General features: G+C 36.3%; 1 protein-coding gene across 2 annotated transcripts; it reads right to left on the bottom strand.

Annotated features, from left to right (window-relative positions):
• Positions 1 to 116,674: 116,674 nt before the first annotated feature.
• Positions 116,675 to 244,755, bottom strand: LOC145688272 (transforming growth factor-beta receptor-associated protein 1-like). 2 transcript variants are annotated; one of them, XM_081762268.1, is made up of 16 exons: positions 244,549 to 244,697; positions 240,702 to 240,939; positions 238,114 to 238,166; positions 227,414 to 227,507; positions 220,870 to 221,058; positions 201,126 to 201,365; positions 200,088 to 200,248; positions 192,300 to 192,432; positions 186,274 to 186,441; positions 180,970 to 181,158; positions 166,303 to 166,568; positions 156,865 to 157,075; positions 153,718 to 153,924; positions 149,794 to 149,954; positions 144,254 to 144,479; positions 116,675 to 117,277 (listed from the first exon to the last, which is right to left on the bottom strand). In XM_081762268.1, the coding sequence occupies exons 2-15, from the start codon at positions 240,717 to 240,719 to the stop codon at positions 144,263 to 144,265; spliced, it is 2,307 nt and encodes a 768-aa protein (XP_081618394.1). In that variant the 5' UTR covers positions 240,720 to 240,939; positions 244,549 to 244,697; the 3' UTR covers positions 116,675 to 117,277; positions 144,254 to 144,262. The 2 variants fall into 2 exon arrangements, with proteins under 2 accessions (XP_081618394.1, XP_081618393.1); XM_081762267.1 differs by lacking the exon at positions 240,702 to 240,939 and having other exon boundaries at positions 244,549 to 244,755.
• Positions 244,756 to 263,485: the final 18,730 nt, after the last annotated feature.

Below are 263,485 nucleotides of genomic sequence, written 5' to 3'. Positions count from 1 at the left end.
CCACACACGGTGCTTGTTGATTTTCCAAGATTAAAAACTGAAATAATTTTTATTTCAATAGAATATACAAGTTTCAATGGGAGGGGTTACAACCCCTCAACCTCATGACTCTTCGATACGTCACTGCCTGAACTGTAACTTTGAAGTTAGAATAGAATAATATAGACATGTGACCTACTGAATGCATTTTTGGTTCACTATACGTTTTCAGACATATCCACTATTACAATGTCAGTAAATGTTAAGTAATTTATTGTAAATCTTTGTACTGTCAAATTTTTGTAAATTTGTAATTTTTTCCTCCTTCTTCCCAAATAAGGTTAAAAAATGTAATAATAAGAGGTTAAGAATTCGAAATATTACGTATATATTAGCGTATTACGAAATTTTATATAATCGATTCCGACAGGAACACAAATAGAAACGTCAAGAAGAGGTAAAACGAAAATTGTAGTCTGGTGAGATTCGAACTACCCTTGAGTGGTGCCTCGAAAATCTGCAGTCGAATGTCTTAATCCATTTCTTTTTATCTACTTATTACTAGTTACTACTTAATTTTATTCACTTTTTACTTGTTTAATTTGCTTTACCAGTAACCTAAAAAGACAGGGACATGAGCACAGAAATATCGAGGAAAGTTAAAATTTCTAAGGCTCTCCCACTGGGAATCGAACCCGTGAGCCCGTACACCAAAGTGGCAAGTATTATCTGTCAGGAAAGTAAATGTACACCTGTTTTTTGAGTCTGGCATTCCTGCGGTCCATCCATGGAGAGTATGAGAATTAAATCAATCAAATGTTTACTGAAAGACAAGAGGAAAATTCTAAAATGAATAAGACATTGCAGAGGGGCACAAGCTGTGAGTACGAATAGTGCATAGTGTAAATAAAGGACGACACCCAAAGAGAAAGCCAGAAACAGCTGCTAAACGAAAAAAGAGTAAAAATTCTCGAAGTGGGAACATAAAATACAAATACAACAAATATGCCAACAACTAAGCGTTTAACAAGCAACGATCTTGGTTTAGTGGTTAAGACGCTAGATTACAAATCCAAAGAACGGCGGTTCGAATCTGCTCCAAGTAGTATATAATTTTTTTAAATAATGCATACAGCACATGAAAGGTGGTAAAAGAGAGCGTATTACCCGTTTAATATGTTAAGTAAAAACGAGTTAAAAATTTCGGTGAAATTTATTAGAGAAGTGAGACAATGTAGATGAGGAAGCAAGTATATTTAATCAGGGGTTGTATCAGAGAGTGGTGACCGGAAAAACTGGAGATTTTCCCGAATTTCGCCCATGTCAATCTCTACGATAGAAAAATTTCTTCAGAAATGGGCCTATTACAGAGAGAGAGAGAGAGTGAGAGAGAGAGAGATGCTCCCGGAACTGAGAGTGTGATGACAAATCAACGAGATGACAAATAGACGCTTACATAATAAGAATGCCGAATACAAATAGCCACAAAACAGCAAAGTAATAATTGCAAGCGTTATCACCTAAAGTTCCAAGATCCGAACAACATATCACTAATATCCCAAATGCCAAAATATTGTGACTTACACAAGTTTTGGGATGAGGGACCATATTGAGACCACAATATTAAACTATATAAATAGACTTTTAGCAGATTCGTATTCAGTTATTTTTTCCACAACCAGTTTTATTGATATTCAAGACAGCAAAAGCACTATATTTGTTAACGACAAAGCAAAGTTATTGCAACACTGCGTTACACAGTGAGTCATGCATATTACACTCGTGAGTTTTTCTGTGCACATGGTAGCTACCGAGGCACGCTGAATAACGCCTGAAGGAAGCAGCGAGAATAGCGATACAGAAAACGGAACAATCAATGCATTACAGACATTTCAAGAGAAAAAAAGAAAGATCTCTCTTTCCACACTTCATGCTGTAGTTTTAACTTCCATTTTCCTATCAACGTTACATGCGTAGACTATTATACAGGTCCATTGCACTTAATCCAGGGCCTTCAAACAACTGTGTTCTACGAAGGAAAACGTAGAACACTACAGTGATAGATATACCATACATTGACAGTTAGTAGTAATAGATGAATGCAATTAACCCCACATAATATCGATTGTCTAAATATACATTAGTTTCAAACAATTAGACACATAACAAACATTCACAACACCATTATAACCTATCATATGTTAATTCCACTTCACAAATGGTAGAATGAAAACCGTAGACTGACCGTGGAATGAAAACCGTAGAAAATAGAATGATTTTTTAAAAATTACAATTATGAACACACGTTAGTGAAGGAAACAATGACAGTCAATGAAAGGAAGATGATCCGAGGTCGGATTTCGAGAAATAACTTGATAATAAGATGAAAACAGAATTTTATAAAAGGAATGGTTATGATGCGCTAGACACAACATGGTTGCCTGTTTCGTCTCGTCATGTGAAAATGTATCGTTTTAGAGAGTCGAGAAAAAGCCTGTGTTTCGTCTTTGCAGTAGCGGATCTAGCTCGGGGGCGGGGGGCCTAGGAGCCACAACCCCACTTTCAGATTGACGAAAATAATTTAAGCTATTATTTATATAGTTTTGAAAATTTATAGTAAGGTCATGATATACTTGTCATAGTCTCAGTTCAGTCACCCCCCCCAGATTTTACCTTCTAGATCCGCCACTGGTTTCGTGGCTATCCCCGTGTCATCTCGTTTTTCCGAAACAAGATAAATTGTTATCTCGTCTCCTTTCGTCTAATTTTCTTTCGTAAACCTCATAATAATAGAAGTAAAATTGGAAGCCATGCGGCTTCGAAATGTAACGAAGTTTACAAGTTAGAACTGATATCACTGTTCAACAAATTTTGATCGAAAGTATGTAAATTCTTTGAAATTGCGAATTTTACATTCATTTACGCATAATATGAAATGAAATGATAATAGAAGAACTTTCTTAGCTCAGGTTGTGAAAAAAAAACGCCCTTGTACAACAGTAGCTGTATATATACAAATGTATTAATATTTATAGAACATTTAAGCAAAATCCTTGTAAAAACCTACATTTCACTTTTTTTTTATCTATTTCACTGTGATATGATAAGCTGGGGAGTAAACCCGGGATCGGTCGGTTGTTAGCAGTGTGCTCAATTTTGTTTTTATATCGTTTCTGTATGTACGTAAATTTGTCTATTGACCTATGCTGCCACCTAACTGCAGATTGGAATGTTGTGCGTGGCCAGGTAAATTTTCATTAATCTGTCATGTGCCCAGTTTGAAGCAGAGTCGGCATAGTGACAGACGTGTTCTGTATGTAAGCGGGCCGCTAACAATCGACCGATTGCGTTGGTGTTTTTTCTTTCATTTTTTTTCTTTTTTTAAATCCTGTTAGTGCGTTGATGTGATTTCGAGGTGAAATGGATAACATTTTACAATCTCACGAAAGCAGGAGTAGAAGTTGTAGATCAAATGAAGCCCACCTACAGTGTTGCGTTGTCTGTTGCCGTTGGCCTCTCAGAATTTTTTTCACACTACTGGACATTGGAGCCATTAATGCCCAAATTATACGTTTATGCAACTCCAACCAGAAAATTACGCACAGAAATTTCCTGAAGAATTTGGCTATGGATCTAACAAGAAATTACATGATCAGGAGACTTTCCGTGTCAGGTGTTCGAAATGATGTGAAGATTCGTATTGGAAAACATCTCCAGCTTCCACCTGAAGAAACTGTCCCCGAGCCAACCCAGAGCAGGGAACGAGTGAGGTGTGCGTTTTGTCCCAAAAAAACCGGAAAACGAAGACAAGATGTGCCAGTTGTCAACTGCCCATCTGTGGAGAGCATGTCATCACAATCTTTCACAAGTGTAGAAGCCAGAAGACCAATGGCGATGATGACACAGAGGAAGACGAAAAGGTTTCTGAGTGAGATGGTAGTGTTACAGCAGTGAATAAGGAGGTTTTCTGGAGTAAATCTTATAAATTTTCTTCAAGTCTACTGTTTCAGTGAAAGTTTACAAGATTTTTAATTTTGTTTCAAATATTCAGTGGTTTTAAGTGTTCAAATGTTACTCAGTGGTTTACTGCAAGCAACTTGTGACTTTCGATTTCAGGACTCTTTCCTTAGCTTTTATTTACGCGTCGAAGTTTTAAAAATTTACACAATGTTGTGTTTTGTATTTACTTTAACTTTTTCCAATAATTTTCACAGATGTTATTCCTGTATATCTTCCTGTAAAATGTTAAATAGCGAACACAAGTACAAGTTGATGACATGCATATAGATAATTCACTTTTTATATGCTAGGTTAGTTTAGATTTTCAATTTTTCAATAACATTTAATAATTGAATATTACAACGTGAAAACCTTGCATTGTGCAAACCATCAACAGAAATTACTATTTTACAATCATAATAATAAAGTCAATGCATATATTGTACGTGTGAGCACGATGCTCACAACCGACCAACCGCGTTACACAATATAACCGACCGATGCAGAGTTAAGAAGTACCCTAACCTATAGTTTTCTATACCCTTGTACTTCCTTTTTCAAACTTGCGCAAATACCAGTTTCACAGCGATACAGAAAATAAATTAACCGTGGTCAAGTTAAACATTAATAATTCCGTAATAAAAATCAGTATTAACATCAAAACATGAAAAATATGTACAAATACCTTTTTGTGCAAGAACTACACTGCAATGTAGACAAAAGTTTCAAGTGATCCCTTTTACAGGATTATGTTTATTTTATTTCGAGCGTCTTCGCTTGGCTTGCCTTTTGTAGGTTACATCTGGAGCATCCCTTGCAATAGTCCAACAGTAGTCGGCCAATATGTTAGAACTCCACTTTCCCTCATATCTCTTCTCTATGGCTGCAATATCTTGGTGGAAACGCTCACCATGTTCGTCACTTACTGCTCCACAATCTTCGGGAAAGAAGTCTAGATATGAATGAAGAAAGTGGAGTTTCAGAGACATATTGCAACCAAGATTTTCGTAGCACAATAACAACTTTGCTACCAGTTGTTTGTAATTTGTTGCTCGGTGTCTTCCCAAGAACTGTGAACAAACACTCTTCAAGCTTTCCCACGCAGTTTTCTCCCACCTTGGAGAATTTCGTCGAACTTGTGATCTTCGAATAGTTGCCTAATCTGTGGCCCTATGAAAACACCCTCTTTAACTTTGGCATCATTTAATCTATAACGACTCACCAAGGGTAGTCGTCAACCTGGTTCGTTCGATGATATAGGAATCTCGAGTGGTAGTAATCGTTTGCATGTAAAAATATCTTTAATAATTATATATACTATTATTCTCACCTTTTCTATAAGAATTATAAAGTCGATGAACGGTATCAAATGGTTTATTAGTTGATACACTTTTATGTATTTTCATTCAAACTGTCATGCACACAGACATGATGATTAGGTATCCATAAACAACAACTACATAGCAACTAATTACATAACACTATCCCATAATATATATTTTTTACATATCTTAAAAACATTCTTCTTTTGTTATTATTAAATTAACATTCTATTAAGTATAGTGCACATGTATGAGCCCTTTCTGCCCAAGGTACAGGTAATTAATAATCTATCCAAAGTATTTCGTTCTAAATCGAGGGAATTGTCCTCTTAGATACTTATAGGCCTCATCCTCTTGGTTCATGCTCTTAACAAAACTTTTCATAAGACCTAATTTAATATGTAGAGGGGGAAGCAAAATTCGGTTACGATCTACCAGTGGTTCATGCTGCACATTTTCCACTCCCGACTGAAGAGTTTCTCTGGTACTCCAATCACTTTTGCGGTAATGAGATCCACGATCTCTACTGTCCCATTCACATATAAAGCAACAATACTTTGTATACCCTAACTGCATACCTAGCAACAGCGTTATTACTTTAAGGTCACCACAAATGAGCCACTGAAAATCGTAATATTTAATGGCTTGAAGTAAACGTTTCAAGTTTTCATAAGATTCCTTCATACATTTATTTTTAAAGCGATATTCTTAGGCATGGCTGTAAAACGAAAAGTAGAGCTAATATTCGAATAATAACTTTGAAATTCGTTATCAGCACCAAAAAATCAATAAGAATTAGCTGATTTTGTTCAATTTACATTTTCGTTGTTGAACAGTATAATCGGACAAGAGAGGGCTATGGAATGTTTTCAAGACATTTAAAACGCGACGAGTCCAGACAAGGACCTGTCACGTCTCGTCTAGGAAAACGAGATGAGACAGACGCTTAGTCTCATCTCGTCTCGGATTTAACAAAACCTATATTGTCTCGCCCATGCTGGATTAGAAGCCTCTCACCAGAGATGAAGAAGATCGTGGGCCGTGGGTCAACAGGACTTGACCCATTGCAACCCACCATCCGCCGTGACCCACCATAACCTACATACCCACTACGACCTACCGACACACTCTGCTTAGTGCATTGTATATAGCATCCTCTGAAGAGTGGCGAATTTGTCTAAATTTTACTTTTAGGATCTCCATTTTCTTCTTCTTCTTCTTCTTTTGAATTTGTTTCTGTTTACTTACCTGAGATGAGTATATCTAACAAGGACAAGGCAGACTTTCTGCCGTGTCGTGACAAAACGCTGTAACTTTGGCGAAGAAGTTTTGCGAAAATGAGCCTTAAAGTTTTCATCCGAAAATGTGATCTGTATCGTGTAGAAATAGTGTATCTTGACTTTGGAAACACGTGGTTACATGTAATGTTACGTAAATGCATGTTGTGTGATTAAATTTGGTGAAAATTGATTGGTTGACCATTATTGCCTAGTTACACTGGTTCTACACGATACAGATCACATTTTCGGATGAAAACTTTAAGGCTCATTTTCGCAAAACTTCTTCGCCAAAGTTACAGCGTTTTGTCACGACACGGCAGCTTTGTTAAATGAATTTAGGGGCCATCTTTCGCGAGGTAGTAGAGCACATTTAAACTGGGAGAGCGCAATAGCCAGAAATAGCTTAGAAAAAGCGTCTCAAAGTTTCCACCCGCCGTATATGTGGTATGACGCCTAAAATTATCAAGTGGCGATGTGGCAGAGTGTGGAGCATTTACGATTCTCATGTAAAGGCTCCAGCGTTCGATTCCCGCTCGAGTCAACTTGTTTTTGCTTTTTACCAATAAAGTAGTCATTTATAACTACAAGTAAAATATAAATTCACTATATGTTCATATATTCTAAACGATAGGAATTTTCAAATCAGTTGTAAAACTTATCAATGTTTTATGTGAACTAGATACGAAAGATAACCTAATTCATAAACATATTGATATCACTAGCTGTATTACGGTTACCACAGTCGTTGTGTCCGAAGTTTCGTGTGGACAGTGTGCGAATTGCAAGGGGGTTAAGGGGGAAATCCGCTAGGGAATACTGGATGTATGCTATAGCCAAAGGTGATTTCCGAATATTCCCCCTTGCAATTCGCACTCTGTCTACAGATATAGACACGAATCGTCAAGAAAATTTTTCATTTAACGACTTTACGAAATAGGTTATATTTGTATCTAGTTCACATGAAACATTGATAAGTTTTACAACTCATTTAAAAATTCCTATTTTTTCATGCATTATAAACATATGGTGAATTAATATTTAACTTGTAGTTATAAATGACTACTTTATTGGTAAAAGCAAAAACAAGTTGACTCGAGCGGGAATCGAACTCGCGATCCTTCACACGTGAATCATGAATGCGCCACTCACTGCCACACCGTCACTTGGGAATTTTAGGCGTCGTATCATATATAGGGCGAGTCGAAACCTTAAGACGCATTTTCTAGGCAATTTCTGGTTATTGCGTTCTCCCAGTTTGTAATATTAACACTTTAAATATGCACTACTACCTCGCGAAAGTTTATTTAACAAAGTCTGCTTTTTCCTTGTAAGATATATTCATCTCAGGTAAGTAAATAGAAACAAATGCCAAAAAAGAAAAAAAATAGAGACCCTAAAAGTAAAATGTAGACATATTCACCACTGGTCAGAGGATGCTATATACAATGCACTAAGCAGAGTGTGTCGGTAGGTCGTAGTGAGTCTGTAGGTTATGGTGGATTGCTGGTTTATGGTGGGTCACGGTGGGTGGTGGATTGCAGTGGGTCACATCTTGTTGACCCACGACCCACTAACCGACTTACACATCTTGACCCACATGTCTCACTTGACACAAGACCCACTTTAATTCCGGTGAGAGGTTTCCAATTCAGCATGGGAGAGACAATATAGGCTTTGTTAAATCCGAGACGAGACGAGACAACGCATCTGTCTCGTCTCGTTTTCCGACACAAGACGTGACATGTCCTTGTCTGGACTCATCGCGTTTCAAATGTCTCGAAAGCAATCCATAGCCCTCTCTTGTCCGATTATAAATTGTAACTTGTAAACTTCGTTACATTTCGAATTCGCATGGCTTCCAATTTTACTTTTATTTTATGATGTTTACGGAAGAAAATTAGAGGAAAGGAGACGAGATAACAATTTGTCTTGTTTCGGGAACACGAGATGACACTGGGTTAGCCACGAGACGAGATTCAGGCTTCGTCTCGCATCGCTAATATGAAACAATTTAACATGAGGAGAAGAAACAGGCAATCATGTTGTGTCTAGTGCATCATAATAATTTCTTTTCTAAAGTTTTCATTTCATTATCAAATTATTTCTCGACGTCCGACATCGGATCATGTTTCACTGACCGTCACGGTTCCGGAACTTTAGGTGATAATGCTTGCAATTATCACTTTGATGTTTTATAGTTGTTTGTATTCCGCATTCTCATTATGTAAGCATCTATTTGTCAACTCATTGATTTGAATGGAAGCACCTCACTCTCAGTTCCGGAAACATCTCTCTCTCTCTCTCTCTCTCTTACGTTTCAGAGGTAGTGATAGACAAAAGGGCAAAATTGCATAGAAATTTATGTTATTTCTGGCAAGATGGTCTCTGTGATAAGCAGATTTCTGAAGAAATTTGTCTATCGTAGAGACTCACATTTGCGAAATTCGGGAAAATTTGCAGTTTTTGAGATTACCACCCTCTGATACATACCGCTGATTAAATATACCTGTTTCCTCGTTTTCGTTGTTTTACTTCTCTAATAAATTTCACCGAAATTGTTAACTCTTTTTCACTTAACGTATTAAACGGATAATACGTTCTCTTTCACCACCGCTCATGTGCTCTATGCATTATTTTTAAAACCTAAAAAAAATATATACTCCTTGGAGCAATTCGAACCGCAGCTCTATGGATTTGTAATCTAGCGCCTTAACCACTACAAGAAGATCGTTGCTTGGTAAACGTTTGGTTGTTGGAATATATGTTAGTATCTGTATTTTATGTTCCCACTTCGACAATTTCTATTTTCTTTTTCTTCGCTTTCTATGTATTGATTTAATTCTCACATTCTAGATGGTTAGAACGCAGGAATGTAGTGACTAGGATGCTAGATTGAAAATACAAAGGACGTAAGTTCGAATCCACTACAAATAGAATGATTTTTTAATAATGCATACAGCACATGAGAGATGGTAAAAGAGAGCGTATTAACCGTTTGAGATGTTAAGTGAAAACTTGGTAAAAATTCCACTGACATTTATTAGAGAAGTGATACAATGAAAATGAGGAAGCAAGTATATCTAATCAGGGTTATAAATCAGAGGGCGGTGATCGATAAAACGAAATTGTTCCGAATTTCACACATGTGAGTCTCTACAATAGGCAAACTTCTTCAAAAATGTGCCTATTACAGAGGCCATCATATTCCACCGATTCCGCTAGCCAAAGTTAGTTTAACAATAACAAATGGTGTAGTGTATTTTCCTTAGAACGATAAATTAAAAAGTGCATACTGCAGATGAACGAAGTGTTTGGAATGTCCAAGTAATTTCCTTGCCCTTTCCCAATTAACATGCGTAAATCGTCTCTATCATGATACAAGTGTTTGCGTCCACTTTCTAAAGGATTGCTCATTTAGTATGACAAGTCACTCTTTGATTCTTCACGATTGCTTTGAAAATAAAATAACTTGAAAAGGATTTGAAGCTATATTGATTAGCTGTATTACTCACAAGTCCAGCACTTCACCCCTACATTATCTTCTCATGCAACATCATAAGCTAAATATTGCTAACTTCAGCTCTGATGTTTGGAACGAACCGGTAATGCTCCTGTAATGATATTTCCACCAAAATGCATGCCGAAGTTCATTTATTCGATGATCTGGAGACAATTTAGTGCCCATTAATAAACTAAATAATATACAATGGAGTAAAATTACAGAAATGATATCGTATTATACAGTAATTTCGCCGTGCAAGTTCAATAGTATAATAATAATAATAATAATAAAAATAATAATAATAATAATAATTTTTCATCGGTTCTGCGCGGAAAGTGAGAATTAAATCAATCACATGTGTAGTCAAGGTAAGGAGAAAAGCCTAAACTGAATATGACATTGAAGCGGGTCACAAGCTAAGAAAAAGAATAGTGGATGGTGTAAATAAAGGACGACACCGACAGAGAAATCCAGAAACAGTAGGTAAACGGAGAAAAAAAAGAGTAGAAAGTGTTGAAGTGGAAACAAAATACAAATACGAATACGGATGATAACGAGTCGAACCAAAATTCGACTCGACTCGAGTTCAATCCGAGTCGAGTCAAAGGCAGTTTTTCTTGAGTTGAGTTCCGAGCCAAGGCGCTGTTTTCACGGTCGAGTTTCGAGTTGAGTCCAGTTTGATAATGGCTCGCTCGCTCGCTCAGCTCGTTTTAACTCGTTTTGAAATAATGGCCTGATTAGACTGGAAAGCGAAAGCCATGAGAAATGTAAGCAGTAATGTGGAATACCTTTAGTGTTGCTCACGACAGGGGTGCATCTCGTCTCGTAATTTTAGTGCATCTCGTGGGGCAATTTTAGTGTATCTCGTCTCGTCTAGATAACGAGAGGACAAGAGTTTTTTTCATTATTACGAGACAGCCTCAAATGTCGTAATCACCAATATAAGTATATACTGTAGTTCTTAACATCAAGGCTGAGACCTGCACGGTCGAATTCTTGAGCCCAAGCAGAAGACCAACCCGGGTAGTGATATCAACCGGCTCGGCTCGTATCAACTGAGCGAAAAGCTTGAGTCGGCTCGGCCCAATTAAGCCGATGACTTGAGCCGGCTCAGTTCGAACGAGCCATCGACTCGGCTCAATTGAGCCGATGGCTCGAACTTTCTCGGTTGGGATGGGTCACCTACTCGGCTCATGTGAACCGGTTCGAGCCAGCTAAGTTAAAACTAGTTCATCGGCACGGTTTGACTCAGCTCAACTAAGCCGATGGCTCAAATCGGCTCGGTTGGGTAAGCTGTTGGCTCGGCTTACTTCTCGGTTCGGTTCAGTAGTGAATGAGCTATAAGCCGAGCCGCTTGAGCCGTTGAGAAGCCTAAGCTGTTTTGAACATGTTTGGCTGAAGCCTATAACTTTTAACAATTTTTGGCTCGAGCCCGAATACTTGCCCCTTCGGAACTCAAACCCAGAACGGGGCCTATGTCCTTGTCTCCTTAAGACTTCTCGACGACCGAGATCGACAGTCAATTAGCTTTTACTATTCAGATACAAACCGCATATCTTTTAAAGATTATGCATGGTGTTGATATAATAATAATAATAATAATAATAATAATAATAATAATAATAATAATAATAATAATAATAATAATAATAATGGCATTAAAAGTTTTAAACTTGCCCTAAAATTTGGCAAAACACACTTAAATTAGAGATTTCGGGGAAAGGGTTCTGTACCTTCAAGACACACCTCTGCAACTACCAAAATTTTAAACTAGAGCGTTTCACTGAAGTTTCATGTAGAAAGTATTCTACTGTATGTTTTAAGGAAAATAACTGTAATAAAAATAACTGAACATCACGCAACAGTAAGGCATATAATATACTAATTTTTAGGATATGCAGAGGTAAATATAAAAGCTTTGCTACAAAAATACCTACACAGACCGTAATTCAATGAGCTCTGAAATACAATGTAACGAAATAGCCTATGAGATTCAGTCTACAGAGCAATTGTTACTTAAAGAATGGACATACACTATTTCGAGAATCGAGACAAGACGGGAAATGTTTACGATACTTTTCGTCTCGTTTCGATTCTCATCTCCAAAGCGAGACGAAAATTTTGAGTTAGCCTTGTTCCGTCTCGAATGTAAAAATGTTAATTCTCATGTTATTTTGTTTTTTTTAGAAACGAGATGAGAAATTCCTCTTCTCGTTGGCAACATTAAACCAAACCGAAATATTCTTTCCAAATGTCACGTTTCTGCTTGTGACGGTATGACCTGAGCGAATATTAACTCCTAGCTTTTAATCTTCTACGAGATAATAATTATTATTATTAGTTTATAATTATTACTATGATTATTATTCCTGAAGATTTGATAGTTCAAGTATTGAAACATCCGAGTATTCAAATATCTGAATATAATAAAACGTATGTCATCGCCGATCAATCGCCATCAAAAATCCTAAAGTAAAAAAAAATGCGACGTGGATTCGCACAAGCACTTTGACCACTGAACCGCGATCGCTACGCGGTAAACGATTCGTCTTTAGTCTGGTTACGTTAGGTTTCTTTGTCTCCGCTTGCAAACTTGTATGTTATAATTCTTCGATTCAAAATGTCTTTCATGATGTCGGCAAAGTTTACATTAATAACTTGAGCTGTTCTTAAACCGGAATTGAGAAAAACTCCGGATTTCGAAAAAATCCGGAATTTTTGAATTCCGGAATGTTAACGAAATCACAAATTTCTAAATTTCGGATTTTTCCGAATTCCGGAATTATTCCAAAATCGGAATTTTCCGAATTCCGGAATTTGTTCGGTTTTACTTTCGGGAGTCCTGAAAGTAAAAATTCCGGAATTGGCCATCCCTAGTTTATACACAACCTTTCAGAACAATAAGCAAGTAGCTGTCTACAAACAAACAAGTAATGCAAAGCATTTTGTATCCTGCAATACGTCATGTATTAAAATCCGACAGGAGTTTCAGTATCTAACCAGAAATTGCATGTATCTAGCTACTCGAAGCTGAGGTATGAAGAATTGTATTGTGCCTTATCTTTTTGTGCCTTATACAACCCTGCAAACCACTGAATATCTAAACGGCTTTCGTAAAATCCAAGTTGTAGTACTCACAGTTTCATCCATTTGTGTCTATATGATCTTGTTACTAAAGCTTATTATATGATAAAGTTAGTAAGTCTTTCTCTGCTCTCCCGTAGAGTTGTGATACGATCTACTACATGATACAGAACGAATTATCAATTTAACCAAGTTGTTGTATTATTACACATCTGCTTCCGCCTCTGTAAACTCTGGTCGATCTCGTTGATCCCGACATATTTGCTTTTTTATACCCCTTTCTTCGTTTACTGAACTAAACAGTAACTATTCTGAATTATACTACTGCGCATGCCTCGTAGATAAATATTTCTGATGTCAATAGTTTCCGTTTTGTCCAAGCAATGTTCTTTTTCTTATTCTTTTTCTTATGACCCTTTTATTACATTATATGAAGAGCATGTGGGTCTAAATACCTCATGTATTACATAGAATGTAGGTTTTACTCTTCCAGCAAAGAAGGAACATGTGATCATAGTGTACAGCCCACAGAAGTGATAGCTGCCAATACAGTGGTCGAAATCCCTAACGACACAGGGGGTGAGTGGTGTCCTGCCAGCTGGTCTAGTGGCTAGCGCGTGCGCTTTTGGTGTATGGTGTCCCGGGTTCGATTCCCGGCGGGAGAGCATCTATGATTTTTAACTGTCCTCGATGTTTCTGTGTTCGTGTCCCTTCGTTATAAGTTATTAGAAAAAACAAAGTTAAACGAGTGAAGCAAGTAATATGAGCAATAAGCAAGTTACTGAAACACGTTCGGTGAGTCAGTTAAAGAAAAAAATGGACAAGGAACTGGCTGTTCGCGCCGTCCATGCGAGTTCGAATCTATCTCGGCTTGATTTTTTATCCATTTGAGAGAAAGTATTGTTTCTTTTCGCTACAGTTACTCTTTTCGTATTTTTCGCCGTCCTTCACAGTTAAAGTAACTGGTCATTCTTATTCTTTCTACCAATAATGTATCTTCTCTTTGGTTTCATGTCAAACATGCACACGTAATGAAAAGACATTGTTGATAATAATAATAATAAGAATGATAATAATAATAATAATAATAATAATAATAATAATAATAATAATAATAATAATAATAATAATAATAGATAGGGAATGGGGATTCTGCAGACAAAGGACGTCGCACTTTCCTTATGGAAAGTGGCTTTCGGCTAATATTGTTCAAACTTCGCTGGTTGATAGTTCTTAACATGTGGATCAAAAGTCTCAATGGGCACAAAGACCGAAATCCGCTCCTTCCCCCCCAAAACCGCCTCCAAGTAGCTGGGGGGGATTGAACTGATTTCAGCATGTAAAACAATTTGTTGGTTTAATCAACTAAACAAGGACCCAAACAAACACATGTTAGACTATCAAACTACCCCACTTGACACCCCCTTTGCCCCCACATATCCCCCCGCGAATTACCTTACGGATGTTTCATATTACTAGTTTATAGCGTAGTTTATAGTTGCGCGTATGTGTTGAAATACCTACAGTTTTGGTCTCACCGACGATATAATGGGTTTCACGTATCGCTGATTACGAATCTGAGGTGAGAGTTCTAGAATTCAAGATGGATGATCAATATGGCGGATCAAAAACACGAAACTCCTGAATGTAGCCACAAATAGCTGTTTACTAGGTTATTTTGGGTCGTTGGTTACGAATCTGAGGTCAAAATTCTTGAATTCAAGATTGCAGATCCAATATGGTGGATAAAAACGTCGAAGCCACAAATCGTAGTAGACTAGAGTGTTTTTTAAATCGCTGTTTAAGTACGCAACATTTCTTGATACTTCAGCCACGACATAGAATTATTCTGCACCCTTGCCCTTTACCAAAACCCACCACAGATATCTTAATGCTGAACGGTGTTAAAATAATTAATCAATTATCTGTTCATTATTTTCATCATTTCGGTTTGCAGCATCTAATGTGGTACTTAGCAATGACTCATCGGGATATCTAATATTCTGTAAATGTCGTGCATGGCCTAAATACCACAAGACACTTGCAACTTGCGCACATGTACCTAATGTACGAGCACCGCTTCGACATGTACATTAGTAACCTTTAATAACATTTTGATCATAATCCCGGTCATTGTGTTAATAGACAGAGGATACCGCGATGCAATTCCTTTACTGGAATATTTAGGAATTGATCATAGAATGCCCGCACTCGTACTACCACGTGAAAGACAACTATCAACAGAAGATGCGAATACTTCTCGACTAGTTACTAAAAGTCGATGGATAGTCGAGGCAAGAAACGGGCATCAAAGATCTGTTTTTAAGTTTCTAGCACAAACGTTGAATTTGCAACAACGAAAGAAACTGAATAGTTTCTATCGCATAGCTGGTGCTATTTTGAACAGATACCATCCCGTTATTTTCATGCATGATGCAACCATTGAATTAGCTAGAAAAATGAGAAATAGGTCAATCATGCCGAACGTTGTTAAAGCAAGAGTGGAGGTAGATAATCTTATTAGAAGGAACGGTCAATGGGTACCGCTGAATGATCAAGGCCTAACTGATTTCCCTGTACTTAACTTAAACTACTTACGAGATTTGACTGTAGGCACATATCAAGTAGATCTCTCATTCTCTTACGTTCAAGATAAACTAATACGAGATAACGATGAGCAATTCCAGCTTGACGAAAACGTAACTGAACCGGGATTCCTGCGCATACGTCTCTACTTAAGGTTCCGCAATGCAACTAAGCATCAACTTTTCATAGCATATGTAGCCAATGATGAAGATGACCAGGATTATGATCAAAATGTTATTCAAGGTTACTACTGTACATGTCAGAGAGGTGCTCGTACATTAGGTACATGTGCGCAAGTTGCAAGTGTCTTGTGGTATTTAGGCCATGCACGACATTTACAGAATATTAGATATCCCGATGAGTCATTGCTAAGTACCACATTAGATGCTGCAAACCGAAATGATGAAAATAATGAACAGATAATTGATTAATTATTTTAACACCGTTCAGCATTAAGATATCTGTGGTGGGTTTTGGTAAAGGGCAAGGGTGCAGAATAATTCTACGTCGTGGCTGAAGTATCAAGGAATGTTGCGTACTTAAACAGCGATTTAAAAAACACTCTAGTCTACTACGATTTGTGGCTTCGACGTTTTTATCCACCATATTGGATCTGCAATCTTGAATTCAAGAATTTTGACCTCAGATTCGTAACCAACGACCCAAAATAACCTAGTAAACAGCTATTTGTGGCTACATTCAGGAGTTTCGTGTTTTTGATCCGCCATATTGATCATCCATCTTGAATTCTAGAACTCTCACCTCAGATTCGTAATCAGCGATACGTGAAACCCATTATATCGTCGGTGAGACCAAAACTGTAAGTATTTCAACACATACGCGCAACTATAAACTACGCTATAAACTAGTAATATGAAACATCCGTAAGGTAATTCGCGGGGAGGATATGTGGGGGCAAAGGGGGTGTCAAGTGGGGTAGTTTGATAGTCTAACATGTGTTTGTTTGGGTCCTTGTTGAGTTGATTAAACCAACAAATTGTTTTACATGCTGAAATCAGTTCAATCCCCCCCAACTACTTGGAGGCGGTTTTGGGGGGGAAGGAGTGGATTTCGGTTTTTGTGCCCATTGAGACTTTTGATCCACATGTTAAGAACTATCAACCAGCGAAGTTTGAACAACATTAGCCGAAAGCCACTTTCCATAAGAAAAGTACGAGGTCCTTTATTATTAGCCCATTTTAACTATATGTCACCCTATCATCTCTAATAACTTCTAATCTACCCCTAATAATTTCCAGCGCACTCCCTATCCCAAATAACTTCTATTTCATCTCAAATAACTTTCTATCTTACTCATAATAACTTCTAACACATTCTATCACTAAATTTAGTTACAAAAAAATCACTAAATCTGTTACAAAAAGAGTCACTAAATCTGGTTATAACCGGTTTTGACTTAAAAAATCATTAAATCTGGTTATAACCGGTTTTGACTTCAAAAATCACTAAATCTGGTTACAAAAAAGTAACTAAATCTAGTTAAAAAATAAAAAAATCACTAAATCTAGTTATAAAAAATCACTAAATCTAGTAAAATAAAATTACAAAAACACTTTTATGATTTTACCATAAAAGTTAACTAAATTCTACATAATTACATAATAGTTACAAATTAGTATATTGATAGTGAAATCTTCTGCTAACTTCATTCTCTATTGAAAATAATGATTTCTTAAACTCAGTCCATTGATCATAGTTCAAACTGAATAAACATCCATTGATTTCAAATACTACTTGCGTTTGATCTTGTACATCTTTCACAATCACATTGAATGAATTAGTAAGAATAAATTTCTTCTGAGGCTCCATACTAACAGCTCACTTTTTTATAAGATTGTTTTTATTTGCATCAATTTTGTTACATACAGAACTCAACAGTTGGATAATTATCTTTTAAACCAGTATATTTGATTTTTAATCCATCTTTAACAATTTCATCAATCATCTTATCTGTTAAGTGTTTTATAAATCTAGGTGGAAGAAAGAACTTAAACTCTTCACATTCAACTAAAATGCTTTTTCCAAACTTAGTTTTAATCTTTTCAATTTTCTCAATCTTATATTCTGTATCTAATTCTAATTCTCTTAATCCAATAACTTGTTTTTGTTCAAGACTTCCAAGCTTGTTTAAAAAATCAACGTGTTTTGCCATATTTATTATATAGAATTTTTTCTAATAGTCTCGAATTTTGTTAAGTATGTCATTGATTCTGTTAACAATATCTCTTACATTTTCATCTGTTAATTCACCATTCATGAGCTTAATTACATTAAGCTCATCTTTAAACAGCCCAATTCGATTCACCATATTTTTATAATATTCTTTCTTTGAAGCTATATTAAACCGTGTTGATAGACCAGTGATAACAGCAGAAGCCGAAGCAAATGCAGTTGTAATAATTGAATACACTGTAACAGGAATAAATACATTGATGAACCCTGTAGAAGCTGATAATAGAATTGATAACGTAATAAGAGTAGTATAAACACATTTTATTCCCTTGAACTTCCTTTTGTTTTTCATTAATAACTTCTCAAGATTTAATATAGTATCTTCAATTAACGCAACTAAATTCTCACGTGGAATGTTATCTGGAATAGTCATTTTATTAAATAAGTTTTTATGATATTGTCATAAAACACTTACAAACTAAACAAATCTAATAAACATATAATTGATTTATATCTTCTCATTTTTTTTTCTTTCCCAACATCATACTCTAAATTTTTCTCACCAATCATAACAACATAGCAAATTGTTTTATCTGGTACATCGCTTTCAAAATTAACAGTCAGTTTCAAATTAGTTCTATCACTTACAGTTACTGATTTATGTTTGCTTGTATTAATTACAAACATCGGTCTATTTTCTAAAAACTCCTTCGGGTAATAATACATCTCAGTGTTTCCAATTGTAGCTCGCTTATATACTGTATACATTTCATAAACTTTCAAATACTTAAGTTTTGCAAAATCTAAGTTTAAAGATTCTAATGGAAAAGATTCATTTCTAGAATTACGAAAATGGATATTCTGAACTTTACAATGATCAAAATAGCTTGAATCTTTTTCTTGATTATCATTTCTATCAGTTTGGAAAAAGGCAATCACGAAATTAGGCATATCAAATTCACTTGAGTTAAATTGTGTGGTTAAATCAAATTCTAAATACTTCCCACTAACAGTTTTCTGCAAACATTGATACGTGTTGAATGAAATAGGAATCTTACCTTCTTTTAACATATTAGATCTTAACAAGGTGGCATAGTTAGGTTCATAATTAACAATAGGCATTCTTAACTCCATATTTGTAATCTTAACTTTACCTGGATGCGGTTGATTGTCTTCATATGTTCCATCCTGCTTTTTTGTTTTCCAAATAACAAATGCATTATCATCAGAACCACTTCTTTTAAATGTATATTTCAAACCTCCTTTCCACATAATATCTTTAAAATCTGAACAAAATCCTGGCAAAAGTCTTAGCAAAAACACTATTTCTTCATCTGTTCTTGCCCACGTAATTCCTTCCCATCCACATTCATCATAGTGATTTGCCTCTGGTTTTGAAATCGTACATGTGTTTACAGCTGTTGAAGTTAAACCAGGATAATCTATAATATCTAATATCTGTCCATGCTTACTAACTTGAATTTGAGAAAACAAATGTGGGAAGAAATTATTAATAAGTCTAATATTTTGACCAGCAGTATATTCTCCATCAGCGTCTCTACCTCTAATTTCAAAAGTTACATAAATATCAGCATAATATGGATGTATGAAGCCATCACCCACGTCAATATCAAATTCAATAGACATGTTTGGCTTATTTAAATTCTCGATTGTTTTTTGATTAGGTTTAAAGGATTGTAATTCATATGATTCTATCTTATCCACATTTATTATAAAAAATATTTGTAATCGTTTTATGAATTAAGCCCATAAAATAAACCCATAAAAACTTAAATATAACTTCTCCAAATATCCTTATTCCTATTCACCTGACTAATAATTTCTGAAAAACTATACCCATCTGTAAACATTTGTAACACTGTAATGCATAAATGTCCACAAATTACCTCGTTAAAATGTTGTATACGGCTGATATTGTACTCTATATTATGACAAAGATATTTTACGAGTGTTTTTGGCGGATTACCTCCAAATGAATCAAACACATACTTTCTATTTCCTTTTTTCCAATAACAAATCCAATGCGTTCCTATATTATTAGACGTATCAAAATTAAAAATACCACACTCATTCTTCCTTGGTTGTTTAGACAATTCATCACTCATAAATACACCTCTAAAGTTTCTTATCTTAAGTTTTTAACAAGTTGTATTAGGTCTAAATTACTTAAAGGTTTAATTTCTTCTTTTTCTTTACTGTTTTGGAGTTTACGTTTTTTGAAAGCTTACCACCTTGTTTTTCTTCCATTGCTAAGTTATGTCGCTTTTGTTCCTCTAATTCCATTTTATTCTTTTTTGCATCATCTACAGTCTTAGCAATAGCAGCCGCACCTCCAGCAACAGAACCTAGAGCACCTATTAAAGCTAAAATCGTTGGAATAGTAAATATTAAAAAACCACCATAATGAACTTTATTATCATTTGTCTTCATTTCTTTGTTTATTTTCTTAAGTTGTGGTATAGAAAGAGATAGAGACATATATTGTCCTTTACTTAGTTTTGCTTCCTTTTGTTTGAGTTGTTTGTTAGTTAAAATGTGATCTATATTTAATTGTTTAAGTTCCTGATTAGGAATCGTAAATGTAAAACCTCTTAACTGCATATTTATTATATAATTAAAAGCTTTTTATGAAAAAATTCCATAAAAAGTACATATGAACCTAAATCTAAAAAATACTTATAAACCTAAACCAAATCTTACTTGTGTATTCATCCCTAAAGCAGTTCCAAGAGCAGGTAGTTTATCAGTTATTAAATTAGCATCTTTAGCAAAAACTCTTTCCCAAGCTTTATTTTCTAATTCCTTATCTACAATATGTCTTCTGTATCTTTATTATCCCTATAGTATATATTATGTTCTTTACAAGCCTCATCTAATAGATTAATACCTTTATCACCTCTTTCTAATCTTTCTTGAAGTTTTGTACCCGGACCACAATATTGAAATCCTGGAATATGCAACTCAAATGGAAGTTTATTAATCAAATCATTTACTAATCCTTTTCCATACTTTTCACTATTCCAAAATTTTGGTGGCAGCGTATTCAATATCTTTATCAAATAACTTATAACTTTTGGATCATTAGGTATAAATTGTATGAGTTTAGAATTAATCATATCCATAATACCTACTTTCTCATTATAAAAGTTATCATTTCCAGATTTTTCTTCCCCATCAATAACAATCAAGCGATCAATCAGTTTTCTCACATCATCCATCCATATGTATTCTTTTGATAATTCGTTATATACCTTTATTCCTTCTCCAGATTTTGGTGTCTTTTTTGAAGGTGTTCTTGGTTTTATATATTCATCCAAAATAGGTTTGATAATCTCTTTATACTTTTTACCTTTACTAGATTTTTGTTTTCTTGTACTTGTATCATTATTATGAAATGCAACACTAGAATCAATTACTATTTGTTTATATTTTTCTAGATCATCATCATTATAATTTGTTGGATTATGTTTTGTCAATAATTGCCATAAACCTTCTGTTCCTGTATAATGTCGATTATTAATAACTAAATCATCACCATGAATTTTAACTTCTGCATTTCCTATCATATGTATAATTTTCCCATCTTCATCATATGGTTGTATTCCAAAACTTTTATCATCTCTAGTTCCATAATATCTTGAGGCAATCTTACCGAAATGAGTTGTTGCTAAAGATTCTATTCCTTCTACTTTATATTTAATTTGTTTTTTCATGTGTTTTATTTCTCCTGTTATAGGCGTATCACTTTCATTTATAGGACTATCATACATAGGTGGTGTTTCTAATAAGCTTGAATCCACTCTTGCACTTTTATGTACAACTGGAACTAACTCTTGAATTAAATTTTTATTTTCTTCTGCTACTTTTGATATATCTTGCCCTAAATCTTTAATTGTATCAATAACAGGCTGATCTTGTTCTTTAAATTTTTCATACTTACTTCGATTACTTTGTTTAATTTCCTTAAATCTTTTAATAAGTTCTTCTTTTAACTTAATATACTTCTTAGCCTTATTAACATCAATTTATTATATAAAGAAAAATAAAAACATAACATAACATAACATATACGTTCACGTGCACTCATATAAGTTTAGTTCACACTTTTAGAAATTCTTTAATTTTATTTCTGTATTTACCATTATTCACCTTCCTAGTCATATCTATTGTTAAGAAACCATGTTCTTCACTCCAACACTTGCTACATAATAATTGTAATTTTTCAAACGACATATCAGATGCAACAAATTCGTCATATATATGTTTTAAATTTACATTGTCCTGTCTAAATATACAAATGAAGTTTAAGTTGTCCCTAATTAATTGTTTTGGTACTTTAGAATAGGTTTGTCCAAGATAGAAACAGTTTAAACCTTTGTGACGACCTCGAGTAAAATATTCTCGTACGTTGTTTTGTTCTTCTAAAATGAAGTCATCAAATACTACCACAGAATCATTCTGGCATTCATCTAACGGAATAATCTCTTCATTGTTTCCTTTTACTATTGCTACTGTATCTTAATATCCTTCTCTATATTTTGAAAAAGTTGTATTAGTTGTTGATATTTAGGTTGATTTAGACTTTTAGAATAGATATAAACATTTGCATATTTTAACCAATCAGGCGCTAACAAGAAATTATCAATCATTAGCGTTGTCTTACCACACCCACTAGGTCCGACTACTAAACATCTAATATCATCAGGTAACAACACACCATTCCTCTTTTTCTTTGTAGTTTGTTCTGTTAACCTTACTTTAATATCCCAATTATCCATATCAGTTATTTATTATATTATAAATGAAGGTATTTAATTTAAATGGTTATTCATCTGTATTAAACATGTCTTTGCATTACCCATTTGATAACGATTTAGAAGTAGCTCTTGCAGGATTTTATACAACATACTTAACTCCAAACATTACAGAAAAAATAATAAATTAACGTTTTGTAACTTTCCTGGATATTCTAGTCTTGCAAAACAACTTATAGTTCAACCTGGTCAATATAATCTAAAAGAGTTAGAAGAATATATTAAATCAAATCTTCCATACTCCACCGATGTTTTAAAAGATATTAAATTTACTGAGGATAGAAAGAAAAACAGAGTTAAGATATTTAGCAGATTGTGTGATATAACCTTAGATAGCATTAACACTGTATTAGGTTTTAGTGAGAAAAACTTTATCAGAAGCATAGAACATGTAGGAGATAAGGTGCCAAGGTTTCATCCGTTTGATACTATAAATATTCATTGTGATTTAGCAGAAGGTATGATTTTAAATCACAATGATACAACACACAACGAAACAGACTTAATTGCAACATTTAGAACAAATTCAGAGTTTAGAGAACCAATTATATATGAACCTAATGAAAAGATATTTTTCCCAATACATCACAATAAATTTAATAATTTCAAAGTTTCAATTCAAGATGAGAATGGTGATTTGATTGATTTTGGTGGAGCTCGTATAACTTTTTTACTTGCTGTTAAATAATTTGAATTGTTATATAATAAATATGGATATCTTTGGTAATACTAAAAGGAGGACTACAAACCTCAATCATGTAAGTGAAGTTTTTACATCAAATAATATAACATGGGTTGATTTCAAAAACAAAAGACTTGTTAATGTAGGTGATGTAATTGACCAAATGATGTAGTAACTTTACAACAGCTAGATTCAGTAAATAGTAATGTTAATAGTCAATTGGAAGGTGATAGAAACAAATTTGAAGATGTATTAAAAACATTACAAGACACATATATAAAGAAAGAAGATTTTGAAAAGGATAGAATGGATACTACTAAATTGATTATGCAAAAAGAAACTATAAATTTATTATGTCGATTGAGAACTAGAAATGTTCCAGATCCAATCTTTAGAATATTTAATCTCTCTAATGGTTACAAATTTCTCTATAATGGAAAAATAATGCACATGGAATTAAGTTTGGATGAATACTTTCTAGAGGTATATTTGGGTAATACTTTGATTGAAAATTTACCTGTAAACATTAAAAAGGGTGATACTTTGATTAAAAATTCACCTGTAAACATTAAAAAAGGTGATATAATTACGTTTCAAGCAAATAAGAATTCAGCTATGGGAGAAGGGCAATTATTGTTTGTTATAAGGTACATAGAAAGAGAGCGTTCATAAAACCATTTGCTATATTCAATCTATATAACAACATTCTAATTCAATCTATATAACAACATTCTAGATTGAATTATACAGATGAATTATAAATTGTTATATAGATTGAATTATTGTTTGAATTATAGACTAAGTTATAAAATGTTATATTGATTAAATTATATAGATGAACAGTGTTTGAATTGTAGAAGTTATTATATAGATTGATTATAGATTGATTATATATTGAATTATAGATTGAAGTTCGTGATCAATTATAGTATTAATCAACAACAGCATTAATTATAGTATTAATCAACAACAGCATTAATTATAGTATTAATCAACAACAGCATTAATTATAGTATTAATCAACAAATTCCAACAACAGCATTAATTATAGTATTAATCATCAAATACCGACACCCGTTAATTATAGTATTAGTCATCAAATATCGACAACAGCATCAAACAAACATATGCTTGAATTATAGTTTGAATTAGGCCGATCTTTAGAATGTTGTTGTTAGTTGAATTATAGTTTGAATTCGACCGATCTTTAGAATGATGTTGTTAGTTGAATTATAGTTTGAATTAGACCGATCTTTAGAATGATGTTGTTAGTTGAATTATAGTTTGAATTAGGCCGATCTTTAGAATGTTGTTGTTAGTTGAATTATAGTTTGAATTATAGATTGAGGTTAATAATTTTCCATATAATAAATAGTATGATGTATTGTGTTAAGTGTAAGAAATCAACAGATACAAAAATAGATAACATTAGAATAAAACAAAGAAAGAATGGAAGATATATTAAGAAAGGTATATGTGTTGTATGTGGTGCTAATAAATCTCAATTCATTAAAAAGCCCGATTGACTAGAAGAAGGTAAAGGTATTAGAGAAGACATTATAGAAGAAATTCATAAACCAGCAAGGAAAAACTATCCCAGGTTGTGTTATTGTTAGAGGTATTGATGATCTTTGGCAAGCTGATCTTGTAGAAATGGATAGTGGTGTGTTAAAAGGTATTTCCAAAATCAATAAAGGGTATAAGTATTTGCTAACAATTATAGATGTGTTTTCAAAATATGCATTTGCTGTTCCTGTTAAAGATAAGAGTGGGAAGAATGTTACAGAAGCATTTGAATCAGTGTTAAAAGTAAGAAAACTTAATAACTTACAAACAGATCAAGGTAAAGAGTTAAACAATAAAGAATTTGAAGATTTGATGAGAAAAAACAATATCAATCATTACTCAACATATAGTGGTAAAAAGCTTCTGTTGTTGAAAGATTTAACAAAACACTTAAACAAAATATGTGGAAGAAATTTACTGTTCAAGGTAATTATAAGTGGTTAAAAATATTGCAAGGTTTGGTTGATGAATATAATAACAAAGTACATAGAACAATTGGTGTGAAACCTGTAGAAGTGAATAAGAAAAATGAGCATGTGATATTGAAAAAAGTGTATAAGAAAGAATATAAGTCTGTTAAGTTAAAGTACAAGATTGGTGATTATATTCGTATAAATTAAAGGTTTGTTTGAGAAAGGTTATACACCAAATTGGTCAACAGAAGTGTTTGTTATTAATGAGGTTATACCATCTAATCCACCAACATATAAAAATTAAAGATTTAAACAATGAAGAAGTTAGAGGAAGATTTTATGAACCAGAATTATTAAAAACTAAATATAAGGATGAGTATTTGGTTGAAAAAATATTGAGAAAGAAAGGTAATAAAGTGTTTCTTAAATGGTTAGAGTTTGATGATTCACATAATAGTTTGATAGATAAGAGTAATGTAATATTATAAATGTTATATTTTATGATTTAATAATTTACATAATAATTAAATAAATAAATAAAAGTAATGTAATATTATAAATGTTATATTTTATGGTTTAATAATTCACATAATAATTAAATAAATAAATAAAAGTATTGTAATATTATAAATGTTATACTTTATGGTTATTCCATAAAAGATAATTAGTATAAGAAGGTGAGTGATGAATATGAATATAATAGTGATGATTATGATGATGAATGAGATTATGAAAATGATTATGATGATGAATGAGATTATGAAAATGATTTAGCTTTTATCATATTAATAGTGACTTTGATGGGGTGATCCCATAAAAGTCGTGTACTAAGACAACACACTAATATATGTAGACAATGACAGGGGTGTACGAATATTAACAGTTGTCTTAGGGAAATTGAGTATGCTCATTTTGGTATATATAACATGAAAAAAATATTATGAAAATGATCTAAAAAATTGGTGAAGATAAAAAAACGATACAGTATTTTTTCATATAAATAGGATGAATATATATAATGTTAATTTTACTGGTGAGGAGATGAAGGAGATGTCGGTTACAAAACTAAAACTAATATGTAAAGTCAAGAAAATCCGTAACTATAGTTCTTTAAATAAGAGTGAATTAATCAAAAAAATCGAACAATATCAAAATGAACCAGATGAATTGAAAGTTATATACACAATGAAAGTTGATGAATTAAAAAAAACATTGTAAAGGTAAGGGAATAAAAGGTTATTCTAAACTAAGAAAGGCTGAACTTATTGACCGTATTAAAAAATATGAAGATGAACAAAACAAATCACAAATTAGAAACATATTTCCATTTAAACAAGATGTTTTTGAAGAATCGAAACCACAAAGAATACCAATTAAAGTAGAAACAAAGGAAACAGCAATACAGAAACGATTACAAACTATCACAATTGAAAACATAGGAGGATATAAAGATCCGGTGAAGTTTTTAAATATAAGTGGGAAAGTAGTTATTAACAAAATCAAGGAAGAATTAAAGCACCACCCATTAAAAGTCAACCTTGTATTCATTTGTGATTATATTAAAGATAAAGAAGTACAAGAACGCAATTTTAAAACTATGAATGAAAGAATATTACAATCAACTGACTTAGATGAATATATAACCCATGCTAAACAAAAACTAGGTAGAGATGGAGGAATTTCAAGGTAGAGGATCAGGATGGACATTACATCAAATTAAACATTTAGAAATCAGACTAAATAAATATGTACCATTACGAGCTTCTTCCTATAATGACCTTCCTAAACCAATTAAAGATAAGAAAGCAGTAATCAATATTAAAAATCAAGATAATAAATGTTTCTTATATTCAATTGCAAGTTATTTAAAACCTATTGATAGATGTTCTCAATATCAACGACCTTCACACTATACAGAAATTGTGAATGAGTTACAAGATAAATATTGTAATGGCATTGAATTTCCTGTACAATTAAAAGATATAGTAAAGTTTGAAAAGAGAAGTAACATATCCATTAACGTGTATAGTTATGATGATGAATATAATATATATCCACTTCAAATCACAAAAAAAGCAGGACAAACACGTCAATTTATTATATGTAAAAGATGAAAATAATAGTCATTTTTGTTGGATAAAGGATTTATCGAGATTAATAAGAAGTCAAGTAACAAAACATAAGGAGAAATTGTACTTTTGTGATAGATGTTTGGTAAGACATTTTAGAAATGAGAAGCAATTACAACAACATGAGCTATATTGTAAGGAGCATGAATCTGTTAGAATAGAACTTCCAAAACCATATGACAATCAAATACAATTCCAAAATTATAATAGATCATTAAGAGTACCATTTACGATATATGCCGATTTTGAATGTTTGTTATGTAAAATGGAAGTAGACCATAATTGTTCTAAAACTGTGAAGTATCAAAAGCATTTACCAATGAGTTTCTGTTATTACATCAAATACTCAAATGGTATGTATAAAAGTCCTGTTAGTTATATTGGTTTAGATGCTGCAAAGGTGTTTGTGAAGAAGTTAAAACAAGAAGCAATAGAAATAAAGAAAATATATAACAAAATGTTGAAATGAATAACCTAACTAAAGATGAGGAAAATAGATATAATAATTCCAATAGTTGTCATATATGTGAGAAAAACTTGAATGATTTACCACCAGCAATTGAAAAACAAATAAATATGTTAAATAAGAAAATACAATTCGCTTAAGATAATGATAGCATGGTTGAAAAGTTAGAAGAATGGAAACATGAATTAGGTAATGTTTAAAGGATATAAATAAAAATAAAGCAAAAGTAAGAGATCATTATCATTTAACTGGAAAGTTTAGAGGTTCAGCTCACAGTTATTGTAACTTAAGCTATCGAAATCCTAATTTTATTCCAGTATTTATTCACAACTTAAGTGGTTATGATACTCACCTGTTTGTTAAAGAACTTGCTTATGATAAGAATGAAATAAAACTAATTGCAAACAATGAAGAAAAATATATAACATACTCGAAATATGTGAAAGTTGATAAAAAGAATGGGATTAATTTACGATTTCTAGATTCATTTAGGTTTGTCAAAGAGTTTAGCAGAACTAGCAAATAACCTTACAAAAGAACAATATAGAGAAACGTCAAAGGATTTCACTAATGATTTATTAGATTTAGTAATTAAAAAAGGTGTGTATCCATATGATTATATTGACTCAATTGAAAGATTAGAAGAAACAAAACTACCTTCAAAATAAATGTTCTTTAATAAACTTACTAAAACCCACATCAGTGATAAAGATTATGAGCATGTGGAAAATGTTTGGAAGTCATTCAATATTAAAAATCTAGGTGAATATACAGAACTTTATAACAAGACAGATGTATTAATATTAGCTGATGTATTTGAAAGTTTTAGAGATGTGTGTTTAAAAGCATATGGTTTAGATCCTGCTTGGTATTTCACTGCTCCTGGTTTATCGTGGGATTCAATGTTAAATATGACTAAGATTAAACTAGAAATGTTAACTGACTATGACAAAATATTAATGATAGAAAAAGGTATAAGAGGTGGAATTTCACAATGTAGTAAGAGATACGTAATAGCAAATAATAAGCATATGAAAAGTTATAACAAAGACGAACCTTCAAAGTATTTAGCTTATCTAGGTGCAAATAATTTATATGGTTGGGCTATGGGTCAGTACATGCCTTTAAATGGGTTCAGCCTTACATAAATATAATGAATATTCCAGATGATTCAGAAACTGGGTACATATTAGAAGTTGATTTAGAATATCCAGAATACTTACATGATATACATAAAGATATACCATTAGCTCCAGAAAATATGTGTCCTCCAGGATCGAAACATTCAAAATTATTAACAACGCTTTACAATAAAGAAAGATATGTTATTCACTACAGAAACTTAAAATTGTATATGTCACTTGGGATGATATTAAAGAAAATTCATAGAGTATTAGAGTTCAAGCAATCAAACTGGTTAAAGGAATATATTGATTTAAATACAAATATGAGAACAAGAGCTAAGAATGATTTCGAGAAAGATTTTTACAAGTTAATGAACAATAGCGTATTTGGTAAAACAATGGAAAACATTAGAAAGAGGCCATCTATTACCTTAGAATGTGATCCAATGAGGGTGGAAAAGTTAATAGCGAAACCGAACTTTGATTACAGAATAATATTTACTAAAAATTTGTGTGCGATACATATGGAAAAAGAAAAATTGACCTTCAACCAACCATTATATGTTGGTATGAGTGTGCTAGATTTGTCAAAACTATTAATGTATGACTTCCGTTACAACATTATGAAACCTAAATATGATACCGATATAGACTTACGTTACACGGATACTGATAGTTTCATATATGAAATTAATACAGATGACTTCTACAAAGACTTAAAGGAAATGGTTGATCTATTTGACACAAGTGATTATGGAAAGGATAATCAATATGGAATACCACTAGTAAACAAAAAAGTATTAGGAAAGATGGATGAAAACAAAGGTAAAATAATGACGGAGTTTATTGAGTTAAGATCAAAGATGTATGCCTTTAAAGTTGAGAATGAAGAGGAGAAAAAAGCAAAAGGAATAACGAAATGTGTAGTAGCAAAAGAGTTACAATTTGATGATTATCAGCAAACCCTATTCAATGATGTGAAAACATATAAAAATATAAATCTAATTCGAAGTTGTAAGCATGATGTATATATTATAGCTGTAAATAAGTTAGCATTAGATTCGAATGATGACAAAAGATATATACTAGAGGGTGGTATAAGTACATTAGCTTGGGGGCATTATAAGATATAGTTAAAATGTATTTATGTGTAGTTTAGTTTTAGGTCACATTTAATTAACTTTTATGTGTACTGTAGTTGATAGGTGTTAGTGAGTAATTATGTATAGTTTAGTTTTAAGTAAAATTTAATTAACTTTTATGTGTGGTGTAGTTGATAGGTCTTAGTGAGTAATTATGTATAGTTTAGTTTTAAGTAAAATTTAATTAACTTTTATGTGTGGTGTAGTTGATAGGTGTTAGTGAGTAATTATGTGTAGTTTAGTTTTAAGTAAAATTTATATTTTAAAGTCATAAAAGCTGTTTTTGTAATTTTATCCTTAGACATACATGAAAATACAGTAATACATGAAAATAATTGTCTTGTAGTCTAGTATTTATATCCTGTTTACATTTCCTTAATACATTCTTAAATAGTGAAGATGTTTTGATTTTTTATAATTTTATCCTTAGACATAGACAACCAGTAACGCCTTAGAAAAAAATTATAAAAAAATAGAAACCATTTACCGTGTGAATTTTTAAAATCGTTGAATATTTGGTGAAGTTATAACAAAATCAAAGTTCGGGAATTTTTTACGGGTTTAGTTTTTGGTTTTTGGAAAAATGTTATTCTTTAAAAAAGTCTTAGAATTAAATGTGGATTATTATAATATTTTTATTTTTTCGATTTAGTGAAAATTAGTAGAGATATTGAAAAAACGAGAAATATCCTGTGGGTTATGCAACCATTTATGCATTTTATAAAATTGGGTATTTTATTAGTATTCATTCGCCGTTTGAATTTTTGAAATCGGTTAAATAGGGACCGAGCTAGAGATGTTTTAACGTTATTTGGGGGTGAGGTTGCAGTGTTGCCAACTCACTTTTAACAATTATCATATTTATTAGTAATGGGTGAATTCATCCCTATATGTTTTAAAGCGATATCTTGAAAAATTAAAATCCTGGAACGTTCCGAAAAAAATATTGAGTTGGAGACACTGACTTTTTTTTGAACATTGATGCTTAAGTTAAATTTACCAGCTATGATCAAGAAGTTACTCACCTACTCAATACATGGTGTTGCATATCATTTAGTTTATCACTGATTGCTGATGGGAAGGAAAGAGAGAAAGATACTCGAGAGATATTTTGTTGCGGATTCAATGACGTTGTCTAACAGCTATTATACGACGTCATCGGTACAGCGCTCTCTGGTGAAGACAAAAAGAGTGCTTGAATAAGTATATATGACGTTGTCTAACAGGTATTATACGACGTCATCGTTATACAGCTCCATCTCACGAGTGCTAGCTAGAAGTTGCGTTGGTGTTAGGAGAAGGAAAGAGAGAGGCTATAAATCTCATGTACATATGTTATTGCTTCTGTCAACTGAAACTTGCTTGTAAACTGGATATATGTATGTGCATGTGCTAGAGTGTGCACAAACCTTCTGTGTTGGGTTGTATAAATACAGGCGGCAAAATACTAAATTCGTTATTTTATATCCGATTTTAATAATTCAAACGGCATTTAAAAGAGTATGTATCAGAGTTTAAAATGTAATTGTTCATTCTTGTTAAATGTTGTTAGATTTAGTGATTTTTTGTTTTTGTAACTAGATTTAGTGATTTTTTGTAACCAGATTTAATGATTTTTGAAGTCAAAACCGGTTATAACCAGATTTTTGTAACCAGATTTTGTGATTTCTGAAATCAAAACCGGTTATAACCAGATTTAATGATTTTTGAAGTCGAAACCGGTTATAACTAGATTTAGTGACTTTTTTGTAACAGATTTAGTGATTTTTTGTAACTAAATTTAGTGATAGAATGTGTTAGAAGTTATTATGAGTAAGATAGAAAGTTATTTGAGATGTAATAGAAGTTATTTGGGATAGGGAGTGCGCTAGAAATTATTAGGGGTAGATTAGAAGTTATTAGAGATGATAGGGTGACATATAGTTAAAATGGGCTAATAATAAATTTGTCTGCAGAATCCCCATTCCCTATCTACTACTACTACTAATAATAATAATATGAAATATTACTAGCTAACTCGTGTGTGTATTTCGACAATATAATTTTATATTATTATGTGGAAATAAGTAAGGCTGTCTAGCGCCCCCCCCTCCTTCTATTTTTTTTCGATACGCCTTATGGGTTCACGGTGTCCAACGTTGGTCCCATCCCACTATCATCTCCTGTTCTCTCGATATAAGTTATCGACATTTTGCCTAAAGAGGGCTCTGCCGTGGCCCCATGACTCCCTATGACATGACTCTTCGTTCATTTTGCATTGAAATCGTTTATTTTTCTGAGTACTATGAGTGCATACTGTCCAACGTTGCTCCCATCACTATACAATTTCCCGTTCTCTCGATATAAATTGCTAATATTTTGTTTGTAAGGGAGATATGGCGTTACAATCATTACGTTTGAAGAAGAATTGAGGAATATATTGCTTTGCCACAAACAACACCTATTATTATTGTTATTATTATTATTATTATTATTATTATTTTACTTCCCACTAATGTTGCCTACCTTTATTTGCAATGCAATGTGTTACTAAAAAGCAAATCAAATAACATTCCTCGCCATTCACGCTCCCGAACTCGAAATACATGTTTTACAGTTCTCTGTGTTAAGGGAAAGCACATTTATTATATTATTCTTTCAAATAACATTTCACAAGTTACTTCACTTTCAATGTGTATTTTCATATCGTCACTAACAATCATCTTGTTCCGATCGGAAAATATTCCCCCTCCTGCAAAAAGAAGCCTGACCGTAGTGAAAGGGCGTGAACCTTCTTTAGGCGATTAATCGGGTCCAATATTTCAATAAAAGAGGATAAGTCCCTGCACACAAATATTTCAGTGAAAGAGGAAAAGTTACTCAAACTTTTTGAATACCTATTCATGGGCGAAATTTGGTTCCCTTGGAACTTTTTAAGAGTTTGAAGGGCCGCCATTTTGAACATTTTCATCTGATTATTCTGGTTAACGAACTCATCAAGATATTTCAACAGTTAATGTTTGTGCCAAGTTTCGTCTCAATCCGCTGAAAATTAGGGTGGTTATGGCATTCTCAAATAGCGTTATATATATATATATATATATATATATATATATATATATATATACATAGGTAGATAAATAGACACACAGAGGGAGAGAGAAAAGTGTTTTGCTCCCTTCTCCCTTCTCGCACCTGTGCTGCGTCAGAGGTAAACATAGGCCTCTTTGCAAAACGTATTGACCAGCCTAACCTAAACACAACCCTGTTATTTGTTAACGTAGAAACATGGTCGAGAGGTGTAAGGCATGTAGAGATTGTATTTTTAATAACCATGAGTATGGGTTCGAACCCCTCTCCTTCCATATTTTTTTTTACTTTTTGCAGCTACGTAGGAACGTTCAATTTTTATTCTTTACTAATTGCAAATGGCGTTTACATTCAAAATAAGAGGAATTTTGGTTGCTTTTGTTCGGATATTCTTCTCTTTTGAAATGAAGACAAGAATAAAAGCAATACGCAAAGACAAAAAGTATTATCAGGACTAAACATTACCAATAATAATGGCTACGAAAGACTATATACGACCTCTTTTACCATCTCTCATGAGCTGTATGTATTATTAACGAAATTTTTAAAAAATGTCCTTGTCGGGGATTCGAACTGAAGTCCTTTGCATTTGTAAGCCAGCACCTTAACCACTACACCAAGATCATAGAGTGGTAAACGTTTAGTTGTCGGCGTATTTATTGTATTTGTGTTTTATGTTCCCACTTCGACAATTTTTACTCTTTTTTTCGTTCAGCAGCTGTTTCTGGCTTTCTCTGGGTGTCGTCGTTTATTTACACTATGCACTATTCGTATTCACAGCTTTTGCCACTCTGCAATGTTTTATTCAGGTCATACTTTTCTTTTTGCTCCTCAGTAAACATTTGATTGATTTAATTCTCATACTCTCCACGGATGGAGCGCAGGGATGCCAGACTCAAAAAATAGGTGTACATTTACTTTTCTGACAGATAATACGAGCCACTAGATCAGCGGGGAGGGCATCCACTCGACTATTGTAAGCAGTTACGATTGTAGTAAGCGTGTTTCATGTTACACCTTTCATTACAGTATGAAATTTACTTTGTATTACCTGAAGTTTAAGCCTATTTTGGCCTGGTGCAATATGACTATTGAAATTGTTTTGTGTTAACTGTATTCTTTACTTTGACGATTGATATGTATTGTTTATATAGGCTCTATTACGTATTAGTTCATAAATATTAAGCAATTATCAGGATTATTTATGAGGTTTGATGAAAATTCACTGGTGCATGTACAGTAGAAACAGAAAGATACACTTTACCGACATTATTCATACAAGTCAGAATTCAAATTTCTAACTGGTTCTCAAAATGCCTCGCTCTAAGGGCTGTTGAGAACTGTCTGTTGCTCTGCGAGGAGAAATCATAGACCGAGCAACAATGGGACAAACTCTGCCTCACATCGCTAGGAATCTGGGCTGTGACAAGAAAACAGCCAAGAAATGGATTCAGAAACATAAAGAAAGTGGTGAATGGTTCACGTCTCGGTCAAGAAGTGAAAGGCCTAAAGCGACAACTGCAGCTCAAGAGCAAATGTTAGTTACAGAAGCAATCAACAAACCTCTACGCCACGCGTCGATCCTTTTGGACAAAGCCATGGAATATAATTGTTCTCACGAAACAATAAGAAAATTATTGGAGGCTGATCTCCACTGTTCAAGACCCGCTAGGAAGACTCTTCTGACTGAAACGCAAAAGACCAGACGAATGGAATGGGCACAGGAGAACACAACCCAACCTCTGTCATATTGAGACTTAGTCATCTGGACCGACGAGAAAGTTTTCAAGTCTAACCAGCAAGACAGAGTTATATTGTATAGACCACGCGGAACCAGGAATGCTGAACAAAATATCAGTACTTCTTGTTCAGAACGAATATTAGCACACTTTTGTGGTTACATGATGGCTGCTGGTCCTGTAGATTTGGTTGCAGTGCCCAAGAGAATGAACAACACTGTTTACGTTAATATCTTCGAAAATACATTGTTACCGTCCTTAGAAAGAAACTTCCCCGAACAGGAAGAATATATATTTATGCATGACAACAGTGTTGTTTGCACTTCCCGGCAAACACGAGAGTGGCTAAGTGAACATCCGGAGTTAATTCGTATAGAGTGGACCCCTCTATCCCCAGACTTGAACCCAATTGAACATTTGTGGGCCTAGATGGTGCAAGAATGGAAAGAGAGAAGTGACGACAGAGGCAAAACGTTTCTTCAAAATCAAGTTACTGAACTGTGGCAACATTTACCTGACACACCGTCATATTGCTCGAGACTTGTATCTAGTATTCCCTCCAGACTTCAAGAAGTTATTGACTCTGGAGGTGACTACATGAAGTACTAGTGCGTTATTTTTGTGTAAACATTTATTTTTCATTTATTTGTTATATTTTTTCGAGAGCAAGACATTCGTTCTTCATTCATTTATTTTGTTTGTTTACTTATTAGTTCGTTAAAACGTAAAGGAAGAGTAGTATATCTTCAATAAGTATTTGTAAATTTACTTTGAACGTTTCTAAGAAGACATTTATGTCTTTTTCTTACTCGTATATCATGCCCAATATTACTTTCATTTCAGTTCATTAATTACTTTATTTCACATCTTGGATAAAAGTATTCTTGTCCTTTTAATGATGTTTTCCCTTTTGGTTGTTTAATTTCTAGATACAAGTATTATCTTAATTCGAATGAATAAAGCTCATTTTGTTTATTGTCACTTCTTTAATAGCTGAGTTCGAATTCAAGAACAATGTAGTATAATTTACAAATCTTTATTCTTCGTATAGTATAGTACTGCCAATATTAAGTATCATTTTTCATGAGTCCAGTTGATTAGTGAGAACTTGGACAAACTTTAAACTGATAATTCTTTACGCAATAACAACAGTAAAATACATTTAATCTGTTCCTTATACTTCACAGCAATGAAACCAATGTTTTGTATTGGTTAAAAAATAAAGCAACCAGAAGTTTCCTAAGAAGACCTATCCTTCCATAAAAAACATAGGCCTCAAGTAAAGTGAGGCAATACATTACTAAAATATATTAATATTTCGAATTATTAACCTCCTCTTGTTACACCTTTCAGGCTTAGTTGAGAATAAAAAGAGGGAAAATGAAAGTACAAAGATTTAAAATAAATTACTTAACATTTACTGACATTGTAATAGTGGATATTTCTGAAAACGTATAATGATCCAAAAATATATTTAGTAGGTCACATGTCTATATTACTCTATTCTAACTTGAAAGTTACAGTTCAGGCAGTGACGTATCGAAGAGTCATGAGGTTGAGGGGTTGTAACCCCTCCCATTGAAACTTGTATATTCTATTGAAATAAAAATTATTTCAGTTTTTAATCTTGGAAAATCAACAAGCACCGTGTGTGGAGGACGGTTAATTTATACTACGATTTATCACTTCCAAATGTGTAGAAGATATCGCTGGATATTGTGTATAAACATTCAAGAGATATAAGAAAACGAAGGTACTTCGTAAGCCCTCACGCCTCCCCAGAAGGAGGAAGCGTGCCTCCCGGTTGAGAACTACTGCTTGCGAGCGAAACATTCTAACAGTCTGTTAGCATTTCCTTCTTCACCTTCTCTGTGTACTGCGCATACACCAGTCAATTTTCATGAAAGATAATAAATAGCCTTGATACTTTCTATAGTATTTATGAAAGAACGTGTAATAGAATCTATATCAACAACATACATCATTCGTCAAAGTAATCAATGACGTGTTCATAAAACAAATTAATAGACATATTACATCAAAGTAAATTAGGCTTAAATTTTAACCAACAGAAAATACATGCTATTCTGTAAGAAGAACTGCTACTCGAAGCCTTTGCAACAATCACTAGTTGCTACCATGGCCAAGTGGTCTAAGGCGATCCTTATTGTAAAACACCCTGCGGGCTTAGCTCGAGTCCCCGGAGAGTCCAATGCATTTTTTCTCTCTTTTTACGATGTCTCGATGTTTCTGTCTGTATTCCTGTCGGATTCGATTAAATAGAATTTGGAATAGAGACCAATATGTATGATAAATGATAATTTATTTACGAGTCTCCACTCGTCTACTATACATTTTCGAGAGTTTTATTTTGGAAGTGTATATAATATGGAATAGTGAAAATAGTAAAGTAAAAAATATCCTTATAAATATTGGTTAATTAATTGGAGTTGAGCATGGCTTACAGGTTAGGATTATATAGAGATGAGTTACTTTCAAGTGCAATGCGAAAAAAAATTGATTTTTAATCCCACACAAAATTGTAACTTACAGGATAACTTTTACATAATTAGTCTTATAATTTCTTTATGTTTCTATTATAATTCTGTATAAGTTATGATACTACTATTTCAAAATGCAGAACGAGAAAGAAGTGTAATATTATATTTGTTACGAAAACCTTTTAATCAGTGATAATTTCAGGGAGTAATCTGAGGTCGAATTTGAGACCCTTCTCAAGCTAAGAAATTTCTGCCTTCGGGACCTATCTTCGATCATGCTTAATGTGGATTACCAGTGAGTATACCACCAGCCCTATTAAAAATTCCCCCGAGGATAATTTTCTCAAATCACCACTGTTTATAATTAGTTTTTCGTTACAAATCAGAGGATAATAATGGGGTAGTAAACATACTTTCTATTTTGTTTTAAGCTATGGATTTTAGTTTTGCAATTGATATATTGTTCCGTCTTAACCGAATTTGAAACAAAAGAAGTTTCCAATGAGTTACTCAAAGAAATGTTTTCCGCCTCCAAATGAAAATAGAAAAACTTATTATCCGGTTTTAACGCACAAACATATGATTGATAGAGTATCGGCCTAAACCACGCGACCATTTTGCATGCTTTTGCAGGCTTTCTTTTAACTTTTGTGAAAGAAGTTTACTGTTCCATACTCGCTTTTGTTTATTGTGATACGACTATGAGTTCTCAGTGAATATTTAGACGTCACAGCTCTTGCAATATATAAAAGCGTTTGTAGAGTAAATCACATTCAATTTTACGTCTTAATAACATACGTAAATCAGCTTGAATTCATGAAATGTTTGAGGTTGGAGTGAGCGTAAATGTTTTCATACTTAGGAGTCTGGATATGCAAACCTGCTTACCGTGGGGATTTAATTCTGTGAAATTTGGTCCATGAAGTTATACAAAAACGGTAAAATAAGGAACGTTAACACTCTTACAATGAAAACAGATTTAAATTCCCGGTGGAAGTTAGCGTACGCGCCCCTTTATCGTGGGAGACTCGGGTTCGATTCCCGGTGGGAGCTCATGTGTTTCGTATTCCATGTTAATCAGTAGGTCCACGTGTTCTATAGCCACGCTGCTGACCGGGCAGTTAAACTCAAAATCACAATCACCACCACACGGCGGGAGTTTACATGGTTCGGGTTTTATGTTAATCAATATGTCCACGTCATATATGGTCTTGCTGTTGAAAGAGACGTTAAACTCCAAATCAACTCAACTCATTAAGATCAGAGTTCTGAGTTTAATACCAACTTGAAACCGTACGTTCAAAATAAAAACTGAAATAAAATGAAATCTTTAACGTCCCATGGTTATGCCGGTTAGGCTAAAGGAGACGGTGATAATGAGAAATGAGTGAAATGGTGGAATGAAAAAAGTGGAAGGAAACGGGAGAACCCCGAGAAAACCCACGAGTACGGCGTTTGTCCACCACAAGGTCCAAACGGCGCGGGCTGGGATCGAATTAGGGACACGAAGCACCGGAGTGAACGCTCTACCACTGAGCCACCGCGCCCCCCAAAATGAAAATTATTCATGCTTCTGATACCTATATATATGGAGAGAGAGAGAGAGAGAGAGAATAAGTATGGTTGTATTTTTCATAGGGCCGAAGTGGCTTAGTGGTAGAGCGTTCACCTCTGGTGCATGGGGTCCTTGGTTCGATCCCAGCTTGCACAAAGTCAGATTTGTGGTGAAGAAACACAGTGTGCGTTCGTTTCTTCAGGATTCTCCTGTTTCCTCCTACCTACATCGTTGCACAATTTTCATTCATTTCTCATCATCACCGTCTCCTTTACCTAGCCGACATAAGCATGGGACGTCAAACTTAATTTAATTTCATTTCATTGAAAAAATTACTATAATTCATAATATGCATCTTCATAAAGCAACTTCGACAATCATATGGATGTATAATGCTTAAAATTGAATTAAATCGCAATTGCAGTAGTCTGCAATATTTTAGGTTTCTCATTTATTTACATCAAATGTTTAGTTATTTGGTACTTTATAGCAAGAATATTAACTGCTATATAAGACACAATCATATACCTGTGGCGTAGGAGACCCTGGTTTGATTCCAACGGGAGCTCATGTGTTTCGGTTTCTATGTTCATCAGTAGGTCCAGTCTCATGTAGCCTCGCTGCTGAAAAGGACGCTAAACTCAAAATCAACTCAACTCAGTAATTATCTATACATTGAATTTAATAATAAGGAGGGAGACCTTGAAGGAGGGAGGCTGAATAAAGAGGGAGACCTTAAAATTTAAAACGTAGGGTCAGTGTGAGTCAGAGAGGTCACGGTGGGTGGTGTGTCAGAATGAGTCACGTCCTGTTGATCCACGACCCACTGACCTACTCACAAATCTTGACCCAATTGACTCACTCCATCTCTGGACTGTACACACAGATAAAGCAGACATATATGTAACCTGACCTTACTTGGCCTTCACTAATTTAAGATAATCTACAAAAAATGAAAGAAAGCAATTTCAAACGCAAAAATATAGAAATGTATTTTCAACGGAACAAAAACAAACGTATCAGCCCAGATTTGAACCCGGGTTTCTCCACTCAGCAAGTAGACGTCTTACCGACTTACCCACGGCATATCTTCCGACTTCTGGTTTTGAAACTTTATTTACACTGCGTGTGTTACGTAACAACGCTACGAGATGTCCTTACTGTTGTGTTAACACGCGTTCCGTAAATTTACGAATTCGCTCTTTTAATCCTCAATGGATAGATAGATAGATAGATAGATAGACAGATAGATAGATAGATAGATAGATAGATAGATAGATAGATAGATAGATAGATAGATAGATAGATAGATAGATAGATAGATAGATAGATAGATAGATATGTTGGTGCACCAGTAAGCTCCCAAGAGTACAGATTAATTCATTCTTGATTTTAATGTACAGAACAAGTGCTTTTATGTAATGTAGTAGATAGGGCCTGTGTAGGTAAGTGGATACCGCGTGAGACTGTCATTCTAAGGGTGTGGGGTTCGAGTCTCGGCCTAGACTGAGTTAAAATTTTCTCAAGGAATTCAACACTATAAATGATTTTCGCGTTTGATACTAAAAGATATTTATCCTATGAAGGGAGAAAATCCAAGATGGGGGCAGGGGGAAAGACGGACACTGTTTATCCTTAAGTGTTAAAATTTAATTTATTCCCAAGTCTTTTGCTCTTTCCTTTCCCTCTTTCCTTCTTTTCTCATTTTGTTTAGCTTTCCGTACTTTTTCGGTTTCTGCATGAAGCGTATTATTCTTTTCGTTTTCTTTGCATTAATTCCTATCTCTTTGAACTTAATGTGAATGGAATTTCTGCAGATTTATCTCGGGTTGTTTCTCTAAATGATGCTCTCAGATAGTAATACTTTTTCCTCCAACTGGAGGAATATCCTGGCATGTTATGTTTTTGGGCACGTATTTGCTGTCATGTTGGTTGTCCAACTATCAGACATCGAGTGAAACTATACTGCTACTGGAAAAAGCTATCATTTCTTATGTATCCAACCTCCACTTATTACTGTCGCTGACCGTAGAAATGCTTCATCGAATACCAGACAGAAAAGATTACAAATGTGTCATTAGGTATTGTTGCGACTGTGCAAGTGGTTTGCGAACAGTTGGTTCTTGCTCTCATTTTTCAGGCATTATTTATTACCTTAGTTATGAAAGATATCTGTCGAGAGTCCCAAAACCAGCACAAATATTGAGCGAGATTCGATCACGACAACATTTGTGTGGTCATAAATGAAAACGGTGACGAGGATTGAAGTACATCCTGCAATGTTCCTTTCATCCTTGTTTGTTTTACACAGTCAAATACTTGTACTTTTTACATCTTCTTTCCGTTTGCATTACATTTTCTTTTATTTCTTGGATAAAGTGTATCTTTTATTCAAATATTTCAATTTTCCACTACTCCATGACTTGTGGAACGCAAGAATACAATAGGTATTTCTGAAATATATAATAGCATCGTCTAACAGAATAATGGCCTTCTTATCCTCCTCCACCCTCCCAGGACCTATGAAAGACACTGCAACAAAGGTTGCATTCCTTATGTAGTTGTTGATAGTTATTCTCTTTCCAGCTAAGGTTATTTGACTTTGGACACTATAGGTATAGGTAACATTGATTTTTTATACGAACACTCACATTGAAACTTCAGGCATCCTCAAATGGGGTATCTACGGGGATCTAGTGGCAATTTTAATCTCATATTCATGTTCAGGCTGATTCATTCATATGAAATAAACACCAATATCAACAGTTTCCAGCCCTGGGGACGCCACACCAAATGTGGCCTCAGTGAGTTTGACACATTTCAGGTGTGATTTTTCATTCATTCAAATAGCAAATATGCAAAATGCACATAAATAGCTCTTCTTTTTGCAATTGCCCCCTAATAGGGGTGTATGGTTGGTTTTGGCCATTTTTGACAATGACGTACCGGTGATACAATTTTGAATATATATATATATATATATATATATATATATATGATTCTAGGGTTAAAGCGACATCTAAACTTTATTTTTTAATAATTGTGCTCGCAGACCGTGATAGGTCGAAAGGGTCAAATAGGTCAAATATTTAATCGAATTTTTTGGGAGGGAGAAAATGGTGGGGGTAGCTGTTAAATTTTTCAGACGACGCCCTTGTATTCAACTATACATACATCCAAGTTTGAACAAAATCAATCGAGCCATTCTTGAGAAATTAATTAATCCAATTTTTCCGATTTTGCGCCATTCATCATGAACCAATCAGAGTTGAGGTTTGAAACGTAAGGGATTAATGTAGATAGGTGATACATATATACCACCCACTTGTCGTTCCAAGATTCATCTGGGGCCATTTCATTATACTTACTGGATATCATTGTCATTATATAATTACTGGATATCATTATCATTATATTACTGGATATCATTATATCATTATACTTATCAATAGTGCCAGTCGAGAGTTACAAGTGCTGACAACAACAATTTGGCGTATTTTGAGACGTCGGTTGGTTATGAAGCCGTAAAAGTTATAGCTGTTACAAGCTCTGCGTCCTGACGAGAAACGCAAATGTGTGGCATTTTGTAACGAGATTCTGGGTGCTATTGACAATGATAACACTTTTGCACAAAGCATCGCGTTCAGTGATGAAGCAGCTTTCCGTGTTAATGGTCAGGTAAACAAACAAAATGTTCGAATTCGGGGCCTACAGAACCCACATGCAGTCTCTGAACATTTACGAGATTCGCCCAAAGTCAATGTGTTTCGTGCGATATCCCGATCATCTGTTTACGGCCCATTCTTCTTTAATGGAAACACGGTTAACAGTCAGCAGTATCTCGCTGTTACAAAACTAGTTGTTTCCGAGGCTGCACGAAGACAACTTCATTTTTCAACAAAACGGGACACCCCTTCACTGGAGTCGCCAAGTGCGTGAATATCTGAATGAAACTCTACCGAACCGTTGGATTGGTCGTCAAGGAGCTGGCGACTTAGCATGTTTCAGCTGGCCTCCACGGTCACCATATTTAAAACCCTGTCACTTCTTCCTGTTAGGTTTCGTTAAAGACAACGTATATGTAACACCACTTCCACAGAACCTGGAAGAGTTGAAGAACCGGATCCGTATTGCCATAATATCAGTGACGCAGGACATGCTTGCCCAAGTATGAGAGGAATATGGGTATCGATGTGATATTGTTCGTGTCGCTGATGGAGGACATATTGAACAGCTGTAATTTGAATTTGAACTGTAATTTGAACTTAAGAGGTTCGTAAATATGTGTGTAAAATTTCATATTCGTATGTTTTAAAGTTTAATAAATATATGCATTCGAAATACGTATATTCTTTTTGAAAGTGGGTGTAATTATAAAAGCTTTGCTACAAAAACACCTACACAGACCATAATAAATTCAATTAGCTCCGAAATACAAAGTAACAAAATAGCGTATAAAGTTCAGTTTACAAAACAATTGTTACTTACAGAATGGACATTTACCATTTCGAGAATCGAGATAAGACGAGCAATGTCTACGATACTTTTCGTCTCGCCTCCATTATCATCTCGAAAGCGAGACGATAATTTAAGTTAACCTTGTCCTGTCTCGAATGTAAAATGTTAATTCTCGTGTCTTTTTTTTTTTTTTTTTTTTGTTTGTTTTAGAAACGAGATGAGAAATTCCTTTCCTCGTCGGCAACATTAAACAAAAGCGAAATACTCTTGCCAAATGTCACGTATCTGGTTGAAATGATATTACCTGAGCAATAATAAACTCCTAACTTTTAATCTTCTGAGATAATAATAATTATTATTAGTTTATTCTTATTACTATTATTATTCCTCAAGATTTGATAGTCAAGTATTGAAAGATGAGAGTATTCAAATATCTGAATATAATAAAACGTGTGTCATTGCGGATTAATCGCAACCAAATATTCTAAAGTTATATATATATATTAGGGATGGCCAATTCCGGAATTTTTACTTTCCGGAATCCGGAAAGTAAAATCGGAAAATTCCGGAATTCGGAAAAATTCCGGATTTCGGAAAAAATCCGGAATTCAGAAAAATTCCGGATTTCGGAAAAATTCCGGAATTCAGAAAAATTCCGGAATTCAGAAAAATTCCGGATTTTAGAAAAAAATCCGGAATTCGGAAAAATTCCGGAATTCGGAAAAAATCCGGATTTCGGAAAATTTCCGGAATTCAGAAAAAATCCGGAATTCGGAAAAATTATTTTTTCTTTTTGTAATCCTAAGAATTTTGTTCAAATGCAAACGAACAAATTTCCTTTTTGTAATCCTAAGAATGTATGATGCAAGTTAAGCTGAAACTTACATCCTAAAGTATACACTACTCAATCTTCCCATGGTTAATGAGATGTAGTCCAAAAGTACGATGCACTCCTAATATTAATTTTTGTTTTACTGTGATATTGTCCAGAGGTAATACATATATCACACTGAGATAAACAACTTGACAGAATGAAGATATCATACGTAGTTTTCCAGAAAATCGTGAGAAACGAATTTTTATGAAGTTAAAATATGCGTCGCTTGTTGCCAGTGTGATGCAATTGATAACTTTTATGCTGGAATAGTCTTATTATTATTATTATTATTATTATTATTATTATTATTATTATTATTATTATTATTATTATTATTATTATTATTATTATTATTATTATTAATCGTTTGTGTACTGTAAAAGAAAAATATGAACCGTTAAGTAGTAGATTTTATCTGTTGTTTTTTGATATCTTCTAACAGTAATAACAAACTGCTTGTAAATACGCAATGATTATCAAGGACAATGGCATATTAATGTAAGGACTACTCTGCAGACTAGCAATAAACAATAAACAATAACAGATAAACAATAGTTCCAAAAAAAAGTAACTAACTTGGGCACGTCAGAATGTTCGCGAGAATATAGGGACCCATTGAGACTATACGTGGTGTAATTATTACTCAAAGGGCCGTACAATGGAGGCATTAACGTTAATGTTAATGGTACTAATGAGCACTTACTTGCTCTAACGGTTAACCTCATTTTTGAGATGATTCTTAGAAGTGGGCGTGTTGGCATGCAGTTAGAAAACATATCCATTATTTAAAAAGCACACGTTATCTGTGGAGTGCTAACGATTTGCGTCACTATCGAACACTAACATAGCACTAGCGACGTTTAAAGTCGAAATTGGACTCTGACATAAGTGGCTTGTCAACTTCACGGACATTATATTTCCCTTGAATGCGAGAATTTTGCGCCCTACCACAAAAATAGGAAAAATGCGCTCGCAATATATTTGCACGGGGATGTTTGCGCCCTACCGCAAAAAGAGGGGAAAATGCGCCGGCTATATATTTGCACTGGGATGTTAGCGCCCTACAATTCAACTTATTTTTGTACTGTGTAAAGTAACTTCCACTCACACTTGAACTAGGCTTGCCTCTCATCGTCTCAGTGAGTTACTCCATCCGTTATAATATTCCGAACAAATGAAAAAAAAATACAATTTTAGTTCACTGAAGGGCAATCCATACAAATACAATTTTTCATTATACTACAAAATTTACAATAAAAGTATAAATGACTGATATATAATTATTTATTAATATAATCAAAGAGTATAATTTAATCTACAAAAGGCTGTTTGGCTCTACCCAGATATCTCTGTTCACAATCCTTGCGAGTTGTTTGGCTTTTTAGGACACAAAATATAGAAAAGAAAATGTAAAGTGAATGTAAAATCAATTCAGTAATATTATCAAGAAAACTATGTACAGTGTGTTTACTTGCTGGAATTACACTTTAAACACACAATTGCGTTCAGTCGTTCTTTCAGAAAAAATGTTCCGGGGGGCACACTTAGTATTCCGGAGGGGGTCACTGCTGGTACTATTCTATTTATTATTATATTATAGACGTATTATTTTGGTCTCCTCCGAGGGGGCACTTTGAGAGCTCTGGGGAGGCCAGTGTTCCCCCAAAATCATCTCTGGAAGAAGCAGTGATTGCGTTGATCCGTTGTGTTCTTTTGGCTTATATTGAAGTTTATTCTCCCCTTATATAGCCACAATGAAAATAAATCACAAATGGCATGGTTGTGGGGGGAGGATTGTTTATGCTGTAATGTCAGCCCTTCCGAGCAAATGCGTAAGCTCGAATAGGTTCTTTTATTTCGCAGGGCTCAAACTTCCCGGTGGAGGTACATTGCAGGCGCAATTTTCCTTGTTCTTGAGGTAGGGCGCAAATTTCCCAGACGCAAAATTCTCGACACCGTTCGAATGACCTCGGAAGACTATATCTTTTTCAATACTTTTTTATAATTTTTTACTCGAGATATCTTCATAGCTTCTTATTAAAATACTTACTAATATATCCTCATTTTATTGTCCTAACCAATCAATATGGGTATGTTGTCAGTAAAATATTTAGATTGATCGAGCCTCTGGTGTGTAACCACAGTATTTCATATCATCCCTCCATTAGAAATCTTGGCTAAACGAACCAATATATGTTGCCAATAAAATAATTTAGAATGATTGAGCCCCTGGTAAATAACCACAGTATTTCGTGACAGACCCCCCCCCTTCCTATTACCATATTCTAGCTACGTGCCTGACTCAGCTAATTCTCTACATTCTTTACCAAGCACACATTTTCTAAAGCGGAAAATGCTCTCTAAATACCTAAGCTCATTATTTTCAGCAGATGCACAAATTGGGTAACATTCTATCTACGTACATGAATGTTATATATGTCGATTACTGGAAACCGTTTCTCGCTATCTATTACCATATTTACTATATAATGATTAACGTTAAAACCGGAAATGGTTGATTTGTACCGCTTCCGGTTTGAATATTACATTCATCAGGGAACTCGATTCTTAACTATTGACTCTGTACATCGTGGCCAAAATTGATGGTAATCCATCCATCAGATAGTACTTGAGACTGTTTGTTTCACTGACGGACAGAATGAATATATGGCTATAGAGTTTTGATAAACTAAATTCGTTAATGAGTGATGATGGAACAAATATAAGAAAGGGAACCAAGAGTAGGCCTACCACCGGAAAAATTTTCGAACACAAAATTAGCCATCGAAAACCCACATGTCCTGGGTTAGAATACCATAGATGAAAACTCTACCACTGAGTCATCAATCACCCGCTTATTAGTTTTATTAATTATTATATTAATATAAATTAATGAATGCCTGCTTATGTTAATTATTGAACAATTACATTGTATACTTCGTAAAGTCAAAAATTATAAATTTGTAGTTACTGTACATACAGTGAGCGCAGAAAGTGTGCGTACACCTATGCTATTGAAACGAGAATGCTTGCGAAAAAGAAACAGAAAATTTAAGAAGTGTAATAACACACACAATATGAATAATGAAAACTAAGCTTTATGAATATACCAATAAAGAACAAAAAGACAAGTTTAATGGTCAGAAAGTAAATAAACTCCGTAGAAAGTGTATAGAGTAGACGCAAAAAGAGATCGTACACCTGACGTACGAATATGAAACAAAGATACCACAACTGGGGTTCACTAGTATTCACCTGATTATACACCTCTGTTTATAGCATGACGAATAACAGAATGAGTTTAGTTGTGAATAGGAGTGAAAAAACTGCACGGTGGGCTGTAAAACTGGGAAGCAACCGAACAGAAACAAATGAGGAGACAAGAAAAGTAATTATTAAATTGCATAAGAAGGGTAAATCTTTGAGAAAGATAGCAAACCTTGCAGACAGACCTCGTTCAACAGTACAAACAATAATTGCGATGTATAATGTTTCTATCACTGTGCGAAAAAAAAAAAAACTGGAAGACCAAGAGTGTTGAGTGAACAAGATAAACGTTACATTATTAGGGAAAGAAATAAGGTTCCGAAAAGTAGTGCTGTGCAATTGGCAACGGATCTGGAAACACGCGGTGTTAAAGTATCAGCCAGTACAGTGCGGAATATTTGCAGGGTATCATGCTCGGATAGCCAAGAAAATGTTATGGGTGAACAAGACAAATCGTATAAAGAGACTAAAGTTTGAAAAAGAGTATAAAGATAAGGGATCAGGCTTCTTTCTGGAATAGGGTCATATTTTCGGACGAAAGTAAATTTAATCTTATCGAATCCAATGGGAGGCGTATGGTATGACGCAAGGTGAATACAGAGATGAATCCTCAAAATCTCGTCCCTAAAGTAAGACACGGAGGAGGGTCCGTGCTCGTCTGGGGTTGTATGAGTGCCTCAGGAGTGGGTCGTCGACACTTTATCGATGGAGTGATGATCCACAAAGTGTATACACGGTGTATTAACATATTAAAGGAAAATCTCCATACTAGTGCGCAGAAAACAATTTATTGTTCAGCAAGGCAACAACTCCAAACATACAGTGGAAAATACTCGATTGTGGCTACTCTATAATACCTTGAAACAGCTTCGCACACTTCCCCAATCCCCAGACATGAACCCCATAGAACATCTATGGTCTGTTCTGGTGACAAGAATCAGAAGGCACAGCTTCTCTACTAAAGAAGGCCTGAGAAAAGCTATTCAAGAAGAATGGGACATATTCAGTCCCGAAGCTACTAACTAACTAACTAACTCTATGGCCTATGAAACCCGGAGGTTCAATGCCGCGTTCACAAAAGCTCTCCACTGACTTCTATAGTCCCGAAGCTACAGAACTACGAACTACTACAGGTGAAATCAATGCCACGAAGACTACAGACAATCATTAACGCACAGGGTAATCCCACAAAATAATAAATAACGTAATATACTTTATAAGCATTAATTTAATCATAAGTGTACGGTGACTTTTTGCGTTTACAAAAAAGGAATTCTCTCTTTTCTTCTGAGCAAAACAGTGATTGTCTTTGTTTGGCCTTTCTCTTGTATATAGAAATAAAATGTATGAATGTGTAGTCTTAATTCTGGTTATATATATATTTTCCACCTCCCGTTCTCATGCTAGCTGTTTTCAATATAAAGTATGCATGGTGTACGAGCACTTTCTGCGCTCACTGTAGGTATGTTGACAATAAGCGAATGTTATTAGAATATTTGTTGAGATTTCTTTTCCTTCACTGCCTTTCGCCTGATTAAAAAGTAGTTTGCAGTGCTTTGGAGCAGCTGCAGGTGGGAACGCGATAATGTTTGAGACATACCGGCGACTTTTTTGTGTGTGAAAATAAGACCTTCTCATAAAGCAGTAAATAACTGCAGTAGCAATTGTCTACGTAAGTGATAAAGACATATCCAACTACAAGAAACTAATACAGTATATATATTCATTATTGTGTTTCTCTTTTAACAGCTACTAGCTAGGGATGGCCAATTCCAGAATTTTTACTTTCCGGAATCCGGAAAGTAAAATCGGAAAAATTCCGGATCTCGGAAAAATTCCGATTTTTTCTAAATTCCGGATTTTTTCCGAATGTCGGAATTTTTCTGAATTCCGGAATTTTTCCGAAATCGGAATTTTTCCGAATTCCGGATTTTTTCTGAATTCCGGAATTTTTCCGAAATCCGGAATTTTTCTGAATTCCGGAATTTTTCCGAAATCCGGATTTTTTTCTGAATTCCGGATTTTTTCCGAAATCCGGAATTTTTCCGAATTCCGGATTTTTTCCGAATTCCGGAATTTTTCCGAATTCCGGAATTTTTCCGAAATCCGGAATTTTTCCGAAATCCGGATTTTTTCCGAAATCCGGAATTTTTCCGAATTCCGGAATTTTTCTGAATTCCGGAATTTTTCCGAATTCCGGAAAGTTAATTTTCCGATTCCGGAAAACAAAATTTCCGGAATCCGGATTCCGGAAAATTTGGGCCATCCCTAATATATATATATATATATATATATATATATATATATATATATATATATATATATATATATATATATATAGGGTGTTTCAGATAAAACGTCCAGTGCTTATAAATCCGAAACGGCTGAGAATAAAAAGATGAAACACAAAAACTGAGATAGGAAAATGTCATAGGGCGCATCACATGGTGTTGTTGTGATGACCCACAGGGCCCTCCTTCAAGGGGGCCCAGGGGCCAACTTCAAATTTTCAAATAGAAACATGTATTGAATCATACCTCATTCATTAGTACTTGAAAAACGAAACAACTTTTGTAGGAAACAATTTTCGATTTGGGCCACCGTTTTTAAATGGCCGCAAAAAGTGGGTCCTATATCAGATAAAACGTGCAGTGCTTATAGGCCTAAATCAGAAACGGCTGAGAATAGAGAGATGAAACAAAATCTGAGATAGAAACGATGATAAAGCATATCAAGTGGTGTTGTTGTGGTGACCTTCAGGAAACTCCGTGAAGGGGGCCCAGGTGCCAACTTCAAACTGATACATGACTTTTTGCGGCCATTTTGAAAACGGTGCCCCAAATCGAAAATTCTTTCCTACAAAAGTTGTTTCGTATTTCAAGCACTATTGAATGAGGTATGATTCAATACATGTTCCATTTGAAAATTTGAAGTTGTTCCCTGGACTCCCTTGAAAAAGGGTCCTGTGGGTCACCACGACAACACCATGTGATGCGCCTTATGACATTTTCCTATCTCAGTTTTTGTTTCACCTTTTTATTCTCAGCCATTTCGGATTTATAAGCACTGGACGTTTTATCTGATATAGGACCCACTTTTTGCGGCCATTTAAAAACGGTGGCCCAAATCGAAAATTGTTTCCTACAAAAGTTGTTTCGTTTTTCAAGTACTATTGAATGAGGTATGATTCAATACATGTTCCTATTTGAAAATTTGAAGTTGGCCTTTGGGCCCCCTTGAAGGAGGGCCCTGTGGATCATCACAACAACACCATGTGATGCGCCCTATGAAATTTTCCTATCTCAGTTTTTGTTTCATCTTTTTATTCTCAGCCGTTTCGGATTTATAAGCACTGGACGTTTTATCTGAAACACCCTAAAGAGTTCGACTAACATAAGATTCCTGTAGTAATCAGGCCTTTAGTATGACTCTAATCATACGTCAAAACTACTCTTCATAAGGCGGTAAATCTCGACGTGTACAGAATCAGATCGCATGTCATTTTCTGTGTTCTGAACGATCCTATGAGGTTTCTCTTGTTTAGAGCACGCTATATTTCGGAAAGAAAATTCGTAGGATTTCGATTTCAGTGATATCAGGTGAGAGAAATGAAAACAAACAACTGATGAGGTATGGTTAGGAATGGGACTTGGGTATTTACCCACTGGGTAGGTAAATAAAAATTGGGTAAATACCCGGTAAATACCTAAATTTTATTTACCTACCCAAAAAATGGGTATTTATTACAAACTGCAAGATTACTTAATAAGAAGGCATAATGGGTACTAAAATAGCAGAATATGATCTTCCAAATACAAATGTGGTTTAATAAAGATGCACACTTGCCACACTGGAAACTCATAACTTGTATTTGGTAACATAGCTTCAATCAATTCCTTTTCTAATTTAGTCCAGTACTGGTATTGAGTTGAGACTTGCTGAGAGTAGACAGGCCTATTACCTTAGTTGAATTTCCTGTTTTCTTTTACTCAGAGAGAGAAACAAACTGAAAATGGATAAAAAGAAAAGTAATGTTTGAAGCCCTTATAAAGTACGAAGTGATAAATCTGTAAACTACAAGTACTGTAGTAAAAATTATAAACACGCAAATGTGAATAAAATGTCAGATCGTGTGAATAAATGTTTCAAGTGTCCTGAAAGTATGAAGAAAATGATTTTAATAGGTTTACAAAGGGAGAAGTTTGTCTAACTGTTGCCAGAATACCGGGATGGAACAAGTGAATGAAAGTGAAACATGTCAAGTTGTATCGTGGGGAAACTATTCTTATATGAAACTGGCATCAAAGTTTTATCAGGCACCCTCGTCACTAGAGAGTCACTAAAGAGTACTTACCAATAAGAGCATTGGTGACTCTTTACTGACGAGGGTGGCTGATAAAACTTTGATGCCAGTTTCATATAGGAAGAGTTCCTCCACGAATGAACACAATTCATCTAGTAGAATTGCCAATTTTATGGATACAATGACAGCTGATGAAAACGTAAGTACATATATATAGCATAACACATGTAAGTTAATGAGTTAATCAGCTCACACGCATACATCACATATCATATTACGTTTTGGGTTCAGCGATAAGGGAGTAGTTTGCTAGCCTGCAGTGTCTATAAGTTGTCTCAAAATTCAGATAAAAATTGCAAATGGCAAAGGACAGTTAACTACTTGTGTAATTAATTCAACAATTATCTTCTTATATATGACATTGTATTTACCCTAGCACAGCGCAAGCGTTTTCTACTAGTGTACAAGTAAATTTATTTCATATAATTCAACGCCTTGCTGTATGACCTTGTAAAACGAGTCAAAAAAACGATGGCTGAAAAGGGGTTGGTAAAACACATTACAAGTATTTCGAAACAGCTTATAGTTTGTAAAATAATGGCAGAATAAGTTAAAAAAAAAGAAGAAATGGTAGAGAGTTATGAACACAAATGGACAGCATACAAGAAAATATTGGTGGTTATTGGTTTTACTTAAGAAATGTGTGGTACTTGTTCTTTAAGACATGCATCCAAGTTCCCAAGGATTCATGTTAATCACTATATCAGTAATTTTCATTAGAACTTTTGTTACTAGTAAGTTTCCATCGAAATTAAACGAATGAATTACTTTTAAATAATAGCAATTTCTACGCGCTTCGTTCAGAATTAAAAGTGCAGGAATGGCATTCTTAAAGTGTGAGCCGATACAAGGACTATTAATCATTTAATCTTTACTTTTTTCAATAAATTGTATATATAAACGTTTTAATTCGCTATTTTGTTACCTGGGTTATTACCTCGCGTAGAGAAATTTTTAAACATTAATCTTTTTACCTTCATTCCATGTATACAATAAATACTGTTATTGACAAAAATACGTATGTATACTATTTACTAACTTCCCGGGTTGAAAACTCTTACTAGAATTTCTGCTGGTCCAGCAAAATTTCTCATTTCCCATTAAGTATGAGCGTGTATTGGTCTGATTTTCAGCGTGACAGCAATATATGTTTGTATCTGGCAAATAGCAGCAGGAGAAACAGAGTTTTCAGGAGAAACAAGTACATATTGGTACTAGTATGGTGTCAAAAAATGACGATTGTGTGACGAGGACGACAATTGTCAAATGTGACGTCAAAAGGAATTTCTAACAGTTAAGAAAGAATCTATGAAATATAGAATTGATAAGTTCAACGGCATAATTTCAAATATTATTTCGCTTTAATATATATTTTTTTTCAAAATCCAATTCCAACCAAACACAAATGATTGAATAGTACTTCGTTAAGATCAGGAACTGTTTCCCATTTCTAGATTCCTAGATTAAGTTAACAAATTTCTATAAAGGAAACACGTAACCATTATAGGTGTAGCTGAGATTTTTGGGATAAATTTTAACCCACAGTGAAAATTGAATGCATGTTGGTCGTATGTGCAGACAACGAATGTATTTATTACCGGAATAGGTTACCGGAATAGGTCAACCTTAGATGACCTATTTCACAACTTATTTTTATATTTTATCTTTTCAGGCAAAGTTAAACACTAGTGAATACTAGTGAAAGCTGCCTCCGTAACTGGAGCGTCATTGTCTATGATGGACATCATCTCTAGATATATTTCTTACAGCGGTTAAGACCTTCATTCAAACTTTCAGATAGAAAGTCATTGTCAACTTTGCAACTTGATGCCCGGTTTAATGAAATGCAAACACAGCTCTGTGTAGAGCTACAAGATTTAAGGTATCTAAATCTTCAATGTGACGGTTGGAGTAATGTTCCTAATGAGGGAATAACCAACTTCATTATTGCGAACCCTCATCCAATATTAGTTCAATTTATAAACACGAAATATAACCGTCACAGTGCTGAGTACATTAGGAATCAAGTATTTGAGGTCATTGAAAAATACGACCCCAGCAAGTTCTTTGTTCTCATTGGTGATAATGCAGCAAATATGCAGAAGGCTTTTCCTCTTGTTCAAGAAAAATATCCCCATTTGCAACCCCATTATCACGTATAGCACACAGTTGAACCTTGTCTGCAGTGATATTTTGAAGTGTTCTTGTATTTCATCATTTATGGCAAATGTTGTAGACGCCATTAAAACGGTTAAAAGTATTCAGGTCTTGAATGTACTTTTTCATGCAATTAATAAGAGAAAAACATTCACGCTTCTCTTACTCTTCCATGTAAAACCCGCTGGGGAAGCTATCTAAAATCTCTTGAAAGTCTGAAAGCTGCAAAAGTCACTCTACAGAACCTAGCTGTTCATGAAACCACTGCAAGATATACAGTATTTATCAAAGACCACAAAGCAAGGTTGCTTGACGATGACGTTTGCTGGACGAAAAGCTAATATGTATTAAGCCAATAATGTCCTGGATAAATATAGAATTTGATGAATGTAATATACACCGAGTTTTTCTTGCTGTCAAAGAAATCGAAGAGCAACTAGAAAGGCTGCACCCGAATTCCCATTGTCCAAAGCACAAGAAAAAATATTCTTAATAATTTCAAAAGCAGAAAAGCTACAACACTGTCACCAATTCACTATGCCACAGCATTGCTAGATCCATCATCACAGGGGTTTGACTTGACTCCAGAACAACATGGCGATGGACTGGAACTTGTACACAAGGTTGCAGAGAAGATGAAAGCAGATCTTGTAAACACGATGATGGATTTTGCACATTACAAGCCAAAGGAAGGTTTATGGGGCAAGAAGTTCATTTGAACAAGTTTTAGTGAAATGAACCCAGTGATTTGGAGGCAAGGTTTGTATGGAAGTACCGACTTATCTGAGGTCGCACAGTGGATATCAACAGCACCGGTATCATCAGTCACCACAGAAAGAACCTTCAGTACCTTCTCAAAAATTAACACTAAGTCAAGGAATAGCCTGAATACTTCCAGAGCCGGAAAAATTACAGATATAGCTTATAACTGGAAGTTGCTTCACTGAGAACAGAAGTCAAAAGTATCAACACAGCATAAAGAGACAGAGAAGATTGTTGAGTCAGAGCTACAGAAAGACTTAGAAAATAGGTCTAAGTTATCGGGAAATGTAAATTCATCACACTTGAAATACACCATGGCACCAAGAAAAAGTAGAACCCTTGAAGAAGACAGTGACACTTCTTCCGTGTGTGAGATAGATGGAAACATTACCAGCGATGATTCGATATATTCATTCCATGTATCCTATGAATCTGATGAGTAATCTTGGTATAAATGCCATCTCATAACGAGATAACGTTTTGCTTTTATGTGTATAGAATATTTCGAGAACCTTGCTGAGTCCTAAATGTTCTGTAATTGTTTTGTACTTTCATTAGCTTGATGTTGCCAATTGAGGTGTTTGAAAACAGAGGAAACTAACTGCATTTTGACCACTTCGAAATTAAAGCATGAAATCATTTGAATTAGGTGTATGAATGTGATGACACACAATCAGAAACGAATTAAAGAAACTGACGTAACCGTCATGTGAAACCCATTTTCCAATGGCATTTTATCTATTTTGTTTCCAAGAATGCTAATTTCTCGCAAAACATGAAGATGCTGTTACCTCATTCTGGGTTCAAACAGCTCATTTGAAGCATATCATGCATACGGTGAAGCATATCATACTGAATAAATTGTTAGTTTTGGTTTGGCTATACTATATGTAGTTCTCAAAATATGGTTCGTACAGCGAGGGACACTTCTGGATAGTACAGCCATATGGAGATTTACGGCTAAGGTGCTCCACCGAGTCCGAAGCATTTGCCGGGAAGTATGCAACCAAACTAGCTGTAAAGAAAGGCGGGTGGCATAATAACCAGGAGCTGAAAATTCCCGCACACTTGGGCGAAATTCCCACTATCGTCTACAACATCATTTCTCCAAAATGAAATAAATCTTAGACGTGTAGTTCTTATGGCAAACATATTACTTGATATTTGTCCTATTTGAGACGATAAATTGAAACAAAAAATTAAAGTCCAATCCTGTTGCTGTTGGAATGAACACTCTTTCAGTCGTTTAATCTGAAATGACTTTGCAGAGTCTGAATAAATATTCTGTCACTTCAGAAGGGTAGGAAGAGCGGATACCCTCCCTCCATCAGTGTGAAAACACATGCATTTAATCAAATGCTTAGTGAGAGTGAGCCCATTGGTATAGCACTTTTATGACTTCAATCTTTGCTCCCAAGCCATCTTATGTTATAGCTGATGACAATGGAGAACGAGAGATGCAAATATGATGAAAGAGAGATACAGTCACATGCGCAAATTTAGAATTTGAGAAAAAATGATCGAATAGCATCCATATTTTGTCGAAAATTTTGATTTTGTAAGTAAACATGCAAAAGCTCACCTGAACTGCATCCCACTACCAATTGTTGAATTCAAGTGGAGAACTCAGTTGAGAGTATCAGATGATTACAGAGGGGGAGAAACATCATCAGATATGGGAAACAAACAATGAAAAAATTGAACTGCCCTGAGCAGGACTTGAACCATCAAACTCATTATTACGAAGCAACGACTCTACTCACTCATCCACGGAGCCACACAGAAAGGTAGGCAGTCATAAGTCAGACACAGAACGTTTGTTACTTACGAAACGTTTATTTCTAAGGGGGAAAGCGAAGCAAATTCCCCGTGTCTAGTTTTTCTTTCCCTGACACTAACTTAATTACTGTTGTTCCAGCCTGGGAAGAATATTTTCCACCCCTCCATAAACTTTCCTAACAATTTTCATACATTTATATATAGCAGCACAAAACATTTATCCGTGTCTGTTCTGCACAATTATACATACACAAAACAATTACTTCCAATTCTATTAATTCCAGTATCAAGTAAACAGAAATACTGGATATGAAATTCTATATCTCGCCAATAGTCTTGCAGAAAATATCCAAATTCAATTTTTCTATTTGGAACAGGGGGACCATACACGCAAGTTGCGCCCATGAGATTTATTTTGCGGAGGGGACAGAAATTTACATTGAAAATGACATAATCGCACGTTTAATTATAACATAATTTTATTTTTAGAACGCCAAATGCGAAGGAGAACGAATGTATTCTCTTTGGCTTGAAGGAATAAAATTATGGCTGAGGGTAGAAGTGAACAGAGACTGATGATGTTTACGAAGAATGCATGCTACCAAGCAGTGGCGTAGCCAGGAGGTCTGGAACGTCCGGACATTTGCACAAGTTTTTAAAATAAGGCCCAAGGGTAGAAACATACCGAAGAGACCTCGCGATCGAGGTCGAGGTGTCACTCTCGATACTGACAGAAACACATGGATTCAAATGGGTATGCACATGCGGAATATGTACGCTACATTGCGACCTAGAAGTCGACCGCGAGGGTGAATCAGTGGTAGCGATTATAAACAACGGAGTAGGTTTTTTCATCGATGTTCAGCGGAAGCATCGCTGTGGCTCATGTTCTCTTTGGTTCTCCTTGAAGCGCTACAAGGAATAAAGTATCCATTTGTTTAAAATTTCGTCTGCAGAAGATTCTGTATGTCTATACTCGAGAGGTTTCGCTACACTGTTAAATGTGATTATGAAAGACATATTAATAGAACCAGTGAGGAATGTTCCGGCAATATGGGATAAGAAACAAAAAACATTATAATACACAAGTTTAACTAGAGAATGGAAGAAAATAGCAACTGAAATGTGAATGTCGGGTAAGTTATTCATATTTATTTGAGAATTATACTGTAGCTTATTAGAAAAAAAAGAAGCTACTGTTAATTATATATATGCTTAAAAATTCCACTTCTTTTCCCCGATTCCGAGATTAATAAAAAAGGGTTTCTTGTAAATTCGTTACTGATATAAGGTAAAGAAATACTTGTAAAGACAGGCACATATCCATAGGGAGAAAATGTCAGATAATGGAATTGCAGTGACGAAACTTCATTTGCTACATTTAATACCGCCTCCAAACCGAAACCTCAAGACATACCTGTTTTTTTTCAAGCACCTGGAGGAATGGCCACCTCTGGCCCAGGAGGGAAGCCGCAATTTTTAAGTTGCCAAGAGCTAGCCAAGAGTATAAGTTCTTTCCGCTGCAGAAAATCAGTAAACAAAACATTGGTTACTACTGTGTTAGTTAAGATTTATTTGGAAGAACCGTCTGCTAAAAACTACTACCAAATAATCAGACATAAAGCATAGCTAATATTCAAAAATTTCCGAAACATGTAATATTTGTGAAACATAAGAGAAAGAGAGAGAATTAGTCCTGTACATAATAGTGCCCTTCGGTTATAATTTTAAACAAAGGAACACTTTCCATCTCATCTTCCAGATCTTCCAAAAACAGCAAGTGGCACTACGAACTTATTTCTTTCTCTGTGTGTCTGTGACTGTCGGTCACTGACATACGTAGTTCATGCTCGATTGTTTCATTCTGAGAAAATCACTTAAAAGAAAGAAACATTTGTTTCCAAAAAAATATATACATATATTGTAGTTATTCATCCGAAATGTAACGCGAAAAAATAACGCAAACTAGGTAGGTTACTTAAAAATTTGTAACGCGTTACCCTTACAGTTACTTTGGAAAAATGTAACGCGTTACTAGGAAACTTTACTTACAAAGTAACGCGTTACTTGCGTTACGTTACTTCCCAAGACTGGTCTCAAGCTTACTTGCCTTGGGAACGAACCAGGCAATCCACCCATCAGATAGTTCAGTAGGCGTGGTCTCAGTTTCGATTTCCGGTGGGAGAGCCTTTGAAATATTAAATGTCCTCGATGTATCTGTGTTCGTGTCCCTGTTCAAGGTTACTGGAAATAACTGTACACACCTGTCCACAAAAAGCTGGAAACTATTTCAGAAACCAAGTCCGAAATAGTGAGCCTAGATCCATCACAATTCCCGCAGATATATACACAGGGAATTGCATGTTCCCGCGTTCTTTACGTAGACACTAGCTACAAATCGTACTGTCATCCGAGCGATGTGAAAATGTAAAAACAAAATCAAACTACTTAGTTTTGAGATTAATATTGATTGCACACCTCATGCACAGTTCCAATATGCAAAATCAACCATTATCTTAATTAGAAATTGCTGAAAACGACAGAAAATGGATATTTAAACATCCAAGTAGAAACATGTGCTGGAGCGATTCTATTATCAATATTATAACACAATCTCTTGTAAGTTGTGTCTGTGGTCAAGCGGGTTTAGTACTGCTACTAACATTTCTGAAACGAAGGGCGACGGTTCGAGCCTCCGTGCGGAAATTTAAAGTTTCTCTTCCTATTTTTTAAATATATGAGAACTTTTTTATAAATATAAATTTCTACTGTGAAGTGATTGGAGACACATTATCCGACAAACTTTCACTTTTTAAATCCCTGTCCCATTTACTAGCCCGCCATGTCCATAATTCATATAAGAAAACGCTAAAAATGAGAATATGAACACAGTTGAATACCTAATACCACACGTCCAAAATGAAAATTATTCATATATATATTGGGGGGTTTGCTAACTTCATTCTTGGAAATGTGAACATTCTACAAGATATTTCATTCCCTTTACAATATTTTATTTGAATAAACATAAAAATTCGGTGGGGGGATCAAGCCCGGAAGTCCCCTAAAATACACCTACACACACACACACACACACACACACACATATATATATATATATATATATATATATATATATATATATATATATATATATATATATATATATATATGCTTGTAATTTTTTGCATTATAAAAACTTAGGGTACCTCATAATCTGGATTCTTATAAAGCAATTTGAACAATTATTTAGAATATATGTACTGCTTAAAATCGGATTAAATCGCAATGCCAGTAATCTGTAATATCTTACATTTTTATTTATTTACATTGAATGTGTACTTGATTTATACTGTATAGCATGAATATTAGCTGCTACATAAGAAACAATTTTCTATAATTGAATTTAAGTAGGAAATCGATATAGTTATTATAAGAAGAAGCTTGTGAAAATGAAGTGTATAATAATGGTTGTATCTGAAATAGATGTTGCGTAATGGTGTAGTTGGTTACCCCGCCAGCTTTGGAATACTAGGCTCTTCAAACTGTCCATCCTTAGGGATGCACAGAGTCGAGTCGAGAAAGGATTTTCCTGACAAAATTCGAGTCGAGACACAGCTCTTCCAATAGAAAAATATACATTTTTCGAGTCAAGACATCACTTTTACAGCATATTGTCGAGACGAGACGGCCTCAAATCCTTTCTCGTGCGCATCCCAATCCATCCTATCTAGATAAAATCAATTTTGGATACGAATATGCAATCTCTTTTAACGATAATTGTAATCTACAATAGAGATTGAAGTAAGATATTGGCTTGAACTGGTTTATTACCCACTTAACCTTCGTATACTGCAATTATATCTAAGTTTGGCATAAATATTTATTATTATTAGAATGTAAACACTGAAGAATACATATTAATACACAATGAGGAAGAACTCAATGGTCATAGTAATTAACAAATTGGTTGCATGTTTATTTAAAAATAACTTTCTTGAAATCTAAATCATCATTATTAGAAAGAAAGCAAGAGAACCGTTTTGTTAATTTTGACATATTATAAGGGATTGAGGAATGTGTATGTAATCGAACAGAATATATGAAACTAAATGGAATGGCATGTGGAACTGAACTTGAAAGAGGATAGGATGTGTAAATGAAAAATTAAAGAAAGCAATGGTTAACAGCCGTAGTTACTACTTACAGCAGATGAGTGAAATCTACCCCCCCCCAAAGTTCAACAATTCTGAAACATAAAGGAGTCACATTTTCTTTGTTTCCTGACAAAATTGAAAAATGGATTTTGCATATTTTTCGTCTATACCCCTTCAATATAGTTAACTAACAAACCAAGTACGATCAACTGACTAGTCGTGACGTGAGTGAAATTTATATAGGAAGTTTCGATACAGCGTTCACCGAAGTGACGCAGACGTGTTGTTGAAGCTTCTGGTAGGTCCTATTTCGTAATGGATTTTAGGTCAGTGAGATTTCTTTATACGTATCAGAAAGCTCTTTAACTCCATACTAAAGGCGTGTCGTACGATTTATTCAAATCGTCAGGTATTCGGACAACCATGAGCCCAATTCGTTTTGCTTCACTGCTCACAAGTTTAACTTGAAGTAAATTCTTACTTTTCCACGGAAACATAAACTGTTTGAATGCTCATTTTATTATGGGTGAAATGTATAATTCTGCAAGTAATAAAATTTTCATGTCCTTCTTTGAGACTCGGCCCCTCGTCCTTTGGCTAAGCAGTTCGACACGTAGACAACTAGAATAATTGTCGTTGTATAACAGCTCGCAGGAAAATTGGTTTCAAATGCACGAAGGAAATTGAAAGCATTGGTTATAAAGTTTGTAGTGCCACTTGCTGTATTTGGAAGATGAGGACAGACTTAGGGAAATCACGTGTACTGATTGCAAGCACCTGCAAGATTTTGTCGTAGATTTTGACAGCTCCAAATCAATACATTCAGTGAGTGAATTAGGAGTGCAATGATACTGGTAGTCTATTTTACTTTGATTGGTGTTGTTTTTATAAAGATGGAGAACGAAAATATTTTGCCGTTCGAACATTTGAAATAATACTTTTTTCTTAAAAGCTGAGGATGATGGTGGACAGAATTTAAAAGTAAACAGTCTGAACTGCCCCGGCGGAAAATATTTATCAACAACTAGGGTGCCATAATTAGTGATTTATAGTAAGGGGTTAATATGAATAAACTGTGTTCTGATGAGCAGGCCTACTTTATTACTAGAAAATAGTTTGCTGATTATAGAGATTGAAATTAGCTTCAAAAAGCATGTATCGATTTTAGAGTTACTGGCAAGTTTGGTTCACTCCCAGTTCATGCGTTCTCATTTTATTAGTTGTAGTGTAATGTTTCTCTATATTCTGTATTTTTAATTTTACATAACAACATTGTTATTATTATATAATTAGTTTAGCAGAATAATAATAAGCAACCATTTTTTCTAACACATAGAGATGAGCACGAGTCAAGCTAAAACTCTACTCGACTCGAATTCAAATTGAGTTTCGAGTAAACTCAAAGGTAATAACCTCGAGTCGAGTTTCAAGCCGATTCAGTTTTTCGCATCGAGTTCAGTCGAGTTTGATAAATGGTTCGTTCGTTTTAACTCGTCTTGAAATCATGGTCTGATTACACTGGAAAACGAAAGCCATGAGAAATGAGAGCTAAACAGTAATATGGAATACTTACAGTGTTGCTCACGAGAGGGGACACTGCTCGCATCTCGTCTCGTCTCGATAGCGAAACCACAAGAGATTTTTCATAACAAGCTCAGCTCGGCTCGGCTCAACTGAGAAGATGGCTCAAGCCGGCTCATTTAGGGTGAACAATCAGCTCGAGCTGGCTTGGTAGGGATGAGCCATCTGCTCGGTTCGGCTCAACTGAGCCGAGTCGTTGGGTGAGCTGTTGGATCGGCTCACTTCTCGGTTCGAGTCGATAGTGAATGAGCTGTGAGCCGAGCTGCTTGAGTCGCTGACAATTCTAAACCCGGACCGAGCAGTTTTGAAGACATTTGGCCAGTGCCCTATAACTTTTAACAGTGTTTGGCTCGAGGCCGAATACTCAACCTAGACCCTCAACCCAAATTCAGAAGCTAGTGAACAATGTCCTTGACTCCTAGACTTCACGACTACCGAGGTTCTCATTTAACTAGTTTTTTAGTATTCAAATACAAACCGCCTATCTTTCATGTTTACATACAGAGTTGTTATAATTAATAATAATAATAATAATAATAATAATAATAATAAGTTGTAGTAGTAGTAGTGTCTCTGATAATAATTATATTGTCTATGTAATATACTTGAAGAGTGTACTCGAAACTACACACCGGATTTGGCTCGACTCGACTCGAAACTCGACCCCAATCCGAATCAAATTGGAGGAAATTTTTCGAGCCTAGTTCTCGGTTCGAGCTCAAAGATGTCTGTTTCTAGTCGAATCGAGTTTAAAAGAAAATTCGCTTGAACTCACTTGTTTCCATTCCTACGAGTAACAACACAGTATGGCATTCTAACATTGTTACATTATATGAAAATGTTCATATGTCGGTAAAATGTTACCGAAGAGACCTTGTGATCGAGGTCGAGGTATATGTCGCGGTCGCAACCTCGATACTGGCACAAACACAGTGCCTCGATACTGGCACTGTTCACTGGAACAAACACCCATGTGAAGTTGTAACAAATAGATTCAAATGGGTATGCTCATGCCAAAGATGTACGCTACATCGCGATCTAAAGGTCGACCGCGAGGGTGAATTAGTGGTCACGATGATAAACAACCGAGTTGGTTTTTACATCGATGTTCAGTGGAAGCATCGCTGTGCGTCACGTTCTCTTTGGTTCTCCCTGAAGCGCAGCACGGAATAAAATCTTCATTTGTTTAAAATTTCGTCTGGAGAGGATTCTGTATGTCTATACTCGAGAGGTCTTGCTGCACTGTTAAATTTGACTATGAAAGACATATTAATAGAACTAGTGAGGAATCCAGCAAATATTGGATAAGAAACACAAACAACATCATAATAGACACATTTTAAATAGAGAATGAAGGAAAATAGGAACTGAAATGTGAATGTCAGATAAGTTATTCATATTTATTTGAGAATTATACTGTAGGTTATTATTATATAAAACAGTGGCGGTTACAGGAAGGGGGTTTTTGGGCTGAAGTCCGTAAAGTGTGGAATTTCTACCGAAAAAAATTTACTGTTAATTATATCTATGCTTACAAACTCCACTCCTCTCCCCCAATTCCGAGATTATTAAAAAGGGTTTCTTCTAAATTCGTTACTGATATAAGGTAAAGAAATACCCGTAAAGACAGGCACATATCTATAGGGAGAAAATGTCGGATAATGGAATTGCAGTGACGAAATTTCATTTGCTGCAGTTAATACCGCCTCCAAACCGAAACCAGAATATATACGGTACCTGTTTTTTTTTAATTTTATTTTACTGGGAAATGAGTGCTGAATGAGGGCATTTCTTCACAGAAAATTGAAAAAATGTAATAGTCTTTGATTTATTGATGGAGATGGACAAGAGATGAGACTCAAATATTTTTGCGACACAAGAGAGGAGACTTTAGCATTTCACATGTCTCGTCTCGCGTCCATCCCTATCTATAAACTGCTTGGTCCTTTCAATTCCAAAATGTTGTTTTGCACGTAGCACATAGGTGATTTACACGCAGTACCCAGATGATTTACATGTACGACAGAGGTGATTTACACGTAGCACACATGTGATTTATATGTAGGACAGAGATGATTTACACGCAGTTCCCAGATGACTTACATGTAGCACACAGATGATTTCCTGTAGTGCAGAGGTGATGTAAAAGCATATTCGAGATGCAACAAAAAACAGAGTTTATATATTTGGTGGCTTACGCAGTAACACCATCTATAACACCAAATTTTTTTTAACTGCAATTTCATTCCCAGTCGAAACTGGGTGGGACACAGAAGGTAACGCCTTCTCCGGGGCCAGGAGAAAAACAGGATTGTTAGAAGCGCCTGATTATAGATGGGATACAGGAAGCTATTGTTTGTGGTGATGCACGTTCATCGTTATATCGTTAGATGTTGTAGATGAAGTGTAGAGTAGGAGAGATTATGGACTATAGATATGCAGATGGCTTTGATAGATGCGACGATGTGGGTTATAGGTTGCCGTGGCCTGGTCAAGTTCATGCAGTGCAAGTAGATGGTCGACTGGTGGATAGGCATGCCGTGGTCGTGTAGGAGTCTGATCGAGCAGAGCACCGAGAATTGGATGTGCCTCAGCTATACGGCTCTGTATATAGCGAGTGCGAAGACGATAAAGATGTTGTAAAAGCGTGGGTATGGTGGTGTGCCGATAGACCTCCCTAGTAGGAGTATTTGCCGGTAAGAAATAAGCGGTGCGCAGAGCATGACGTTCCAGGACTTGCAATTTGCTGTGGAAGTGCTGTGGAGCAGACAACCAAGCAATATGACCATGGGTAAGAGCTGGACGGACAAAGACCTTATATGTATGGAGAAGCAGCCTGGTGTTGAGACCCCAGTTGGTGCCGCAGAGGCTTCGCAACAAATTTATTCGGCGTCGAATTTTAGTTTGTAACTGAGAAAGTTGGGCTCTCCAGGTGAGATGTTTATCAAAAATAACGCCTAGATATTGCACACTATTCGATAAGGTCAGCGGTGAACCGAGAAGCGTAAGATGGAGACGCTCAGGATTTCGTGTTAGACCAAATTTGTTGCGGCTGCGGGCAAATAAGGCCATTTGGGTTTTGGCGGGGTTTAGTTTGAGTTTCCACTTCAGACACCAGGTGACCAACTGATCGATTGCTGGTTGGAGAGTAGTGTTAATACGATCCACAGAAGAGCACAAGGCGAGATAGACTGTGTCGTCAGCAAATTGTAGTGCATGGATGGGTGGCCGAGGTTGTGGCATATCAGCAACATATAAGATATAGAGTAAGGGGGAGAGCACGGAACCTTGTGGCACCCCAGCACGAAGAACAAAATGGTGAGACTGAGCCTGGTTGATTGGTATAAAAGCTAGGCGTTGATGAAGGAAATTGGCTATGAGGCGGACGTACGGAATAGGAAGAAGATGTAGCAGTTTAAAAAGAAGGCCTTGATGCCATACCGTATCAAATGCTCGCTCAATGTCAAATGAGATTGGACAGAAGGTAGTCGTTTGTTGAAGTGGTTGGTCAAGAGGCTCGAGAGCTTAAGCAGTTGATCCGTGGTGCTGAAAGATGGTCGGAAGCCGGCTTGCGTTGTAGGCAGATGATGATGTGTTTCTAAAAAAGGATGAAGGCTGGTGACCAAAATGCGCTCCATGGTCTTACTGAAGACGTTGGTGAGACTAATTGGGCGATATGAGCCGATATTGGTAGGATCTTTTTGTGGTTTCAGAAAAACCACAATTTTGGCGAGCTTCCAGAGAGGAGGAAAGTAGCCAGTTGTTAGAATAGTTGTATACAACTGGGCGAGAACATGATGGAATGCCTCTCCGGCTTGCCGAATTTGGTTGTATGTAATAGTGTCGGCACCAGGAGCTGTATTGCGGCGTCGATGAAGCACAGTGACTATCTCAGCACTAGTTATTGGAGCTGTCAAAGGATTAGTGTGATCAACGGTATGGTCTATTGCAGGTGTAAATAACGCTCGCTCAGGATTGCCCACAGTTGTAATACGGCGGTGAGATGGATGGTAAAATAATGGAGCATTATGTGGTGTGAAGACGTCCTCAAAGTAAGTAGCAAAGGCGGCCGCTTTTTCGGAATCCGTGGTAGGAACGTTGCCATCGACCAGAATAGGATAGTGGGAACCTCGGCGTTGGTATGTGAGCCGTTTAAACAAGTGCCAGAATTTAGTGGCATTGGTTTCATTGCACAACTCATTGCAAGAATTTCGCCAGTCAAGGCGTTTCCGGGCTATGATGTAGTGTTGGACCATGCGTTGGAACTGTCGATGGAGTAGGAGAAAGTGTCGATCGTGAGTTCGCCTGTATTCAGTCAGAAAGGTATGAGACCGGTGAAGTAGAGTAACTGCATGATGTGGTAGGCTCGGGCGATGCGAGTGTAAGGTACGTTTAGGAACTGCGTGTTCAGTAGCGCCGGCAATGAGGGTACTAAGAGATGTGGAGACATGGTCAATGTCAGCTAGAGACGATACGTCGGTGGGAATAGAAGCCAAGTTCTCCGTGATGTACGTTCGATATTTCTCCCAGTCAGCCTTGGCGAAATTGTAGGTCGCAGGGGAGGCTGGTAGTTCCCTGGATTGGATGTTAGATGGAGTTATTGTAAGTAGTACCGGGAGATGATCACTGCCTACAGAGCTAAGTACCTCCACAGAAGATTTGGGCAGTAGGTTGTTACTAACTATAACCACGTCAGGTGTGGTATGACTCGCAGGCCGAGTGTGGTGTGGCAGAGGAATACAAGAACTATGGGTAGTTTGAAGGAAGTCCTGGAAACGCTGCTTTGGCGCCGCAGTGCGTCAGTGATGATTGAGGTCCGCAAGAATTACGTATGATTTAAAGTTGACGTCCAAGTAAGTGAGAAACCGGTATGGCAACGGTTGAGTAGATCGTACATAGATGGTTGCTAAGGTCAGAGTAAGAGCTGGAAAATAGACGGTACTGATAACGTGTTCAGAATATTGCTCAGAATATGGTGGGATGACAAGACGACGGGGTAGGGAGTGCATAATGGCAATAGCGGCTCCACCACGAGCAATGTTGTTAGGGAGATCACATCGTAAGAGGTGATATTGTGGAAAGTAGTACCGATCAGTAGTTTTCAAGAAAGTTTCATTTAGCGCAACACAGTCGACACTGAGTGAGGATGCCATGGTTTCAAGTAAAACTCTGTCTTGAGCGAGCGGATATTGGAAAATAGGAGTTTGACTACCTTCGTATTTTTGTTCCCCGCCATCTGGAACAGAAGGAGTAGATTCAGAATGGAAATGAAAGTGAGAGTAGAGGCCAGAATAAGTGGCTGCCATATGGATATTAAAGATGTCGTAGGCAGCTTTTGTTGCATGTGTTAAGATGGCTTCTCTTTGGAACGGGAAGGCATTTTGCAAGACTAACGTGATAAATTGTAAGATATTTTCAACTGTAGGAGGAGGAAGTAAGGATGTTTGGGTACCAGTTGAAGTATTGACAGGAGTGGAAGAAGCGTGGAGTCGGAGCGGCACGACTGTCTCAGGTTTATCTGGCAGGGGTTTCGGTTTGGTTTTGCATTTGTAAGAGTAGGTGGGATGGTCACCATCACAGGTGTTGCATACCGGAGGTTGTTGGAGAAGTGTGCAGTTTTTAATCTTGTGTGGGCCCTTGCAGTGTGCACATTTAGGTGGAAGAGTGCATTGAGTGGTCATATGGGTGTTATAGGTTAAGCAATTTTCGCAACGCCGTGAGAGAGGAGGTGGCGTGCGAGAGGCCTCGACGCGATGGTGACAACGATAGATAAAGACACCATTTTGAAGAAGATCATCGATAAGCGCTTGGTTATCTGTAAGCAGTCTCACCATGTATGTAGGACCTTCGGCGTTCTTAATGCGAATTGCACGACTCGGATGGATGTTATCGGTTTTGAGTTCTTCCAGCAATTCCTGTTCAGTAATACTAGGATCAACCCCGCGAATGACTACAGATAGTAAAGGAACACGTTTGGGTGGTGGTGGTGTTTTTAAGCCAGGAGACTGTAAAAGCTGAATTTTGGTATTGGTGCCGAACATGGCTGGTCCAACTTTGTAGATCAGATGTTGATAGAGATTGGGGTTTGCAGTTTTAAGGATAATACCATTCTGGGTTTTAATGAGTTGCTGTAAATCCAGGCGAGTACAGTAGCGAAGCAGTTTCATATAAAAGGATTTAATATTATGGAGAGCTGGATCTATCTGGGTAAAAAGTATGGTAGTTTGTGCAGGCGTGGCATTAGTAGCATCCATAGGTTGGTCGATGGAAGTGCTGGCAACAGATGAAGAATCAGATGCAGTAGGTTTTGACTTAGGAGGACTCTTGAGGGCCTCAGTATAGGAAGGTTTGGAGGGGGAGCGAGAGCGCTCGCATTCCCTAGGTGGAGAGCCATCAGAAGATTGGGAGGTGCTAGCTGGTTTGGTGCGTTTTTGAGATCGTGCCACCTCTCGACGAGATTCTCTAGGTGGTGCCATTAGCGGTAAGCCTTGATGTTTGCCCTGGGAAGAAAAGTCCGGAGTCTTAGGCATGGTCGTTTATAAGTGACTTCAGAAAGGCAGAGCCTTTCGTCCGTCGAGCGCTGCCGGGAATGAGAATATAGATCACTAGTAGCTTCAAGTAAGTAGGCGTACCGCAAAAACACTGAGGTGCCTGCGTCACCGTCTAGATGTTAGTAAATTGCCTGGCGTTTCACAAACACAAAAGTGTAGTGCCCCGCTCAGGGTATAAGTGGACTGACAAACCGAGATTAGAGAAAAACAGCAGAACCAAGACAAGACAAGAAATCACCTGTAAACAATACAGATGATACGAGCAAAAATCTAGTAGCTGATAAATTCCCTCGAAAGATGAAAATCTTTCTCAATCCTTGGAATAGATTGAACACACTGGTCTCACAGATACACGTGCGATACCTGATCACAGCGTAGTGTGTCGAAACTCTATAGGCAAGGCTAGGAACTATATCAATAGTAGTATGAACACCAAAGATTTTTTTTCTTGTTAGGGAGGAAGATACAATATGGGTTCACTAGCAGAGCTGAAGTCTATGATAAAACGATTTTCATCCTCCTGCCTCTCAGAGGGTTACGCCCTCTCTTTGGCATGTGATTCTTATACACAAAATAGGCGCTACGAAAGGTAGGTGATGGGCTAGGAGATATTCTTTATTAACTTCTGAGGTGGAACATCTATTAAAGGGGTTGTGAACTCATCATCATTTAATTTTATGTTATCGTTTTACATTTATTTTAATTTATGCTGAAATATATAATACATGGTGCAACAATAACTAAGATTAAATAATTATATAGTGCAAAAGGAGAAATATGAAATAAATGCAAAAGAAAACATGTTTAATCATCAGTGCAACAAAATCAAAAATATAGAATAGGTGCAACATGTGGCCAATGAAATTATGAGAAGTGAAAATGATAAATGAGATGAAGTGCTAGCACGTCACAAACATAAATGTGTTAATCAGACAGATGAAGGGTTATATCTTCTGTCCCGGGGCGACTCGGGACTAATGAACACAGTGGGAAGCCCTTGTTAATGGTGAGGATCTTCGTGCAATAATGGAAAAAGATGAGGTATGTGATCGGCAATGAAATAAATGTCGTAGATTTCTCGTTCGTCCGGAGTCAAGTGTGTGCTGTTGATATATAGAGATATAAATATGTTTAATGGTGAAAGTATGAACCGGTAGGTGGAGTCTGTGAGAGCATCGCAGTGAAGAATGTCTAAAAAGAGCGGATGACCTGTGTTTATCCGAGAAGTGACATATCTAATACGGAGGTCTGCAAGATGTTCTGTAATTTTCGGAAACGAGATATATTCACAGGTGAGCCATGTGGGATATGGTAGCTTAAGGCGATAAGCTAGACGAATAACATGTCTCTCCAGTATGCAGAGCTTTTCGTAATAAGAAGCAGAAGCATTACACCAGGCAGTATCCCCATAAGTTAGGATAGGGCGGAGGAACGCCTTATAGGTGTGAAGCAAGACATCCGCTTTTAAGCCCCAAGTTGTTCCAGTGAGTCGGCGTAAGAGATTCAATCGATTTTTAGCCTTAGCTGTTAGCCTCTTCAGGTGGGCGTTCCAGGTGAGCTTAGAATCGAAGACCACGCCTAAGTAGGTGACAGTGGGTGTAGGATGGATAAGATATCCATCAATAGTGACTCGGAGAAGAATTGGGTTCCTGTGAACTCTGGAACGTCTTTTAGGTGGTAAGAACACTACTGCTTGTGTTTTTTCTTCGTTGATAGTCAGATGCCACTTCTTACACCAGGTGATGAAATTATTGAGTGTAGTTTGAAGAGCAGTATTAAGTTGATGTACAGTTTTGCCAAGAGCGAGGAAAGCCGTATCATCTGCATATTGAAAAGTGAATACATTGTGCGGAGTTGAAGGTATGTCGGAAGCATAAAGTATATACAATAAGGGGCTAAGTGCTGATCCCTGAGGAACTCCAGTAAACGGAAATACAGGCCAAGAGAGCACATTACCAACAGTGACATAAGCAATACGATTTGTAAGAAAAGAGTGAATGAGCCTCAAATAGCACATGGGAAGGTTGAACGACTGAAGTTTTTGAATTAGTCCATAATGCCAAACCTTATCAAAAGCCTTTTCTAAATCCATGAGTATAAGACATGAGGGGAATGCTTTGTTATACTGGTTTGTGATGATAGTGCTAAGGCGAAGCAATTGATCATTTATTGAGAAACGTGGTCTGAAGCCTGCTTGATGAATAGGTAGTTTGTTACGTGTTTCCAGGTATGAATGAAGCCGGCACACGAGAATTTTCTCTAGTAGCTTACTGAACACTGATGTAAGTTGGATTGGTCTATAAGAGCTGACAGAATGTATAGGCTTATTTGGTTTATGAAACATGCAGACTTTTGATACTTTCCATTCCAATGGATAGAGACCAGTTTTTAGGATGAAATTGTAGATTGCGACAAGGAGGACCAGCAGCGATTGTGGAGCTTCTTGAATATGACGGGAAGATACGTTATCAATTCCTGGTGCTGTGTTCTTTTCCGCTTTAGTGCGATTTGAAGTTCGGAAGTGGTGATAGGTGCTGTAAGAGGATGCTCCAGATCAATGACATGCTCTGTGGAAGGTTGCAGAGCAGGGATGTGAGATAGGTTTATCCGTTCCGAACGTGTGGAAGCGGCAGAAGGAGTAAATACCGTCTGTAACTGAGTAGCAAAGGCGTTCGCTTTATCTTGATCCGAAAAGAGAGGTGTGCCATGGTCAATGAGAGGGTAGGTAGTTTTGGTGTTCTTCCCAGCAAGTTGATTGAAACGCTTCCAATATCTAGAAGGATGTGCGTCCTCAGATAAGTTATTACATGTTTTAATCCAGTTCCTACGTTTATATGCATCCAGATAGTTTTTAACTGTGCGTTGCCACTGACGGTGGCGCTGAAGAGACTCACGGTTTCCTGTTCGATAATAGTCGCGAAGATGTTGTCGCGCTTTCTGTGCAAGTGCAAGGTACGTAGGAGGCAATTTCGGTTTATAAGGATGTACTTGATCTTCCGGAATGTGATGCTGAGAGCTGCGTTGTATTGCAGTAGTGGTTGTGTTGATACAAGAAGCGAGGTCAGTGTCATTGGTAGGTGGTGTTACACTATGAAGTGTATCCTCAATTTCTTGTCGGAATTCAGGCCAATGAGCCTTATCATATCTCAGGACAGAGCGAGGCGCAAGTACAGGACGAGTTGGCAGGCCATGCGTTAACGTTAGTTTTACTGGATGATGGTCACTACCAATAGAGTCGAGCACATCAAGCTGGCATTTATTGATGAGATTCACGGATGTAATAACAACATCTGGTGTAGTTTGCTTATAGGTCTAGTGTGCTTAGGAAGAACATGAATATAGAGCTGAAGATGGTCAGTTATATACTCTTGAAATTCATCTTTTTCTCTAGCACTCCTACTATGGATGTTAATATCTGCCATGATAACGATATTGGAAAAGGTATTCGCTATATATCGGAAATATTCTAACGGTAAAGGTTGGCGTGGTCTAATATAGATTGTACTGAAATTTATGGTTATTGATGGGAAGTATATGGAACAAAGGAGGTACTCCGGGATATTATCGAAAGCTTGTGGGGTATATGTCCTAATTGGGTATTTTGGAGAATGCCCTATTGCGACCCCACCTTGGCCACGAGCCATGTGGTCGTGATAATCGTGACGTAGTAATAGATATCCAGGAATACGAGCTAATATAGTTGGTTTTAATGCGGTTTCGTTGAGAGCAAATACAGTGATATGTTCCTCGAGTAACAGAGCTTCTAACAAACATCTGTGTTGCAAAAATGATCGTATATTAACAAAGAGGAAACTAATCTCCATAGTGAAAAATATACAGATGAGTTTATACTGCAGTTTCCAGTGATCCAACATGGAAATGAACATAATTGTTGGAATAGGTGGCATGAAGATTTATGTGAAAAATTGATTTTGCGGCAGAAATGATATGTTGGGTAATATGGGCTCTCTGGAATGGAAAGATGTTTTGAAGTACTAAACTGGTAAAGCGGAGAAAATCTTCTACTGTGAGTGGAGGTAATATGGATTGATTAGGTTGCACTGTAGTGTCTGTTGTTTTTAATGGTACAGTTAATTCCGGACGTTCAGGTGTTGGTGCTGGTTTAGCTTTGCAACGGTAGCTGTACGTAGGATGAAGCCCACTACCACATGTGTTGCATTTGGGTGGTCCTTGTAGATTAGGACAAGTTTTGGTGTCATGGAGCCCCGAGCAATAGCCACATTTCGGTTGATTAGGACAGTTGGCTGTAGTGTGATCATTGTATATCTGACACTTTTCACAGCGAAGCGGTAAAGGTCCGTTAGTCTTAGATGGTTCAACACGATGTATTCGCTTATAGATAGGTGCGCCAAATCGAAGAAGATAATCAATAATGTCCTGTCGCTGAGATAGAACGCGTACTAGGTATGTCGGACCATTATTATTTCTAATGCGAATGCATTTATCAACTGAAATTCCTTCTTGTTTAAGTTCTTCCTGAATTTCCGCACCTGTTAGATCGGGTGAAACACCTTTAATTACAACAGATAGAAAAGGTGGCTTTCTAGGTGGCGGAGATTGTTTCTGTCTTTTATCCGTTAGCTTAGTAAGTTTAGCGTTCTTACCAAAGATTTCGTAAGAAGCTTTATTACGTATAGTTATTCCAAAGTTTGGATCTTTCGATTTTAGTATGTAACCATTTTTGGTTTTCACTATTTGAGCTAAAGTATCCCGGACGCGAGGAACATACTTCATTATTTGGAGAAAGATCATTTTTGGATTGGTGTATTTAGCGTCGTAATCAGTGAGAAGGAAATGATAAAGTTCGAGATTAGCTTGTGATGAAAGATTTGGAGACACCGGAGTAGAATTTTGTTGTGGATCGATCTCGATATCCATGGAAGGTAGTGGTGAACGGGACCGTATACGTTTCGCAGACTGAGTAGATTCGTTAGATGGATGCCGATCTTTAGATGTATTTGACAAAGGCTCGTTTCCCCATGAGAAATGCCGGGTGCGAGTGGATGGCCCGCGGTGTGCCGGTTGTGTTAAAGAAGTACTTGGATTAGAATGAATAGTTTGAGGTAAACCAGTATGTCGTCCAGGTCTCGATTGTCCAAGTGAGTTGCCAGAGTCCGCCATAGTGATGAAATACCCTAGGGCCGAAGCCCAAATGAGGATGAAAACACCAAAGACATCACTTTCAAAGTATATCACAAGAAAGTAATAATTGTCAGTGAGAATTTTACTTTTGGAGTTTATTATTTGCAACGAGCAAAGCTTTAAGTAGTATCTTTGACATGTTTGCCAAGTACAAATAACGCAACATATTCTGCTGTAATCGGTCACAAAAATAATTTTATAAATCTATGAATTGTCTGACAGTAGTTACAACAGTACAGTGCTGTCACCTGTTGATCTTGTATCCTAGCTCAGCGGACGTTATGAAGTTTCTACAATCATTCAGCTGTCATTCGTCGAAAAGTTTCTATAACACCGCCTGGAGGAAAAACGACACATACCAAAATTGGAGGTTACTTTATATTGTTGATGAGAATGAGAGTAAAAGAATGAAAGTAAAAGTATACATTTGCACGGTTTTATGGACGTCTCATACACACGTGCAGTAGCCGTGCAAATGCACAAGTGCACACAACGGCTTAAGCAGCGGTAATTTAAATGTGCTTCATCTTCGTAAATGCACATATGCACGTGCACGGCTCAAGCATGGGCTACGTACCTGCGCTGCATCCATGCAAATGCACATGTGTACATAACGGCTTAAGCACGGGTTATATAAATGTGTGATTCATCCATGCAAATGCACATGTGCACATAACGGCTTAAGCACGGGTTACATACGTGCGCTGCATCCATGCAAATGCACATGTTTACATAACGGCTTAAGCACGGGTTATATAAATGTTTGATTCATCCATGCAAATGCGCATGTTCACATAACGGCTTAAGCACGGGTTACGTACGTGCGCTGCATCCATTCAAATACACATGTGTACATAACGGCTTAAGCACGGGTTATATAAATGTGTGCTTCATCCATGCAAATGCACATGTGCACATAACGGCTTAAGCACGAGTTCTGTACGTGTGCTTCATCTACGCAAATGCACATGTGCACGTAACGGCTTAGGCACGGGTTATATAAATGTGTGCTTTATCCGTGCAAATGCACATGTGCACATGCACGACTTAATCACTGGTTATATACGCGTGCATAACCCACGCAAATGCACATGTGCACATACACGAGTTATGTACGTGTGCTTCATCCACGTAAATGCACGTGTACGACTTATGCACGGGTTATGTATGTGTTCATCATCCACACAAATGCACATGTGCACATGTACGGCTTATGCATGGATAGGGCACATGTGTCGTACACGTACGTGTTGTCTGGGATATCTACATCCATTCCTGTGTTGTTGTGAGCCGCAGAAGATGTAAAAGAGAAGAATCTCCAAGGCAGCTTCTGAAACGATTCTTCACAATTTTCATGGTGGAAAATACACTTTTACACAAATAAGTACCAGGCCCGTAGCCAGCCTCCAAATTTAGGGGGGGCTAAATGTAAATTAGGGTGGGCACACACACACACAGAGACAGACATTATATATATTTTATAATATATATATAATATATTATAAAATATATATAATGTCCATATATTTATATGGACATATATAATGTCCATATATGTCTGTCTCTGTGTGTGAGTGATGATGAATAATTTCTTATGCTCTTAAAACTAAAACTACAGCGTCAAGGAATTATTATTAAAATTTTCGCCTATAGCGTTAGTACAACTGTACCTGAAAGCGAGAATACTATGTGTTTCGTTTTTATTTATTTGTTATGGCAACAAAATATTTCTTCCGTTTTCTCATCTTCAAGGAAATAAAAAATATTTTTAAAAAATAGTTGGTCGAACGAACGAATCATTAAAATTTTCAAAGAATTAGTACAGGAAATACGTTTTTTTTTTAATTTTTGATCGACTGAAAAAATATTTGTGAAACTTGAAAACATCTAGAGAGTAATGAGATTTAATACTATCTTCAAAGAGATTCTACAGAGAAGGGTTTCAAAATCTTAAATCAATATTTTGAAATAGATGTGGCCTAAACAAATATATGCATATTGGAAAAATGAAATTAACATCTGACCTGTATTATTATTTACATCTCCTTAGATATGAAACTTTATATTTCTTCAAATATCACGCGCTTTATTTTACACTTGTACTTCTGAACATTTTTGATCAGTTTTTTATGGTGATGTTCGAAAGAAATAGTGATATGTTTATGGGTTTTTGCTATCTACAAATTTATAAATTTCATAAGATTAAGAAACATAAACACAACACGCATATATACACTCCTCATGTTGGCACACTATAGTAGAAACAAGTTGAACATTTGAACAATCACTAACAACACAATCACAGTATAAGTCTCCTTGTTTTCGATGCTGCCAATCTTAGAAAAATTGTGTCCAGATTGAGGTTTCTGGTGATGTCCTTTTGTAACTCAACAAAACAAGATCGGCACGGTGCAGTTAATGTGCAACTCCTTTTGAAAAAAAATGCCTTGACAAAGAAGGAATTCCTCTCACCTGAAGTAGTCCTATATAACGGTTGACCGGCTTCAGGGCAGAAATTTAGTAAAGAAAATATTCAAATTTACAAACGTAGGTATAATTTCTAATTGCTTTCTTTTTAGTAACTGAAAAAATACGTTTTGCATAACAGCTGTGAGTTCCATATTATCACAACACATTTCAATTTTTAGACGTCGCGACCTCGTAGCCAGGTCACGCGGACCCCCCGGGTCTGTGGACTCCAGTTTGAGAACCACTGCTCTAGACTCTTTGGAACATACTATCAACAATCATTTAGGACGATTGCTACTAAAGTCATGTTTAAGTAAAAATAATCTGTTATGTTTTTTTACACGAGCATTCAAATAAGAAATAACTCCAAAAAAGTTCTCTGTTCTAGCTCAGTTACCTTCTTTCTCGAAACGAAATTGATAAGAGAACAGTTCATTAAATTTGCTTTGTATAGTACAATTCATATCAAAGTATACATGGAATTCTTCTTTACATAGTGCAAATAAGAAATCGAGATCAGTTGCTTTCGTAGGTACTAAAAAAGTTTAAGTTAAGAACTAATGATTTAAACAGCTATTTACTTATTTCTATTGAAGATATCTCTTCCTCAAAATGAAACTACATTAACAAATTGTTACTTTTGTGGGCTAAACCATAGCCTCATGGGTACAGCGCTCGCCTTCGGCCCGCCTGGTTTCGGGTTCAAACCGTACTGGGAGTCCTCGGATTCAAACCGATAGTGATTTGGATATTACTTTAAGCTATATGTCCCGTGTCTATATAGCCTCCCTGCTGAAGAGGGACGCTAAACTCCCCAACGCATCCTGTTTTAAGTCAAAGGTCAAATTTCAAATTTATAAAGCATTATCATATTATCATCCAATAAGGTTCAATTTTTAATTGAAAATTCTGTTTTTCCTATAAGTACAGCTACTATCTCCGTTTAGTCCGCTACATTTTTTGTTTACATACCAGAAGATTGCAAGGTAGTCTTTTACAAAATAATAACTTTGGATGATTTGGCTTACGTCTGATGATCTGCATGAACATTTGATTCTGGCACCAAAGATTGGCAACAATTATTAAATTATTTTAATATAAATATGTAATAATTCATCCCCGATAAAGATTAAGTGAATCGAACTTATCTTTAGTTTAAAGATATATTAAAAATATCATTTACCTATTCCAAGTTATTTAACAAATAGTCAAGTTGCTGCTACACTACAATTCTCATTCTTCAAGTCAACTTTGGTGCATCTTCAGAAACCAGCATCGATCAACTTTCAATTACAACCATGTTCAACTCACAACAAGAGTAAATACAATTCAGAAAAGGACGTCACGTGACACGTGACATAAAAAGTAGTAAAAATCCCCCCCCCTCTCTCTCTCTCCATGTCCAATATACACAAAACAAACCCATACACCTGTGTGATTATTAGAGCGAAGCAGTTGCGACCCCCTGTTAAGGGATGCTGTCTTTTCAATCTCTCGCATATTGACCGAAAGCCAATGACTCACAGCAAAAGGATGTTTTCAGTTGCAAATTCCAAAAAGGACTGGAAGAAGTAAACTCTTCGTCCGCAAATTAAGGTAAAAGTATGTTGTTTCTGAACACAAATGCATGTTTGCAGATAGAATAACCATAAATTATTTTTCTCCTGCAGCGAAGGTCGTTTGCAGATGAAGCATAAAAAAAAAAAAAAAAAGTCTCACGCTCAAAGAAATATTAGCAAATGAAAGAAGCATAGCGCATAAATAGGCCAATATCTTAAATGAAGATAATAAAAGTAAATTTTAATTTAGCACTCTAAAGTACATTTGGAAATACAATTTCTTCCAACATTTCAGTCTCGAACGAGAGCTTATGTATTGTTGCTGTAAATGTAGAAGGCGAAAATTTATCCCAGACAGGAATGTTATGTTACTTCTGTGATACGAGCCGGACATAAATTTTTACCGAAGGGGAATTTCCCCGGCATTTTCAGTTAATTCGAACTATGATTTTAGTTAGGGGGCTGCAAAAAATTTAGGGGGGCTCAGCCCGCCCTAGCCCCCCCTGACTACGGGCCTGATAAGTACTATTAAACGCTGACCTCTTTTCCGACCAAATTCGAAGATTTAGGGGAAGCTGTTGCCGTGGATTCCCGCGCCTTTTTGTTATATAGAATCGCTAAATAGATGCCTTATTTCGAAGGGAGAGTGGAAACATTAAAAGAATGAATAAATATAAATGAAAATAGTATCAGTAATAACAATCGTAAATCTTGAGAGCTTTGTGGGCTGCAGAAAATGGTTTGGGGGCCGCAAGCGGTCCTCGGGCCTCTATTTGGACATCACTGATCTGGACCTAGGCATCGAGGTAGCGACCACTACTTAAACCTCGACCTCGATCGCGAGGTAGGGGGCCGCGGTGGTACAGTGGTAGAGCGTTCACCTCTGGTGCTAGGGGTCTCGGGTTCAAACCCTGCTCCCACCAAGTGAACTTTGTGGTGGACAAACACCGTGTGCGTGGGTTTTCTCGGGGTTCTCCCGTTTCCTCACACTTTCTTCATTCCACCATTTCATTCATCTCTCATCATCACCGTCTCCTTTAGCCTAACCGGCATGCCCGTGGGACGTAAAACTCAAAAATTTCATTTCATTTCGATCGCTAGGTATGTCTTCAGCCTAAGATTGCGGTTTTATTCAAAATTTATTCGGGGCTGAACCCCGGAATCCCCCCAAATTAACGTTTAGCCAGCAATCCCCGAAATTAAATCCTTCTATGTATGAGACATGCAAATCAGTGTGGAATTCATTAGAGGAGGGGAGGAATCTCATTAAGAATTTAGGCACTCTTTTTCTGGTGGGGAAAGAAGAATGATAAATTTGAGAGAAAGTTCGCCCAAGTACCTGGAGAGATGGTCACCTCTGGCCCAGGAGGGGAGCTTCAATTTTTAAGTTGCTAAGAGCTAACCAAGAGTATAAGTTCTTTCCCCTCAAGAAAAACAGTAAACAAAATATTGGTTACTACTGTGTTAGTTAAGTTTTATTTGGAAGAACCGTGTCTTAAAAACTACTACCAAATAATCAGACATAAAGCATAGCTAATATTCAAAAAAGTCCGAAACATGTGATATTTGTGAAACATAAGAGAGAGAGAGAGAGAGAGAGAGAATTAGACCTGCACATAATAGTGCCCTTCGGTTATAATTTTAAACAAAGGAACACTTTCCCTTAGGTTTCTTAGATGAGTGGTTATCGTACTGGAATTCTACATACAGTGTCACGGGTTCGGGTCCACGCAAAGAACATTGTTTTTTTTAGCAACATTTATTCTGAGCATTCCACAAGTACTGTTACGACTTATATATAGTCTCAGGGAGTTTGAGCCGAATTTATTTTCAAATATGAGACTTATTATGTTTTTCTTTTACTTGCAATATTGCCAATTTGATTTCAAAACTTGCAACGTTAATTTCACTCATTGTTCTACGTCAGATTATGATGAAATTTTGCACAGCGACGGCAGTTGGGTGGTACTATAATATTTAATTCTTACTGTGATACGTTTAAATATAGTGCGGAAACGTAACTAAGAAAAACAAGTTTGTTAGCTCGTACGATACACCATAAACCCTTGGAGGAATTTCATACAAATTTAGCATACGTATATATTACCAATGGAGAAAATTACTGCAGGGGTAAGACACTAAAATTCTCTTGGAGCATGGGATAATCAGGCGAAGGGTTCGGGTTGTGTGGACCTCAAACTTTGTAAAAATATTTATAAGAATTGATGTAGTGTTTTGTTGCACTTTCTGTCCTGATAATAGTTCTGAGACAAATAGATCCACAAATTCCGAGGGTGCACGTTTATAACAAATACCTCAAAATGCCAAATTGGTATTGAATTAATATTATAATCAATAATAATGATCTGTGAAGCAACAACTCTTGAATAGCTTAGGTCTGCCTACGGAATTAGTATAAATGAAGGGGAAAAAAGTGGGACCATGGCTTCTCACAGCGGGGGCAAGGGGTTGAAGTTGCCCCCACTCTGGATTTGCAAAAAATTTCGGTTCTTTCCAGATACGTGTCAAAATCAGAGATGTGCGTCTACGCGTAAAAAACGATAGTTTACGTTTACGTGTCAACAATGCGTAGACAATGTAAACAACGTAGACTATGTAGAATATGTCAACAACACGTAATTTAATATGGCGTCGTGGACAATAAAGGAGCTTTCTTTTGTCGTTACCTTGCGAAATTGCGTACAAAATAAAATACCTAGACCAGCGAATAGTAACTTTCGAATACTTAGTTTCGTCTTGATGAAGGAAAATCACAAATATTATGCATTTTGTAAAATATGCAAGAAAAAATTGGCAAATACAGCAGCTTCAAGACTGAGAGCTCACAGATGAGAATTAGTTTTGTAAGTTTCAATATAAAAGCAGTGCTCGAAGTAGAAAATCTAAGGAAGTGGTATGTGCAGAGCGGAGTAAACAAACCCCCTTGTTATCCGGAACGCGAAAAAAAGCACGGTAACTCTTTACTTTGGGTTGCACTTGCAAGTAGTAGTAGGGCAGGTTAGTGTGTCGTAACCTTTAGTCTTTCTTATTATAGCCTACTTTAGGTTTCTCTGAATAATATTTAACACGTTAAATGTGTTAAAATGTATTTATTACAAAGCTTAACTACCAGTTGCTGACTACTTGCTCACTACACACACAGACTACTCTACAACTTATGACAGGCAATGTTGCCAGTCCTACATTACAGTTAGAAGCCCTACAGGGCGCGCTGTGTTCTGATCTCGAAATTGATTGCACTAATAGTAGAAGTAGTAGTAGTGGATGCAGTAGTAGTAGAAGGACTGATTAGACGCGGTTGAAGTTACTGTGCGACCCAAAGTTAATTTTTGCCAAAAGCAATAAAAGGTATCTGATCATATTCTTCTGAGGTGTGGTATGCTATATCCCCACTTCGAGCACTGATAAAAGTGATCCAATGTCTTTGTTCAAGGAGTGTATAGTTTTTATAGTAGTACATGATATTTTAATTTAAGTATTTGGACTAATTTTTGAAAAACTGCATGCTGTTTATTCGTATTATGTACAGTCCTTTTTTAGGCTTCCATTCATAATTCCGTCTACTTTTTATATGTTAGTCGTTTCCCTAATCTTTCGCTGCACCGAAGCAAAACAACTGAATGAGGAAATATGAACAAACGAGCAACGAAATTCTTCCTTACAATTGATAGTGGTTGTCTACATAGTCTACACGGGAAAAGGTGTAATGTAGATTACGTATAGATTACAGTAGACAATCGCGTAGACGTAAAATTATAGTTTACGGCACATCACTGGTCAAAATACATTAGATTTACTTACATTTCATACTAGTATTGAAGTATTTACTGTAGTTATGCAATGTGCGTAAATAATAGCTGAGGTCGCTAGTTCGATCCCATCTCGCGCCAAGTGGTCTCTGTAGTAGACAAACACGGTGTGGTGGGTTTTCTTAGGGTTCTCCCGTTTCCTCCCACCCTTTTGATTCCACCATTTGATTATTTTCATCATTACTGTCTTCCTTAGCCTACTCGGAAGACCTGCAAGATTTCATTTTACATTAAGTATTATGTGATCCAAGCTCTGTGTATTCGCAACTTAGGTTACGTCAAGTTTCTTAAAGACCACTTTCATTGACCATGCTTCCTAATTCATGCCTCCATTGAGTTTCACGTGGCAGAAATGTGCATCACAGTAAAACCAAGTGAAATTTCACCACTCATTTACAAAATGATAAAATAATAGAAAGAAATTCGAACGTGGGACTGCTGCGTGGAAAGCAAAGAGTTTTCCAATACGCCATTACGACGCTCTGTGATACATTTAATTTATATTCGTTTTAATTTGATAAAAATAGCGTACTACTTTCCCACAAACATCACACGACTTGTTGCCTCCAAATTGCAATTAACGCGGAAAAGTATAATATCTTTTCTCACGAACATGAACAATATCAGAAACGTCTGACGATTAGGAAGAAAAGCAGAAAAATCCATATCCAGAATCGAACGTAGCACCTTCGGAACTGAAGACAGCCACTCTAACCACACGACTACGAAACAACTACTTTGTAGCCTTATTCAATTATTTCCAGCAACTATTTCCAACCACAAAATTATCTATTACACGTAACAAACAACGAGGGATCATTTTGATTATTGGGCACTTACATACAAATATGTAATGTAATCACCTTGTTAGCAATTTTATGTTAGCTATTTTATCATACTATACACGCGTTCTGTTAAAACACTTTGAATTGTGCTACGAGAGGAAAAAACGAAACGGTAGTAAAGAAACTGAATTGTCATCAATCACAATATACAAATCACAATGAAAAAGCTTCGTAAGTTTATAATATAGCAACGAAACTTTCCGCATCTCAAGTTAACATGTATATAGTGTGGTGGTTAAACCACGAGACTCCTGTTTGGCGAGGGTTCGAATCCACGGGACTGCAGCTTGATTTTTTCCTCAGTAAAAAGACATTATTCTTGAAAATAACTGCAACGTAATGTAGAAATCCGTCAGTTCCATGCAGAAAAACAAAAGTGCAGGATTCACAAGTCTCGTATTCAACAACGATAGTGTGCAAGCCGAGTTCAATTACCTGGCATTTAATACATCCTACCATCATATCTGAGTGAGCTACTACTGGCCTTCCTTCCAGTGATCTCACCAATAAAGTGAAAATGACATAAAATTAGCAGAGGCAAACAGTACTTTCACATCATTTATTTGTCCATGTTTTCTTTGTAGAAAAGTTATTTGAAGTTGGCTGTACTCAATATTACCCATATAGTTTAAAATAATTTGATCAGTCCGTCATTGTAGTAAATTTGAATTGCGAACGTGTAAGGGCTGGGGGTACATTTTGTATTAAGAAATTGGTTTCCAACATTCATCAATGTTCGCATTATGCAAGTATGTAAGTGTCAAATTTCACAGAAGTAAATCCCCACGTTAAGCGGGTTTGCGTATCCAGGCTCCTAACTATGAAACAGTGGCGGAGACAAGGGAGGGCCTGGGGGGCCAGGCCCCCTTGCTCAAATTCTTGGCCGCCCTGGCGCCCCCCCCCACACACACAGAGTGATACTGCTATAGGTCGACAAACGGTGAGTTGATAGTGGTCTCAAGTGAAACTACTACCGAAACATCTCTCGACAACAGAGCTACCAACAGCAGAATACCGTATGTTGCAATAGTCTGCGTTCTGAGTAAAAAGCTCCAGGCTCGTTTTTGTTTGTATTGTGCTGCCAGATTGTCTTGATCCGTGGCAAAAATGCGAACTAAAGCTCACACCCGTGCGTTGAGCCAATAAGGGTTCAGCTGTTGCTAAGCGAGAGAGCGGATGACGAATGAGAGTGGAATTCCTTCAGCCGATAGGAGCGCTTGGAATGGGAGACTAGGTGTCAAGTCGATGTGGTATATCTTTAGTACAGCAAGATCGAAATCTGTATGGTGCATGGATTGACCTCACCAGCTGACCGTTCCTTTTAACCTCTGTCCCTTATCTGGTTATTTTCTTTGTTTTCGACAAAGAACCCCCCACCCCCACCAAAAAAAGCAAAATCAGTCTGCATTCTCATTCGCTTCGATGTTGAAAGTCATATGAAAATAAGAGAGCTTAAATGCACTGCAGTAAAACATTACACTTGTGTTGGACGAAAGAAGTCTTCGTGCACTAAGTAATTAATTTTCATTGATTATGGCGATATAGAACAAATGCGTAGCATCCATTAAATAATTTGGTATTATTATTATTATTATTGATATTATTAAATAATATCGAGCCGTCTTATTTAATATACAGTAAAAGAAGAGCAGAAGTTTTCATTATTTCTGTCATTCTCTCTATTTCTGTTGTTCGTATTCCAATCGTTCGAGAAAATTAAGATACTGAATAATACCAACACCAACTATTTGCTACCGATATTGGTTCTCCTTCTCGACTACCTTCTGGTCTTGTCTCTAGTACGTTTAGTGTCCTAACGCTCTTGGCAACTCTGTAGAAACCTTCTGCTACGATGTTAATAAGCGATACTAGCGATCTCCAAGGAAAACGGAATCATCGCTTGGTGGACCTATTCTACTAACTAAAGCCTGGGGAAATGAGTCTAACAAAAATCAGTGATTCTTTATAAATAAATCGTTCAGGAGTATTTTCTTTCAAACGATTTTAACTATAGCTTAATCCCAAAACTGCTACTACTAGAGAAATTCCGAAGTTTATCACAGAGACAGATTACTAACCATAAGGTAAGATACTGTCTGAGACTGAGTCAATAGGTCCATAAAAATTTCTCTAGTGACACCGAGGAAGAATCTTGGTAATCTCCTCAGTCGAAATATTTATCCACGAGTGATCGATCACACCATCTTCCGAATGTTAATCTGATATTCTACCGTTGAGCTTTGGACATTCGGTGTGGGTGTGAACTGTTTGTGTATTTGAATTCACGTCAAATTCTAAAAACTAGTGAAAGTAAACAAACGAAAGAAAAAAAAGGCCACGTATACTTCTTTTGCTGTAAGGAGTCCCAATTGAAATGTCTGTTCTAACCACGGGCGTCTCTGGCGGGGGTGGCAAAAGGGACGCGTCCCCCCAAATATTTTGTGTACGAGATGAATGGATCAATGCTGAAAGTATTTAGATCTATATGGAAGAAGTAAAAACATAAGCAGAACAAATAAAAGTTATGTCTGTTGTTAAACATTAGGTTGATGTGATTAAAATGTCCGCCTGAAGTATCACTTTCATTCTTTTTTTAAAGTTACACTTCTTGGTTAGTCAAAGTAGTCGCGGCTGCAGGCACACACTCTTTTCATTGTTTAACAAGCAACAATTAGGTTCCATGACGAAGAAAGACTGAAGAAGGGAAGGAGAGGATATATAGAAAGTTGATCTGGGAATTAAGAAGGGAAATCTATACAAAGACAGGAAAATACACAACACAAGCAAGGGTGACAAGAGGAATTATAAAGGATATCAAAATTTCAATAATGTATATGAAGGTAAATTTCATTTAAATAGAAGGGAACAAGGGAGAATATAGAAACTACAGATGGAAATGAGCCTAAATGGGCGAATTACAACTTAAGGAAGATAGAAAGAACACATCGAGAAGCGAGGTAATAGTAAGAATAAACTGTATATTTTAGATATTAAAACAGGAAATGCAGTAAACAAGAATGGTTCACTGGAGAAGTTCAGAAACATAGAGCGAAATGAAGAACAAAAAGATAGATAATATATCTTTTGAATTCATTAAGAATATAGAAGAAGAAGGAAAATAAAACATTTGAAATTCGCAATCAAATCAAGAGTGTCATCACAAGACTTCTTTCAGAGTTAAGATTTTGTTAGTTAAAACGAAATATATGACTATAAAACTAGACTGCTGCAAATGTGTTTAAGAACACTGAGTAGGAATTCACAGGCAGGAATGTCAAGGTGAAGAAATAATCCAAGAAACACATTATATATAGACTGATTTTTTTTTGGGGGGGGGGGAATCAGGTAGCCTACCAGTGATGGAATAAAATTATGATGAATTGTGTCGGTGAAGGTAGAAAGAGGGGATTCCGTTAATAAAGTAGATGTCAGTTTACATATAATTTTGACTCAACTTTAGTTGGGGTCAACTAGTATTCTAGTCGTCCCCGTCTCCCCCAATTTTAACATGCCAAAGACGCCCATGGTTCTAACACTGTTTGATATTAGGGAAAGAAAAACAAATTTCCTCTTTTTGCTTCAAAGAATGTTCACCTCATCATTTTAATAAAGTAAAGGCACATTCATTACTCATTTTTGGAGCTCAAGGATAAAAGTAACCAAAAATAATTGAACTACGATCAGATCAAAACAAAATGCTGCAACCGGGGCAGTTGTCCCGGGCGCCAGCAAACTAATTTGTGTGTTTATTGGTGTAGATGTAGATGAAGGGGATACTAATCGCAAAATTTGCCCTGGTCACCAAATGTCTAGTTTCGTAACTGATTAGGCTACCATATTTTTAGAGCGTAAAATCGGAATATTTTTCTGAAATATTAAGAATACATGATAATTATTGGCAGTTTACTTTAAAATGAAACTTCAAGCGCAAGGCTGAAAATTTAAAATGGTCTGGGACGGCAAATCAGTGACCTGCTACAGTTCAGTTCCTTTTTCTGTGCGACTTTTGTCTCTTATGAACACTTGTCCTTGTCCATCACTTTTTACTTTATTTTATCATTATGAATACAGTTTATGTACCCAACAACTATTTATATTATTATGCGGCATTAAACCAAATCTAGAACTTGCGATATTTATTTACTTCTATCATTCCATCCTGCAAATTAGTGTAATTTGTACAAAAAGAAATGTTTTCGGGCTGGTAATATTTGAGATGACTGCTACCATGCTATAAGTTTGAGCTTCGCCTTATCTTAAATAGATGCGGACATGTCGGAAGGTTCGGTTCTTGTAGATTCACTAATTCAAATACTGTTGAAGATGAGGTCTGGAGAATATGACTCAACGAACAACATTCGAACAACTTTATCAAGAATGTTTGGAGATATGCAAAGAAAACGGTCTTGAAATTCCAGAGCCTGAAACAGATAGACTATAGGGGTTCCTCGTGGAAACGAACTAGACATTTGCCATCGAAATATCACAAATTCATTTTGGATGAATCTCTTCCTTTATTGGAGGTAGAAAACGAATTTTCTAAAGATGATATACTAAGAGACATTTTTCTGCCTACTATTGATAAGGCAATCACTGAGATTTAAAAACTCTTTGGATCATATAGCAAAATCATTGGATCAATCACCACTCTACATCCAAAAAGTAAAAGCTTTCTAAATTACAACATTATGGTGCCTATGGCCCAGTATTATGGAGGTGATCTGGAAATATTCAAATATGAACTCGAAATCCTTCCATACACAATTAAGTTGTACGAAGACGAGAGAAAACCAAAGTTGATTCCTTAATAATTTCGTTGATCTTTACGTCTACAAAACGCATTCCTAGACCTACAAGCTTGATATCATCTCTGTGACTATACCAGTTTCTAGTTCTACAGGTGAAAGCATAGAAATGCTTTCTCATGTTTGAAAAGATTAAAGACATATACGCAATTCAAGGACTGATGATAGGTTGAAAGATTTAGGATTATTTTATATTGAAGAAAATTGCTAAATCATTAGATCTTGAAGAAGTTGTTGATAAGTTTGCTGCTGCCCACAAGAATAGAAAGATCCTCTTTAAGTAGAGGCATGAACCTATAAGTTATTTTCTTTACCTGTAAAAGTGTATTTCTCCGCTTCCACTTAAATCAACCAGCCACAAATATTTTAAACGCCGTTATTAAAGAACTACTTACTTATATTAAAAATCAGTTGTATTAATATATCCTAGTTGTTTGAGGTAGTAAATTCTTACATTTTCGCTGTAAAAGAGTAAAACCATGAACAACAAAGATGAAAATATTCACCTTGAACACACACACACATATTATATATATATATATATATATATATATATATATATATATATATATATATATATATATATATTTATGTGGATAAAATTTTTCGTTCATTGGAGATGGACCCCTCAAAATTTTCTTGGGTCCTCCATTGCCCCCCCTGAAAAAAATCTAGCTACGCTACTGCTATGAAAACATTTACGATCACTCCAACCTCAATCATTTCACAGATTCAACCTGTTGTATATAAGTTATTAGGACATAAAATTAAATGTAGTTTATACGAAAAAGACTTTTATGCATTGCAAGACCTGTAACGCCCAAATATTCACCACAAACTTATAGTCGTATCGACATAAACAAAAGAAGTCCACTTTACACAAGTCTTAAAAAAAAGCTCAGTGAAGACGTAAGAACTGGTCGAGTGGTTTGGGTCAATAGTCTATCAAACAGAATTTTATGTGTTCAAACCCTGTAGGAAGTATTTGTTTTCTTTTTTTTCTTAAAGGTCTGTTCCTATTTTCATCAGAGGACAGAGAACATTTCTTTGAATAAATATTTGGCAACAACTTTTCTCTTAAATTCGATTAGAAGGGAACATTGTATGAATTGCAAATCTAAAATCCACAGCTGAAAACAAAATATTAAATATGTTCAATATTTCATTATTATCCTTTGATTTGTAATGAAAAACTAATTATAAGCATTGATGATTTCAGAAGATTCTCCCCGGGTAATGGTCAATATATGAATGAGAGAAAACTGATAGAACATTATTAGTCCACTTTGAGCATGATCGAAGATATGACCACGAAGGGGGAAGTTTATGTCGACAGGGTCTCAAATTCTCTCACAGGTCATGCCCTGCCCTGAAATCGTCACTGTTTGAAAGGTATCCTTAACAAATACCTAGGTAAAATATTACATTTATTTCTAGTTCTACGTTTTGAAATGGCAAAATCATAATTCTAACGAGACGATAAGCATAAAGATTTATAGAACTAATGAAGTAAGTATTCTTGTGTAAGTTATCGATTTTTAATCGGATTAAAACTAGAATATTCGTTTGCATCGCACTTTAAAGTAAATCCTCTCTCTATATAATTCATACTGGAAAGCATGTTTAATTCCAATTACGTAATCAATATTTTTAACAATATATTTTTATTGTAATATTTTTACTATTCAATGTCGTATACACTTCATTTCCCAAAACAAAGCCTCTCAAATGTATAGTGGGCTAGTGAATATTATCAAATAAATTATCATTTAGTTTACGTAAATACTGCATCGTCTGATTTGATACTTCGTACTTTAACTACTACTATTACTACTACTACTACTACTACTACTACTACTACTACTACTACTAATAATAATAATAATAATAATAATAATAATAATAATAATTATTATTATTATTATTATTATTATTATTATAAAATCATAGCCATATCTTACAAGAATTTCAGGCTTACTCAATAAATGAATTCAACGTGGTCACTACTTGAAGTTCTATTTATTCGAATCGGATAGAATTACAAAGAGAAACTTCGAGAACAGGTAAAAGAAAAATGTTACTTTGGTGGGATTGGAACTAACCTTTAAGAGTTTTTTTTACAATTTACAGACAAGTGCCTTAGACACTTTGTTTCTTTTCTTTAAGTTAACTGACTCACTGAACGTATCTCATGGTGAGTAACTTGTCTCTATTTTCCGCTCTATTATACGGTTTTACAATAATTTACTTTAAGTTTGAACGCCAGGAACACGAATGCAAAAACATCTACAACAACTAAAATTTCTCCACCAGGAATCGAACCTGGGACGCTGTACATCAAAGGCACACGTGCTAGCCACTAGACCAGCGTTAAGAACGAATGAAATGTAGTTTGAAGTGTCTGAAGCTTATGCTTATTTCGCCCTGATGTAATAATTATGTCTATTGATGTTTTTTTGTTCACCTTATTCGTTACTTTAAGGAATGATATATGCTATTCATATAGGTTCTATTAAGTATTCGTCCATAAATATTATATAAAGTATCAGAATTATTCATGATCTTTCATGGAAATTTACTGGTGCATGCACAGTAGACAGAGAGTGTAATTGGAAGGTGAGTTTAAGAGAGATTATGTATTTCGCCGACATTACTTAATAGCTATGTAGAAGAGATAGCGAAAACGAGTCTACATAATAAAGATGGAATTTCGGTACTAGATAAAATGATGAGGTGTATACAGTTTGGGGTTGATATGGTTGTTGTTGCAGAATTTAAAAAGAAAATTAATAAGATGTAGAAAACTTGGAAAAGGCTTTGTGAAGAATATGGGATGAAAATAAATGTTAGAAAGACAAAGTCCATGGTGATTGAAACAAAGCGATCGGTGTCAAATATAGAAGTAGGAGCGGGAGAAAACAACAACTGACTAGTTAGCGAAATTTGAGTAATATTATTAGTGATGATACGACATGAGAACGTGAAGTAAAAGCAATAAAAGGCGAAAGAAGCCTTTAGGATGAAGAAAATGCTATTTTATGGGGCCTTGAATAGAATTGAAAAAAAAAAGACTCATAAAATGCTTCGTGTACTGTATTTTACTGCATTTATAGGGCAGAAACATGGCCATTACATAAAAATTATGAGAAACAATTTAAGGTTTTCGAAATATGTGCGTAGAGAAGAATGGAGAGAAATAGCTGGGTCGAGAGGAAAACGAATGAGAGGGTGTTAGAAATGGAAGGAGAAAAATATTATTAAGAAGAGGAAGAGAAACTGGTTGGGATATTGGTTAAGAGGGAACTGTATCATGAGGGATGTGCTAGAGGGTATGGAGGCAGGAAAAAGAGGGAGGGGACGAATTAGACTATATAGAAACATAAGTAGGCTATTAGCGATATCAAAACCGAAAAATCGTATGTGAAGGTGGAGAGGTTAACAAAACATTGTGGAGCATGGCAGCTTCTTAGCTGCGGTAAGTGACCCGCTGGTAATGGTGGAATACTTCTGATATAATGATGCTGATGATGCACAGTAGAAACAGAAAGATCCACTTTACTGTCATTGCTAATACGAATCGCAATGCAAATTTCTAAAGGCTGTAGATAACTATCTGTTACTATGCGAGGGGAAATCATAGGTCGAGTAACTATGGGACCAACTGAAATTCAGATAGCTAGGGATATGGGCTGTGACAAGAAAACAGTGAAGAAATTGATTTAGTGGTATGAAGAAGGTGGTGAATATTTCACATCTCGGCCAAGAAGTGAGACCAATAATAATAATAATAATAGTAATAATAATAATAATAATAATAATAATAATAATTATTATTATTATTATTATTATTATTATTATTATTATTATTATTATTATTATTATTAAATGGATATTAATAACGGTATTAAAAGCTTTAAACTAATAATAAACTAACTTGTAGAATATGCAGATGTAATTATAAAAACTTTGCTACAACAATATATACACAGACCGTAATTCAGTGTGCTCTGAAATACAAAGTCACAAAATAACGTATAAGATTAAGTCTACAGAGCAATTGTTACTGAAAGAGTGGCATACACTATTTCGAGAATCGAGATAAGACGAGAAATATTTACGATACTTTTCGCCTCGTCTCGATTCTCATCTCCAAAGCGAGACGATAATTTGAGTTAGCCTTGTCCCGTCTCGAATGTAAAATGTTAAGTCTTATCCAGATTTTGTTTGGTTTGTTTTAGAATCTAGATGAGAGAGTCCCCTTCTCATGGGCAACATTAAACTAAACCGAAATATTTTGCCTAATAACACGTTTCTGCTTATAATGGTATGAACTGAGCGATAATAAGTTTCTAATTTTTAATCTTCTACGAGATAATTATTATTATTATTACTATTATTATTCCTGAAGATTTGATGGTTCAAGTACTGAAACACCCGAGTATTCAAATATCTGAATATAATAAAACGTGTGTCATCGCTGATCAATCACCATTAAAATTGCTTACGTAAATTAAAAAAATGCCCAACGTGGATTCAATCCAAGAACCTCCAGATTACTGGTCAAGCGCCTTGCCCACTGAACCACGTTCATTACAGTGGAAATGATTTGTCTTTAGTCTGATTACTTCAGGTTTCTTTGCCGGGAAGGTTCTAGATTACTGGCCCCCCAGGTAGGTTAGTAGCTGGGTTGGGTTCTCTCTGTACTAAAGTTTATACATTTAATTTACACAGTATTGCCGAGCGAACGTTAGCGAGTGAAGACTGGTTAAAGCCCCGCAGGGCACGTTTTTTCTGCCTTTATTGCTGCTCAATGGGAAGTGGGATTAGTAATCTAGAACCTTGGCTTCTTTGCCTCCGCTTGCAAAGTTGTATGTTATTTTTCTTCCTTTCAGAAAATATCTTGTATTTCTTTTATAATGATATAAGATAATAATCTTCGGCAAAGTTTATATTAATAATATGAGTTGTTCTTCAACTTTTGGTTCACAAGTTTGTTTCTTCTCCACACGAAACTACCGATATGGCAGATTTAATTTTTATACTCTGCATTTGTTGCAAAAGCAGTCACCATTACGTGGTCAAAGATTTATGTCGGCCACGATACATTTGCCTTTTTTCACTATGAGGTACACATGCAAACAAAATGTAAACAATATATGTTGTTAGGGACTCTCTCAAGACAAAATTGGCAAAAAATTGTGGTTGCCCAGTTAGTCTTCCACTATTTTTTTTTTTTTTTGAAAATTTCAAAACATTTTTTTACTTCAATTTTCAACCCCAAAAAATTTCCAAAAAAAAAATATTTTCCGACTTTTCTCTTGTTGAAAACACCTAGCACTTTTTTTTCATGAAAATCGGTTGAGCCTTTCAGAAGAAAAAATATTTCAATTTTCCTTCCCCCCTCCTAACACCCCTCCAAGAGCGCTTGGGGGGCTGAAAATTTTGGAAACTGAGTTTCTCATAAATGTTAATCGATACTGTAAATTTGGTGCAGATATGCTGGCGGCAGATTTCACATGCTTATTCCGCTAGGCCCTTTACTATAATGACAGGCTGATCAAATTATTTCAAACTATGTGGGTAATATTGTTTACAGCCAACTATCCAATAACTTTTCTACAAAGAAAACATGGACAAATAAATGACGTGAAAGTACTGTTTGCCTCCGCTCATTTTATGCCATTTTCACTTTATTGGTAAGATAACTGGACAGGAGACCAGTAATAGCTCACTCACAAACAGAAGGCACATTTTGGTAAGTGAACTTCAGAACTATTTTTTGGGAGGTGGTAGTGCACATTTAAAGAGTTAATATTACAAACGGGGAGAGCGCAATGAGCAAAAATGACGTAGAAAAACCGTCTTAAAGTTTTCTACTCGACGCATATATCGTACGACAGGACTAGCTCAGGAGAGTAATGCTCCCGGAAGTAGGAACGAAAAACGCAGTTCTGATTGGTTGGCGTTATCCATTTCTTGCCACGTTGCAGCCAAATAGCAGAAATCAAACGATTGTTGTTGTCGGTCTTCGTGGCCGAGTGGCCAGTTCACCGGTAGACGTGAAGGAGTGCGGACGTTTGCTCCTGCTCGTTGTGACTACCGAGTAGCCAGTTAAGTGCGGCAAGCTAAGTGCTATTTCCAGTGACTGTTATTAGAGCTATCTTGCCATAGTGATCAGCTTTGATACTAGTAGAGTATCTAGTTATTGTTTGAAAAGTATTTTTTTGTTTGTTTGCTTTGGTGCGCATCATGTTTTGTGGTTTACGTCAGAACACAGTGAAACTTGCATTCCATAAAAGTACACGACATATACGCCCAACTGCTTTGGATATCCATGTTTGGCTGGATGAACAGGTACATGTGAATTTGGATCAGATTGATGGTATTCAATTAAACAGTGAGGAATATTGCGTGTTCTTGAAATTTAGTTCTCCGGAAAAATTTGAACAATTTCTCCTCAATACACCTAGTGAGCTTCCCTTTTTGCACCAAGATGGCTCCCGGAGAATTGTTTCCGTTCAAAATGCTTCAGATACTCTTACACGTGTGCGTATCACAGATCTCCCCCTGGAACTAGATGTTAGTTTTCTCAATTCTGCCCTCAGTAATTACGGAAGTGTGAAAAAGATAGAAAATGAGCAGTGGTCCCAGAAGTACCGATTTCATGTGTTTAATGGCGTACGTATAGCGTCTATGGAACTCAAGAAGCATATTCCTTCGAAATTACTCATCCAAGGTTATCGAACAAGTGTCATATACTCTGGGCAACCCCCAACTTGCTTCGCGTGCCACCAGGTCGATCACACGATTAATTCGTGTCCCCGATGCCTACAGCACTCCAAACATTTGAGTACCGCTCCTCTGACGCTCAATATGTCCCAGTTATCTGGAAAAACTCTTCCTCAAACTCCTCGTTACTCAGCCGATCAGAACTTTCAACCTGGTAACAGTACCTTAACAAAGGCCTTATCTGACTCATTACCCAGTGCCCACAGTGCTCCATCGCTACATGACCTCAATGAGTTTCCAGTGCTGACAGTGCCTACTTCCATGGATCGATCCACGGATGCCGGGATACAGGATTCGTTAACTAGTGCGTCCCCGAAGATATAGGAGATCCGCCCATGGTGCCTGATGTCAATGACCAGTGTTCGTTAATCAGTGTGTCGGCAATAGAGGAGGCTTCCAACACCAGTGCTTCTCAGATACCGCCTACTAAAGTACTTCACGACCTTCCGCCTCCTTTATCTGAATCAGTAGATGTGGAAAGCAGTAAAACTGTGAGAACGGTTTATATAAGTGAAAAAGCAGGTAAGATTGCCTTGTCAACACACAAGAAAATCAAAACAAACACAGGTAAAGGGAAGACTGTCGTGACACGTGACTCACGTGAGCCTGTTGTTGGTGCTTCGATTACATCATCGCAACCTAGCTTCTCTACCGTCCTTGACGATTCACTACAAACAGACAGTGTAAAGAATCAACCTGAATAGTGTTGTTTTTTTCTTTTTTCTCTTTGTCAGGTCGCATCATGCAGTTTCTTTATTTTGCAGCTCTAATAACTTTATTTACTTTCTATCAGCTGTGTATGTCTTACCCTCTTGTCACTGTTCGTAAAGTTGGTACTTTAAATTTAAATGGTATAACTAGTCCTACGAAACAACGCTTGTTACAAAACTTTATACGATTACATTACTTTGATATCCTCAATTTGCAAGAACTCAAAATTGCCGATTTAAGTTTCATAGATCGGTATAATTGTTTTGTTAATCTTGGATATAGTGGTAGAGGTACTGCAATATTAGTGAAGAAAGGAATCCATGTGCAACACCTTACTCGTTTACCGTCTGGCAATGGGCTCAGCCTTGTATGCAATAACATTCTATATGTAAATGTGTATTGCCTGTCAGGCTTTCTACACAAAACTGACCGTGAAATTTTTTTTAATGCTGATATCGTGCCTCTGTTTTCCATTCCACATACGAGTCTTATCCTTGCTGGAGATTTCAATTCCATTTTGTTTTGTGACGATTCTACTGGCTATTTTAATAAATGCTTAGCGTTAGAAAGACTGGTCCACGGATTCCGATTAGTTGACACCTGGCGGTCTAAACGAACTGATATCATTTATACGCATGTCACTCCATCAGTGAAGTCACGCATAGACAGGATCTATACCTCATCCGATCTCGTACCTCGTGTGTTCTTATGGCTCCGTTTAGTGATCATAATGCTGTGTCTATGTTGCTCAAATTCCCTCCCCCTCTCCTTGGTTTGAACCAAACGTTCGGTCGCTCTAACTTGAAACTTAATCCACAGCTTCTGAAATCTGATGATATTAAAGAACTGTTTCGAGAGAAATGGGATTACTGGTGTCGACAACAGAGATATTTTGGCAGTTTAAATTTGTGGTGGGTTCAATATGCTAAGCATAAAATTAAATCCTTTTTCTAATGGATGCATTCTGAATACCGTCAGAACACCAAAAATACCATTGACTATCTTTACAAAGTATTACATGAGTTGTGGCAACAGCCTCCCTCTGCGAACACGTATATGCATATTAATAAAATAAAAGCAAAATTAATTCGATTAGAAAACGACTATTTACAGTCTATCACTACATCATTCGATTCCAAATTATTGTTGTCCAATGAACGAGTTACTTTTTTCCACATCATGCGGCAACATAATAGAAGGCGAACTAATTTTATGGAACATCTTGTATTAGAAAATGGCCAAGTTGTCACTGCATTACCTGATATTATGTCCAGTTTAACACAGCATTATGAACAACTGTTTGAATCGCATCCAGTTGCTACTCAGACATGGCCCACTTTCTTTTCCAATATATCTTGTAAATTAACAGATGCTGATAATGCGCCATTGTTAGCCCCGATTACTAAACAAGAGATTTATGATGTGTTAAATACTACCAAACATTGTAGCAGTCCTGGAAAGGATGGACTCATTTTTCTCTTCTATAAACAGTATTGGGATGTGGTAGGAGATACTTTCACTGCTGTACTTAATGATATGTTTCAATCTGGCAATGTTATGCAAAATGATGGTATCATTATTTTAGTTCCAAAAAAAAGAGCCCAAGCTCATATTTCTAATTTTAGACCCATTACGCTGTTAAATACTGATGTAAAATTATTGTCTGAGGTATATAAAGTACGCATGGAAAAAGTTCTCGAGAAACTTTTAAGTGGTAAGCAGGCAGCACTATCAAAAGAACGTAATATTTACAATGCCCTGTGTAGCCTACGAGATATCATGGGATATTTTCCAGTGCAACAGCTCCCTGCCTGTGTCACTTCTATAGATTTCAAACATGCTTTTGATTTTGTCGAGCATAACTATCTTTACGCTGTATTACAAGCATTTGGTTTTGATTCACGTTTTATTGATAATATTAAAAATTTATATCACAATGCAAAATCCCAGCTTCACATCAATGGTTACTTTAGCTCACCCATATCTATCAAGCGAGGTATTCGACAAGGATGTCCATTGTCAATGTTGTTATTTGGCTTAGTTCTTGAACCTTTATTGCAAAATTTGTCCTGTTTTCCAGTCTCACATTTACATGATTTTCAAAATATTGTTTGTTTTGCTTTCGCTGATGATGTCTCAATCAGTTGTACCACTGTTGCTCAGGTCAACTATGTGCACAAGTGCTTAAATAGCTATTGCAATGCTAGTGGAGCAAGTATTAATGTCAATAAAACGAAGAGTTTAACCTTTAATAATTGGGCTACGGTCAATAAAGGTTTAACTATCTGTCACTCAGAAATTGTGACGAAACTAAAAATTTTAGGCGTTAATTTCACGAGTAATCTTGATCCAGGCTCTGAGACAGTCTGGACGCCAATATCAATAAAATCAGGACAGTTGTTCTCCAAAATCGTCATAGACAGCTGAATTTAATCCAGAGAGTATGGTATGTAAATACTTATATATGTTCTCAATTATGGTATACAGCACAGGTATGGCCACTTCCGGACCTGTTTGCCAAAAAAGTGCAATCGATCATTGGCTGGTTTATTTGGTGTAACTTTTTCTTCCGAGTTCCACAGGTAGTAATGGTGTTACCAGTAGACAATGGTGGCCTTACTTTAATCAATGTACGACTCAAGTGTAAAGTATTATTTTTAGTACGTAGCTATAAATTGTATCATTTGGACCATAGTCATACACAACAATGGCTACAATGTTGGACGCCCATCTTACCTGCTCCCAATCCACCCAATGTTCCTTTCCTTCAACAAGCACCCTTATATGTATATAAATTCGTCCTAGCCTGGAGTTATCTATCTAAACATGATGAGATCAGAGAAATCTGTTCTCGTGGTCTTTATCTGTATTTTTTAAAAATGACCTTTACTACAACTACGATACGAGTACAGCAGCACCATAATAGTTGTAACTGGAATCGCATATGGTTTAATATTCATAGAAAGTTTCTTCCGACTTGTGTACGTAGTTTATGGTATAGTGTTGTGCATGATATTCATGCCACTAATCAACGTTTGTTCGACATCCATCGCCTACCACATAATGTGTGTTTCCATTGTGGACACCCCGACACCATTCTCCACAGATACACCTCTTCCCACCTAGTAATGTCTGTGTGGTTAAAACTATGTGCTCTCCTTGCTATAGTATGTCGGACATCTCCACACCATTTTACACCTGATATTATTACACTACCCGATTATCATTGGTACCCTCCAACCCACAACAATGCTGTTACTTGGCTAATAGGACATACATTATACTATATTGATTCCAATCGCAATCACATAAGTGTCACGGATTATCATGAATTCTTAAAACGAACCAGGTGGAAAACTTTTGGTATGGTACCTTTCCACAAGAATTTCGCAAACTTTCTGACTGCTTCATTTTAACATAATATGACTAGTGTAATATCTGTAAGATCATATTTGTAGTACCTCTAAAGTTCTACATAATCCTGTCTCTTTTATACAAGTTCTTGTCTATTTTGATAACCTCAAACAATGTAATATGATGCTGTGATTTGTATTGTTCTTAAAGCACTGTGTATGTGCCAACATTCTACTTGTATTTGCCGTCTATGTCTTATGTCTAAACGACCAATTTCTTTCAGATTTGTAAGTGACCTTGGGAAATAAAGATGTTTTAAAAAAAAGTGGGCTAGCGCTATATGCTAGTAATGAAAATATCTTTTGGCGTGAGTTCAAACCCGGCCGGAGTAATTTTTTTACATTTTTTTAAAAATTTTTATAACACTTTTTAAATTAAAATAATATGAAAATAATAGTCAAAAAAGTGATTTACTTACTTTTGTGCAGATAAGTAATATTAGTAATAGGAACGGGTTAGAAGCCCCGCAGAGCTCGTTTTGTTCCCCTTGTACTCCATGATATAGGGCTCGTTTTGTTTCCCTTGTATTCCATGATATAAATTTTGTGACCAACTTAAAACAACTGGCTAGTATAGCGCGTAAAACAGCTGGCTAGAGTAGCGCACGAAAACACGTACTTCCGGGAGTATTACTCTCCCGAGCGAGTCGTCGTACGACGCGCAAACTTATCAAACGACGACGTGGCAGAGTGAAAAGAATCAGCGACTCAGGTGCAAAGGGTTACGGGTTTGATTCTCGTTCGGGTAAAACATTTTTTGCTTCAACCAATAAAGTAGGCATTTGTAACTATAAGTAAAATATGAATTCACCACATGTTTATAATGAATAAAACAATAGAAATTTTCAATCACTTGCAAATTATTTTGATGTTCCATTTTAACTAGGAACAAAATTTACTCTCTTCCGTGAATATTATTGTTACTGCAGTCGTTGTGTAAAAAATGTTCTTGAAGCTTCGTGTCTACATCCGTTGACAGTGTGAGAATTACAAGGGGAATGAGGGGGAAATCTGCGTTGGTTATAGCAACATCCAGTATTAGCAAAGGGGATTTCCCCCTCAACTTCTTTGTAAATCTCACACTGTCAACAGATGTAGACACGAAGCGTCAAGAACATTTATTACACAACGACTGTCGTTATTGGAGCCGATCATGGGGGGCGTCCCCCCAAGCTCATGTGGGCCCCATGTATTTTTATGAATATGTATTTTCATATGTATTTTTTATTGTTACATGTATTGTTATATGTATTTTTTTTTATAAATGCTCCCCCAAATTTACAGAGAAATCGGCGCTGTTGACTGTTGTAACCATAATACAATCGTGATATCGGTATATTTACGGAATAGATTAAATTTTCTTCCTAGTTTATATGGAACATCGAAAGATTTTACAAGTGATTTTAAAATTTCTATTGTTTTATTCATTATAAACATATGGTGACTTAATATTTTATTTATAGTTACAAACGGTTACTTTATTAGTTGACCGTCCTACGGGAATAGAACCCGGATCGCTTTGCATACAAATTGCACTTTACTCACTCTGCCGCACTTTACTCACTCACTTTACTCACCGTACCGTCCGTTGATATACTTGCGCGTCGAACAGTATATATGGCGAGTAGAAACCTTTTGAAGACGGTGTTTCTCCCTTATTTTTGCCCATTGCGCTCTCCCAGTTTGTAATATTAACTCTTTAAATGTGCATTACCTTCTCGCAAAAAATTGCCCCGAAGTTCACTTACCAAAGTGTGCCTTCTCCTTGTCAGATACGTTGGTAAAATGTTTGAAATGCCTGGTTATTGAACTCGGCTTGCACACTATCCTTGTTGAATAGAACACTTCTGAATCCAGCATTGTTATTTTTCTGTATGGAACTGACGGATTTCTACATTACGTTGCAGCTATTTACAAGAATGTCGTATTTTTGTTGAGGAAAAAATTCAAGCTACACTGCTGTGGATTCGAAGCCGAGTGCGCCGAACAGGAGTCACGTGGTTTAATCACTACACTACATATATGTTGTGTTATGTTGTGAGAAGCTTCGTTGCTATATTATGAACTTATGAAGCTTTTTTGCCGTGTTTTGTATAGTGTGATTGATGACAATTCTGTTTCTTTACTACTGTTTCGTATTTTTCTCTCGCAGCAGAATTCAGAGTGTTCTAACAGAACGCGTGTATAGTATGATAAAATAGCTAACAAGGTGATTGTAAAATGATCCCTCGCTGTTTGTTACGTGTAATAGATAATTTTGTGGTTGGAAATAGTTGCTAGAAATAATTGAATAGGGGTACGACGAACTAGTTTTTTCGTAGTCGTGTGGGTTAGAGTGGCTGTTTAAAATTACGAAGGTGCTAGGTTCTATTCTAAGCGTGGGTCTTTCCGTTTTTTTTCTAATCGTTTTTGACATTGTTCATGTTTGTGGGGGAAAATATTATACGTTTCCACCTGAATTTCAATTTGGAGGCAACAAGTCAAGTGATTATGTTTCTGGGAAAGTAGTACGCTATTTTTAACAAATTATAACAAATATAAATTAAATGTGTCGCGGAGTGTCGTAATGGCGTATTGGAAAACTCCTTGCTTACCACGCAGCAGTCCCATGTTCGAGTTTCTATTATTTTATCCTTTTTGCAATTGAGTGGTGAAATTTCACTTGGTTTTACTGTGATGCACATATCTCTCTCATGAAATTTAATGGAGGCATGAATTAGGAAGTACGGTCACTGAAAGTGCATTTTTGAGAATCGTGACGTAACCTAAGTAGCGAATACACATACCTTGAATCACATAATACTTAATGTAAAATGAAATCTTGCAGGTTTACATCTCACGATTATGCCGTGTAGGCTAATGGAGACAGTATTGATGAAAATAATGAAATGATGGAATCAAAGGAGGGAGAGGAAACGGAAGAACCCAAGAAAACCCACCACACCTTGTTTGTATACTACAGAGACCACTTGGCGCGAGATGGGATCGAACTAAAAACCCCACTTACAAGAGATGATCGCTCTATCATTGTGCCATAGCGGCCCGCAATACTTAATGTGAAAAAGCTATTATTTAAGCACATTGCATAACTACAGTGAATACGTTCAATACTATAGTATTTAAGTAAATCTAATGTGTTATGACACGTATCTAGAAAGAACCGAAATTGTTTTGCAAATCCATAGTGGGGGCAACTTCGACCCCAGCTGTGGGAAGCCATGTTCCTACTTTTTCCCCTTTGTTTATGCTAATTCCGTAGGCAGGCCTAAGCTATTCAAGTGTTTTTGCTTCACAGATTCTTATTATTGATTATAATATTAATTCAATATCATTTTGGCACTTTGAGGTATTTGTTATAAACGTGCCCCCTCGGAATTTGTGGATTTTTAATCCATTTGTCTCGGAACTATTCTCAAGACAGAAATTGCAACAAAACCTTACATCAATTCTTATAAATATTTTTACAAAGTTTGAGGTTCACACACCCCGAACCCTTCCCCTGGTTATCCCCTGCTCCCAGAGATGTTTCTCGTGTTTTACCACTTCAGTAAATATTTCCTTGGTAATATATACTTATGCCAAATTTGTATGAAATTCCTCCAGGGGTCTATGGTGTATCGTACGAGCTAACAAACTTTTTTCTTAGTTACGTTTCTGCACTATATTTAAACGTATCACAGAAAGAATCAAATATTATAGCACCACCCGACTGCCGTCGCTGTGCAAAATTTCATCATAATCTGACGTAGGACAATGAGTGAAATTAACGTTGTAAGTTTTGAAATCAAATTGGCAATATTGCAAGTAAAAGAAAAACACAAGTCTCATATTTGAAAATAAATTCGGCTCAAGCTGCCTGAGACTACATATAAATCTTAACAGAACTTGTAGAATGATCAGAATAAATGTTGCTAAAAAACAATGTCCTTTGCGTGGACCAGAATCCATGACCCTATATGTAAAAGTCCAGTACGCTAACCACTCATCTAAGAAGCCTAACGGAAAGTGTTCTTTTGTTTAAAATTATAACCGAGGAACACTATTATTTGCAGGTCTAATTTTCTCCCTTTCTCTCTCTCTCTCTCTTATGTTTCACAAATATCACATGTTTCGAACATTTCTGAATATTAGCTAAGCTTTAGGTCTGATTATTCAGTAGTAGTTTTTAGCAGACGGTTCTTCCAAATAAAATTTAACTAACACAGTAGTAATCAATGTTTTGTTTACTGATTTTCTGGAGGGGAAAAGCTTATACTCTTGGCTAGCTCTTGACACCTTAAAAATTGCGGCTCCCCTCCTGGTCCAGGGGTGGCCATCCCTCCAGGTGCTTGAAAAAAACAGTTATGTCTTCAGGTTTCGGTTTGGAGGCGGTATTAAATGTGGCAAATGAAGTTTCGTCACTGCAATTCCATTATCCGACATTTTCTCCCTATGGATATGTGCCTGTCTTTACAGTTATTTCTTTATCTTATATCAGTAATGAATTTAGAAGAAACCCTTCTTATTAATCTCGGAATTGCGGGAGAAGAGTGGAGTTTTTAAACATAGATATAATTAGCAGTAGCTTCTTTTTTCTTTAGAAATTCCACAATTTACGGACTTCAGCCCAAAAGCCCCCTTCCTGTAACCGCCACTGCTTTATATAATAATAACCTACAGTATAATTCTCAAATAAATATGAATAACTTACCTGACAGTCACATTTCAGTTGCTATTTTTTTCCATTCAGTATTTATAACGTGTCTGTTATTTTTTGTGTTTCTTATCCCATATTGCTGGAATATTCATCACTAGGTCTTTAATATGACTTTCATAATCAAATTTAACAGTGCAGCAAAACCTCTCGAGTATAGACATAAAGATTCCTCTGCAGACGAAATTTTAAATAAATTAAGACTTGATTACTTGCAGCGCTTCAGGGAGAACCAGAGAGAACATGAGCCACAGCGATGCTTCCGCTGAACATCGATGTAAATCCTACTCGGTTGTTTATAATCGCGACCACTGATTCATCCTCGCGGTCGACCTCTAGGTCGCGATGTAGCGTACATATTCCGCATGTGCATACAAATTTGAATCCATGTTTTGTGCCAGTATCGAGGGTGAGACCTCAACTTAAGCCTCGACCTCGATCGCGAGGTCTCTTCGGTATGTTTCTACCCTTGGGCCTTATTTTAAAAACTTGTACAAATATCGGAGGTTCCAGACCTCCTGGCTACGCCACTGCTTGGTAGCATGCATTCTTCGTAAACATCATCAGTATCTGTTCACTTCCACCTTCAGCCGTAATTTTATTCTTTCAAGCCAAAGAGAATACATTCCTTCTCCTTCGCATTTGGCGTTCTTAAAAATAAAATTATGTTATAATTAAACGTGCGATTTTGCCATTTTCAATGTAAATTTCTGTCCCCTCCTCCACAAAACAAATCTCATGGGCGCAACTTGTGTGTATGGTTCCAAATAGAAAAATTGAATTTGGATATTTTCTGCAAGACTATTGGCGAGATATAGAATTTCATATCCAGTATTTCTGTTTACTTGATACTGGAATTAATAGAATTGGAAGTAATTGTTTTGTGTATGTATAATTGTGCAGAACAGACACGGATAAATGTTTTGTGCTGCTATATATAAATGTATGAAAATTGTTAGGAAAGTTTATGGAGGGGTGGAAAATATTCTTCCCAGGCTGGAACAACAGTAATTAAGTTAGTGTCAGGGAAAGAAAAACTAGACACGGGGAATTTGCTTAGCTTTCCCCCTTAGAAATAAACGTTTCGTAAGTAACAAACGTTCTGTGTCTGACTTATGACTGCCTACCTTTATGTGTGGCTCCGTGGATGAGTGAGTAGAGTCGTTGCTTCGTAATAATGAGTTTGATGGTTCAAGTCCTGCTCAGGGCAGTTCAATTTTTTCATTGTTTGTTTCCCATATCTGATGATGTTTCTCCCCCTCTGTAATCATCTGATACTCTCAACTGAGTTCTCCACTTGAATCCAACAATTGGTAGTGGGATGCAGTTCAGGTGAGCTTTTACATGTTTACTTACAAAATCAAAATTTTCGACAAAATATGGATGCTATTCGATCATTTTTTTCTCAAATTCTAAATTTGCGCATGTGACTGTATCTCTCTTTCATCATATTTGCATCTCTCGTTCTCCATTGTCATCAGCTATAACATAAGATGGCTTGGGAGCAAAGATTGAAGTCATAAAAGTGCTATACCAATGGGCTCACTCTCACTAAGCATTTGATTAAATGTATGCGTTTTCACACTGATGGAGGGGGGGGGGTATCTGCTCTTCCTACCCTTCTGAAGTGACAGAATATTTATTCAGACTCTGCAAAGTCATTTCAGATCAAACGACAGAAAAAGTGTTCATTCCAACAGCAACAGGATTGGACTTCAATTTTTTGTTTCAATTTATCTCCACAAATAGAACAAATATCAAGTAATATGTTTGCCATAAGAAGTAGAACCATTTCATTTGGAGAAATGATGCTGTACACGATAGTGGGAATTTCGCCCAAATGTACGGGAATTTTCAGTGCCTGGCGATTATGCCACCCGCCTTTTTTTAAAGTTAATTCGGTTGCAATACTTCCCGGCAAATACTTTGGACTCAACTGGTGGAGCACTTCCCGCCGTAAATCTTCATATGGCTGTACCATTTAGAAGTGTCCCCCGCTGTACCATCCAGAAGTGTCCCTCGCTGTACAAGAAAATGTTTGATTGAATTAAATATATTGATTTTTTTTTACCAGGGCCACACAATTTTTGAACGGCCCTTAAATCAAGTTTTCATATTTTTAAGAAATAAGAACATCTAACTGAGTAAATTGTTAATTTTGGTTTGGCTAACTATATGCAGTTCTCAAAATATGGGGAGTACAATAAAATGTTTGATTAAATGAAATATATTGATTGTTTTGAATCATGGGCTACAACATTTTTGAACGACACCTAAATCGAGCTTTCCTATTTTTTTTTCGGAATAAGCACATCATACTGACAAGGGAACTTTTCCTGGATCTCAACCGTTTCGTACTTATGGGGGAAGAGCGCGGGCACTGCCAACACAAGTTGTGGATAATGAGACGAAATACGGCACGAGTTAAATGAAAGTATGGATAGAAGTGCAGTTAAACATATACTACAGTGTAACATTACATTCCACAATACTCTGACAAGTGAGGGAGAGGAGTAGAACGTAACGACAAAAGAGGAGGGCGGGTAGCCTTGAGTATAGCGTAGGGGAAAAGTCCCATAGAAAGTATGAATATATGCGAGCCGGATTTGAGGGGAATAGCATAGTAAAATATCATGGACATGGTCAAGTACATGAGTAGAGAGTAGAAAGCCGAGGGGGCGACGACCCCCACCTTCCTGGACTGATCTTTTAATGTAGAGTTCGCAGTACATTCACACAGAGGCGTATAATGTTGTCTTACTATTATGTCATCATCATCATCATCGTAAACATATGAAAATTTATGTTTACATGAATACAACAGTCTATACACCAGTGCATTTTTTAAGAAATCGCTACTGGGTATCCAGGTACAAAAGGGGGCCTTGACACACACATAGCAAAATTCAAACACACAGAGATGTTTTAAAGTGCATTTTTGGATAATGTACACTTTTGAAATAATGACATACAAAATGAGGTATTCGTCACACTTCTGCTAAACCGTTTCATTTCCGATTCAACACATCGCCATCAATACAGGAGCGGACATATCTTTTTTACATTTTGGCTCAGATCCTCCTTCAGGCTGGTACTTAAACATAAAACCATAATTGGATATTTTCCTTTATTTATTTATTTTTATAACCATATTTTTAAATTTTACATAGACAGGACAAGGACAAAGAAACGCGACTAATACAGATGGAGAGGATACAAAGCACACAATACAAGACACAAACTGCTTAACAAGTAAATAATACGTAAACTTGACTAAACATTTCCCTAACGGAATCATTTTATGTATATATGCATGTATTTAATGTTAAATATTATTACTAATTTATTTTTTAAAGAAACAATGTAATAAAAAAATTATTATCTTTATGGTTTAAATATTATCAATGGTTTAAATCATAGTATGTAAGCCTTTTTGTTAGTGGTTCCACTTCTGCTATCATTTTTACACTTTAAATATCAATCTGTTTCACATTGTTTGGTTTTTCGCCTCTTTTAAAGCGTGTTACTCCACTTGTAACTGGTTAATTTCTACAATTATTTTCACACTTCAAATTTTAAAATGTCCCATATTATTTGGTTTCTTATCTGTATTAAAGCATTTTAGGCTATTTGTTAATGATTATACTTTTGCTATTATTTCCACACTTTAAACCTGAAGTTGTTTCACGTTGTTTGGTTCCACAAGTACTTTAAAGCCGTGTTATCCCAGTTGTTATTAGTTATACTCCTGCTATTATTTTTACACTCTACATCTGAATGTGTTCTGCATTATTTGGTTTCTTATATGTTTAGAATATAATTGAGTAAGTTGCTCATCTAGTTACCATAGGTTTAACAGAGCCGTTAAAATCATCAGCAGTCTTAACACCTGTATTACTGTCACGGCAATTGATACATGATCTACTATCACCAAATTAAGGACACTGGCTGATAACATCGCAACAAATGCCTATGTGACACAAATATGTTGATTTTGAATATAACAAATTGTTCAACTCTGAAAAACCTTTTCACAAACTCCCTTCTCTTATAGATACCACGATCAGGCCTGCTCTCCCATCTGTCCTTTTGCTTCAAGAACTCCGCTACAGCGATCTTACGTCGTAGTTCGCAGTACCTGTTCTATTTAGCGGTATTAGAAGTCGATCATTAGTCGTGTTTTCACACATCGACAAACGATGATCACTTCGAAGCTGGTTATAGTGTGAAACAGCTCGTTCAACTGAAATGCTGTGAGGTGATATTGTAAGTAAATTCCAGGACGTAAATGACAGCATTCCAGGAAGTTTCTGCAGCATTCCAAAGACTGGTAATAGTCTCTTCAGTCTCACAAAATATTTCATTTCTACATCAGCACTATCCACTAGTAAGGTACTTCCTGAATTCCTAGCCAGCTGTCGCATACATTTGAGGCAAAAGTATGTACTTCTTCTTTTCCAAATATTGCTTCTTGCTAATGGAGGAACAGCATTTACCATAGACTATGCTGAGATTCGGACAAAGTAGTCTGATTGGAGCTGAGAATGCTGTCATCTTCTATGTTCAGTCAAACACCAAGGAAGTTTAAGCAAGATTGCACTGTTTCTCTTCGAACACCTTCCCAGTTTCTGTTCCGACGAGTCGCATGCACATTATGATTTGTATGACATTGTAGCTTCTGTCCATCGTCCCTCACGTTGTCGCTAGCTACACAGTCCTCCTTTCCACCGGGAAAGGGATTCTCCAACATTAAGGTCAGTTTCCTTAATGCTACATCCCTCCTGTAAGAACATCAATCAGTAGAAAATCAGACCGTTAAAGAATATTCTGCATCTTCTGGAAGATACTAATGATGTCATGCATGAGAACTGTTAGCTTAAACTGCATGGAATTTTCGGCCCACGCGTCTAACATTCCGTTGGCAGCAGCTCAATCCTTTTTCTCCCCTTCCCTGACAATTGCCTCCCAAACCATCTTGCATCGAGGAAAGTTGTGGAGTACGGCGACAATGAATGTATGCAAGTGTTCACTAAACCGTAACCTTGAAGTAGGCAAGAAAAGTATGGAAATTAGCCATTGTTTTGTGCAGCACACCGCCCGCTGGACGGGAGCGAACCTACCGTCCAGCGGGCGGTGGTGCAGCATTTTCGCTTTTATTTTCGATGTTCTGAAATACATTGTAACATTTTTCAAACTTGACAGTCAATATGTTATTTCAGGAACAAAGTCCAACATGTCCTCCATTCCAGGATCAGATCTGTGGTAAAAACACCAAACAGTAAGGATGTCGGCATCGACACTCTGAATCAGCAGCTCCTTGCTCTAAATCTTGCCGTTTTCTATCTAAAGTTGCTAGGTCAGAACTGGCTATCGTCGCAACGCAAGGTGTTCCCCTAAAGGATAAAAGTTCTTTTTACAATTTTTTATCAGAAATAATGAGTTTTAATTGTAACGAACCAAAACAGCGTTGTAACCTAAAAATAAGTAAAAAATTCACTTCATAAAAATTAAATATCCAAATAGCAAGTTGTTTTCTGTTATTTTCTCTCAGAGACTATTCAAAAGATATATAAGCCAAACGTCATTTGGACCGTTATGTGTGAGAGTTCTGCTTCAACCTTTCTATCTATTTAGTCGGTCTATTAATTTTCTCTGTATTAGAGTAGAATGAAAGTGTTAGCATCTCGAATAGATAAATGAATACACGAAACGAAGGAAAGAGGATCTAAAATTTCAAGAATGAAGCTCTCCAATTTTATACCTACCCACAGAATACAAGCCATTACATATAGACACAAAACCAAAGTATATTGAAGTGATTTTAAACTTACAGTAATTCAAGTAATTTATTGTTTAAGTACTCTTCCAGTAATTTAAAGATTTATGAAGTAAACTGGGTATCCAAACTGCTGGGCCTGGGTATCCAAGTGCTGGGCCTGGGTATCCATTTGGATACAAAAAGCTAGCTTAAAAAATGCCCTGCTATACACATCGGTTGTTACGAAGATAGGGGGTTCCGGATCAGTGGCGTAACAACGCCAGGCGGGGCAGACATTAACCAAAGGGGGCCCCTCAGAAAAAGTAAAATGTTGGTCATATAATAACCTTTTTACTTTTGACATAGAAGCACATCATTTAGCAATACCTTTTTGAGGCACATATTTTAATAGCATTTATAGTTTTTAAGTTGCAGATTGTTTGTAGAATTATATTTCAAAAACTATCCACTTTAGAGACTGCGGCTTAAAACGTCACACTGAATGTAGTACCTGGTCTACTTGTAAATGCGTATTTCAAAGCTGTGCAATGCATGGGCAAGGGATTTCCCAAATGGACTGACGAATCGACAATCAATTCACTGTCGATTTGACAGTCCCTTGAAAATATTTGTCTCTGAAATTCATTGTTCCACGCTTTGGACACCTCCGAAACTACCGGGTGTTCAGAAAGTACCTATGCACTGCCATGTTGTGGTGTGCTAAGCGATGACTGATATGATTGTCAATTAGTAATACAACATTTTCCATTGTTTAACATATTTGACCAGGTATTTGTATTTGTTCACAGGTTCGGTTTGATTGAAGACGAACGTCTTGTGTGACATTGTGATCCAGGTCATCATGCTGACGATTGAAGAGTGTTTCTTGTGGAGCATATGTTCCGCAAGGGAGACAAGTTTACCACAGCAGTAGAAGCTGCATTTGCAGCAAAGATCCCAGAAGTGAAGCAGCCAACGCAATGCCGAACGGAACCACATCACCAAGTTTCGAAAAACCGGAAGCGTTCATATGCTCCAAAATCAGGTAGGCCATCCACAGCCACATCCGCAGAGAAGTTGGCGGAGGTGTAAGACGTGATGCTGCACTATCCAAAGAAATCGGTTAGACGACTAGCTCAGCAGGCCCACGTGTCCGTGGGTTCCGCTCACAAGATTCCCCGGAAGTCACTCTCCATGTACCCGTACAAAATTTCGGTTGTGCATGAACTGAAAGTCACCGATCGCCCGGCGCGTGTGAACTTTTGCAACTGGTTCCTGTCCTTCCTGCAGGACAATAGTGGTGGGATTCTTGACAAAACGTTTTTCACGGATGAGGCATTGTTTCACCTCTCCGGTTACGTGAATAGCCAGAATAGTCGTGTGTGGGGTACGGAGAACCCGCATGAATTTCATGTGTCCTCACTGTATGATCAAAAGATTGGTGTTTGGTGCACTGTGATTCATAAGCGCATCATTGGGCCCATCTTTCAGGACACCGTAAATGCAGAACGGTACTGAACTTGCATTCTGGACCCCTTCCTAGGTGAACTGAATGAGGACGAAATTAAAAATGAATGGTTCCAACAGGATGGAGCGACTGCACATACCGCCCACAAGGCGATGAGTTTTTTTTTTTTTTTTTTTTTTACAGGACATCTTCAGTGACCGCATCATCTCTCGAGAACTCTGGCCTCCGCGTTCACCCGACTTCACCGGATTACTTTCTATGGGGTACGTTGAAAGGAAAGGCTTATGAAGGCAATCCGCACACCATACAAAAACTCCAAGCTGTACTCTACCCGATATTCTGCACAACGTCTTCAAGAATATACAGAAACGTGTGCAACGGTCTTCAAGTACAAGGGCATCACTTCCAGCATCTCTTATAACTTCCATGACATTAAAGTTTAGCTTCGAGTTAATTTCAGTTGTTTAAAGTGGTTTATGGAAAATAAAATACGGCAAGTTATGAACTGCATAGTTACTTCCTGAACACCCTGTAGTTGCATCTAACCAAAGTTCAAGTGGACGTTTTTCTTGATTTGATACCTTTCTTCGGTCAGAACAGTGCATCATCATCGACATCAAGTATTTACCCTTTTTTCCTAACATAGCCACACGTTCCTCTGTCTAATTCTTTACTTACAAGAAGCTAATGAAAAATCACTCCTCGTATTTTCTGGAATAGTAGTAAAAAAGAATCAATCTTCATATGTTTTCTCTCCACCTCTTCTTCTCTTTCTTTCTTCTTTCTACGCTTTGCTGCGCCACTTTGTTTACCCATCGTTTAGCAATAATTTCGTACCATCTAAATGTATCAGAATTGAACCACGAAACGCGTCGTTAACATTTACTACCCACCTAGGGTTCAGCGATACGTGGCCTCTTGTGGAAACTACATAAAAACAAACTAATTGCAGAATTACATACTCCAGGACATTTTGCGGCACGCTTTAATATCTACAAGTTTTAGAAAAAGGAAAAAAAAAAAAAGATGAACTAGGCTGCCTCAGAGGTCCCGCGGTCAGTGCGTGCCAGGGGCGGATCAAGGACCGACTTCTGGGGGAGCGGTGGGTTGTCATACTGCTACTTTTAAGGGGTCCAAAGTTTGAGATGTGTTTTATTTATATATATAAAATAAGAAAGTTTCCTCTTTTTTTGGGGGGGTCGCCCCCCTGGATACGCCCCTGGTGCGTGCAGACTGCAGGAGGCATTGACCTCGACATGATGAAACTGCTTTTAGCTTCTGACATTACAGGTGTGTGCTGACAACCACCACCCCTTTTCTAGCGGAGGTTGGAACGAGGAAAACCTTGGTAACAATCAATCCGGAAAGCAAAAAACCATAAAGTAGCCTCTCTTTCTCGTTTAAATCCCGACCCCTGATGATGTTATTTCAAGGAGCTTATTCTAAGTAAACAGAATGTTTACTTTCATTTTAACATGACACACACCGCGGTTAGTCTTGATTGAAAAAAAAAAGAAAAAAGGTGGTCATCACGTACTGAGCAGGGAGGTCAAGAAATGTAGCATCATTATCACGTTTTTCCAGTATATATTTTTTCGTTTTCCCAAGATACTTTTTGTGACAGACTGAATTTCGCATGTGTGTTTTTCATTTACTTCGGCGGAGCCGGGGGCCTCGAACCGGTGTATTTACGCTACTGGTCCGGAACCTACGCACAATCCCCTCCATAGCTCTATTTATTTCATTTCTGCTTCACGGTGTTATCTACAGACTTTGTAGTAATTTACCTGACATTTTGTTACTCCGTTTTCCTCAATTATATGAACATTTTTACTTGCGCTTACTCGCCCCCTCCTCTGTTGTTGTGCGCTACGCCTCTGCCCGCACTTGTCAAAATATTGTCGAATATAACGTTACATTGTAGTACATGTTGTGTTTCTATGCATATTTTCATCGAATTCGCTCTATATTTCGTCTCCTTATACATAACATATGTTGTGTTGCCAGTGTCTTTACTCCCCCCCCTAACTACGGAACGGTTGCGGTCGAGGGTTTTTCCCACCTATGGATTTTTTTTTTTTTTTTTTTTTGTTCACTAACACAAATCGATTGACCATAGACTCTTTTCACATTTCATGTGACACTAGAAAATGTTCCCTTGGGAGTAAATTGTTAGTTTTGGTTTGGCTACACTATATGTAGTTTTCAAAATATGGGGCGTACAAGAAAATGTGATTGAATGAAATATATTGAATTTTTTGGATCAGGGGCCACAAAAGTTTTGAACGCCCGTAAATCAAGTTTTCTTATTTTTTAAAGAATAAGCACATCATACTGAGTAAATTGTTAGTTTTGGTTTGGCTATACTATATGTAGTTCTCGAGATACAAGATCTACAAGAAATTTTTTGCCTGAAATATATTGGATCTTTAGTTCCAAAAATCTGTAATGTTGATAATTTAGTGAAGAGAATGATATAATGCCCTCCGAGTCCTCAATTACATATTCCTATGTTTTGCCAATCTATTTGACTATTAACAAGCTACTGTTTCGAGCGAACAGAAAGGGCTGTTTACTTAGGCGAGGTAGAATAAGTAACGCTTTAGATGAGGGGTTAGCGGTATGGTTTCCTAATCGCATGCTACGGGTTCAATTCTCCCTCTACTCCTTTACTACACTTTTTATAATGTTTCATTTACAAGGCTGAGCTCCAGTTGGATGCTGCTAAATGAAAGATAAACTCCAGAGAAGAAATTCAATGATGATGTAATCCTGAAAATAAAGGGAGAAAAATGAATGGAGAAAACGAGTTACAGAGTTAATACTGTTAATGGTTCTATATTTGATATTATCCGTTAATTTCGTACATTTTTAAATTGTTAATTGACACTATATTCTCCCCTTTTCTCCTTGTGTATTTTTTTTTTACAAATATTATATAAATAAGGAATCCTCAGTTATATTTGCAACCTAAGGGCAAATACGCTTAGTACGGATAAGTTTTCCAACTCGTTTGAGTGTTATCGAATTTTGCATTTTTAATATTTACAAATAAATTACTGCATACCAATTTTTTAGCATTTTCAAAAGTAATATCACGAATAATGAAATCGGACAAGTTCTTCTTTTGTAGTAGTATTACGTATCAATCAGTGGCGCCGGGACCTAGGAGCTCAGGCCCTGTTAGACCCCCAACATTTTCATTAGGAGCTGGGTTCTTCGCCCGAATGATCCATCCATACTTTAATTAATTTGCAAGTAGGACTACTGTTAATAGTTTCAAAACTCAGTGCAAGGCTTTGTGTTTACTTAAAAAAAAAAATAACCTACTACATATACCGCATAATCTATCCGTATATTATTTGATACACATATATGTATAGTCATTTGAAGTAAGTTAGCTTGTTTATATAATCCTTCATTTGAGTTAATTATAAGATTATTTAAGTTCCCGACTGTTATCTTCTTATCGGCGCCTCTGGTGTCCGTATATTTTTTTTCTGGTACTGTGCTGTGTACTGTGAGTACAAGTATGCAAAGACTCCCTTTTGTCATTTCGTCAGCCAGCGTTTTCCCTCATTCCTGCTCAAAACACTCTTTACGATTTGTTCTTTTAACAGGCGAGGATAACTTCATGCTGCTGTTTTAGCTACTCTACCAGGCGTATTTAATCTTGGAGCAGGCGTAGTTGGGTTGCCTAACTCACGGATTTTGTACCTCAAGAATTTATGTGGCCCACTGTACAATCAAGTGCTCCGATAACATCCGGAAATGTATTTTTGTTCTTTTCCACTCTGCCTTTGCTGCTTGCATATTACGCACACTTGCTGGAAACTTAATCCAGTTTTCAGATTTCACAATAATTGCATCCATTACACTTGTAATAGTCACAGACATAGTACTTCGAGCCACACCAGAATCTTCTGATACTCCGACCTGGATGGATGGATGGATGGATGGATCTATCTATCTATCACTCACTCACTCACTCACTCACTCACTCATTCATTCATTCATTCATTCACTCATTCATTCATTAATTCATTCATTCACTCACACACACACACACACAAAGAGCATTTGTTTCGTCATTACTTAGTGTGCCATCTCAAGTTTCGGTTGATTCTCCTAAAAAAATCTTGTGCTAACCACTCCACATTTTCTTTCTTCAACCTATAAAGTTTTTTTGTAGTCATCATTTGCAACATTTTTACGCAGTTTTATAAGTTTTTCTACGCTGCAAAACATTCACGTACCCTGTTATGTTTCTTATGGAGTCACCTACTGAGCTTGCTCCGCAAATTTGAAGAAGTTACTCGCAGCACAGAGCAATCTCAGAATTTTATTCATACCAAACGCGGAGTAGTTACTCAGCTCGAGAATAGAGATGTAGTTACTCCAAAGGGAGGGGCTTCTCCGAGGTCAGCCGAGACGACTGGTGCTCAGTTCTTCTTTTATTAATACCAATGCGAGTAACAACTTCAAAATTGGACGTAACAAGTTCTCCGTTTTATTGATATCACCGATGATCGATATATCACTCAAATTCGATATCGATATTTGAAAATATCAATCGATCGATATATCGCACAGCCCTACTTAAAACCACCAACAGTGGTCTTTGCCTACGCGCCTGTTTCTGTGCACGCGCGGTTTTCTTCCATGCGCTGTTTTTGTCTGTGCGCAGTTTTTTCCATACGCTATTTTTGTCCACGCTACATTTGCATGCGCTCTTTTTGTACACGCGTGGTTTCGGTCCAGGCGCTGTTTTCGCTCATCGCTGTTATTGTTTGCGCAGTTTAGACCTAGAAACAGGATGTACTATTGCCACTAACGAATGTTTCTTGATTACATTCCTTAATTTTCAAATATTAGATCATCATTTCGACTTAATAATGCAAAGCCTATTACAAAATTACGTCAAGGACGTTTTAATTTAACATGCGGTAGCAAGAGAAATCAAAGAATAACCGGAAACTCCGTGGTACGCTGATAGAACAGTGACTAATCTCGTATCTCTTTCCAGTACTACAAGTACTCCTTCGAGTCACCATCATCGCAGTTAATGTTGTTTTATTTTTTATATACCTATGTGTTAGACACCGCAAACGAACATTAAAATCTAGGTACAAGCGCACACAGATTTCGTCAATAATCAGAGAAGGAGCCCCTTATTACATCACCGATTCACAAACCGTGGATAGATATCATCCCAATCACACTCCTGTACTAATTAGTGAACTAGTGTAAAAATTTTAAATCATTGACAGTGAGTACAATAGCCTCAAACACGAGGGAAGTGACGCCGATTGAGAAAAAAAACTACATAACTTTATCACTATCAGACATTCTCTCAAATTCCTACCATGATATTCCTCATATGCATTCTTGTGTTTCTGTGCTTTAGTGTACAAGTGCCTCAGTGTATTGTTATAAGAGTTATTGTGATTTCAGTCTCTCATATTATTAACAAAACTGGTCATTGTGATCCGAACAAAAAAATAATACTTCAGATTTTTGGATAAATTACTCCGTATGGATAATCCTTCGGATTTTTAGACCCACTTAGGGCGTGTAATATCCAAACCATGTGACAAATAGTAAACAAACAAGCAGACTACACTTCACCATCTGTCACATGGTTCCAAAGACAGAAGACGTCATTAACAATAGCGCCCTACCGAAGACTCAACGAAGGACCCTGAAGATAAGATACGAAAGGAGAAGCAGCGAACACCTGTGTCAGTCTGCTCTATGATTGACCGTACCTAACTTCTCCTATTCTGGTCGGCTTCATTGGGCCGTGGAATCTCCTTACCTAAAACATGCTCTGGTCGGCTGTACTGGGCCGTGGAGTCTCCTTACAAAATATCTTTCTAGCGCCATATCTTAGACAATAGAGGACAGAAATAAGGGACACTGCTGCATATCCGAACGCTCTTTCTGTTGAACGTTATTATACTTAGTTTTCTTCATAATAAAAGGCAAAGGGATAAAAGCAAAGATCTCACGTACCCTTGCTAAAAATATATATCAAACATTATGTTTGTTTTAGTGGATTACTCAAAAGTTTGTATCAAATATATTTATTAAATCTTTGCCATCAGTAAATTTCTATTTTTGGTAAAAACGATATTGCAAACATTTTGTGCCTTACAATACAATAACTTTTACATCTTTGGTAAAAACAATACCTAAATAATATAGCAAACATTTTGTGTTTGCTCAATGGAATTATTCAAATTTTGTATCATATATACTTATTAAATTATTGCTATCAATATATTTACCTATTTGGTAAAAGCAATAGTAGGAAAATACAAAAAACATATTTTTTCTCTAGTGAACAACTTAGAATTTTGTAGCAAACATATTTGTTTGAATATCAACCATGTTTTTCTATAAATGTAATTAAATTCTTGAACACTGGAACTTCTCACAATGTACTTTTTTTTTTTTAATAAACATTTCACTTCGATGGATATATACTACAAACGCAAACCAGAATTCGAATCAACTCGCTGCTTTCATATTTACGAGTCTGTTGTTACCAACTTGCTGCAAGTAGCGTTCCATGACTTTTACACAACTCTTTTACACAACTTTTACACATGCACATTCCATCTTAAATCTGTTCGTTGTAGATAGAACAGTACCTGAAAAAATAAATAAATAAATAAATAAATAAATAAATAAATAAATAAAATAAAATAAAAGTTAAGGTCAAAAGTTACTTGCAGTTTTTCTTTCAATGATTGTCCACACTCTTAAAACAAGACTTCATTGTAATACTGACAACACTATCTATTATTTATTTATCTTACTACTACTAATTATATGGAGCATTTTTTACATTCAAAGAAAACTAAAATGTAATGTTCAATTTGACGTCTCATGGATTATGTCGGCTAAAGGAGAAGGATGATAAATGTAAACACATGGTGGATAGGAACATGTGAACAGAAAGAAAGCTAAAACGACTTAACCACAGATTCTTCGCATCAGGGAAAAAACACTACTACTGGACGACTGCCCTCCCGTCCTTTCCTTTTAATCCCAACTAAGCCGTTATAATTTACAACGTACTTCACCTTGAGACATTAGAAGAGACTTATAACACTATGAGAATTTAGCACACTTTACAGTAAATACTGGAAATGTCCTCACACGTGCAGGTAAACGAAAGCTATGCTCCATATCAAAATCATATTGCTGGGCCTGAAATGTTCCTTCTTTGTCCCATACTAAAATGAAATGGAAATACTAAAATGAAAAACATATAAACCTCTTCCAATTCTATTTGAGCAATTGCTGACAGTTTAAATTTATCCGAAAATCCCTAATCCTAATGTAAACCATGAGTCTATCTTACATGCAATCCATAATATTGAACTACTACTACGAGTAAACGTGATCTACGTCCTGGTTAAAAGTAGATCATCCACTTTCCTTATTTTCGCAAGCGTACGTTGAAAATATTAACACTTTGGCTCGAAAAGGAAGATTTCATTGGGGTAAAGATGATTAACATTTATTTGATTTAGTTTGACCTATGGGCATTATATACCTGTTCAGAGAAATAGATGACCAGGAAAAAAGACTGTACTTTTTGTTTGTATCAAAAAGCCAATCATATCCATTTCGTGCTTTCAGACTAAGTGTTTAGAAGAACAACTGAATTTCCGGCTGGAGATAATTTACTAAATTTGTCCAAGCTACTACATATTTCGTGAAATGTCCAGATATGGTAAGTTTTATATCTTCATGTCCAAAAGCTCAGAAAGAGCCTCCTTCTATCCTGCCTCACCCGCTGCATTGTATTAACCGTTCACTACTTCGGCTGGAATTTCCAACATTCATGCAAGTTAATGAAATATTCGCATTCTGTGCATCAACAAGTTCCAATACAGAATTTTCTCTCTCTGTGTAGCGGCTCACAAAACGCATATAATGTAACAATTTACTACTCAGAGTGAAGTTTTGTATTTCCGTGGAAGTGAATGTCATTTGTATTCTGTGTATCGAAGTTTTGCATTTACAAACTTCATTCCTTTACACCCAATGGCTCAGAGGAACTTTCCTCATTCCCCATGCGTTCAATGTACCGAACATGCTCACTCATCCTTTGGGAAAGAATTTCCAACATACCTCCACGTACATACATCATGTTTCTGGTAATTGCTCCTCCAGTGATTGTCCACTGATTGATTGGTAATGCTAGTTATAATGCAAAATGTTTTCTTGTTTGTTGAAAATGTCAGGGAACTCACATTGGAAATAATTAATGACTGACGTTTTCTTATACTACCCTCACAATGCTAGCAATTTATAGTGTTAACAAGATGCAAAAACATACAATGTAATGAAATTTTAAGTTAAAAGCATAAGAACTGCAAATTAAGTAAACAATAACAAATACATATTATAGTCGATTGTGCTTTACGACCTTATGATTAGAAAGATTATGAGGGATGATCCTGAGATGATCAGTGAAAAGACAAATTACAACCAATCCATCCTAGGAAAGGAGTAACAACAGAAAATAAACACAACCTCTATTCGTCCACACAATGACTAAGACTCGAATTCGTGAGATTGCACTCCCCATGTGTTCTGTACTGACTAATCGGGTCCCTCAAGATAATTCAGTCTGCTTTATAGACTTAAGTGCCAAAAGTCATGGGACAGCTGTAGGGTAGGAGCTAATTAACGTCACGGAAACATCGTGGAAAACTGGTCGAAGTGCACAAACCATAGTCAATTGGATTTTCATGAACGCAAAGGAATGTCCTGTACCGTGGTGATGGCAACTCGATGGGAATTGTCGGTGTTTGAGCGCGGGATAATAGTTAGTGCTAGACAAATGGAGCATTGGATTTTGGAAGTCGTCCGGATATTGAACTTTTCTCGCTCCACAATATCAATGATGGACCTTAAGTAAAGCATTGTAGGCTATACGGCCCATCAGGGACAACGTAGTAGCTACCAAAGTGTGCTGAATGACCACAACCGACGATGTCTAAGCAGACTCTTTCGGACAAACAGACAAGCAACAGTACGTGAACAGACAGTACAAACCAATGCTGGACGTTCCAATAACGTCTCTCAAAAGTAAGTGCAGCACAGTGAGGTATACATGGAGTATCGCAGCCAGAGACAGAGCCAAGTGTCGCTATTAACCGCTGGCTATCGGCAGCGGCGACTCACTTCGGTTTGCAAATACGTGAATTGGGTCTTAGATAACTGGCAACGTGTAGAGTGGTGAGATGAGTCACGTTTCTAGTTAATGTGCGCGGACGATAGGGTCCAGATGTGGCACAGACTCCATGAGACAATTGACCCAAGTTGTTAACTAAGCATTCTCCGAGTTGGTAATGACTCCGTAATGGTTTCGGATGTGTTTACATGGCATGGTATGGGTCCCCTGGTCCGCTTGAACCGGACATTGATCGGTCATCGCTGTTGAACTACTTGCTGACCATCTGCAATCCTTTATGGACTTAATGTACTTCACAACAATGGAACTTTCCAGGATGACAATGGGCCGCGACTGGTTTAAGGAACATTCTTAGCACTTCCAACGCAAGATTGGGCCCTTAGATCTCTGAACATGAACTCTATCGAGCAATGTGAGAAACACTGAATGGGGCATTCGTGTACATAATCCTCCACCTGAAACAGCCACCGAATTGTGAAAGGTAATCAAGGCTGCATGCCCACACATCCATTCAGTGGACTATCCGAGATTTCTTGCTTCCTTGCCATGTCGAATTATTGCACTTTGTCGCGCTTCAGGTGATCTTACACATGGTTAGGTAGAAATTTCATGACTTTTGTCACTTAAGTGTATTTACGAGAAGTTAAGGAACGAAGAAAATGAAGAGTACCAACTTGTATGCCAGATGACTTGATTCATATAGTAAATGATAAAAGTATGGTTCTGATAGTTGATTAAGCTTTACGACCTTATGAACAGAATAATTATGAAGGACGGACCTACCTACTCAAATGAGATTTGAATCGTTTAACGTGTGTGTAGTATCTGCTATTAACTAACTTTGAACAGAGTACCTGCTCGTAAATGTAGTATGGTTACAATAGTCTCAATAGATGTGTTTGTGTGCCTCAGTAGTTTCATCTACTCTCTGTTACGAAAGCGAAGGGTCGAAAAGCTATTACAAATTCTATAGAACATTTCAAAATTCGGTCACCTACCAGGATCCAGATATCGAAACGATAAAAACATCTAATTTTATATTGACAACAAGTAGCTGAATACGATATATGCGAAAAAAACTTACTGTAAGATTATAACGCCATCGTTATAAACATTGAATAGCCCTCGTATATGGAAGAGGATTTCATAGAATCAGTGCGCAGCCAGCCAGAATTATTGGAATTACGATGGTGCGAAGCTTCTCGCTCATAATTAATTAATTATGTATGTATGTATGTATGTGTGTCTGTGTGCGCGCGTTCGTGAACCCGCCAATCTTTGTAGGTCGATCGGCTACAGAGCAGCACTATGAGCAATTAATTAATTAATTAATTAATTAATTTATGTATGTATGTATGTATGTATGTATGTATGTATGTATGTATGTATGTATGTATGTATGTATGTATGTATGTATGTATGTATGTATGTATGTATGTATGTATGTATGTATGTATGTATGTATGTATGTATGTATGTATGTATGTATGTATGTATGTATGTATGTATGTATGTATGTATGTATGTATGTATGTATGTATGTATGTATGTATGTATGTATGTATGTATGTATGTATGTATGTATGTATGTATGTATGTATGTATGTATGTATGTATGTATGTATGTATGTATGTATGTATGTATGTATGTATGTATGTATGTATGTATGTATGTATGTATGTATGTATGTATGTATGTATGTATGTATGTATGTATGTATGTATGTATGTATGTATGTATGTATGTATGTATGTATGTATGTATGTATGTATGTATGTATGTATGTATGTATGTATGTATGTATGTATGTATGTATGTATGTATGTATGTATGTATGTATGTATGTATGTATGTATGTATGTATGTATGTATGTATGTATGTATGTATGTATGTATGTATGTATGTATGTATGTATGTATGTATGTATGTATGTATGTATGTATGTATGTATGTATGTATGTATGTATGTATGTATGTATGTATGTATGTATGTATGTATGTATGTATGTATGTATGTATGTATGTATGTATGTATGTATGTATGTATGTATGTATGTATGTATGTATGTATGTATGTATGTATGTATGTATGTATGTATGTATGTATGTATGTATGTATGTATGTATGTATGTATGTATGTATGTATGTATGTATGTATGTATGTATGTATGTATGTATGTATGTATGTATGTATGTATGTATGTATGTATGTATGTATGTATGTATGTATGTATGTATGTATGTATGTATGTATGTATGTATGTATGTATGTATGTATGTATGTATGTATGTATGTATGTATGTATGTATGTATGTATGTATGTATGTATGTATGTATGTATGTATGTATGTATGTATGTATGTATGTATGTATGTATGTATGTATGTATGTATGTATGTATGTATGTATGTATGTATGTATGTATGTATGTATGTATGTATGTATGTATGTATGTATGTATGTATGTATGTATGTATGTATGTATGTATGTATGTATGTATGTATGTATGTATGTATGTATGTATGTATGTATGTATGTATGTATGTATGTATGTATGTATGTATGTATGTATGTATGTATGTATGTATGTATGTATGTATGTATGTATGTATGTATGTATGTATGTATGTATGTATGTATGTATGTATGTATGTATGTATGTATGTATGTATGTATGTATGTATGTATGTATGTATGTATGTATGTATGTATGTATGTATGTATGTATGTATGTATGTATGTATGTATGTATGTATGTATGTATGTATGTATGTATGTATGTATGTATGTATGTATGTATGTATGTATGTATGTATGTATGTATGTATGTATGTATGTATGTATGCATGCATGTATGCATGTATGCATGTATGCATGTATGTATGTATGTATGTATGTATTAGGGATGGCCAATTACGGAATTTTTACTTTCCGGAATCCGGAAAGTAAAATCGGAAAATTCCGGAATTCGGAAAAATTCCGGATTTCGGAAAAATTCCGGAATTCGGAAAAATTCCGGATTTCGGAAAAAATCCGGAATTCAGAAAAAATCCGGAATTCGGAAAAATTCCGGATTTCGGAAAAAATCCGGAATTCAGAAAAAATCTGGAATTCGGAAAAATTCCGGAATTCGGAAAAAATCCGGAATTCAGAAAAAATCCGGAATTCGGAAAAATTCCGGAATTCGGAAAAAATCCGGAATTCAGAAAAAATCCGGAATTCGGAAAAATTCCGGATTTCGGAAAAAATCCGGAATTCGGAAAAATTCCGGATTTCGGAAAAAATCCGGAATTCGGAAAAATTCTGGAATTCGGAAAAATTATTTTTTCTTTTTGTAATCCTAAGAATTTTGTTCAAATGCAAACGAACAAATTTCCTTTTTGTAATCCTAAGAATGTATGATGCAAGTTAAGCTGAAACTTACATCCTAAAGTATACACTACTCAATCGTTAATGAGATGTAGTCCAAAAGTACGATGTACTCCTAATATTTAATTTTTGTTTTACTGTAATATTGTCCAGAGGTAAGACATATATCACACTGAGATAAACAACTTGACATAATGAAGATGTTATCATACGTAGTTTTCCAGAAAATCGTGAGAAACGATTTTTTATGAAGTTAAAATATGCGTCGCTTGTTGCCAGTGTGATGCAATTGATAACTTTTATGCTGGAATAGTCTTCTTCTTCTTCTTCTTCTTCTTCTTCTTATTATTATTATTATTATTATTATTATTATTATTAATCGTTTATGTACTGTAAAAGAAAAATATGAACCTTTAAGTAGTAGATTTTATCTGTTGTTTTTTGATATCTTCTAACAGTAATAACAAATTGCTTGTAAATACGCAATGATTATCGAGGACAATGGCATATTAATGTAAGGACTACTCTGCAGATTAGCAATAAACAATAAACAATAACAGATAAACAATAGTCCCAAAAAAAAAAAGTAACTAACTTGGGCACGTCAGAATGTTCGCGAGAATATAGGGACGCATTGAGACTAGCAAAAAACGTGGTGTTATTATTACTCAAAGGGCCGTACGATGGAGGCATTAACGTTAATGTTAATGGCACCAATGAGCACTTACTTGCTCTAACGGTTAACCTCATTTTTGAGATGATTCTTAGAAGTGGGCGTGTTGGCATGCAGTTGGAGTACTAACGATTTGCGTCACTATCGAACACTAACGTAGCACTAGCGACGTTTAAAGTCGAAATTGGAGTCTGACATAAGTGGCTTGTCAACTTCACGGACATTATATTTTCCTTGAATGCGAGAATTTTGCGCCCGGGAAATTTTCGCCCTACCACAAAAATAGGAAAAAATGCGCTCGCAATATATTTGCACTGGGATGTTTGCGCCCTACCCCAAAAAGAGGGGAAAATGCGCCGGCTATATATTTGCACTGGGATGTTAGCGTCCTACAATTCAACTTATTATTGTATTGTGTAAAGTAACTTCCACTCGCACTTGAACTAGGCTTGTCTCTCATCGTCTCAGTGAGTTACTCCATCCGTTATAATATTCCGAACAAATGAAAAAAATACAATTTTAGTTCACTAAAGGGCAATCCATACAAATACAATTTTTCATTATACTACAAAATTTACAATAAACGTATAAATGACTGATATATAATTATTTATTAATATAATCAAAGAGTATAATTTAATCTACAAAAGGCTGTTTGGCTCTACCCAGATATCTCTGTTCACAATCCTTGCGAGTTGTTTGGCTTTTCAGAACACAAAATATAGAAAAGAAAATGTAAAGTGAATGTAAAATCAGTTCAGTAATATTATCAAGAAAACTATTTACAGTGTGTTTACTTGCTGGAATTACACTTCAAACACACAATTGCGTTCAGTCGTTCTTTCAGGAAAAATGTTCCGGGGGCCACATTTAGTATTCCGGAGGGGGGTCACTGCTGGTACTATTCTATTTATTATTATATTATAGACGTATTATTTTGGTCTCCTCCGAGGGGGCACTCTGAGAGCTCTGGGGAGGCCCGTGTTCCCCCAAAATCATCTCTGGAAGAAGCAGTGATTGCATTGATCCGTTGTGTTCTTTTGGCTGATATTGAAGTTTATTCTCCCCTTATATAGCCACAATGAAAATAAATCACAAATGGCATGGTTGTGAGGGGAGGATTGTTTATGTTGTAATGTCAGCCCCTCCGAGGAAATGCGTAAGCTCCAATAGGTTCTTTTATTTCGCAGGGCTCAAACTTCCCGGTGGAGGTACATCGCAGACGCAATTTTCCCTGTTCTTGAGGTAGGGCGCAAATTTCCCAGACGCAAAATTCTCGACACAGTTCGAATGACCTCGGAAGACGATATCTTTTTCAATACTTTTTTAATATTCTTTTACTCGAGATTTCTTCATAGCTTCTTATTAAAATACTTACTAATATATCCTCATTTTATTGTCCTAACCAATCAATATGGGTATGTTGTCAGTAAAATATTTAGATTGATCGAGCCTCTGGTGTGTAACCACAGTATTTCATATCATGCCCCCATTAGAAATCTTGGCTAAACGAACCAATATATGTTGCCAATAAAATAGTTTAGAATGATTGAGCCCCTGGTAAATAACCACAGTATTTCGTGACAGACCCCCCCCCCTCCTTCCTATTACCATATTCTAGCTACGTGCCTGGCTCAGCTAATTCTCTACATTCTTTACCAAGCACACATTTTCTAAAGCGGAAAATGCTCTCTAAATACCTAAGCTCATTATTTTCAGCAGATGCACAAACTGGGTAACATTCTATCTACATGAATGTTATATATGTCGATTACTGGAAACCGCTTCTCGCTATCTATTACCATATTTACTATATAATGATTAACGTTAAAACCGGAAATGGTGGTTTGTACCGCTTCCGGTTTGAATATTACATTCATCAGGGAACTCGATTCTTAACTATTGACTCTGTACATCATGGCCAAAATTGATTGGTAATCCATCAGATAGTTCTTGAGACTGTTTGTTTCACTGACGGACAGAATGAATATATGGCTATAGAGTTTTGATAAACTAAATTCGTTAATGAGTGATGATGGAACAAATATAAGAAAGGGAACCAAGAGTACCACCGGGAAAATTTTCGAACACAAAATTAGCCATTGAAAACCCACATGTCCTGGGTTAGAATACCATAGATGAAAACTCTACCACTGAGTCATCAATCACCCGCTTATTAGTTTTATTAATTATTATATTAATATAAATTAATGAATGCCTGCTTATGTTAATTATTGAACAATTACATTGTATACTTCGTAAAGTCAAAAATTATAAATTTGTATTTACTGTACATACAGTGAGCGCAGAAAGTGTTCGTACACCTATGCTATTGAAACGAGAATGCCTGCGAAAAAGAAACAGAAAATTTAAGAAGTGTAATAACACACACAATATGAATAATGAAAACTAAGCTTTATGAATATATCAATAAAGAACCACAAAGACAAGTTTAATGGTCAGAAAGTAAATAAATTCCGTAGAAAATGTATAGAGTAGACGCAAAAAGTGATCGTACACCTGACGTACGAATACGAAACAAAGATACCACAACTGGGGTTCACTAGTATTCACCTGAGTATACACCTCTGTATAGCATGACGAGTAACAGAATGAGTTTAGTTGTGAATAGGAGTGAAAAAACTGCACGGTGGGCTGTCGAAATGGGAAGCAACCGAACAGAAACAAATGAGGAGACAAGAAAAGTAATTATTAAAGTGCATAAGAAGGGTAAGTCTTTGAGAAAGATAGCAAACCTCAGGGGCAGATCCAGAGGGGGGCGATCGGGGCCATCGTCCCCCCCCCACAAGAGGAAACTTTCTTATTTTATATATAAATAAACCCATCCATAACAAGTTTCGAGCTCTTAAAAGTAGCAGTATTACTGCCGACCGCCCCTTCCCCAGAAGTCCGTCCTGGATCCGCCCCTGTATAGAGTAGCCACAATCGAGTATTTTCCGCTGTATGTTTGGAGTCGTCGTCTTGCTGAACAATAAATTGTTTTCAAGAACCATCTTCTGCGCACTAGTATGGAGATATTCCTTTAATATGTTAATATACACTTTGTGGATCATCACTCCATCGATAAGGTGGAGACGACCCACTCATGAGGCACTCATACAACCCCAGACGAGCACGGACCCTCCTCCGTGTCTTACTTTAGGGACGAGATTTTGAGGATTCATCTCTGTATTCACCTTGCGCCATACCATACGCCTCCCATTGGACTCGATAAAATTAAATTTACTTTCGTCCGAAAATATGACCCTATTCCAGAAAGAAGCCTGATCCCTTATCTTTATACTCTTTTTCAAACTTTAGTCTCTTTATACGATTTGTCTTGTTCACCTAGAACATTTTCCTGGCTATCCGACCATGATACCCTGCAAATATTCCGCACTGTACTGGCTGATACTTTCACCGCGTGTTTCCAAATCCGTTGCCAATTGCACAGCACTACTTTTTGGAACCTTTTTTCTTTCCCTAATAATGTAACGTTTAACTTGTTCACTCAACACTCTTGGTCTTCCAGTTCTTTTTATTATTATTATTATTATTATTATTATTATTATTATTATTATTATTATTATTATTATGGTTTCGCACAGTGATAGAAACATTATACATCGCAATTATTGTTTGTACTGTTGAACGAGGCCTGTCTGCAAGGTTTGCCAGGGGCGGATCCAGGACGGACTTCTGGGGGGGGCGGTCGGCGGTAATACTGCTACTTTTAAGAGCTCCAAACTTGTTATGGATGGGTTTATTTATATATAAAATAAGAGTTTCCTCTTGTGGGGGGGCGATCGCCCCGATCGCCCCCCTCTGGATCCGCCCCTGACTCTATAATACCTTGAAACAGCTTCGCACACCACCCCAATCCCCAGACATGAACCCCATAGAACATCTATGATCTCTTCTGGAGACAAGAATCAGAAGGCACAGCTTGTCTACTAAAGAAGGCCTAAGAAAAGCTATTCAAGAGGAATGGGACATAATCAGTCCCGAAGCTACAGAACTACGAACTACTACAGGTGAAATCAATGCCACGAAGACTACAGACAATCATTAACGCACAGGGTAATCCCACAAAATATTAAATAACGTAATATACTTTATAAGCATTAATTCAATCATAAGTGTACGGTGACTTTTTGCGTTTACAAAAAAGGAATTCTCTCTTTTCTTCTGAACAAAACAGTGATTGTCTTTGTTTGCCCTTTCTCTTGTATATAGAAATAAAATGTATGAATGTGTAGTCTTAATTCTGGTTATATATATATTTTCCACCTCCCATTCTCATGCTAGCTGTTTTCAATATAAAGTATGCACGGTGTACGAACACTTTCTGCGCTCACTGTAGGTATGTTGACAATAAGCGAATGTTATTAGAATATTTGTTGAGATTTATTTTCCTTCACTGCCTTTCGCCTGGTTAAAAAGTAGTTTGCAGTGCTTTGGAGCAGCTGCAGGTGGGAACGCGATAATGTTTGAGACATACCGGCGACTTTTTTGTGTGTGAAAATAAGACCTTTCTCATAAAGTAGTAAATAACTGCAGTAGCAAATGTCTACGTAAATGATAAAGACATATCCAACTACAAGAAATTAATACAGTATATATAGCCTATTCATTATTGTGTTTCTCTTTTAACAGCTACTAGCTAAGGATGGCCAATTCCAGAATTTTTACTTTCCGGAATCCGGAAAGTAAAATCGGAAAAATTCCGGATCTCGGAAAAATTCCGATTTTTTTCTAAATTCCGGATTTTTTCCGAATGTCGGAATTTTTCCGAAATCCGGAATTTTTCCGAATTTCGGATTTTTTCTGAATTCCGGAATTTTTCCGAAATCCGGATTTTTTCTGAATTCCGGAATTTTTCCGAAATCCGGAATTTTTCTGAATTCCGGAATTTTTCCGAAATCCGGAATTTTTCTGAATTCCGGAATTTTTCTGAATTCCGGAATTTTTCCGAAATCCGGAATTTTTCCGAAATCCGGAATTTTTCTGAATTCCGGAATTTTTCCGAAATCCGGATTTTTTCCGAATTCCGGAATTTTTCTGAATTCCGGAATTTTTCCGAAATCCGGAATTTTTCCGAATTCCGGAAAGTAAATTTTCCGATTCCGGAAAACAAAATTTCCGGAATCCGGATTCCGGAAAATTTTGGCCATCCCTAGTATGTATGTATGTATGTATGTATGTATGTATGTATGTATGTATGTATGTGTGTGTGTGTGTGTGTGTGTGTCTGTGTGTGTGTGTCTGTGTCTGTGTGTGTCTGTGTGTGTGTGTGTGTCTGTGTGTGTGTGTGTGTGTGTGTGCGCGTTCGTGAACCCGCCAATCTTTGTAGGTCGATCGGCTACAGAGCAGCACTCTGAGCAATTTTTGCAAAGCGAGCATTTTTTAGTGGTTGCTCAAAAAGTTTTTTACTTTTAACGCGTGCAGGACCATTATAGGGGTCCCCCCGCGAGTTCTTTTGACTCCGCTCGTTTATACGGATACAGCCGGTTTGTGTGTGTAAAGTGTGTGCTCAGACTGAAAAATTTCGTTTCTCGATCGGTGTGTATTCCGACGCAGTGCCATCTACGTGTGTATTCCAAGCAGGAACTAGAGCAATTCAAACTCCCAACGGCTGCGTTCACCATTGTTGCCAATCAAGTATTTGTTGAAACGTTAAAGAAAAATAGCAACTATAGCAAGGAATTTTTCACAGTAAGAACTCGGATATGAATATTACGTAATAATAACCCTATGCCTAAAATGCTTTTTTTTACTAGAGCTGAGGAGAGGGAGAGGGGAGGGAGACGTGTGTATATAAAAATATATCTATATATATAAAATTGAAAATCACTATGTTTATGACTTTAAATCTGCTGAACCGCTTGATCGATCTCGATCAAATTTGTAACATGGATGAGGTTCAAGGCCGGGCTGGTTTTAGGCTATTCACTTGGATGGTAAAAGTGAGGGGGAGGGGGAATGGGTATAAAAATAAATAAAACTTAATAACTCCCGAACCACTCAACCGATCTTGATCAAATTTTCAACATAGATGAGGTTTAGGCCTGGGATTTTTCTATAATTTTAAATTGACTGAGCAACGTATGGGAGGAGAAGGAGGGGGAGGTATATAAAAATCAATTTATATAAGACTGAAAGTGACTATTTTTGTAACTTAATAAATCTTGAACTATCTGACCGATCTCATTCAGGGTTTCAACATACATGAGATTCGGATCTGGAAATATTTTTGTAATTTCACTTTAACGGTAGATTCTAGGGAAGGGGGTGGGGAGGGGGACATGAATAAAAATTAATAAAACTAATAACTTTTGAACCACACAACCAATCTCGATCAAATTTTCAACATGTATGAGGGTCGGGCCTTGGGTGCTTTTTATCGTTTCACTATGACGAGCCAGTATAGAGGAGGGGAGGGGGAGATATATGTAAAAAAAAAATAAAAATGACTGTCTTTGTGACTTCATCACTCTTGAATCACCCGACCAATCTCAATCAAATTTTCAACATGCATAAGGTTCGGATGTGGAAACATTTCTGTAATTTCACTTTAACGGTAGATCCTAGAAAGAGGGAAAGGTATGAATAAAAACTAATAAAACTAATAACTTTTGAACCACCCAACCAATCTCGATCAAATTTTCAACATGTATCAGGGTCAGACCTTGGGTGTTTTTTATCGTTCCACTATGACGAGCCACCATAGGGGAGAGGGAGGGGGAGATATATGTAAAAAATAAAAATGACTGCCTTTGTGACTTTATCACTCTTGAACCATCCGACCGATCTCAATCAAATTTTCAACATACATGAGTTTTCGGGCAGGGATTAAGGATACTCACTTTGACGATGCAACGTAGGGGAGGGGGAAGGAGGAGAAATTTAAAAATGATCAAAATGACCAATATTAGTGTTGAATCCATAGTTTTCGGGATCGATGAGAGAAACAGTGACACTTCTGATGCTGTAACAATCCAAGTTCAGCCCTGATAGTTGAGGAGGGGGAAGTTCCAACGTAGGGGAGGGGAATAAACATTAAAAATGATCGGAAATGGCTAATATTAGTGTCGAATCCATAGTTTTAGGATTTGCTGAGATTAACAGTGACAATTTTGACGCCGTGTGCCGCAGCACGGTTGAGGGGAGGAGGAGTTGTATATAATAATGATTGAAAATGACCAATATTAGTGTCTAATCCATAGTTTTCGGGATCATTATGATGAACAGAGACATTTCCGTTCTGGTTTAAATCCAAAATCAGCTCCACAAGTTGAAGAAGGGGGAGAAAGAGATATATTAAAAATGGTCGAATATGTCCACTATCAGTAGAATTTATAGTTTTCTGGGTCGCTTAGATGAGCAGTGATACTTTCGATCCCGTTTAAATTCAGATTCAAACCTTCAACTTGGTTGAGGGGGAGTAAAACGTTTAAAAATGGTCGAAAATGACAGATATTAGTGCTCAATCCACATTTTTGGGGTCGCTCAGATGGACAGTGATACTTCCGATGACATAGGCAGCAACAAGGGGGAGGGGGATATAATGATTCGAAATTAGTGTTGAATCTATAGTTTCTGGGATCGCCGAGATGAACAATGACACTTCGTATGGTGTTAATTCCAAATTCAGCCGCGCGTCTTCTGAGAGGGGGAGAGGGAAATAAAAAATAACCCATATTAGTGTCGAATCCATAGTTTCCTGGGTCACTGAGATGACCGGTAACACTTCCAATCCCGTTTGAAACCAAACTCAGCCCCGTAGCTTGGGAGATAATGAAATGATCGAAAATGATTAATATTAGCGTCGAATACGTGGTATTCGGGATCGCCGAGGTGATCAATAATCTTTCCGATGCCGTTTAATTCGATGCCATTAAAAACGAAAACAGCATATTTCACGGGTACAGAACACATGAGACACGGAATTGTGCATTTAAATTTTCATTTCACCCAGCGAAGCGGGTATATACTAGTAAAACCTCGTAACTTTGGAATCACCAAACCGATCTCATTCAAATTTTCAACATGGATGAAGTTCGGACCTGGGATGACTTTTATCATTTTAGTTTGATGGTCCAATGTAGGGAGGGGAAGAGGGTGTATCAGACCACCAGTCTTAGACATTTTTCTCAGCTTCTAGTGCACGTAGACGCTGGAAACAAAAAATGAATGACCAAATGGTACATGAAGAATCAAACGGTGATACTTCCATATCCAGTGGCGTAGCGGAAATACACCAAGGGGGTCAACACCAAAATTTTTAATGGAGAATGGTATCAATTTCGATTTTTTAGAAGTAATATTGAAAAAGAATTAACTTTTACGGGAAACACTTTTCGTTAAATTCTACGGTTTCGGATCTACGTCTATTATTTGTTGTATTGCTACTATCAGACAACCCGGTAAACTCATTTTTCTGTTCATAGTGCACGGAGACACTTCAAACAGAAAATGAATGACTAAATCGTATCTGAAGAATAAAATGGTGACACTTCCATATCCAGTGGCGTAGCGGGAATGCATCAAAGGGATTAACTCCAAAATTTTTAATGGAAACTGGTATCAATTTCGACTTCTTTGAAAGTATTACTGATAAAGAAACAACTTTTACGGGAAACACTTTTCGTCATATTCTACGGTTTGGTATCTACTTATGTTATTTGTTGAATTGCCACTTCAGACCAATTGCCATCTCAGTCATTTTCCTCTGTTCGTAGTACACGCAGACACTTCAAACAACAAAAAACTGAATGACCAAATCGTACGTGAAGAATCAATGGTGATGCTTCTATATCAATTGGCGTAGCGGGGATACATCCACGGTGGTCAACTCCAAAATTTCAAATGGAAATTGGTATCAATTTCGATTTCTTTGGAAGTATTATTGAAATAGAAACAACTTTAACGGGAAACACTTATCGTTAAATTCTGCGGTTTGGGATCTACGTCTGTTATTTGAAGTTGAATTGCTACTATCAGTCCACCGGCACAGGCATTTTTCTCTGTTCGTAGTGCACGTAGACACTTCAAAAGATTCAAACTGGACCAGTAGTGTGCGTTGTGTATGCTGACATCTCCATTACTCTTGAAGGTTGCTACATCCGTCCACAGAATGTCCCGGTGGAAACATGGGTTTCCTGGCACTCATCCACTGACAAAACTAGACGGATATGTAAATCTTGTTCTCGGAGTTCCTGATTCAGATGAACATGGTCAAAATGGAGCACGTTGTTGAGCAGAATCCTCCAAACCGTCATGTTGCTTATCGCAGCATCCCTGGCGAATCGTGTTTTCGAGATTTGGGGAACCACATGGACTGCAGCAAGGATGCCGGGAGACCGTTTATCCTAAACACGGCGCCTGATCTGCTGACGTCTTTTGTGTTGAGAAGGGACATGCCCAGTCCTCTGCACACCAAGTGCAAGACGAAACGCTTTCCTCGACTGCACAGCACGATTGAGAAACCGTTGATCATATAGCCGCGCAGCCTCGCGATAATTCTCCCGACTTCACTCAATACTATTAACATATCAAAAGCTACGATATTCGAAAACATCGTTTGAGTTCCCTCAAGCACACGAAATAATAGTCAATAGGAGCCGAAATCAACAAACATTCAACATTTTATCTTTCAACTACAAACAACAAACATTCAACTGTTTTATATCAGAACTTTTTTTCCGTTTTCTTCTCTTCTTCTACTTTGTCAGATGGCACTTCATTAATGTATTTTTCGCTACTAATAACCATCATACAAAAAATTCTCCCTTTTCACTCCTTTTTGCAGCTTCTTTCCCTCTTAACCCCGTCTTCACCTGTATCTCATTCTTATGTGCAGGTGTAGCTTTGGCGCACGACACTTTGAACTATTTACATGTAAAATTCAATTCTTTGTATGGATAGGCATGTTTATAAGGAACAAATGGCGACAGAATGAAATACAAAGTAATACTCTGTACTATAGGTTTACAAGTGTAGTGTTCTAGTATAAAATGATCACAAGTGATTTACGCCGGATATAATAAGTGAGTGCATATAAAAGATGGCACTATTAGATGTTATTTTCCACTGGCAGCATATTTTTGAACAATGTAAAAAACCTGTATTTTATATGTTCAAGTGCAACGTTACTGGAAAAAAAATTACAAGTGCTATTGAAATTCGTACCATTGACAAAACCAATTCCTTTTCATCTTGGCTTGCGCACATATCCCCGACTGCTGACAGACTTGTTCCTTTCGGACGCACTCCCGCGCTAGCGTACGGACCCACCAGCTTTATTCTTCCCTGACCCGAGTGGATAGCATTCGTGTTTTAATGGCCACCTAAGGCAGGTTGGTTTGAGTTTTTGCACTATAATATTTAATTATTCATCCCTGTATTTTATCTATGCCAAGTGAGACATTTTCATGTTGCCAAGAGAAACCTTTTAGGGGATAATAAGAAGGAAATTAGTAAAAGAATTGTAAGTTTTAACAATTGTTTCTAGTGGTGCGCCAAAAGTAAACTTGTACGCATTCCTTTTCTCTCTGACTCTCTTTTTCACCTGCGTCTCAACGGTTTGCTTTAATTCTTCAGACTTCCATCCATCATCTTTTTGTATCATTTCTTTATACTTATCCTCTACATCTTTTTTCTTGACTAATCCCTTTATATCTTCGCCTTCTTTTTTATTTTTACACATTCTTATTATTTTACTATCTACATTTCTGTATTGTTTTCTTCTGTTTCTTTCTTTCGTAACTTTATTTTCTGTTCTCACCTGTTTACCATATTTGTTTTGGACTTCTATTATTTGTATTCTTTCCTTCTATTATTGTTGACCTTGTACGTATTCCCTGACTCATACTAAGGTATTCCATTTCTACTACCTGTTTGTCGGTGTGTCTACAGACCTGATTTCTCTGTTATCGATTTTCTGGTTCAAGATTCTCGTGTTTAACCTCTGAATTTCGTTTTACCAATTAAATTAGATTAATTACTAGTGAACATATTTTCTTCTCTGTATTGGCTACCTGAATGGAGCTTAACATAAAATCTCCACTGAACTAAAATTTCGTTCATCTTCTACATTCGTATTTGCTTCTGTCATCCAATTCTTCTGTAATTCAGTAAGGATGAAGATCTTGTCTTCGTTCTGAATATCTTCATCAGGCAACTCATTGATTCTTCTTATGTACCTATTTGTATACCTTTTGGACAATAGTGTGCAAAATGATTATATTCGTTGCAATCCCTACATTGTGCGCTCCTAGCTGAACATTGATATCTAAAATGTTTTCCACATGCTAAACAACCATATTGATAACATCCATATTTTCCTGTGATTGTTTCAGAACGAAATCTATTGATTTTATATAGTTTGTCCTGGTAGATATTTGTATCTTTGGTTGGTCTTTTGCGACATTCACTTGTAGCGAGAAAAAATGCTTTTGTACACTGATTTAACAATGCACATCGCATAGATATAGCAAATCATGTAGCAATACTGCAAAGGGAAGTAACCATGTTTTGTGAATTTTATTCAAGAGTGGAAGAAGTGAATCTAGCTGCTCTCACTGTATTATTGATCTTCATTTGGGCCTAATTATCTGTTCTATACTAGCAACCTGTGCTGAATGGATACAAAATCATTGAAAACATGGTCGTCCCTGCATCAGGATTCATAAAACTCGTAGTGCCGTAACAAGGCGGAAGGGTGGTGTAAGGGAGCACTGCCTCCGCCAATTTCAGGAGGGGACTTGACTGGTGTCCAACTTTTTGTTTTGCACAAATTAGTACCTAACTCAAGAGTGCTAAGCACTTTCCGAAAGTAAACCTGGAAATATAAACATGTGAATATTAGTTCACATCTTTAGGGGAAAGGAGGTAGCAACGGACATTTTAAAACATTGAACTGCCTCTTGGTAAAAAGATGTAAAATTACCTCGAAATAAACCTGAAATATGGAATGTGAACTTTATTAACAAACTGAACATATTGACATAAATGCTAAAATAATGAAATAAACAAATGGCAATACAGATCGCTAAATTTCACATATTTGAAATATTTGCGAGCACTAACGAATACGTAAGATGTTTGAAAAACATGATATTTACACCTAGAAGGAACAACAAGAAATCATACCCACGAAGCTAACAGTGGTAACATGTGTAATGGATATCCGTTGATTCAATTGAGGTGGTTTCATGAACCCAGCCATCGCAGGATTCACACTACACCCAGCCTTCATTGAACGCTTCACCACAAATTATACATTTAATGGGGCTTTGCTGTTAATATTTTCTGGTTGTCCGTGTGGTGGTTCATTAGCTTCTTGTTACTTTGCTATTTCGTTTGCTGAAGTCACTTTTTCTTTCAATTTGCCTCTTATATGGTATCGAACTCTACCCAGGTCTGGTGCGTAACGCTAAACGCCACTTGCGATTTTCTGTCAATGATGATAGCTGTTCACTAATGGAGAGCTCTTTACTAGTTAATGGACGAAAAGATTCTGATTTCTCGGTCATATGTGGAGAACATGGATTCGCTGCAGACCACAAACAAGAAGTATCCCCCTTTTCCTTCACCCCTAATGAAGTTGAACATTGTGGGTCTTCACAGGTAGGTCTAGTGTATCATCTTGCAACACGAATCAAGTTTGCGGACAGATAGTCGGATTTGTAAATATCTGATGGTTCAGTGAATATATTCCGGTGCACGCAAATCTATTCAGTATCCATGCATCCATGCGACACCCGTTTCAATATGCCTCTGGAACAAGTTTAAAGCCGTAAATTAGTTTGAAATAAATAATTGCTAGCTTATTTTCAGATCGGTATTATGGTTGCAACGACAGTAGCAACTAGAGATGCAAAAAAGCCGGCTTTTTTGAATCTATGGTTTTTTCACATAAACAGCCGGCTTTTTTTGGGAAAAAACGAGAATTTTGGAAATTTTGGCTTTTTTCATTTTTATGATTTTTCTATCTAAATAGCTTTCTTATAGTATATTCTATAGTTAGATAAGAATTCCATGACCTAAATGCCATATTTCGCTCTGAAATTCACCATCAAGATGGATGGAGCACATGTTTTACGAATTAAAGCTAACATGAAGAATGTAGTATTTGAGGGCAATTTTATAGGCTATTTAACTTTATTTTAACTTTTGAGTTATCAACATTTTTTTCTTCTCTAAATCATTTTAGTTTGTCATCCGTGTTTCATTTCTAAGAGCTTAGTACTCTAGCTTCTAGCGCAAAAGTTAAACTTATGTTTTTCCATATATCCATCAAAGCGTACGTTTTTCAATATATCCGTCAAACCGTACTTCCACATTTCTGTTATACTGTAACTGTGCAACGATTTAGCAATAATTTTCCGAATACAATCTTGAATACTAATTTATACAAATAATCAGTAGAGGATTGAGAAAAGTACCTTGGGAGGGGTTTCTCTGATTGTTTCGTTTTCTAAAATGTTCTAATTTTATTTGGGAGGAGCTTGAAGTTTATGAGTACAGGCATAATATTTCGTTTCGTTGATATATTTAGCGATAATCTTCCGAATACAACCTTGAAGATCATTTTATACTGAGAATCAGTGGCGGATTTGGAAGAGTATTTTGGGAGGGGATTTTTTTACTAATGTTTAGTGTTTCTAAACATTCGTAATTTTTATTTGACGGGAGCTTAAAGTTTATGAGTAAAGGCATAACTAATAGATATTTCCTTTGTTGTAGACATTCCGTAATTTTGGGGAACAGGCTTCAGTCCGAAAGAACACCACTCTAACCTTCGCAAAACAGTCACTGCTGGTAATTAGTAATAATAACGCAAGGAAGTCGGCCAACTCACAGTACACGCACTATTTCTACTTCACAGATAGAATGAAGAAAAGCTTTGTCAGAATGCTCGAATGCTGGGTTGAATCCCGAACTTCCCGATAGAAGCGCAAAAGCTCCACTCGGTCATGTTTGTTGTGCAGTTGTATTTATCTTAACTTAAATATATTCCATAGTCCTTTTTTTTTTTTTTTGGTGGTGGTGGGGTGGGGAGAGTTCCGTCATGATATGAAGGGTGTGAGCCAAGAACATGGTAACCAACCAATTTTCAATTGCTGAGTTATGCAGCAGATAGACAGCAACGCATACCGCTTCGTTCAGTCTTTCATGTATAGTATTATGTGAAAAATCAGCTTTCCGACTTTAAAAATGCATTGTGCAGCAGAAAATCTCTTATTTCTTAAAATAGTAAAATCGTGGGTTATCATGTTCTTGCCTCACACCCTTCATATGTTGAATCACTCTTGTTAAAAATTCAAAAAAACTTGAGGACTGAGTAAACCGTAATGGTGGTTATAGAAAACTATAGCATTTCAAGAATATACAGAACCAAAAGCTCTAGCTGTGCAGCCTTTAAGTGTATCATATAAATCTAAGTATTTCTCTTATGTTTTATTTTAATTTTATTTTGTTCCAAAAAGAGGGTATGGAATATTTTGAAGTAAAATACTACATAGAATTTTGCTAGTTGTTTGAGTATTTTTTAAAAAGAAGTATTTACTTTTAGGGTTGGCTGGTTTACACCAGGTGTTTTTTTCTTTTTCTTAAATAAACAACTGGTTTAAACCAAAAAATAAAAAGAATGAAAAATGCGAATCGTGTGAACTTCATGGTGATGTTTCCACACATCAAACAATCTGCATTAGTTTTATTTCCTTTTCACCTTTTAATCGGTTGAACCACAACCCTTCTTTCATGCGTAAACAAAGTAGCGGTTCGGATGTAACTTTAAGCTAGTTTTCTCCTTGATAACCTCGGTATTACGTAAGGATGTTAAGCCTGAACATACGAAACGAAACCAAATTGTATATTTCTGCATGCCAGAATGCCTGTTATTTTACAAAGAAGCCAAGGTTGCTTAAATATATTGATAGAAATTAGCATAATTTATCGATTGCCTACGTAGCTTCCAACATTAGCTTGGATTGGACTTTCAATGATATGTACGTACTAAATTTGTCATTTAATACCTCAGTTTTAGCGTATTGATTATGATACGTTGACCTTTAAATTTTACATGCAAAGCAATAACAGGATTTTTCCATTATTGTTTTTCATTTAGAGTAATGACGGGATTTCCCGATGGCTAGGGCGGGAGTTTCCCAATTTAAGAAATTTAGTGACCGGACTTCTTTAAGCTTATGGGACCTCTTCCAGCATAATCCTGTTGTTGCATAATAACACCAAGGCGAAACAAACTTATTTCCGTCAATATGTAAGATAAATACATAAAGCAAAATATCTAAACCCAAAAAACCTGATTTAAGCCAAAAAAAAGCCCAGTTTAAACTTCCCCCCCAAAACGGGTTTTTGGCATTTTCAAAAACAACCATGGTTCTTCCCAACCCTGCTTACTTTTATATATAGGAGGTTTAAAAAATTCTTATTATATACATTGGTTAATCCTTTGGAATTCATAATGTAAATATGTTGAGAAGTAAAATTGTTTGAAATATCTTTTCGAAATTCATGGTTTATTTTCGAGGTTTTATATTATTATCGGCATCAGCCACTAATGAAATGACTTTTTGTGTTATAGAGAAGCGAAACAAAATCTGCTTTATCAATTTAAAGCAGAATTTTGAAAAAAGCCCAAAATTTCCCAAGCAAAAAAGCGAAGCAGAAAAAAACGAGTTTTTTCAAAAAAAAAAAAAAGGCGTTTTTTTTCGAGACCTTGCATCTCTATATTATAATAATAATTATTATTAATGAATAGGATGTTGCAATTAGGTTTTGTTCCATGAAGTTGGGAAGTCAACTACAAAATCTCATAGGTAGTTATATAATGCTTATATGAATCATTTAGTAGCATTTGAGTTTCGCAATAGTTCGTAAGGGCAGTGAGTCTTTGAAGCAAGCCGGTAGGACAGAAAACCGAGAGAACAATGGTGCATATGTAGAAGCCAGGGATCAAGTTTTGTTGGTCACTAAGTTTGGATTCCAATGGTCTCGACGTTCTCTCATTAAATTAACAGTTGAATCCCTTGGGAGCAAATATATGGATTTCATGGAGAGACCGAAGTAAAAAAAAAAAAAAAAAAAAAAAAAAAAAAAAAAAAAAAAAAAAAAAAAAAGTAAGAGTACTGTAAATATGTGATGACAGACGGATAAAAAAAGTTGTCAAAAAAGTGAATGCACAGATTATTGCTAACCATTCGCATTAAAATTGAAAACATTGCGTATTAGAATAAGCTATGGTTTGTTTCATAGTTACTACGGATAAAATAGTAATATAGATAAATTGATTCGATTAGACAAATAAATTATAATATTCCAGAGCAACAGAAGTTTTAAGTGATGCAAGATTACGACGTTCAATAGTATATTAGTCATATTATATGAACTAATAGTATATTAGTTCAATAGTATAATAGTATATTTGTGTGTTGTTGCTAAGTGCTAATGCAAGTAACATGATAATGTCTTAACGTTTTAAAATCCCTCACTTGTCAATTTTAAACTTACTGCCTGTTTCGTTTTATTGTTTTATATTATATCTTGTTTTGCAGTATTCTTGCCGTTTAGTACTTCATTTTCGACGTTATAACAAAAATATTAAATTCGATGGTACGAATAGTTGAGTTAAGTTGATTTTGTGTTAAACGTCCCTTTCAGCAGTGAGGCTGTATGAGACGGGACCCACTGATTAAAATGGAATCCGAATCACTTGAGCTCCCGCCGGGAACCCGGGTCTCCCACCTGGTATGAATAATGTATCTTGTTTCGGTGTTTCTTGTAGGCATATAATATTGTTCTCCCGCTGGCTTTGTAGCTGGCACGTGTCTCTTTGGTCACATTGTCTCATGGAAGCAATTATAAAATCTGAACTATTATAGTGGTTCGGATTCCACCTTGAACTATAGGTCTCCCTCTCATACAGCCTCGGTGCAGAAAGAAACAATAACCTTCATTAAACACACAGATATAACCCTACTTTAGTCTCGCCATTCCATTTCAAAATGAAATGAAATCTTACAGTTTAATGTCCCACGATTATGCCCGTTAGGTTACGGGAGGCGATGACCAAGGCAAGTGAACGGTGATGGAATAATTAGTGGAATGAGAATGTGGAAGGAAATGGGAGTACTCCGAGAAAACCCATGGAAACGATGTTGTTCACCACAAACTAACTTCCCCGGGGGATTGAATCAATGCGCTATTCCATTCGAAATGAAATGAAATGAAATTTCTAGTTTTACATCCCTTGGTTATACTCTATAGCGTATAATAGACGTGTGATTAATGAGGGTGAAAAATTATGAAATAATTGATGCAAAGGAAATGTGGAAGGAAATTGGAGGACCCAAGAAAGTCAACAGCATTAATCCATGTGTTTCATTTGTTACAAAGTTAACTAGTGTTTAAAGCAATTGCTCTAATTGCATTGCTCAAATTTACTCACTGAACTCGCATTTTACACATTTTACACACAATATCTTTGTTTGTTTGTTAGTGTCTTCGTTTGTTACATTTACTCGTTTTACAAATGCCCAGTTGGTTTGGGTGCTCACTTGTACGTACCCAGTCAAGGACGAGATACTGCATTCTGGTGCTTCTGGAAATGTAGCTTTATCGATGACGCAACTTTTGGGAGCGTATCAGGAAAATAGCTCCATTAATAAAGCAGATATGAATGCATACTCGGTTTTCCTATGGCCCAGCTCGCATACGCCTTTTGTAGGGTAGACAAACAGGTAGAGGTAGGGAGGGAGGTAGGTAGGTAGGTAGGTGTGTGTGTGTGGGGGGGGGGTTCTTTGCCCATTTTTCTCTTCTTATGGCCTGTGAATTGCGAGACTAGAAGGCAGAAGCGGACTATATGCTATAATGTGCATATTTTATAAAAAAATATTATTCATATTGCTATGTAATTAACTGTGGTTAATGTGTTCTCAATAATGCAATAACCAATTAACCTATTCTTATTAGTGAAGCAACTACCTAAAACTAAACGTTATGTGGGAATTTTTTTTTTTTTATTTATTTATTTTTTTAGTGTATTCTTACGCCTTCATTGCGTGAGGTAACCCTGATGCTCAGAGAGCGCGGGCAGTCAGACTTCGGAACTAAAAGGATTACCTGCCCTTTCGTATGATTCTGACTCAATAATCTAAGTGGTGCCTTTTTGTTTTATACGAGTATATAAAAGTTAACAGTGTGTTTTGAAGTGAAAAAGTGAATTTTAAAACGTAAAATTACAACATATTTCCAAAATGAACATCAGTATATTTTAATTCTCACATAATCAAAATGTAACTGTGAGGTTGCCGGTCAACTAAGAAGAAAGGTGGATGAACTCCTTTTCTCTCAATTCTATTGAAAGCAATGAAATAAAGGAAAAACAGTAAAGGACCTTTCCAAAGGAATTACTAATTAACGACATCACATACCTCCAATGGTGATAAGAACGAATATGTTTCTTATTTCGAAAAATGATCACGTATTTCGGTGAATAAGCTTTCGGAATCGTTGATGTTCATACGTTTTTCTCAGTACCATTAACGTGCGAGTTCGTCCGTAAACTAAAATTTTGGACCTATATCTTGTTTACTAAGAATGTATTATCGTTTGTGTTAAACATATGTGCTTGTGATTACCCAAAGGCTAAAATATATGTATTAAAAATATTTATCTCTGCGTCAAGTGATATCATGCTAATAGTATAATTGTGCGTATACCAATGGTGATATTTTCTTCAACAGGATAAGTAATGCCGTATTTTGCATGAATTAATTAATATTTTTATCTTTTGTCATATTGATGGTGTAGATATCGTAGCACAGTGCACGGGTACATTTATTCCTCTATTCAAGCATTAGGTGTTTAATTATATGTCTCACGACTCATAAGAACTTCCTTCCCGAGGTAATAAGAGACGTTTGAAAACACGAACACAACATATATGAGACCGTGGATTAAGAAAGTTCTGTTTGTGTTTTCCACAACATGATGGACTCGTCAGTGACGGTGGGTACCCAGCCTAAAACCTTGGCCAACCCCCCTTCACGAACCTTTTAGCACCCGAACCCTAGTACCGTCATAGATGACTTTTCCCTCACAGGGACATAGGGTAATCGAACCGTGTACCATCATAGATGTCTTCCCAAACTGGGACGTAAAAGGTTCGAGCCCAGATACCATCATAAGATAAAACACAGTTTTGCAGCATTTCACCATCACAGGGCTCATAGTGGTCTGGTCTCTTGTAAATAGTTGAAAAGTGACCAAAATCTCATCATGCCCCTTTTTTTCCTTTGTCAATTTCTCCATCACCTCTCTCTCTCTGTTTGTTGTTTTGTTTCATCTTTTCTTTACTTTTCTTTTTTTTTTTTTAATTTTAAGCTTCCTCGTTTCTTAGGTTTTCTAAGTATGCTTTGTAGTTACGGTAAGCAGATGTAAAAAGCTTTTGAGTAAGTGGAACCAGTTCTGGCCTATTTCTGAATTTCTTCATCCCAAACATTATATTTAACTTAGCACTGAGAGTTCTCAAAGCCATGAAATATTCAAATTCATCACATACTCTTAAGAAGAACATATAAGAAGCATAACACAAGACGAACATGATGAACCACACAAACACACACCCTCAACGTTGAGCGGAGCGTTAACTATTACGAGAGGAAACTAAAAGACTATTATGATAGAAGAAAGAATAGACACAGAAGGGTTGTCAACTCCATCTTGAGAGCTTAAGCATCCACCAATCATCCATTGTGCTTTAGAAAGAATAAAAGCTGAAGTGAGAATATAAAGCTGACTGTTTCACATGTGGCAGCAAGTACTGAAGCTTTCAGAAGAGTAACGAGTAACAAGTTTCTGCCTTTTTCCATTTATTTCTATATTTTTGTTAGAAAACTGCCAATGCAAAACATAAATCACTCGAAAAAGTCACTTTATCTCCCAAAAAAAAAGTAACTTTTAGTGACATATTTGAAAAAAAAGTAAGTTTTAGTGACCAACTTGAAAAAAGTAACTTTTATTTAAAAAAGTGACTCGCTATGAGCCCTCCCATTATGAACTATAAATCTATGCCTCATTTATTCAACATTTAAAAGATTCATTCATTCAACATTGATGTGTCCCCTTTTCACATATTGATTTTCATAACAATGAAAAACATTATTTAAAAAATCATAATATATTTATATAGGACATGAGTAAAGACTTCGAAATATAAGAAGGAACGAAACTTCAAAGTGAAGGGAAAAAAAAATCGAAGTGAAGAAAAAACCGAGATTTCAAAGTAAAAGAAAAAAAGTTTACTTGCTAAAAGAAATTACTCTCTATTTATTTATCTCACCTTTATGAATCATTTCCACCGCGGATCATCTTCATAAACGGAACCTGGTGCACTCTCAGTCACCTTTTGTTGAGACTGGCGTATCGCTTCTCGAAGGAATGGTCTCAGCACATCAAGCGACCAACATTGTGGAACTATATCCAGTACTATGGAAGCATCAAAATCAGCAGGACGCTTATTCAACAAATTCAACGCAGGAATCCTTAATTCCTCTCGTTTTTCCATACTAAACAAAAACGGATATAAGAGTTAATGAAGTTCAATGTTCCGAAAATCATTACACACTTTAGATCTTTATCTCTCGAATACTAAAAATACTCTGTACAGAAATAACTGCACACAAATAGATGTAACTATTCACTGACAAGCTCAGAGAATCAGTAAAAGAAAGAAAAAAAAAAAAAAAAAAAAGAAAGAGAGAGAAAAAAAGGTAAGTAAAACCAGTTTCTCCCGAAGTATTCAAGACTGCGTTTTGAATTTGACTACCTTTGTTGATACGTCCAGATAAATACATAGGATGGTAAGAAAATCACTGGTTAAAAAGTATGGACCCAAGTATAAAATCTCACCGGAATGTAGTATGGTAACTGTACATAGGGCGTGTTCGATAGCTTTCTACATGTGATTTTTTAACTCACGGATTTAATTTGGGTATAGAATTTCTAACTGAAGTCCAATTTTCATGCGGTTTGTGGCAAAAGATCAAGGAAGGATGGGAGATTTATGGGACTATGTTTACTGGTTTAGATTTATCCGGGGTAATATCGATCACATGTCAAGAAAAAACAGCAATTATTCGCCAGTGTACCTTATAATAGGAATGAGGTTTTGGATTTTTGAAGCGAAATTGCAGAATACAAATTAAGTGTTAGTGATAACATCCATAAATCACATATTAAGTAGCTATAGCTGCTTTTTTTTCTTTTCTTTTCTTTTTTTTTCCGACAAACGACGGAAAGTTATTGGGCCACCTAAGGAGTCGGTAATTGACATCTTACACAACACCCGTCTACGGGGTTAGATGCTTTCCTGTCTCACTCAGAAGCGATCCTCTTTCTTACAATATATTCACTAGCGACCATATGCTCCGTGAGGGGCAGAACGTGAGACAAATTTGTTTCTAAATGCCCTTTGCGTAGCAACAACAGATTCCGTTCTCTAAAATATTTTAACGATAAACTCAATTTACTCCAAAGAGTACACTATTCTCACTGTGTCCTGATCATACTCAGACAGTAGCACAGAACTGTACAGCACAATTCCGAATTTAACGGCCCAGTTTCCTGTTTCTTATTGACTTTCTCGAGGTTGTCATTTAGCGAAGAAAATTCAGATCTCCACACCGAATTGCACTTCATTCCAATTGTAAGGTACACTGGCGAATATTTGCTGTTTTTCTTGAGGCGTGGCCGATATTACCCTGGATGAATTTAAACCAGTAACCATAGTTTCATAAATCTCCCATCTTCCTTGATCATTTGCCACAAACCGCATGAAAAGCGGACTTTAATTAGAAATTCTAGACCCAAATGAAATCCGTTTTTTTTTTTTTTTTAAATCACCCTATAGTTGTCTTATTTTTACCACACTGTTTAGAATCCTAATTGCCAGTAACTAGATTATTGACATGGTTTCTATATTTCGTCAAATCATTTATTATTGAATCCAGTATTCGTCCAATTATCCCGATTTAAATGCTGACTCTTCAACTTATTGTTAAAATTATATATATATATATTAAATGAAGATCTTCCTTTAGCACCCTTTCCATATTATTGTTGAGTTTACTTAAAACATTAGCCTCTTTTGTATGATTTTTGCCATGTTTGAAATTTAAAAAATTGCTCACTTTTTTATGTTCCTTAAATGCTCTTTAGTTCTAGTAGCAACACTTCTTTTTGTGATACCTCCTGTCTATATTGACCAATTCTGGTTTCACAGAAATCTAACCGATTTAACAGGTTGTCAAGTTACACAAAACAAATGTGATGGGATCTTTTAATATACACTGCTTGACAATTGCTAACGAACAACTGATTTGTGCCACGTAGCATTCCCGGCAGTCGACCAATTATAGTCAAATGCAATGCAGCAGTTCACGAAAGCTCTGTGTTCAGTCGAAAGTGCAGGCAGTGACGTATATGACGTAAATAGCGCCGTAGGTGCTGGAGCTCAGTTTTGTGAAATTCAGTGTGATGGGACCATAATTAAGTACAAAATGGCTTCAAGACAGCATTTGAGTGCGTACGATCGTGGACGTGCAGTTGGACGACTGGAAGCTGGTCAAAATGTTACTACTGTGGCGATAGCAATCGGAATGTCAAAAAGTGCCATCTCGCGGTTCAATAAGACCGCGGAAAGTGGAAATGCGATGCGAAAGCATGCCGACGGTCGTCGAAGGAAGACCACACCGATATGTATCCCTACTGGCGAAGAGAAACAGACAGCGCACTCCGCGTCAGATAGCTGCAGACCTTGCAACCGCTACCGGTACACATGTATCTACCAGAACCATTTCGCACGGCTTAAATCAGATTGGTTTGTATGCACGGAATGCATCCCACTTTAACCATGCCATGGTCTCGAACGATTACAGTGGTGTTAGAAACATGTTGGTTGGGGTTAGCAACAGAGGACCAGAGTGATATTTCCGGACGAATCCCGTTTCAATTTGACAGGTGATTCTGACCACCAGTTACTATAGAGAGAGCAGGGTTCATAGTGGTCTAACCTCTTCTAAAAAGCTGAAAAGTGACCAAAAGCACACGAAAATGTGACCAAAATTTCATCAAAAAGCAACTTTAAACCTTGTTGTTAAACTTGGGCATAAATTGAATTTTATATTTTTTTTCAACCAAAATAGGACCGGCTGGATCATAGCTGAAATACGTAATGTTTTAACATGTTAAGATTAATAACTATTTTACTTAAGTTTGTCAGCTAATAAAAAATGGATTACTTTGTTTATAGATTTATTATTAATTGCATAATTTGCACGGTTTTGTATTTCAACTTTGATCTGAATGGGGTAAGGCCATGGGCGCCTGAAGAAAATTTTGTAGAGGGGCATTTCAATGGTTGCTATATTACATTTGGTATTTTTTATTTTCGTGAGCCAGGAAGGGGGCATATCCCCCCCCCCTCGGGCGCTCATGGGTAAGGCAAAATTTCTGTATTTCCATTATGTCCAATAACACAAAATTAAAGTAATGTAATTAATACATAGCATCTAGATTACCATTAACTGGTAATAAAATTTTGCCTTGTACAATTGGTTTGTTACAAATTGAGTCTTGGTACTACATGATTTTAAACATAGATATGGCTTCTACCAACATTCCGCATACAAGGAAAAGTAAACTGCAAACAGGTAATATATGTCATTCTCCTTTAACACTATAAAATCAAAGCAAATAATGCGGATTATGTTTAACCCTTATTATGAACTTTTAAAATAAATTACAAATGTTAACTAAAAATGCACCTTACAAATCTTACAAATTACATACATCATGTAATTTACAAATCTTTCTTTACCTTCTTCAATCCCAATGTAAAACATAGATCACACGAAAAAATGACTATACGTTCCCAAAAAAGTAAATTTTGGTGACAAAGTTGAAAAAAAAAGTAACTTTTAGTGACCAACTTGAAAAAAAGTAACTTTTAGTGACCAACTTGAAAAAAAGTAACTTTTAGTTTTAAAAGAATGTGACTCGCTATAAGCCCTGAGAGAACAGGAAACACGTTATGAACAACAGCATGTTCATGAACGTGATCGCTACGGGCCAAGGTGTAATGGTGTGGGCAGTCATTATGCACAATGGCAGACCCCAACTTCACATCTTCGAGCGAGGTAGCGTGACATCGCAGCAGTACTGCAGAGAGATTCCTCTAAATCATGTTCTTCGTTTTCGGGGCACGGCAGGTTCGGACTTCCTGTTTATGGACCACAATTCGCGTCCACACAGGATCATTAAAGTATCGAACACACTTGAGCGTAAAGATATTACACGTATCCAATGGCCTGCTTACTTTCCGGACCTTAATTCTATTAAGCATGCCTGATATGTCCTTGGCAGACGTGTTTCTCACCGAACTCGCCTTCCCCGAACCATGCAAGAACTGACAAACGCCTTGCGAGAGGAGTGGGATAATATTCTCCAAGGTCTCCTCACTAGTTAAGTGGACAGAATGAACACTAGATGCAGAATGTGCATTAGTGTCCGCGGAGGTCACACATCTTACTGAGGTACTCATATCATTGTCCTTCTGGCAGGTAGATCCATTTTTCGTGGTGGTTTGAACATGTTCCAAAGAGCATTTTTTTTCTTTATTTATTTTTTCATTTTCTTATATTTCAATATTTCACTTAGAATAATTACACACTGTCTCTACTGCATATGTACTGCATTTCATTTCTTCCCTTAATGTCTATTCGGAATTATTCCGAAAAATATCACTGTTCCTTACCATGTCAAGCAGTGTAGAACAATCACTTAACAATGAAGTTGTAACTGCTATTGAGATAATCCCTTATTTTAAATAATAAAGAGTAACTATATGCCTAGAAAATATAGCATTTAATATTACACACACACACACACACACACACACACACACATATATATATATATATATATATATATAAGAATTATTTAGATTAAAAACAGAAATACGAATAAAAAAATCCCTACCACAAAAAATACAGCTAAAAAAGAACAAAGAGTAGTTTTTTTTCGTAAGTATTTAGAATAACGACGAATCAGTTCTTAATTACAGCTTCGTTCATGGTTTTTTATTACATATTCTTTATGTCGCATATACTAGTTGGATTGCAATTTAAGGCCCTTTCAGCACCATGGCTATATGAGATGTTGAGCTACAATTTAAGGTGGAATTCGAATCACTGTATTTCAAGGTTCTCCCACCGGGAATGGAGCCCGGGACCCAGTGCACAAAGGCGCGTGTGTTAGCCATTAGACAAGCAGGGAAGGCTCTTTCTGTCGCAAATACAGAAACAAACACATGGGGAAAGGAGTTGAATACGTAGCAGCATCTAGAAAACCTGTACGGAACAGTACAAAGATAAGAAGTACGTATGCCCTGTCTAGACTGATTCCAACGCAGTACTGAAAATCAGCAGCAAAACACAAACTGCAACTTTCCTGCCATGGCAGAGGCACCGCCAAGAAAGCCGCCTGTAGCCGGAATCTATCGATTTTCCTTCCAAATACGCTCGATGTTTCTCTTTATCTATCTATCTCTTTATCTACCTTTTTTTCATATAATCAAGGGGTTCATTTTGCGGATCCTGGTTCAGCTGCACCATTTGCAATATTGTACCAATATCCCATGTACCACTGTAAATTCGGCTGTGGGAAATTTCCGTCGTGCCCCCTTCCCTTGGTATCCTAAGCATGTGCTTATTTGCTTAGTGGTTAATCCATCCCTGGTTGGCGCTAGAGTAACGCAACAACACCACAAAAAATTTAATATAAAATAAGCAAAAATTCGAGCAACATTTACAGGATACCTACCTAAGACTATGATCTAGATAAATGCTCAGCAGAATATGAAATAGTTTCTGTCTATACTCTTGACCTTTCTCCATAGAACTTTTTTCACAGTGCTCCTCTGCACCACTATAATCTTTCAATTCGTGCACTAGAATATTTAAGGCTCTCCTGTGGTCTTCTGCCTGGAATAAAATAATTTTCTTTCTCATATACACTGCCATACTATGAGGCTAAATATTGCTTGACAGCATTGTATTATCTGTGTTGGAAGTTTAAAAAAAGTCTGAAAAAAGTCTTAATAGATTTTTCCAATACTAGACTGCCCCCACTACTGGAGGTAACTTAATTAACATCATCTATAATTACTAATATCTGACCATATAACTTCCCTCAAGATGTATTAATATTTTTTTTAACTTCCATCGAATTAATAAATATCGGGCGTTCTAAAAATGGCGCCCACGGACCATAGAGCAGTATTCTACAGGCCAAAATAAAACGAAAATGTTATATGATAATTTGCCCTACGGGGGCCTCCTCCAGCCGCTATGGGGAATCAAAATTTCACAATGTGGCAACGTTGCAGATTAACTTGGAACCATTAGCATCACTCTACAAATACATCAAGTTGTTAAATCGATTGCTACACTAATAAGTGACGCTAGTATCAATCTATATCGACTTTAGCTGTCATCTGGAAAGAATGGATGGAACTATTTAATAGATTGATAGATCTATTCTATAGTTCTTTATTTGCGATGGTGCCACATAGTGCAATTCCTCTCTTCAGACAAGGGCCCAAAATGTATAGAAATATATATATATATATATATATATATATATATATATATTGCTTTATGATTTGTGGAATAGTGCTCTGTGATCCGCAGGCTCCATTTTTAGAATATCCGATACATGACAAATTGCATTCTCAAACCTTCTGCTCTAATTATATATATATATATATATATATATATATATATACGTACGTCCGAAATGAATACTGGCTCGCTACGTGTCTAGGAAAAGTTCACATCAAAGAAATTAGATGAAAATTGATGAATTAAATTTGAAGATTAAACATTTATTTCTAAATATTTATTAAAACTGAACATTTATTAAATATTCTAATTTAGAAGGTGATTGATTGGCTAGAATCTGAGGACGCCATTCCGTCCCTATATGCACTCTAATTTTCCTGCTTGCATTCCCCCAATAAATAATGAAGAAAGCAAGAGACAAGCTAATTTCTATTACTCCTGGTCTCCTTACTTATTCATAATTTCTCTAGTCAAAAAGAGGCCTATGGAAATACGGGTTACAGTAAACACTCAACTCTGCTCGTACTCCCTTACATTTCAAAGACTGGACCTTGACTAATAGGATACAGTCTGTCCTCCTCCTAAATTCTGGAGACTCAAAAAGTCTACCATAAGAAAACTAACTAAATATAGGATAGGTTGGTCTTTGGGTTAGGTTGTCAGCCTTCATTCCTGGCCCAGACTTAAACTTCCTTTCATTCAAGGAATGAGAAATTAGGTAAACACACTCGTACACTTTCCTACATGAAAGTTGCAGTGAGAAACTCTAAACATTCACAGCACCTACATTGTTCTTATAAATATACACAAAGGATCGAAATTAAACGCATTCGGATACAAACAAAGTTCCTCCACCACTAGGACGGAACCAATTCCTAAGCCTATTCGACGTCACTCGTCTTCGACATAGACCCCAATAGATAGTCTAAATGCTATCATTCTAATCAAACAAATATAATCCAAGTATCCTCCCCTCAGGCGTAGGATCAGTTTCTAATACAATTCTTAACATCCTAAATCCCTATCTTGGAAAAAAACTATCTGACGGCCAAAGTCCATTTGCTTCAGCGGATATAAGTAATGCAACGGACTCGCTCATCCGAAAAATGAAATTGAGTTTTACGTCCCACGGTTATGCCGGTTAGGCTAAAGGAGACGGTGATGATGAGTAATGAATGAAATGGTGGAATGAAGAAAGTGGGAGGAAACGGGAGAACCCCGAGAAAACCCACGCACACGGTGTTTGTCCACCACAAAGTTCACTTGGCGGGGGCGGGGATCGAACCCGGGACCCCAAGCACCAGAGGTGAACGCTCTACCACTGAGCCACCGCAGCCCCCTCGTTCATCCGACTACATACAGAAATGAACTAAAGGGGATACTCTCCACAGCACTATTCACTTCCAGTGCTGAAATTGGCTAGCCAAGACCTTAACTTAAGGATCCCTATAACGCACAGAAACGAACAAAAGAGCTCGCTGTCTTTTTATATGTTTTGACATGCTAAAAAAAGCTACAAAAAATCCTTTGAAAAAATTTAGTGCAAACAACTTGGATGGAAAAGTACAAGACTAGAGACAGAATACAACGGCACTAACGTACTAGCTTCTCGCTAGGCTCCTAAAAAACTAGCACGTAAAAAATAACTTATGAGCTAGCTAACTGAAAAAGAATATGTTGAATTTCTTAAGTTCAGGGTAAAATCTCTAATATATATACACATTACTATACAACATAAAATAAGTAAATATAACTATACACTAATAAATACATATATATGGAAATGAAATAAAATCTTTGAGTTTTACGTCCCACAGTTATGCCGGTTAGGCTAAAGGAGACGGTGATGATGAGAGATGAATGAAATGGTGGAATGAAGAAAGTGGGAGGAAACGGGAGAACCCCGAGAAAACCCACGCACACGGTGTTTGTCCACCACAAAGTTCACTTGGCGGGAGCAGGGTTTGAACCCGGGACCCCCAGCACCAGAGGTGAATGCTCTACAAATATATGGATAAATATACTCCAGACCTGGGATAATATTAATTTACCACTTAATATTTATAAATTAATTTAAGTTTTTAAAAGCGCGAGGGTTAACTTTAAAAAAATGTAATATGTTCCGTTAGTCAGTCACTTTTTCCTATTACTAATGCACTATCATCTTATATCGGTCATTTTCGATCACTTTTATATTTCTTCCCGTCCTCCTCCCCATGTTGCGTGGCAGAATTTGGATTTAAACGGCATCAGAAATGCCACTGTTCATCTCAGGGACCCGAAAAACTATGGATTCGGCACTAATATCGGTAATTGTCGATTATTTTATATATCCTCCTCGCCCTTGTTCCAGGGTACGGCATCGGAAGTGTCACTGTTCATCTCAGTGACCACGTAAACTATGAATTTGACAATAACGTTGGTCATTTTTGATCATTTTTATGTATCTCCCCCTCTCCAAGTTGCAGGGCTGAATTTCAATTTAAATAGGATCGGATGTGTCACTGTTTAACTCAGCGACCCCGAAAACTATGGATTCGACACTAATATCGGTAATTTTAGATCATTTTTATGTATTTCCTGCTTCTCCTCCCCTAAGTTGAATCGTCAAAGTGATATGATGAAAACCATGCCAGGTCCGAACCTCATCTATGTTGAAAATTTGATCTAGGTCGATCGGGTGGTTCAAGAGTTATTAAGTGTTATTCATTTTTATATATTCCTCCTCCGGCCCTCCATCTCCCCTAAGTTCTACTGTCAAAGTGGAATAATAAAAAAGCAGTAAACAATATCAATTAAAACCCGGAAGATTAAGTTAACGTAGATATTATTTTTTCACCAGTTACGACGAGTAAAAAAAAAAAAAAAAAAAAAGTGTCTTTTTTATACATTGATTTCAACTCAACTATTAGTTATGTCTGACTGAAAAATTTAACATTATTCAAAATTAGTGTTGAAACTGATATATTATCAGTACCAAAGGCTAAAAAAGGTGTCGGTGTCAGCCAACCCGTAATAATAATTTAATTATTGTTAGGACCTACTTTTGTCACTGTCTGTAAAGAATTCACTTCTCGTTGTCCAAACGACATATAAACCTCAAATATCCTTTTAAAAATTTTACCTTTCCGTACAAAATAGAAGCTTCTTTGTATAAACCTGCACTCATTGTTTTTCCTAGAAGCAACGGAACTATGTACAGATCTGACCAGTACAGGAAAATTTGGAAAGATTTTCGGGCTTCAATTAAAGCTTCTTCATTGCCTTCTCGCTTCAATTTCAGAACATTTTCCAGATGTAAATTTGCCAGAAGTGAATGGTATTTAATCATCTGAAAATAAAACAAAATAAACAAAAAATAAATACACGACAAGATGTTTGAATATTTTCTTTAAGGAGTCTGTTTCTCATAATAAATCTGTCAGGTCACACTGACAGCTAAACTTCTGTGTCTAAGGAATTGGAAATTAAATGATTTTATATTTCATTAAAGCTACTCTAATATATATATATATATATATATATATATATATATATATCCTTCTAACTAAGACATGAAACATCTAGTTGTGCGCCGTCGTTCAATAGTTATCGTGCGGATTAATGTACTACCAGGATAATCGTATAAGTTTCACTTGCGTGGTCCTAAGGAGGGCTCGATTAGAGGGCTTAGGAAGTTTTTCCGGTGACTGTACCTATTGACTTTTGTTCAGGAAGATGGAAGACTGCAAACATCACAAATATTACAAAACGAACCAGTTTTTCCGTAGGAAAAGTGGAGAAACTTTTGTACTGTGTATGATAAAACACGTTATCAAAAGCAACAGCCAAAAGATGGTTCCAACAGAAAGGCAGGTAATCGAAATGTTTCAATATTACATTATACTGATTTGTTTCGAGAGTGTAGAAAAATATCCAAAACACATCATCCTTCACTATAACTTCCAGAAGTCATGTCCTCCGTATGACATATTTCTGAGATCTTTCTGATCGTTTAATGATGCTCTCCATTGTTGAAACGAGCAATCTTCCCTCCCACTATTTCTAAACAATGTAATTGTTTGTAAATTCCAACAAAACACATACCATGTACTATATATAGATATTAAAAAAAAAAAAAACACTAAAATATTTATTTAAAATTATCATATGTATCTGCAGGTATATTAGGGATATCCCTAAGCAATTATTTGTGCATACACCAAGAGAAAAAAATATCTAGAATGCATTAACGCATGTATTGAAAGCAAGAAAAGTAAGGTGAATAAATTTCATAAAGTACCCCATATTTATTTATTTGCATAGAAATTTTCATTATATTTAAATCATTCCATAAACATAAATTGATTTGTATGGCTCATCTTTCAAGGGAAGGCAATATTAGCCCTAACTTCCAAATGTGTGCTTATTTTCAATATTCACCAATATAATAATTATATTCATATTTTTAAAAAAAAAAATTCACATATACTATTAGTTCGATTTAACACACATATATATATATATATATATATATATATATATATATATATATATATATTTTAAATTAAATTTTGCTACATCTTTATTGAAATGTTGTATTAGTTATACCACAACAAATACAATAACGATCTCCCAATTTTATGAAATGGATAACTGAATTACATTCTTTTGTTACCAAAATAAACTAACGTTTTTATTTACTATATCGTTCTAAAAACATATATCAAGTTTCGCTTAATACATTCGAAATGTTTGTTGACCAGCATTATTTTCCTGATATCCAACAAAATAATACCACCTTGCTTTATCCAACGTTTTCTTGTAGATTCCTTTTTGTAGCAATCGAAGATTTGAGTTGTTCAAATTCGATTAACTTCAGCCCATGCAGCGTTGCCAGATTCATATAACAACAGAATAGCGGGAAAAACAGTTATCTACTATTTCAACTGAAGTTATTATTTGCATCCTCTAAAAGAACATTGCAACTCTGTTGAATTCAAATTCTGTTTAAACTATACACAATGCAACTTGCTATGTAGTTTAACTTACTTTGGAAGGTTGTGAAACTGTCACATATCATAGTATATCAGAATAGAATAAACTTTATAGAAGTTAACGTAAAATTTATTTTTTAAAATAATATACTATTCTTCTTCACTTTATTTTTAAAACACTGTTCAGAAGGGATCACTCCGTAGCTCAAAGAAAATACGCGTCATATTCCTTTAGATCAAAGTTTTTTTTTCTCAACGAAAATTATCGTGAAACATATTTTTAATTGAGGGTGGGGAGAGAGTAATTCATATGACGTGACCACTGCTCATTCTTAACTTATTTTAATTTCAAGTATAATGGAAGAAAGTCAAAGGAAATATACAAATATTGTATTATACCCGAATAAGTTTTATGTAAGTTATAGTGAAAATCTAAAAAATAACGAGGGAGTAATACTACTACGTTATTGGATCAAAAGATCCAATATATTTCAGACAGAAATTTTCTTGTAGGCCTTATATCTGGAGAACTACATATAGTGTAGGCAAACCAAAACTACCACTTAACTCAGTATGATGTACTTATTTCATAAAAAATACGAAAACTCGATTTAGGGGCCATTAAAATTTTTTGTGGGCCCTGATCCAAAAAATCCAATGTTTTTCATTCAATTATAAATTTTCTTGTAGCCCTTATATCTGGAGAACTACATATACTGTAGCCAAACCAAAACTACAACTTAACCCAGTATGACGTGCTTATTACATAAAAAATATGAAATCTCGATTTAGTGACCGTTTAAGAATTGTGTGGGCCCTGAACCAAAAAATCCAATGTTTTTCATTCAATTATAAATTTTCTTGTACGCCTTAGATCTGGAGAACTACATATAGTGCAGCCAAACCAAAACTACCAGTTAACTCAGTATGTCATTATCCCGTATATATATATATATATATATATATATATATATATATATATATATATATATATATATATATATATATATATATATATATATATATATAAAACGAAATCTCGATTTAGGGGCCATTCAAAATATATTTTGTTCCCTTTCAAAGTATAACGAAACTAGGCGTGTCTGTTCATAAACGATAAACTACAAAAAGACCAAACAAATGGATTTGTTATAACATAGGAATGGCAAATGTAGAGGATAAAGGAACTTAAAAGAACAGCACACACACATATATATCTGTACGAAAGACCTCTATTCCCAGAACTGTGCTTCTCATTAAATTTCTGGATCAGCCCTGCATTATTTTCCACTTACCTTTTTTTCTTTGTACATCAAATGGTCCTCTAAGTATTTTATTGCAGCTTTTGGATATCGATTCTGAAGATAATTCACAACCCTGTCAGGAGCTAACTCATCACATTGTGCTTCAAAACAGCTACGCTGCGTAAATGCTCTGACTCCAACTTCTTCATCTTTTTCCAAAACAACATCCACATATCGCCATACTATTGCGGGATCTGGTATTCTGAAAGTGAAAAATTGATTGATTGTAAAGAGATAAATTGCTTTAATAGTGATACTTTACTACACAATTTCTTTTGTATTATCGGTAGCAGTTACTACAGAAGGTTGATCGGGTTATATCCATTTAATGTTCAAAGTATACTTATATCCATGAAAAACAGTGGAGCCAGGTTGTCTTCTATCAGATCAACATTATGATCCATCGCCCGACATCGCAATTTATACTGCAACGAACTACGTTGGAGCACAGACATAGCAGTTCCATCGCATTTCTCTCTGCAGGTTTTTCATAGGCCAATGACGGCAAACCTGTAAACGTTGTAACAGTTCCAAAAGAGCAGAAAACCATTCTTGCTGCCACCAGGAATTCTGAGAGGAAGGAGTAACATGGATTCCTGTTTCCTGCTTCATGTTATGATAAAAACAGAGGGTCTGGGTGAACGCTTTGTATACGTAGATCCACATTTGGTTTTTGTTGGGTCTGTACAAACGAGGGATGTTTCTCCCACAGAATGGAGTAATGATTTTTATCCTTCTACGTACCTCTAACATACCAGGTAACAGTATCGGTGGATAATCACGATTCCCTTTGGAAAACTTTCTCTCCATTCTCGGTAAAACTTAATACATCCCTTGCCAAAGGTGTCACGGTACGTAATTGGCAGAATGTTTTCATTATCTATCAGATAAATGTACGCCTCATCCAATGTGACAACTACTTTCCATTTCGAACTCACTCCCTCTCTGTTTCTCATAGTTTTCGGCAGTTAGTCTTACGTTCAGCATCGTGACAAAGAGGAGTTTGTTAACCTGCAGAGGTTGTGGCTGACTGTAGCAGATTTAATCCCTGTGTCCAGTTATGTTGGGATGATGCATTCTCATGGTCAGCCAGTCGATGAATTCTACAAAATAACTTCAAGTGATGACACTTCTGCTAGTAATCTCGAACAGGCCCTTTTTGTTGGAGAATGTTTTGTATAGACTCCATCTGTGTTTGTTTGGCCACTGTATTTTTAGCTGTGGCCACTACAATGGTTGTACATTTTTCTGACACTTTCACTACTCAGTGTACGAAAAACGTGCGTCGAAAAGAACCATGATGTACCTTTCCCAATAACGGCTCATTTTCTGCAGCATTTTGTTAACATTACATGGTATTCCGGGAGATACAAGCTGACAACTACACAGGTAACAACAGCGTTGCCAAATCGATAGGATATAAACCGGTCAACCATCTGTGTTATTTTGTTCTGTAAGGATACAAGATGTTCTGTTGTGTAATTAAAACACAGCTAATAGATTCTTCACAGTATTCACATAATTTCAAAGAATCCCACCTACAGATGTAAAACGAGTACTTTAAAGGAAACGGAGTTGATTCCTTTTTAATAAGACTGTATGTTTAACGTTCTTTGTCACAATTTGGTCTAACTTAGCTACATTTACCATTCCTGAAACACTGACGCAAGTACCTGGCACTAATTTACACTCTTTCGCTCGTGAATACTTGTAATGATCCTACTTCGAAGATGACGAACTGATCCAATTCTGGAAAAAGATACAGGTTATGCCATTGTACGTAGTAGAGGTAAAGGAACAGGCCAATAAGACCCACAAATGTTGTGAAACTAACACTTTACAATTACTGACATATGATTTAGGGTACATTTGCGAAAATAAAACCTCACCTTGTACCGCAAACTTTGTTCCTATTTAAGATTCAATTTTCATAATATTTAAGTAATTTCCTTGACCACGATCCCCTGCATATTCGAAGTAGGCAGAAACTACCACTTTACTTCCTTTGATACATTATATTCTTTGATCTGTAAATCAAAAACAATCCCAGACTCCATAAAACACTTCCTCTGTCAATTAAACTCAACACTTGTAGGTATTGAATCCAATCACTTCCTTGAAGCTTAGGCTCCTTTAAATGAGAAGTTATTAAAAAATGGTTTAATTACGTAGCTCCTGTGGCGGTTATTTCCTTATATATAATAATTATTCTTCAAACTTGTATATACTTATGAACATTCCATTGTTATAAAGATTTTTGTTTTTTTAAATAACACTACCACTTTTGTAGAAGTTTATTTCAATTAAATGCCGCAATATGTTGTTTAACAGTAATTGGCTTGAATTTTACTTTTCATTTCAGAATGCATCTTTTCAAGGTAAATATTTCAAATTGCATTAGGGTAAGTCATATTTAAGGAAGTGATTGGTTTCAATATCTACAGATCTTGAATTTAATTAACGAAGAGAGATTTCTGTAGTACTTGGGGCTTGTTTTCATTCATAGGTCAAGGAACATAATAAATCCAAGGAAATAAAATGATAGTTCCAGCTTACGTCGATTATATACGGACTCATGATCACAGAAATGACTAAAATATCGTGAGAATGGAATCCTAAATAGGAACAACATTTGTAGTACAAAGTAAGATTTTATTTATTTATTTTAAGGCTTAACATTTAATATCGCGATATGTACAGGATGCGATGTAGTTAGCACCACGCTCTGTTCGCCTTATCTATGACCCCAGTGTTTTTCAGTTCTCCATTTTACAGAGGATGGGTGAAATCCTGAGCAGCAAAAGAATGAGAAATAAATCCTGCCTCGATCAGTGATCGAACCCGGACTGTCCATTTAGCAAGTACACGCCTTACTGATTACACATTCAGCATTGTGGATCTGTAATATGTAGTACTTAATTTTAAGTACCGTCAAATGGGGTGAATAGAAACATGGGGGTGAATAGAAACAAAACTCCCAGATTAGTTTTGGATTTATCTGGACGATAAATTAATCAAGAAAACTGAAATTTCTTAACATAGTCTTATACGGCTAAAGTGTCCAGGGCAGAGACAAAATGTTTTACTGAGTTGGGAACACTGAGGTAGACGGCAGTAGCATTAATGTTTTACTGAAATCTTACACGGTATTTTAGCGCTCCTTAAACTTTCTTGGTAAGTATGACATTTTCATATTTGTTGCATTTGAACATATGCCTATTTTGTAGTTTGTTGTTTCATTTACTGGCGTTCATAGTAAAAGTTTTCCTTTTGTAAATTATTTTTAATCAAAATTTAACTTTACTGGGTTATTGTTATGATTTTTAATTAGTGGGGTGAATAGAAACACTTCTTGGGAAATTCTTGAAATTCCTCAAGGAGTGGAAAATTCTTGAGGAGCAGAAAAAAGGACCTGATAGGAATGTATCAACCATCTCTAAGAACAAATTTCCAAGTCTTCTGAAAAAAAAAAAGTGTGAAACTGAAGGAGGAAAATATCAGGGCTGGATTTGAAAAGTGTGGAATTTTTCCCCTTTGTCGAGACCAAATATTGAGGATGTTGCCAAAAAAAGACAATGAACGAGAAGAAACAGAACAGCAAAAGTCATCTCAGACTGTAAACCGTTCCCTTATGGATCTTCTCAGGAGCATGAGAGAAGATGAAAAAATTAAATAAGGGAAGAAGAGAGTACGAATAGATGTTTCTGGTAAGAGTTTTGGTTTATTTTCTGAAAATGATACATTTTAATCAAATCACAACGAAACTCAACCTACCTTTGTATTGTCGAAAGAGGAGAAAGACAACACTCCAGAAGACAACATTCCAGACGATCACGAACTAGATGATGGTTTTCTAAAGCTGGTGATTTTGCTGTGGTAAAATGAGAAGCTAAAACTCGATGAGACTATTCAGCACCCAAGTGCGAAAATGGGAACATGACGCATATGTGGGAGTGTTTTATAAGAGAGCACATAAACAATGAAATTTTCAGAACGAAACTGGTGGGTTTTATTAGGAGTTCGTCAGCACGCTTTAAGTATATGATAACTTTCGGGCCCCTTCGTGGCTAAGCGGTTAGCGTACGCGCCTTTGGCGTGGGAGACCCGGGTTCGATTCCCGGCGGGAGCTCATGTAGTTCTGATTCTACGTTAATCAGTAGGTCCACGTCTCATATAGCCTCGCTGCTGAACGGGACGTAAACCTCAAAATCAACTCAACTCATGACAAGTTTCCCTGATGATTTCAGTGGTTTAAATCTTATTCAAATATCATCAAAACTATATGGTCGTTTATACCTATATTGTACATTGTATTGTTTTATAGTTTGTAACTTATGTAATACTGGTCTTATTGAACTAATATCTTGCACGTATCAAATAAATAGTTCGTTTCAACAAATACGCTGTTTCTTTTTTACCTTTCCAATAGTATAAAAGAAGCAACAATGAAAATAAAGTAATTGTTTCTATTCACCCCATGGGTAGGGGTGAATAGAAACATTAAGAAAAATCAAGGTGAAGAAAAGTGGAGTTGATAAATTAATATGACGTTTACTGAAATTCATTAGCATATTAAGACCTTTCTTTTGGAATAATCTGATACGCGAAATCTTTAACATTACCGGACTTATATTCTCATATAGCCAAAAATGTGTTTCTATTCACCCCATTTGACGGTATGTACAAAGTGGGTGTAAATGACGTACTCTACAGACAATACATAGAAGGGACTAACGAGCTGGCCGCCACTTTTTGCTCATTGCAAACTCTGAACGCCTCATATCAACTATAGTACAGTCACACTACACATCGTTTAAATATTCTTATATCCTACACCTGCTCCATATTTCTATAAATACATCGTGCATCTTTACACCTATTACTACGAGCAAGCAGACGACAGGTATCATCACCACCAACAGGATACCTGACCGGAAAGGAACAGTAACGCCACCATCTCCCACGAAGAGGGTATAAAAGTCGCCGAAGGACCTCCAACGGCATCAGTCTCGACTAGTCAACTCCCCCCTTTTACCTTTCCTTTAGGAGCTCTGTGGGACCTTAACCACTGTCTTTGCTTGCCTGGAGCACTGAGAGATTCTAACCGCAAACACTTAGCTTGCCTGGAGTATCCTTCCTTTGGCTGCCTGGGCCTAGGGACCTTCCATCTGGCTAATAAAAATCTACATAAAGAACATTGTATTGGTCTTTAGACCTCAATTATAGTGATTTTTGTTATATTTGTACATAACAGAATTATTGTAATAAAAAGTTGTGGGAGAAAGTCCAAAATCTTGTGTGCTAGTTGCTCTACTTACAGCCTTAGCAAGGTAATTTTACATTGTAGAAAAGTCGGATTCAATCCGAACAGATTGAATTGGACACTTCCTTATCGGACGCTCTTTTAATAACCAAAAATTGAACTTTAAACTCATTAGGTGTGGTTATATACTATGTTTTGTTTTGCTTTTCTCTCTCTCAGAACAATAAATTAAACTATCTGGCAATACTTTATGCCGCAGACTAGAAAAGAACACTTATATACTACATAAAATATGGCCGAACAGGGTTCTAATTACCATTTAATATCTCACATTTAACGAAATATTCCGAACGGATAACAGAGGATCCCGATCGTTTTATTATTATTATTATTATTATTATTATTTTACCCTCCAGCATGCCCAATCGTCACAATCCCCTCCCAACCCTATCGACACTAGTCAATTACCGGCAAATAATTCAACTGATATCAGCAAGATTGCCAATCAAATGGCAGTTTTCTCTACTTGCACAGAATGCCATGAGGGGCACTCAATTTAAAAGAAACAGGGGCGGCTGGAAATAATGGTCAAGAAAGTGAAAATAGAGGAAAAAATACTAACAGAAAAGGGACGAGTAATGGTAATAATAATATTTGCAACGGAAATAATAATAAGAAGAAAAATTTTAAAAGTAAAACGGTATTAGTATGTGCCACGTATTACGCGAAAGGACACGGAGCCAGTCAATGTTATAATAAATCGGGAAACGAGTAACCGGGTCTCAGAACAACCCACCAGTTGTGCGGGCCACCAAACAGGAACAACAAAAATCTAGTGGGCAGGATGCCGCAAATTTTTAGGTGAACAACCAACCAGCCAATACCTCATCTGTTAACGAAAGAAATGCTTCCGAAACTCGTAATTTATTCACTAACGATATCATACCAAATACCGACGGGAATATATTAATTTAAACACTGAAGAAAACAAACTACTTATTCATGTCCAAGTGGTACAGACATCTTGCCAGTGACAGATCTTCACTCTCCTTGTGGCCAAAGAAAAATCTACCTCCAAATTTTAAACTAATACCATACTCAACTAATATTAGAGGCATTTCAAATTCAATCGTTAAACTAAGGTATATATATATATATATATATATATATATATATATATATATATATATATATCACTAATTAAATTCAAGATTCGAAACACTTCTTTTTACCATTACGTATTTCAGAATATGGTGGTTTCGTTCCTTTATTCGGACAGGATTTGCTGACACGTCTTCAGGCTAAAATTAATTTGCAAAGATTTTTTTTTTTTCAGTTGTTGATTTTAGTTTAGCGTCCCTTTCAGCAGCGAGGCTATATGTGAGTGGACATACTGATTAAAGTGGAATCCGAACCACATGAGCTCCCGCCGGGAATCGAACCCGGGTCTCCCACGCCAAAGGCGCGTATGCTAACCGCTTAGCCACGAAGGAGCTCTTAATTTGCAACGAAACACACTGTATATATATATATATATATATATATATATATATATATATATATATATATATATAAACACGGAAACTGCTTTTCCAACAGAAGACACGAGAGCGGAAGAATTATCAGAGGAGGTTATTAATTACGTACATCACCACACTTCGCCAGACGTATTTACAGCCCGCAAGGTCATCATCCCAGGTAGATGACATTGTTTCCTGTTACTATCAAGAAAAATAATGATGGCGCATTCTTTATTATTTCACCGTTACAAGCATTATTGGATTAGAGACAATGACCGTCAAAATTTCAGAGGACAATCACACTTCATTTCTTTCGAATCCATAATCTCCTCTCAGAACTTTAGCGGAAAACACTCCAATAGCTTATACAGAGAAAAAAAGGAAGAAGCTAATCTCCGACCTAATGAGGAACGAACATCAGAGGATAACGTGCAAAAAACTCCATTTAAAATAGAAGAGGAAATTAAAGAAAGATTGAAACAGACAGCTACATCCTTCAATATTAAATGTTTTGATATTAATCTACACTTACCAGAACATCTAAAGACCGCTATGTATAACTTTACAATATAGAGATGTTTCCTCCTACTCACCGGAGGACATTGGTTATTTTAGAGTCTACACGCATAAAATAAGCATTGACAAGGAAGCTAATTTCCACCAAAGATCACCACCTATACCAGTTACTGTTCGCCTAAAGGCAGGTAAATAGTTTAACCAACTTTTGGAAGCGAATATCATTCAGGAGACAACTGATAGCTCATTTTGTTCTCCTTTACTGGTGCTTAAGAAGCCAAGTACATTGCTTGGTCTTAAATCTGCAGACATGCAATTCATTGACGAAATATTTTAGCATCACTTTTCAATCCACTGAGGACGTCCTACACATGTTAAAAAAAGTACCTTATTTCGTCTATCAACACTAAGCAATCCCACTTCCAAATCTTACTTCATCCTAAAAGTTCCAGATATATGACCTCTGAAGTAAACTACAAGAAAATCGTAACCCGGATGCTTTTAGAAGTAATGCAAAAACGTGTAACATCGTTTGCTGACAATTTAGCAACTAGCTCAAGAAATTGAAAAGAACACTTTACGGATTTAGAACTTCCCTTTCAGAAACTTAGGAAACACGACTTTAAGCGAGCCCTCGAAAAACACATTTATTATACAAAGAATTGGATGTACTTGGATTTCGCTGGGTAACACACTAAAATTTCACCGAAGATAGCTAACAAAAATAGAAATTTCAAGAAACCAACTACAAAACGTACTTTCAAAAGCTTCCTTGGTCTATGCTCATATTTGCGTGGTTACGTTAAGAATTTCTAAGAAAAAAAAAATAACCATTTCAACTACTACTTGTCAAGAATGCTAAATATAAACAGTCTTCAAACCATGACGAACTCTTCGAAAAACTAAAATAGGACATTTGAGTTGAACGTCTGAAACGTTTTTACGAACATACTCGATCATGACAACAAAACAGACATACGGAAGGGAGAATGGAAACAAAAACACTCTCTGCAGGTAAGAAATTCAGTTTTTAAACACTCTCTGATTTGTTTTGATTGATTCTGAGCTTAGCGTCCCTTTCAGCAGCGAGGCTCTGAGACGTGAACCTACTGATTAAATTGAAATGCGAATCACATGAGCTCTTGCCGGGAATAGAACCCGAGTCTCTCACGTCAAAGGCGCGTACGCTAACCGCTTAGCTACAAGGGAGCTCACCACCTCCTCTGATTAATACTTACTACCGCCAATTCATTTCTTTTAACAGCATTGTAAACGGTCTTACAAAGGTCAAACGACAGTCATAAACTGGAACAATAACCAACACTCGTAAGAGTTGAAGAAAAGCCTATATGTACTACACTCAAAATGTGTTACACATGTAATCCTAAGTTAATGCTATCTTAGTATTTTTACAAGTAGATTTGAATATTTTATATATATATATACAGTATGGCACTAAATTCGTCGTACAAAAGCAGAGGAGTGATTCCTGAGAGCAAAACAAACAAAAAAGTTTCAATAAACATAGGGTGAAAACCTCATAGTTTACGTGTTATAGGCTGCCGAAAACACGAAAAAAATGAATTTTAAAGATTCATAGCTCCAAAACTAGGGGACCTACTGTAGTCGGGTCAAAACTTCACTTAGAAACTAGTATGTGCTCTATCCAAAAATACATGTTTTAGAATCCTAAGGTACTCAACGCAACAATTTTTATGGAGGTAGTTGGAGAGTACTTTATATCATAGGCCCGTAGTCAAACTCCCTCTATAAAAATTGTTGTGGAAGCACCTCAGGATTCTGAAACACGCATTTTTTGATAGGGCACATACTAGTTCCGAAGTGAAGTCTTGACCCGACTACGGTAGGTCCCATAGTTTTGGAGCTATGAACCTTTAAAATTCATTTTTTCATGTTATTGGCAGCCTATAACACGTAAACGATGAGGTTTTCGCCCTACGTTTATTGGAACTTTTTTTTGTTTGTTTTACTCTCAGGAATTACTCCTCTGCTTTTGTACAATGAATTTAGCGCCATACTATATATATATATATATATATATATATATATATATATATATATATATATATAATATAGATAGATAGATAAATAGATAGATACTGCACTTACGCTGCTAAGTTGTCCGCGAAGTCTTTCAAACCTGGAAAATTCTCATCCTGCAACTCTCCAGTAACAAGCTTCGCCCACGTAGCCGCAGCTTTCTCATAATCTCCATAATTGCGATACAGCATAGCTATGGCGTGGTAACAACGATGGGATTCTAAACACTCTACAACTTCCCTCATATCACAGTCTAGTTTTTCAGTGTTAATGAATACACTTAAGCTTTCTTGTTCTAGTTCCGCGTACAACTTAAGAAGGGCTGTGTTGATTTCCTTGAAAAGGGAAAAGGAAAAATTAATATTATAAGTACACTTATAGAAAATGAATAAGGAGTATCGAAATAACACATGTCACCACAAACAACGATATGGATGTGTAATTTGTAAGCAACTGTGCAGTCTCAAAGAATACATTCTTATATTGCTATTGTTATACAGATGGAAATGGAGTAAATTATACTTACATGACAGTTATGAACAAGAACACACTAAAAACACTAGATACAGGTTACCATTTTCGAAACTTTCATCTTGTAATTTGGGAACAGTAAAAAAGTCTGGTCAACAGTCATTTTGAAGTAGTAGCGGGATGAATGGTCTGAAAAGTTCAAGGTCTGAGTAAAGGGAATAAAACTACTGTAGAAGGGGTGGTGAGCAACCTGGAGGAAAATATTGCTGAAAGTTGGAGGTAAAACAACTGTAGTGTGGGGTAAGGGAAAGAAAAATGACCATAAAATTACCAACAGTGCAATAATGTTGAATAAAAATCCATAAATAATAGCCGTCGCCATCACCATTATTATTATTGTCATTTGATTAGAAAAAAGAGGAGGGAGAGAAACAATTAGGGAAAGGTTAGAGGCGGATATTGGTTAGCAAACAAAATGAAAATACTGTTAATGTGTTCCCAAATTATTCTAAGGTGAAAGGAGAGTTCGGATGGAAAATCAAAGTATTGTAAGAGTAATGATGCTTGATGGTACATACAGATGAGAAAGAAAGAGAGAGACAGAGAGAGAGAGGAGGGATCAATTAGTTGGTTGGATAACTTCAAATTCCTTTCAGCAGTGAGGCTATATGAGACGTAGACTTACAGCTTAACGTGGGATCTTCTACGTTTTGGGCATAAATTCGATACGGGAGTGGAAGGTTCAAGAGCTCACTGTTGTTTAATACTGCTGAATTATCTACATATTAAAATGCTAGGTTTATATGTTTGTCCCCAATCCTTTCGATATTGAGATCTCGAAAACCACACGTGATAGAAACGTGCCGTTTCCGCTGGTCGATTATAAATTTTGTGTAGATTGTCCAGTTTTAATTGAATATTTAAAAAAATGGTCGTTATTTCTTTATTACATTTTTAGAGGTACACTGGAAGTGTTGAAATTTTAAAAAAAAGCATAATATCCTACGAGTTATACAACACCACACAGTTGTATATAGCGATTGCATATCTCTCAGGTGTTTGTTTCATGGCTAAATGATAATCAAAAACAAAGATAACCATTTTCCCAGTCTAAGATGAGTATTGTTTGGAGCGTTTTGCCCAATGAACACCATATATCATTCACATCATAATTAGCTGTGAGTGTAATGTATTTGCTTATTACATACTGCATGCAAGAAGAAACAAAACACTAGTCATACATGAATTAGAAACTCCAATCGGAAGTAGGCTCAAATCTTGCAAACGGTGTAAGATATCGTAAAACTCCCCTTTATGGTACCCCTTGCCAATTTTTATCAAGACGTCCTTCACTTGTGTCTGTAAAGGGACATGTATAGACGTTGTGAGGAATGACAAGGAGATTCATACTCATATGTGAGTTTTGCGCTATGTAGAGAGCGCAGGTACAGCTAGTTGTATAAAATTACCTATTGGATAATAGTTGTATTCATAAATACTATAAATACAAACAGGGGCATAGTTTACTCACACATTCATCAGATTACGTGAAATTAACGACACATTAAAAAAATGACTATACTCAGTAACTATTACATTATATCAAGAAAAAGTACAAAACTAAAACAACACTTTACATGTCTGACTATAACTGCCTCGTTGCGTCGCGGCATACTCCCTACCGAGTGTGAACAGATTTCTGAGGAAATTTGGTGATATTGAGGATAAATAACTTCGTTATCATCATGCTGTGCCATAGGTTTTCTATTAGATTCACAAGATTGCAGCAACAGACTCCTTTCATTAATAAACTGTTACAGCACCTGACAAATAACATTATCTTCTTGATACCCAATACCCAATACTCGACGTTGCGTATCAAGTCACTTTCCAAGATATGTATGTGATGATTTAAAATCCCAGTGATAATACTAATGCGATACCTCTAGTACAAAAAAGACCTCCACATCACATTGTGTAACCAGCTTTTATTGTGTAACATTTACGAAGTTCTTTTCCATCAGAGACAACCGTCCTGTCAAACTATTATCACTTCCAAACATAGAAAATTGCTTTTCATCACTGAATGACATGTTGCCACTCGCCTTTACATTGATTTCAACATGCGAATTCTGCTTCTCAGGATTCTCGAAGTTTATTTCGTTTCGGAACTTTCTTACAACCGTATCTGACAAGCGGCAGACTAGTGGTCTCGATGCAACCTTCTCAATAGCTTCACATAACTTCAAAGCCAATTTTCAAACAGAGAGGTCTCTGCAGTGCCTCTTCTAGCCAGTCCTCTAAGTTTCAATCATCATATGGTGTTGGTTTCTTCGGTCTTCGATTGCCTATGTATTATAGTTTTTTGTATGGCATCTTAGTACACAGTGCTTTGTTTGATGATGGGTGACAGATGTATGGTAAAGCATTAAGCAGCATCCAATTTCTCGTCTGGCACAATTCTCTTCAACTAGATGAAGTACAGCCGACATGCTTTCTCGGACTTACATCTCTACAGTGCTCAAGGTTTCGCCATGTTCATATACCTGTCTTATCAAATCTAAAACAAAAACAAAATACCAACTATAAGTTAAAACTTCATATGCAGAATAGACATTCGTTAGACAATTGTTTGCAAATATTCTGCTTGAGATCCCACATGAGAGGTTCTCACTGTGCCCAGCACTAGTATGAACTCTAATAATTTTACCTAACATTCCCACAATAACGATCTTAACTATATATAAAACTACATGAACTGACATAAATTAAAGGGGTACATTCGGTTGATGTGGGAAGTTGAAATTTAGCACGATTGTAGCTTTCCAGCACTAACCGACAGGAAAATTGTCAAAAATTAATATTTTTAATTTTTAGGGGGTCTAAAGGAATGATGGAGAAATTCCCATGTTATTTAAATAGACGTATTTTTGGGAAACAAAATCTTATCTTTAAGATAGTTGAAATAGGAAAAGAAACTTGAAATTGGGTAGAATTGGGGTTTTATAAGTGCGAGGCCGTAGGCCGAGCAAATGCGGGGGTCTGGTGGCGGAGCCCCCAGCTAGCCAAAGGCTAGTCTATAATATAAAATTGAAAGTGACTGTTTGTGACTCTTAATCTCTTGGACCGATCGGGCGATCTCAATCAAATTTTTGACGTAGATGCAGTTCTGGCCTGGGAGTCTTTTAACTACCCACTTTGACGGTAGAACTTAGGGGTGAAGGAGGAGGGGGAATTATAAAAAATAAAAAGCTTAATAACTCTTGAACCGAACAACCAATCTTGATTGAATTTTCAACATACATGAGGTTCGAACCTGGGAAGTTTTTTTACATTTTATTTTGACAGTAGATCGTAAGGGAGGGGGAAAGGAGGAGGGGATATATATATATATATATAATAATGAATAAAACTTAGTAACTCTTGAACCACCCGACCGATCTCGATCAAACTTTCAACGTAGATAAGGTTCGGGAAGGAGATGTTTTTGTCATTTCACTTTTACGGTGGAACGTAGGGGAGGGGAGGGAGATATATGTAAAAACAAAATAAAAGTGACTGTTTTTGTGACTTTATCACGCTTAAACCACCCGACCGATCTTAATCAAATTTTCAACATAGATGAGGTTTGGACCTGAGGTGGTTTCTATCATATCACTTTGACGCTAGAGCTTAGGGGAGGGAGAGGGGAGATATAATCACCCAATCGATTTCGAACAACAAATTTCAACAAAATTTTCAAATTTTTATTCCAACATAGATGTCGTTCGTACGTGGGATACTTTTTGTCATTTAACTTTCACGATGCAACATAGGGGAGGGGGAGATACACGTAAAAAATAAAAATGAAAGTTACTGTATTTGTGACTTCATCACTCTTGAACCACCTGACCGATTTCGATCAAATTTTTAACATAGATGAAGTTCGGGTCTGGAATGGTATTTATCCATTCACTTTGACGATAGAACTTAAGGGAGGGGAGGGAGGAGTTAAAAAATAAATAAAACTTAAATCACTCTTGAACCAAACGATCAATCTCGATCATTTTTTTAACATATATGAGGTTCGGGACTGGAATTTTTTTTTTTTTTTTTTTTTTACATTTTGACGATAGAACTTAGGGGAGGGGGAGGTGAAGGGGAGATATATAAAAATAAATAAAACTTAATAACTCTTGAACCACCGGGCCAATCTCGATCAAATTTTCAACCTAGATGAAGTTCGAACCTAAGACGGCTTTTGTCATATCATTTAACTTACAACGATATTTTGTATATTTTTACTTGTAACGATTATTAACTTGTAATTTTGGGCCGTAAGGTATTTTAAATATGTACTAGGCTGATTCTACTATTTGAAAAGAGAAAGAAAAGAAATAAGTTAGATATAATGTCTATAAAAAGATATTCAAATGTTTTTAAATAATAGGATTTTGGAATGTCATTGTCAGGACAACCGAAAATAAATAGTTTTATGGAGTGGGTTAAGCAGGCATATTAGAAAGTAGTGTAAAAAGTATATGTACACTTCTCCATTTTATTTATTAAAGATAAGTACATAAAGGATACATTGATGTATTTTAATGGGCTCAACAATTAATTTGATAAACGAACCGTTCTAAAATTGGTGCCGAAACCCGGGAAAGTGAAAAAAAAAGAAAAAATAATGCATCGTTAGAAGTATAGTAAAACGAGCACCATTGAGCCCAAAGTTAATCTCGCTATTTTAAGAAGTGGGAAAATAATAAATAGGAAAATCATGAGTACTGATAGCCAAACTGTTCAGACGGAAAGGAATTATCCAGACAACTTAATGGATGTCTTAAGAGAGATATCACACCAAATTAAGGACCAAGCACAGAAGTTAGACCAAAAAATGGAACATCTTGATGAAAAGCTAGAGCACTTACAGCAACGCAATGACGACAAATGGGATCAAATACAGCAGCAGTTGATCCAGATAAATCATCAAGTGGATATAAAAGTTGAGCAATACGATAATAAAATGGAACGAAAGGATCAGCACATGAAACAGGTTGAAGAAATCTCACCACAGGTTAATACGAGTAATGAAAATGAACCGGAACCTTCTACAGAAACAACGGAAAATGGAGATTTTGAGTTTACATTAGTGAAAGGTACTAAGTTCTCGCAAAAACTTACTGCCGCATTGGTTGGATCAGACTATCTTAACTTTTCTTTTCAATCGAATGTTTTTAATTGCCTTATGGATGCTATGTGTAATGAAGATTTTGGCATGCATCAAAGTGTGAAGAGTTATGATCGTTTTCGTCTAGTGAATGCTATTGACTACTTGAATTCACAGTGGCAGGGCCGCGGTGGCTCAGTGGTGAAGTGTTCACCTCTGGTGCATGGGGTCCTGGGTTCAAACCCTGCTCCCGCCAAGTGAACTTTGTGGTGGACAAACACCGTGTGCGTGGGTTTTCTCGGGGTTCTCCCGTTTCCTCCCACTTTCTTTATTCCACCATTTCATTCATTTCTCATAATCACCGTCTCCTTTAGCCTAACCGGCATAATCGTGGGACGTAAAACTCAAAGATTTCGTTTTTTTTTTTAAATTCACAGTATCATGTTGAGTATATATCACATCATGATATTAATCCTGAAGATGAAGTAATTGTAATAGAATCATTTAATGGTATGTACATGACATTAGTACCGAGAAGAAAATTGAGTCCAGTATCTGTGAAATTCAGGAAGAAGACGTGTGTTCCCACCAATGTTTGTATTGATTGGCCGATTGAGTTGAATCAGTTTAACTGTGTATTCAATGACAAGACTAATATGATAATAGCGAACAATCCGATGATACCTTTACGGAACATGATGCAGTGTGTTGATTTCAATAATCTAAGCATGACATAGCGATATTTTGAAAATCCTTCAATGGTCCAATACAGTTATAACTTGAACCAAACAAACCCTAATCGAAACCAACTTCGATATATTCATGTGAGATTGAAGAGTGATCCCAGTGTACAAGTTAATGTTAAATACATGTGTACCGGTAATGTAACCAAACCTAACAACAGAGATGGAAGTCAAGATAATTGGCGAAGAGAAGAGTGGATCGATAAAAGGAGAAAGAAGTCAGACAGAAATTATCCGCCTGACAACAATGCGGCTACATCTATGAAGCACAACAAAGAACCATCGGATGCTCCGAGGGAGTCTTCGCGGAACAGAGACCATGGCAGGACAGACTACCGTGGATGTCATGTAAAGAACAAGTATAGATCCATTAGGAGACACGATATTTCACCACCAGTGAAACGAATGAGAACCGAACCTAATTTTACCGGTAATGTAAACGAACCTAATCCTAATAGCAACAGTAATAGTAATTGTATAACCGAACCTAATCTTAGTAGTAATAGCAATAGCAGTCGCACTACATGTAGAAAGCATGTGGTCATTAGATCTGATTTTCTTCGAATTAGATTTCGTAGAAAAATCATAGATGGCAAGAATTCTCAAAGTAAGAAACGAAGAATTGTAGAAGTAAATATCGCGCAATACTATACTCCTATTTACGACTTTCAATGTAACTTATATGAAGTCGTTGGACATGTAACTTAAGCTAAAGTTACGGTGTGAGATAATGTAAAGGGGAAACTTAGTATTCCAAAGAGAAAAACGAAAATATTTTAAGGATATGTGAGTTGCTTTAATGCGTTTTACTTTATGTTATTTAATCTTTGAGTTTATATCTATAACAGTAAATACTCAATTTATGTTAACATATGTCTTAATGTTATGTATTTTATTTGATATTTGTATTTCACACTATTCAGGTGTTTTCCTATGATTGCAAAACGCAATATTAATCGCATTATTCATGTTTCATGTTATAAAGTATATTTGAAAGCATCTTTGTAATGCGAGGATATATATTGAAGTTAATAATGTATGTTTTCTAAAAGGAATTTGTATTTAAACAATTCTTACTTTTGTGTCCTTGTTACATTCGAATTATATGTTAATAATATAAATGTTAAAGAATAAAAAATGATATTTTTAATGTAGACGCATGAAAGTAATGACCATTATGTAAAATTGATGTCATGTATTTCATGGAAAGAAGTACGAGTAATGAAATTCAAAATTTATACGTTTTTTAAAGAACTTCGAAATTAAATGTTATTACGGATTCAGTTTTGATTTGCCTAGAATAAATGTATATCAACATCTTTAGTTATTGACCCAAAGTCAAAGATTTAAATGTGTTAACAATTAACCTTTTTTATGGCCCATAACGGACTTAAATTAAGTGACCGTAATTTTTGTGTGCCTTGTAATCAACGATTATAATGAAATATAATTAATAATAATGTTTTTAATGTAAAAATAAGAAAATGCATGTGTATTATGATATGGTATATTTTGTATGTACGAGGGGCACTTTAAAAGTATGTTAAGGATAACGGTCCAGAGTTCTTTTCCTTTTATTAAATAAAATAAATAAAAGAAAAGTGCGTCGAGCGCCATAATATACAACCGTATGTTGTATATTTTTACTTGTAACGATTATTAACTTGTAATTTTGGGCCGTAAGGTATTTTAAATATGTACTAGGCTGATTCTATTTGAAAAAGAGAAAGAAAAAGAAATAAGGTAGATATAATGTCAATATAAAAAGATATTCAAATGTTTTTAAATAATAGGATTTTGGAATGTCGTTGTCAGGACAACCGAAAATAAATAGTTTTATGGAGTGGGTTAAGCAGACATATTAGAAAGTAGTGTAAAAAGTATGTGTACACTTCTCCATTTCATTTATTAAAGATAAGTACATAAAGGATACATTGATGTATTTTAATGGGCTCAACAATTAATTTGATAAACGAACCGTTCTAGACGGTGTAACTTAAGGGAGAGGAAGGGGGAGAGACATTTAAAAAAGATCGAAAATGGCCTATATTAGTGTCGAATCTATAATTTTTGGGGTCGCTGATATGAACAGTGACATTCCTGATCCCGTTTAAATCCAAATTCAGCCCCGCAACTTGAGGGAGGGAGAGATATATAAAATGATCGAAACGACCAATATCACTGTTGAATTCATAGTTGTCGGGGTCGCTGAGATGAACGATGACATTTCCGATGCCGTGCCCTGCAACATGGGGAGGGGGATATATAAAAATCATTGAAAATAGCCGATATCAAAGAGCGCTAAAGTAATAGTAAAAAGTGACTGACTAACTTAACACATTACTATTTTTTCTTAATTTAACCCACCGAAGCGGGCAATTTATGCTAGTATATTCTGAAAATCAAATGAATGACATTTAGAAACAGATTTCTTTATTTGGAACCCCAGAATCTATATGTAATCAATAATATATTAACAAGTACAATATAAGTACAATACAAGCAATGAACAAGTGCAATTTTAAAACAAATGAAACTGCCTGTCTTTGGTTCTTCAGGGTATATTACGTATTTAGGAAATTCATTGTTATGAGGTTAAAATAATTTTACAAGAAGTACTCCTTTAAGACAATGATTTGTTTCCTAAACTTTTACAGCTACCTCACACTTACTACTTAGAAACACACAAAGTATAGACTTCACTTGAAACTGAGGTTCCAGTCTATCTTTATAATCATTATTAGCTTCTGTGAAAGAAGAAAACAGTATATTTGAACGAGATTTGGAAAAAAGAATTTAATATCAGTATGCACGCGATGTTAGTTTTGTATTTATTTTCTTTGTCAGCAGCAAGGCAATGTAAGACAAAACCTACAGTTTAAAGTGGAAACTAAACTATTGTAATGTGTTCGATGCTTTCACACCGGGAATCGAACCCGCGATCTTGTACAAAAAAGGCAGGAATACTAGCTACTAGACGATGCATAACAGTATATTAACATATAGACGAATATTTAGTTTACGCACTAAGATCCACTCGGGAATGATGGAGAAAACAAGTAAATGATAAAGTACAGTATTACTTCGGAAGAGATATATATATATGAAAACCGAAGGTAAGTTTCGCATGCTGTGTAACTACCAAGTGGCATAGATCGTTGAAACTTCAACCATACATAGAAAGTAGGGCTATAGTATGATGGAGAGAACACAAACACCTGATTAGGAGAACAAAAATTGCAGTTTTATACAGAGGCAATAACTTACACTGAAAGCACTGCCACACATAACCCACTTGATTTACAGGAGGCGTAAAAAAAAAAGTCCTTGAAACATGTGTGATCACGGGTAGCGATGCATGTTCTGTAACATCCCGTATGCTGCTCACAACGTTGGTAATGAGTTGTTGTGGTATCGAGTTCTATTATTTGAGCAGCGCTGTTGACAAGTAATGGATGGTCGTATGTGATCTAGACGTGCTACAAAATCGTCTCCCCATAGTATCTCAAACATGCTCGATGGAATCAATTCATAGTAACTGACAGGCCAGCCCATTCGCCGAATATTCTTCCGTTTCAAGAGTTCCGGTGCCTGCGCTGTTCGATATGATCGCGCATTATCATCCGTAAAATAGTTGGGCCCGCCCGCACCTATGAAAAGACGAACGGGGGAAGCACTGCCACAATAATGTTGGCCGGTGTGTGCACCGCGATTAAAAATTGCGGTCGGTATGCTCATGCAACATTACTTCTCCACATAGAAACACAGGATCATCAAACTGACTATATTCGACAATGTTCCTGGGTTCATTGTGTGTTCCCACCTCTCGCCAAATAAATGTGCGTCAAGAATTATTATTCATACTGAATGTACTCTTATCGGAGAGTACAACGCGACCCCACTCCTCGGTCCAGTTCTGATGTTCTTGACAACGCCGCAACCGGTGCTGTCGATGTGCGGACGTTAACGGAATACAATGTAAAGGCCGTCGGGCAAAAAGACCAATCCCATACAGTCGACGTGTCTGTCTGGAGCGCGAGATTTGGCGGATTTCAGTTCTCTTAAATGTGTTTGTAATTGCACGTGCTGTTTGATGTCTGTCCTTTCTTGCCTGTTGCAGAATGTAGTGGTCGTCCTCTGCTGTAGTTGACCGTGGTCCACCACCACCTCACCTTCGCACAGCATTGCCATTGGTTCGGTATGCTCCTCATCAGGGTGGAAAAAAAATCATGATTTTTTTTTTAAAATCATTTTTGTTGATTTTTTTGATTTAAATCAAATCTTTCTTCTCGCGTAATACAAGTCACGAACTGAAGATAAAACATTAGGAATTAATATTAAATGTTAATTATGCCATTTAAGTGCAAGTATTGGGCTTGAATTTTGAATTGATTGCCAGTCGTTAACTTATTTCAATCCTAAATAGAGATGCAAGGGTCCGGAAAAAAAAAAAAAACATTTTTTTTTGGGGGGGGAACGGTTTTTTCTGCTTCGCTTTTTTGCTTGGGAAATTTTGGGCTTTTTTCCAAATTCTGCTTTAAATTGATAAAGCAGGTTTTGTTTCGCTTCTCTACAACACAAAAAATCATTTAAGTAGTAGGCCTAGTGGATGCAGATAATAATACAAAACCTCGAAAATGAACATGAATTTCGAAAACCTATTTCAAACAATTTTAATTAACACATTTTTATTATGAATCTCAAAAAATTAATCCATGTATATAATAAGTTGCAGTTAAGATTTAACTTTCTTATGCATTATACGCAATATTTTTTATTGTGAATTAAAAATACAAAAACAAAGAAAAACTGTTAAATGACATACAGAATTTATTATACTGTGTGTGAGAGTTCAAACAAATAACACATCGGGAAGATAATATATTTACAGAACAAACTCGCAAAACAAATTTAAGTTTCGACGCCGTAGCCTTCTCAAAAATAACATGTTCTCTTTGTTGATTACGTATATCAAGTAGCTCAAGTAGTACAACGTTGGCTTCGCATTCGGGAGGTCATGGGTTCGATTCTCACTGCCGACCATCCTGACGGGTTTTTCAGTGTTTCCCTCAGTCCTACCAGGCAAATGCCGGGATGGTACCTACTAAAACAGGCCTTGGCCAATATCTTCCCAAATCCTTTCCATGTTGTTGTTAGATATCCAGTATAAAATAGCCTCTAAGCTGCATCTGGTGATTGTTTAATAAATAAATAAATATCAATCCCTCGTCAATCTATTATAGCCTATAAGTTTATTATGTCTGATTTCCGAGACTTTAATAAACATTCGTACTATATTAACAACGAAAAATAATCATTGTTTTATTACAATTCAACGTATTACTTTAAAAGATTGAAAAATTGCAATCTTTGTATGGGACGCTCAAAAATCACCTAATTTGTTAATGGACCTCTTGCTTCCACATTTGCTACCCCTACAGAAACTTCTTTGAAATGGAACAGAAATGTTGAAAATGTATTTTCTATTCATTTATTACATACGTAATAATCTGTTACCACCTTTCAGGTGCTTCGGACCTGCAAAATCGGTAAAGTCCCAAATTCTGCAATGCACTGACTGTTTAGTGTCAGGAAAGTACTGAATTTTCTGTTCATGGACCATATGCGTAATACTGTTCATCTGAGCATTTGGTTTCCAAGGCTCTGGAATATATAACCACCATCACGGTTTACCCAGTCCTGAAGGTTTCTGAATTTTTAACAAGAATTCAACATGTCATTACGGAACTTTCCTTAAAAAAAAGAAAAAAAGAAAAGAAAAGAAAAAAGAAAGAAAAAACTATGAAATACATTTACGTCAAGCACAACAAACATGAGTGAATGGTTACCTTTTTCGCTTCTATTGGGAAATCCGGGATTCAGTCCCGCATTCGACCACTCCGACAAAAGTTCTTAATTCCATCTGTGAAAATAGGGATAGTGCGTGTACTGCGATTCCTAGCTGATTTCATTTCTTATGTTTTAAATTATTGTTATTACTAATTACCAGTAATGACGGATTTGCGAACAGGGTTAGGGTGGGGGTGTTTTTCGGACTGAAGCCTCTTCTCCGAAATTACGGAATTTCTAAAACAAACGAAATTTTAGTTACCGTATGTCTTTACTCATAAACTTCAAGCTAGCCTCAAATGAAAAATCAAGCATTTTTAGAAAAAAACTAACCATTAATAAAAAAAAAAAAAAAAACACTTTTCTAAATCCGTACTGATTATTTGTATAAAATGGTATTCAAGGTTGCATCCGGAAAATTATTGCTACATCATTACCCAGCTACAGTATAACAGAAATGTGGAAGTATGCTCTGACGGATATATTGAAAAACATAAGTTTAACTATGTGCCAGAAACTAGAGTACTAAGTTCTAAGAAATAAAACACGAATAACTAAAAATGAAATGATCTAAAGAAGAAAAAAATGTCGATAACTCAGAAGTTAAAATAAAGTTATATAGCCTCTAAAATTGCTCTCAAATACTACGTACTTAACGCTTAATTCATAAAACATGTGCTCCATCCATCATGATTGTGAATTCTAGACGGAAATATGGCATTTAGGCCATGAAATCTTGTTTAAGTATAGAGTATACTATAAGAAAGCTATTTATATAGAAAAATCATGAAAATGAAAAAAAAAGCCAAAATTTCCGTTTTTTCCCTAAAAAGCCGGCTTTTTATGTGAAAAAACATCAATTCAAAAAAGCCGGCTATTTTGCATCTCTAATCGCAAACAATGTTTCTTAAGCACTAAGGAAAAAGTACGGCGACATTTATCAACATGATACTTTTTTTTTTTTTTTTTTTACAAAAGTTACATATTTGGCAGGGGCTTACCAAAAAAAAAAAAGAAAAAAAAAAGAAACTAGCTTGCGGTACGAAATACATATAAAATACGCCAATTTTGCCTAAAGCTATAGGGCCGTATGAAGTCATTTTGGCACATGATTAGTGCCATACTAAAGAGTTCGACTAACGTAAGGTTCCTGTAGTAGTCAGGCATTTAGTATGACGTTAATCATACTTGAAAACGACTCTGCATAAGGCGGATAAAATCTAAAAATGATTTAAGTTTCGGAGAGGGAATCGGACCCCTTTATCTAGGAACAAACAAACAGACGCGCACACAAAATAATTTTTATCTTAAATGTCCATGGTGATTTTCTCGTTGGAATAGATAACGATTTAAAAACCTTATGTAACGAAGATAAGAAAGCAGAATTCCTCCGTTACCCGTTCAAAACGGGATTTTCCCTAACCATACTCTGCATGAAACACTCGTTTTCATACTGCGCTGTACATACATTTGCATCTTATTGTATTATGATTATCTTCCATAATTGAAATAACACAACAGAAGCTGAATTTTACTTATTTTCACTTTAAATTAATTTATTTCGGAATTTGATTTAAATCAACGATTTTTATTTTAAAAAATCAAGTGATTTAAACCTCGATGCTCCTCATGCACATGAAACAATGCTGTAAGCAATATCGAACTCCTGGGGCCACATCATTCTTCCAACTTTCCAACGATTCTTCCCCGTGTGAAATCACCCAAACGTTCTCTCTGGCCGTGTTGTTGTAAGTAACACTACCACAACGCATCTTCTCTCTGACTGACACACTGTCTCGTCTCTTCAACTGCTTCGTGTTGGGGAAGCACTGACATATTCGCCGCTACTGCCACGCTATGCAACGTCTTCCTGTCTAAGCACATATGAGAGACCTCTGCCAACATACTGCCGGGTATTTAATCATTTCATTCGATTACGCAATACCTTATATTGCTTTATTTTGTCTAAGTTTTGCACACCAGTGTACATTCGCACCAAACTCTCACAGCACACCTGCGATGAAACTAACGCTGCACCACTCATACATTAGGTAGCAACAACATACAAAAGATGTAAAATATTCATTCATAATCGTTAATTAACACATTTCAAACAATGAAAAAAATGAAATGAAATCTTTGAGTTTTAGGTCCCACGGTTATGCCGGTTAGGCTAAAGGAGACGGTGATGATGAGAGATGAGTGAAATGGTGGAATGAAGAAAGTGGGAGGAAACGGGAGAACCCCGAGAAAACCCACGAGCACGGTGTTTGTCCACCACAAAGTTCACTTGGTGGGGTCTGGGACTGAACCCGGGACCCCAAGCACCAGAGGTGAACGCTCTACCACTGAGCCACCGCGCCCCCCTATTTCAAACAATGAATTAAAGAACATATCTTAACATAGGCCCTTCTATTTAAGCACTCTGAACACAGAAGGTGGTCACAAGTGACATTTAAGTTGTCTTATTATAACAGTAGTTAGATGTTTAAAGTTACGAAATAAATGTAACAGAAAACTTACATATCTATGTGGACTTGAATACACTACTGGATTTCCAACCTTTCGCAAGTAGCTCATAAGAAAGTCCTTGGCCATGTTAATTTTGGTTGGATTTCCTTCAAACAACTGGACAATATCAACAATTCGGTGAGGAACAGATCGTACAAACGTCGATGACGATGGAAGGAGGTGAGGAAAGAGAGATATAACCTAAAAAGTGAAAGAAAATTAGCATTAGCCATGCGTTAATATTAATAAGTGAACGCAAAAAAACAAGGAATAATGACGAAAACTACTACTTTTTCCAATGAGTTTCAAACTAATTTTTGATCGTTGACTAAGATCTTGAACGGGATTAAGTTTTGTAGAGAGTCTGAAGACGCAATACTTGACTAACTATAAAGAAAATAAATCAGAACTAACATTACGTCACATTTATATGTTGACATTCCTTGATTTTACTTTCTACTCTATTGATGTCAATGTATATATAACAAGTTAAAAAAAAAATGTATCATTGCAGGAATAAACTAACTACAAAGAAGAATTATTGGTGGTAAATTATCTTTTCCGTAGTATCAAGATAGCATCTATAAAAATAAAAATGTCTTTATTTTAACAGAGCTAAAGCATCACCTCCAAAATCACAATCTCGATCAAATAGAAATAAGCACCATACCGCAAGACTTGAAAATACCAACACAGTTGTCCTTTTGATCTACTCTCGCAACAAAATGAAATAGAGATATTTAACAATTTAATGGAAGAACCTGAAGTTGGAAACACATCAGGTATGTTAGGGCAAACTTCTTACTACGTGAAGAACAATAAAACAGCAGTGTGGAGTGAACTTGGCAGACTATGATAGTGTATAATGGGCGACCTCTCTGGTTACCAAAGAGCGAATTGTTGGTGCTCAGTCAAGTGATGCGAGCGTGACTAAAGTGGCAAGTGTGTTGGGTGTGTCGCGAAGGACAGTAGTCTGAAGAAAACCTTCAGTGACAGGTCTCACCGAGGATTAGAGAGAACTGTCACTCAGATCCATCGTGCGACTGCGGTGCAAGTGACGGAGGAACTTAAGTATCATCTCCCATAGTCTATGTCCACAATCACAGTCCGCCGCGAGTTATATGTGACGGATATACATGATCGGGTGTCATTGGAGGAACCGCTAATAAGTACCACAACGTTTTATCTCGACGTCAATGCAGCGTGGGCCACTGATGACTGGAAACGTGTAATATGGTCGGATGAGTCATGCTTCTCCTTATTTCAAACTACGGGGAGTGTATGTCTGGTGGATGTTTAAAGAAGCGTATGATCTGCAGTGTATCCGCCAAACCGTGAAACATGGCGGTGGCTCTGTTATGACATAGGCCGCAATATCCTGGTTTTCAGTAGGCCCTGGGTTGACGCTTAACAGTCGCGTCACTGCTTGTGATTATGTCGCCATTTTAGGATACTATCTGAATCCTATACTGAAGATGTTGCTTCCGGTCAATGACATCATATTCTAGAAAAGATAATGCACCCATTCACACAGATAGAGCTGCTGTGATGATTTAAGGATCATCGTGATTAAGTTGAACACCCTCCTTGGCCCGCCTAATCCCCGGACCTCAACATAATTGAACATCCGTTTTGGATACTCGAATCTGGTGCAGAATTCCGCCTACAACTTTCTCAAGAAACTGAGTGATGGATTCCACTTGCTAGTATTCACTACCGCTATAATCCCATTCCATGTCGCATCAGATCTGTTCTGAGGACCAAAGATGGTCCAACGTCATATTAATCAGGTAAATTGGACTTCTTACAGGTTTCCCACAGTTATGCCCTTTTGGCTGAAGGAAGCAGATGATTAAGGAAACTGGATGGTCATGAAATAATTGGGAATGAGAATGTGGGAAGGACAGGAGAATCCCGAGAAATCACACGAACACGATATTATCCACCGCAAATTCACATGGCCTGGGACCGAGCCAAGGGCTCCTCGCAACATATGTGAACGCTCTACCGCTGAGCCTCTGTGCGCCCCTTTACTTTAGCGACCGCTTGGCAATTCTGTGTTTACATGATTTGCTGACCACAAGGCATCCGTAGCCGACGAAGTTTCTTCAGAGGTAAGAGTTCAAAATTAAACTAGGTAAAGTGTAGGTAACTTTCTCCTTTTGTTTCATTTTATCATTTCTCATAGACGAAGTACTACACAAAGATACATCAGCTTTCTTAACAAAATCCAATATCGACATCGCTGACCCAAGAACTCAATGAAGGTATTAACTGTAACAAAATTTGAAATCAAATATTAGTGAATATATGAAGAAAAAATGATACAGTGGAACAGAAATATCGTTAAATGGAGTAATGTGCGTATGTCTATGAAGAAGCTTTCGAATATCAGAACAAATATTACATATATATATATGAAGGACAAAAGGAAAAAGAGACTAGGAAATTTATTAGGGATTCCAAATAGACTGAAGCATTTATTTGAAACTAAATTCAAAATAAACAGAAGTTTTCCTCAATTTCAAAAAACTTAGGAGTCATTTTTCATTTTAACTGAAGAAATAACATTGAACAGAACTATCTCATATAATATCCTAAAAGTTTACGACAACCAATGATACCTCATTATAATAAATTTCTTCGCATCACAATAATACAAATCTTTAAATGAAACATTTACCACTACAGAAAAATCAAAAAGAAGCTGAGTAAATTTTTCACGACAAAATAGAAAGTATGCACAAACTGAAATAAACATTTTGAAGAGTGAACATTTCTCTACACTTCTGCATAGGAGCCGCTCACATCGAGAGATTTGTCCCAACAATACACCAAGCTTTCGATATCCATGTGACAGAAATCGTTCGGCCCAAAGTTAAACTATTGGCGTACAGCTGTGATGACTTCCCTGGCGCTGCGGAAGCGTTGACCAACAAGATATTTCTCTAGTGATACAAAAAATACACCGAAGTATGCATTGTTATGCACAATGACATCTTGTAAAGACTTAGTAAAACTGAGAGCAGCTTGTAGATGATCTAGTGTTGCCGGCCTGTCAGTGAGCAAAATATTTTCTGCTGACGAGGTTGTCTTGGAGGTTTTGGGTCGGAAGTGAGTTCATATATTTCCAAACCATGCTATGGTGCTTTCGTTCCGGGATGCAACGAAACACCTACTATTCATCTCCTGTAACAATGTGGTTAAAGAATGTGTTCCCATCTCTCTAGTACCGAAGCAAATGCTCAAGACTGCATTCCATCTGGTTCTTCATCTGCAATGTTGTGAGTTATCGGGGACATATCTCGGCGACACTTTGTGAGACGCACGCGCTTCATGAATGATGATGTACGTATTGCCATACGAAACATCCACTTCATACGCTATTGTTTGAATTGTTACCCGTAGTCTCACAAAATCGCTTCATTCACAGCGTGAACATTCACTTATATGTGGAATATACATGCCGTCCGAACACTCTTACACCCTGCTTTGAACTTTGCACACCAATAAGGCAAGTTTGTGAATGTTAAACAAATGTTTACACACGTTGCACAAAACTCACGATAGATTTTAGGTGGTTTCTGTCTTTTCACTATAGAAACATGATTACATTCAACAGTTCTACCGTTTTGAATGTCTCGAACAATTTTCAAACAACTCACGTTGAGCATAAGCAAGGTGCACTCATCTGCCGTCTCGTGGAGAGGTGTAGTAATACATAGATTTCATTTTTTGTGAATACATTTTTGTTTTGCTGTGAAACATTTATTCAATTATATTTTGATTTTCCCTCTTAGTTTAACTTTCGATGTTTATGTAGGCTAAAGGAGGTGAATGATTCATCATAGTGGAATGATAACGTACAAGAAAAAGGATAATTCCCAAATTCTCCACTGGCACGATTTGTCCACCACTAATTCACAAGGTCTGGGAAAGAAACAAGAACTCATCGCACCAGAAGTGTATGTCCTATCATTAAGCACCTGTATACAACCAACATTAAGTAGAAGATGGCGGCAAACAAATGCAAATACAGAGGTGATGTAAAAAAGAAGGCGAGTTCCTTTTCCATTATCTATATGTAACCAATTGCTGGTGCGTCACTCTTAACCCGAGACAGCCCAAGGGGTGCCTCGGAGGCACCCTGGTTCACTTTTAATGCCATTATTCTTAATAGATATTTCGTTCCGTGTCTTGCGCTCTAGAATTCTCCTATCTCTTTGAAATACACCCTCTGATTGCGTTTCCTAAGCATTTTTTTTATTTTACCTAAAAAAAATAGGGTTATTTTTATACTAACGTAAAGGTCCAAGAGGTGCTTCTGAGGATTCTATTGAAATAGTACTTTTCTAATTATTTGATACTGTTTATTTTTTATTACCACTGACAAAAGGTTGCATACCAAAGCAGTGACCAGCCTTTTCTATTGATGACGCAAAATAAAAATGGTTGCGATGGGTTCAGGTAGCTTGTATATGCAGCAGGGAGTCTCAGAGGCACCCCTTGGGCCTTTTAAAGGTAAAATTCGCAAGAGCTGTCTTGGGTTAAAAGAAAATTCATCCCGTTAAAGGTTGTGCCTATGACTGAAAATTAGCTTGAAGTCCATTTGGAAAAAGGAGCTTACGGTATCTTTTATCACATTATTTTGTTTTCAATAATACATACGACTTAACACATGAAGCTCTAAACTAATACCACAGTGCAGAACAGCTTAAATTTATATTATGTCAATACGAAACAAAAAGAAATTTTTAGTTTCACTAACGTCAAGCCCTAAACAACTAAAAATATTGAAACAAGAGTAGCAAACTTCTATCATTCGACTCGATTGTCATTTGTGTTTGATTCCTCCCATTTCTAGTATAATACCATCCGCTCATATTCTACACAAACACTGAGCTTTAGTAAATAATAAAGGTATGCCGAATAAATGACTTCTCAAAGAATTACTTTTCCAATTGCTTTACAAAACTGAAAACATATGGCGCCACCAAACAAACAAACCCGGGACCACAGACATGAAAAGTGAGTGTATTAACCACTTGAATAGTAAACGATACTAATATTTCGAACTTTTTTTTTTGTTACGATTCCCTGTAAGACTGAAGTGTTAGTGAATTACTTGTGACACATTGACATAATTTTACGGAAAGCTTAATCACAGAAGTCTACATTTAATATCTTTTCAATATTCAAGAAGAAATTACAAAATTAATAATAATAATAATAATAATAATAATAATAATAAATAAGTAAAATCTGGAAATTTGGTAATCTCGAAATCAGTAAAATTTGGAAATTAACTTTACTCACCTCTCTCGCATCAACTTCGGTATCGATAAACAATTTCATCGCTTCATCAAAATTTCCATTTGAAAAATGGATAAAAGCAACGTTTTGTTGTATTCTCTCATTACCTGTCCTTAACCTCATTCTATTGATATTTTCTGGTACTCTTACACGTCCATCAGGTAGCAGAACCTAAATTAAGAAAGTACCATTACAAAATCAATTAATAAATTACAAAAATATATGTAAGATTGAAAGAATGTTAAATCATGTATCACAATAGTAAATTTCGCACAAAACAATAACCAGTATGGCATTTGATACGTTCTGTATTACGAGAACCTTTTATCGGTCTTATCTGTGCTTTTAAAACAACTACTATACATTTGTACGCGGTGCCTGCAGAATCTGATATATCACACAGTAATTATTTTTGAAATTATATGTTGACGTATTTATAGAAATATATGTATTTTACTCCCCGGATACAGAAATATCAGGTTGAGTCGAAACAAGGCAAAGCGAAGCACAGTGATCGTGCTCTGTTAGACCAATGACGTAGCTATCGCACAATGCCTCGGAACTTTCAAGTGGTCAGTACAGATTATGTCAGTTTGAGTTGTTATTAAGGATGAAGAAGTCGTCACTGTGGTCTCCTCAGACATTACTGCATAAGAAGGTATACCGCCGCAGCAGCTGTGTGTGTGATTGTGCAGTAAAATAAACAGGTATAGTAGGAAATATGTACAGACCAACAATTGTTAAAGCGTATACACGATATCTATCCGCGCTCATGAACAAGGTTCTCATGGATCCGTAACAAGGGAACCACAAACATCGACACAGATGATGATAGAGGGGTACAAGCGTCACAAACCACCATGACTTTCCATCTTCATCGGCTGGAGTTTGTCAGTAGATGGCCGAAATAAGTTCCTTAAGATATCAATGAGCAGCAAGCCCAGCAGCGAAGTGACATTTGTTTTAAATTCCTGAGAAATCCCAGTTCGGGAGACGAGTTGAGTTGATTTTGAGTTTAACGTCCCTTTTCAGCAGCGAGGCTATATGAGACGCGGACCTACTGATTAACGTGGAATCCGAACCACATGAGCTCCCGCCGGGAATCGAACCCGGGTCTTCCGCGCCAAAGGCGCGTACGCTAACCGCTTAGCCACGGAGGAGCTCCAAGTTCGGGAGACGGATCGTCACTGGTGATGTAAAGGGGTTTGATATGGAATCGCCAGACAACCAAAACCAATAGATCCAACCATTGCAGAATACTGCTTCGGTGGTGCAACGAGGAGCTTTGAAGTGAAGACAATATAGCACTTGGTAGAATTGTGATGGACCACTGTACTGGGAACTCACTCCGATGAGCGTACTGTAGACTGCAAATAATACGCTGAACAACTGAACTGCATGCATCGAATTCTCCGTCCCATTTTGATGAGATGAAAGCGCGTTCTACTTCAACTCAACTACGCTATTTATCACCGATCTAGAAAGGGGCAACAGAAACTCTCTGAATTGGAAGGGTTGCCACTTCTTCCGCATTCAGCATATACCAGTGATTTTCTGTCCTCCGATTACATGTTTCATTCTACAGGACTGACGCTTCAACAACTTAAAAAAGAGGTGCCGCCTCTTAACGCAGCCTACTAGTTCCTTCACTCAAGATTGCCGGGACGGTACTGTGCGGAATTAAACAGTTGGCCAGAAAGTTGTAAAAGACACCCAAAACCAGGCCTATACTTCGCTAAGTGACTTTCTACGCATGTTGCCCTTCTGATGATTAGGATTAGGAATCAGATTTCATCTATGGCTATGTTAATCGGTCACATATGAGGGATGACATCCCTCGGCGACTACCCGGGGAATTGAGGAAGAAAGTGAAATGAGGAAAACCTCACTCAGGATGGCTGGGCTGAAAAAGCTTTTTCAGTTTTTAGACCACGAGTCCTCACCGGCAATCGGACCCGGGAGCGCTCGTACCAACAGTGAGAGAGTTAGCGAGTACGCTGCGCGAGGCTACCCCGTTTTGCTGGTGTGAGGTCAATACAGCAGAAAATACATTTATCTCGATTTTCGATTCACCCTGGTATATGTGTTTCACCCTCCACATAAAACAAAAAGATTATGGTGTACAAATGGTGTAAATACAAGTTATCGGAGTTTGCACAGACTACGGGAAATGCAATTCAAAGAACCTCATTTGGTTATATACATATATATGAAGTAAAATACACAAAATACTGAAAACAATCACTCACTAGGGTTGGAAAAAATACAGTTTTTTTTTAATAAAAAAGAACAAAACGTGTTTAAAACATGAAAAATATGTTCAAAAAGTTTTATTTTTTTTTAAATATATTTCTCCCCTCCCTCTCTCCTAGGTTGGCTCGTCAAACAGAAACGATAAAAAACACCCAAGCCCCGACCCTCATATATGTTGAAAATTTGATCAAGATCGGTCGAGTGTTTCAGGAGTTATTAAGTTTTATTTATTTTTTATACCCCTTCCCCCTCTCCCAACCCACAGTTTTACCATCAAAGTGAATAGTCTAAAACCAGCCCAGCCTCGAACCTCATCCATGTTACAAATTTGATCGAGATCGGTCGGGCGATTCCGCAGTCTCAAACATAGTGATTTTCAATTTTATACATATAGATTTAAAAAAGTGAGAAATTTAAAATTTTGATTTATTCGAGAAAATATATATACACCACCCAAACAGCATATTTTCTAGGCTTTAAAATGGCACCTTTACCAATGTCTTAGGTCCTTTAGGGCAGCCGCAAATGTCAATCGAACAACTGTCACTAACGCAATTTTTGGTAAATTTTGAGACCTGTAATTTCGAAACCAGCTCAACTATCACCTTGAAATATCAGGGTTTACCAACTTCCAGTAGTACCAAGAACTGCACCAAATTTATTTAAAATCTGGCGCGGTAAGGGAGAATTGTTTGAAAATTGTGTGGATTTCACATGGAATGGCTATTAAACGAGAAAGAGACCTGTTAACTGTTTCAAATTCCGAAAAAAGAAAAACTATATTCTAATTCTAACTTTCAGTAGGTGTTTATTAAAAGTTCACGAATTTCTGATTTTTTCTCGACTTTCAACGAGTTGTCTTAACACTACTATTTCTTTAATGTTTAAAATGAAACCTCTGAAAACTCTTTACTTAAGATGAATGGGGTAAGTACACTTTAGTTGAATGCTATGAACATAAACAATTCACTCATCTATATATATTTGGTAATACCGGCTTGGTATCACGTTAACCATGTATGCCTCATGCAGCAAATTTTGTCCTAAATCAATCGATTGAAGATGACCATTGTAAATGGTCTCCTTAAAAAATGCACATCGTAACACGTCAATTTCAGGGCACTAATTTAATAAGACCGTAATTTTGTTTCCTCTCATTTGTGAATTAAGTTTAGAATTCTTCTTTTATAACTGAAGTACAATAATCCACTCTGAAAATTCAAAATCATGTCAAAAATCTCATTGTTATTAAGTGATTTCATCCACAGAAGTAGTATACAGAAAGTCCGATTTACATGAGGGAAGGCAGGCTCCCCCGCTTTCTTTGTTTTCGTAACCCTGGTTTCTGCATCAAATTTCACCCTAGGGACGGATGGATGGACCTACCTACCCACCCACCCCCTCTCTCTCTCTCTCACACACACACATATATATATAAGAGACTAATTATTTTGTTTGTAGAATAATATATCCTTATTTCAGCAAAATCGGAGATCATGATCCGCAGATTATTTTTTTTTTTTTAGCATGAATCTGTATTGGACTGAATAAAATTTGCTGTACGCATCCTATGACACCCCAAAATAAACTTCAGTGAAGTTATCTTTATATCATCTCTAACGTAAAGGAATAGGCATTTTGGATATTCATAACTTCATAGCTATTAATAGCACTGTATTACAGTGTATTACTATATTTGCAACAGAGATAATTGGAAAGGAAACAGCAGTGAAATATAATATAGATATTGAACAATTTATTTTTTGTTTTGTGTTACAGTAATCATGACATTATCATTCCATTACGAAATTATGGGGCAAACCCCGCAAGTATTCTACAATGTCAACAGTTTCAAAATTCTGCACAATACGGTGAATCCTTTCATCTGTCTGAATATATTTTCTTTTCTTGGGCGACTCTTCTCCTCGAAGCATTGCATCGTACAGTAAGTCCCGCTTTTGTGTCCTAAGTCATCAAAAAAGCGCCAAATCGACGGACGGCCCATTTGAAGATCTGATTGCAGTCCACGATGAGCTGCTTTGGCGTGGTGTTCGTTCTTGTCTATGGTCGTTGAGAACTCTATCATACAGATTCCACATCCTTATTGGAAATAATGCTGTTATTCTTGTACCATGCGTTTTAATAATTTATTATAGAAAATGAAGGTGCAGAAATGAAAATATGTACAGTATTGTACACATTTTAAGATAAATTCTATGATGTCTGACTCAAAAAATCAAATACACAGTGCAGTATAAATATATAGTCACATCTTTAAAATAACTAAACATTAACGAAAAAGTGCGTTTTTTTTTTTTGTTTTTTTTAATACATAAATTACATGTCTTATTTTATTAAAAAGAAAAATTCTTTTAAAACTAAACCAGTAAGGAGTACAGATATCGCGACCCGGATAGTCGAGAGTCTGCTGCAGTTCCTCCCTATTTCTTTTCAACTGGTAGAGACAAATCGTGTATCACTTGCAGAAACTTTGCTGTGTTAAAGATGCTTTAGTTTTTGGAAAATTATTTGTAGAAGAGTTTCGAAATTCCCACAGCCTAAACATGCAGGCTCTCGTTATGAAATTCACTATGACATATATAGGTAGGTAAACCTATTTGGAAAAAAGGTTTTGCGCCTAAACGGCTGTGCCTAAACGCCTGCGCCCAAACGGCTGTGCCTAAACGTCTGCGCCCAAATGTCATGGACCCTTCAAAACAACACCGACAACGTTTGAGAGGTGATTCCTGACACCAAGATAAGACGAAAAGTATAGACCAACCTGAGTGCACAAACGCTTCCTTTCGGAGTTATAGGCTGCTAAAAGCATGAAAAAATGAACTTTAAAGGTCCATAGCTTCAATACTATGGGACCTATCGTAGTCGGGTCAAGACTTCATTTAGGAACTAGTATGTGCCCTACCCAATATCCATGTTTTAGAATCCTGTGGTACTTTCGCAACAATTTTTATAGAGATAGTTGGTGAGTACTTCAAGTGACATGTCCGTAGCGAAACTACCTCTATAAAAATTGTTGCGTGAGTTCACAGGAAGGTGGGCCGGGGTTCACAGGAATGGGGAGCTACCGAGACATGTAAAAATAATCCAAAATCAGCGATGTTAGCGTCAAATCCATAGTTTTCGCGGTCGCTGAGATCAATTGTGAAACTTGCATTAGCGATGACTTTCAAATTCAGATGCGAGCCGGGTGTTAATGCGGAGGGAAGGGGGTTACCGAGACGTAAAAATAATTCAAAATGAGCGATATTAGTAACAAATCCATAGTTTTCGCGTTCGCTAAGATGAATGGAGATACTCCCACAGGTGTTGACTTCCAAATACAGCCCCCATGGTATTTAGAGAATGAGGTATTTTCAGCTAATGTGTATATATATATATATATATATATATATATATATATATATATATATATATATATATATATATATATATATATATATATATATATATATATATATATATACATACAATACAAAGCAAATTCCTCAATGGGTATTTCATACAACACATTCCTTTCTGTACTTATATCATACACATAGTACATGACTGGAAGAGTATAGTGGATTTGCATGCATTTATTATTCGCGAAGTTTCAATCACGTATTTCTTTCTACAATATTCAAAGTGAATTTTCAAGTTTTACTTTACTGCTGAAGACTTCTAGTATGGACAACAATATTTTGTCTCTAACGCATTCGTTTATGTACGTATAGTCTTTGATTCACTAAATAGAATTAACTGTTACCTGTACTTACTTGCTTCTCCCAAGGCATATTTATAATGCCATACACTGCAAGATCTGAACATAGATAGATATGTCCCTTGAAGTTACCAACAGAATGGCCTCCAAAAAGGTGCAAAAGCTGCTTTTGTTCCTGGTCCAAAATACTAAAAGAAAAATTTATATATTTATTAAAGCATAATTCATATTATAAAATATGAAACTGAACAAACAAATCAATCGATTTACTAACAGAGAAAAATATATCCTCAAGAACTGTACTGGAGAAAAAAAAATAACAATCAGCACACTTTGGGGCTTATACAGATTACACTGTCTTTCCTTTTCTTTGGTCTTACATGTAGCCCAAACATTTGCATTCTTAATTGATATTTATATGTTGGGTACAAGTTTAAAAGATGTTGTTTTAAACCCCTGTCAAGTGCAAGACATCTTCAATGTAGGATAGTTTGAATTAAAAATGATTTGGAGGGAAAATGTGTAAATCGGATAGAAGAAAAAATTGAAAAATGAAACAAAATCTTTTAGTTAACGCCCCACGATTATGCACTTTAGGTAACGGAGATAGATGATTAAAGCAAGTAAATGATGAAAGAATCGGTAGAATGAGAATGTGGGAGGAAACTGAAGTACTCCAAGAAAACCCACAGACACGATGTTGTCCACTACAGACTTACTCGGCCGGAGATCGAACTAGGGACCCCACGCACCAGAGGTAAACGCTCTGCCACTGAGCCACCGTGCCCCCTGAAGGGAAAATTGAGACTATGTATAGTGGTACTATGAGATAAGCGAAAAATTAGGTATGTACCGATACTCCAGATACATGACATGTGAATATGAGGAATTTGGAATTTATACAAGGAATGTAGTAAATAAAATATTCTCCGATAAAACAGAAACGGTAAAAGAATAAGAATTAGTGGAGAAGTAGATATCACTGGCTCTTCTAAATGAACTTCCTGAGATCGATAACTACCGTTTCCTCTCACTCGAGAACGGAAAATCCATCGCAATTTGGCGAAAATTAAGGTCACGAAGAACAATTTTCTACAATCACAGTTTTTCAAACAAGACTTTAGACGAATTGTTTTTCACATTCAAAACAGCGTTCACTAAATATCATGAAAATAATTTGAAATTCGTTAGGTGCCCTCAAACGCATCCCTACCTAACATCTTCGGACGTCGTAACCTAGATAAATCGCTTTTATCCATCTGAAAATGTAATAGACTCGCTCACTCAAGAAAATATCCCTCCCGAAACTCTCTCTAAAGCTGACCTAAATGGGTTTCCTCAACCCAAGATCTATCTAAATCTCTTTCTAGCACTTGAACATGGTAACTCACCATACGTTATAAAGTATCGTTAGTAATTGTATGTGGGTTTTTCAAAACCACCCCTAAACAAGTTTTCTGAAAAGTAAGGTGTACCTAAAATTAGTTTTATCACACCCGAAAGCACACTCAATCCAATTTCATAAGAATCGTTAAAAGACCCCGATAAAAGTTTCCCTACAGTCGATTCAAAGGCTTGTCACCACATTTTAGAGATGCAAGGGCTCGGAAAAAAAACTGCTTTTTTGGAAAAAAAAAACTCGTTTTTTTCTGTTTCGCTTTTTTGCTTGGGAAATTTTGGGCTTTTTTCAAAATTCTGCTTTAAATTTATAAAGCAGACTTCGTTTCGCTTCTCTACAACACAAAAAGTCATTTAATTAGTGGTTGATGCTGATAATATAAAACCTCGAAAATAAACTTTGAATTTGGAAAAGATATTTTAAACAATTTTTCTTCAACATATTTACATTATGAATTCCAAAGGATTAACCAATGTATATAATAAGAATTTTTTAACCTCCTATATACAAAAGGAAGCAGAGTTGGCAAGAACCATGGTTGTTTTTGAAAATGCCAAAAACCCGTTTTTTGGGGGATGTTTAAACCAGGCTTTTTTGGTTTAAACCAGGTTTTTTGATTTAGATTTTTTGCTTTATGTATTTATATTACATATTCACAGAAATAAGTTTGTTTCGCCTTGGTGTTATTATGCAACAGCGGGGTTATGTTGGAAGAACTCCCATAAGCTTAAAGAATTCCGGTCAGTAAATTTCTTAAATTGAGAAGCTCCCGCCCTAGCCATGGAGAAAATCCCGTCGTTACTTGAAATGTAAGACAATAACGGGAAAATCCTGTTATTGCTTCGCATGTAAAATTTAAAGGTCAACGTATCATAATCAGTACGCTAAAACTGAGGTATTAAATTACAAATTTAGTACGTAGATATCATTGAAAGTCCAATCCAAGTTAATGTTGGAAGCTACGTAGGCAATCGATAAATTCTGCCAATTCCTATCAATATATTTAAACAACCTTGGCTTCTTTATAAAACAACAGGCATTTAAGCATGCAGAAATATACAATTTGGTTTCGTTTCGTATGTTTAGGCTTAACATCCTTACGAAATACCGAGGTTATCAAGGAAAAGACTTGCGCTTAAACTGACATCCGAACCGCTGCTTGGTTTACGCATGAAAGAAGGGTTGTGGTTCGACCGAGAATTGAACATGGGACACCTTGATTAAAAGGTGAAAGGGAAATAAAACTATTGCAGGTGGTTTGATAACTGGAAACGTCACCATGAAGTTCACACGATTCGCATTTTTCGTTCTTTTTATTTTTTATTTTATTATTATCTTTTTTTGGTTTAAACCAGTTATTAAAAAAAAAAGTTGGTGTAAACCAGCCAACCCTAAAAGTAAACACTTCTTTTAAAAAAATACACAAATAACTAGCAAAATTGTATGTAGTATTTTTACTTCAAAATATTCTATACTCTCTTTTTGAAACAAAATAAAATTAAAATAAAACATAAGAGAAATACTTAGATTTATACGATAAACTTAAAAGCTGCACATCTAGAGCTTTTGGTTCTGTATATTCTTGAAATTCTTCAGTTAAGTTTTATATAACCACCATCACGGTTTACCCAATCCTCAAGCTTTCTGAATTTTTAACAACAGGGATTTAACATATCATTACGGAACTCCCCCCCCCCCCAAAAAAAAAGGACTACGGAATATATTTAAGTTAAATACAACTGCACAACAAATATGACTGAGTGATTAGCTTTTGCGCTTCTATCGGGAAGTCTGGGATTCAACCCAGCATTCGAACATTATGACAAAGCTTTTCTTCATTCCATCTGTGAATGTAGAAATAGTGCGTGTACTGTGAGTTGGCTGACTTCCTTTCTTATTATTTTTAAATCGTTATTATTACTAATTACCAGCAGTGACGGTTTTGCGAAGGTTAGGGGGGGGGGGGGGCGGTCTTTCGGACTGAAGCATGTTCACCAAAGTTACGGAATGTCTACAACAAACGAAATATCTATTAGTTATGCCTTTACTCATAAACTTTAAGCTCCCGTCAAATAAAAAAAAAATGAAATGAAATCTTTGAGTTTTACGTCCCACGGTTATGCCGGTTAGGCTAAAGGAGACATTGATTATGAGAAATGAATGAAATGGTGGAATGAAGAAAGTGGGAGGAAACAGGAGAACCCCGAGAAAACCCACGCACACGGTGTTTGTCCACCACAAAGTTCACTTGGCGGGGGCTGGGATCGAACCCGGGACCCTAAGCACCAGAGGTGAACGCTCTACCACTGAGCCACTGCGGCCCCTCCCGTCAAATAAAAATTACGAATGTTTAGAAAAACTAAACATTAGTAAGAAAAACCCTTCCCAAAATACTTTTCTAAATCCGCCACTGATTTTCAGTATAAAATGATCTTTAAGGTTGTATCCGGAAGATAATTGCTAAACATATAAACGAAACGAAATATTAATTATGCCTGTACTCATAAACTTCAAGCACCTCCCAAATAAAATTAGGACTTTTTAGAAAACTAAACAATCAGAAAAACCCCTCCTAAAGTACTTTTCTAAATCCGCTACTTATTATTTGTATAAATTGGTATTCATGGTTGTGTCCGGAAAATTATTGCTAAATCACTGCACAGCTACAGTATAACAGAAATGTGGAAGTACGCTTTGACGGATATATAGAAAAACGGGCAAGTTTAACTTTTGCGCTAGAAGCTAGAGTACTAAGCTCTTAGAAATGAAACACGGATGACAAACTAAAATGATCTAGAGAAGAAAAAAAGATGTCGATAACTCAAAAGTTAAAATAAAGTTAAATAGCCTCTAAAATTGCCCTCAAATACTACATTCTTCATGTTAGCTTTAATTCGTAAAACATGTGCTCCATTCATCTTGATGGTGAATTTCAGAGCGAAATATCGCATTTAGGTCATGGAATTCTTATCTAGCTATAGAATATACTATAAGAAAGCTATTTAGATAGAAAAATCATGATAATGAAAAAAAGCCAAAATTCTCGTTTTTTTCCCCAAAAAAGCCGGCTTTTTATGTTAAAAAACCATCGATTCGAAAAAGCCGGCTTTTTTGCATCTCTACCACATTTCATGAAAATAGTCATGTACCCCAAAATAAGTTTCACCGAAAGTGGCTCTTAGGTAAACAGTTTTCTCCACACTCTACGTAAATAATTGTAGTTTACACGATAAAGTTTACAAGGACGACTAATTTAAGGACGACGAGTCCAAAGAAACTAGGTTTAAACGCACCTGTTCATGGCATCACGAGAAAAATGACATCAGAAGTTGGAGTTTTTAAGTATCTCTCATAACAATAATAAAAGTGCCCACACTTGGATACATTTCTAATTGCACTACTTATACTAATTTGAGAATGCTACATCCAATGGAACTATTTTATATCTGTCCATGGCGCCATGAGCAAATGACTTCGAAGTTGGGATACATGTATTTGCTATATTGATCATAGAGACGGAATTCACTGAATATGTCGTACTACAAATCACATACATCTCGTACTTAATATACAGGTAGTGGACATGGAAACTGAAACAGCTGGTAGAAAGCCATATTTCGTATTTAATATGTTGGAGCGCCTTTGGCAGCCAGTACAGCAGAACACGACGTGAGAAGGATTGATAGAGGTCCTGTACCGTTTGCAGAGGGATTTTCAGACATTCCTCTTGAAGCGCAGTGACAAGTTCATATTGTGCAGGTGGTGGAGAGAAACGTTTCCTCACTCGATCCTCTAACAAGCACCATACAGGCTCCGTAACGTTGAGATCCGTCACTGAGCGGGCCATGGCAGATGTTCAACCTCACTGTCATGTTCTTTGAACCATTCTGTGACAAGTTGAACACTGCAAATGGGGCAGATATCATTCTGGAAGAGTGCACCATCGTCCGGGAAAAGTGTTCGAACCATGGAGTCTAAATAGAACTCCAGAATGGTTCTATAGTCCTTGGCAGTGACATGATCTTCTAGAACAATTAGGAGGCCCAAAATCTGCCACGATATTGCAACCCAAACCATCACGGATCCGCTTCCATGTTTGACTGGGGTTACGAAGCAGGTCTGGGTTGTATGCATCAGAGGGGCTTCTCCGAATGAATACTCTCCCTGTTGTTTGAAAAACAGTGTAGCTGAACTCATCCGAGAATATGACACGTTTTAGGTCATCCAACGTCCAGGTTTTATGCTTCTGGGACCACTGAACCCGCTTTGCGGCATTTGTGCTACTCATGAAAGGCTTCGGTATCGCAACCCTGCCATGGATGTGGGCCTTATGCAGGTATCGACGGACTGTTTTCGTGCACACAGGCTCTGTAAGGTATGTATTCACTTCTGCGGTGATTTTGTTTTCGTGCAACAATCCTAGTCAATGTCTTGCCATCCCTTTCGAGCAACTTTCGTTTGCCCTTGCAGTTGTTCCTCCTGGATGTGGTTCATCCCTCCTGTTCATATGCACACATCACCCTGGATACTGTGTGACAGGATACGCCGTCCCATCAGCATTTGTAAACCAGTTGTTTTCGCAAATTTTGCGTTTCGCTCATTTCTAGCGGTGTGACTGAGCGCTCCGCTCAGTAACCTTCTGAACTCCACCACATTAGCTGTTTAAACTTTACTGGCAACATTGATAACACATAACCACCGTCACAACTGTAGCTCGTGAGACGTCACGAACTGCTGCAGTTTTAGACACAGATGCATCTGGTAGATGCACCCTTACAATCTGCTCTCTTGAATTCGGATATGTCCCCCATGGTTCTACACACACGATTTGATGTTCAACAACGACCTCTTCAACTGGAGTAACTTCAACCGCACACGTGACTCATTGCCTAAAAGTACGATATAAACAACGCGAACATCCTATGCTATTTGCACAGGTGTTTCAGTTTTAACGTCCACTACCTGTACATATCGTATCATTACTTAATAATATATAGATACTTTCTTAATTAGAAGTACAAAAATAAATAAATAAATAAATAAAATAAAATAAAATTAAAAAGTATAAAAAAGTGCAATTAGAAATTTATCTAAGCATGGGCACTTTTTACTAGTGGCATGATCGGATGTTCTTTGTGTTGTTTCTAACTACACGAGCATACATATGCATTTTAGAAATACGGTTAGAGTTTTCCATTAACACTTTATATGATTCCATCTAATTAAGAAAAAATATATATATCAAAATTCTTCATTACTTTTGTTTCGCTCTGCTCAATGATCATAATACATCCTACACAGAGTACAAAGATTTCCGATTCTTACATTTCGAGACATGTTTATAATGAATTAACTATAACGACTAAAATCAGAAACAGTCCATGTTGATTAGCTTTTTCCACATCGAAAAAAAAAATCAACTCAGGATGCTTACTAGCAAGTAAATATAATCCAGTTACATGTTCTTTAGTCAATAACCGCAACGAATGTACTAACTGAAGTACGATTCTCTTTGTTGAGGAAATACCAAAACAAATGTAAGTAACAGCAAAACGTTGTTTTGTTTCGAAGTTATTGGTCGAAATACATGTATCTGGCACATACACTTCCTAACATCTGTATATATGCTAAATAAAAAGTGAACAGTAGAAAATTTGCACTCCTGTATCGTCAATTATAGATATTGAAATTCGCATAAAACAAATATGAATTATAAGAACAATTGGATCAAAAAGTCAAATTCCTTCAACGTAGTTTGTATTGATTTCATTACTTGACTAGTCATAGCAACACTTTTGATTACATCTGTTAAATCAGGGGTGACCAACCTTTTTAGGTTTGAGAGAGACTTTTCATTTCAAAAGATGAGCCCACGTAGCCGGATTCGATTCCCGGTTGGGACACTCGGTCAAAAAACTATAAAGGCTTTTTCAGCCAGCCATCCTGAGTGAGATTTTCCTCATTCACATTAGGCAAATGCAGGGATAGTACCTAACATAATGGCCCCAGGTCACTTTCTTCCTTCTCCATTCCTTCTTCCCAAATTTCTCGGACAATGTAATTGCCGAGGTACGTCATCCCTCATACCAACATGGCCACAGATGCTGAAAGCCCAGAAATCTAATTCTTACTCCTGATCTTTTTCATTTCAGAAATCATTAGCAGTCTACTTATCTGATGAATAGCCCGGTAGTAGTAGTCATAAAACAACAATGATCGAAACAGACAATCTGACACACACCACCACGAATTACCTCTCACGACTTGCTGGTTGACACGTTGGCGTCTCTTGAGTCAGATAATATTTAATCTTAAAATGTGTACAGCATGAAATGTATTCAATGAAGCCTGTTTCGTGGCATTCTAAGTATGTTTAAGAGAAAAGAGATCAACATTTTGAGCCGAGTGTAAGTCTGAAATTACTTGTTTATGATCTACAATTACCTATAAACCATAAGAACTTCTCGGCTGAGTCCCAAAATATATGGATGGCAATATGCCACAGATACAACAGGATAAGACCACTTGATTGGCGGACGTTCTGATTCTCCGACTGGCGTCACGAACACGCCAAGACCCCCGGGAGCACTCACAAGAAACTCCTCCTGAAAAGTGAAAGAATTATTCAAAAATCAAGCTCTTAAATTATGTAATTGTTCCATGTAAGTAAAATTGTTTCTTGCAAACAAACAGTAAATCTTAAAGAGTCATAATATTACACTTGACGATTTTGAAGAGTTTCTAGAAATTTAGGTTTCGAATTGTGGATCTTGTATTTATTGAGTCAGCTCCCTACTACTCATGTGCAATAATATATTGGTTTAAGCAAAAACAACTATTAAGAAAAAGTAAAATGCTATCCGCAAACTATTGCAAAATATCATTCCCTAGTCTTCACTCATGATATTTTTAATGCCATCTAAGTTATGAGAGTATAGTTAAAACTAATTTCAAACACCTTCATTTTATGATTGCACATTATTTTTTTTCTGTCCTAATCATTGACTTTCTGTGATGCTTTCAGTTAAATTTACTATATAGATAAATATATAACAGTCCAGTTATAGATATATATATATATGCAGTATAAATAAATATAGTCAATATGAGCATGTTCAAATGAATATCCATTCTGCTTTCAGAAACTGTTATATGCTTACTCCTCTATACGATAACAACAAGGAATGCATATATTGTTTGACTTCTGGTTATTCACTTCTTCTAAGTCTATGTTATGGAAACATACTACTTTGGATGCAAGCACAGAGCTTTTGAAATCAAAAGGATATCCTAATTTTCTTGAACATGATAGCCTATTTTATCACAGTCTTTATAATAAAGGTCTGAAAGAGAAAATGAAGGCATTAATTTGTTTGACGCTAAGAGACAAAACTTTTCAAAACAAATAAAATGAGCTATCTTTTAACAACAACATTTACAACAAAACGCATTTAATTTTAAGAAAATCAATAAGTATCTCACCTTTCCCACTCCAGTGATGACAGGGGAAAAATTTTCGCTTCCATACGTGAACAACTTCTGCGTCCTATTTGTCTCAAAATTATACACCACATACTGTGTAGTTAATCCTGCACATATGTAGCTCCCATCTGCAGCCAATGCTGTTGCAGGTTCCCCAATACTTATATCCTTCAGCGGAATTAGCTTCTTTTCCGTTAGATTATATATCACTAAACGTTTTCTCTTGGATACGCAAATTTGCTATAGAAACCAAATTATAGCATTATAGTACCTAGATTTCTTAAAAGCATTATGTCACATGTACATTTATTTGAAGAGTGACTACTTAATTATTCGCTTTCCCACACAGTCTAAAGTTCCATGTCAGAACTCCATGAAACAAAAGTGCCCAGAATTTTGCCTTTGTTTTATCTTTTATAATGCTGCTCTACAAATTATAATAAAAGGGAAACTCATATTTCATTTTGAAACGTTACATTAAAGATAAAAATAACTCCTGAATTGTTATTTTTAAATTTCTGTTTGAAGAACGTACTTTGCACCTACGTACACTAAATCTTACAGGAGGAAACTAAATCTGTTTCGTTTGTAATACAGTTAAACTTGTCCATGTTGGGCACACTTAGTTTGACTGAGAAGTGGCCAACACAAAAAGTAGGTGTAATTGAATCAAACATTATTATGGACTGTAACAATTGCATTTCTAGTGCACCAACTAATAACAATCTACGTATTACTATGTATCTTCATAATATACAGGGTGTTCCGAAACGATACCGTAAACGAGGTGATTTTTTGACACCAAGATAAGGTAAAATGAATAGATCAAGCTGGGTGTAGACTTGTTTCCTTTCGACGCTATGGGCAGTTAAAAATTAATCGGAAAAGACGGAAACGGTCATAACCAGGGAAAGAAATGCTGAAACGGTCGGGTATAAAAGGAAATATTCATTACTTTTTAATCGCAGATTTCATTAATGCACAATCGGATGTGGTGCAAGGAAAGCACAAGAGTAACCTCCAAAAAATAGGGAATTCCTCAGGTATTCTACATATTAAAAATTCAATGAGGGAAAATATAGAATAATCAAGTACAATATTTCAATGAATAAAACTCATACTACATTGTTCATGTTAGTTTTTCAAATAATGAAAGCAGATGTGTTTGATTAGGTTACTTTGTTCCAGTACAAAATAAACTCTCGGAAGAAGAAATGAAATTTTTAACGTCCCAGGAATATGAATTTTAGGCTAATGGGAATAGGTGATTAATAAAAGTGAATGATTAAGAGTAAATTGGTGGAATGAGAGGGTGGAGGGAAATGGGAGCAAGATAACCACATGGACATGATATTTTCCAGTATAAACTCTCATGTTCTAGGATCGAAGCAGAGATCCCTCGCAGTAGATGTGGGCGCTCTACTACTGACTCACCCTGTCTCTACTTCAGAGGAAGAACTAGGATTTTGATAAATGTATCAATCCAATAAATACTAAGCGTGACGTAAATAATGGACAAAAAATATTGATGCGGAGAATATGCAGTTTTCTTCGGCCGGAAACTGGAAATATATTATTCTAACTTAAGAAAACGCAAATTATATGAATAGTGTATAAATACATCATACAGCTCGGGTTTATGAGCCTTTAAAATTATTAGGTAATAAGCCGTTTTCTAATGATAGACAGGGGCAGACAAATAGAGCTCTACGCTGCCGGAATAGAAAAGCTCGTAGCCAGATGGGATATATTGCAAAGGCAGGTGACTACGCCAAAAGATAGTACAGATAACGTCAATTCATATCTGATGAAGTCTATGCATCAATCTATCAACTGGGCGCCTCTCGTATTACCATATTTTACATCACGATGTGCAGGAGTTAGCAGATGTTTTAGGAAACAAGACTGCGAAATGTAAATTAAGGTAACTTTAAGAGTAACAAGGGGAGGAGTTTGGAAACAAATGTAATAAAGAAGAAATCATGTATAGTAGAGAATTCATATAGAGCATAACTTAGGAACATAAACACACCAAGGATAGATTCTACAATTAAAAAAAAAAAATAAATAAATAAATAAAAAGTGTAAGAGCGGAAGCACCAGGCAAAGTGATGGAATGTCTGTAATGTATATGACATCAACAATACTAATTGCACTCAGAGAACTAAGAACTCCCACTGAACATACACATTTGAATATTTTTCGAAGACTGATTATTCATACACTAAGATGTGCCCATCGGAATTATAGTTCTTCTCTGAGTTATTCTATACTTGGATGAAGTAAATTAATCAAAGAAATCTACTACTTCTTTCGAAATTTAATAGTTTTCTTCTAACTTGAACAATGAACTATGATTTTTAGTCGTTGAAACACTGTACTTGATTATAGTGCATTTTCTCACACTGAATCTTTTAAATAAAACCCTAGGAATTTTCCTATATCTTCAGTAGTTTACCCTTTCCCCATCCCTGCACTATAACTAACTAGCATATATTACCCGCTTCGCTGGGTTCAAAATAAATAATTTAAATGCACATTGATATTGCTAATTTTCGATCATTTTAATATATGTCATCCCTCCTCATCCTCCAAGCGTCAGGGCTGAAAATGGACTTAAACAGCATGAGAAGTGTCACTGTTCATTTCGGCGACCGCAAGAACTATAGATTTAACACTAGTATCTGTCATTTTTGACCATTTATTTATATACATATATATATTTCCCCCACCCCCATGTTGCGGGCCATGGCATCGGAAGTGTCACCGTTCATCTCATTGACCTCAAAAAATGTAAATTCAGCACTAATATCGGTTATTTTCGATGATTTTTTAAATATCTCTTAATCCCCCTCACCCAAGTTGTGGGTTTGAATTTGAATTTAAACGGGATCAAAAGTACCACTGTTCATCTAAGGGATCCAGAAAACTATAAATTCCACACTGATGGTGGCCATTTTCGATCATTTTTATATATATCTCTTTCTTCCCCTCCCACAAGTGGCGGGGCTGATTTTAGATTTAAACCGGATCGGAAATGTCACTGTTCATCTGAATGATCCCGAAAACTATGGATTAGACACTAATATTGGTAATTTTCGATCATTATTATATATAGCTCCCCTCCCCCTCCTCCTTGCTGCGACACATGGCATCAAAATTGTCACTGTTAATCTCAGCTACTCCTAAAACTATGGACTCGACACTAATATTAGTCATTTTCGATCATTTTAAATGTTTATAACCCTCCCTTACGTTGTACCCTACCCCTCCCCAACTCTCAGGGCTGAACTTGGATTCAAAACAGCATCAGAAGTGTCACTGTTTCTCTCATCGACCCCGAAAACTATGGATTCAACACTAATATTGATCATTTTTAAATTTCTCTCCCCTCTACGTTGCATCGTCAAACTGAATAGCCTAAAGCAATCCCTGCCCCTAAACTCATGTATGTTGAAAATTTGATTGAGATCGGTCGGGTGGTTCAAGAGTGATGAAGTCCCAAAGGCAGTCATTTTTATTTTATTTTATTTTTTTTTTACATATATCTCCCCCTCCCCCTCCGCTACGTTGGCTCGTCAAAGTGAAACGATAAAAAAAACTCCCAAGGCCCGCCCCTCATATATGTTGAAAATTTGATCGAAATTGGTTGGGTGGTTCTAAAGTTATTAGGTTTTATTAGTTTTTATTTTTACGTCCCCCTCCCCTAGGATTTACCGTTAAAGTGAAATTGCAAATATATATTCAGATCCGAACCTCATGTAACTTGAAAATTTGATTGAGTTCGATCGGATAGTTCAAGAGTTATTAAGTTACAAAAATAGTCACTTTCAGTCTTATATAAATTGATTTTTATATATCTCCTCCCTCCCCCTCCCCTAGGTTGCACAGTAAAAGTGAAATGACGAAAACATCCTAGCCCGAACCCTATCTATGTTGAAATTTTGTTCAAGATCGGTCTGGTGGTTCAAGAGTTATTAAGTTTAATTTATTTTTATAGATTTCTCCCCTCCCCTCAGTTCTACCGTTAAAGTGATATGATAAAAACCACCTCAGGTCCGAACCTCATCTATCTTATTTTTTTTAAAGATCGGTCGGATGGCTTAAGCGTGATGAAGTCACAAAGACAGTCACTTTTAATTTTACTTTTTTTTTTTTTTTTACATATATATCTTTCCCCTCCCCGTCCTCTTCGTTGCACTGTAAAAGTGAAATGAAGAAAACATCCCACGCCCGAACTTTATCTATGTTGAAAGTTTGATCGAGATCGGTAGGGTGGTTCAAGAGTTATTAAGTTTTATTCATTGTCATATATTTCCCCTTTTCCCCTACCCCTCCCCTAAAATCAAAATGTAATGAAAAAAAAAAAAAAAAAAAAAAAAAAAAAAAAAAAAAAAAAAACTTCCCAAGTTTGAACTTCATGTATGTTGAAAATTTGATTGAGATCGATCGGATGGTTCAAGAGTTATTAATTCACATACATAGTCACTTTTATTTTTATATTTAATGATTTTTATATATTTCCCCCTCCACCCCCTCCCCTACGTTGCTCCGTCAAAATGAAATGATGAAAATCATCCAAGTCCCAAACCTCATCTACATTGAAAATTTGATCAAGATCGGTCTGGTGGTTCAAGAGTTATTAAGTTTTATTTATTTTTTTCTATGTCCCCCTCCTTCCTCTCCCTTAAGTTTTACTGTCAAAGTAGATAGCTAGAAACACTCCCAGGCCAGAACCGCATCTACGTTGGAAATTTGATCGAGATCGGTCGAGCGGTTCAAGATATTAATCGTCACAAACATAGTCACTTTCAATTTCATAATATAAACTAGCTGGGGGCTCGGCCCCCAGACCCCAGAATCTACTTGACCTACAGCCTCGCATTTCTTATCTATCGGCCTTTCCATCAACAGTGAATTTTGTGAAATTGCTCTTCATATTTCCTGAATCTGCCCATCCGGGGGCTTCGCCCACACACACTGTCTTTGCTCGGCCTACGGTCTCGCACCTCTTGAACCCACAATTTTATCGTTTATTTTCCTATTTCAACTATTTAAAAGATAAGATTTTGTATCCTAAGAAAACGCCCATTTAAATAACATGGGAATTTCTTCATACCCCTTTAGACTCCTAAAAAATTAAAAATATTCACTTTTGGCAATTTTCCTGTCGGTTAGTCCTGGAAGGCTACAATCATGCCAAATTTCATCATTCTGATCCTGCCGAAAGTGCATAAACATTTTAGGGTGTAGAAGACGTCCCATATAAATAACATGGGAAAGATTTTTCAGTTCCCCATAAAACCACTCTACTGTTGGAAATTTTTATTTCTGATGTATCACTTAGGTAACGCTAACAAAAACGTACAAGTATACCGAATTTGAAGATTTTATTCCAATTCTAAGTACCTGAAACATGAGATTATAGGTCCAAAAAAGTCCCATTTAAATAAGATGGGGAAATTCTTCATCCCCTCTTTAGACCTAAAAATTAAAAGTATTCACTTTTTGCAATTTTCCTGTGGGTTTGTCCCGGAAAGCTACAACCATGCCAAATTTAATCATTGTAGCCCTACATGAAGTGCTCAATAATTTGGGGGTGTAAAAGGTGTTCCACATAAATAACATGGGAAAGATTTTTCAGTTCCCTATATAACCACTCTAAAGTTTGATTTTTTTATTTTTACTAATTTACTTAGGTAGTGCTAACGAGAAGGTACAAGTATACCGACTTTCAAGTTTTTATTCCAATTCTAAGTACCTAAAACATGATATTATAGGTCCAAAAACGGGCCCGGATTTAAATAACAAAGGAAAATTTTTCATCCCCTCTTTGGACTCCCTAAAAATTACAAATATTCATTTTTGGTAATTTTCCTGTGGTTATTTCCGGAAAGCTACAATCATGCCGAATTTCATAATTGTAGCCCTACAGAAAGTGCTCAACAATTTATGTCAGCTCATGTAGTTTTATATATAGTTAACATTAAGATTGTGTATTAACAGAATTAACTTAAAATAACGAATATTCCATTTTAGTCAATTTTGATCCTACATTTTGCTCTCTAGCAATAGCTGCTTTCGCATTTTTCTTCAGATTTTGGCGCAGAATAGCGCCAGATGGAACAATTTCTACAAGTAGGTTGATCTCTACTTTTTTACCTTATTTTGGTGTTAAGAATCACCTAAATGTTTTCGCTGTTGTTTCGAAACACCATATATAGGGCAATTCCATGAAAAGTGAAACCAAAATGGAAAATTTTAGAAGTCTGTTAAAGAAGTTAAGCGATGCACAAAATTAAAGATGAATACTTCTATTTTATCACGACAAGTAGCATATGATTCAGAAATACAAGATACTGACGTGACGTGACTTCAATGATAAAGAAAGGGGAATTAGAAAAAAATAGCAATGTTACATACATTATTTTTCTATTTGTGTCTTTAAATGATTTAAAGTATTTTGTTGCATTGCATGTTTGTAACATATAAATCAATGGAAGATAAACCTATGACAAACATTTTTATTTGTAAATGTGAGTTTGTCGAATGGTAAAAATCAGTTATATGAAAGTATGAACGGAATGTTACGTCCGTAACTGATTTAATGCAAAAGTTTCCATTGGGGGTTTTCACTGCAACGTGGAGTTGTGAAGTAAGTGGTGCTCTTTTGGTTTCTTAGAACAAACCTTCACGCAACTTCAAATGACTTGCAGCTGTTGTAAAATTTATCAGAACTCCGTTACAGACGTAACACTCCATTCGAGCAAAAGTTGATTAATTGTAGTTTATATTACAACGGTAACGGCTAGAAGTGCTTAAGATTAGCACTAGCCCAAAGATAAAAAAAAAAATAAGAAAAATCTTAATTATAATTATTATAGACACACACGTCATTGTTATAAGATCTGTAAATGTACAATAAGTTAGATATATTCCTTCTGTTTCAGTATCCTTAAATAATGGCTCCAGTTAAAGAACGTGTACGGAAGCATCGGCAAAATATGTCCGAGGAGCAAAAAGCTGTTGCTAGAGAAAAAGACCGATTGACGAAAAGGGAAGCCCGGGCTAAAATGACACCAGCCCAACGTAAAGAAACATCTAGAAAATCGGCAGAAAGAGTGAAGAAGCAACGAATGCTAGCGAAAGCTGGCAAGACTATTAGTACTTCACCAATCAAAGCATATAAGAGTCTACAGTCCCTTGGTAAAGCATTGGCTAAAGTGAAACGATCTCTACCAAGAAGTCCTACTAAACAAAAAGTTGTTATAGAAGAACTATCCAAAATAATCTGGCATCCAAACAGGAACAATATCTACTCATGGAAATGCTTTGCGTGACGACATAAAAACATTGGTGATTAAGTTTTATGAACGGGATGATATATCACACCAAGCACCCGATAGAAAAGATACAATTGTGAGCAGAAGTAGTGGATAGAAGGAAAAGCGACAGAAGAAATACCGAACATGATAGTGAATGAAGTTTATGAACTATTTAAATTAGAACACACACATGTTAAAATTGGTTTTTCATCTTTTGCTGCTCTTCGACCTAATCATGTACTGCTTTAATCAGAAATTCCAGCCAATGTCTGTGTCTGCAGTTATACTCTGTTCACTCTCCTCTTATACAGTTTCAGACACTCAAAGGCATGGTCCCTTTCCCCAAAAAACCGCAGAACAGCACTCAAATAACGTCAGCGGACAACTCTCCCGCTGGCAAAACCGATCCATCAATGCTTGTACGACGTTGCCTTATGTCTTTTCAAATTGTCAAGAAAGGGATGGTCAGGGACTATTTTTCCTTCTTCCTTTTTTCCCTTTTTCGGTCATTTTTTTTTTTTTAATTCACAACACACTTTTCTTTTACTTTCCCGTAACTCAGATAAAGTAAACTTTTTCCTGGAAACTAGAGCAATGTTGATTGAGTTGATTTTGGGTTTAACGTCCCGTTCAGCAGCGAGGCTATATGAGACGTGGACCTACTGATTAACGTGGAATCCGAACCACATGAGCTCCCGCCGGGAATCGAACCCGGGTTTCCCACGCCAAAGGCGCGTACGCTAACCGCTTAGCCACGGAGGAGCTCACTAGAGCAATGTAACACAATAAGCATAAACGTCTCCCTTGAACACTGATTAAATACTATGGCAATATAGTATAAGAGTTATATAAATAGTAACTATTGACTGTAGCAAAACCTAAGGAACGTACTGTAATAGACGCACTCTCCAATTTTGATAAACATTGAAGCATATTGTGTAACACAGTTCGAATACTATTACCAATATAATAAGAAATACGTCTAATATAGTGGTGTTCACGAGTCGACACGAGAAATAGGGTTTCCTTATCTAAATTTTGTAAGTCACATCTCGTCTCTCTTCTCGAAGATTTTTTTCTTTAGTTTCGATTATTGAAAAAGATGTCCTCGTCTCGTTTCATTTTGTAAGTTCACATACAAAATTTGTGACCTGATTTTTTAGATTTTCAAACTATGCTATGCATAAGCTTCGGAAGTCTTACAGAACGGGTTTGTCCGTCCGTTCGTCTGTCGTCAGTTATCACAGCCAAAACAATAGGAGATATCGAGATGAGGATTTTGCAATCGATTCAGCACCCCCAGTAACAGGACCTGTCTTCTCTATTAACCCTCTATTCAAACCAGAAGTAATTAAAAATAATAATTTCGGGATTCAATATTTATCGCCATAGAACAAAAATAGTAATAGACAGCGAGGAATATTTTTCTGCAATCGATTCGAAGCACTTCTTTGGCATTCTATTCAGCGTCCCAAGAATAGATTCTATACCCTCCCTCTATTCAAACTGGAAATGATCCAAACTAACGATTTTTGGTTTCAACAGTAAGGAATAGCGAGAAATGTTTTATATATTTGGACTCAGGAACAGGTTCTTTCTGATATTATTTCTCTATTACATCCAATAGTTGTAGATGTAGCCGACTACTTCGAAGTTTTAAGTATTGTATTCGGATGGTTTGGAAGTACGGTGTATTACATAGTTTCAACTGCGAAACAACATTCATTTGTCTTAATTTCATCTAGAAGTTACAGAATCCTTCAGCGTAACGAGAGGTTCATGAAAGGAATGATATAACACTCAAATCATATTTATCATTGGAGTATATGGCGTAAGACTTGCGTATCTTTATAAAAATGATAAATGTTCTACACTATGTTCATACAATCATTCTATCAACTTATGATTTTATGTTATGATTCATGTATTAATAAAACAAAGTTTGAGAACTAAGACTAAGATAAACTAGAGTTGCCCGCCAGAATCGTGAAATTTATCGTCTCGTCTCGATTCTAGTTTCGAAAATGAGACGAGAATGGCCATTTTTCTAATCTCGTCTCGAATTTAAAAGATATTTCTCCTCTCGGGAGCAACACTAGTCTAATACTATATATCCTAACAATATATTACGCTTAATTAGCCGTGTAGGAAAGACGTAGAATTAAAGTAACACTAGGAAAAACTATAGGAACTAGTGAAAAAATATAAAATAAAAAAAGTTCCAGTAGCATTTGGCTGAAATAGAAATGATCATCTGCGTGAATTCATGTTATTGTGCTTTTGTTATAATTATGAAGGTTTATTTCCTGGTCTGCACAATTCCAATTGCTTGTTTCTTAAAGTCATTACGGATTCACTAGTTAATAAAAGAATCATATGTGCTCATTTAAAACCTACTTAGGGAATCTGTAGGACAAACGTAATACTTGAATATGGATAATAATAATTATTATCAATCGCTAACCATTTCTCTATATATTAGCAGTTTTGCAACCATTCCCTCGTATACAAAATTCTTAGGTATTATGTTTTAATGTAGTTAAAAAAAAAAAAAAAAAAAAAAAAAGATCTCTAGAAATAATACAAAAGGGAAAATGTGGCAACAACAGATCTGTCAGCCTCACTGACTTTCCTTCGACCAGCCATAAATAAGCCCCCATTCTGAGTTTGGTGACATCCTACACCATCCGCGGTGTGTCGGCATCGGACAGCAACTGTATACCAGGATAGCGGACGTCTTTCTTCTTTCTAGCATCACCAAAGTTATTAACAACTTTCCAATAAAAAGCAAACTCATAGAGGCAATAGTTTGTGATAATGAAAAAAAGTCATGCATGTTTGGCAAATGTGAGATTTGTGGAAACTTAAAAAAAAAATACGAAGAACTCTTAAAATCTTTGCCACCCCCTTCAGACGAAGTCATTAGCTGGTTCCAGTGGAAAACTGACGATGCAGGACGGGTTGTCAAAACAGTTCAAGAAGATTCTGTTGAAGATGCCTTAGAAATGTTGGAGAGCAAATTGCCAAATTTTCTTATTCATTGTTTTGTACAGAAGAAGAAAAGTAGTTATTTTGAAAAAGCCTGAGCTAGTGTCAGAAGTACGGTGCATTTTACAAGTTGACGTCAGTGAAAATTTTAGCATAGTTCACCAGGATGAAATACAAAGTGAACAATGGTCCAATGACCAAATAACTATTTACACTGCAGTAGCACACACACAATCTGGAATACTTTCAAATGCCATCTTATCAGATTACATGCAACATGATAAATTAGCTGTTCATGCATTCAATCAAAAACTGTTTGAAGACTTGAAAAATAAGAAGCCTAAACTGAAAATAATAGAATTTTTTTCAGATGGTCTAGTCAACATTTCAAACAACGCTTTACTTTGGCCAACATTACTTTTGGTGCAGTATACTGTGGTCTTCTCTTGAACTGGATTTTTTTTCTGCACATCGCATGGAAAAGGTGCAATTGATGGTGTTGGAGGAATGTGACAACGTGTAAAGGCGAGACAGGCTCATGTACATGACTGTGCATCTTTTCTTGAATGTGCTCGATCTATAACCCAAAAAGTGATTTTAATACATGTGCCTTCACACGAAATGACACAATATGCTAATTTCTTGGCAAAACGCTGGGGTGCAATCCGAGGTATTCCTAACGTGCATCAGATACACTGTGTACGTACGGTCGGCAAATATGTGGTGAAAGTTAGATTGTTCTCTGAAGAGGATGGCACACTGTTTGCCTTTCGAACATTGTGAACTACCTATTGAAGAAAACGGTTCAACTAATGAAGTCACCCAAATGAACCAAGTCACATCAATTTCCTTTGGTCAGTGGGTTATTGTCAACATTGAATCAGAAAGGGGGCATCTGCACAAATTTGTAAGATAAGTAGTAGGTGAAACTGATAAAGGTGTTCTCATAAAGTTTGTGAAGCAGGCAGGAACGAAAATTTGTGGGGCCACAACATGATGATGTCAGTGAAATAGATGTCTCACAAGTAGTGTGTATTCTACAGGAGCCTGATGTGGATAACAGAGAAAGACTAACTCTCAAAGATAAAGAAACAAGATTTCTGAATTAAGATGATTTCTTGTGTGAATACTTCTTATACTTACTCTTCTTGACAACATTATCTATACTGTACATTGATATTCTGTAATAGATTTCAGAACGGTTACGTCTGTAACACTAAAATGTTACGTCCGAATCATTTTCTTAATCTTGTATTTTCAAATGTTGTACAATTAGATTTTGCTGATGTGCAGCTCCATACAGCTACAAGTTTGCACATATTATGTATACTTAAATGCTTTTGGTTTAGTTCAATAATTCAGAGAAAAAGTGGGTTTGCCATCTGTACCTGTAAGTTGTCACATTTTCTGACATACGTCCGTAACACACATTTTGTAATTGTTCACTCAGTATAGAATAAAAATATGATTCTGAAAACTTGGCTGTAAATAGTTTATGATAGCAGGCATTTTATGTAGAAAAATTGGATAGCTCACTTTACTTGTGTTCTAAATACATTGTCTTGAAATTTCAAAATGTTACTTCCTTAACTATGGAATTGCCCTATAGTAAAATTTAATCACGTAAAAATATCAAATGAAATACTTTAGTTTGAAATTCTCACACTATAATTTAAATGAAATTTTAATATGCTAATTGTCTATAAAACGCTACAGCACATTTATTATTATTTTCTCCATTCTGCCTATGTCAATTACGAAAGCTGGAAACTCCCTTTCTTCTTATCTACATTAGATGCAGATAATATCAGTTCCAGGAACTACTCGAGGCAGTCATGATGATTCAACACTCTAAGTAGCGAAACTCTAAATTCAATCATTACTACTGGATTTATAAACAGCTAGGTTCACACTGCTAATCAGTTTTGACTCCAAGGCACTGGGAAGAATACCTTTCCCTTTCCTTTCCCCGCAACATGAATGCAATCGCTAGTAGATATAAATTTCCTGCATGTGGTCTCCAGAGGGAACCTCAATGAAAATGTAACAACAACAAGGTGCATCCAAAGCTCAATAAATCAGTCTGAACTAGACTATCAAAATTCCTGCAGAGTACGAATGGGAATTTAGTGGTGTCGATCTCTTCATACATTCGCCGACAATAACAAAGTTCCACTAACATTCTGGTATTGATTTCCCTGAATTTCCATGACAATAAATTTTCCCTGGTCCGTGGCACCCCAAACATTAACATTTATGGTTAGACTTTTATTATATATATATATATATATATATATATATATATATATATATATATATATATATATATATATATACCGGGTGAGGCATTTAAAACTGTTTTTTTGAATATCTCGAAAACTACAAATCGGATTTTGAAAAAGTTGTAATAAAAGTTGTTCGCCTCGAAGGGGGACATCCAGTGATACCAAGCTCGACCTCCTGCCCCCACCCCCCTGTGGCGGGAGAGGAGTCAACTTTGAAATCTTAAACGGGAACTTGCATTTTTTATTACTAATTCGGATTATCCGGGAAAAAGTACGTAACTTTTGTATTTAAAACTTTTTTCGTTGCATGATAGGTGTCGCTGTAATCGGTAACACTCAAAATGGGTTACTAACAGTTGAGAAATAATATGTCAAGAAATACGCATCAGATTAGGAAAATTAAAGTAGATAGTTTTGATTTCTTTGCTATTAAATGATACCATAGTTGATGCCCCCAGCGCTCTCTCAGGGGGTTGGAAGGGCAGGTATTCTAAATCAGTAATCAGAAACTGGTGAATTGCAGCCTTAACGTTTGATTCCCCAGAATATAATTCATTACTTTGTTCACAGTGTTGGTGTAATTTTTGTCAGCGATGTAGGTGAAATGGACAGCAGTTTGAAACATTCATTGGTTTGTGTATTAATGAATTATCGAGTGTATTTCCAAAACGTCTCTTAAAAAAACGGTTAGTGCTTCAGAGGCCTATCGGAATGTTGAAGTATTTTATGTTTGGAATATTTATGTTGCTTGGAGTGCGTTCTGAAGCTAATTGGCGTTATTAGTCTAATTAGTTGCATATTATTAAGGAAAATATTTTGGACAAGAGAAGCTTTGAAACTAAAACTACGAGAAGGGACAACTATTTTCATCATTACTGACCACAGACTCCAACTACATAGCAACGCCCAACTTCATTATCATATGATACCGACTATCGCCAAATTACCCATATTCCTTTTTTTCACTTAGCATATTATCAATATTTTCCCCTCTCTTCTTTTACATATCATCCGCGTTCGCCTCTTACTTCTCTTCTCTCTCCTTGATTCGTTATCCACCCAGGGTTTCAAGCTTCTCCCTCGTTCTCTTTCATATATATTTCTTCCTTCTCTTCTCTCTCCTTGGTTTACTATTCAACCCTACTTCTCAAATTTCTTTCCCAGTTACCAGTTTCACATATTTCTGGTCTAACCATTTTCATTATCCTAGTTCTTTTCTTTTTCCTTTGTGGTTTTGTCTTTACGTCTGAAATTATTGATCGTATTAACGTTGAAAAACTTTTATAACCAGCTACGGACGCCAATCCCACGGGGACATGTACCTCGTAATATTTGTAAAACGGTTTTCGTCCCGCCAATATTTCAAATATCTTAGGTAAACTATGACCCAAAAGGGATTCAACCATATAGCAGTTTGTTACGTTCACAAAACACTATTAGATAAAGTGGATATGAAAAAAGTAGCACAAAAGTTTGTTTCCAGTTGTAAAAATGGCAGGCAGTTTTTGGCCTTATGAAGGCAAAGGTGGAGTAACCTATTTTCGTTTAGATAGCGAGCAGCAAGGCGAGTTTAGTTTAGCCCAAATAACAATTTTCAATTATTTTTTAAAACTATACATTGTTGAGCTTCATTAACATTAGTTGTTGGATAGTAGGCCCAAAATCTGTAGTCAAAACTTCGTTGTTTCTTAATATTCACTTCACACCATCTTTTATCATTATTTTGTTCTTGACATACACTTATAATTTAAATTTAGTGAAATTGTAAAACAAGGTTGAATTTTACTGTTTGAATAAACAAATTGTAAAGTGTGTGTATATTTAATACCACATTTTCCAAAGAAAAAAAATAATAACTATCAAAAGTAAATTTTTAAATTTTCGTTTTTTTTTTTTTTTAAATTTTTTTTAAAGTTAAAATGCTTTAAAATGCAATGTACGAAGACTTTTTAAAAAGAAATTTCCGGATGAGAGCCCCGCACTCCCCGCTTTCCTGGGATGTTCCATACACCCTAGTGTCTCCGGTAGTCTGTCCCCCCAAAGTTTATCTACCGTACTGCTGACGCCAATGCATCCAGCGATTATATTATGAAAATATCTTTTTAATTCTTTTCGCTGTTCGGAGTATATTATGTCAAGTCTTGTTCTAAAATATTACCCTTTTTTCGCTGTAGTCAAAAATTATCGGCACTCCTTAACTTTGTCACCTAATGTTACTGATATCTTCAATTGATCCATAAGAATTTTTCTGTAACTAATGAACAACTATTTTCATCATTATTGATCGCAGATTCTAACTACATAGCAACGTTCAACTCCATCATACGATACGGACTATTGCCCTGTTGCACATATTTTTTCTTTCAGTTAACATCCCATTAAAAGTGAAATCCACAATCGAACTCCACACAATAGAATTACATCAAGAAACTAATCCTTGAAACTACAAGTTATTCTCACCAATACAAAGAACGACATAACCCTGAATGACATGTGAACGTACTTTGTGAGTACGTCATGTAACATTGTATTTCTTGGCGCTGTCTAATAGATGGCGCTTTAATAGACAACAATAAAAATGAGTAAACACCGCTGACAAATGATAAGAAAATGTTCGAGATTGTGACTATTTTTTGCGATATATTTTGCATTATTCAAACTACCGTCTACGAAGCAAGAACTACTATCACGCGTAGCAGTCCGTGGTTAGATTTCCTGTAGGTGTAACACTTGCAATTAGAGATGGGCACGAGCGAGTTCGAGCAAGTTTTCTTTGAAACTCGACTCGAATTCGCGTTGAGTGTCGAGTCGAGTCGAGCCAATTCGAGCTAAATCCTGTGTGTAGTTCCAAATACTCTTTTCAAATATCCTACGTAGATAATATTACTAGTAATATACTACCACTACTACAACTTCTTCTTCTTCTTCTTATTATTATTATTATTATACGAAAGATAGGCGGTTTGTATCTGAATACTAAAAACTAGTTGACTGTCTATCTGCGTAGTCGACAAGTCTTTAGGAGGCAAGGACATCGGTCATGAGGTTCGGGGTTTGAGTTCCGGAGGAGCAAGCCAAACATTTATAAAAGTTATAGGGCGTCGGTCAAACATGTTCAAAACTGCTCGGTCCGGGTTTAGGGTTGTCATCCAAGCTGAGCCAGTTAACATCACTGCACGGATTGAGCTTCTTCTGGGGCTCAAAAAGTCAACCGTTCAGGTCTAAGCCTAGACGGTAAGAACTACAGTATATACTTATATTGGTGCTCACGACATTTGAGGCTGTCTCGTTATAAAAATCTACTGTCTCGTTTTCGAGACGAGATGACATACACTAAACGTACCCCATGAGATGTACCTCTGTCGTGAGAAATATTAAAAGTATTCGACATTACTGCTTACATTTCTCATGGCTTTCGCTTTCCGGTCTAAACAGGCCATAATTTAAAAACGTGTTAAAAAGAGCTGAACGTGCGAGCCATTTATCAAACTCGACTCGACTCGAAACTTGAGCTCAAAACAGTGACTCGGCTTGGAACTCGACTCAAGACAGTTACCTTTGAGTCGACTCGAATTCAACTCGAGTCGAGTTTAAGCTCGACTCGCGCCTATCCCTACTTGCAATGTGTATTGCAGAAAAGGGGGACCATTTCGAACGTTTGTTCAGTAAACAATGAAGATGTGTGAGAGGCAAAGAGACAACCCCAAAACAAGCACCCGAATGGTAGGATGCAAGAGGCTCAACTAAAACAAGCACCTCGATGATGAGACTCAAGGGGACTTACCTGAAACAAGCACCTTCTTAGTGAGAGGCAAGGGGACTCACATTGAATCAGCAAACCAAAGGCAAAAAACTAATAAATACTACGTCCACGTAGTCCAAGTGAAGTAAATTTCACCTACATCGGTAACAGAAATTACACCAAAAATTTGGGCAAAGTAACGCTAATGAATTATGTTCTGGAGAATCAAGTGTTTTGCTTAAAACATTACAGTTTCTCATTACAGATTTTAGAATAACCACCTTTCAGAATAACTGAGATAGCGTTCCGGTAGTCAACTATGGTGTCATTTGATAGCGTTTGCAAAGATATCAAAACTATCTACTTTAATTTTCTTAATCCGATGCGTATTTCTTGGATATTTTTCAACTGTTCGTAACAATTTTTTGTCGATTACAGCGCCACCTATCACGAAACGAAAAAAATGTTCAATACAAAAGTTACGTATTTGTTCCCAGAAAATCCAAACCTTTATTTAAAAAATGGAGGTTCTCGTTTAATATTTCAAAGTTTACCCCTTCCCGCCCCCGGGGGGTTGGGCAGGGGTCGAGTGTGATATTGTTGAATGTTCCCCTTCGAGATGAGCAACTTTTGTTACAAGTTTCCTAAAATCCGATTTTTAGTTTTACAGATATTTTAAAAAACAGTTTTAAATGCCTCATTTTTCAAATGTTTGTAAGTCATTTTGATTTTTGTCGATTACAACGCCATCTATCACGCAACGAAAAAAATGAAAATGAAATGAAATCTTTAAGTTTTACGTCCCACGGTTATGCCGGTTAGGCTAAAGGAGACGGTGATTATGAGAGATGAGTGAAATGGTGGAATGAAGACAGTGGGAGGAAACGGGAGAACCCCGAGAAAACCCACGAGCACGGTGTTTGTCCACCACAAAGTTCACTTGGCGGAGGCTGGGATCGAACCCGGGACCCCAAGCACCAGAGGTGAACGCTCTACCACTGAGCCACCGCGCCCCCTCACGCAACGAAAAAATGCTCAGTATAAAACTGACGTATTTTTTCACGTAGAATCAGAATATGGAATAAAAAAATGGGGATTCCTATTTAACATTTCAAAGTTGACCGACTCCCGCCCCAAGGGGGTTGAAGCAGGGGGTCGAGTGTGGTATCATTGGATATCTCCCTTCGAGACGAACAACTTTTATTATAACTTTTTCAAAATCCGATTTGTAGTTTTCCAAATATTCAAAAAAACAGTTTTAAATGCCTCATTTTTCAAATGTTTGTAAGCCATTTTGATTTTTGTCGATTACAGCGCCATCTATCAGGCAACGAAAAAAGTATTCAACACAAAGTTACGTATTTTTTCACGGAGAATCAGAATATGGAATAAAAATGGGGATTCCTTTTTAAGATTTCAAAGTTGACTCCCTCCCGCCCCAAGGGGATGGGGGCAGTGGGTCGAGTGTGATATCATTGGATGTCCCCCTTCGAGGCGAACAACTTTTATTACAACTTCTTTAAAATCCGATTTGTAGTTTTCCAGATATTCAAAAAAATAGTTTTAAATGCCCCACCCGGTATATATATATATATATATATAATCGACTTCCCTCGTCCTCACAGTTATCCAATACTCTACGTTTTACACGTTTCACTTTAACTTGCAACGGTTCAACCGAGAGATCATAATTTGCAACTTAATTTAACGCATTTCCCAACCTCATACAATCATGAACTTTTGCACAGCGACACAAATCGGGTGACTACAACATTCCATTGTCACATTCGCATATTTCTATATTTTTAACTAAGAGTAATTTTTAGTTCGACAGTATGAAATACATTCTATTATAGAAAAATGAAAGTGATCTTGTTCGAATCACAGCGATCTGTGATCGAATCACAGAGAAACAGCTGAACCGATTGAAAAGATTTCTTGCACACTTTAATTTCTCTGTCTTTCAAGATCAGTGTGAACCATGAATAAACAACATCACCGCCTCCTGTATCTTTTGGAGAAGTTACTTGCAATGGACAAATTTCTCCCCTAGGGTCCTTTAATCTCCCTTATCATAACAGTAAAATATCTTCTGAAAGGGTTTCTAAGAAAGGAAAAATCACGTGCACAGTTTAATGTTCAGCTAGTATTTACCATACAGAGGTACACTAAGCGTAAGAATAACGTTACTTCCATGCGACCTAGTTCCAAGTTAGAAAGGTGGCAAGCTTAGTAACACACGTCTCATGGGAAACTGCAAGTTCTGCAAAAACTAGTCCAGTTAACAGGTTTTACTGTGTATGATAATGGGTCATTCCACCGAAAATTGCACGATGATGGTTGCACGATCATTTTTGAAAATTATGATAATTTGACCAAATATTGGTACATGTTTTGTAAACACAACGGTATGATTAGCAATACCGAATTCCATTCCGTATGCACACGAAGGCCACATTTCGAAAATTGCATGTGACAAATCACGAGAAAGTCAGGACTAGTGTTTGTCCCATATCTGCACCCCTTTTCTGTTTTTATGATATTGTGTTTCGCGTGCATCCTGATTTTATCATAATTTACCACACGCCATATTCGAAATATGGCCGCCATGGGCATATGGAATGGAATCCGATATTTCTAATCATACCATTGTGTTTACGAAACATGTACCAATGTACGTAGAGATTATCAGATTTTTTTAAAAGTGGTCGTGCAACCAATTTGTTGGTAAATCGTGCGATTTTTCGTGTAATGACTAATACTACGAGAAAACTATACAATTTTACAATGCAACATTGTGACATTGGTGACTTTACAGAAGATTACAGAAAGTTTGGAAATACTTTATCATAAGTTTTGAATTCGAAACATTTTGGTTACGAAGACGACGTATTAATGATGTGCTGAAGCAGTAGAAAGTGTTATTTTAATTTATTTATTTATTTTAATTTTTCGTTAACAACTCTAAAACGACAAATTCTAGCTAACCCGTTGAAAACATGATTCTAACAGAACTAGCTCAACCCATCTCAATATCAAAATTGGTTGATGAAAGAAAAGATGTGTTTGAAGTTAATACTGATAACCTGAGCATATTCTGAAAATACTTATTTTTCATAATACCATATCACGAAATTTCGTGTTATGCTTTTGAAGTCCAAAAATCTTTAAGATCTGAATTAAACAAAACACACATTGCTTGTACAAATTTGTTATACTTCAGTAAAATTTCTTGGTGAAAGATGACGAAAGCTGAAATGATTTAAATTGTGGTTTGGAAACAGTAATTATCAGAATAAACGATATATTCCATAATCAATAAATATTTCGGTAGAAAAATTTCATGGCTTTCAACATCAAAAATTCACTGTTTAATTTAATAATGAAACGCACATAAAACTTACCTTTGTACTATTAGGATTTACGTCCTTGGGATTCTCAATAACACAGAATGTGTTAATTTCCCTCAATTTTGGACAGTTCCCTATAATATCCATATCATTAAACATGTCCAGAACAAAAAGGTCAGAATCACATTGAGCTAAGATCCTCTTCAGCGGGACCACTGCCTTTATCAGTTTGATCGGCTTTCGCTGAAAAAATGTTCACAATTACATATAGACAGCATTTAGTTTTTAAGGAAGGACATTTACGGCTAATAACTGTCTTTAACAGATAATCTAAAAGAAAGAAGTACAAATGAAATGCGTATACGTGTAAAAAAATTGCCCTTCATTTGATTTTTATTTCCTTTCCTGTCCAAAACTTGCTCTTAATTGCTACTTAAACACTATTTATTATGTTTTTATTATGAGCAATGAACTGATTTAGAAATTTGATTGTTCGTACCTTATAAACTAGACGCATGCACACCGCTTTATATAGCTGGTAAAATTCTAACACAATGCCAAGCATGTGGTAATCTATATTTTCTTGCTTTCGAAAATCTGACTCAAAATTTGACCGTTTATAACTCAAAAATCACAAGACTGCATAACATAATATTCCAAACGCGTATATACTAGTCAAGATTTACCACCATGCAAATTTGATCCCGATCAGATCAGTTCCGTTGATGTCTTTTTGTTTTCGAAATATGACTAAAAATTTGACCACCTACAACTCGGGAACTAAAGTCCTGCATAATATTTCACACGCCTATATAGCAGGTCAAGGTACACCATTGTGTCAAATTTGATCCAGATCGCATGGGCACGTTGACCTTTTTTTCTTTTAATGTGGCGCAAAATTTTCGCACCCATTTTTCAGGAACTGAAAGTCTGTATGGTGCATACGCTTTTATGGTACGTCGAGGTCTACGACCGTGGCAAGTTTAAACCGATAGGATGAGTTCAGTTGAACTTGCACGATATAAAGCGTTCTTGATTTTTCAGAGGAAAATAAAGGATAAGATTTTATAAGATGATTTTCGAACAAAATAAATACACGAGTCAACGATGTTCCACCTTGAAAGTAACAGCCATTTTGCCTTACATGGCTCTTTAGAAAGCTTTATCCTTATTGAGTTAGTTCAAATTTTTGAAGTTTCCTATTTACTATTTTTTTTTTTTTCTAATTCTTGCAACAAAGTAGAGTCAGTAAATGCAAGGTATGTCTAAAACGTTCGGTGATTGTTCAGATGACGCCAAAATGGGCCAGGCACATACGTATGCACAACGCTATCCAGAGAATGTCAGAAGTGCCACCTAGCATACAGTACACGTATCTGTCATGGTAAAACCACTACGGTCAGTCGAGCGTAGTTAGTGCGAGAGGCAGTGCCACAGTACAATGGAGCAGCGAGTAAACATCAAGTTCTGCTACAAATTAGGAAGAACTGTGACAGAAACGCATGAAATGATGCTGCAAGTGTACGGAACGGAGGCAGCACGCAAAAGAAGTTTAAGACAAGTTTTAATGCATTTTCAACGGGAGAAACGACCGAGGATGAGCCATGTTCAGGTGATGGAAGTAAACAAATTCCAGACATGACGAGCGAGTGTGACACATGCTCACAAAAGATCGGCTACTAAATCTACGAATGATGGCAGAGAAATAAGATATTATTAACAAAAATGTGTGTACACCGTCGTCCGCGAAGATCTATTTCCAGTTTGAGTCGTACAAACTGATAAAACAGAAAGCAAAACGGATGGCAACTTAATTACCATATGTAACTAGGATACATCCTTTCTGCGAACAATAGCCATAGAAGATGAGACCTGATGTTATAATTCAATCCGGAATCCAAGTGGTCGTTGATGGAATGGGCTCGTGGTCTTCCCTCAACCAAAAAGAGGCGCCTGTCGAAGTTCAAAATCAAGATAAAACCGATCGACTTTCCCGGCAAAGGAAGTATCATAAGGAATTAGTGTTGTCGGGTGACCGAATCTTTGAAAATATATATATATATATATAATAAATATATATATATATAATAAATAAAAATATTAAAATATAGGAAAGTGAAAAATAATAAAAGCACAAAAATAATCCGCACACTTTGTTCTTGACCGCGTCAGCCCCATGCTGATCCTACGGTGAGGGCGTGCCTATGGGGCAGCCAAAAGAGTAGCGTAACAACTTCTCGCAAGTGCCCCGGTGGGAAGCTGCTGCGTTCACACATATTTTCCAGTTATAAATGTATATTTTATACAAAATTTTTATCGGTACAAGAACTTTAAAATTAGGTTCGGGCTCACCCTCTGCCCAAAGCAACCGAGAGCGAGACAAACTCTCAAGTTGTAGATAATGTGGAAAAGATAACTATCTTCACATTGTAATTAAAGATGCTGATAGTGCCAAATCTCTAGCTAACCGTCCGACCGCTATTAAGGACTTGTCCTCTTTCCTTATTAATAAAATTATTATTTATACCGCCGGGCACGTTAAAGATATCAAGAAATTACGGAATGGCACTTTATTGGTAGAAACGGTCGACGAGAAGCAAACAGCGAAGCTATCCAAATTGACTACCATTGGACCAGTGAAAGTGTCAGTAGAACCTAATCGTCTATTCAACGTCTCTCGCGGTGTGGTATCATGTTGGACCTCCTAAATGCCACCGAGGAGTAGATTAAATCAGAGTTGGCTGACCAACATGTTGAAGAGGTAGCTCCCATCAAAAGTAAACAGTTAGGTGAACTCGTTGCTACTCAGACACTGATTCTTACTTTCAGTTTTCTACACTTCCAGACTACGTGAAGGTTGGTTATTATCGACTTAAGGTCCGCTTCTGTATCCCCAGTTCAATGCGCTGTTTCAAATGTCAACACTTCGGGCACACCAGTATGTCGTTTAATGCCAGCGGTGCTCTTTGTGCGAACTGTGGCCAAGGACATGGTGCGGAACCCTGTACAGCGACCAAGCCCTTCTGTGTCAACTACAAGGGAGAGCATTCTGCTTGGTCTCGAGATTGTCTAGCTGTCCAACGTGAGAAACGTATTCGAAAGCTAATGGTTGTTGAAAAGATTTCTGTTGCGTCGCTTAAAAGAAAGTATCCCTTCCTCGCTTCCTGTGTCCTTTGTTAGTGTTGCAGCTACTTCTTGCAAATTTGTAGGGACACAGACGTCCGACGTTTCAATGCAAACAGACCTTGTTCCGGACAAAAGTCCAGAGATTCAGACCCTCGTCGCATCGACTAGCGAACCTCTTTAAAAACACATCTGCTTCTGTTGGTGTTGGTCTTCGGGCGAACTCTAAAACTTAGCCAGCATACACGCCGGCTCAATAAAACGGTTCTATCCTCCCAAAAGAGCAAAATCTCTACCTGTTTGTAAGCTACCGGCAGTTTCTTTGAAATCTGACACGGTGGAAGATAAAATAATGGATGCTGCGCGGATAGTGCTTGGTTCATGTGAAAAGGTTCGTCTGAAAGTTAATTTCTGACTTTTTGTTGTTGTTGTTTTACTCTTTACTGTTATTGTTGTGTATTTCTTATTTGTTGTTATTGTTGTATCTTTATTTTTACTATTAATACCATTTATTGTTATTGATATCCATTTCCTATTGTTATTATATATATATTATTATTTTATCTCTTCTTTTCCGTTTTTATTTATATTTTGCACTTTTTTTTTTTAATATGTTTGGTTTTAAACATACAATCCGTGTTAATCGTGACGGGGAGAAATAGCCTCAATGCTGACGTTCCCATTAACTCTCAATCAATAAACTCTTAAACACAAATACGGGAATACGAGTTTCAGCGTTTTTGAAAATTCCGCTTCTAAGGGGAAGGTGGGTCATTTCTATAATATCCTAATTTCCCATTCTTTACTGAGCTAATGCCCAATGTGAGGATTCTTCTAAGTAGAAGATGTGAAATTCGGTATAAGCTCTTAAATAAACTCTGGTGAAGACAGTAGCGAGGATCACGTGAAATATACTGTATATGTGGGATATGTATAGCCACTGTTACGCGTTAGATGTTAACAGATTGACTTCATTAACGAACTCGGCCGAGATAAATCGCTCTAGCTATCTTTTGAAAAAAAAAAAAAAAAAAAAAAAAAATCCTTACGTGTGTGGGATATGGGCTATAGTTATCGTAAAAGGTACAGTTAATATGATAACGGATTAACTCCAATAACATACTCGACCGAGGTAACTGCTCTAGCTATGTGTTGCAAAAAATAAATAAATAAATAAAAAATAAAAAATCGCTTCCATGTATGCGATAAGGGCTATAGACAGCCAACGTTAGTCACCGTTATCCGTTAATACATTAACGGATTGACTCCATTAACGTATTTGGCCGAGATAATCGCTCTAACGATCTACTGCGAAAAACAAAATTCAAATATTCAAATCTGTTCAAGAGCTATTGTGCGAAGCGACGGAGGGACATATTATTAACACAATCTTATACACAAGTCTCACTGCGTGATCCTAATAAAGTAATACGTGTTTCAGCATTTTCGAAAACTTCGCTCCTAAGGGGGGAAAGGGGGACAAATTATGTAAGATTTCTCGTTACTTGCTTAGAAAATGCTTAATGTACGGTGAAATTCGATATACAAACTCTTAATTAACTATAAAGGAAACACCTATTTCCGCGTTTTTGCAATTCCATTCCTGGAAGGGGAAGGGAACAATATATACTATATTATGTGGAAGAATGAATTTGATTCATTGAAAATTCAGGTCATACTAGTATATCTAGAAATGAGATTTGGACAGAAAATTCTCTTTGTTACGATAATAATGAATAAGAAAGGAATTTCTGAAATGTCTAGGCTAAGGGAGGTAAAGGGGATTCAAACGTTTTGTTCAGAATACAGTAAGACATAAATTTCCGAAGTTAGAGAGATAAAACTCAGTATATAAACTCTTCATTAAAAATACGTGGATACATTTCTCAGTATTTCTAAAAATTACCACTTTCAGAAGAAAGGAGTGCTTTTTATTTATTTCTTCCGGAATGAAAGTGACATTGTTGTGATGATCTTACAGGAAAATGAGGGAAAACTTTGAAACTAATTTTGGAACATACTTAGTATCTATCACGAGCTAGGTTTCGGTCACCACTTTATTAAAGGGTGTATCCTAAAGAAGTATGGGGTTCAAAATTACTACGAAAAATAAAGTATTTCACGAACCGCTCAAGTTAGGAAGATGAAGATTTGTATATAAACTTCTAATTACAAATAAGCGGAAACATGATCCAGCATTTTTTCCAAAATTCTGGTTTTAAGGGAAAAGATGTAATTTCTATATTTTTTCCCCGTCACATTAGAATAGATGTCCTCTGATGTTTGTAATCGCATCACAGAAAAAAAGTTTACCCTTTTGAGTTGAATCTTGGAAAATGGTTAATTCCTGCCTCAAGGTTTTTATCACGTCACATTGATTAATGGCCATATCCTAAAAGGTTCAAAATTTATGGCAAGAATGGAGTACCTTCTGGGTTTTTAAAATTATACTTTCACTGAAATGTGTATCGTAAGGGGAAAGGGAGCTAAAATAATTTCCAGAAACTTATTCTTCTTGTGAGAAGAACGGTCATTTCAGCCAGTATATCCATATATCCATACGAGGTCAGACTACTGCACGTATAAGCTATTTCATGATGAAAACGATAAAATCTAATTGAATATGCATTCCAACTTTTCCAGTTGTAAACTATTTGAAAAAAGATGTTCAGAAAAGTATAATACACTATACCTACCGTAGTTAAACCGAAAAAAAAAAAAAAAAAAAAAAAATCAGGTAAAAATTATTAGATAACCAACGTACCAATAAAAACGCACATCCTATACAATTTAAGACATAAAGAATGGTTCTTGAAGATTTACACATTCTCACAAAGAAGCGCTCACTAAAAGTGTACTGGAGAATTTTGCTTACGAAGAAGAACATTCTTAAAAATAAACGAAGATAAACTCTTAGAAATAAAGAAATATCTGCGAAGCATTTTAAAGGAGAAATATGACCATAGATTGATCGTATACACTGAGCACTCAACACAATTTAGGAACAAGAGGAATATGTTCACATGTCAGGTGAAGAAAATGCGAAGAAATGACATTTTAGTGGTGAGCTTTTCCTTGGATTGTGAAAGTATTTAATTATTTTTCTAAAATACTCCTGAACAAGAAACCATTTCCTCCTTTATGTTCGCAAAACTTGACTGAAGAAATGATTCCTGAGTGCTGAGTGGAACTGACGAATTGATTTTGATTTGCACGGAGGTGAGTAACTGAAATACGTATATTGAAACACATACCAATAAATTAATAAATACATGATTTTAAAAAAATAACAGACTATGTAATTAACTAAAATTCTCAGCAATGTCGTCGTAAATTTTAGAAAATGATTAATTTAATTGCCTGAATAGTTGTATAGTGGTTCCCTTCTGGGAGGCACGACCACTCAATACTATTCAACTGAGGTATCCATCTTATTGCTCAAGGTTCAAAGGAATAATATAAATAGAATTCTTACCAAACCCAAGGATTTGTGCCGCCTCTTCTTGCTGTTGTATACGACATGTCCATCGGAAAATTGTCGTTCTTTCAAATAAATAACGAGAATGAACCTGAAAAAAAGAGAGTATAAAAAATACTAAGACAGTCATAAATACTGAGCAGTTTACGAGATTAAAATTCAATAAGTAAATGTATACATATATATTTAATTTCCACGTCAATTATTTAAAGGAAAGATAAACAATTGGAGATAAATCATTGAGAAGGATATTACGAATAACTTGTACCTCAAATCTATCTAATTCTCTGAAAAAGAATGCCAGAGACCAATGCAACCAAAGGAGAATGGAAGTGCCATTCATAATCATGTAATGAGTGGCTACAACTTACGGTAATAGAGTAGAATATGTATGCTGTATTGATACTTGAACAACGGTGTTCGATTTCTCGTTTTCGACACAGATCAATTTTTAGTCTTATGTTTAATCTTTAAGCTACCCACTAACACTACATTGGTACTTTGGGCCATTAATACATTGATATGCTAATATTTTCCCCTGAAAGTCTACGTTATAGGTCTCATTTACTAGTTAATACATGCCACTTACATATTAGTCAAAATATAAGAAGGGAGGGGGATGATTTCACCCTCTGTTGAAAAAAAAATCCATCATACAGACTGATTTTTTTTTTTTTTTTCTACTTGGTAGTTGGAAGTTTTTCACAGAAAACACTTCGTTTGGCTGAATATGGTATGTCTATGAAATTTCTGAACCATCATTGCTTTTACAGGGAGCGGGCAAGAGGTGTCGGGCAAATCCGACATCTTTGTTTAAAAAGAAAAAAAAAAATCTATTTCTATGCTACGAGTCGATTTCTTCAATAGGCATAAATCATCCTCTCATGCATCTTTGATTTATTCTGCATATTCGGCTTATTATGTCTAGACGAATTAGGGAATGAGCTACTAGCATTTGAAAATAACTCAATGGGTACGAATTCTTTCAAAACATTGCTCGATATCTAGGGCCTTACTATGTGAAACGCCCTTGGTATTTCAGGGGTTAATTAAGATAAGAAATCTTGTTTTTTTTTTTTTTTTTTTTTTTTTTTTAACAGTTTAAAACTAATATTTTTCAGCAACAAGATGAACATAGAGTCGACTGCCGATTATTCAGCCTAATGTGGCGGAAAGTCAAGCCGGATAAAAAGAAAACTGGATAGGCAGTAGTCTTACGACTCACTTCTTGCCTAACCACACTACTAAAAACACATTATCAAAACCTGCTCTTATTAATACTTGCTGACCTCTAAGTACATGCCAGTACTTTATAAATGTTTGTTATGTACTGTGCTGTACATTTAAAAACATATATTGCAGCTAATGGAAGTTCAAGAATAAAAATACTGTACATATTTTCGTCCTTTATCTGGTTTTTCCCTAAAAATCAAGGACACTATATACGATATAAGTTCAGTCGAACTCATGCGATCGGGATGAAAGTTGGTACGGTGGTAGACCTTGACCACCTATGTTGTGCAGGTTTATGGTTCCTGGGTTACGGGCGGTCGAATTTTGCGTCGCATATTCGAAAACAAAAACCCGTACACCAAACTTACCCGATCAAGATCAAACTTGGTATAGTGATAGAACTTCTCCCACTATAAAATCATGTGAGATGTTATGTTGTGCAGGCTTTTATTAGCATAGAGTTTCTAACGTGTAGGTACACACCTCAAGCCTCTTTGCTATTTCAGTGTATTCCTCCCTAACAGTTTTAATTTTCTCAACAACTCTTCGTTTTTCTACTATGCCAGAAAATCTCAACACCACATGTTCCTCCATCAAATACCGGAGACGAAGCGAAAAACTTAGCAAGAGCCACTCCAGATAATTCAGCATGTACTTTTGTATAACTGTACACACCTTTCAAAAATCGCAGAACTTGAAATCGTGAATGGGATCTTACACACATTTAAACCAAGCTTGCACATAGAGTCGTATTAGAAAAATACATATTTTCCGAAGTCATGTTTCTTCTTGTTTCGTTAAGCAAAATTGTTAGCGAAAGAGAAATATTTTCAAACAGTAGGTTGCTTTCCCCATCCACCTTTCGCGGTGAACTGTTCCAGACAAACGGAAGATGCCTCGAGAAGGTAACACCCAGGAATGCAATGTTCAGTTCTAACAATTTAATATATTCTTCTGCGGAGTCCTGTTTCCACAAATTTTAAAGTAAAATTTAACACTACTTCTTACATCGAAAATAATGTTGCTTAGAATTGCATCACAAATCCCTGGAATAAAATGTCTGCAACTTATTTTAGATCACTTATTCTGAAAATGCTTAATAGGAGAATGTCAAATCCAAATGTAACATATACCACACTTATCAAATAAGATTTTAAAACCAATGCATAAACGAGTGCCTGGAAGGAAGAAACAGAAGATTTTTCTGGAGCTTCTATTCTAGCAGAATACAAGTACTATTGGTATGACCCATATTACAGGAAGTAATGTCACAATAAGTTGTCTGCACGAACTTTATTAAGTTCCATTTTCCAATCAAATTAACTACAGTAGAAGTAATATGTTCTGCTCCTGATGAAGGTAAAATAGAAACATCAATGAACCTCTCATGACCATCTTCTAAAATAATTATTGGTAACCGACCGAAAGTTTATATATATATATATATATATATATATATATATATATATATATATATATATATATATATATATATATATATATCAGTCGAACTAGGCAGTAGGCTTACCATCTCAATTCACACTAATGTACGTGATGCACTGTGAAAGTATTCTTTGTTGCTTTGTGCAAATTCGCTACGGAGTTTCTCTCGACATCGGTGAATGTAAGACCCATTTATTATCAATTCGGTCGCTGTCGCAATGTGTATTGCTGTCTTATCAGTGACTTTGTATCGATCGAGAGTAGAAACCAGTCTTCAGCAATAAAATAATTTTTTTCCCCTCATTTACGTACCTTAGAGAAAGTCCAGGCACAGACACCTGTACTTTCACATCTTCTGTAATATTCGTAACTGGGCTTTCCTCTTCATTACTTGAACTGTTTACTTCTATGTCATTTGCTGTATTAATTTCAAACAAATAATTTTCAAAATCAGTTCCAATTCAATATCTAAACATATCAATACAATTTCCGTTGTTACTGAATATAGGGTTAATACAAAATTCAATACAGTATTCGTATCTTAACATTAAACGATTTCTCCCTTTTACAGATAATTCCTACATAATTAGTAGGATCTTTAATAATGTCAAATTTATGTTTGTGGTGGTTTGGACCCGAATGGAAGATGGCCGCAATGATGGTGCTATAAAGTGAAGTGCAGTTCTATTTCCCTATTTCTATTCAAGATATGGTGCCACTTCCGTTAGCAGTTTCTAAATTACTGGTGTATATTACAGACCTTTCCCATATACTATATACTGTAAATGCATTCAAAACTTTAGCTCTCTTGAGGTATCATTTAATATTATTAAATGAAACTATTTTTTTCTCTAAAATAAACCCTTGGCTCTGGCCTAACCTAAACTTTTGGCTTTATCAAACACATTATAATACCTAAGATATTATAATGTGTATGATGAATACAAAGGTTTAGTAAGTTGGTGGAACTGTTACATACCTATATTTTAATGAAATAATTGTGCTTCACTCGGAGATTGTGTTATTTCTATTTGAAAATACTAAAGCACACATGAACTAGATAGGTAATTCCCAAATAAGTGATTTCAGCTTATTTTACAGGTCACTGATAAATGATCACACAAATGTGAAAAGGTAGACCTAAAATAATCAAAGCTTACAGTTTTTGGTTTTTGAAAACGTCTTTAATAGATGACTAGATGACTTTTTTTTTTTTTTTTTTGACACAGTCGTGTTTTTATGACGTCGTTGCTACTCAAGTAGATAGATCTAAAAATTATTAATTTTATTACATACATATATATATATAAAACTAAGCCGGATAGTCGTGAGTCTACTCTTTGGTGGTTGTTTGGTCGCAAATTAGCCGAATAAAACTAAAACCCCTGGTTGAATCGTAGACCATATGAGAAGTTGGTGGAAAACATAGTGGTTATGGATTTTCTCGGGATCTTCACGTTTCATTTCATAAATGCCATGATCATTCGCCATCCTTCTGTCTCCTTTAGCCTAACAGGCATAACTATGGGACCTAAAATTAACCATCTATCTACCTCTATAGCCTATGGAGCCCGGAGGTTCAATGGCGCGTTCGCAAAATCCCTCCATCGATTCTATCCTTAGCCAACTGGATCGTTTCTACTTTGTATTCCTACTTCTGCGAGATCCACTTTAATATTGTTCTCCCATCTGCACATAGGTCTTCCTAACGGTCGTTTTTCGATTGGTCTTCCAGTTAAGACTTTGAAAGCGTTCCTACTTTCTTCCATCCTGGCAACATAACCTGTCTACATGAGCCTCCTAGACTTAATGACCTCAACAATGTTTGGTAACGGTATAAATTATGCAGTTCTTCGTTATGAAGGTTCCACCATCCCCAGTCCCGTTCCTCTTGGGTCCGAATATTCGTCTCAGGATTTTATTTTCAAATACTTTCAGTCTACGTTCTTCCCTCAGAGTAACCGACCATGTTTCGCAACCATACAACGGGCATGATTATCGTTTTATATATTTTAAGCTTCAAATTCCTCAACAGAATTCGCGACAACAAAACATTTGGAACTGAATAATAACACGAAAACCTTGCTTTGGGTCGACATTTAATTTCTTCGTGAACATCATCTTTATCTGTTAATATTGATCCTAGACATTTGAAAGTATCCACTTTATCGAAAGTATTATTTGACATTTTAGCGCATCCATAATTTGCAGTATTACGATCCCGACGAACTGCCATGTATTTACCTTTCTCTGCATTGTTCTCATATTATGCCCTATTAAATTTACATCAGCAGCATACGCCGTAACTTGGTGAATACCATTCAGTTCTAGGCCTTCGTTGCTACCTTTGATTTTCCTTATAACTTATAGCGTACTCCAGGACAAAGTTGAGTAATAATGGCGACAACGCATCTCCTTGTTTCAGGCCATTCTAGACGTGAAACCTGATGAACAAGAAATTTCCTGCACGGACTTCAGAAGAATTTTGGGATTCACTTAAACATATTTCAATTAAACTAATTAGTTATTTCGGTATTCCAAATTCTGTACGAACGTTGTATGTTTCTCTCCTAACCAAGTGGTAAGCCTTTCTAAAATCAATAAATAATGTACGGGGTATAGTATTCACATTTCTTTTCGAGTATTTGTCGATGATAATGGCCAATAGTTGATCCATTTCGTCTAAATCCACACTGACAATCTTCAATAATTTCATCTGCGTATGCGGTCAATCTTGCTGATAGAATGTTTGAGAGGATTTTACAGGATGTTCACAGAAGAGAAATACCTCGATAATTATTACAATCAGTTTTATAAGTTTTGTTGCCTTTCTTGTGAATTGGAACAATTATTGATTCTTTCTATTCTCGTGACAATACCTTCTTGTTCCAGATAAGGAGAATGAGTTTGTGTATCTTGTTCCACAAATTTTCGCCTCCAGCTAAAATTAACTCAGCCGGAATTTCGTGTACACTCGCGGATTTATTTCTTTAATTTCTTTATAGCAATTTCTACTTATATTCGGTTAGGCTCTGGAATAAACGGTTCTGCTTTGTACATTTCCCTTCCTCCACAAACATTAGTTTTTGACTGCGTGTTACGCAAATCGTTAAGGAAATCTTTCCACTTATTTAAGATACTATCTGTATCAGTGATAACTGTTCAGTCGGCTTTTTTTAATACAAAAGCGCGAGATTGATAGCCTTTCTTAAATTCGTTGATCCCCTTATATATGTCAAAAATGTTTTTGTTTTTACTATTATCTTCTAGTTCAATAATTTTAGCTTTCAAAAAATCGTGTTTCTCTGTTCTAAAAGTTTTGGAAGTTTCCCACCTGATGTCTACGAAATATTGTGTAGTTATTTTGTTCGGATTTTGTAGCCAACGCAATTTGGCTGTTTTCTCTTCTCTGCTAGTTTAATGCTTTCTTGGTCGAATCATGGTTTGTTCCTACATATTTCCGCGTGTCCCAATTTTCTTTTGCTGTAATTTTAACGCTATCTCTGATTTCAACCCAAGTATACTCAACACTAGTGCAGTCTGAACTTTCTGAAACCGAGAATCTATTCGAAACTTCAATCTGGTATTCCCCTCTCACCTAGCTGTCTTATAATTTCTGTGAATTAAACCTTTCCGTTTTCAGACATCGAATATTTTCTTTATTCAACGATAATCTCTCTCTTATTATCACTGTTATCAGGTAGTGATCTGTCACAGTCAACTCCCCTAAACGAAAGAACATCAGTTATGCTAGATTGTCTTCTATCTACTAAACTGTGATCAATTTGATTATGTGTTTTACCGTGTGGTGAGGTCCAAGTACATTCATGAACGTTGCGACTTGGGAATTTTGTAGTCTTCAAGATAAGGTTTTTAGATATTGCAAGGTTCACAAGACCAACATCGTTATCATTACTTTCCTTATGGAGACTTTCATTTCCTATAATCGGTTTGAAAATATTATCTCGTCCTACCTTCGCAGTGAAATCCCCTAATAGAATTTTCATATGGTATCGCGGAGTTGGTTAAATACCCGTTCTACTTCTTCGTAAAAACTGCCTTTTATATCGTCTTTCTTATCTTCTGCTGGGGCATGTACATTTAAAACAATATCACACCATCGATCTTTAAGAGTAACAAAAGAAAATCTATTATTAACAAATTTAACCCGCTTGATCGCTGATAATATTAGTTTGTGAACGAAAATCCCTGTTCCAAATCGGTGAATTTTATTTTCTCTCCTGTAAAAGAATGTAAAATTTCCGGACTTCATAGATCCATTTTCCCTCCAGGTTTGTCCCCAGAAGTAAAATAGTAAAACAGCTTGCTAGGATAAAAGCAGAACGTATGTCACCCAAACTATTTGTTAAAACTATATTTACAATAAGATTCTATCAAGTGACATCGATCTTCTATGCTTCAGCCATGCACTTATATTTCGTAGCATCGTCATATAAAATGTTATTTTTTCTAGCATATTTTCTTCAACAGATTTTTACAAAATAATAAATAAGTGAGTTTTGTTTCACAGTGTAAAACTACGGCAGGCTTCCAAATTATAGGAATTCAATACTCAAACGTGAAGTAGCACATTTATAACTACTGCTTGCAATAGATTAATAAGACCAAAGATAGAACCTATTTCTCGGACGCTGAATGCATATCAAAAACTACTGCTCGCATATGCCTTACTGTTTTTGTTCTACGGCAATAAAGACTGAAATCGGAAATAGTTAATTTGAACCACTTTCGGTTTTGAATAGATGATTAAGGGAGGAGATAGAACGTGCACTTGGGAAGCTGAATCGTTTACAAAAAAACGCATCTCGATCTGTCTTACCCCTTTTTGCTCTGATACCTGTGGACAGACGGATGGAAGGATAAAGCCGTTCTTTTAACATTCCGACACGTAGGCATAGCATAGTTTGGAAATCTAAACAAACCACCAAACTTTCCTTCCCGTAATTTATCGAACAGCTCTGTATAAAGATTTTTTTTTAATTTTTGAGTTTAGCGTCCTGTTCATCTGCGAGGCTATAGAGACGTGGACCTACAGCTTACCGTGAGATCCGAACCACATGAGCTCCCATCAGGAATCGAATCCGGGTCTCCCACGCCAAAGACGCGTACGCTATCCACATAACCACAAGGGAGCACTATAAAAATATTTAGTTCTATTTTGATTCTAATGCTCCATGCCTTATTGCATTGTCTACCTAAATTATATTCTTACGTTAAATTTTAAATTCTTTAATGTGTATTTGTTCAATATGTTCAAAGAAGTCAGAAATAGGTTTTAACTTTTAGTATCTCTAATACGTTCCGTCAACCTGACGATAGTTTTTTTTTTCCGTTATTATCTACGTATGATTTGTCGTTTCTACATACCACTTCATGAAATGACAAGGGAGCCTAGGGTACGATTCCTGTGAAAGCTCATGTGGTTCGAATCCCACCTTAAACTATAATTCCTCATCTTTTCCACCCTCGGTGCTGAACGGGAAGCCAAACTCCGAATCAACCAATCAATGTCACTATATACTCTATGTGATCAAAAGTGTCCGGACACCTTGCTGAAAATGACTTACAAGTTCGTGGCGCCCTCCATCGGTACTGCTGGAATTCAATATGGTGTTGGCTCACCCTAAGCCTTGATAATAGCTTCCACTCTCGCAGGCATACTTTCAATCACGTGCTGAAAGGTTTCTTGGGGAATGTCAGCCCAGTCTTCACGGAGTACTGAACTGAGGAGAGGTATAGATGTAGGTCGGTGAGGCCTGGCACGAAATCGGCGTTCCAACACATCCCAAAGGTGTTCTATAGGAATCAAGTCAGGACTCTGTGCAGGCCATTCCATTACAGGGATGTTAGGGTCGTGTAACCACTCCGCCACCGACCGTGCAGGATGAACAGATGCTCGATCGTGTTGAAAGACGCAATCGCCATCCCCCAATTTCTCTTCAACAGTGGGAAGCGAGAAGGTGCTTAAACATCAATGTAAGCCTGCGCTGTGAGAGTGCTACGCAAAACAACAAGGGGTGCAAGTCCCCTCCAAGAAAAACACGACCACACTATAACACCACCTCCTCCGAATTTTACTGTTGGCACTACACACGCTGACAGATGACGTTCACCGGGCATTCGCCATACCCACACCCTGCCATCGGATCGCTCCATTGTGAACAGTAATTCGTCACTCCACACAACGCTATTCCACTGTTCAATCGTCCAATATTTACGCTCCTTACACCAAGTGAGGCATCGTATGGCATTTACCTGCGTGATGCGTGGCTTATGAGCAGCAGCTCGTCCACGAAATCCAAGTTTTCTTACCTCTCGCCTGTCATAGTACTTGGAGTGGATCCTGATGCAGTTTGGAATTCCTGTGTGATGGTCTGAATAGATGTCTGCTTATTACACTTTACGACCCTCTTCAACTGTCGGCGGTCGCTGTCAGTCAACAGACGAGGTCGGCCTGTACTCTTTTGTGCTGTATATGTCCCTTTACGTTTCCACTTCACTATCACATCAGACACAGTGGACCTAAGGATGTTTAGGAGTATGGGAATCTCACGTACAGACTTCTGACACAAGTGACACCCAATCACCTGACCACGTTCGAAGTCCATGAGTTCCGCGGAGCGCCACATTCTGCTTTCTCACGATGTCTAATGACTACTGAGGTCGCTGATAATGAGCACCTGGCAGTAGGTGGCAGCACAATGCATCTAATATGAAAAACGTATGTTTTTTGGCGTGTCCGGATACTTTTGATCACATAGTGATTCTCCCACCTTTTGCGTAACCTCAGTAAAATAATTACTTTTAACACTCCTTGCATATTTCTATGTTACAATATTGAAGAATGGTACCTTAGACTCAAAAGACCTCAACTAAATTAATAACGCAAATGAGTTGAATAAACGATAATTTTAATAAATTTTTGTGTATATCAGCGGAAGATTAGCATGAAAAAGAAAATGAACAGATGATGGTGTTAGAAAAAGGAAGGGAATAACTGAAGCATAGAATATCGACGTTCTTAGGTTGAAAGCTAATAATAAACAAATTTAATGCGTATCATAATTTTATTTCTGCTTCATAACCATGTAGCTGTTATTTCTTACCCTTTCCCTTTCTTCTCTCACTAGTTCTTGCGACAAAAAGCTTTGATACGGCTTGAAGTATAGAGAAAACATTTGAAAAAATATTGGAAATGGTGAGTATATGCAATTTTTGAATACCTGTGAAAAAGCTCCACTGAGAAGTTAATAATAATAATATTACATACACCACTAGCATAAATTATTCTTTATAGAACAAAGTCCAAGTTCTGTCTTTGTTGAACATTATGGAGCATTTTTGTTTCGAACATCATATTTCAACCACAATAAAACAAACTTGTAATACATTTGCTTTTTTTTCTTTCTGTTTTGGACTAACCACAAATAAACAAGATATGCCAAAAAAACAACCAAAGACTGAACCAAAATTATCTTCAAGAGTTTGCTTCCAAATCCATGTTCGTTTAGTTAGCCCCATGTAGTACTGATTACTTCTCTCTATGAAATTGAATATCATAAAAAGAGCCCCGTTCACATTACCTAATATATGGAGAATTGTTTTATTACGAAACAACTCTCTCTCCACACGAAATGTGTGTAATTCGCAAGTTTTAACCGCACTTGCAACCAACCTCTAGAAAGACATTTACACCCGACGCCACAGTCCTATTACTCTAATACCGTGTGCTAATATTAGCACTGTGTGGAATATTGATCAGCTGATATGACCAGCGCCATCGAGTATTACTAGTTATGAAACGACTGATATCTAACACAGGCCCTTCTCGCATTTCTTTTGAAGTCTTGTTAAATGATAACATTTCAACCAATAAATATATCACACATATGCCCATTATAAACGGGTAAACCCTCATACCTACAAATACAGTCTCTGAATGTTCTGACAGCTCTGCACTTCTTTTCATTAGCTATAAATAATCTACTTAAAATACCTACCCTTCCGATGTCCCCACGTAGAGTTCATTATCACAGCATTCGATGCACCGAATCTGAAATTAGAACGACACAGAAATAGAACAACGTTTACAATCATAACTTCTTCTGTAATATAAAACCATGCATATACTTTAGAATAACCAAGCACCAAGTATAAAAATTTAAAGAGCAATACCGTGTATGTGAAATACTAATGGAACATGTGACCAAAAGAAAAAAAAAAAAAGTATCCATTGCACTGAACAAACAACGGCATAATTCAACACGACTTCTCCGAAAAGCTGATCTGATCTGAATGTATGTCACTCGGCGACATAATTTATTATCTATATATTTATTGTTAACAGAAGTCAATAAACAGGTTACAAACTGTTGTCAAAAACATGAAATAGAAGTGAGCATTTTGAAATTCTCTCAACATGATGAAGTAATCAACCTACCTCTGAGACTTCAAGCAACTTCTCTAAGCACTAAGGATTTGACAGGAGAGTAAAAATAGGTACCGTTAGAGGGGCAGCATTTGCATTCCATTATCAGTGATCGAAATGTCTCAATGCCAAGAAAAGGCCCTCTTTACACGGGAAAATGTGTTCGTCGCGGCAAGCAATGCAAAACTGGATCGCGAAATTCACCCCAGTGTATGTAAATCAGTGAAAAACAATGATCTGAGTGCCTGATGGAGATTTCCATAGAAGAAACACTGACAGAAGTAGGATATGGTTCGTGACTAGAGGCACTCTTCGATTGATCAGACTAAATCTGAAGTTGAGTGTTTAATTGGATTAGCCATAAAAGGGAAGGAAAGGCAATGCAGACTGAATTTGGATTTAAACGATATCGGAAGTCTCAATGAACCCGAAAATTATGCATTCAACACTAATATCGGTCATTTCCGATCATTTTTAAATATATGCCCTCCCCCTCCCCAAAGTTGCAGCGTCAAAGTGAAATGATAAAGAAAAAATTCCAGCCCCGAACCTCATCTATGTTGAAAAGTTGATCGAGATCGGTCGGGTGGTTCAAGAGTTATGAAGCCAAAAACATAGTCACTTTCAATTTTATGTATTAGATTTTAGAAACATGTAAATCAAGCTCGGAATAGAAAAGCTATGCATGGGCGGAGGCTACAGTAACACAAAAAAATCTGAATAATATTCCGTTATTTCATGTGCTCCCTTACTCCATTTTCATTTTAAAATTGAAGACTTCTACATTTTAATACCAAAATCATACTGCTTATTCCAATACACGGGATCCGAGCGTTTCTTGATCTGGATCTAGCCCTCCCAAGTCAGCGGATGGCTACAACAACCACCCACAGTTTTCTACACGGCAAATATTGGGAAGCACATATATCGATGAGATAAGTGACTCAATGTAGACAATGTAATACGGGAAAATAAAATTAGGTGACACGTAAGTGGTCCTTGCTTTTTTCGTAGTCATTTGTAACTCATTTAGTGACTTTCCCTCGTATTATACTTTTTTAACAACGTGATTACGAATACCTCCAGTACACTGAATGCTGTTTCTTGGCCCAGGAGCACGATCTTACCTGCTTTTCAACACATTCTTAGATAATCAAACGGAACAGATATTCAACAAGACAGATGAACGAAAGAAAAGACAAGAAAAGAAAGAAAAATCATATAATTTAAAGTTGAATAATTAATCTTGTATAGTAAAGAACCTGGATGAAAAATACAAGTAAATCACCAAATAATCTATCGAACAAAGTGTTAAGACAACGTCGAAGAAACCAACTGCTACGATATTTTCCATTATAAACCTATATGATCAAGCATCAAATCTAAATTTCCTACATTAGCCAATGATACATTGCCGAAATTATAATAGTATTATTTAATAAAAGTGATCGCCTTGGTCAGATTGTATTTTTAGGGTAATGTAGTTTTAAAGCTAGAAGAAACAAGCATTGCGATTCATACAAGTAACTGAATCCCTAACTAGATTTACCCTTAAATATGTTTTCGAGAAAAGAATTAACATATTGTATCTCACCAGATAGTGTAACCTTAAAAGAGTATTTTGCAATTCTCAATACAAATTCGAATTTGAACGCAACCTTTTCTTGGGAACATAACTGTAACAGCTAACATTATGAAATCAAATTTTAAAATTAAAAAAGTAGCACACCAACTGCAAAATAACAAATACAGTTTTATTTGTGAAATGCCTACTATTTGTTTCTTCTAAAAGCTTCATGAAACATAAATGCAATAAAACCACAGACGGTTCGCGCAACTTAAACACGTGTCTTGAGGGTAGACAAAACTGTGCATAATTTACCAATTAAATCAAAATTAAAAGATATCCTACGTTTACCTCTTCATTATGTCCTGAAGTAGAATTCTAGAATTATTTGATGTTGTTCCTTCAAGAAATTGCAGCAACTTTTCCCAAATGCACATTTCTGAAAACAACTGAAACAGAACACAGAACCCAAATAATGTGCTTATTTCATCATTATTCCAAACCACCACCACCACCACCAAACTTACATTGGGTTTCCCCTTCTTTGACACACCCAAATTAAAGAGCATTCATATTTTGATCTATGGAAGTACCAGCAGACTAAACTGCATTAAAACTAATTCCCAACGACCCCTCTTCAGTACTTTACTTCTACGTTGCGCATTACTAAATTCTAGGCAGTCAGCGAGGTCAAGTGATCTCAGGCATTAGGATGGCAACTGCAAGGCTCTCTGTCGCGGGTTCGAATCCCATTCAGAACACGGAAGTTATGTATTGTTCTTTCACCATCCATTTCGGAATCATCACTCATTTTTCGTCGTCTCCTTTACCCTAAAAGACAGAACGTGAAATGTAAAACAAACAAACAAACAAAAAACAAAAAAAAAAAAATCAGAACCATGCATCTTTTACATCCTTATGTCAACGAAAAAAGTCCTTAATAACCTTCTGCTAATTACTATTTACGATCCTTACCAAAAATCAAAATATCCGTAAAAACTTCCAGAAAGCTCTCACACTGCCGAAAATAGCAAATGGCGTACATGACAAAAGGACAAGAACGGTAATGCTAAAATGTAACATATTACAAAGTATCACTCTGATTTCAAAAACACTTTTTTTCTTTCTTTCTTCTAAACCGGACGCTCCTGTTTCCAGTTCTATAACATCAGCGGCTTGTGCACGAAATTCCGCCGATAGGTTAAAGCTGAATTTCACAGACGGTGAGACTAAATCTTGACAAAATCAGTTTCCGTCAACCTACCTCAACACCTTTATAGACCATATATCAAAAAAAAAAAAAAAAATACCCAAAGGAAGATGTTTTTCCACTTGATGGCATTATCAGATGGTACATCGGATCGCGCAGATTGGTTTCGTGGATATACAACAACTGTTACTGAAATCTTGTTACTTACACACCTTGTCACAAGTATCACCATCATCCTCGAGTGAAGGTTATTTCTTCTGTCAATTTGTTAAATGATTGACCGATTAGCACCGAGGCTAATGAAACGAAACTTATTGCTTCAAGTCGTCGAGACTCACTACTACTTGGGTTTGTAACCGAGGAAAGTGTCCTTAACGATATCGAGCCTGCGAGGATACACGTAAGCCACTTGACCACGACGGAGACTGATTTAGAGCTTTGTGTGTGTGTGCTACAGACTTGCCTTTACTCCCTCCAGCTCCCGTATCCGCCTATGGTTGGTATTGACTTCAACACCTTTCTTGTGTAATTTTCTGACAAAATCCTTTCACGCTCTGTGCTTTTTTTATACCTTGAAAAATACTATGCTTTATACGCAATGCATGTGTCAAGTTTTATTGCAGTATCTAGAATAGTCATGATTTTTGTAACATTCCTGTTTGACAATACAATTTTCCTCTTCGTTTTCTGTTTTTATCGGCACTGACAATCGTAACTAAATAAAATCTAGTTGTTTCCTAAATAGCAAGATAAGTTTTCTGATCGAAAAATGTATTATTCCGTTCACACATTACGCCCAATACAAAGAAGAGGTTAAGTTTCTGGACCAAGGCTATACAAGACGTGAATCTATAGCTTAACGTGGGATTCGAATCATACGAGCTCCCACTAGGAATTAAACGTAAGTGTCTCGTGTCTAAGGACCGTATGCTAACTTTATTGCCACAGGTTACGAAAAGAATTTCTTTGTGCAATATTACCTAGTAAAAATGTAAAGTGTATCCCAATGCAAAAATTTGTGTTGGATCCCATAAACTAAACATGTACCGAGTGGGCTTAATATTGAGTACTATGAGGAAACGTATTAAGACGAATATTGACAGAAGTATATTTCATGGAGCCCAAGTAGAATACAACCCAAACTAGATCTATACGGCACTGTGTTCATTTACCATTTTGATTTACTGTAACCTTATGTGAAAGACAACTGCCAGGGATTTCGGGTGAAGTTCCGCAGATGGCGACCCCGAAATGTAAAATTTACGGGAAAATGAACAGAGTTAGAGAAAATGTCAGCATGAGAATAAGAAAACAAGTGAAGGGTGGCATTTAAAATCTCCCCCAACTCGTTTCATGGCTCCAGAACCGAGTACCTTGTTGTTGTCTAAATTCTGATAAAGGGAGAAAACAACAAGCCCTGAGAGGCTTCTAACCTCTCTCGCTCGCGGAGCTATATTTTGTGAAGTAGGAACACTCTAGATGTTATATGTGCAAGACTGGGGGAGAAACCAAAATACACCCAAAGTGAATGTTCGTCATTAAAGAAAGAACAATAATGTAGCTGATCATGTGCATAAACTTTGCCGATCAATTCAGATGAATTTTGGTCCGTTACTAAACTCTGTTTTGTGGGTACCAGTCTACGCAAACGCATCCACAGGCCCGCCACAATAAGTAGTAATACAACGTTCAAAAGAGGCTCACATGAGTCTTATCCGGGACCGCCATCTGCGGCAGTTTAGCCGAGATCTCTACTAATAAGTCGGCAAAAACCGAAAACCAGAGTTTTTAATCAACTTCTGTATCTGAATTCAAGTGCCTCAGTTGACTCATGGCCCCCTCCGGTATCTCAGTTGATGACTTGGCATCAGTGCTGTATCGACGGACCGATTTCAAAATCGTAGAAAAAGTGCGAAAATGTACTGCATTCGATTATATCTGGTTGGATTACAATAAGTTACGTTACATTAGACGTGCAGTATTACTATACGGATGCATAGTAGTAGTAGTAGGAACGGGTTAGAAACCCCGTAGGGGTTGGTTGGGTTCTGTTCTCGACATGAAATGGACAAATTAAAGACCTGCCAAAATTCTTCTATACATATTACAATCTATTGATCCGTACAATAAAACAAGTGTGCCTCTCTGCGAAATAGTCCATCCGCCTTCACATACAGTACCGCTTACAACATAAAAAAAACAACCACTTTCTTAACTTTTACCATTCCCATTACCTGACTTTCACTCATTCTTCCTCACAAACTTAAATAAAATCTCCAATTGACCCGGTAAATTTCTTAAAATTGGTTCGGCGATAAAGCACTCAACTCGATGACCTACTATAGCACTTGCCCTGACAAGAGAATCATCTACTAGTTTAAAACAAAACCATTTGGATCCACAGTTCCTTCGCCTTGTTTCCATTTACCGGTAATGAACAAACGATACTCATAAGGATTGTAACTTTCAAAGCATTATTCGTATTATAAAATAAATAAAACGAAGCATTCTTTCTTAATATAAAACTAATATTACACCACTACCCCTTTATGTAAAAAACTAATTCGATATGTATCTACTACTTTCGATTAAAATAATATATCGTGGGTATCTCTCAGTTTCTTCCCATATCTTGCACACATCATATCTCTAGTCTTACATACTTCACAAAATATAGCTGAGCGAGCGAAGGGCGTTAGAAGCCCTGCACGAATCGTTGTTTCCTACCTTTATCACTATTTAGACAAAAACAATGTACTCGATTCTGGAGCCATGAAACGATTTGAGGGAGATCCTAAATGCCATCCATATCTTGTTTGGGTCTTAATACTCTCACGTAAACATCCCTTGGCAAATTTCATCGTGCATTAATTTTGCTTCTGTTTAGTATCATGTACACACCATTTCAGGTAACTCGGAACATACTTAAGACTGCCACGTACATTAAGTACAAAACGTAAAACAGAGAAAATTATCTGTAAACCGATTGTACAGAATCACTTTACACAGTTATTATAATGTAATAGAGAATGCCACCGAGATTGTTTATACACGCTTATATTTGCTTATACACTTCAATTTTTTTCCTATAACGTTCATTCAAGCTAAGCGGGAATCAATTAATCGTATTTTACCACGTATATGAAGTGACAATTAAAAAATACCAGAATATAATGTCCACAAAATAAGAAAATTAATAACAGGTATTACCAATTCTAATTTTAAATTACCTTTCCTGTTGCAATTTCTTCCATTAATTGGAAGGTTCCTACCACAGGGGCAACATCAAAAGTCTTCTCACTCATGGCGGTTTTCGACTGCTAAACATTTAAGAACTATCTGTAACAATCCAAATTGTTCTTCAAATAATATAAAATCCTGAAGAGTCGGTTAACCTCCCGCTTCCATTTAATCTAAGTAAAACAGTGGTAGTAAGTACATGACGCCCGGCTCCAGCAGAAAACACCACTGTTGCCAAGACATAAACTACTCTAAATATACAAATCATTTTCAATCTTGCTACCGTAAGGACATTTTGTATTTTAAAATGTAAGGAAGATAGGGTAAAAGCAAGAGAGAATGATAATTAATGAAAATGAAACAAAGATTTTCCTCCTTAAAAATGTATTTAAACTGTCAGGTAAAGGAGTTTATTTTTTGCGTTGAAACACATTCAGAGTCGTTTTGAAGTATGACTAGCGTCATACTAATTACTTGACTACTGCAGGAAACATATGCCTCCTTATGCACAGTCGTTTTGACGTATGATTAGCGTCATATTAAATTCCTGACTACTGCAAGAAACATATGTTAACTTGGGCAATGGGGACCAGTTGTCGACAGGGATGAGATGGGTATCATTCGATTCGTATTAACAAGTAGATCAATAGTTGGTATGCCATTTTCTCGAAAATACAATTTTAACCAGGAAATTATTAAAAATTCAGGATTTTGGGCAATGGGGACCAGTTGTCGATAAAAACGAGATGGGTATCATTCGATTCGCATTAACAGGTAGATCAATCATTGGTATGCCATTTTCCCGAAAATCCAATTTTAACCCGGAAAATTATTAAAAATTCGGGATTTTGGGCAATGGGGAACAGTTATCGACAGGGACGCGATGGGTATCATTCGATTCGTATTAACAAGTAGATCAATAATTGGCATGCTATTTCCCGAAAATTCTATTTTAACCCGGGAAATTATTGAAAATTCGGGATTTTGGACAATGGAGACCAGTTATCGACAGGGACGAGATGGGTATCATTCGATTCGAATTAACAAGTAGATCAATAATTGGAATGCCATTTTCCCGAAAATCCTATTTTAACCCGGGAAAATATTAAAATTCGGGATTTTGGGAAATGGGGACCAGTTGTCGACAGGGACGACATGGGTATCATTCGATTCGTATTAACAAGTAGATCAATAATATGTATGTCATTTTTCCGAAAATCCAATTTTAACTCGGGAAATTATTAAAAATTCGGGGTTTTGGGAAATGGAGACCAGTTGTCGACAGGGACAGTATGGGTATCACTCGATTCGTATTAACAAGTAGATCAATAATTGGTATGCCATTTACCCGAAAATCTCATTTTAATATGGGAAAATATTAAAAATTCGGGATTTTGGGAAATGGGGAACAGTTGTCGACAGGGACGACATGGGTATCATTCGATTCGTATTAACAAGTAGATCAATAATATGTATAACATTTTTCCGAAAATCCAATTTTAACCCGGGAAATTATTGAAAATTCGGGATTTTGGACAATGGAGACCAGTTATCGACAGGGACGAGATGGGTATCATTCGATTCGAATTAACAAGTAGATCAATAATTGGAATGCCATTTTCCCGAAAATCCCATTTTAATCCGGGAAAATATTAAAAATTCGGGATTTTGGGAAATGGGGAACAGTTGTCGACAGGGACGAGACGGGTGTCATTCGATTCGCTTTAACAAGTAGATTAACAATTGGTATGCCATTTACCGAAAATTCAATTTTAATCCGGGAAATTATTAAAAATTTGAGATTTTGGGTAATGGGGACCAGTTGTCGACAGGAACAGGATGGGAATCATTGGATTCGTATTAACAAGTAGATGAATAATTGGTATGCCAGTTTCCCGAAAATCCAATTTTAACTCGGGAAATTATTAAAAATTCGGGATTTTGGGAAATGGAGACCAGTTGTGGACACGGACGAGATGGGAATCATTTGATTCGTATTAACAAGTAGATCAATAATTGGTATGCTATTGTCCCGAAAATCCAATTTTAACCCGGGAAATTATTAAAAATTAGGGATTTTGGACAATGGGGACCAGTTGTCGACAGGGACGAGATGGGTATCATTCGATTCGTATTAAAAAGTAGATCAATAATTGGTATGCCGTTTTCCCGAAAACCCAATTTTAACACGGGAAATTATTGGTTGGTTATAGTACTTGGTTATAGTACTTCATCACATCTTCGTAGGTAGGTAACACATTGTCTGGCAGTTCACTGGGATTTCCAAAAATGGGGCACTTCAACATCTGCCTTGTTCTAGTAGAATCCATTGCTCACCTGAGAGATAAAAAACAGATCGCAGATATTGAAAATCGATAATTTTAGTATTATACAGATACAAAATACAAAATACGCATTCAGTAGTCTATCTTTATTGCCAACAGTCATCGAAAACTAATCATAATAATCAGGCACGTAGCCAAGGGAGTCCGCCCCCCTTCGAGACCAGAAATGATAAAATTAAGGAAGGATGAAACAAAAAGAAACTTGAAAAAGAAGAACCAGAGTTAAAAATAAAAAGATAGAGCAAGCATTTGGCTACTTTTTTATGAGATTTGTATTACTTGCAACACATGGTTGCGAATGAGCGGGATATCATGGAAAAGTTAGGGAATTTGAAATTTCTAGAAAAGATACGGAATTTTCAGAATTTCTGCTACTAGTCAGGGAAATTTCAAGCTTTCGAAAGCATAATGCCATTCTGTAGCAGCGTAGACATTTTTTAATTATAATTTTTCGTCATTGCTTCTCTGCAGTATCAAACATGTCTTTTCTACTGCTCATTTAACCTGTCATTTTGAGCAGAAAGTAGTTGACGGAATAATGTAAACAAAAAAGTTATGTGGAAAGTTCTGTTAACATTTGATTCACCAGAGAAGGAAACGCAAATATTGTAAAGTAGCCTATTTTGCAAGACATTATTGAATATGTACTTTTTATAATAGTTGAGGTCATAATGAAAGGAAAATTGTTATATTTGAATAAACAGAGGAAGGAACTTAGATATTGTAAAATCTTTTTCAAATACTTTTTTATCTTCTTTTACTCAATATTTCTTCATAGTTCGTTATTAAAATACTTACTAACATATCCTCAGTTTATTGTCCTAACAAACTAATATATGTTGCCAGTAAAGTAGTTTAGATTGATGGAGTTCCTAGGCCTTCAGTATTTCATGTTACCCTCCCCCCCGCATTACGAAATCCTGGCTAAACGAACCAATATATGTCCCAGTAAATAGTTTAGAATAATCCAGTCCATGGTGTGATGACTACAGTACTTCATGTCACGGACCCCCGTTACGAAATCCTGGCTACGTGCCTGATAATACTGAAGAATGCAATTTGCATTGTTGCTTTGAAATGTTTCCGAACGCTTATGTACTTCGGGAACTTCAAAGGCTTATTTCTGAAAACAGAAAAAAATCGAGCTGTGGCAGTGTTGCAGCCGAGGTGCGAGACGTGAACTATGAAAAAGTACTTAGTAAAGTTAAAATAGCAATCAGAATAAAAGCTGCCTATGGACCCTCAAGATGTTATCTCAGGTCAATGATTTTTTACACATATACTTTCCACATCATAATGCAACTCCCCCTATTAGAAAAAGAAATTTAAAAAAATGTTTTTCACTCTACCGTACTCTAGGTGTATCTGTGCGAGGGTGCGGTATGCGATAAAATAATGTACTATTGCATGGTGTACTCGGGCGGGGCGTAGCTGGATAGACTCGCAAGGTAAACAATAGTGCAAGGCGTATCAGTGTCCTTTTGTAGGCTAACGGAGCAGTACTCTTCCTAACCACTAAAGCCAAATAAGGAACGGTAGAGAAGCACTATACAATCATTCGCCCACCAGCCTGAATTTTGATGTTGGAAGTAGCGGAATGCGTCAAACAAGGCAACGCTATAGAATGACGTTCTCTCATTGGGACGAAAACCAAAGACCGCTAAGATATTATGTAAAAAATGTGGTTATTCCCATTTTACAATAATGTTTATTGGCATATAACTCAGAAAATAACCGAGATATTTAAAAAATTCCTCGAAATAAACGTGATAGAGCATAATAGTAGTACTGGCATGACTTTATCGAAGTTTGGACTTTGACCCCGAGCTTTATGACGTCATAGGTCAAAGGTCAATGACCTTGGCCCGGGGTCAATGACCTAGTGGTATTTAGGACCACCCCCTCTAAATTTTGGCAGGGGTACCATGGCACACCCTCTAAATTTTGGCAAAGGTACATAGGACCACCCCCCTTAAATGTTGGAAATTGCCAAATCTAAAAATTTGGTGTGGTAGCCTAGGACCATAGTATGTACCTCTATCAGTATTGGGGGTCTATGTCGTTCCCTTCCATGGGTAAAAAATTGGCAAAAATTTAAATTTCGTAGGTTTTTAACCTAATTTATCCCCTTTGATGTGGTATTATTACCTTATATAGTTATACGGACGTATACAGGAATCCATTCCCTTTCATAAGATATGGGTATATTGGTGCACCCCTTGAAAAATTAGGCAGGGGTACTTGGCCCACCCCTTTAATTTTGGAAATTGCCCAATTTAAACATTGAGTATTATAGTACTGGACCCTAATATGTATCATGGTAAATTTGGGTGGTCCACCTCGTTCTCTTTTAGGGGTAAAAATTGCCAAAATATAAACGTAAGCAATACGTTGTACCACGTGTTTGGTTTTCGACCTAATTTATCTCCTTGGATGAGGTTCTATTACCTTATATGGTTATATGGTCGTGTATAGGGGTCCATTCCCTTTCATAAGATATGGGTATATTGATGCACCTCATTTAAAAATTTGGGTGGGGTACATTGGCCCACCTCTTAAATTTTGGAAATTGCTCAATTGAAACATTTGGCATTATAGTATAGGACCCTAATATGTATCACTATAAATTTCGGTCGTCCACATCGTTCCCTTTTAGGGGTACAAAATTGCCAATATATAAACGTAAGCAATACGTTGTACCACGTGTTTGGTTTTCGACCTAATTTATCTCCTTGGATGAGGCTCTATTACCTTATATGGTTATATGGTCGTGTATAGGGGTCCATTCCCTTTCATAAGATATGGGTATATTGATGCACCTCATTTAAAAATTTCGGAGGGTTACATTGGCCCACCTCTTAAATTTTGGAAATTGCTAAATTTATACATTTGGTATAATAGTATAGGACCCTAATACAGATCACTATAAATTTGGATGGTCCACCTCGTTCCCTTTTAGGCGTACAAAATTGCCAAATTTTAGTACAACCACGTGTTTGGTTTTCGATCTAATTTATCCCCTTGGATGAGGTCCTATTACCTTATATGGTTATATAGGGGTCCATTCCCTATCATAAGACATGCGTACATTTATGCACCCCCGTGAGGGTTACCTTGACCCACTCCCTTAAATTTTGGAAATTGCTAAATTTATACATTTGGTATAATAGTATAGGACCCTAATACAGATCACTATAAATTTGGATGGTCCACCTCGTTCCCTTTTAGGCGTACAAAATTGCCAAAAAATAAACGTAAGCAATACGTTGTACCACGTGTTTGGTTTTTGACCTAAGTTATCCATTTTGATGAGGTCCTATGATTACAGGGGTCCATTTCCTATCATATTGATGCACCCTTTTCAAAATTTGGCAGGGGGTCCACCCCTTGAATTTTTGGAAATTGTCCAAAGTAAGCATAGTACAGGGCCTCAATATGTATCATAATAAATTTCGGTGGTCCTTTCATGCGTACAAAGTAGTACAACCACGTGTTCGGTTGTTAACTCAATTTACCCTCTTTGATAAGGTTATAAGGTATGGACGGGTATGCCCTTTCAATTTGGTAGGACCCTTAGGGTGTCAAATGCTAGTACGGTCACGTGAACGATGATTTGTTTTGATGCGCGACGGGTCCCTGGTCAATGTTCTCTAGGAATTAGGTGGAAACTTTGAAAAAGTTTCATGGCATTTAAAACTTTTTTCAACTTTCAAACTAAAAAAACATCAAGCCAAAATTTTCAAATGAAAAAAATTCAAACGAAAATTTTAAACAAAAATCTTCAAACAAAATTTTCAATGAAAATTCTGAAACAAAAAATTTTGAAAAAAATTCAAAATTTTAAACAAAAAATTTACAAAAAATTTCAAACAAAAAGTCTTCAAACAAAAAATTTTGAAACGAAAATATTTCAAACTAAAGAATTTTCGAAAACAAAACGTTTGAAGCAATATTTTTGAAACGAAAAAATTTCAAACTAAAAATTTCAAACAAAATATTTTAAACAAAATTTTGAAACAAAAAATTTTCGAACATAGTTTTGAAACAAAAATTTTCAAAACAAATAAATTTCAATTTGGTAGGACACTTAGGGTGTCAAATGTTCGTACGGTCACGTGATCAATGGTTTGTTTTGATGCGCGACGGGTCCCTGTTCAATGTTTCCTAGGAATTAGGTGGAAAAATTGAACAAGATTCATGGCATTTAAAACTTTTTTCAACTTTCAAACTAAAAAAATCAAGCCAAAATTTTCAAATCAAAAAAATTGAAGCGAAAAATTTTAAACAAAAATCTTCAAACTAAAAATTTTCAAAGAAAATTCGGAAAAAAATTTTGAAAAATTTTCAAACTAAAAATTTTAAACAAAAAATTTACAAACAAAAATTTGAAACGAAAAATTTTTAAACAAAAAATTTTGAAACGAAAAATTTTCAAACAAAAATTTGGAAACGAAAAATTTTCAAACTAAAGAATTTTCGAAAAGAATGTTTGAAGCGATATTTTTGAACCGAAAAAATTCAAACTAAAAATTTCAAACAAAAAATTTTAAACAAAATTTTGAAACAAAAATTTTCGAAGTTTTAAAACAAAAATTTTCAAAAATTTGAAACGATTTTTTTAAAATAGAATTTAAATTCAGTGATCAACTTTCACGGTTAACCGATAACTTTATCCGGTTTTAACTATTCGATCAACAAATAAACGGTTCTCAACTATTCGATTAACAAATAAACGGTTTTCAACTATTTGATAAACAGATAAACGGTTTTTCCGTTTCTCGGGAGGATTTACCAGTGAGTGCAAGAATTTACAAACTAAAACAAAAAATTTGATATCGCTTTAAATACGCATTATATTTGAAATAAGGTGTTAGTGTTCATCATGGATACACAGTGGAAATATCAGTTTACCTGTATTCTCGCAGGACTTAGTGGATGTGGAAAAACGTATTTTGTGAAGCGATTACTGTCACATCTCCCAACCATGATCAATGCGAAATTTCGTAAGATATACTGGTATTATGCAGAATGGCAAGACGTGTATGCAACAATGGTTCCAGTAGAATTTCACGAAGGACTTCCACGAATGAAAGATTTTCAGCCTCAAGATGGACCACATTTGATTATTATTGATAACCATATGCGAGAAGTGAATAGTGATATTGTTGATATGTTCACGAAAGGATCGCATCATCGAAATATTAGTGTGATTTTTATAACACAAAATGTATTTCATCAAAGTAAAGCAAATAGAAATATGAGTTTAAATTGTTCGTATTTTGTGTTGTTTAAAAATCCACGTGACAAGTCACAAATCAAGCATATGAGTTATCAAATCATGCCTGAGCATCCACTGTTTCTACAAGAAAGTTATGCAGACGCAACAAGAAATCCATTTGGCTATTTACTGATGGATCTTAAACAAGATACACCCGATGAAATGCGATTTCGTACAAATATTTTTCCCGACGATTTGCATCATTACGTTTAGTTACTAACAAAACATGTTTAAATTATTGTGCATGTGAAAAGGATGACAGTCTGTCACGATGTCTCCTACAGTAAAACACGCTGATCTGCTACGTGCTCTGCACAAAGCTAAACCAAGATTGCGTAAAGTTATTACCGCCAATGCAGACGCTTCATTAATTCATAGTATTTGGAATGTTGTTATAATGACTTAAAAGGCAATGTTCCACTGACAAGTGCGCAGAAGGCAAGATTAAAGCGTTACAAGAACACGCTCCGCTATCTCGCGGACAATACAAAATCATTGGATGAAAAGGAGAAACATTTAGCCGTACAACAAGGATGATTCTTACCTGCATTACTTGCACCTATTGTAGGAAGTGTGTTATCCAGTATTTTGTTTAAACAATAAACATCATGGAACATAGCAAGAAGATGGTTTTAGTGCCACCAGAAATGCTTCAACGAATGCATGCATCATCATCCCGTGCGAGTGAAAATCGAGAATCTAATCTCGATCGTGAAATGCAATCTATATTGAATACATCGTATCCAAGTGATGAAGAAAAATGGAATCTGTACAACAGAATATTACAGAAATATCTTTATGTAATTCGTAAACAAGAAGAACCAATACCACTTACAATTAAATCAATGAAACCTGATGGTGACGTCCCGAATGTTGATGATAGCACGAAGCAAGAAATTTTAGCCGCAATACCACAAATGTATCGTAAGAAAACCGAACTACTATTCCGTCGTTTAAAACAAGATGACGCAATTACGTGGGATCATAAAGGAACAGTGTACATCAACGATAATAAACTACATGAATCCAATATTGTAGATTTAATGTGTGATGTGACTCGACCGAGGAAACATTCTAATCCTCAAGGCTGGGAATTGTTTTGCAACTACCTTGCATCGTCAAACTCACCTCAAGAATTGATTGGTAATCCACAAAGATTAAACTATACTGTCAAGCATAATAGTACAACAGCATCTGAAGGATCTGCACCAGCAAAACAGGCACCTGAATTATTTTCTTCCGGAAAAGAAGAAGATGTTTTAGAAGTCCGACCAAAAAGAAAACGTATCATTCCACAATGGTCAACGTACAAACCATGAACATAAAGTTGAAGTCCATTTATTACAATCCAGCACACCCTGCATCATTTTCTACAGCAAAGAAGTTATGGCAAGCCACAGGAAAATCTATACTGCTAGCCAAAATAAATCTTTGGTTAAATAAACAACCTACCTACACGTTATATCGTCCTGTACGTCGTCGTTTCCGTAGAGATTTTATCTTGTCAACAATATTGATGATCAATGGGGATGTGATTTAAATGATTTACAATCACTTCAAAACTATAATGACAATTACCGCTATATTCTTACAGTGATTGATGTGTTTCGTCGGTACGGGTGGGCTGTACCACTAAAATCGAAAAGTGCCGAGGATATAGTGAATGCCTTTGAAATGATTTTCCAGGACAGGAAACCAATTGTGCTACGTAGTGATCAAGGAATTGAATTTACCAACAAAACAGTACAAAAGTTTCTCAGGAAACACAACGTGCAACATGTTACAACAAAGGACCCAGATATTAAAGCCAGCATCGCAGAAAGATTTAATCAGACATTGAAACATCGTATGTGGAAATACTTTACCAAATATCAAACATACAATTACATCAAAGTATCGCCTTTACTTGTAAAAGCATACAATGAAAGTCGGCATTCCAGTATTAAAATGGCACCTGCAAACGTTTCTCAGGACAATTTACTGGAGGTGTGGCATAACTTATACGACAAAAAACTACAACGTTCAAAACAAGATACGGATTTATCTGTTGGTGATACTGTTCGTATTAGTAAAACAAAACGTATCTTTGACAAGGGTTACCTTGAGAACTGGACTTGGGAAATATTTAGAGTAAAAGCCATTGTATCAAGAAACCCACCAGTGTATCGACTAGAGGATTTAAATCATCAACTCATCGATGGTGTTTTCTACAGAGAAGAATTACAACCAGTACCGCTCCCTTCGATGTTCCTCATCGATAAAATATTACGCACAAGAACAAAAGGTCGCAGAAAGGAGTATCTCGTCCAGTGGAAAGGATATCCTACCTCATTAAATTCGTGGATCCCTACAACTTCATTGAAGAAGAAGAATGGAACCTGATCAAGATTTTTACGTTACAATTCCCAGTAATAGTTCCATGGATTATTTTCCAGAAAATACATTCACTTCATATATTACGAAATTGCAACGACGTGTAGAGTTTCGCCAGAAATGGGATGTGGAAATTGTAGAGGTTCATTATCAACATTCTTTACTGAACATTAACAGTGAAATAATAAAATATATTATCAAGTAGTATTGATCAGGGACCGTGGAAGTCTGTGAGGATCCCTGTACACTATTATATGAATATACGGGATCTTATTCATGCAATTAATACACATCATAAAGAAACCAATTTATTTATATCCCATGATGCAACGAATAATATATGTCTCATAAGACATCGCAATTAGGAAATCCATACTTCTGTACAATTCTCACCAAGTGTTAGTTTAATGCTTGGATTTGAACCGAAAAGTGATTTAAAAGATATGCAAAAGGAACAATATACACCGGATGTACGATTAGGCTTACCATCACAAATGTACGTCAACTGTGACATTATTGAATCTGTAATTGTTGGAGATACAATGGTACCCTTGCTAGGAATTGTCAACATGGATCCTGTGAATCATACTTTTGGAAGTCATGCAGTACAAATCTTTAATCCTGCACATTATGTTCCGGTGGAAAAAATGAATTTTGAGCAAATATAAATCGATATAAGGGATAGCACAGGTCATCGTATGCCATTCACCTTTAGAACGGTGTGTACAAAACTACATTTCCGTCGTCATCGTAATGACTGATCTGTATTTGCAATACTACCAAAAACAAGCGTTGTCCGGTATCGGCAACGTCTATGTGGGAAGTCCCTATCAAGCAGGACATGGCATTGGAAGTTTCCTTGGTGGCTTATTTCGTTCAGTGTTACCACTTGTGAAGCAAGGAGCTAAAACTGTGGGAAAAGAATTATTAAAATCAGGTGCCAATATGATTAATGATGATATGATCTTGAATCAACCGCTGGAAGATTCATTTCATCAACATATGCAAGAGGCAAAAACAAATTTACAAGAAAAAGCTAAAAATAAGTTGAAAACTATGCTGGGAAGTGGATATAATAAACGAAAATGGGATGACTGCTCTAAGTTTGGGGTTGACCTTCCAACGATCAACAACACCATCAATCCTACGAAGATACGTAAATTACCACATAAGAAGAAGAAGAGATCATTGGCATCGTCACCAGATATTTTTGACTAATTCAACGATGGCTTTCTTACATCATCAATCCTGTGAACGTGTAAAAAGTGAATAAGACATTTTTTTCAACATTACCCACGCAAACCAGTGTTCTGGATAATCGTATTATTGGCGTATCGAATAGAATTTTTAGTGAGTGGTAGCAGTGATGAATATAATGATTTGCCACAAACGTTATTGCACATCCAATCACAAATTGTGAAATCAGATGGTTCCTCCTTCACCGAAACGGATAAAGCAATTGCACCTGTAGGACTACCGGCTGATACGTGAAGGAGTGGTCAGGCAACGTTTCAATTCCTACAGGTATAATTTTGAAGTCTTCGTGAATATTCACCTCCTTCTCCTTGGTATTGACAGCTACCAATAGCAAGTTGGGTTCATATGTCTCCAGGATAACTTCCGTACCAGATTGATCTTTCAATTTAACTTCTTTGGTGCGTCGATCAATTATACCCTGAAATTTGTCCAACAAAGGGCATCTAAGAATCAAATCCGTACGCAAGTACTTGATTATGAAAATTGGGACGTCAAATAGATGGCCTTGTAAATTTAAGTTAAAAGTTTGTACACCTTGTACAAGAAACTTTTCTTTTCCTGCAAATGCTCCAAGTGATAATCCTGTATAGGGCCGTAACTTGCCCGATGGGAGAGCAAGTTTAATACGCTTCCAAATTTCCCAGTCCATGAGATTAAGCTCGGCACCACTCTATATCGTGCAGTTCAAGTCAATGCCTCTTATAATCCCCTTTACTATTGGAGATGAAGAAAAATAAAATTCTGTACGAGACGAGGACTGGTCATCTTCGACCACAAAACTGACATTAAATTGAATAAAATGATCAAATTTCGAGTCTGAAATAATACTAGGTTCTATTTGGTGAGGGAAAGGTTTGATATAAATCTGAATTAGATTTCGAGTAATGGGGTTTGAACTCCTTCGGCAGCAATCTTCACCCATGACTAAAGATTGCTGCAAAATGGGTTTTCCGAACCTGACTAGCAATGGTCATGATCTGTACCATTTCGATTAAATCCTCGAGATTGATCTCTATCTGTAGAAGAAACATTCTCACTATCTCCATTCCTATCGGTTCGCGCCATGTTATTTCAACCAGAAGGATTCTGCTATCGTTATTATGGAATCTCCTTCGATTTCCATGTCCTCGAAATCTTCGATTCCTACTATTGCCTCTTGAAGGACTTCCATTCCTATTATTCCTATTACTTGTATGAGTTCGATTCTGCCAACTACAAGTATTGTTGGAATATCCAAATTGGTTTGAATCAGTTTCACTACTCACAATTACCTATTTGCCTCTGTTTGAAACAATTTTGGCCTGCCTAGCAAACGGGCGTTTCTGAGAAAGTCTTGCCGAATCAACTTGGGATGTCGCAGAGTGGCTGGATAGAGTAGCGATTCTACTCATAAATTCGTCGAAATCATGACAAGGATTGACTGTCAGCCACCTCACATCCTCTTCCGGAATACATCACAGGATGAGGTTCATTAGTTCCGTATAGTTAGGAACTTCAGTCACATCGAAATACTTCTCGATCAAAGCCCACGAGAATTCAAGTAATACGAGAATTTCGTTTTATCATACTTGAGATTTTGTAATTGTCGTTTCTGAATATATTCCATCTCTTGCGAACAATATTGTTTCTTAAAAAGTCGAATGAAGTCCTCGTAGCATCTTATTTCACCAGCAACGGTGCGAAACCAAATGTAAGCTGTGTTTAGCAAACAATTTTTAGCTCTCTGATTTTCTTAGCATCCGAGACTGAGTATATTTGAATACATCGTTGAAAATCATGAAGGAATCTGCGAGCTACCCCTAGTTGATTATCTCCTGAAAATCTTGGGAAATCTTTAAGATCCTTTAATCTGAACACAGGTGGAAAAGCAGACACTGGTTGCGATACAGTATTAATCCCATCAAAAGAATCTCCAAGTAAAGGTTTGGAATTTTCACAAACTTTCGACCTGGAACAATCAAAAGAAACATGAGGATAATTATCTCCAACCATACAACACTGAACCGAGTTTTTGCTCTCCGCTGTCGTTGTCATACTCCATGACACCGTAGTAGTAGTCGTTGTTGGTATAGTATAACTACAGTTAAACATCGTCCAGGGTGTTAAACCGCTAGGTTGGACCGAAGGAGTTACACGATATGAAGGTACTGTTGATACTTGAGGTGTCATTAGTACCGTTCCTAGTAAATATCACCTTATTATTAATACTTTGTAAAGAACCAAAGGAATTACTAGCATTGGAGCTGTAGATAGGAACATCATTACAATTATGGCTCACAAAAGAATAAGAAGTACAATAGGAATTTAGGGAAGTTTCCCTATTTACGTCAAAAATCCGTATTGGACCTTTAAGAGCATGTCCATTCTCAACTGGTTCAGAATTCACAAAAGCTCGCTTCCGCGGAACTACTTTATCACTACATACACTCTCACAATCAGAGTGAACCGAAGATGATTTAAGATTATCAAGTTCATGCCTCAAGAGCGAGATATCCTTGACTACTTCACTATGATTAGCGTGGGTCTGCTGTTGTAGTACCGTAATACGGTTACTGATATCATTGGTTTGAACTTGCAACGACTTAAGGACATCATTATTAGAATCCTGGTATTCATGAAGGGATGCGATCTCGTGATTCTGCTTCCTCAACGTTTTTGGCAAACTTCTCAATGTCTCGCTTCGAGTTCTTTCCTTTTCGTGAAGTTCTCTGTCACTTTCGTCAAGGGTTTTAATCCTGTCATAATGTTTCATAACAATGGCGGTTACCATATCTATTCGTTCGTCCAGTCGCGACGTCTCCACGTTTAACTCCTCCCTTACTTCCAGTTTAAAACTCTCAAGTTGCTTAGTGACATTCTGTACAATTGCAGCAACTTCCTTGAAACCTGCTGTAACTTCAGCCTTCTGTTCGTTTTGAACAGCCCTTAATTTCGTTTGTTCGATTCCTATGTTTCTTTGATCCTCACATATTTTCTTTTGCTCAAATTTATTTGCTCAATACATTTATTCATTTTTACTAATTGAGTGAACATCATCTCATCGTTATTGTACCGTGTGCAGCCGCAACCGGCGAAGAAGTGACAACTGGATCTCGAAAGACTCCAGAATTGATCACATTTTCGTCGTTTTCCCCATCCTTCTCAAGTTCCGGGATTTTGAAACCATTATCAGAAATCTTTTGGGATTCGCATTCCTTACAATATCAAAGATAGATATCAGCACTGATCAAATCATACGTGCTAGGTGATTCCTTCAAGCCTACACAAAGAAAATGGTACCAGCGCAAACATTTCCCGCACATAACTGATTTAATTTTCTCAGAAAGCTCAAACACGTCCTCTGATACCGTATGCTGGCAACAAGCATATACATGCTCTCCCGTGTCAATTACGACTATTTTCGGAACTACTTGACATTTTGCCTATTTTTGTTTTTCTCTATGAAACTTCACAGTTAAATACATGTAACACACAATAATATATATATATATATATGTATATATATATATATATATATATATATATATATATATATATATATATATATATATATATATATATATATATATATACAGGGTGGGCCATTTTAATTAATCCACGGAAATATCTGAAAAATGATAAAACATAGAAGAAATGTTTGAAGTACACGTTATATATTGCTAAGGGGGAAAACCATTTCCGCCAAAAGTACCCCTCCCCACCCCCCGAAAATGGGGGTAACGGGGGGTAACTTTGAAATGTCAAATGGGAACATGGGTCAAGTAATACCTCGTTCGAAAGGTCTTGGAAAACTAAGTAACGCTGTACCAAAATTTGTTTCATATGGAGCACCAGTTTCAAAATGGCCGCCATGATATAGTTCGGAAACTCCAGTAGCCGTAGTATGAAAACCATGGGAGGTAAATGAATGGAACAAAATTGAAATACGTAAATATCATAGGGCATATCGAATGATGTGACCCCTGCGATCCCAGCGGCTTCCCTGAAGGGATCTTGTGAGCTAACTTAAAAATTTCAATGTCCGACCGGACAACGGTTCGGGCGTGCGCTTGACCTACCCAATGCTGTTTGGAAGGCAGACTTCATGGATAGAGAATTAGTGCACTCAGTTAATGCGGATGGCCACAGTCAAGGGCGCCCATAAAGGGGGCAAGGGGGGCTCTCGCTCCCCTAGAGGAAATTGTGCTTCAGAATATCGAAAACTCAATAGAATTTTTAGAATAGCTACAGCAAAATTTGAAACTATATTTGAAATGTCGCTTTTTCTTGCCTCCCTTGGAAACCACAACATGGGCGCCCTTGTCCACAGTTACATTTTGATTAACTATTAGCACTCATGTCATATTGTGAGCTTGAGGGACGAAGCAGTGTGTACGTATATCCCCGAAATGCTTTCCGAATAACCAGCACGCATTGCATAAAAGTTTCTGTGGCGACGGAGATTAGCAAATTCACACGTTTGTAAGTTCCAGCAACTGCATTATTCGACAACTTCTTTCGTATAACGTTCCTTCTGTTTTCGCATCAAATCATACTTAGCCATACAGATATGCGTTACCATTCAAATAAAATTTCACCTTTTTTTAGTCACTGCAGCGTCATCCTTACAAACAAATGTTTCAACCATACCATACCTATTTGTAAGGTAGCCTTAATTTGAGAATTTGAACTTTCACTGTTACTCTCCACCCCACTCACATACAGAGCACAGGAAAAAATTATTTTGCAGGACTTGGATATTTCTCTTTACATTATGGCAATTTTACTCTAACATTTTTATCTCTGTTGTATCATTCTCGCCTCCGTGGTTTTCCTATTTAATTTTCGTTATTTTCATTTATCTCTACCCGTATTCATACTATGGGCACTAGACGTTTTCTTAGACACATTCACCATGTCTTGGCGATCATTTTGAAAACGGTGTCTCATGTCGAAAATATTCTTACAGAAGCTGTTTGATATTCATTTGTCTATGTAACATGATGTTACTCGCTTCAAGTTGCTATTTGAAATTTTCAAGTTGGCCCCGGATACCTTTCAGTGGAGTCACCCCGACAAGACCTCTCGATGTGCCTTACGTCAGTTACCTACTCCAGTTTTTCTTCTGTTGATTTATCTCCAATCGCTTTCATACTACGGATACTAAACCTTTTCTCTGACACTGATACTATGTTTCGGCGGCCATTTGAGAACACTGCCATTTCACCTCAATCGTTTTCTCCTTCAAGATGTTTGATTTTGCAAGAGTTATCGAACGAGGTACCACTCGACTCATGTTACTATTTGAAATCTTGAAGTTAGCCCCCAAGACCCCTTCAGGGAGGCCACTGGGATCACAGGGACCACACCATTCAATATGCCCTATGATATTTACGTATTTCAATTTTGTTCCATTCATTTACCTCCCATGGTTTTCATGCTACGGCTACTGGAGTTTCCGAACTATATCATGGCGGCCATTTTGAAACTGGTGCTCCATATGAAACAAATTTTGGTACAGCGTTACATAGTTTTCCAAGACCTTTCGAACGAGGTATTACTTGACCCATGTTCCCATTTGACATTTCAAAGTTACCCCCCGTTACCCCCATTTTCGGGGGGTGGGGAGGGGTACTTTTGGCGGAAATGGTTTTCCCCCTTAGCAATATATAATGTGTACTTCAAACATTTCTTCTATGTTTTATCATTTTTCAGATATTTCCGTGGATTAATTAAAATGGCCCACCCTGTATATATATATATATATATATATATATATATATATATATATATATATATATATATATATATACAGGGTGGTTCAGTAATGTTGGACAGCCCTGAATAAATCGAAAACCAGAAGAGATATTAGCAAGAGTTTGGTGGATCCAGATACTTGTGGAAGGGGGACGTCTTTTGAGGTACCACACAATGTTACCAGGTCAACAGTGTTGCCAGCTCAGTACAAAGTTGTATTATTTTAAATGGAACATATAGAAGTTTATGCAATCAAAAGAATTAGTACAGAATGTGAATACCAACAAGCGAAACCGCACCTGTCAGTGTTGCCAAATAACGAAGTTATAAAGCTTCAAAGATCAAGAAATTAAAGTGTCCGTAGAGCAAAACTAGCAAAAAGGCAAGAAAAATAATACTACGGAATGAAAAGGAGTAACCGAAAGAGTAAACCAAAGAACGCACAGCATCCAGTGAGTAACAGGGTTGCCACAGTAAAGGGGTAAAAAATTGAAAATTTTGCAGTTGCTATACGAGGAAAAGTGCCCATATGACATAATGCTGGAAACACCATAGAAAGTTCATGTAAGAGTCAGGAATCCTAATAGCGTTTGTTCGAAATCAACATCTCTAACCGTTTCCGAGATACACCAAAGGTGTGCGGAGTTTGCAACACTGCATAATAATTCCCTCGCCCTCCAAACTACAGGAACGAGTAATGAAAATGATACGCCCAACAAAATGTAAGAACTACACGGGTCTAATCGTCAAATCAATTATGCAGTGTTGCAAACCCTGATAAGAGCCTGAAACGATACAAGTAGTAGAAAATGGATCGACCTGTGCCATACTTGCTCAACTCAGGAGCCCCTGGGAAATCGAGCACTATAAACCGTCCACCCACGGTCTTTACGACCTAAATTTTAATGGTGTATTTGTTCCCTTTTATGAGAACTTTTTAGGGGGTGTACTCGTTCTCTTTTATGAGTACATTTTTAGGGGTAAACTCGTTCCCTTTTATGATCACTTTTTCAACCCCTATATTAACATAGCAGAAATTACATAAGATTACGAACACATAGTAGAGCAGATTAGCAGGGATGAATTCATTCTCTTTTATGAGCACTTTTTAGGGGTGGACTCCTTCTCTTTTATGATCACTTTTTCAACCCCTTAGCAGAGACTACGAACACATAGCAGAGCAGAACTAGTAAAAGAGTGTGGCTTATTTTCCAACCCCTATTTTAACATAGCAGAAATTACACAAGACTATGAACACACAACTATTTAACATAGTAGGGCTGTACTCGTTCTCTTTTATGTGCACTTTTTAGGGGTGGACTTGTTCCCTTTTTCAACCCCTATTTTACCATAGCAGTGCAGATAATACATAAGATTCGTTCTCATATATGATCACTTTTTCCACCCCTTAGCACTACTAAAAGAGTATGGCTTATTTTCCAACCCCTATTTTAACATAGCAGAAATTATATAAGACTACGAGCACATAGGAGAGCAGATATTACATAAGACTACGTAACATAGCAGGGGTGTATTTTTTCAACATAGCAGGACGAGCACAAAACTATTTAACATTGCAGGGCTGTACTCGTTTCAACCTCTATTTTAACATAGCAGAAATTACGAACACATAGCAGAGCAGATATGTATTTAATTACATAAGACTACGAACACACAGCTGTATTCGTTTTGTTCTCGTTTCCAACATAACAGAAAAGACTACACCGTATAAGGGGTGTACTCGTTCCAACCCCTTTAGCAAAGATTACAACCGATCACCCACGGTCTTTTACTCCAACCCTTATTTTAGCATGGCAGAAATTACACTGAGACTACGAGCACACCCCTATTTAATCATAACAAAGACCACGAAACATAGCAGGGGTGTATTTGTTCCCTTTTTCCACCCCTTATAGCAGAGGCTACGAACACATTTAC

The sequence above is a fragment of the Thermobia domestica genome, chromosome 6 (assembly GCF_964235325.1).
Source record: "Thermobia domestica chromosome 6, izTheDome1.hap1.1, whole genome shotgun sequence".
Lineage (NCBI taxonomy): Eukaryota > Metazoa > Arthropoda > Insecta > Zygentoma > Lepismatidae > Thermobia > Thermobia domestica.
Note: the sequence above shows the minus strand (reverse complement) of the source record. Positions and strands in the feature narration are given on the sequence as shown.

Bases quoted from the DNA above. Each gene is read 5' to 3' on its own strand.
- LOC145688272 (XM_081762267.1), bottom strand. From the start codon at position 244,623: ATGAGTGAGAAGACTTTTGATGTTGCCCCTGTGGTAGGAACCTTCCAA. The intron at 166,569-180,969 runs GTAAGTTTTCTG...TCCCTTTTCAAG, and splicing joins ATTCAAGTCCACATAGATAT to GAAATCAACACAGCCCTTCT. The intron at 153,925-156,864 runs GTAAGTGGAAAA...TTTTATTTTCAG, and splicing joins TGATGTACAAAGAAAAAAAG to ATGATTAAATACCATTCACT.